Genomic DNA, 288,358 nt, shown 5'->3' on the forward strand with positions numbered 1-288,358 from the left:
CACTGGAATTGGCTATTCACACGATATGAAATTGTTATTCCTTTGTGAGAGAGATGGGTTTAGAAAAAAGACCGTTCATAATATGTTTTCATCCGCCATAGGACGATAGGTAAATGGACGTTTCCATTCCGTGTATAACTTACCCCTACATACAGCTCTAAGACTCTATAAAGTGGTAAATTCACCTCTGAAGGTCGGAACCAATTTAGAAAAATTAACAATTTATTACCCACCACCAGAGGACGGTGGCTAGGGTAGAGCCTTTCAAAATGAAGACATTGAGTTGACATTTTGCCCACATCCCCTTCTATCCATAAGCAGATTAAGTTGTAGAACGGGCGCAATAAACCGGCTAAAAGCCAAATTCATTTCCCGACTTCGCTAATTTTCAGATTAGTAATTTCCGCTTGTCGACATACAAACCAAAAATGGTCAATATCGGACCACTTTTAGATACAGCTACCATATGGTCGATCTCCCCATTTTGGGTCTTGAGCCAACAAGACGCGCATAACAAATCCGAAATCGTTGGAATTCGGAAATGTGGTTTGCATTAGGCGCCTGGTGGAATATAGTTCATATCAAACCATATTCTGATAAAGTTGCCTGAAATTTGGAACACTTGGTGGTATTAGACCTGTTCATAGCCCCTTATTTAGCTTTATATTAAAATGCATATGCATAATTCTTTTTATTTAGCTGACGTTTGATATGAGTTTCCAACACGATTCAACTTGCTCCTTAAGTGGATGTTGGTATGGAAATTCGGATCGACAGAATTTAATATGTTTCTGCTTGTTCTACTACTACTAATCCTGATATACAGAAGTAAAAATATTCAAATGTTTTTTTTTTTATTTCTATGTGAAAATAGACCTATAAAAAATTCATTTGGTTAACATTATTGATTTGACAAAATATTGCCAAGTTTTTTTTCTCGTAGGCAGCACTCTTCTGTAGGAGATTTGAAAACTTGCCCCTTTTCTAGGAAATCCATTCCGTTTATCTTGGAATCAATCATCGAACATATTCAGCTTTTTGTCACTGTCACTCAAAAGTGTGCTGTTGTGGAATTTCGTTTTGTTATTAACCAAAATGGCTCATAGAGTCAACCGTGTTAAGATGTAATCGTCAAGATACACGACTCAACCCTGTACAACCTTCATCGAGCATTTGTAATGTTGGTATACAAAGACTACACTGTTGGGCAAATATTTTTGTTTCAGTACGACGACGAAGGGGAAACACAATTTTTATATCCTCCACCATAGGATGGGAATATACTAACATCGCCATTCCGTTTGTAAGACATCGAAATATTGGCCTAAAACCCCATAAAGTGTATATATTCTTGATCTCCATTAGATTTAAAGTCGATCTAGCCATGTCAATCCGTCTGATCGTTTATGCGTCTGTCTGTCTAATTTTCGAAGGGGTAAAGCTAGGGTCCTGAAATTGTGCACAAATACTTTCCAATAGTGTTGGTCAGTTGGGATTGTAAATGGGCCAAATCGGTTCATGTTTTGATATATCTGCCATATAAAACGATCTGGGATCTTAACTCCTTGAGCTTCTGGAGATCGCAATTTGGCTAAAATTATGTATGAGATGTTTTGCTATGATTTTCAACAACTGTGCTAAAGGCTCTGTTACACGTCATGTAGTTGTCTTATGATATGTCAAATTTAGCACAAGTTGAGTTGTACATATCGTGTGATACAAACGAAATTATCATATGAAAATCACTTTTATGTGAATACAAAAAGTGACATGTCATAAGACATCTACATGCCTTAAGTATGATCAAAATCGGTTCATAACTTGATATACACTCAAGCAAATTTGTTATTCAATACGGCAAAAATTTTTGCTAAACCAGCAGTTTTTGTCTGCTGAAAATGGCAAAGCACTGCTGTTTCAGCAAACATACTGCTGCTTTACTAGCAAACATTTCGGTCAGCTAAATGAGCAAACAAAATCTGTTGTTTTAAGTGCAAAAATCTGCTTGTTTTGATTACTGTAGGCATTTTTTATTGGAATTTTTTCAGAAATTTTGTTGGAAGAGAAGATTTTAATTTGTAAAGAAGCTACCTGATCCATCCATTGGTATACATTTCGAAATATGGCTGAGCTCGGTCACATTTTTTGTCATTGATCTACTAATGTGCACATGACTGTCATGACCTTTTGTATCTAAATTTAAAGAAAAAAGATTATGGAAAGTATACATTCGGTGGTGATTGTAAACATCCACTGAGACATACATTTACATTTGTAATTTATTTTTTCTTCTTACTTCCCCCTCATAATTAAGCAGCAGTCATTTTCAGCAAACAACAAACTTTTCAGCAGTAAGTCTGGTGCTCTGAAATTGCAGAACTACTGCTATAATAGCAGCAAAATTAATTACTAATATTCAGCAGACAGTGTTTGCTATTTTTAGCAAACTTTTTCTATGAGTGTAGCTGCCATATAAACCGCATAAGATTGTGACATCTTGAGCCTCTAGACGGAGCAATTCTTATCCGATTTGGCTAAAATTTTGTATGAGGTGTTTTGTTATGACTTTCAACAACTGTGCCAAGTATAGTCCGAATTGGTTCATAACCTGATATAGCTCTCATATAAACTTATAATATGAAACTATCTTTTTGTTGTTAAAACACAAAGAAACATAATATTAGCCTTATGCAACTATCCATTGAAAATTGAAAATGTTTTCTCATACGAGCGTGTGCAAGTCTGCAGTTTCTTCTCACCTCTTCAGTATTTAAAGAACAGGAATATTTGCTTATTTATCTATTTATTTAATACATACTCATATACATACCGTATATGAAATATAGAAATGGCTTCTGTGGCCATCAGCTATTAATAAAGTATTATTTTCACATTTGCTATACCAATACTTTTATCTGCAAGTGTATTGCCATTGATAGTTTTCTTCAATGATTTCTAAAGCAAATACTCGTGCAACATGTTGGTATTTGTTGTTACTTTGAAAGAGGCCAATCAATCAGTGACAATCTGGTCGACTTCAACACGATTTCCAAGTTAATATTATTTTGAAAACAACAAATTGTTGCCCTTTTTACATGTGTTCAAGCTAATCTATTACCAATGCTGATCGAGAAATATTTCCATTGTTGAGGCGTAAAAGGCTTTAGGTCAATTGTTTTTGAACACCCGCTTTTTGCTTTCTTTTTCAATTGCTTTTCTCCTTTGACCATTGTTTAACTTGCTAATGGTGTGAAAACAATGACTGGATTTAAGGAATTCCTACCGTTTATTACTGAATCCCAAAAACAGGATTAAAAAATCGCCAAAATGCCCAAAATATTAAAAATGCGAAGTTTCAGTTAGTTCAGATGGGTTTTAGGTATATCGAGTTTGGGGACGAGTCGACAATACTTCATGTACACATTGGAAGTTATGACAAAACGGAAATGCAATGGTTCAGAGATTTACAGTTTCTAAGGAAACCAATATCAGGTTACTTCACACTTAGGTCACCGCGGCGTTAGCATGACGCCAATGCCTGGGTTCAAATCCCGTAATGAACATCAGAAAAACTTTTTCGGCGGTGGTTATCCCCTTACAAATGGTGGCGACATTTTTTATGATCCATCCACTTCTCTAACAAGTGGTATCGGTAAGCGTCACACCGTTCTGACTCGCCATAAAAAGGAGGTCCCATATCAAAGAGCTATAACTTGAATAGGACTGCACTCTTTGATGTGAGAGAAGTAGCCCCATGCTCCCGAATGGAATGTTCATCTGAAACTATGTATGTCTTGACCGATTCGGAACGTACCTGCCATGGGCATTCGATATTATAACAGAACACTATTTGCAGCTCGTAAGCGTCTAATCGTATTGTGCTTCCCTTCAGACTGACTGACGAATAGTGGAAGTTTATGTTGAAGAGTATGTAAAAAGTTTGTAAACTTTAGTAAATTAGTATTTTTAAGATATATATATGATAAACAAAAAAAATAGTTAGCACAATAAAAACATTTAATAGTAGCATGTATTGTAATTCAAATAAATTCCTTTGACATCCTTGTGGAAGTTTAAAACATGATATTTCATTCCCAAATGCTAGCTAAAAATAGTTTCCAATCTGGCAGCCATGCCCTTTCCTTTCAATACTGATCACTGATTATTCAGACATTCAGACGTTGGTGTTGGCGTTGATGATGACGATGATGAAGCTGAAGTTGAAGCTACGAGTCGAGTAAGTCGTTTGGTGTTTATTGTCCAAGAGAGGGGAAACATAGATTGATATTTTTTGTTTCTTGCTGTTGTTCTTTTTCAGAAATTATGGATGGTACATAAAAAACGTGATTAAACATTGTGTTTAATGGCATTTTTTTTATAACCATGGCTGAATGGCTGATCGTAAAGTAAATTTTGAGTTTACTCTTTTGAAAAGGGAAATAAAGAAAAGCCTAAACAATTGAGGTGGGTTTCCTCCAAGCTGCTCGCATGCGCCCAGGCATGTGTGCGTGTGTGTGTGTGAGTGATCTTAAGTTGTCATGTCAACGCTTCGCCATAACTGTGATGATGATTCTGGAAGAGAGAAAGGCGCATCATAATGACTGACCACGGGTATTTACAAGCAAAACAATGTTTGTAGCCAACTCGAGCATGGTTTTATGAAGCAAGCAACGCTATCAACGCCAACTCCACCACCACCGTTACCCTAACCATATCTCACATACATCCATCTACAATCACCTAAGCCGAAAGATGGCAATGTTGTAATCTCATGCAGATTGATGGTTCGCTTCACAGTTGGACATCGGTCATTCGAACATGTGACTTTTGGAACAAGATGATGATGAATTCTTTTTATCTGCCAACCACCGAAGCAACCGATCAAGCCAATGTTGTCCGGATGACTGCTCAGAGCACGATGATAAATTTATAACATTTTAAAATCGGATTTATTTGTCAAAATGTAAAAAAAAAAAAACGTCCAACGAATCTCAATAAAAACACGCTGATCTTCTGGCCTTTTTCCATGTGCTCGTTATCAAGTGAATTTATGGAAATTATTATTGTTTTACAAGGCCTTTAAGAGGAAAAACATTTTATTTAACGAAAAACGATGTTAAAAGAAAATGATTTACGGCCTCCCATCTTGGAGTTACACTTGTTGGGCTCTGCTTTGGCCCCGACTCCTCACGAGCATCATATCAGAGACTTGTTTTACATCAAATGTTACGACGTTAATCACCTTATGCTATAAAACTAATGATATATAGTAACATTCTTTAGCCTATAAAACAAAATCAACGACCCGTGTCATATGTGGACTATACCAGCAATAGAAAGTAGCAACATAGTTGGAAAGTTAACAGGGCGTTTAAGTCCTGTATTCAGCCAATCGCACACATCCTCCCATTCATGACTTACAAGCGGTAATTTTTAACTTAATTTCAATACTTCAATAGTAAACGTTAATTTGTATACAAGTCATAACTTATAAGATGGAAATATATAAATAAGTTAAAATTCTTGAGCAATGTCAACTCACATTTACTCTTCCAATGTTCGGCCGAGCCTAATTTTATATAAACTCTCCACCATGAAACCTATTTGTCAAGTTTTTGAATTGATTTTTTTCAAGGGCAGAAGCTAAAAGGGTATAAAAAGAGATAAGAATAGCTAATGGAAAGTCTCTTGCCAAATTTCACCACATCGGAAAAGAAATTTGCTATTTATATGTTCAGGAAGGCATATCAGTAAATTGTTTTATATGAGAACAACTAGGTGAACCGGGACCGCTCCGCTGGGCCTCCTTTTACAATATACATAAATAACAAATTTTTTTCTTTGAATATTTACTGGATTGACAATATCCCAAATAAAGGGTTTTCTAATAGAAACTTGGCAGCTTTGTGAACGCACTCTTACACCTATCACCGAGCTGCCACTCTCAAATTATTCAGTTAACTCAAAATTTTCATCATGATAAAGAACAAGAATGACCAACGTCTGCAATCATAAAAAATTACTACCGAAATTCGTAGTTGATGACCGCTACTTTAAGAGCGTTTACTCCATTTTTTGTTTTTGCTTAATGGGTTCGTAAAAATGCCAAATATGCGCTATTGTTTAGGTGAAACTCCAACATATGCTTCACGAATCAACACTTTAACCACAAAAAATAACTGTTTGGTGCGGTTTGCATGCGGGTGGCGTTATTGGGCCATACTGCTTCTTCGATTATTATTTTTGGCCTGAATTAGAAGATATGGACCTGGACGACAAGTCGTTTCAATAGGTCGGTGCCACACAGCACACGTTACAACCGATTTATGGAAGAGTAGGTTGCTCATCATCTCAATTAATGGCCCAGTCAATTGGCAGCCTCTTTCGTGCGATAGGACACCTCTAGACTATTTTCTTTGGGGCTACATCAAGTCATTGGTCTGTGCCAACAAGCTGACGACTTTGGAAGAGCTCAGAGCCAATATTGAACGATGGCTGCGTCATCGAAAATTGGGTCTAACGTATTGATAGATGCAAACGTGCCCGCGGTGGTCATATGAACGAATTCGAGCTCCATTCATAATTTCTTTAATTGTGCTTCAAACAGATAATAGAGTTTTTAAAATATCTTAAATGGTTTGCGTTTTGAATTGCACAGATACTTACTATTGTGCAGGTCGTTGGGTATTGCAAATGAGGCATACCGGTTCAGATTTGGATATAGCTCCCATTTAAACCGATCTTCCGATTTTACTTCTAGAGCCTCTGGAAGCCGCATTTTTTGTCCGATTTGGTTGAAATTGTACAGATAGTGCTCTGTTACGACTTCCAACAACTGTGCCAAGTACGGTCCAAATCGGTCTATCAGACTATAGACCGATTTGGACCGATATAGACCGATCTATCAGACTATAGCTCAAGAAACCGAAATTTTTTTGCATGTAGTGTTCTTTTCTAACTTTCAACCACTGTACTTAGTGAAGTACAAATAGGTCTATAACCTGGTATAGCCCCCATATACATGAACCGAACTGTCATTTCGACTTTTGAGTCCTTACAAGCCTCAATTTTTGTCCGATTTGGCTGAAATTTTTCATGCAGTGTTCTGTTACGACTTCCAACAACTGTGCCCAGTACGGTTCAAATCTGTTTATAACCTGGTATTGCTCCCTTATAAACCGATCTCCCGATTTGTCTTCGCGAGACCCTGGAAGCCACATTTTTTGATCGATTTAGCTAAAATTTTGCACTTAGTGTTCTGTTATGACTTTCAACAACTGTGCCAAGTACGGTTCAAATCAGTTCATAAGCTTATATAAATCCCATATGAACCGATATCCTTATTTGAATTTTTGCCCGATTTGGCTGAAATTTTGCATATAGTGTTCTGTTATGACTTTCAACAACTGTACTAAGTAAAGTACCAATGGGTCTAAAACCTGGTATAGCTTCCATATAAACCGATGCAATTTTAAATAATGCAATTTTAATTCAAATGCAAATTTGCCAAAGAACATTCCATTAAATAACAGGGGCAAACTTCTCACATGTCAATGAGTGCAGTCCGATTCAAGCTTTAAGGTTTTAAAAGGAGGCCCTTTTTATAGCCGAGCCTGATCGGCATGCCGCAGTGCGATACTTCTTTGGGGAGAAGTTTTTGCATGACAGCCATGCCATTTTTTTTTTTTAGGTATACGAATTTCGTCATTCTGTTTGTAACTCCCCGAAATATTCGTCTAAGATCCCATAAAGTATAAATATTCTTGATCATGACATTTTATGTCGATCTAGCCATGCCCGTCCGTCTGTCTGTCGAAAAACACGCTAACTTTCGAAGGAGTAAAGCTAGCCGCTTTTTTGCACAAATACTTCTTATTAGTGTAGATCGGTTGGGATTGTAAATGGGCCATATCGGTTCACGTTTTAATATAGCTGACATATAAACCGATCTTGGATCTTGACTACTTGAGCCACTAGAGGGCACAATTCTTATCCGATTTGGCTGAAATTTTGCACGACGTAATTTGCTATGACTTCCAACAACTGTGTTAAGAATAGTTCAAATCGGTTCTGGGGTCTTGAGTTTTTGAGCCACAAGAGGGCGCAATTATTATCCGATGTGGCTGAAATTTTGCATAAGTTGTTTTGTTATGACTTTCAACAGATGTGCTAATTATGGTTCAAGTCGGTTCATATACTGGTATAGCTGCCATATAAACCGAGCTGGGGTCTTGTCTCTTGAGCCACTAGAGGGCGCAATTATTATACGATTTGGATGAAATTTTGCATGACATGATTTGTTATGACTTCCAACAACTGTGCTATGAGTAGTTCAAATCGGTCCATAACCTTATATAGCTGCCTAATAAACCGGTATCGGATCTTGACTTTTTCAGCCTCTAAAGAGCGTAAGTATTATCCGATTTGGCTTAAATTTTGTACAACGGCTTCTCCCATGACCTTTAACATACGTGTCGAATGTGGTATGAATCGGTTTATAGCCTAATACAGCCTCCCTTATAAACCGATCTCCCTATTTTAGTTCTTCAGCCCCTAAATTGCCCAAATCTTACTAGATTTGGCTGAAATTGTACGCAATGACTTCTACTATGGTCTCCAATTTTCAATTCAATTATGGTCCGAAATGAGCCATAACTTGATATTGTTCAAATAACATAGCAATTATTTTCTTTTATCCTTTGTTTGCCTAAAAAGAGATGCCGTGGCAAGAGCTCGACAAACGCGAACCATGGTGGAGGGTATATGAACTTCGACCTGGTCGAACTTAGCACGCTTTTACTTGTTTCAAATGACACTGTTCCTCACAAATGCATTAGAAATTTTTTTCTGATGTTCTCGCCAGGATTCGAACCCAGGCGTTCAGCGTCATAGGCGGACGTGCTAACCTATGCGCTACGGTGGCCTGCTTCGTAATCAAATATTGGAATGTTTACTCCACATATTCCAAACTTTATACATAGATTCAATTAACAGTTCTTTATTCTATGCTCAATGTAATGTTTCCTTGCCACCATTGTTCCAGCACATTCGGAAAAGATGCATCACAATGAGTCTCCTGTAATTTGATCACCAGATTTGTTAATAAATGGGAGTATACTCCAACTCTAAAGAAAATTTAAGAAATTTTAGTAAAATTAATTACCAGATAAAAAGCATGAATGAGGATAAGCAACATGAACATGTGTTTGAATGTGTGTGTGTGGGTTTATGCGTACGTTCACATCCTGCCCACATTCATGATATTCAAACGGAACGAAAGCATCACACATATGAGGCGATGTTTGGGATTAGTTCTACTTGCAAGTGTTAAAATTAAGAAGAAATGTGTGAAAATTTAATGCGAACAGCAGAACTGCTTTATCCTTGTTTCAGTGTGGTATACATAGATTGTCTTGCTATTTATACGTGTGTTTGTGCGTGCAAGTGGATCTCTCCTTCGAACGTTGAAAAATTTATTCACAGCCATCTTTGACTTAGTGGTGCACCTATGCGGCTATGGGGGCGTTACCTTCTCATTTCAAAGCACTTGAATTGGTTAACTCGATTCAGTGGAAGACAGCCACGAACTGGTTTATGAGTGAGTGACTTTGTCTACAAGAGATGCGGAAGATCCGAGGTTGGCCAACTTAGCGATGCTATATGACGTTGCTAAAAAGCTTTTCGTTGGCCTTTCTGATTGCTCAACACAACTCAACCAGACCCAACCCACAACAACTTAACGATAACAAATTGTAAAATAAATTCGTTATAAGCCGTCGGATATTGGTTTAATACACGTTTATATTTTCATCTAATAATGGACTGTGGTGACTCCTGTACAACTCAGCGAAAATTTACTGCCAAAACATTTCTTAACATCACCAATACATGCAATTGTAGATTCTGTTTTTAAGTAGGCTATGAATTTTTCTTATTTTTTGATGTGTTCCAGCTAAAGAAATTTGTAATCGTGTTAGTTAATTTTATTTTAGGGTTTTAAAAAAAATTATCAATTAAGAAAAATATCAATAATACTATATAATATCGCTATTTGGACTAATATTTGGTGGAAATTAAGAAACTCGCCTTTTTATAGAGATAAAAGTACCTACTTGTTTATTCAGTTGGTCAAAGGCAACGTCTATGAGTTCAAGACCGGAAAAAGTTATTTGCTTGTTTTTTGTATTAATAAATTTGTTGATGGCGGCATCGAATTAGATAAGGTCGATGACTATTTCAAAATTATACCTATCGAAATGTAGTGTTTTTTGTGGTTCTACCTCGACTTTTCATTCTGTCGTCTTGACTTTTCCTTAAGCGTGCTTTGTTTTAGCAACTGCTCTCCTCGAGCAACATATGATGCAGCTATCATCGGCAAAGAACACTGAAGTCAAATCGTAGGATCGGGTTTTTGTGTTTTGCTAAATCTGTACCGATTTGGACCATTTGAAATCTCAAACGCTATTCTAGTGAATATTTTTCTTAGTACGACCACTATATTGATAGGGACAGACGGATGGACAGACCTAATAATGGCGACTAAGTATGTCAAAACGAAGTGTCGATCGACTTGCATATCAATATTTCGAGTTGTTAAAGACGAAACGACATGTAAACTAAGGCGGTGAGTTTGGAAATTTCTTGTCGGAAACCTCATTTGGAACGGCTTGAAAAGGTTCTGTCCTATATTAATTAATTGCGTGTCGTTTAACCTTTCATCGATTAAACTCCAGTTACCTTGTCTGATTTTAGTGACTTTATAATTTTTTTTTTTGTTCGCAAGTAAATTTTCTCCAAAAAATGACGGCACCTGACGGAAACGAATTATTCAACTTTTTCCATTATCCATTGTATGCTTTAGAAAATAAAAACTCATCTAATTCAAACCAGAATTCCAAGACAACTCTATATTGGTATTCATGAATCGATTCGTTATTAGTAGTTAAAGGCTATTTTACAGTCTTATTAAGTTTTTCAGGGATACCCAAGTCATACCAAATGGTGCCTTTGAATGTATTCGACTGTCAAATGATACCTTATTGCAGAATAAATAGATGGAATATGTTGATAGTGAGTCCATTCCTGGATGTGACCTCTTGTGAGTATGCGTCTTATAAACGAGTCGTCACCAGTCTTAAATAGTTCTGCGGCAATGCATCGGCTTCTGCTGCCTTAATATTTAAAATTCTGCTTATAATTCTGCCTGAGCGGTATACACTCAACCCAATCGTCATTATTTCGCAGAATTGCTCCTTCTTCTAAATCAGTCGAGGTGCAACCCCCAGTTAGGAGAGGGGAAAATTTAAACAGACCATAAACCATACACGGGGCACCCGTGAGTAGACAATCTACACATCGCAACATAGGCGGCTCAATGAGTGCCGGTGCAGTTGAACATGACGATTTATCCCCAATGTACGGATGTGAAGAGACTGAAGACACGGTGACGTCAATAACTACGTTACACAAATGATAACAGGCTTTGGTAACTTCCGGAAATCCCTACATAGAATAGGCTAATGGGCCCTTTTCTACAATTCGATTGTTTTGTGTTTTTCTGCAAAACGATACCGCAAAAAAATGAGGTTTCAATCCGACTGCATATACCCTGTCGTATTGATTTCTATTTCGCTTTTCTTTCGCTTCAAAAGAACTTTTCTCTTAGTAAAGTTTTATAAAATAAAATTTTAAAAATATTTTTTTTTAAATTTTCGGTTGAAGTTGCTTCAGAACACCTTGGAGAACAAAAATCACAAATAATAATAAAATTTGGCAGCCCTAATTTCAAACAGAGTTGAAATTCAAGTATTTCCTTCGTTATGTATTCTTTTAAGGAATTTGAATCTCAAAAACGTTTTTATAAGGATGCTAATGTAGAGGTGAGTACTTTAATAATGTGCTAAGCATATTTAATATTTTTTGTTGTAATTGTTGTGTTTGTGGTTTAAACAGTGATGTTTGTTTGTGAAAATTTCAACACCTTTCGCATTTATTTGAAGAAGAACTAGAGTTGTTGTTGTGTGAGTGTCTAGTTTTATTTGGCTTAATGGCATATTGGAAGAAGGATATACATGGGAGCTATATCTAAATCCGAACCGATTTTGATTAAATTTTGCGCACGTATTGAGAGATGACGGGGCCACCGTTGCGCAGAGGTTAGCATGTCCGCCTATGACGCTGAACGCCTGGGTTCGAATCCTGGCGAGACCATAAGGAAAAATTTTCGGCGGCGGTTTTCCCCTCCTAATGCTGGCAACACTTGTGAGGTACAATGCCATGTAAAACTTCTCTCCAAAGAGGTGTCGCACTGCGGCACGGCCTTCGGACACGGCTATAAAAAGGAGGCCCTTATCATTGAGCTTAAACTTGAATCGGACTGCACTCATTGATATGTGAGAAGTGTGCTCCAGTTCCTTAGTGGAATGTTCATGGGCAAAAATTTTCAAATCGACACATATCAAATGATCAGACCAAATTTTGCCTACTGCAGCTAAAAACCGCATTTCAGATGGAAGCTATATCTAAATCTGATCCTATTTGGATGAATTCTTGAACACATAAATGTGGTGTGTATATGATTTTGGCAGAAAATAAAGGGTGCCCACATTTTAAAGTTTGTAACCAGCTGTGCTAAATGATGAAACAAAACAAAAATGATTTCATTGCGGTCAAGAAACATGCAAGTATTTAATTTTAAAATTCTTGGCAAAAACACAAATTTCTTTATTATTTTTTTCAGGAGTAAAATAATAAAGAATTTTTTTCGAAATCATCAATATATATTGCAAAAGGGTTTTTAGAAGGCGACAAAGTTGTGATGGAAGAGCTGGGAAAGGAATTAAGCGGGCAACTTAATGCGGCAGATCCTCCACCTAAAGATGTGTCTAATTGGAAACGGGTTTGTCAATGGAATTCTAATGTCGCAGTGATTTTATTTATTTCTTTTATTTTACACACTTGGATTGGCTTAATATCAGGAAGAAATTGTCCCAAAACAAAATACCCAGCAAATACTTGGTAAATTTAAGTCATTATTTTTGGCATATCAAATAATGGATAGCTCATTATCCTTAGATTTACTCGCAGCTAAAATATAATCAGTTATCAACAGGAATACCATCTGTGTTACCGGTAGTACAAATGTCATTACAAACGACATTCGATGCAGTTCAAGAATAAGCACTTAGTTGTAATAACAGAAAAAAATCATTACTATAACCTTGGTATTGATAAAAATGCCATTAAGAAACTGCGGGCAAAATGATGTCATATCCATGAGTGCTGTCCGTTACAAAGTTAAGCTCAATGATAAGGGACCTCCATTTTATTGACGAGTCCGAATGGCTTGCCGCAAACGACACCACTTAGTAGTACTAGGAGGGAAAGACTGAGGCGTTATAAATATATAATATATATTTTTGACTTGACATTTTAAGTCGATCTAACCATGTCCGTCCGTCCGTCTGTCTGTCGAAAGCACGCTAACTTTTGGAGGAGTGAAGCTAGGCGCTTGAAAATTTGTACAAATACCTTTTATTAGTGAAGGTCTGTTGGGATTGTAAAAGGGCCGAATCGGCCCATGTTTTGATATAGCTGCCATATAAACCGATCTTGCGTCTTTACTTCTTGAGCCTCTAGAGGGCGCAATTCTTGTCCGATTTTGCACGTAGTGCTTTGATATCACTTCCAATATTTGTTTAAAGTATGGTTCAAATCGGCGCATAACCTGATATGGCTGCCATATAAACCGATCATGTGTCTTGACTTCTTGAGCTTTTAGAGGGCGATATTATTATCCGATTTGACTGTAATTTTGAACGTGGTATATTAGCATCACTTCCAACAACTGTGCTAAGGATGGCGCAAATAGGTACATAACCTGATATAGCTGTCATATAAACCGACCTGGGATCTGAATTTATTGATCCTCTAAAGAGCGCAATTCTCATCCGATTTGGCATAAATTTTGTACAACGGCTTCTCCCATTTCCTAAAACATATGTGTCCAATATGGTCTGAATGGATCAAAAGCTTAATACAGCTCCAATATAATCTGATCTCCCGATGTTTCTTCTTGGCGCAATTCATATCCGAATGGACTGAAATATTACACAATTTCGGTCTATATTACACGAATCGGTCTATAACTTGATTTAGCTCCAATAGTATAACAGTTCCTATTCATTATTCTTTGTTTGGCTAAAACGAGATACAGCGCAAAGAACTCGACAAATGCGATCCATGGTGGAGGGTATATAAGATTCGGCCCGGCCGAACTTAGCACGCTCTTACTTGTTTTTTTTTTTTTAATTTAGCATAGGTGACTTTTATCGGCCAGATAATTGAAATTGCAACAAGTCAGACATAAAGTCTATTGAAAATTGAAGGTATCAGTTTAGGGTTAGATATAGCTCCCATATGTATTTTTGTATTTGCTCGATTAAGACTAATATTGCAATGTTCTGGATATTTATTAACCGATGTTCATTTGGGGGTTGGGTAATTTCAAATGGGGATAAAAGTACTAAGTAAATATAGCAAAACCCCAGTAAGGTTTGATTCTCAGGGCAAACTTTTGTTATAGTCCCTTTAAAATGGTCTAAAAAGAATACTTAGCGTCCCCAAATAGGTAGATCAACTGATGCAAATTTTTGTTTTTACCATAATTATAAGTCAAAGCCACAAATCACATAATTAAATATGGGGTCAAGTACCTAGGGAGCGCACCCATCCACAAAAACCCCCAGATCGGACATATAGACTAATCAGTACAATATGGGACTTAAATGAATGGCATTTGCGAGAAGAATACGAATCTGGTGTTCAAAATTGGGGACCAAGTGTATGAAGGGCCCTTACTATATTCAAAACCATGCGAAACGGGCTTATATAACAATCATAACAATCACAGGGGGCTGAGATCGAAAAACCTAGTAAAAGATTTAGGTTTGAGAACGGATAGAATTAACATAATTTTAATGTTATGGTCCCGACCAGAGAATGGTTTGAATGCCATTTTCTTTGCCATTTGAATCCATTTGTAAAAATAATGCATGTCGTCACCCCACATCATTTCAAAACAACAGCGTTCAACTCTATTCATAGAAAGAGAATATGACGAAACCCGCGCATTGCATTGCTGTCTTTAGTTTATCTTAGTTAACACTCTCAAAGGCAACGAATATGCAGCGAATGCTGTGTTGTCATTTTATTCAATTTTTATTTTATTTGATTCAATAAAGCCCTATTGCTTTCAAAGGGAGTATTTTTAAATACATCGTTAATTTCTGTTGTACCCACCACCATAGAATGGGGAAAAAACTGGGGAAGAGAATGCCAAAAGAAATTTGGACCCAAGTGTCTGGGGCGCCGCCCTTCATACATAAGAACTCCAAACGAACATATAGGCCAACGTGAAATTTTAATAAGAGGGAATCGGGAGAGGGTTCGTAAATTTGTTTGTTCAGTATAGACTCAACAAGTAAAAGCGTGCTAAGATCGGCCAGACCGAATCTTGAGAACCCACCACCATGGTTCTGCTAAAAATTTATGCAAACTAAATTTATTTAAATGGCATAATTTTATTCTACATACCAAACTTCTGTCAAAATAACAAAAATTAAAGCTTCTAAAAACCGAAAAAGGATAATCGAGAGACCGGTTTATATGGGAACTATATCAGGTTATAGACTGATGGACCGTACTTGACACAGTTGTTGGAAGTCATTGCAGAACACTATCGGCAAAATTTTAGCCAAATCGGACAAAATTTGTAGCTTCCAGTAGCTTAAGAAGTCAAATAGGGAGATCGGTTTATATGGGAGCTTTATCAGGTTATAGATCGAGTTGGATCATACTTGGTACAATTGTTGGAAGTTATAAGTGAACACTATGTGCAAATTTTAAGCCAATTCGGACAAAAATTGTGGCTTCCAGGGGCTCAAGAAATCAAATCGGGAGATCAGCTTATATGGGAGCTATATCCAAATCGGAACCGATATATCCCATTTGCAATCCCCAACGACCTACATCAATGTTAAGTATGTGTGCAAAATTTCAAGCGGCTAGCTTAACGCGTTCGACCGCTAACGTGATTTCGACAGGCGGACGGACATGACTAAATCGATTCACAATGTCGAGACGATTATAGGGCAGCAGATCAATATTTTGAGGTGTTACAAACGGAATGACTAGATTAGTATACCCCCATCCTATGGTGGTGGGTATAAAAACTACTTAACCGATGTTCTTGAAATTTTCACAGATTGTGCAGGTTGATGTGAAATGAGTAAGAGGTTATACTTTTTTTTTTTGATATCGGAAAAAGGTCGGAACTTCCCTGTTACCACAAAAGCAACATGGGCCGATCGAGACAATATGGAATTTTAATGAGTCCAAGTACCTATGTAGTCGCCCCATCCACAAAACCCCCTCAAAAAGGCATATTCTACGATAATGACAATATGTGTCTCAAGTGAAAGGTATTCAAGAGTAGATTGCAAATACGGTCTGGAAGAAGCAATAGGCTATATAATCAGATTTGGTATCCAATTGCAAGAGTTTGGGAGCCCATCCCAACCCCATATTGCTATGTTCGGTAAGTATGTCCTGTTTTGGCCCCAGAAGCGGGGGTGTATTTTGGGGTGGGCCGGCTTTTAGGGTAGGGTTTGTCCCCATGCGATATCAACAAATTGTATGGCCTATTGCTCCTTCCAGACCAACTTAAACAATTTGTCAACATTCAGATAGTGTAGGTTTTTGTATGTTAGGTTCGCATTCTACTTAAAATATACATCACTTGATCCCGACGTGAATGCCATGGTTGGTCAATTACCCAATTTGGGACGGTTTTTAGGGGTAAGAGCGCCACTCCGATACTTGGACATAACTTTTAGTTTCATATTAGAAGTCTTCTTTTAAATACCTTTTATTTGAACCCCATATGGTCATCATCAGCTAATATAACGATTTGGGGACTGGTTTAGGGGGTTGGAGCTGCCTCCATTTCTCGGACCTCATTTTTAATGCCATATTCGAAGTCTACTCCCATATACCTGTCATTTGAGTTCCATATTGGAATGATCGTGCAAAAAGCCTTTTTGGGGCGGTTTTAGGTTTGGGGCACTTTTGGTCTTGGGCCTGCCCCTTAGACACAATTTTTATATAAGTTTAATTGAGTTCCATATTGTCCCGATCTTTTGAGGTAAGGGAGTTTTAATTTTTTCTAAACTTTTAAACTCTTTGTTTCGCACCCCACCAAAATGTCAACGGATTCCGAGCGAATGGTGCGAATCATCTCTTATTTTTAGTGTGTCAGCCTTTATTTTGTTGCTTGTTGTGTAACGACAATTTAAAAAATTTTATAAAAAAGCAATCATCAAAAATTGAATCCGTTTGAAAGCGACAGCATTACTTGATATTTTTGATTGAAGGCAAGTCAAAAGCAACAAAAATATCAATGCGTTTTAAAAGCGAATGGTCGCAATCTGGTCTCTAGTCCCGTCAGGAGTCATTTCTTAATCCCAGACACTTGTAGAATATATCTTTGATATAGTACGTAGTTCCTCATCCTCCGAAAATCTCTAGGGGCTTTCTGGGTGTTTCTGCCTTCAGCTGATGAGGAAAACCAATTTGTCAAGCGCAAAAAAATACTCATTAAGAGGTTGTCAACATCGTAATCTACGACAAATACTTGAAAATTTTGCCCAAGAAACTTTTGTTATTGGGCCAATATAAAAGAAAAATTCCGAATTTGTCGTTAAAAGCTCTTTTTTGATGTATGACTAAAGGTTTTTTGAGCAACATTTCTTAAAATTGTCGTAGATTAAGATTGTGCCAATCGCCAAAACTTACCCATCCCACTGTATATGTCTAGAAAAAATACATACATACCTACCATATGTATTAATCGCCAATTTGCACAAAACTTCAACATTGGTATTCATAAAACATTCTGAAGATTTGATACAAGAAAGATTTTCTTTACAGAACTGTCAAATTACCCTATTTTGAGGCTTCATTAAGTTTTGTAAACACGGCATTAATTGTTTCTTAGTCTAATTTAATCCCTTTAGAAATTTTACCAACTGTTAAAGGTATTACAGCGTAATTGTCATTAAGATAGAGTTTTCCCACAATTATGTTTGTAACCCCCGATGTGTGAATGGCTATATCGACATTATTATGCTCCGATATTCCAAATTTTGCACTTGCTCTTTAAAATAAACCCCATTCCCACCCTGATGATGATTGCACATCGTTCTACTCACATGAACACATATGCATAGGGCCACACACTCACGTAAACAAATTTCGTTGGCTTTTGTATGCACGCATACCTACGTATGCACGTAGTCAGTGACGGCATCCTTTGATATTTTACATTTTAAGCAAATTACCGCACATTTAATTTAAAGTTTTATGTTGCATGCCTCAAACAAACACTTTGCAGACAATGTGTTGAGCGCTTGCGCCAACGCTTTTGCTGCTGCTGCTCCCCATGCCCGAAATGTTATTGCACATCGTATAAACACTCTGTACTCGCAGTAATGATGCCTTGGAATCATAATCTCCAATTAAGTTTTGAAACGAGGACGTACCATACGAATATGTCCATCATCGTGTTGAGGATACTACGAAACTCAGCAACACATTTGGCAACCAAAGTGTAGCATTGATTGATAGTGCTGAAAATGAGTTCTGCAAGTATTGAAGTGCATCATCTTTTTGCCTTCACGTATATTCAGGTACTACTACTAGGGAAGTATGATAAATCATGTGCGCTGCAAAGGCGCAAGTTTCTCGCAAGAATTTGAACTCTGTCACGCTAATTAAGGACTTGCATAGCTGTTCCCAAATGGTTAGTCTTCTTTTGACCACACTTACTACACCGTCCTTCGGTTAATTTTGGGTATTAATCTAAAAGGAAAATCATGGGCCTCTATTAACTCGCTCGGAAAAAAGGTATCGGATCAATTTACATGCAAATTTGCGCATAATTAGCATAAAGCTTGAAATCTTTTAAAATTGATTGTAACGGATTTAATGAAAAACGGCGGCCAAAGAAGTGATTAAAACATGCATTTATACATCAACATGTGACATAATTCATAATTTAAAGTTCAAAAACCAAAACTAGTGGTTGCCAAGTAAATGGAACGTTTCGATACTTCCAAGTCTCATTTTCTGAGATTCTAGAAAACATATTTTACAATTTTTCTCTAATTGGAACTAAGCCTGGCAATCGACTGATAGAAAAAAAATGTATGCCACCTTCGGGATGGCATTTGTGAAGCCATAATCGGAAGTTCGATTCGACCGATTTGGACCGTAGTCCGCATGACGCGTATTGAAAACTTAAAACTAAGTTCTTACTTTACCTTAATTGGCTATTACAGAAAATTTATTCATCTAGTCGAACGTTGAATACATATCCAAGCGCCCCGATCTTCTGCGCTTTTTCTCCAATCTCAGACACTCTGTTTCGTCACTCCATCGGAGTTTTGATCTTCCCCTTTTGCGTTTTCTTTTATGGTCGCCTTCAAAGAACTTCTTTGCTGCCGCTACTTCATCCATTCTGACAACATGATCCAGCTTACGCGTTATGCTATCGTCGTCATACAAAGCGTGATTCATACGACGCCTACATTCTCTATTAACCCAGAATGGTCCATATATTTTACGCAGGATTTTTCTCTCAAACACTCCAAATACCGCCTCATCTGTTTTCGCAAGTACCCATGCTACGGAGCAATAAAACAGCACGGGTAGTATCGGTGTCTTGTACAGTGTAATTTTCGTCTGTCGAGATGTGGCTTTGCTCCTCATCTGCTTGCTTAATCCAAAGTAGCATCTGTTAGCTAATATTATCCTTCGATTTATTCCATAACTGATGTCAATTGTTTTGGTAACAGGGTGCTGAGCTAGATAAAGTTGCTGGCTATCACTAAGTTGTAGTTCCCAACTTTCTCAAATTTCTTTACTGCTCGGGTTTACAGGGTTTTGTAGGAGTTGATATCATCCACTTTGTCTTATCTCCATTTACTGCCAATCCCTCTTTGGTTGACATGGTTTGAAATACCTTTGACGCTATAGGGCTGCCGAAGGTGGCCTTGTATTTAACGAAAAGATGGTAATTGTTGATTTGTTCTTCTCGGGATTTTTCCAGGATTTGCGCAGTGTAAATATCTACTAGATCTTTCGTGAGTAACGTATATTAAATTTTCGCATTTCTCTTCTGTTGGTAATATCAGTAATTTTGGATTTTCAATTTGTTTTTGACAGATAAAAAGGTAAGGCATGTTTTGGCGAGATCCTCGATTTTTTACTATTCGAAAAAATAGACCAAAGAAACAGAATATTTGTGTAATCAAAAATCGCGTTTCAAAAGCATTTCGAGGATTGGAAAAAATGGAAAAATGATATGAGGAGGGTTACTTCGAAGAGGAAAAGATATTTATTGATGAACAAATAAATAATTTTTGAAAAACGGATTATTCCTTTGCAGTTGGCACTGTCTTGCGCCTTTCTTGTGTATGGGACATACTATCCTGAGGTCCCAATCATCGGGTATGCGTTCTTCTAGCCAGATTGCGCAAACGAACTAATGCATATCAGTGAATCGCCTCCGGCTTTATATAGTTCAGCCGGCAACCCATCGGCTCCTGCTGCCTTATTGTTTTTCAGCCGAGTTACTGCTACGTGGACCTCGTTCTGACTAGTTGTCCTGGGAATGTTGGAAACCAAGCAACGGTTCTGATTGGTTTTAACTTGGCAAAATCCAGGCTTATCTTAGTCTTCCTTCATCTTAAATATGGGCGCGAACACCCCCACGGGTAGCTACCTTTAACTTCCGTTAAATGTAGTAAGTTAAAATGTGCCACGAGTTCATCTGGAGAACGATAAAAAGATGGATTGGGGCGTTGGTTTAGTAGTCCATCACCCGGAAAACTTGAAGAGATTACTTTGAAAAAACGAAGAAGATTGAAATTCATACGCTGTTGAATTTTTTATAACCATCTTCAAATAAAGAACTTTTTCAATGGACTGCATATCAAGTTCACTTTTAATGCACTTTCTTGTTGTGTAAGTGTGAGTGTTTTCTTTTTTTTTTGTGCGAAATTATAGCGCGTATTTAAAAACTTCAACACAGCAGGATAAACAATAAATTTATGATGTATGCGTGATTCTTAAGCACATTTATTTACATGCATATCTTGAGAAAATGCATACAGCGCTGCATATAAAGTGCTTGGATGCCTCACAGGGGCCTTCAACATTAATCGAACGTTTTAGCATGTCCAATCCAATCGTTGTAAAATTTGTATGCTTGACGATGATGGTTTATCTGTCCCTCCGTCCGCCAGTTTTAAGCACCTTTAAGGTTGAAATGTTGAGCTGAAATCTTTCAGCGGGCAAATGGGACCATAACGCTGCGCTGTTGGCGTACAACTTATCTTTCATGTGGTCCCAAAGAAAAAAGGCGAAAAGTGTCAATTAAAGATGACACGGCCCGTAAACTTTCCCGGAGTCGGAGTTGGAATCTTGGAGTCGGAGTTGAGCAATTCTCCCCGGAGTCGGAGTCAAGAAAATTAAATAAACTCCGACTACGAAAAAATTGAATAAATGTTTAAAAAAAAACATAATCCTAAAAAAGAAATTCATTAAAATTTTGCCTTTAAAAAATTTCTTTGAAATTTTGTGTTTTAGAAAGATTTTATTGAAATTTTGGTTTTAGAAAGATTTCATTGAAATTTGGTTTTTAGAAAAAAATCCATTAAAATGTTGTCATTGAAATTTTATCTCTAGAAAAATTTAATTGAAATATAATCATTAAATGGTATCATCTTATAGTAGTCGATTTTTTGGTTTGACTTCTATAGAACGGAATTTTGATTCGAATTGAGTTCTACTTGGCTTATGACAGACTCACAAATGAGACGTCTTTGGTTTTCGCCTTCCATGACAGCATTCCATACGCAACCCAATACGTCCCTGCTCCGAGTCCGTTGTGTTAAGTGGCTTTATTGGAAATTTCATTGCTGCGCATTTAGGCCTTGCTTGCCGTTTAAGCCTTTAGAGAGAATGTGCAAAAATTGGCACTTCGTTTGCCAACACCCCGCTGTGGAATATTTTAGTCATATTTATGAGCTTTTTATAAGGATTCAATGGAAAAGTGTCAAAGCAATTAATTTGACACCAATTCTCCAGGCGAGTGGTGCAGGCAAGCTTTGCATCCAACTCTTCGAAACAAACGCCCACCCGCAGTCGTTGCATGACGTTGCTTCAAATCCCCGGGTGGTAGTGTTGGTGGACCGAATGTCAAAGTGGGACATTGTCACAGATCCATGTTAAATGTGTTGTCATAATTTGAACATTGCTGTTGTTATTGTTTGGCTTTCAAATGTTAATAATTGCCGTTCATAAAGTTAAACAACAATAAGAAACATTCACACACCCACCCACACACACACACAGGCACGTACACACTCTCACTAAAAATAAATAAATTAAATATTTATAAAATACTAAAATAATTACAATGACAATCGCTTGTCATTAAATATTCAAAAATTATTCATTCGAATGGTTGTTTGGTCAAAATGTCGCTGCTCCCTGTTTGCTGCTGGCTGCTATTGGTGGCGCAACCCTGACAACAACAACAGCAGTAATGGCAACAAAATAAAATAATTGCCCAGTTCGTAGCAGAAATAATCTCGCGTCCAATTGAGCATTTTTGCAAAATTTGTCAATTTGTTGACAAAACATTACGCAGAGGCTAAAATAATCAGCAGCAAATCGCAGCGTCCTATCGCACTGCTCACATCTCACAATTCATTAACAAAGGCACAAATATTTCTACTTCTACATATTGTTGTTGTTGTCAGTTTTCTAGTTGTTGTTGTTGTTGTTGCTGTTGTATATGCCATAATAACAATTTAAAAACTAATTTCAGCTTGAAATTAATTCTAACAACATCGAATGCGCTTATCGCCCATTTGTATCGCAAATACAAACGGCAACAAGTTTTTCTTTTGCCCACTGAACACTGCACTTGGGCTAGGAGGTGTAGATGGAGATGGAATTTGAAATGGTGGTTCGTCGTTTGGTGATGCCATGACTAATGGTCTTTTCGAAATGCTCTACTCCGCTACTGATCATAGATAGCTTGGAAGGTGGTCAGTGGGATATTGAAATATTTACCAATTCGTTATTGCGCTTCTTTAGTTTGGACACAAAAATTATTTAATTTTGTTGTTGGATAATCCAGCTTAGACCAATGTGTTTTTATACCCATCACCATTGATCGGTGAATATATATTCTGGATCGTCTCGACATTCTGAGTCGATCTAGCCATGTCGGTCGAACGCGTAAAGCTAGTCGCTTGAAATTTTGCGCAGATACTTACTATTGATGTAGGTCGTTGGGGATAGCAAATGGGCCATATCGGTTCAGATTTAAATATAGCCCCCATATAAACCGATCCCCCGATTTAACTTCTTGAGCCCCTATAAACCTCAATTTTCACCCGATTTAACTAAAATTTGGAACAAAGACTTTAGTTATGATTTCCAATATCGATGCCAGCAGAAAGTACCAAATAGTACCAACAATAACAATACATCAGAAAAATCATTTAGTCGTCGAATATATATTGTTAAGATCTAAATGAATCCCAATTTTAAGCTCTTTAGCTCAATTCGTAAAGAAAGTACCATTTTGTAATTTGGTACTTAAAAAAAATGATTTTGAAAACAATTTCTGGTCGCCCAAAATTTATAGCCAAGGTGTAGTTGTATCCCAATTACCATTTTGTATGTTTTACTACCTATATGCACGAATTACAAACAAATTTTCTTACCACCCAATATTTACTGTCAATGTGTACTTCCATCCAAGTACCATCCAAGTACGACACATTCTTTCAGGTACCAATTACACCACAATTAGTACGTTTTCTTAAACATGTCGTATTTTTGTCCAGACTGCGTAAATGTTTGTCAAATTGGTTGATTTTATCAGTCATAGTTTGCTGTAGGCGAAAATAAGCTACTTCGTACTATTTTGCTCTTCTTGGTACCAAAATGTACGAATTTCGATTCAGACCTCTAGCTCCATCTGTAAAGATAGTACTAAATGGTATCATAATGTACGTTTAGTGAATAGAATATTTAGTCGCCCATCATATTTTTCCCAGTTGTACCCGAATGCTAAATTTCAGACCTCAAGCTCCATCTGAACAGAAAATATAAAATAGTACCGAAGTTGATACCAAAATGTACGAATTGTAAAAAAGGTTATAATCAACCATCATATTTTTCGTAGTTGTACCTGCATACTAAATTTCAGACCTCTAACTCCATATGTAAAGAAAGTACCAAAAGGTCCTAATTTTGGTGCCAACAAGTACGAATTTCAAATAGATCATTTAGTCACCCATTGTATATATCTTATTTGTACTTATGTGCCACATTTCAGACCTCCAGCTCCATCTGTAAAGAATATACCAAATGGTACCAATTCCGTTACTAAACGTACGTTTTCTCCCGTTACCAGTACTATTTTTTATTTTTTTCTTTTCATCGTCATTTTTTTTTTTTTTTTTTGCATCAGATGTCTTTTAAGTAAAATTTCAAAATTCTACCTTTTTCAATCCGCCCTATACAAAGTTCATTCATTTGGTACCTTTTGGTACGTAAAAATGTTGAAAAACTTTTATAGTCACCCAATTACGTTTGCCATAGTGTACCTAAGTTCCAAAATTCGGAGCTCTAGTTCAACTTACAAAGAAAGTACCAAATAGTACCAATTGCGGTAATAAACGTAGTTTTTCTTCCACTTCCGGTACGATTTTCCAATTTTTTTTACCGAATCTTATTTTTTCGAGACGCTCTTTAATTTGAGTCCAAGAACATAATTCAAGCCCTTTCCGTTGGTGTTGGGAAAATATATACCAAATCCAGCCTTATTCCGTGACTATGACCCAAGACCAACATGCATGCAAAATTTCATGATTCTAGCTTTAGCCGTTTGGGCTGGGCGATGATCAGTCAGTCACGCAACTCTTTTATATATATAGATAGATAGATGTCATCTCAAAATTGAACCAATAATACCGAATGGCTTTATACATTTAATTTTATGAAAATAACGCAAAGAAAATGGATGTTTACGTGTAATAAATCTTGATTTCATATTAAAGAAGGATACTTTAATTTTTGCCATTTGCCATTGGCGTTAATTGCAATATTATATTACTTAATGGCCTTGTTTGGTATAATATTTTGTTGGCTTCAATTATATATAAAGTAGCAAAAAAAACCGATAGCTTCCTTAAAACATCGAAATAATGCTATAAGCAATTAAAATATATATTCCATGCCCGAATATATATTTAAATAATCACTTTAGTACTTTAGCATTTAATTACAGTTAATAGATACAGAGAACAACTTAATTATCTATGGTATTATGACCCATTTCGATTGTACATTTTCAAATTGTTTGAAATGGTTCAAGTGTCATGAGATGTGATGACACCAAATAACAGATAGATTTGTTTCCAATTTCGTGTCACAGTTTTTTGGAGATAGGAGCAATATATCGGAAATAATGAGTCTGCTAAATTTCTGAAAAGTATTCCCTACTCCTAATGTATTTTTTTATTTAGTATCTATCTAAGGAGAAATGTAGATTATTCAATTTAAATTAGTTAAAATATGTGTTGGTAATAGACATTGTGTTACCAACCATGTAAAGATGGACTACTATTGGTTTTCTTAAGACTAAACATTGCTTGGAGAAGGGAATTTATGAGCTTCTAGTTGGCGAAGTTCAATTCTAGATAACCGTAGGCCTTTTGGAAGTCTTTTTTCATTAGACTTGATCTTAGTCCAGCAGTACTCTTTAGTGTAAAAGAAGAAGGCCCATGGTTCAGATAAAATTTGGCTGCTGCCGTTAGGTGTTTTTATAACCACCGCCGTAGGGGGTATATTCATTCAGGGATCCCATTGGCAACATATCGAAATATCTATTTCCGATCATACATATTATATATATATTTCAGAACGTCGTAAAGTTCCGAGACGGTTTACAATGTCCGTGTGTCCTTCCGTCAGTTGTAATAAAGCTACAGTCATTAAAAATTTAGTTTAGATTTATTAAGCTCGTCGATATCAAAACCAAACATACATGGATATAGTTGTCACATAGACCGATCTACCGATTTCGGGCCTTAGGCCTATAACAGGCGCATTTATTGCCCGATTTCACAGAAATTCGGAACAAGAGGTTGTATTAAGACTCTCAATATTTGTTCCGAATATGGTCGGACTATATTTAGGTATAGCTGCCATATAGAACGATCTTCAGCTATAAGGTGTAAATACAACCAAAACCAAAGGGGCAAACTTCTCACATATCGATGATTGCAGTCCGATTCAAGTTTAAGCTCAATGATAAGGGCCTCTTTTTTAATAGACGAACGGCGTGCCGCAGTGCGACACCTCTTTGGAGAGAAGTTTTTACATGGCATAAAATCTCACAAATGTTGCCAGCATTAGGAATGCTGAAATTTTTTTTTTGACGCGTTCAGCGTCAAAGGCGGACATGCCAACCTCTGCGCCACGGTGGTCTCCATATGGATATAGAAGAGTTAAAATAAAATAGAATAATAAGTACATCCACTGTGGTGGGTATCAAAAGTTCGGCACAGCCTAACTAAAGGGGTTTCTACTTGTTTTAATGCCGCTGAGAGTTTCATGGATTTAGCCCTTTAACTGTTCAAAATTATCTAGATTTTTCGGTAAATGATTACTTTGGGATCCAAACAAGTAAAGTGGTGGTAAGTTCAGCCAGGTCGAGTCCTATACCCCCTATAGTATGGATCGCATTTGACAAATTGTTTAAATGACTTTCTATGTGGAGCGTCCTCGGCGTGTAAGTTAAACGTCATAACAAAACACTACGTGCACATAAATCGGATAATAATTGCGACCTATAGTGGCTCAAAAAGTCAAATCTGGAAATTGATAAACTTGGCAGCCAAACCTAAATATGATTCAATTTGATCCATGTACAACCACCCAATGATTCACATTCATAAATGGTATCAGTGGAAAATTACAAGCTAATTACCAAATATGTTCCGAATCGGTCCTTTATCTTGTCAGGCTCCGATGTAAGTGAGGGCTCAATTCTTATCCGACTTGGCTGAAATTTTGCACAATGGCTTTTCCTCAGTTATCCCAAGTATGGTTGGAATCAATCCGTAACCCTTTATAGTTCCCATATAATTCTATATCTCGATTTGACTTCCTAAGCATCTACAGTTTGAAATTCTTATCCAAATATATAAAAAGTCCATGGGATCTATTGCTTGACCACCCATTATCCCTTTTTTGTTTCTACCTTCTATGGTTAAGGGTATATAAGATTTGGCCCGTCCTGCACCATAGGATGGGGTTACACAACATTCGTCATTCCACTTGTAACAAATCAAAATATTTATCTGAGACCCAACAAAGTAAAGGGTGATTTTTTATCAGTTATCTTTTTGGCAACACTGATTTAAACAGCTCACGCACGTTTCACGCACGTCACTGTCAAACATCTTCAGTTTGTTCTATAATTAAACAATGAATCTTCTTAAAACGAACAACGTTTGCAAATTATTGAATTTTATCATGAAAATGCGTTAAAAAAGTTCATCGCGCACTTCTTCTTTTGGCTCAACGGGTACGTAAATAAGCAGAATTGTCGATTTTAGAGTGGAGATCAACCAGAAGCATTGCAAGAGCTACAAATGCATACAAAAAAGTCGCAGTTTGGTGCGGTTTATGGGCTGGTTACATCATTGGACCGTACTTCTTCAAAGATGATGCTAATCGTCACATAAATATGAATGGTGATGGAGATGATATCCAATGGCGATAGAGATGATATCCAATTTTTTTTTGCCCAAAATGCAAGCACTTGGCTTGCATGACAAGGGGTTTCAACAAGACGGTACCAAATGCCACACAGCACGCGTAGCAATGAATCTATTGAGAGGCGAGTTCGATGAAAAGTCCCAAATCGGTCAATCCGGTCAGACCACTTTTTGTGGGGCTATGTTGAAGCTCATGTTTATCCAGACAAGCCTGCTTCAATTGACGCATTGAAAGGCAACATTGAAGCATTATTCGTAAGATACCTGCCGAAATGTTGGAAAGAGTATACAAACATTGGACTAAGCGGATGGACCATTTGAGGCTCAGTCACGATCAACATTTGCATGATATAATCTTCAAACATTAAATTATATGGACCGTACTATTGATTCATATAAAGATTTCATTAATTTTTCCGAATTTTATTTGTGTTTTTTTTTTTTGAAAAACTTTCCTATAGCTCTTAAAAAATCACCCTTTATATACTCTAGCTCATCCTGGTATTCTATTTCGATTTTCGAAAGCACGCTCATCTTCGAAGGAGTAGAGCTAAGCGCTTAAAATTTTGCACAAATACTTCCTATAGATGTAGGTCGGTTGGGATTCTAAATGGGTCATATAGGTTCATATTTTGATACACATAGCCATGACACATAAATTGATGTACGATCTTGATTTCTTTCCCGATTTGGCTGAAATTTTGCACAAGGTGTCTCAAGGCTGCGGAGTCAACCGGAGTCGTGCTTTTGAGGCCGTAGTCCAAGTCGGAGTTAGACTATTGAGCCAAAGTTGACTTCAGGGTCGGAGTCGAGAGTTAGACTCCACAGACCCCAGGGCTGTTTGTCTGTCTTGTTTGACTTCAAATAATTGTGTCAAGAATGGTTCAAATCTGTCTTTTCCTAACTAGGTTCCATATAAACCGAACTTCGGCTGAAGGATTAAACGTAAAGTTTTGCTATGACTTCCAACGACTGTGTCAAGTATGGTCCAAAACGGTTCACAACCTGATATAGCTCCGGTTCACAACCTGACATAGCTCCGATATATACCAATCGCTCGATTTGACTTCTTGACCCTCTAGAAGGCGCCACTATTATCTGATTTAGCTAAAATTTTAAACACTTCTAATAGACATGACGAGTACGGTCTATAACTTTATGCATCTCTTTGAACATTTGAAAAAGGCATTTAAAGAATGTGTCAAATGCGATCCATGGTGGAGGGTATTTAAGATTTGACACATGCGAACTTAACGCGCTTTTACTTGTTGCCCTACACAATGATCAATCGCTCCACAGTGGACCATACCGATCAAAATTGAAAATTGTCAATATTATTTTAATACTGTGGATGTCACAACATTTCAGTTTTGTAATGAATAAAATGGCAATTAAATGGCAAATTTGAATACCTTAAGCAATGTCATTTATAAATTTGACAACTTAACGTCTTTCAAACACCGCCGTGAACACCTCAGGCGAGTTTCGGGCAGCATTTAACTTGGAAAGTGATTTCCCTCATTGCGATATGCTGATAATGACTCATAATGGCGACATTTTCCCTTCCGCCCAGAGTAGTGCCCCAAACCAAGTCAATCATGTGGCACATTCAACTTCCCACCTGGCGCATACAGGCTAACGACAGCGATAACAGAGTGGCAGAATTTAGCGATTGCCGAAACGCTTTATGGAAAACTCGCACACGATCACGACAGATTGGCTGTATTTCTTTGCTTTGATCTCGAAGCGCCGATCAAATCGATCAAAACTAATTTCTGCAAATCAACTTGGCTAAGTCGCCGCACAGCAGAAACGAAGAGCCCAACAACCACTGCACCGTATATTTGTGGCAGTTGTTGCCACAGCATTGGGTGCTGATCGAACGATTGAGTTTAGAGCAGCGTGGGGTGGGGGCTATGGGCTTAGTGGTCCCAAGGGGGAATTGTGCTCTGCTGTCTGCCATTCTGTGCCCTCCATTCGGGAGACTATCGTCGGTTCGCACGTGACGGCAGCAAGTACTTTTCATTCCTCCTTAGATGGACTGTGTGAGGCAGGCAATATGTCTGCGAGTGATACAGATACCTCACAACCATTCATCCAACCGCAAACACATTGATGCTGTTGCCATTGCTGTAGATGCTGTTGCTGCAGTTTGGCGGTTTTGCTTAATTAAGGACTTTGATGTAATTTGTGCACCTATTTAGGATCGCGATGATTACAGGCCGGCATTTTGTTGTGCTTGACACCTAAAGGCTCTCCCTCTTCGGCTGCATCGTCCTCACAGTGTCAGAGCTGCACTGCCTTGGCAGTCGACAGAAAGGAAATTTGACTCGGTGGACTAAGAGGAGGAGGAGCACAAACTAACATTGCGGCAGAGGCAAATGATTGTTGCTCTGATATTGAAGCCATTTGGAGGTTGGTGGTTGATGGTGGTCAGACGGCACTTGGTCTGGCCTGGCCCGGTGTGTTCTGTTTCTCAGCTGAGAACTTGTGATGTTTTCCTTTGCCTACCTTCCTCTTGCCTATCGGCCTGTTGATGCTGTGCTGTTGTCGAATAGAAGGGGTTGAGTGAAGCACGATTTGGCAATAAGATGCGCAGATCAGAAGTTCAGATTGGAGGTTACTACGAGTGTTTAATGTGGATGAATAGCGGATGGAGAAATTCAACAATGGACAGACAGATTATGAATGCTGTTCGGCTCAATTGTCTCAGTTGGTCTGACGTGAGTATTTAGCGATGACGGCAAAGAACAAAAGCATTCTCATTTTCACACAAACACTTAGGCCTTTATTGCCTGATGTTGTTTTTATTCCCACTTTTGGTCAACCGCATGCCCCTCCAACGCCTCTTTCTTCTACTGCTGCATGAGATCCCCGGGCAATAGACGCTCTTACTTAACCATCAATAATTAGAATCTGATCTGATTGGATGAACTTGTGACGAGGCTGCATTTATTGAAATTTTTTGTTTATGCCACGCAACGAACAACCAAGGATTGGCTATAATTGATTTCAATGTACATACATTTAGGATATTGTAGAAAAGGCCAGAATAGTTGGATTACCATAGTTATACGCACATCTATGGATTTGGAGAAAGTCCTGCGTTCTCCATAACAACAAATGAGATTTGTATACCACCACCATGGGGGAGAAGTATTAGACCCCATCAAGTATATTCTTGATGGACATGACTTTCAACCATTCGAACGTCCATCGAAAACTATCAATTTTGCGAATGTACAAAGCTATTTGACTTCCTGAACCCCTAGAGGCAATTCTTATTCGATTAGACATGCTTACTGTCGAACGATTAAAGCTTGTCGCCCAAAAATTAGCATACATTTTCCTAAACCAAATCGGTTTATAGCTTGATGTAGATTCCATAACAATTTAAGCTCCCAATTTGGTCTATTGAACATGAGCGAGAAAAGCTAGCCACTTCAAATTTTGCGCCGACACTTTGTTGAAGTTCAATTAAAACATTCGGTTTTAATTTCGTATATATTCGTTTGATCCTATTGGTCGTTAGGCACCGCAAAGGCGTCAAATCGATTCCGACTTGGTTAAAGCTGCTATATCCATGTGATTTCTTGAGATACTATAGGTCGAAATTTTTACTCGATTTGGCTGAAATTTTGCACAATGACTTCTTCTATAACCTCCAACATCTGAATCGGTCCATTCAGGAACAGGGGCAAACATCTCACATAACAATGATTGCTGTCCGCTTCAAGTTTAAACTGAATGATAAGGCATAACCTGATATAACTCCCATAAACGAGGAATGAGCAAAAAATAACCGTTATTTTAATTTTTTCCAATGCTCGAAACAAACTCGAAAACAATTTCTACGATCCATCTTTTCGGTAAGTAAGAGCGTGCTAAGTTCGGCCGGGCCAAATCTTATGTGCCCTCCACCATGGATCGCAATTGTCGAGTTCAATGCGCAGTTTTTTTGTTAAGGCAAACAAAGAATATTGAATAAGAATATGCTATTGTGTAATATTTCAGTTCATTCGGATAAGAATTGAGCCTTGTAGTGGCTCAAGAATCAAAATCGGGAGATTGGTTTATATGGGAGCTGTATCAAGCTATTGATTGGCTCAGACCATATTAGACACGTATGTTGAAGGTCATGAGAAAAGCTGTTGTACAAAACTTCTTCCAAATCGTATGAGAATTGCGCCCTCTAGAGGCTCAAGAAGTCAAGATCCCAAATCGGTTTATATGGCAGCTATATCAGGTTATGAACCGATTGGTGCCATATTTAGCACAGTTATTGGTAGTCATAACAAAACACCTCATGCAAAATTGCAGACAAATCGGATGAGAATTTCGAGCTCTATTGGCTCGAGAAGTCTAGATCCAAGATCGGTTTATATGACAGCTATACCAGATTATGAACCGATTTGAATCGTACTTAACACAGTTATTGAAAAAGATTCCAAAACACAAGGTGCAAAACTTCAGTCAAATCAAACAAAAATTGCGCCCTCTAGAGGCTCAAGAAGTCAAGACCCAAGATCGGTTCATATGGTAGCTATATAAAAACATCGACCGATTTGAACCATACTTAGCGCAGTTGTTGGAAGTGATACTAAAACACCACGTGCAAAATTTCAGTGAAATCGGATGAGAATTGCGCACTCTAAAAGCTCAAGAAGTCAAGATCTAAGATCGGTTTATATGGCAGCTATATCAAAACATGGACCGATTTAACCCATTTGCAATCCCAACCGACCTACACTAATAAAAAGTATTTGGGCAAAATTTCAAGCGGCTAGCTAAACTCCTTCGAAAGTTATCGTGTTTTCGACAGACAGACGGACGGACGGACATGGCTAGATCGACCTAGAATGATATGACGATCAGTAATATATATACTTTATGGGGTCTCAGACGCATATTTCGAGGTGTTGAAAACAGAATGACGAAATCAGTATACCCCCATCCTGTTCCAGCATAAGAGAAAAAAGTAACTCACGAAATTTGAAAATAACTGTTATTTTTTGATCAGACCTTGTAAACCGGAATACCGATTTTACTTCTTTATCCTCTAGGAGGCGCAATTCTTATCCAATGATTTATGGTATGACCAAAATCAATATCTAGACCAAACTTGTGCAAAATTGTCTGACTCTGAACCGATTTCAGTGTAACCCTCCAGCTATCATATGAGAAACTTTTGTGCCAAATTTTATGGGGATCGGTTAACAAATGATCAAATCATTGCAGTATAAGTCAAAATCGGACGAAAATATATATGGCAGCTATATCTAATTCTGAACCGGTAAACCAAAATCAGTACACATGGTTAAAGTCATAAAACAAGACATTGTGCAAAGTTATGAGAAAAACGATTGCGAAATATGCTGACAAAGGCCCTAAAAATTAAAATCAAATGAATAATACAATATAAAGGGTGATTTTTTTGAGGTTAGGATTTTCATGCATTAGTATTTGACAGATCACGTGGGATTTCAGACATGGTGTCAAAGAGAAAGATGCTCAGTATGCTTTGACATTTCATCATGAATAGACTTACTAACGAGCAACGCTTGCAAATCATTGAATTTTATTACCAAAATCAGTGTTCGGTTCGAAATGTGTTCATTCACCGTAACGTTGCGTCCAACAGCATCTTTGAAAAAATACGGTCCAATGATTCCACCAGCGTACAAACCACACCAAACAGTGCATTTTTCGGGATGCATGGGCAGTTCTTGAACGGCTTCTGGTTGCTCTTCACTCCAAATGCGGCAATTTTGCTTATTTACGTAGCCATTTAACCAGAAATGAGCCTCATCGCTGAACAAAATTTGTCAGCATTTCGAACCGAACACTGATTTTGGTAATAAAATTCAATGATTTGCAAGCGTTGCTCGTTAGTAAGTCTATTCATGATGAAATGTCAAAGCATACTGAGCATCTTTCTCTTTGACACCATGTCTGAAATCCCAGGTGATCTGTCAAATACTAATGCATGAAAATCCTAACCTCAAAAAAATCACCCTTTATATTGTATTATTCATATGATTTTAATTTTTAGGGCCTTTGTCAGCATATTTCGCAATCGTTTTTCTCATAACTTTGCACAATGTCTTGTTTTATGACTTTAACCATGTGTACTGATTTTGGTTTACCGGTTCAGAATTAGATATAGCTGCCATATATATTTTCGTCCGATTTTGACTTATACTGCAATGATTTGATCATTTGTTAACCGATCCCCATAAAATTTGGCACAAAAGTTTCTCATATGATAGCTGGAGGGTTACACTGAAATCGGTTCAGAGTCAGACAATTTTGCACAAGTTTGGTCTATGGTATATGGGAGATATGTCTAAATCTGAACCGACATCTATGAAATTCAACTGCAATGTCGAGAGTCATAAGAGAATCCTTCGTAAGAATCGGTTTACAAATTACGATATTATTGGAATATGTGTGAGTTCAAATCGGACGAACTATATATTCCAATCAGAACTGATTTTTCCAGTTTCCATAGTCTTTGTCTTAAGGCCAAAAAAGAGGCCTGTGCCAAATTTAAAGGTGAAAATTGCGATATGTGCTTTGCACACAAATTAACATGGAAATACGGACTGACGGTCCGACGGACATAACTGAATCGTATCAGGAAGTGATTCTGAGTCGATCCTTATACTTATCAATGGGTCTATCTCTGTTCCTTCTGGATGTTACAAACAAAAGCACCATACTATAGCGTAGCGGTGTAGAGTATAACAAATATAGGCCGATTTCAACAAAGCATTTGCACAAAATGTGAAAAATTTACTTTGATTGTTTTAGGTGTGATACCCATAAATCCTCATATATGTAGTACCCCAAGCTTTCTTAAATATCTAATGTCTCTGGCAATTTCCTTGGTTAACATTTCAATTCTTAAATTTATTTTGCTACCTTAAATTCTGTTTGATGTATTCACTGAAAGCACGTCCCATGCAGTGTCAAATTTACCATTCCCATCTCCCATTTTTTGCAGGAGTGAAAGTTTCCAAAGCTCTCCCATGCTAATCACCGAGGTATGGCCATGGCTTATGCGAAAATTGCTTGAGAAATATGCCACTGTTGCTACCAAATCTCAAATGCTTCAACTCGCAAAAGATTTGATACAACCACTGGAGAAGCTGTGAAGTAATGCATGCTCCATCAGAAGCTAGCAAATGCCGCACTGAGTGACCAATTGGCATTTGCACTTCAATGTAGGCGCAATGCCTTCCCTGCCGGCTCATTAGCCATGCCAAACTTTGTGTACGCTCTCAGGTGCCAACAATTTGACAATTTGTTGTGGTGAAGAACAAAAACACCCGCCGCCTTCATTTCCATCATTCTCGAAGACCTCAGTGCAAGCATCTCACCATGGCAGCAGCAACCATTGGTTGTCGTTGATGCCTTAATGAGGCATTCAGATTGCAGCTTCTCAAAGCCTTTTTGATTGTGGCAAATGAGAAAATTGCAAATTTCCATCTTTTGCCTGTGTGTGGAACAGCTGCGGCTAATGGTGGGAAAAAGCATCTAGAAAAATAATTTAGTCCAAGCGACGAGTTTATTTTATCAATTTCTAAAGTGTCTGACGAATGTCACTTATCTTATGTGGTGGTGTGGTTAATTGTATTGCCCCTCCTGCATTGTTGGAGGTAAATGTATCTCCAAATTTGCACACTGGTATATGACAGATGCTCTGAGAGTAATGCATTGGAAAAAAACCTCATATTAAGGTAAGACGAAGATGAATAGCGATCATCACTGATGCATCAAAATATTATTGAATAAAACAAGGAACAAGTTATAAAAGTCCGTTCTTACTTACTTAACTTGGCTGGAACAGCGTTTCAAGCTCCTCGATCTTCCGCGCTCCTTCTAAAATCTCTAACACCAAGTTTCGAGGTGTCTCCCACCAATTGATCTTTCCATCGGGCTGTTAGTCGTCCCGGTTTGCGTGTACCACAGTGATCGCATTCGAAAGACTTCTCCGCTAAGACTTCTTCATCCATTTTGACAACATGATCTAGCCAACGCAACCGTTGTATTTTGATAGTGGTTCATACGACGCGTATATTCTCCATAACTAAGGCAAACTGGTCCATATATTTTATGAAGGATCCAGGAACAGTCCAAGTACTACCTGGGAGTCGCTAAGTCCGGCCGTTCCGAATACCCACCACCATGGATCGCGTATGTCAAGTTTTTTTTTGCACGATTCATCTTAAAAGTTAGATAGGCAATATACAGATGAGAATTGCTTTCCGAGGTTGCTCAAGAAGTCAATCGAGAAATAGGTTATATAGGAGCTATGTCAGGTTATGGACCGATTCTGACTAAACTTGGCACGAATGTTGGAAGTCATAGTTGAAGTCAATGAGTAATGATTCAAGCAAATCGGATTACAATTGCTCATTCTAGGGGCTTAGGAAATATCTTCGGGGAATCGGTTTATATGGGAGCTATATCTGATTATGGCCCGATTCAGACCATACTTAGCACAAATGTGGTAAAAGTCACTGTGCAAATTTTGAGCCAAATCGGAAAAGAATTGCGCATTCTAAAGGCCCAAGAAGCACATTCGGGAGATCGGTTTACATAGGAGCTATATCAGGTTATAGACCGATTCAGACTATACCTGACACGAATGTTGAAGCTCATAATAGAAATCAATGTGTGAAATTTCGGCGAGTTACGTCCCGACCCCTTCTAAAGTTCCAAATAGTATCTGACCCTTTTTTAAACCCTCCACCATAGGATGGGGGTATACTCGTCATTCTATTTGTAACTACTCGAAATATTCGTCTGAAACCCCATAAGGTGTATATATTCTTGACCGTCGTGACATTTTATGTCCATCTAGCCATGTCGGTCCGTCCGTCCGTCCGCCTGTCTGTCGAAAGCACGCTAACTTCCGAAGGAGTAAAACTAGCCGCTTGAAATTTTGCACAAATACTTCTTATTAGTGTAGGTCGGTTGGGATTGTAAATGGGCCATATCGGTCCATGTTGTGATATAGCTGCCATACTTCTTGAACTTCTTGAACCTCTAGAGTTCCCTCGCGATTCGTAATTTTCTTGTAAGTCGAGTGTTCTTCGGGAGTTGTGCTTCAGTAAAGTGTTTGCCTCGTGTGATCATGAATGGGAGTCGTCATAAAAGAGTTGTGCGTGAACGTGCGTTAACAAATTTTTTCTTGTAAACGTGCGTGAGCGCTTCTGAAAAAAATCTATCACGTGTACATCTCTATTCTAGTAACTGGTATGAAGAGTACCTTAATCTAGTTGACTTGAAGTTTTTTAGGTGCACAAAATGCGGAAATGATGCGGATAATATATCCCCACGATATTTTAAAGGTGTTGTGACCTTTCCTTCACTACTTTTGATTTCTCTAAGGCCTTTTGGAGTAGGTTCTCTTTCAGAACAATATACCACTGTAGCCAATGCCAACACTGAAAATATGGCCTTTATCGTTGGTGCATACAAAAAAAAAAGTTGCCAAGACTTCGTGCGAAATTATCGCAATTCAAGTAATGATACCACGCAATCCGGCAATGTTCATAATTTTTAGCACTCACATTACAAATAGCCAAACTTCACGCACATCTCCAAACTGTGACTGCAACTCCGTATGAAGAGCAAAATGCCGTTGGGCTCCCAAGTAAATGGTAAACTCCTCTGCCATCAAGTGATGTTGCTCTGGACTCAATGATGGTGTATTGCCTGAGTGTGTGTGTGTGTGTGTGCATCGATGAGTGCACTTGGAGCCCGTGGTTGCATTGGAGGCCATGTAAATGTGAAATGTGCCATCATTTAAATTTAATGTGGATGCCAAAATGCTCATAAATGTTGGCCATAATGCGTTCAACATGGACAATTACAACGGGCATTGGGTTGTAAGCGCCTCAGTCATGGCCTGCCTAATGCTTAGCGTCACAAAGTAATAGAAAATCTGCAGCCCATGCTCCTTGTGCTGCTGATGCGAATTTCGACCACCGGCCTGGCAGCCATTCGCCGCCATTCCCATTCAATGACATTTGCAAAATTTTGCATTCCTACGGAATCAAGTTTATCATTAGACATTATCTGTTGTCCGTTGTCCGAGCCCGTGTCGATGACGATGTGAAAGCCAATGACGACATGGATGACAGTGGAGTTGTCGTTACTGTGGTGTATATTGTAATTGAGGGACTGATTTAAATTAATGAACCCGGTTGTTCTCGCACAGAGATGATCTTATGTACGGATAATTTTAAACATTCAATTAATAATGTTTTGCATTTTCAATTTTCGTAGAGACCGTAGGCCTGTTGCAATACATTCCTAGGGAGCAATGATCAAAGCAATTAACCATCGAACCTTCCTCTGCCACTTATCAGTCACTCATCAACAGGATGCAAACACGTTGGCCATAAATGCCTCCCTTCCCTGGAAGACACAGAGATGACAGCAGCGATAATACCTCATGACTGTCTGATGAAGCCGTTCTGTTTGGATTGCATGTGAATCCTTTGCAGCACAGCAGGTGTCACTTGTATTCTCTGATATCGAAAGCAATTCCACTCCCATGAATGAGGTTGAAGGTAAATAACTCATTTCTCAATTTCATCATATCACCCAAATTTTCTGCTACTGGGAATTTTGGAAATCTAATTTATAAGCCTCCAGGAGCCAAAAAAGTTGGCCATGTTTAAGAAATTGATTTTCGACGTCAATAATGGGTGACGTCGTCCAATATATTGTGTACGTTATGAAAACAAGCGTTAACAGTTGGTAAGTATTATTTATTGCAGGACTAGAATGACATGTTCTCAGAATAAGGGACAAAACGTTGATGGGCTTTTTATACCTACCACCGTTTGCAACACATCGAAATATCCATTTGCGACCCTTTTGAAGTATATATATTCTTGATCAGCGAAAAAATCTAAGACGATCTAGCGATGTCCGTCTGTCTGTTGAAATCACTCTACAGTCTTTAAAAATAGAGATATTGGCCTGAAACTTTACACCGATTCTTTTTTTTTTCATAAGCAGGTAAAGTTTGAAGATGGGCTATATCGGACTATACCTTGATATAGCTCCCGTATAGATCGATCCGCCGATTTAGGGTCTTAGGCCCATAAAAGCCACATTTATTACCCGCTTTTGCTGAAATTTGGAACCGTGAGTTGTGTTAAGACCTTCGACATACTTCTGCATTATGGCACAGATCGGTCCAGATTTGGGTAGAGCTGCCATATAGACCGATCTCTTGATTTAAGGTTTTGGGCCCATAAAAGGCGCATTTATTGTCCAATGTCGCCAAACTTTGGGACAGTGAGTTAAGTCAAGCCCCTCGACATATTTCTGCAATTTGGCCTAAATTGATCAGGATTTGCATATAGCAGCCATATAGACCGATCTCTCGATTTAAGGTTTTGGGCCCATAAAAGGCGCATTTATTGTCCGATTTCGACGAAATTTGAGACAATGAGTTGTGTAAGGCTCTTCGACATTTTTCTGCAACTTGGCCCAAATCAGTTTATGGATATAGTTACCATATAGACCGATATCTCGATTTAAGGTCTTGGCCCCATACAATGCGCATTTATAATCCGATTTCACTGAAATTTGACACAGTGACTTATGTTAGGCTTTTTGTTATCCGTGTCGCAAATGGTTCAGATCGGTTTTAAAAAGACCAATAGTTTGTTTTACACAATTGAACAATGCCTTGTACTCATTTGTATTTGGTCCAAATCGGAACATATTTCGATATAGCTGCTATGGGACACAAGGTATGAATTTTTCACCGGATTTTGACGAAAAGTGGTTTACATATGTACCCGAGGTGGTGGGTATCCAAAGTTCGGCCCGGCCGAACTTAACGCCTTCTTACTTGTTAGGGCTGCAGTAGTGCTAATAAGGAGGTTTAATGGGAGTACTTAAAACTAGTGCAACCGGAGCTACGAGCCTCCGGGACCAAAGCCTGTGTTTGACGGTTAAAGAACATCTATCAATTATGATATTTTATCAAACATTTTTGGAATTCGATTTCTTTATCGAGACCATTGCCACAGTAGACCCGATAAAAATAATTTTGAGAGGCATTTTTCAAGGCAGAGAAGTTTGTTGGTGTGAACCGCTGTTACAACTTTTTTGCAAACACGGCGAACGAGTTTAGCTGTTTTCTGAAACTGACTAACCTTGAAATTTTCAACATTTTGATAATGCTCCTTTATGGCAGCAATATCAAAATCTGGACCGATCTAAGCCAAATTGAAAAACGATGTCGAAGGACCTAACACAACTCACTGCCCCCAATTTGAGTGAAATCGAACAGTAAATGCGCCTTTTATGGGCTCAAGACCTTAAGTCGAGAGCTCGTTCTTTATAGCAGCTATATCCAAATCTGGACCGATCGGGACCAAATTGGCCGAACACAACTCACTGTCCCAAATTTCAGCACAATCGTATAATAAATGTGGCTTTTATGGGCCTAAGACCCTAAATCGACAGATCGGTCTATATGGGGGGCTATATCAAGACATAGTCCGATATAGCCCATCTTCGAACTTAACCTGCTTATGGACAAAAAAAATGAATCTGTGCAAAGTTTCAGCGCAATATCTCTATTTGTAAAGTCTGTAGCGTGATTTCAACTGACAGGCAGAAGGACATGGCTAGATCGTGTTGCAAACGGAATGTCAAAATGAATATATTCCCATCCTTCGCTGGCGGATATAACAATAACTGAAGTACTTTCGTTTTTATTGGCCTTTCAAATAAGTAAGTTTCTCTGGCACACCCTGTACGTGGTTATATTTATCCGATGTTTGGCCCTGCCAGACTTTGGAAAGTGCCCTGCACCATGCTCGAAACAGTAGGCCTTCCCTTCAGTTTCATCCTTCAAGTCTATTCAGTGTCACTAACAATTAGCGGTTTTTGTTTGCTTGTATGTCAAAATCAGCTGATTCAACTACGGGAAAACATATGTTTGAATGAGTTAAATCACTATTTAGAGTGACACGCTATTAATGGGATTGAGGAAGGCGTTCACGCATTCCCTAACCACCCTCGTATCGTGCCATTGATTGGTTCTGAGTGAACTGTAGGTATTTGTTCTAAAGCCATGTTAACCATGTGAATATTTGTACACTGGACTTGTCGCTGTATCACTTGCTGTTGTGATTTGAGTAGGCAGTCAGTTGCAGGTGATTAATGATGGGCGACACAAACACTTAATTTGACGCTAGCGCAGGCGCCTATCGCCCAACGTGCTTTCTCTCGCTTTTTCTTCTTTTTCCGGGATCTCCTTTTTTACACACTCGTCACATCGTTGGGATACTTTTGCGCAAACTGCTGATGATCCCTGAGCGTTCCCTAATGCTCTTCACCGCATTGAAGGTGGCAGCGAGGGCGACCATTTCTTCGTTCTGTTCTCAAGATTAATTGACGCAATCATATCAACATGACGTTTGTCCAAACACTATCGCCTGATGCGAAGGTGTCTTTTTTCCATGAAGCTGAAGGCTTAAGCTTCATATGCTGCATTCATTAGCTGCCGTTGATAACTCTTGATGATGGTAGCTTCGCATCATTTGTAATTTTATATCGAAATTTTTGTTAAAAATTATTTCTTTTCATTTTCTAGCTAATCATTAAAAATCTCACGAAAGTTGAAATTAATGAATGTTTGAAATGGATTGCTGGGCTCCAAAGAAAACGCAATTCTTGATTACTAAGCACAAGTACATAACATATCGTCGCTTTATTGGCAAAAATATATAAGTGCCTTAGTCGAAACTTTAGACGAAAAGGTTTTTATTTAATAAATCATGGCATACCTTCGATTTGAATTCGATTTGAGCATATGTACCATTTCTTCGGCTAATGCATTTAGTGGTGTAAAAAGATGTAGGCATTTCAATAAAGACAGCGGTATTTTGGTCACCTACACCTTTCTCGCCGTCACACGAATGGCCTAGTTCTAAGTAATTTGGAGGTAGATGCAATTAATACCATTGTCTGAAAGTAAGCTACAAGTCTCAATTTAAGTCAATTCGAATGCAATTTAAACAGAGAGTCATATTACACTCCTAACATTTGTACCAAATTTCGTCCATATCCGACCATATTTGAATTTAGCTTCCATATAGGCCGATCACCCGATATTGGGTCTGAAGCTCATAAAAGCCGCATTTATAACCCGATTCCACTAAATTTTGGAACAGTGCGTTGTTTTCAGCCCCCTGATATGCGAACCGAATATGGTCCCTATCGGGCCTTATTTGCATATAACTGTCATATAGACCTGTCTCCCAGCATAGTATCTTGGGCCCATAAGTGGCGCATTTGTTATCCGATTTCGCTGAGATTTAGAACAGAGATTTGTTTAGGGCTCTCAACACACTTATTGAATATAGTCCCGATCAGAGTTTTTTACATAGCTGCTGTATAGACCGATCTTCGACAAAAAGTAGAAAGAATGGCTCCAAATTGCGCTTAATACCCGATATCAACGAAACTGTGAGTTGTTTTTGATACCTCAAAACTCTTGCCCGTCGTGAACTAGATCGGAACATAGTATGATAGAGGTATCTATATATCTATAGCGATTTTTTGAATAAATTTCTTGCGTTCATAAATAATTCGGTTTTATATTGGATCTCGGCCCGGTCGAAGTTAACGTGATTTTAATTGTTTTATTTGCACTAAGAAGAGGAATCGAATCGAATCCGTTCCGCTTCGAATTGTAAAAATTCCGATTCTGCTGCTGCTCCGGTCCCCATTCCATTTCGCTTCGAATTCCTGGTTCTAATACTTGAATATCAAGTACTAGTTGACCCAAAGGCTTTTTGTAAGCTGGACCTTGCGGTCGTCGCGTATCCACATTTTTTAATTTTTTTCAGCTTAGTTAGCTATCTATTTACATTCAAATACATTTCCTCCTTCCCCCTAAATATATCAAATCAGTGCTCTTCTCTAAAGGCGTTTAATCTAAATCCATATATAAATTGACCCATAATTCCGTTTTGAGGAGTTTTTTTTTTTTTGATGTCCCTAATTTTGGATGTGCCCTTCGTACTTTACTTCCAAACAACTTTAATATGCGTCCCATAATGTTCCCATCGACCAATATGGGGCTATTGTGACTCCAAATTTGAATATTAAATTCGCATTGTTCTTCCAAGAACTTTTCATTTGAGTCAAATACTGTCCCGGCCGACCAATATATCCCTTTGTTTGCTTGTGGGTGGCCGGTCAGATACTTAGCCCTAGTCATTCCGTTTGCAACACATCGAAATATTCATTTCCGACCCTAAAAGTATATATATTCTTGATCAGCGTAAAATCTAAGACGATCTAGCCATGTCCGTCCGTCTGTCTTTTGAAACCACGCTACAGTCTTTAAAAATAGACATATTGAGCTGAAACTTTGCACAGATTCTTTTTTTTGGCCATAAGTACAATAGTTTAAGTTCGAAGTTGGGCAATATCGGACTATATCTTGATATGGCACCCATATAGATCGATCCGCCGATTTTGGATCTTAAGCCCATAAAAGCCACATTTACTATCCGATTTGGCTGAAATTTGGGACAGTGAGTTGCGTTAGCCCTTCGACATCCTCCTTCAGTTTGGCCCAGATCGGTTCAAATTTGGATATAGCTGCCATAAAGACCGATTCGCCGATTTAGGCTCTTAGGCCCATAACATCCACATTATCCGATTTTGCTGAAATTTGGGACAGTGAGTTGACAGTTGACAGTCGACATCTTTCGGCAATATGGCACAGATCGGTCCAGATTTGGATATAGCTGCCATATAGACCGATCTCTCGATATAAGGCCTTGCGCCCATTAAAGGCGCATTTATTGTCCGAGTTCGCCAAATTTGTAACAGTGAGCTGCGTTAGGCCCTTTGACATCTTTCTGCAACTTGGCCGAGATCAGGCCAGATTTCGATATAGCTACTATATAGACCGATCTCTCGATTTAAGGTTTTGGGCCAATAAATAGCGCATTTATTGTCCGATTTCGCCGAAATTTGTAACAGTGAGGTAACTTAAGCCCCTCAAAATACTTCTGCAATTTGGTCTGGATCGATCAAGATTTTCATATAGCTGCCATATACACCGTTCTCTCGATTTAAGATTTTGGGCCCATAAAAGGCCCAAAGGCCGCCGAAATTTGGGACAGTAAGTTGTGTTAGGCCCTTCGACATTATTCTTCACGGTGTATATGGCAGCTGTATCCAAATCTGGCTCAGATCAGTCCAGATTTGGATATAGCTGCCATATACACCGTTCTCTCGATTTAAGGTTTTGGGCCAATAAATAGCGCATTTATTGTCCGATGTCGCCGAAATTTGTAACAGTGAGTTGCGTTAGGCCCCTTGACATCTTTCTGCAATTTGGCCGAGATCGGTCCAGATTTCGATATAGCTGCATTTATGCATTTTTCACCGGATTTTTGCGAAAGCTGGTTTACATATTTAAACGAGGTGGTGGGTATCCAAAGGACGGCCCGGCCGAACTTAACGCCTTTTTACTTATTGTTTAATTTGGTTGAGGTACTTGTGTCTAGCGAAAATAATGTAAGTGCCCTTCGCTGTCATAGAATTTATCAACAAAAATTAAAATGACACTTACATTAAAATTGTTTTTGTTTTAAAATCATAACGGTTTGCATGGTCGACACAAACTTTTAGCAGAAGGTGGAAACAGTCATAAGTTCTCGATTTCAATTCAAAACTGAAAATCTCAAAGTTAAGCACATCTTTTTGCCGGGTAGAGGATAAAAATCAAATGTGGGAAATAAGGGATTTAAGTTTGTACTTATGTACTGAATTATGATTTGTAGATGATATTTTGATGGAAATTCGCTCAATGTGGCTTCCATGAAGTGAAGAGCCAAATGCACACGCACTGGGTAGTGTGAAAGGTCTACTCTACGGTATTTAGAGCCGAACTGGAAGGTTTTCTGTATACAGAAAGTGTTGCATACTCTCTTCGTCCTCGTAGTTTCCTCAGAACACGATACAAGCAACCTTTAACATTTCAGCATGTTTTCCAAAGACGTCACAGTGGACACGACGGTTTCCACTGGTTAAACTCAACCTGGACCACTGGATCATTGTTGGTAACAGCTCCAAATTTGTTAAAATCTATCAATTGCCGCTAATCGAGGCCAGAGGCTTTTGCACATTTGCACAAGTCCTCCCATTTCTTAGTTCTTAGTTACTCTTGTTTGGTGTATTGAATTTATTTAAGAATAATTCTAGTTTCTACATCATTAGCTTCCACGATGAAAATTACAAAACTCTTTGCATTGGCAGACATCAGCAGGTATTTACCACGCTGCAGTCCGCCCATATGTAAATCTTCGTGGTGGTGGCATTCTCTTGGCAGACGTCAAATGGGGGCCTTTGAGATTAATTGCATTTGTATGAGCATCATGTTGCGCAGACAGAAACAATCAACGGAAACACCTATTTCCAGCCCTAAGGTCAACCTGAGCTGTGTTAAAAACGTATCCCCACTGACGACTCTGGCGGCTGTTGCTAAATGATCGCCACTCACAAAGCGCGTCTAAATGCGAAAATGACAAAGTGATTATTTTTGAAACCCTGACGTTTCCATATGAAAAATGGCACCACATATTAGGCAAAATGCAGCATGCAAAATGAAATGCCACAATTGAAGGAAGAAATATAAAAGAGAAACGAATGACCTCAAGGTGCTGTGTGCGGTGATCTCTGGTGATCCTGTTGACGTGCAAAATACAAATTGATAGACTGTGAAGTCGAGGCATCCCAAACAACTGACTGACTACTACAAACTGTTGAACTTTGCACAGTATTTCCAGTGTAGTTGAAATCTGAAAATGATATCCATGCAAAACAACACAAATAACATTTTTCGTCTGCTGAAATATTCATAAATCCGCTAAAATATTGGAGATCATTACTGCTGTACTAACTAACTGCTGTATTAACTAAGTAAGAAGGCATTAAGTTTGGCCGGGCCGAACGTTGGATACCCACCACCTCGGGTATATATGAAAACTCTCTTTCGTCACAATCCGTTGAAAATTGGATAACTTATCCATCCAAATTTGGAACGGACATTGAGTGGTCTAATAAATATAAGTCACTGTTGAATTTTGTATTTCAAATTTCAACAAAATCGGGTAATAAATAAAGCTTTTATGAGCGACGGACTCTTTATCGGCACATCGGTCTATATGACAGCTATATCTAAATACAGTCCGATCTTTACCATATTTGAGTCAGATGGCAGGTGGCCTAAAACTACTTACTGTTTCCAATTTCAGCAAAATCGGATAAAAAGTAAAGCTGTTATGGGCTTCATACTCTTTATCGGGAGATCGGTCTATATTTTAGGGTATATCTAAATATAATCCGACCTCAACCATATTAGGCTCGGATATGGGGAGGCTTAAAACAACTCACTGTTTTAAATTTCAGCGAAATCGGGTAATAAATAAAGCTTTTATAGGCTTCAGCCCCGTTATCGCCAAATCGGTATATATGGCAACTATATAAATATAGTCCGATCTGTACCATATTTTGTTCATATGTTGGTAGGCTTAAAACTACTCACTGTTCCAAACTTCAGCGAAATCGGTTAAAAAAAAGCTTGTAAGGCTTCAGACCCATTATTTGGAGATCGGCCTATATGGAAGCTATATCTAAATATAGTCCGATTTAATGCACACTTAGGTCAGACGTCAGGAGGCTTAAAATGACCCACTATTTAAAATTTCAGCGAAATCGGTTAAAAAATAAAGTTTTTATGGGCTTCAGACCCTCAATCGGGAGATCGGTCTATATGGCAGCTATATCTAAATATAGTCCGATCTGAACCATATTTAGTTCAGACGTCGAGAGTCGAATCGGATAAAAAATAAAGCATTTATGAGCATTAGACCCTTTATCGGGAGATCGGTCTATACAACACCTATATCCATGTCCGATTTGGCCCGTTCAAGAACTTAACCAACGTGCATCAGAAAGACGTATCGGTGCTAAATTTCAGCTCAATATCCAATTTTTTGAAGGCTGTAGAGTGATTACAACAGACGACTGGAGAGACGGGCAGACACACGAACATCGATCAACCGTCTCAGAATTTTACGAAGATCCGAAATATCTATACTTCCCATACACCATAGGATGGGGGTATACTAATTTCGACATTCTGTTAGAAACACCTCGAAATATGCGTCTGAGACCCCACAAAGTATATATATTCTTGATCGTCATGTCATTTTAAGTCGATCTAACCATGTCCGTCCGTCTGTCTGTCGAAAGCACGCAAACTTTCGAAGGAGTATAGCTAAGCGCTTGACATTTTGCACAAATACTTTCCATTAGTGTAGGTTGGTTGGGATTGTAAATGGTCTAAATCGGTCCATGATTTGATATAGCTGCCATATAAACTGATCTTGAGTCTTGACTTCTTGAGCCTCTAGAGGGCGCAATTATCTTCCGATTCGACAGAAATTTTGCACATGATGTTTTGGTATCACTTTCAACAACTGTGTTAAGTATCATTCAAATCGGTTCATAATCTGGTATAGCTGTCATATAAATCGATCTTGGATCTTGACTTCTTGACTTATTGAGCCAATAGAGCGCGCAATTCTCATCCGATTTGGCTGAAATTTTACATGAGGTGTTTTGTTATGACTTCCAATAACTGTGCTAAGTATGGCGCAAATCAGTACATTACCTAATATAGCTGCTATATAAACCGATCTGGGATCTTGACTTCTTGAGCGTCTAAAGGGCGCAATTTTCATCCGATTTGGCAGACATTTTGTACAACGGCTTATCTCATGACTTTCAACATACGTGTCTAATATGGTCTGAATCGATCAATAGCTTGATACAGCTACCTTATCCGAATGAACTGAAATATTACACAATGACTTCTACAATGTTCAGCATTCATTTATGGTCCGAAGCGGACTATAACTTGATATAGCTCCAATAGCATAACAGTTCTTTTTCAATATTCTTAGTTTGCCTAAAAAGAGATAGCGCGCATAGAACTCGACAAATGCGATCCATGGTGGAGGGTATATAAGATTCGGCCCGGCCAAACTTAGCACGCTCTCATTTGTTTTATTTTATCGTATGCTGTAACTTATGTTTGCCTAGTACGGTCGATCATATATTTTATTTACTTTAGTCGTTTTTTTTTTAAAGGAAGCCGAGCTAATTTTCATGCGAAATTATGTTGGAAGAGAAGATTTTAATTTGTGAAAAAAATTCCTGATCTGCGGGTTACTTGATCTCATGACTGACTTCCTTTTCGAAAGGAGGCTGAACTAGATTGTCAATTTTATTGGAGTGTTACATTTTCATTTACACACATTTCCATTTCCCTACCGGTCAACATTCAACCTTAAATCTGCCTGTGCCAACATCAATTCCTTTTTTGGGCTACCAAGTTTGTATGAGCAATGCATTGACTGCCACAGCATCATTTGTCCCTTTTTTATTGTCCATTGCCATAGTAGGTATAATACCCTGTACCACTACTGTGGTACAGGGTATTATAACTTAGTGAATTAGTTTGTAACACCCAAAAGGATGAGAGATAGACCCATTGATAAGTATACCGATCGATCCAGAATCACTTTCTGATTCGATTTAGCTATCTCCGTCTGTCTGTCCGTCCGTCTGTCTGTCCATGTTAATTTGTGTACAAACTACAGGTCGCAATTTTCATCAAATTTGGTACAGGCATGTTTTTCACCCTAGAGACGAAGCCTATTGAAATTGGAAAAAATCGGATCAGATTTGGATATAGCACCCATATAAATGTTCGTCCAACTTGCAGTAGTAATGCAATAAAAAGGTCATTTGTTAACCGATTCTCTCGAAATTTTGTAGGACGGATTTTCTTATGACTCTCGGCATTACTGGTGAATTTCATTGAAATCGGTTCAGATTTAGATATAGCTCTCATATATATATAGCCCGATTTTCACTCTTAGAGCCATTGCAAGCTCATTTATTGACCAAACTTCCCAAAATTTTGTGCAACACCTTCCTCGGCGAATGAGAAGTTTGCTTGAAATCGGTATAGATTTGGATATAGCTCTCATACATATGTTCGTCCGATTTGCAGAAATAATGCAATAAAATGTTCATTTGTTAACCGATTCTCTCGAAATTTGGCAGGAAGGACTTTTTTATGACTCTCGGCATTACTGGCGAATTTCATAGAAATCGGTTCAGATTTAGATATAGCTCTCATATGTATATATCGCCCGATTTTTACTCCTAGAACCATTGCAATCGCATTTATTAACCAATTTTCCCAAAACATTGTACAACGCCTTGCTCGTCCACTTCCACATTATCTGAGAAGTTTGCTCGAAATCGGTTCAGAATTAGATATAGCTCCTCTAATATGTTTGTCAGATTTTGGGCAATTTCCAATAATGTTGTCATTTGTCACCCGTAGTTATTACGGGTTGAGCATATTTGCTCGCTGAGGTCGATTAAAATTGGTTCAGAATTGGATATAGTTCCCACATTGTACTGCCTTACTGGTTTTCTTTCAAAAAACTAAACTACTGCTGTGCAGCAGCAAAATGAACTACAAACAGAAAGCAGATAGTTTTTGCTTTTTTCAGCACACTTTTTTTCTATGGGTGTAGAGGGACCTTATTTAGTAATTGACCATGCACTTATGGTGTGGATATTCGATGTTCTTTACGCAAATCGGAGAATCAGTTTTCACGAATAGATATAGCTCCACTATATCTATTTATGAACTCCTCTAGACCATTTGTTATACGATGTGGTTCTTGGAAATAAGTTAACTGGCAACAACAAATTTTGCCCAAAACTAAATTTCAGCTAAAAAGGAGCGTTAAAATTTTTCGGATATTTAAAAATCCGTTTTTTTTCTGTTACTGGTCTTTGTCGCTACTTTTTTCAAATTTCATAGAAATTTTGCAAAAAAAAATTCATGAAAGCATCTTGAAATCCCCGCTTAAGTGAACCTTGACTGAAAGTACCAATAATAATTTGGAGTTATTCAATGCAATTGAATTCGTTTAAGTGAAATAAGTGACTTTCACTTAAACGAATATACCGCTAAACTGAAGAAGAAAAAGTTATTTCTATGGTAAACTATTTGAAATTTAAAAATTCGCGTCTTCATTCAAATTCGCGTGGCTGTGTCTGGAGGCCACCGTAGCGCAGAGGTTAGCGTGTCTGCCTATGACGCTCAACGCGTGGGTTTAAATCCTAGCAAGGACATGATATAAAAATTTCATGGTTATCCCCTCCTAATGCCGTACCATACCGCATGGTTATCCCTTGTGACGTACTGTACCATTTGCTTAGGCAGCCATGTAAAAACTTCTCCACAAAGAAGTGTGGCACTATGGCATGCTATTCGAATTCGGCTATAAAAAGGAGGCCCCTTATCATGGAACTTAAACTTGAATCGGAGAGCACTCGGTAATATATGAGAAGTTTGTCCAAGATTTTGTTTACGATAGGAGTACATGTTTTTTTGCGATAAATTGTTGCAAGAATTTGTGACAAATATAAAGCTTATTTTACTCTGACAAAACCTTTCATTCTTTATATATAAAATGTTATTCCTGGTTTCAACTGGTTTTTCTTTACTCGTAATTTATTTAACATCATGCTTATGTATAGGAATATTCTTTTTATACCCTCCACCATAGGATAGGGGTATACTAATTTCGTCTTTCCGTTTGTAACACCTCGATATTTTTCATCGTCATGACATTTTAAGTCGATACGGCCATGCCCGTCCGTCCGTCAGTGCAGGTCGGTTGGGATTGAAAATGGGCCATACCGATCTTGCATCTTGACTTCTTGAGCCTCTAGAAAATTTTTCGCAAAGTGTAGTGTTTTGTCTCGCAACAACTATGCCAAGTATGGTATAGGTCCTATATAAACATATATCTCCCAATTATACATCCGAAATGGCTGAAAATTTAAACAATGACTTTTACTAATGTCTCCAATATTCAATTAAATTATGGTCCGAATTGGACCATAACTTGATATAGCTCCAATAGCATAGCAATTCTGATCCATCATTCTTTGTTTTCCTTAAACGGGATACCGGGCAAAGAACTCGATAAATGCGAACGATGGTGGAGGGTATATTAATTTTAATATAAAGGGTAATTTTTTTATTTCCCCATCAGCCTCATAACAGTGGGGCCCAAACAAAAACGCCCCTAATTGTAAAAGAAAATAGACCACAAATTTGGGGTGCTTTTGGTTTATGAAAAGTGACCCAAAACAAATGCACCTGATAAAAATGCACCCCAAAAATAAATCTAATTTGTGCCCCAAATATGAAATTTATAGTAAAATTTCATTTGAGTCCCAAAATGCTGAAATTAGTAAAATAAAAATAAAAATGTGCCCCAATATTATGTACCCCCAATTTAATTGGAAAAAATCAGGTTTTCTTAAGGAAAACCCAATTTGGCCCCAATAGTTGCATGAAATAAGGCCCCAAGAGTTTTGTTGTTGTTCTCCATATACCTTTTTGGGGCATATTTTTATTTTGAATGTAGAGTGTAGTTTCCTGGCCCCAGGACTTTATGCCACCACATTTTGTTTGTTGGTTTTGTAGCAAAATGATGAAATCTTCTCTGACCCAAGATAGTGATAAAAGGCCCAACCGTAAAACGAATATACACCCCAATATTATTTACCCTCCAATTTAAGTTAAAAAATTTCGATGTAGTGGAGGAAAAACTTAATTGGCCAAAATGGCTGCTTGAAAAAAGCTCCCAGAAAGACGAAAATATGTCCCAAAAGTTTTGTTGTTGTTCTTTAGATAACTGTTTGGGACATATATTAGTTTTGGGGTGCAATTTCGTGCGGCCAAACTTTATACCGCCGTCGCACAGTAGTATAGAAGTAAAAAAAAACCCCTAAATCTTTGAAATTTGAAGTGGGCCCTGACCCTGTGGCGTTGAAATGGTTAAGGCTGAGGTTTTATTTATAATGCGCAAGGCTCTAGGTGGCCCAAACAATTTTTTGAAATGCCGACGTGACCTACTTTAAGGCCCTGCCAAGAGTCGCCGGACCACCTAGGGCCTTAAAATGATGCACATGATTTCGATAATATCTCAGCCTTAACCATCTCGAATTTCAAAGACTTATCATTATCCGTTCTCAAAAGGCATATTTTTTATTAATTTTTCCGTTTCTATCCCAGTGTGCGTCGCCATCTATCGGACAGTGACCTTGAAATCGAAGACAGCAAGATGGACAGACTTGGAACTTATGTATTGTGGGTGTTCCCATTTGAATCCTCCAAAATGTAAAGAGCTTCGATAATATGGTCTAAGAATTTTGCAATGAACAATAGAAGCTACTTCTTACTGCACAGGGTCGGTAATGGATGATGGCTTTAATGGCTTGCAAACGGAATGATATGCCTCCCTACTATGGTGAAGGATAATGCATTTAACACTAATCGCCACATGACGGATGACTATTTTCAAAAACTTTTTTTTTTGTTTTCTTATGACCAAACAGAGAAGGTTACGTGCAAATGCACTTTGCAGCTGCATTTCGTTTGCAGAATGCGGCCAAGCGAGAGATAAGCCTTTTTAAGTCCAGAATTATCCTTTATTATTGTTATAAAATATTCAACACCTTAAGTTTGTAATGACACGACAGTGACAAACACGTAGCTCTCGAACGAAGTCTTCCGTCACGTTCAAGTGCCAACATTGCTCCAACATATTTCTTGTTGATATCACTATCAAGTTCTCATAATTTGTTTGTTGTGAACATCGAATAGTTGGGGGGAGGCAGACAACAAGCAGGCCATGCCACAGAGAAGCTGACCAAAAATGCAACTAAATGTGGGGCAAATAATAGGAAGGCAAAAAAAAGATGGGTGCGCGTTAGCATTTGCTGAGCTCGTTGATGGCCAAGGAGAAACTATGGTTATTTTTGAGATTCCAATCAATTTTGAGGTGGTTACTGCACGCAAGAACGATGCCCTATATTCACACTGAACAGTTTACTATTGGCCATATTTTATTGTCATACATATAATATACGTTAGTCCCTAACTTTGTTTATGCAATTGTCCAGATGCAATAAACAAAATGGCAATACAAAGGCTTTGAAATTGATTACAAAACATTCAGTTTAAAGTCCAAAGAAGCCAACAATAAGTTGTCTCATTCAAAAATAATGTTTGTCAAATACCTGTGTTAGAGATGACTGATAACTTTTATCTACAATATTATATAAAACTCAGTTCCGAAAAAAACAGATATTTTTGACGTACTTAATTTTTTTTTTTTGTAATACGTTAAGCAAAAAATACTCTTTACACCAAGCCCCTATATGTGAAATGACGAATTAAAATGAATAAAGTCCACAAGTCTGATTTTCAAAGCAAAAAAATCGAAATACTACCCACACTTGGATTTCATCTAGCAAGTACAGTGGTGTAACATATTACATATCCACCATTTTGTTGTATTGCAAACCAACTATTCGAGAGAAAAATGGTTTGTGTCTAAAATGGAAAAGATGAGTCACTTAGTCCATTTCTTCGTCACTAGGTAGCAGCTTAGTATGCTAAGCTGAATCATTTGTTGTGTTGTTCAAACAGACCGAAATTGTTTCGGCCAAGCTTTCCTTTTCCATTTAATACTTAATAATTTAATTTTATGTATGTAATTATGCTATGTTCAGACCAAAGCTGTTTTGAGCAAACGACTCGTTTTCCCTTTACAGTTCATAAGGGCAATATAACTCGTTTCCCACAAAAACAAGTCATTCAAATCATGTGCACCTAAATAAATGCCTAAATTGTGCTAAATAAACACAGCCCTGAATAATGTCAAATAATAAAAATCAAATTTCTACCTCAAAAATATATAAAATAAACTAAACTTTTGCAAACATAGCAAAAGAAACTAAATCTTTTTAATAAGCTACCAAAATATTTAAATTGGAGGGTGAAAAATTTAAATTTGCAAAACATCTCAACTGGTGTGAACGGTTGAAATGCTCAACAAAACCAGTGAAGCAAAACAAGTCAGTATAGACATAGCATAAAATGCACTAAAAACTACTGGATTTGTCTTTACAAATTAAAAGACCGAATCACTCGTTTTTTGGGCAATCAAGGTATGTGAACACAAACAAAAGTCAAAATTGTGCTTAATAAACACAGCTCCAAATAGGGTCAACCAAACAAAATGATATAACCAATGCTATGTCAACATTGACTCGTTTTGCCTAAACCCCGTTTCCACTGCTCTTTAAATCCGGATTTAATGACTCCATCATTTGTTTTCCCTTCATAAAATCAGCTGACCAAAGCCTTAAATCCGCATTTAATGAGCAGTGTAAACATGGTTTTATGTCGTTTTGAAAAACATCTTAACCGTTCACATCAGCTGGGGTGATTTAGCAATTGCATTTTTTCACACCCCAACATAAATGTTATGATGTACTATTGTTAAGATTTTTTTTCTTGGTTTATCTGCATCGTACAATTAAGATGTAGGGTCATAAATACAACAACAAAAATCTACCCCCAACAAAACTACCTTGAATGGCAAATGCCGTAAATTGAAATGTCAAATGAGTTTTAGAAATAAACTTTGTTTTACAACTTATCTTCTTCAAATGTGTTTTATATTTCTATTTTCATCATTGTAACACTGCTTTCTTGCTTATGTGTGGAATATCAGATCAAATAGAACATTTTTTAAGATTTTAGAAAAAAAAGTCAAAAAGACATTTAGATTTACTTTAAAATCAAAACAAAAATAAAAAAAAATTTACTCAGCTGTTCGCATGACCTCATCTGCATCCTGGTTTATCTGTACAATTTTGTTAATCTTTTTGAAAAAATTCAATTTTTTTTTTTGATTTATTGGGCTCACATGCATTGAATGACTCGTTTTTGTGGCAAACGAGTTGTTTGCCCTTATAAAATATAAAGGAAAAATTAGTCGTTTTCAGAGCATTATAAAGAGAAAACGAGTCGTTTGCTCGAAACAGCTTTGGTCTGAACATAGCATAATAGCAGGATGTACTAATAAGGTGAGGTCATGCGAACATCTGAGTACAATTGTGTTTTATCTTTGTTTTGATGTTGCAGTAAATCTAAATGTCAAAGGTTTGAAATCACAGCTGTGATATTTTTCTAAACTCTTAAAAAGATGTTCTATTTGATCCGATATTCCACACATAAGCAACAAAAAAGTGTGATGATAAAAATACAAATATAAAACACATTTTTAAAAGACAAGTTGTTAAACAAAGTTTATTTCTAAAACCACTTTGACATTTCAATTAACGGCATTTTTGTTGTTGCGCTAATGACGCTACCTCTTAGTTGTACCATGGTACAAAATTATAAGGACATGGAAAAAGAAAATAAATCTCAACAACATTTTCCATTAATTTTCCATTTTTCCAATAAATAAACTTAGGAGAAAGTTCATTTTAATTTGTTTAAATTGGTCACTGAGTGGCTTTAAGTGGCATTGTATGAATAAAATTAAAATTGGCATATAGCAATCTTGGACATGTAAATTTATAAAACACTTCAACTGTTATAAACGGTTCAGAAGTTTTTCTAAACCAGTTAAAATATTTTTCTCATTTCACTTTCCAAAACCTCAATAAAATGTTTTATACATGATTGCTGAGATTTATTCTCTTACCAATTCCACTAAACTTTTTAAATGTTTGCGCAAAATATTTTAATTTCTATTGTTTGATATAATTAATTTGAGCTTTGTTTTTGAGTGTCTCGTTGCAAAAATGCAGCTCTGCACACTAATCCAACAGAAGCAACGCGGAAAAGTTAAGAATTTCAAACTTTGATGCTTGCAATCGACCATAATTCTGTGCTGCCACACGTGAAGTAGTGTTTTTAGTCGTCATGTTAAAAATTGTATAACTTTTGCGAGTTTACTTTTTTCACATTTGTTGGTATAATTGTATTTTTCAATCCGCGCTCATTCTTGTTAAGCATGAAGCGCAATAAAAAATTCACCGATGTCACCCTGTTTTGCAAAGAAAATTTCATTTGAGCTGCGTACCTGCAAGCGAAATTTTCGGTAATGGTCATGACCAAGGCGGATTTAATAAGGTAGACTCACCCGAGCAAATGTTAACAGCCGGCCAGGTTTGACAGTATTAAGATGTCAGATTTTTGTTTGCATTCTCCTTCTTGTTATCTTCTTTTTCGCATATTCTCTGCTCATATTCGCACACGTATTCATACACCCACACAAATTTATTTGCGTGTGATGATTGATTTGATATGATTTGTGGTTGTTGTACAAATGCGACCACCATTAATTGTTTCGCCATGGGTCATAACATAATTATCAGGTAGTGTACCGTAAATAGCTGAGTAAATTTTTTCTCGCGTGCACTTCGCGACCGTTTTGGTTGTGTGTGTATTATAGTTAAGAGCCATGACAAACTACAAAAAAGGAGCGAACTGGTAACATACACAAAATCAGAGTTGCACTTATCACTGATTTTGACAGATAGTGTTGTTTGTTGTTGGGCATCTACCACTACCTATAAATGAATATACCTCGGTAACGAACATTTCGCCAGAGGTGCATACTGCGCTTTTGGCCTTTGTGGCAACGAAAATTTCGTTTAAGCAAACGAGAAAGTGCAAATTACTTATGTTTTTAAGCCGCACGAGATGATGAGAACGGCGACGACGTGCTTGAAACAAAATTAGTTCGCGGCGGCGCGCCGCCTGCTTACATCGGTTCGGCTTCGTTCTCTGTTCTTTCATTCCTTCTTTTGTGAAAACGGTCATCCTCTTTCATTTCACTTTCGTAAATAAAATCATCGTTTCATTTCTCTTTAATTTGACTTTCGTACTTTCATAACACACACACACACACGAACAGGGTATACATGACTAAATTCTGCCAACCAACTGGCATTCGTAGAGAAAACAGCAAACAGCCAACAAGCAAGCAAAATTATTTAATTTTTTTTATTCTTGTGAGACGGTGTGTGTGCGTCAGAGGTATGATAGGCAGACATACAAAATAAAATACAAAGCTTAAATATACACAAAATATAAATTATACATAATAAGTGAAATAGTCGGAGGCACAATTGGGCAAACTTATTTTTATCGAAAATAAATCACGCAGCCCAAAATACTTCTCGAGATTGATTCGATTCCGAAGAGTGCTTAGTGTAGTTTGCTTGTGGGCTGGTGGGCATCGGGCAGCATGTCTCCGCGTATGGAAAAAAAGTGAAACACTATCTGTGAATGAAGAAATATGTATGTACATCTGTACAAATTATTCTTAATGAATGAATTAAACTTTATTCATTGAGTATGAGTTAAAAACTGAACTTACAATAATGCTGTTACTTAAAACTAAGCCACCACATTATGTTGCGCCGCTGTCGCTCTGTCAACGTTGCCATTGCATTTCTTGCTGACACAGTGGCCCGTGTAGAATATTGGGCTATTAACCTGTAGTGGGGTGTTGAATAGGCGGCTCGTGTTACTTGTGGGAATACGGGAGCATGAAGGTTTCCCATGAATGGTTGTAAGTAGTTGGTTTGGGTGCAACCAAATGAATAAGGTGTCTAGAATAAGGTGTCCAATGCGCTGACTTAGCAGCTCGTGTGGGGTTTTTGGTTGCCTTGGTGCAGCTAAACTGTGGGAATACGGGAACACGAGGGTTCCTCATGATAACTCCTCCCCTTCTAAGTGGGGGCCGTCCTCGGTCCTTGTAATAGCGTTTTTGATTGCATCTTCAACTGACCTGGTTATGATGATCTTCTTTTTTGTGATGGTTCTTCGTCGTAATAGGTAACCTGCCAGTCCCACAATCGCAAAACCACCAATGATTGATAAACCTGCGATTTGGCCCTGATCGACCACACGTTGTAAATGGCGGATGTGTTGGAGGTTCCGTTGGTTCACGTGATGCAGATAGGGGGCACTTAGTATCTCAGTGTGTTGTGTCAGGTTGATCTCAGAAGCCCATGGAGTTTCAGGTTGCAGAGGAGTCGTCGAATTCTCGTTGTAATATACCGAATCGTTGATTTTTACATGATCTTTGAAAATGACCAGGTAAGTGCCATTAATTGTAACAGGAGCTTCATTACTTTCTTCTACTATTGCCAGTTGGTCATTTATGACTACCAATCCATCGCCTATTGGTGTAATCGGCGTGAGATTGTTGAATGTGGTGCTGCAGCTTGCAGTGTTACTTGTCAGTAGTTGTAGAGCGCATGATGTGGCTGATGACGGTAGGCAAAAAGTTGGTATCGTGTCGCTGCAGTTCCTCACCGCTAAGGTACGATTATGGCATACCGCTAAGGTGGATTCTTGTAGGTGGAGCATTTGGTGGCCGTGAGCTACTGGTAAAATAGTAATTTTCTTACATCTAAGCTTAGGAATAGGATATCTTATTAGGAAGTAAATTACATTATCGTATTGCAAAATCTTAATATTAGCTACAGCCATAACATCGGCCACGGAGAGGTTCGTGAAGTGCTCATTTTTTATTATGAAGTTTATTTCGTTACTGTCTAAAAGGATGGGGTTCAAGACTCCAATTTTTGCGAATGTGATAGAAGTGATAAGATTGTCTAAGTCTGTTATTATTGCTCTGTTTCTAGCTAATAGAATATCGTAAAGGTGGCTAGTGTCTATTTCTCTGTGTTTTTCTGTCTTCAAGATTTTATTTACTGTAATGGTGAGACTATTAATTTCTTTTTGTACCTCCGTGTTGATAGTAAACTGTCTGTCCTGGGAGTCGATTAGTTGTTCTGCCTTGTTTGTTAGTCTGTCAAAGTCGTCATGGTCTGGGGTCCCTGCAATATATTTCAGTACCGTCCCTATAAAGTTCAAGCTTCTCGCTTGTCTGTGATGAGTATTTACTGTCTGTATTAGTCTACTTATCTGATTTATGTCTGCGTCTAGCAACTTCCTCATGTGTGTTTGAGGAAAATGGTCCGCAGCGTTAGCTGTCTCGTCCTTTAGTCGTTCGTACAGAGTCAGGTTCGTAACGTGTTTGATGTGTCCATAACTTTCCCAGATAACAAGGTCACCACCGGCCACCGGAATGTATCCTGCATTTGAGTAGTCTATTAGTCGTCCAGATGTTGCTGATACCAATATGGCTATAACCAATTTTAAAGCGATTCTGAAAACGTAAGTTATAAAAATTTTTTTTTTTAATCGTCTCTCGCATATAACGTTGTGTTAATTCTAGAAAGGAAGAAAATTCAGCGGAGATTGTCCTTATGGACCCTCCTCCCCCTTATGAGAACGGTGGTACCCAGGTCTTTTTCAACTTCCTCTTCGGTGTAAAGAGGTGTAAGTTTATTACCTAGCCTTCTGTTATTTTTTACGAGCACCTTCTCCCCAACGGCAAAATCCCTATCTTGCCTATTCCTATTGTGCGCTTCTAAGTTTTTGATCTGAGTGTTTTTTATACGCGATACTATTTGTGCGTCGGCTTCCGAGGAATGAAAGGCTGTAATAGGTTTCGTCTCAGTTACCGAATGTATTGACCTGTCATATTCGATGGTAGCCAAAAGAACTATCTCTTCGATATCATCTAAATTTTTGTCAAGTTTAAGACATCTAGATATTTCCATCAGTGTGTTGTGAAATCGCTCTACCTGTCCATTTGAGGTACTGTGCAAGGGTGGAGCGTTCGCAATATCGATGTCGAAATGGTTCTTTAACGTGGCCTTGATGCTATGTGAATTGAGCGACTTCTCGTTGTCACAGTAAATAGTTTTCGTATTTGAAAACACATTGAGCAACTGCAGAAGCTGAGGCTTAACGTCTACTATCGTCCTAGACTTTAAAGACTGTACTATTGCAAATTTTGAAAATTTGTCAATGCAAGTCAAAAAATATTTCGACCCTGTTGAAAATATATCAATGTGGAGAATTTCTCCACAATATGTGGGTATGGGCGTCCGAGCAATGAGTTGCCTTCTTGGATGGCGGTCATACTTCGCTTGAGAGCATACGCGACAATTTGCTACAAATTGTTTAGTCTTCTTTTCCATTTTTGGAAAAAAATAGTCTTCAATTATTTGCTTCACGTTTTCCTGGGCTGCTCGGTGTGCTCGATTGTGTTCGGCTGCGATAATTTCCTGTTGTTCGTTAGGATCTGATATATCAATAACTAACTTTTCTGTGTGCCTGAATTTCACGGTTGGAAAGAGTTCGATCAATTTATGCTGGAATCGTGCCAATGTGTGTAGATCACACTGCAGAGCATTTACTACATCTACGTTCACGGCTTCCTGGAGATTTTTAATTAAATCGTCATCGGTTCGGAATGAAATCAAGTGTCTCGTCTTTTTCCCAAAAATAATGAAAGTTTTTCTCTGGGGTTCTGTGCCTTCCTCAACAAGTATCTGATTACGGAAGCAATCTACCGGCTTATCGGTTCTCTCAATCGTGTTGGTAGATGATTCTTCGCTGTGGATTGTTTCAACACTCGCATTGTCTAAAGCATTAATGTGCTGTCTGGACAGCGCATCTGCAACTACGTTTTCCTTGCCCGGTTTATAGATTAGCTTTGCGTTGCATTCATCAATGAAAGCTTTCCACCTTTTAATTTTAGAATTCGGATTTCTGTCCGAAACGGCAAAGGTTAATGGTTGGTGGTCCGTGAATACGTTTAATTTTGATACACCATAAAGGTAGTTTCCAAGCGTTTCAAGTGCCCAGACAATGGCTAATAATTCCCGTTCATTAGTAGCGTAATGTTCCTCGCTAATTGTCAAAGTGCGGGAAATCATGGTTATAGGTTTTCCCTCCTGTGAAAGGACAGCACCTATAGCATGGGAGGATGCGTCTGTGGTTAAATCGAACGCTTTTCGGAAATCTGGGTATGTTAAGGTTACGTCTTCGGAGGCAAGTATATCTTTTATTTCAATAAAGGCTTTTTTCTGCTCACTAGTCAAATCAATCTTGATTTTTTTCGACTGTGTTGCAGTAACTCGGCCGTACTCTCCTCTCAGTATGTTTGATAGTGGTTTCGCAATCTTGGCGAAGTCGCGTATGAAGCAGCGGTAGTATCCCGCTAAGCCTAAGAATGACCTTAGACCTCTTAAGGTGCTGGGCTCAGGAAAATTCCGAATTGTTTCAATTTTTTCAGCACAAGTTTTAATTCCTCCTTGTGAAACTAAGAACCCTAAGTATTCGACCTCGGTTTGGAAAAATTTTGATTTTTCTGCCGATACCCTCATATTGGCTTCGAATAGACTTCGCATCACTACTTCCGTATCTGTTAAATGGTCTTGCTCGTTTTTCGAGAATATAATGACATCGTCGACGTAGACGAAACATCTCTTACCGATGTGTTCTCTTAACACATCGTCTATCGCCCTTTGGAAAATGCTGGGCGCGTTCTTCAGACCGAAGGCCAGTCTGCAGAATTCATATTTTCCGTTTTTTACAGAAAATGCGGTTTTTTCTCTATCGGGTTCAGACAACTGAATTTGGTGGAAACCTGATTTTAGGTCTAGTGTAGTGAAGAATTTACTCCCACCAAGGTTGGATAGAGTTTCCGTTATTTCTGGAATCGGGTACCTATCACTGACAGTTTTATCATTAAGTTTTCGAAAATCTATAACTAATCGCTTTTTTTCCTGTCCATTTTCATCAAAGCCCTTTTTTTTAACGACCCATATTGGGTTGTTATAGGGGGACCTAGACTTTCGAATGATACCGTTTGCCAGTAAATCCTGAATTTCCTTATTAACAAAATCCGCAACGCCCAGTGGGTACGGGTACAGTCTTGAGTAAACTGGGTCTTCGTTCTCCGTGCGGATGGTCGCAACCACATTCGTATTGTATGGGAGTGCTTCATTGGGGTCTGCAAATACTCCGTTTACGTTGGCAATTACTCTAAAGAATGCGTCTTTGAACTCCCTTGGTACCGACTTAGCCTGAAGTTGTAAATGATTTATATCCTGGCTGGTAATAAATAAAATAACTTCTTTTCCATGGTCATGTGTAATTGTGTTAGTTTTTAAATCAATGGATGCGTGTACCTTATTCAATAAATCAAGGCCAATAACGCCATCAAATGATTTCAACTCGGGTAAAATAAAAAAATCTTCTGTAACGCCGAAAATTCTAATTTTGCATTTAAGTTTGATGGGAGTAACTCCATGAATTGATTTTACTGCAAATGAATTTTGGACCTCCTTTACTCCCTTTAGTTCTGGTAAGGGTTTGATGTAACTCCTTGAAGCCCCCGTGTCGACAAGGAGTTTGATTTCTTTCCCTCCTATTGACCTTGAAATCCAAGGCAGGAGGGACCTTCCCCTAAAAAATTAAGCTCGTCGCTCTCAATTTCGTCTACGGCCTGTTCCGCATCTTCATCATACGTTGGCTCGTCCATTGATTCGTGTTCTTCGCTAAGATGATTCACACGTTGTAGTTTTGGTCCTGTGTATCGCCCTGAATTTGACGCTCGTTTCTGTGTATTTCCCTGTGACCTGTCATTATAGTCATGACTTTGGTAGTTTTTTTTTTGTCTAAATTGGGATAGGGAAGGGTCTACTTCCATAGGTTCGACACGTCTATGATCGGCGAAGTTACCACTGGTGTGTGGCTTTTGGTTATTTAAGTTGTTCTGCGGTTGACCAGCCTGTTTCTGTTTGGTAACCGAATAATGTGGGTTCTTCTGTCCCACATTGTGATCCGTATTAGGGGAATTTTGGGCAGAACTTGCCTTTCTGTTGTAAGAACTATCAGATCTATTTGCGAAATTTTTCGCGAAAGCGTAGCGCTCGTTATTAGCGTCTACTTCTTGTGCTAAGGCCAATGCAGAAGGGAGGTCTGTTGGTCTTGAGGCAAACAGGATATCACAAAGGGGTTTCCTTAAACCTGATATGAAAACCCTAAGTGCATCGGCTCTGTATTTTTCGTTTATAGTGTCTGCTACACTATTTTCATATGACATGATTGTCCTATTGGCTAACAAGGTTAATTTCTTTTCTACCTCATCGTAGAAATCTAGTAACTGCATCGAACCCTGCCTCAGCGTGGACAGTTCTTGTTCGATCAGATATATCGGACGTTTGTCCGCGTAAGTAAAATCGAGACGGGCAATGATTGCTTTAAAACTTAATACCGTGCTAAAGGATGAAAGTACTGCATCGGCGGCACCTCGCACTTTATTTCTAAGAATAATCACCGCTTGATAGTGGCGTTCGCTGCCATCGTATTTCTCAAATAACTCGTATGCATTGTGCGCTGCCTCGCGCCATGACACATAGGTGCCTGGCTGTCCCGAAAATTCCGGAAGAGACTTTATGGCATCTAAGGTGATATCACAAGGTACCAGCGGATTTATCCGAACTTTCGTAAACTTTTCAATTTTAGGTTTGTCAGTAGCAAGTCTACTGTTAATCGCAGTTATTTTCCTGTCGAATTCTAATTTTTGAGCGGCCAATGCCCTGCTCACTTCTGCTCTAACTAGCTCACTTACTTGTTCGGCGTTCATGGTTTCTTTTGTTTCTAAACTTAACTTGCCTAATAAGTCTTCTAATTCCTGACTCATAAATTATTCGCAAAAAATGGAGTATTCCCAAAAAAAAATATATTTGAATGAATTTGGTTAAATTTTCTCCTTTTTTATTTCAATTTTCACTTGGCACTTCACTTACCTTATCATCCTTAAATGTTAGGTAAATTAATTAAAATTAATTTCTGTTGTTGATTTTCGGTAGCTTCTTCCACTTCTTGGCTCGGGATGTGTGTTTCTTGATGAGCCCTCTGATTGTTTTTCACTTTCTTTCGCCGCCCAAGGATATTCGTTCCTTGGTGATTCTGTAGATCGTCTTCGATGTTGCCTTTCGCTGCCCAAGGATATTCGTTCCTTGGTGACTTAAGCTTATTTTCGAATTGAGTCCTTTCAATTGAGTCCTTTTTTCTTAAGGGTATTTTGGTACAGTTTTGACTGAGCTTTCTTTCCTATTTATATTTTTTTTCTCACAGGATTTTTATTTTATGTTTTGTAGTTTCACTTTTCACAGTTCTAACTTTTTTTAGAGTTCTTTTCGCGAAGTGAACCACGTACGTTTTTACTTTTCCTTTTTTAGGATTTGTATTTTTATTTTATATTTTGTAGTTTCACTTTTCGCAGTTCTAACTTTTTTTAGAGTTCTTTTCGCGAAGTGAACCACGTTGGGCGCCAATTATTCTTAATGAATGAATTAAACTTTATTCATTGAGTATGAGTTAAAAACTGAACTTACAATAATGCTGTTACTTAAAACTAAGCCACCACATTATGTTGCGCCGCTGTCGCTCTGTCAACGTTGCCATTGCATTTCTTGCTGACACAGTGGCCCGTGTAGAATATTGGGCTATTAACCTGTAGTGGGGTGTTGAATAGGCGGCTCGTGTTACTTGTGGGAATACGGGAGCATGAAGGTTTCCCATGAATGGTTGTAAGTAGTTGGTTTGGGTGCAACCAAATGAATAAGGTGTCTAGAATAAGGTGTCCAATGCGCTGACTTAGCAGCTCGTGTGGGGTTTTTGGTTGCCTTGGTGCAGCTAAACTGTGGGAATACGGGAACACGAGGGTTCCTCATGATAACTTACATAAGTATGTCTCGCGGTTTGCTCACACAGATGCAAAATCCAAAATCTTGAATGATAATTTATAACAAAAAGGAAAACAGCTCTCCCCGAACACTTATTGAATTGTTAGAATGAAATGAAAACAAAAGTGAGTGAGTGATGTGAGTGCGGAAAATATCAAAAACCAAAAGAAAAAAAAATACACAGCAAACAGCGAAATATAAAAAGTTCTCTGCCCCAGAGTGTTGTGTATGCTTGTACAAAAGTGTGCTAGTGTATGTAAAACGTACTGCAAGAAGGCAAACACGAGATAATCTGCTCTCGGTTGCCGCCGTCAGTGAACTCCAACTAAGTGCGTGTGGTTATTGTTGTTTTTGCACAAAACACACGAAAGATACATCCAACATCAGTTGCTCTACACCTCTTTACCAACACAGTGAGTAGAATAGAATATAGAGAAAAAAGTGGGTGAAACAACATAACAACAACACTAACCGCAACACTCTCAATGACAACAACAAAGTAACATTTTCTAAAACTGTTTAGAACTTGAACAAGAAGAAGATTATAAATTATTCAATTAGGTGCTCAGGTTCAATCGACAATCCAATCCAATCCAATCGTAACCGTGTGTATACTTACTTACGCTCAATTGAATGGGGGAAGAAGGTAAACTTATCCCGCAATAACAAATAATAAACAACAACCACAGCAACAACAACAACAATAACACGAGCAGTAAAATACTGTGAAAGCAAGAAACACACAAAACATACGTCTGTCGTAGCCGCAGCACGAAGTGACACATTCGTCGCTCAGACAGACTGATCGACCACGACGACGATGGCTGTGCTGTGCAAATGAACGCAGACGAGTCTGAGCCAGAGTGTGGATCAGCTGATCTCCGAGTTTCGAATAGAATGATAAACAATTAGAAAAGCGCTCTGAATTATGTCATACACTTTGCATTCTAGACAAGATACACATCAAATGTTCGTGTATATGTGCGCTACCTAGTCTTAAGATGGCTATGTACACATTTACCTGTAAGCAACACTGTGCTGAATATGAGTGAAGGAGGTGGGGATATTTGCGAATTCAAGAAAGGGTCACTAGTGTTAAGTGTGCATCAAAAGGTGTGTTTGACTAATCGATGTTATTGTTACTGTCACCCGCTGGAGGATGCTCATTGTTTTGTTTTGCTAGCGAGTGGTTTGTTTTATCTTTGTTTTTGTTGCAGTGTGTTGTCCACTGAGGCAATCCATGTTCGAATGCACATCTCGATGTAGAATTTGTGTATGAAGATTAAGATACAAGGGGGGGAAGAAATAAAATTTTGACGACGAAAGCTTTTAGACAACCATAGTATTATTTCAACTTCATGGTTTAGATGGATTTTAAAGGACCTTTACAACGGCGTGCCGCATAGCGACACACTTGGAAGAGACGTTTTAACACGGCAGGATACCTCACAAATTTAGCCAGCCTTAGTAAGTATGTTTACGCCGGGGTTTGAACCCAGGCCTTCGGCGTCATAGGCAGACATGCTTACTTCTGTGCCACGGCGGCGTCCATATAAGAGACGTATCCCTTGTTCCTTAATGGAATATTCATGGTCAATTTAGTAGTAATATTGGAACAAAGCCACTTCTCGACAGGCGAAAATTACACCACATTAGACACTGATACTATCCGTGCTGCATTGCTCCGAAGCATGGGTACTTGCGAAAACACATGAGGCTGTACGTGGAGTGTTTGAGAAAAAAATCCTTCGTTAGATTAATGGAAAAGTCTGCGTTAATGAATAACGTGGGCGTCGTATGAACCACGAGCTGAATGACGACGATAGTATAGATAAACGCATCAAAAAACAACGGTTGCGTTGAAAGCTTCACTAAGGAAGTATTTTAAAGACGGCCATAAGGCGAAGACCAAATCAATCCCATGGCATCCGGTTGTACGTACGGGATGGAGTTTTTCATCGGCAAGGTCTGCCGCCTTTGTGTAGAATAACACATTGCTACAACAACAACCAAATCTCCGCAATCCCATGGCAGCCCTTTGTTCGCAGGTTCCGGATTGACCCGATGGATTCCTTCATCATCAAGGGCTGCCGCCTCAATATACAACACACTATTACAACAACAACCAAATCTCCGACGGAGTGACCAAGTAGAGAGCGACATCTCGAAACTGGTTTTCAGAGATTGGAGAAGAAGCGCAGAAGATTGGACTTCTTTTCTACGTTCGGCTAGATGAATACATTTTCTGTAATAGCAAATTAGAGTAAAGTTTCCTTTCATGGGGTATGTTCAGTTTTTTTATTTATTTGATTGCCACTACGGCTCAGATTTATTTGACAGTTATACCAATGTGGACTTGATAACACTTCGTGTCAGCTACCCTGCACTTAAGGCCTGGTTATGCTCTCGTAAATGTAGAACAAATGTATCGTAAATGTAAAGAAGCAGTTATGCTAATTACCAAGCGTAGGATTTGACATTTCAAACAATTTTTTTTACCGAAAAAAAAAATACTCGAATGGGACAGAGATCTGACGCCGTAGAACTACAGGCATAACTCAAGGGCAGGTTGGAGAAAACGGCCGTCCAGGCAGCGATGTTTGAAGTTAAGACGTCTATCCAAATGATGGAATACGCAATGACGGCCATCTCGATTATTGAAAGGGTATTTATCAACGAGGAGATGGGTCGACAGTCACCGCCCTGAGCCGCACGGGGAGACAGAATACGCTTAAGTTTCCCATCTGGACACTATGGATCCGGTGGGTAGATTGAGGAGTGTTTCAGGAGACAGGGACTGTATTGGGACTATACTGCGAAACACACAACATTTCAGGGAGAGCAATGTGCCAAAACGTTAGACGCAAAAAAAAAATTCAGGGAAGGGATGTTGTAACCACATTTGTATGTGTATATAGAAATTCTCTTCAATCTCGTTTCGGTCACCGATCACCGCGGGAACGTTATGGCCATTGGATCCAATGGATCGCCTTGAAGCATCGAGTATCACAGGCATTCAGAATTTAAGCAAGAGCCGTTGCCGCCTGGCCTATTATGGAGACTCTCCCTTCGATACCGCTGATTGTCCGCGACATCAATTGCAGCTACTCCGTATACAAAGCCTTTCACTAATCGCAACCTGTGGACTCGCCCGGTTGCTCTCAGCTGAGCAACCGTGACGTTCAACACCAAACAAATTGGAACTCAGAGTTTCAACTGAAATGGTGTTTATAAACATCGCGTGCCGGATCAAAATCAGTATGTTTATAAGGCGGCCCTCAAGGCCGTGGGCTCTAGTAAAGTGAGTTCAAAGTGCGTGGAGGCGTGTGTGGAATCTCTGAATAGACCTCAGTTTCACGACATAGTGATAACATGGATTAAAGGAAACGACAGCGCCGTGTTGGCGCTTACCCCTACTCTCTTCTTGTAATCTCTTCTTATCACATATGCCTCACTTTTTTTCACAACATTTACTTTTCACAACAGGTCAGACTCACCCCCTTTTCATGATGGGCTAACCAATTATCCTTTATTATTGAATTCAACTTTACGTTTACGGTCGGCAGACGTTCGGTAATCGCTTGCATGCGTTTTCATGAAGCAAAACAGGTGGGGCGTCTAAGACACACTTCGAGACAAAAATTTATATTAAACTAGCGGAACACGATCCGATATGCTAGACATTTTACACCGCTCGAAAATTATGTTTGTTATCCGATAAATAATCAACATCTGCATTCAATAAAGAAATTTGTGTTTTATATATATATATATATATAAAAAATATTACAGGGTATATTTTTTATATATATGTCTTCAAGCTAACCATAAATCATTTCCCAGTATGTCCATTTTTTTATATGTGGAGGTAGCGATCTTGCTCGACCTCGGCCAGCAAGACTGTTTCCCTTCCAAAGGACCGAGCGCCGCGAGCATATTATGATCATTATTTCTTTTTAAGACGCCAAAGACTCGCCTTGCCGGTATCTTTATTTTAAATTATTGTTGTTGCTTACCTTTTTCCTCATTTTTTTGCTTCATGGAATTACGTGGTATGATCTTTGTGATCTAAGAAAATAAATATACATATGTAGATCACATGACTAAACAACTTCTTGATTATTTTATACTTCATAGTTGTTTAGAAATAACATTGTTCTGAATTTCAATTGAAATATTCTGAATTTCAAATGGAATTTTTGAATTTTAAATGGAATCTTTTAAATGGTGTTTCGGAATTTCAAATGAAATTTCTGAATTACAAATGGAATTAATGAATTTCAAGTGGAATTTTCTGAATTACATCTTTTTGGGGAGAGAACCCACAGATGTCGTCAACATTAGAAGGGGATAATCACCTCTGGAAAAATTCGAAATTCGAACTCAGGCGTTCAGCATCATATGCGTACATGCTAACACCTGCCCTACGGTGGCCTTCTGGGTCAAACCCCACAGATAATGAAAAATAGTTGCAGCTATTTTTTTACAAAGGAAATGCCCTTACTGAGAGAGTGCATGTGTTTTTAGATCGTTAGCAGTCATCCATCAAAACGTTGCATTAAAGGCGCGATTAAAGTCTTGCTGATTCTTTTCACATTTGCCAGCATTTGAATCATGTGGATTTTCCGAGGGAAAAAGGGTGCCGTTCTTATCATTAAAACAAAATATGAAATCCCGAACATTAAATATTTCTGGGAAATTCTAGAGGCTTTTACGAGTATGATATTGTAATTTTCATTATCCATGTGTTATACATTGGTGTCAAATCGATTTCAGTAATTACATCTTCATTTGGTCGGTATTGAAACATTTTTACATACCCAGCTGCTCCTTTGTGTGATACCCATAAATTGGACAAGTTCTCATCCGTCTTCGATATTGGCGTCGGCGTCCCTTAACTCCATAGTCTGTTTTCAAAGTTTATTTATTTTTTTTTTAATTTTTTTCGTATTAATTTGGCACATATGCCAATACTGCAAAAAAGTAAATTGGCCAGTCTGACAGTACGTAGGATTTCACACACATGCGAACACAGCCAGCCATACATGTGCACATTCCTTCATGCCTATAATTCACAGAAATCATTCCGAACTCAACAGCTATTTTCTCGAAGAAAGAAAAACAGCACACACGCAACCGCATGCATAACATGTACAATAACTTTTCACATTCCTTTTCGATGGATTCGCAAAGAAGACCATTTAGGCCACATGCAGACATGGAATCCATTCGCATCCGTGGACGTATTATGTCCGTAAATTTTTTGTGGGATTTGGCAAAATGGATTATCTGCAACAATGGGCGGAGAGAGCACATTTATGTATTTAGTTTTCCATTAATTGTTCAATTTTCAATTTTGGTTATTGCTTTGCGTTGCGTTCCCCAGTAATGAGTGAGCAAAAGGCATTCCCGTGGCGCTTCTAGAGTGAATGTGTTGCCTGGCATTTGAGCCTCAGCTTTGGTAAGCATGCCAAGAAGCATTAACCATATCAATTATCGTTTTACTAATGGTATCCCGTATGCACCATTCGTTACCAAAAACATGATTCGATATGATCGGGTTTTTCAAATAATGGAATAATCACAGTTGAGGCACACGACATGAATCAGTTGGTAGATAATTAAATTTTTCCTTTTTTCAATAGATTCACACAAGGTATGATTGAATGAAAATTGTCAGTATTAAGAGAGCTATTGTAGCTTCTATGAGGCCAATGCAGGCACTCACTCCGGATGAATTTTCCAACAGCGCCTCCGCAGCTCTGTTTGATTCAAATCCCAGCTAAATCACCGATATTTCTTACGGTGGTAGTTAATTTCTTTTCTATAAATACTATCAGTCAAATCAAAAAATTGGCCGCCACCTAGAAACTTGGACATATGGAACAAACACAAATTCATTTTTATATATATAAAAAGAGATAAAATTGTCGAAAAGTATATCTCTGCTAGTTCTATAGCTCTATTATGCCATTATTTGAGCCCTATAGTGCCATGGCTGGAAAATATTTCATGTTTTGGGAGATGTGGCCATTTTTTCCCGAATACCTTTCGTTTCAGCTCCATACTGTCCTGATCGGTAAATATTTGGAAGGTGTTTTGGAGGTGGAACGGCCCTCAAAACACATTTATTTTGGTCTTTTGTGTAGTTGCCTCCTCAATTATCCGTGATTACCTCTGTAATCCGGGAGTATAAACACACTCTAGGGACACGTTTGAAAAATCAGTCAAAGATGGGCATAAAAGTGTCAAAGGTAAGGCTTACTGTATTATTGTTTGCTAATGATGATGTAACTAATAGGTTTACTACTGAAGATATAGAAAGATGGCTCAAGTGGCATAATAATTCTACTAAATTTGCTGTTTTGTCCCATGGTGAAGTTAGAGGTATGACAAATGCCACAGATAAGACTCAAGAGGGAAATAGTTCGGATGCATCTGAAGATGATATTGCAAACTTGCCCATGAAAATGCCTTTAAAGAACTGGGTCAAACTTCTCACATAGCAATGTGTCCCTTATCACAATGCTAAGGGACTTCCTTTTTATAGCCGAGTCCGAACGGCGTGCCACAGAGCGGCACCTCTTTGGGGAGAAGTTTTTACATGGCAAAGTTTCTCACAAATGTCGCCAGCATTAGGAGGGGATAATCATCGCTGAAAAATTTTCTGATGTTACTGCCAGGATTTGAACCCATGCATTCAGCGTCATAGGCGGACAATGATTGGCTGAAGATGACATTATTAGCCCAAAAATATCTTTTGGTTTGGACACTTCTTGGAGAGGTCTAATTTTATGTATTCTCTATCCATTAAAAATTAAAATAAAATATTAAGAAAATACATAGGTTAGTTACATATTATTGCATAAAACTGCACCACAATATGGAATTTTTATTAAAAATATTTGTAAAAAATGTAGTTTGACTATACGGGAAAATTTATTATCCGTAATGCCTCTGTTCCTGAGCATCGCGGTTAATCAAGGTCCGACTGTAGTTTATTTTTCAATATAAGTATATTGCTTATGCCTTATAATTCTTTGGGAAGAGTATTCCAAATACGTTTTCCACCGACGAAGAATTGCCATTCCGACCCTAGGCTTTGCCGCCTCAAATGTACAATTATTCTTCCCCTACTTGATCTAGTTAGATTTAACCGAGCAAAGATCAGAAAGTATGCATATTTGCATCATAGGTTATTACCGCAGTAAGGAAAAATGAAAGATGTCATGAATCCCTATACCTTATCTAGAAACAAGGTATGTTTATAAGGGACCTTTCAGTGGCAAGAATTTGGCCCATCTTTTGTTTTACACCCCATTGTCAATGTATTCCATTTATTAAAATAAATAATGTTAATAGAATACTTTTCGTTTGTCTTTCATTAATCTGCCAAAGGTGAGATTTAAATTTAACCATGTGCATTACAGTTTGACCACCCTTAACTTGTATTGCATTTTACCTTGTTAAACTCTAACAATAATATGATGATTAGTCTTTCGTTGTTCCGGAACGAACTAGTTCCAATGAACGACTGCCTAAATGTAAGGACCGGTCCTAATTCCATCCCTTTTACCCTTTTAGTTCCACAGTTTCTTTTCTCTTTTAATTTTATTTTCAGTTTTGTTCCAACGCGTCCAGCTGTATTGGCATTTAAGAAATCGACAGCTGTTTTTGAAATTTAATTTATTCAAAATCTTGGTTAAACACCTTAGTTTTTTTTTTCTTTTTATTTCGTAAAGAGGACATATTCTAGATGCGTTTTATATGAAAATTGATTGAGTATTTAATTATACAGCTGGCAAGCTATCGATTGCACTATAGATGGTATCGATAGTTTAACTTTTGCATCAATATCATTGGCTTTTGACCCTATCGATCATATTGACAAAATTAAATTTTTTATTGATGTACCCCTTTTTAATAAAATTTAACCCACCCAAGTACGCCAAGCACAGTACAAAAATTACCCTAAATTTGTGATCTTACCTTCTAGGACTCACGGGCGCATTTTGTATTCAAAGGATCGTGTACAGTTTTGCAAAAAAGTTACAAAGTTTATTAGGAAAATCAATGATAACAAACCAGTAAAAGCGTCTTAGTCTATGGACCGATTTGAACCATATTTGGCACAGTAGTTGGATATCATAACGAAACACGTCGTGCACAATTAAATTCCAATCGGATAAGAATTGCGCACTCTAGAGGCTCAAGAAGTCAAGACCCAAGATCGGTTTATATGGCAGCTATATCAAAACATGGACCGATTTAAACCATGCTTAGCGCATTTGTTGGAAGTGATATCAAAACACCACGTGCAAAATTTCAGTCAAATCGAACCAGAATTGCGCCCTCTAGAGACCCAAGATCGCTTTATATCAAAACATGGACCGATATGACCCATTTACAATCCCAACCGACCTACACTAATAAGAAGTATTTGTGCAAAAATTCAAGCGGCTAGCTTTACTCCTTCGAAAGTTAGCGTTTTTTTGACAGACGGACGGACATGGCTAGATCGACATAAAATGTCACGACGATCAAGAATATATATACTTTATGGCGTCTCAGACGAATATTTTGAGTAGTTACCAACAGAATGGCGAAGATAGTATATCCCCATCCTATGGTTATGTGTTTTTGGGTCTATATGGACCAAAGAAATACTGCATCCTCTCCCTTACTTTTTAAACTGTCAACCAATTATTTCGTTTATTGAGTACATAAAATAGTCGTATAGTTAGTGACTTTGACTGAGCAGAATCTTGCATGGCTGGCAAACTTTATAATTTTCTATTCTATGTTTAAATATAATACACATCCACTCACTACACTTTGCATACTGTAGCTATGAGATATACAAAGAACAGTAGATATACAAAGAACAACAAAAAAGCAAATGCCTCACACGTAAAAGCCGAACCTTAAGTAATTGCCAATTGGAATCACGCACATCACACCTCCACAACATCCTCACCTTAATAGTGACACTGCTCCTCTTACTCTCACGTAACTCATGCTCTTCCAATTTCTATTCCATTGCATTCACACAAATACGGGTGCTTGAGTAAAAAAAAAACAACATCAAATTGTTGTTTCTTAATCTTTTATTGAAGATTAATTCCTCATGTTCACGGTTTCTCTTTTCGGAAAATGAAAAATGGAAATCCATTCAGCCATTTGGCCAGTAATATGTACCACAAACTCGCCTTTAAAAATCCCTTGACAGTTCAATAATATAATATATGTGACACCCACCCACCAATCGGCCTGTACTGTAATTATAATATTTGTTGTCTTGCACGCTAAAGCCGAGACTTAATGAATTGGCTGACCTACATACCAAGTAGGGCCACATATATCAAACCCTCACAACACCCTCACCCAAATAGTGATACTCTTCTTCTCGCTTCAGTTTTTTTCTCTTACTCTCACCACTAATACTCCCACCTATGCCTTGCATTCCCACGCATAAAGAATGCTTAAAAAAAGAACAATTTGCTGTATGTATGCGCCTTTTTCTTTTATTAAAAATGAATACCTCATTTTCGTGGCTATTCGTTAAGGAAAATATATTTTCATATATATTCGTCGTTTCTCTGAAAAAAAAATATCTTTCGATTGATGCCGATTTCGTTAAAATCCATTCAGCCGTTTGGCCGTAATATGTACCACCATTTGTAAAATTGCCTTTATAAATCCATTGTCCTTTTAATAATATAGTATTATCCGATTAAACAATAATTTCATAATTCATAAGCCTAAAGTTTGTTAGTTTTAATTAAAAGCATTTAAAATTAAAAAAAAACAAAAACAAAACTTTTGCTCTTTTTGAGGACACTTTTTAAATGCAAAAAATTATTTTTTAAAAATTTTCAATTTGAGTTTTCGTTTTCAAAAAAATTTAATTAACCTCTTATTTCCGTTTTAATTCCATTCATTCATTTTACACACTCATTCCTTTAGGTTAGGTTAGGTTGAAGAGAGGGTGCAGATATTTATCCGAATCATGCCACTATGGACATACACCTATGCCAGTAATTGGCTTAGGAATTCCGTGCTACTTACAAAATCCTTAATTGTTTTCAATACCACTCCCCTAAGTTGGTTCATGTCTGGTATTGTATCCCCTCAGTACCGGTATATGTTAGATACGAAAGCCGGGCAATGACAAAGGAAATGCTCCAACGTTTCATCGTCTTCCCCGCATGCCCTACACATGCTATCACTTGCCGTACCGATTTTACATAAGTGAGCTCGTAGTCCTATGTGTCCCGTCATGATACCAATAGCTATACTGACCTCCTTCTTGCTTCCTTTTAGTAATAGCCTCGTATTGGATTTTCGCCGTCCTACCGACCGTTTCGCTGTTCCACAATGTTGCATGCGCATTCGTCGCCTACACCCTTAACTCGGACTGTGTCGATCTGAAAGGCTTCTGGTTAACCAAGTTTATTGACGGCAGTTCTCTGGCCTTCACCGCCAAATCGTCTGCCCTTTATTCCCCCTTACTCGCTTATTGCCCGGCACCCAAACAGTGCGGAGTTTGCCATCCTCAGAGATGGCGTTAATCTCCATCTTACACTCGAAGACTGTTCGTGACCTTGTTATTGCCCTTATGGCAATTTTACTGTCGGCAAAGATGTTCACACTCGACGTCCTCGCGTTAGCATCACACCACTTCACGCATTCCGTGATCGCCCGGATCTCCGCCTGCAGAACATTTCCAAATTTTAACTCAATAAGCTAATTTTTTTGCAAAGCTGAAGAACTTTCTTGTTGTCAGTTAATGGTGTTTGTGTTCTCTTGTTTGTTTTGTTTGCATCTCAAAATAGTTGCTTTGGCATATGAACTAAATGGAACGATGAATTAGAAATAGTTTCTTTATCGGAACGGACCGAAAAGGGTCGATGCCTTTGTTGAACGATTTTGCCCAAGACTAATGATGCGGTAATTTAACATCCAATTATAGAGAATTCCAAATTTTTCATTACAGTATATAAAACCTGTAAGAAAGGGCAAAAGTCGGGGGATGCCAACTTTATAATACTCTACACCTACACTTTAAGTACAAAGTGGGAGCTATATCTAATTCTGAATCAATCTTGATGAACCTCGGCGGATGTTTTCAGATAGGTTATTAAACAATCCGTATCAAATTTCAAGCAAATATGTTCAAACTGTAATAAATACGGTTGACAAATGACAACATTATTGCAAATTATCCAAAATCTGATGAAAATATATATGGGGGCTACATCTAAATCTGAACCGATTTTGACCAAACTTCTTAGATATTGTGGTAGGCATTGAGGAAAGAATGGTGCACAATTTTGGCAATATTGGTCAATAATGCGCTTGCGGTGACCCTAGAAGTGAAAACTAGGAGAAGTACGTATATGGCAGCTATATATAAATCTCAACCGATTTCTATGAAACTCACCAGTAATATTAAAAGTCATAAGAAAATTCTTCCTGCCAATTTTTGAGAGAATCGGTTAACAAATGAGCACTTTATTGCAATATTAGTCCAAATCTGACGAACATTTATATGGGAGCTACATCTAAATCTGAACCGATCGAGCAAACTTCTTAGATATTGTATTAATCGTCAGGGAAAGCGTTGTACAAAATTTTGGGTTGGTGAATAAATGCGCTTGCATTCACCATATGAGTGAAAATCGAACGATATATATATGGCAGCTATATCTAAATCTGAACCGATTTCTATGAAATGGACCAGTGATGTCGAATGTCATAAGAAAATCCTTCCTGCCAAATTTTGAGAGAATCGGATAACATATGAGCATTTTATTGCAGTTTAAGTCCAAATCTGACGATCATTTATATGGCAGCTATATCTAAATATGAACCGAATTCGAGCAAACTTCTTAGATATTGTGGTAGTCGTCGGGGAAAGCGTTCAACAAAGTTTTAGGAAGTTTGGTCAATAAATGAGTTTGCAGTGACTCTAGGAGTGAAAATCGGGCGATATATATTGAGAGCTATATCTAAATCTGAACCTATTTCTTTGAAATTCGCCAGTAATGTTGAGAGTAAGAAAATACCTCCTGCCAAATTGCGAGAGAAACGTTTAACAAATTACCATTTTATTGCATTATTACTGCAAATCGCATGACCATATATATGGAAGCTACATCCCAATCTAAACCAATTTTTTTCAATTTCAATAGGCTTCGTCTCTAGGCCGAAAAACATAACTGTACCAAATTTGAAGACGATGGGATGAAAATTGTGACCTGTGTTTGTACACAAATTAACATGGACAGACGGACAGACAAACAAACAGACAGACAAATGGACAGACGGACATAGCTAAATCGAATCAGAAAGTGATTCTGAGTCGATCGGTATACTTATGAATGCGTCTTTGGGTGTTACAAATAAAGGCACTAAGTTATAATACCCTTTACCACAGTAGTGGTTTAGGGTATAAAAAGTCATTGTGATCTAATTTTCCTTGCATTTACCCGATTATACCAACTATTTGTCCGTACGAATTAATTTCTCCATCACTGCCAGTCTCCCAAACTATGTTTGTTTGTTTGGCCGAAATTAAAAAAAAAGTAAAAATAAATTAATAAATAAATATCACTAACCATATGTATATTTATATACTACAATATATTCATACGTACTATGTACATTCGTACGTCGGAGCGAACGAACATTTGATGTTGTTGATGTTTATCGTTTGAATATGAATTTTTATGAATTTGTTTGATATTTTTATGTGCGTTATTTCAACCTTGTCAATCAACAGCAGCACGTACGACTATCGCATCACATACCGACTGACAGTATGAACGGTTCACATTTGAATTTCTCATAGCTGCCTCGTTGACTCTACGAACATACTACCATACAAAATACCATCCATTATAATTAACGCTAATAGCTGATTACAGATTACTTGAATTTCCATTTAATTGTTCAATTCCTTAAGGAATATACAGAAGTTGTGGCAGAGTGCCAACCACTGACGGCGGGCCAATATTGATGTGTAGAATAATTACCAATGATTCTGAACACGGTTAATTGGATCACTTTTCCGATTGTTTGTTATCTATAAAGTTGTACATTATACGTAACAGAATTATCAACATACTCGTATGTATGTAGGCACATCGGTAGTAGCGTATGTCATGTGCTCTGTGATGTGACCCATTTTAAAGATTTTGCGATATTTCATGGCAAATGCTACAAAATCCCCATTTAAAATCGATTTGTTATTCGATACAGTGTTTTTCTTGACTCTTGTTATTGTTTTTCGATAAGTATCTGTATACAATTGGATTTGGAAGTTTCTACAACGCTGTGAGAGAGCGAGCGAGAGAGAGAGAGAGAAAGTGAGAGTGCTTGTACACCTGGGAAATATTAAGAATGCCTTCTCTCTTCCGTTGTGTTTTAGTTAAAGCATTGATTACACTAGGCACCAACTTACTTGTGGATGTATATTTTCTAATATCAGCAAACACTGTAGGCTGATTGTCAATTAAATTGTTTTAACTTTCAAAGTAAACCGTACCAAAATTTTAAAGTTCTAAACGATAATTAGGGCATTATTAAAGTTATTGAAGTTTTTATGACATATATAGGCAACTTTAAATTTTTTTCCATTTTTCCATCTGAAAACAGCAAACAATATTTGCTGTTTTTGCAAAAAAAAATCTGCTGTGTCCAGTTTCAGCATATTTTCTGTTTTCACCGCAAACATTTTTCATCATCTAATTATTATTGCTTTACTTACTAAACACACCAAAAAATATAACACATTGACAAATGGAAAAATGCTTAAAGCTAACATTAATGTTAGGTATGTAGAAGATATAGTGAATCTTTGTAAGACTCCAAAGTTTCTTTTTACTCTTCACCCACTAGGTAAAAGTCTAAAAAAGCTTTTGCCAAGCAGCATCAAACCGGTAAAGTTTTTATATTGTTGAAACTAATATATGATTTAACCTTTCTTTATTGTTGTTAAGTGAAGGACAAAACGCTTTTTTTATTTAAATTGCATCAGCTTTAAAATATTAAAGAAAAGCAAAAATAAACAAAATACGAGAAAAAATTGTTTTTTTTTCACCACTATATGCACACCCAGAAAAATTAGTTTGCTGATATCGCCTATTATTTATGTATGCATGTTAAAGCCGCTCATGTGTTTTGATTATTTTAGGTATTTTTTCTGTCTGCGATCAGGCAATTTCTTCTCATTTTCTTTCCAAAAATTAAAGTTCTCCTTCTATCATTTCCCATCATAAATTGAGCAGCAGACATTTTGAACAAACAACAGGCTGTTTAGCAGTCAGTCTGATGTTGTCAAATTGCAAACATTTGTTATGGCTAACAGCAGAATTAACTTCTAACAGTCAACAGAACAGTGTTTGCTATTACCAACTGACTTTTCTATCGTATCGTATGTATCGAGTTTTTTTAGTAGTCATTGCCGCAACACGAACTATCCAAGTTGTACATATTTTAATGCGTTCAACTATACGTTCAAAGTCAACGCATAGCTGTACAGCTCGTTGTCACCGATACTCTCTGTTAACGATAATTTGTTTAAATATTTTATCTCTAGCACTGCCTACTGGCTGCTTTTCCAAAGTACCCATGTGTCTGCTTCATAAAAGAGCGCAGGTATTGTAGTATCTTTGTCTGGTAGGCTTTACTTTTGTCTGTCGAAAGGTGGTACTGCCTTTTAACTTTTTTTTTATTCCAAAGCTATTGGCCAACATTAATCCCCTTTTTGGTATCAAAACGAAGTACCTCACATAATACTTCACAAAATCCAAAGTGGGGGGTATTTAAAGACAGAACATAAGTTTTTACTTGCGATACAATTGGCACTTGTTTCTAATCCTGTCAACTTTTTTCTTATTAAACTTTTTAATTTCTATGTATATTGCTGTTCCTTTACCTTCTGGTAATCCCGAAGCAAAAGGAACAATTTAACTTTCAAATTTTCCAACTTTGTATAAGAACTTTCATTAGATCCTATTGTACTGCTACCAGAGTCTCACAATTGTGTACGAGTACATACCATCCATGTATTGTCCTGCAAACGAGGCAGTCCTTCTAATGGAGAGCATTTTCAAATCACATCACGCAACATCTGCCGTAATGTTTCAATTTTCAGCTCCCTTCTGCTCTTAACAATTCATATCCCAAAACACTACTACTACTTTTCATCATTTTATGGAAGCATTCACAAAAGCTTTTATCTGACATGAGCGTTTAAGGTAAATTTGCCCTTAAAAAATTCTTCTTTGCCAACACAATCACGTAATAAGAAGACACACAGACACATGCACACCGTTTCATTCTCAACCTTGAGCGTCTGTCTGCTTGAAGAAGCGGCCCCTTTAAAAGTAGCACTTTCAAAAAGGGAGTGTTCTTTGTGCCATTGTCAATGCATGCAAAATGACAGCACACTATCCACCAATCACCTTGGCAATAATCACACATTTATGGCTGGGAAATCTCTTCCCAAAAATAACATAAATAATTTGACTCCTGGCCAAAGTTCGCGTGACGCCAAACAATGTAACAATACCGATTTCAAAAATAATATCTCAACTCAACTGTTGGATGTGTTCGTGGTTATGTGAACGATTTGGCTGCTCCACCAACATTTCGGAGGAGGTGAGATGCCCCCATCAAATTGTGAACAAATTGAACCCATTTGAATAGATGAGAAAATGAGAAAGTAATTTCCAAAAACTATTTCAACTTATAGAAATTTGGAGGGAAACGCGTCAGTCGCCTATGGTGTTTTTGCTTTTGTTTTAGAGCGAAACCTTCCATTGATGGTGGTTGGTGGTTATAGTTTAACAGCCACTGACGATTCGTGTCGGCTAAATTAGAAATGACTAATGTGGCGCGGTGAGATTGCCATTTAATTGGTATGGGTACAACTTGTATCACCCATGATCCATTTCTACTGTTTGGCGTTTTAATGCTTGTCGACAACCCTAAAATTGTCTGTCTCCATAGAAGTGTGCAATTTTCGAACCTTGAGATCTGAAAGTTGTGGAAGTCCCCCTTTAGGGGGGAAATGCACTACTTCAAAGCTACACAGACAAAATAACTCTAAGATAGAACCAACTAACAAATTTGTATGTGAAACAGATAATTCTCAACGACCTTTAGCAGAAGTAGGTTTTTAGAGATTTGACAGACAAAATAATTGATAATATACGCTTAATTCCATATAGCACACCAGACTCCCTCCCATGCCATTCATGATTTGCAAAGCTAGGTTCGAATCCCCCGGCCGGTCAAAACATTTTTTTTCTTTTTTTTTTTTAATTTATTTTAAACGAAATCGGCATAAAAAAAGTTTATTTCGTATTCAACAAATTTTTTTGAAAGTGGGTTTACATTTTTATAACTGAGGTAATTTGAGACACTTAATATGCTTATTACATTAGCTAATCAATAAAAAAGTGGTATCGATAGACCAGGGGATGCATGCAATACTGCCAAACAGGAGATCTTGAGTTAAAACCTCCGCGTCGGCAAAATTGATACAATTGTTTTAAGTGTAATAGTAGAGAGTGAGTGATAGAGAAAAACCAGAGAACTGAAGCAGTAAACAAACGAGAACAAGCAAACCAGCGCGGGCCGAACAAAGAAAATAAAACAAACCACCAACAAAGCCCACAAGTGCTGTGGTGTTTAATGGCACTGTTTTGCTGCTTATGAATAATATTGTTGTTGTTTGATATTGGTTTGCCGAGAGATCCTTTCAACTTTCAAATTTTTACTTTGCCTGGTTGAGTTTCAAAATAAATTTTTGCAGTAAAAATAATTTTTGCCGTAGTTTTTTCGTCTAAAGTTATTGGTTCTCAAAATTATTTAAAATTAAATAGCAGTGGTGCGCAAATATAGCCACACAATTGCACATTATTGTGTAAGAACACAAGAGCATAATCCCACTGACTTGAAAAGAGTGTGCGCCCACAACTGGCATATCGTAACAACGTTAATATAACCGCCATCTCATGAAATAAAAAATTTCTTCAAGATAACATTTTTTCAGGGACAAAATGCCTGTAAAATTCATTGGATATTTCTCTAAAAAATTTAAAGAAATTTTTTCTCTAAATACAAAAGTTTTTAAAATACCATCATTGGTATGGTCTTGAAATCGCGATCCGAATAGCAAGTCAAATGTTTTGAAATCAACATATACAATTGCAAAACTTGGAAAGAAATAAGAAACATTGGAATTGGCTCGAAGTCCAATACCATCACTGATTGTTGTGATTGGTGAGGTAAACGAGAACTTTCCAAGAATAAATACTAAGGAACCTGCCACAAACACTTATTCTTGTATTTCTACAGCACAGATTGAAGCCACGTTTAGATGTGTTAGTCGCGAAGACGTTCTACAAAGTTTTGCAACCATAAAGTCTGACACAGTGGGATTTGATGGCATAAATCCTTGATTTGCCAAAATTTGGTGATATAACATCTACAGCAGTTGATGTATCAATAAGAGTTCTACGATCTACCTGATATTCTAATGCATTGTTATGTGCAAATGTACGTTGACGCAGCTTTTCTCCAGCTTACTCCAAAATTGTGTGCAATCATGTGTGAATAATATTAATAACGAGCTAAATGAAATCCAGAAGTGGGTGAGTCTCTGTCGCAATACGGCAAAGACCAAGCTAATGAAAATCTCAAAACGACCACCTACCCAAATTCCTCCAGTTAGAGCTACTCTGGTCAGCTTAGCAACAGAAACTGTTAATTCATTCCGCAACCTTGATGTAATATTCAACTCAAAACTGACTTGCACCAATCATATTAACAAAGCTGTTGGTAAAGTTCAAGGATTGCTGCGAAGTTTATGGTCTATGCGTACTTCAACACCATTTCAAGTTCGCATGCTTTTCGCAAATTTTGATTCGAGAGACTTAACAAACTGAAAGTAAGCTACAACATTGCTTGCTATTTCTCAATTCGCCTACAAAATAATCGATATTAGTTTCGAAAACCTCCTAAAAGCGAAATGGCCTATTCCACTGCAAAAAATTATTTATCTTAAGCGGTCAAAATCTCTTTATGATCATCTTCATTTTGCTAGATCTGCCAGAGGACAAAAAATTATTCTACAATACCTCGCTTTCGAACCTCAAACTCTGAGAAACAATTTTCAATAAACGGTATTCGTCTTTGGAACAATTTACCATCCAACATCCAAACCATAAGTAATGCTACATTCTTCGAAAAAACAATTTTCAAACACTATGTTTAAACTATTGTAAAATTCCTAAAAATGTTCCTGTAAACAATTACTTTTATAATTCAAGTTTATAATAATATTATTTTTATTATTTATTTTTCTAAAAACACATATTCAATGTTATTCATTCTTTAAAACGGCATCGTCTTATATAAGATTTTAATCTTGTGATGTCTGGTATCAATAAACAAACAAACAAATGATACGTAATAGGTAGTTGCTATGATTTTCTGTGCAAAAATTGTTGTTCAAAGTTATTTTCTCGTAGGACCCATAGCCGCGGAAACGTGAAGGCGCCAATACCCTGCCTTATTATATCGAACATCCTAAGCACTCAGTATTTAAACAAGAGCCGGTGCCGCTCGCCCTCTCAACTACTGTATACGGAGCATTTCACTATCTGCAAACTGTGGATCCGCCTGGTTGCTGTCAGCTAAGCTTCTCCTAATAACTATGAACACCACATAGATCGGTGCTCAAAGTTCCAGCCTGTGTCACATAGTTGTAGTAGGCCACGGCTGGTAAATATGTCTATTTCAGGATGGGACGCACAGTGTTGCCTTTTCCCAAAAAAGTTGAACAAAAATAGTGAGAGTTAACCTAGGGCTATAAAACTTTGCACCAATTTATGTTTAAGTTAAATATAGAAAAGTGAAATATGGTCTATAACCTGTTGTTTTTATTAAATATAACGATCGTTAAGCCATTTTCTATTTTACAATTTTTGGCCATTTTAGGAGTTAATAATACCATAGGATGGGGATATGCTAATCGAGTCATTCCGTTTGTAACACTTTGAAATATTCGTCCAACACTCCCTAAGGGTGTAGCCATGTCCGTCCGTCCGTCTTTCAAAATCACGATGCCGGTCGAACGCGTTAAGCTATCCACTTGAAATTTTGTACATATACTTACTATTGATGTAGGTCGTTGGGGATTGCAAATTGACCATATCGGTTCAGATATAGATATAGCTCCCATATAAACCGATGTCCCGATTTGACTTCTTGACTCCTGGAAGTCGAAATTTTTATCAGATTTAGCTGAAGTTTTGCATTTAGTGTTCTATGTCAAATACGGTGCGAATCGGTCTATAAACTGATATAGCTCCCATATAAACCGATCTCCAGATTTGACTTTTATTTGGCTGAAATTTTGCATGTGGTGTTCGGTTATGGCTTCCAACTGTGCCGAGTACAGTAAAAATCGTCCTATAACCTCATTTAGACCGGTCTCTCAATTATCCTTGTTCAGTTCCTAAAAGCTTTAATAATTGCTGGTTCGACAGAAGTTTGGTGTGTAGAATAAGATTATGCCCTACAACTTAATTTATTTGGTATAAATTTTTAGCAGAATCCCTGGTGGTGGGTTCCCAAGATTCGACCCGGGCGAACTTCGCACGCTTTCACTTGTTTTTTGTTTAAACTCATATATATTGTATTTTGTTTGGTGTTATTTTAAATCATTTAAAAAGATTAAGAAATTGTTGAAAGTTTTGTAAAATTGTATTCTGAAACTCTTTAGCACTAAATGATAAGATGTAGTTAACAAGTTTTAAAAGCATTTTTTTTAATTTTGAGGCTAAATTCAATATTTTGCTGTATGAAAACAGCAGAAATGTTTGTTGTTTTAGCAAAAACTACTGCTGTCCACTTTTCAGCATGTTTTTGGTTGTTACAGCAAATTGTTTTGCTGTTGTTACTAACAAATTTCTCTGAGCGTAGCTCTCATGTAAACCAGATCAATAGTAGAATTTTCTGGCGAACATTTTTGTAGAATGTATAGATGTGCTAAAATTTCAGTTTTAAAGTAGTTTTTAAACTGGCGGGGGTTGCTTCCCAAACACTTTGGTCCAGAATTTTGTATCAGATTCGAACTCTACGCCCAAATAGCTTTTACCCCTAGTGTCCCAATAGACAACAAGTCCACTTGGGTGGGCTTTCCAGGTTTTTGGCCCCAAATTCTCTTAACTTTCGCAGGTTCTAAGACTTTTATGTCCGCTGTAGTCCAAAACTCACCTGCACTCAATCAAATTTGGTTTTCAAAATAGCCAAATGGGAAAGCAGACATTACTGCTGTTTCAGCAAACATGGGACTGCTATATTAGCAAACATTTCGTTCCGCTAAATCAGCAAACTCCTGTTTTAATTACAAATATCTGCTGAAAAATAAAACTTGTTTGCTATTGTTAATACTTGTTTTGATTACTTTCGGCATTTTTTTAGAAATTCTGTTGGAAGAAATGATTTTATTTTGGGGAATATTACTGTAGAGAAGCTACCTGATCAACAGATTCCTTGTACATATGATATCGCATCCATTGGTATACATTTCGAAAAATGGCTGAGCTCGCTCTCTATTGCTCTATTATATGTGCATGACTGGCATTGCCTTTTGTCTCTAAATTTAAAGAAAAAAAATTATGGAAAGTATACATTCAGTAGAGATTGTAAACATCCACTGAGACACACATTTACATTTGTATTTTATTTTTTCTTCAAACATCCCCTTCATAATTAAGTAGCAGTAATTTTCAGCAAACAAGAGATTTTTCAGCAGTCAGCCCGCTTCTCCGAAAAAGCAGAACTACTGCTGCAATAGCAGAACTACTGCTATAATAGCAGCAAAATAAACTACTAATATTCAGAAGACAGTGTTTGCTATTTTCAGCAAACTTTGTTTGAATGAGTTCACTGCATAATTTGGGGAAAACCGCCACATATATCCAAAAGTTCCATACTTATGGAAAGAAAAACTGAAGTAGAGCAAAATACAACATTGAGCTTAAAATTTGAATCGGACAGCACTCATTCATACACTCATAGAACTTTGTTAGTAAAAATAGCAAAAATGTTTCCTGTAACAGCCGAAAGTGTGCTGCAAATGGGACAGCAGTAATTTTTTGCTAAAACAGCAAATTCAATTCAATACAAGCATATAACGTAAATTTTTGTCCAACTTTGTACAATTTGCTGATTTATGAAAGAGTTTAAACAAAAAATTGGCAATTCCTTAATGGATTTATTTGCATAGGATTTATTTATTTTTTTTGGATCATAATGCATATTATGTTCACTTTTTTCAATAATAGAATGGTGGCGCACAAAAACTTTGTAGAAAATGTGTAACCCGCCTGGGTGGGTTTTCAACTACAACTTATAAAAAACGTAAAATATTAAAACAAACAGTTAAGGTAATCCAAGATTAGTGTTTGGTTATTATTTTCTTGTAAAGAAAATAGCGAAATTAAAAATTCGCTAATTTATCAATGTTTGTGGATTAGAGATCCCACTCAGGTGCGTTTTGGGCGTGCAAAGGTTAAACAGTCTTTACCTTTGATCGGTGGCTAGACTCTTATAATCTGGCGTTATGTTAAGTGGCGACGGGCACTGGTCCATCCTAAGCAGTCTGCCAATGCCGGGATTGCTCTTCTCACTCGACTTGTCATGTCCAAAATTCTATCTCACCTTTCAGCTAAAGACGGAATAGTTGAAGCCAGCTATAGACCATAATGAATTTACCCTATATCACCCAATTTTTGTTAGAAAATAATTTCCAATAATTGAGCACTGAACTTTTTAATTTTGCCCTGATATATGGCAATGCTCAATGCTATTAGAAAAAGTTCAAGAGCTACGATAACAGATTTATGAAACAAACAAAGGCTAGTCCCTTTTGAATCAATTGACCCAGCTGGTGACAATCCATTACTCTGTAGAGGTGCACTGTTTCTCTTGGCAGGACTTCAGTCGTGTAAATCCACATAAAATATCCGACAGTGGTGACTGGCCGACACATGAAAATGTTAACGGAGCTATTCTGCCATGGATTATTGTTTGTGGCTTTTGTTGCTGCTGTTGTTGCTTTGGAACAAACCATGTTGTTTTAGGTGAACTTGTGTTTGTGTATAGGAGCTTTGTTTATTTCCCAAACTGACAATGGATTTATGTGAATTCACTCATATACATTTTTGTCACAGTGGGCGATTTTGTAGAACAACTTAACCTGTGTATTTTTTTTTGAAATTGCCATAAAATTACACAAAATTTCAATAAAATTTTCTCTAAAAACAAATTTTAATCCAATTTTTAATTGTGTTTTACAAAATCTATTCAAATTATCACGTGCGAAGTGTAGTCATGCGTCTCAACCTTCAAGAGGTCTAAGATATCAACGATTGGTCAACTTGTGATTATTAGATTGCAGTAAATAAGTAATTGAAATCAATCAAAATAAGAGATGTTGATTGGTTCAAAATTTATTACTGACATTTTTTTTAACTTTTGTAGAGCATGTTGTTGTAGCTAAGACCTTAATAGCCAAAATCTTTTCCAAGCACAAACTTAATTTATCCAATTAATTTTTTTAATTGAAACTTCTTCAATCACTTATAGGGTAGTATCATTCACTTTTTTGAATAAGAAAGCGCCGAGGTTAGCAGCCTATGACGCTGAATGCCTGTTCGAATCCTGGCGAAGACATCCGAAAACGTTTTCAACGGTGGTTATCCTTCATTTGTATGAATGGTATGGCAGCCATATAAAAACTTCCCCCAAGACGTTTCGCAATGCAACACGCCGTTCGGACTCGGCTATAAAAAGGAGGCCCCTTTCATTGGGCTCAAACTTGAATGGGACATCATTCATTGATATGTGAGAAGTTTGCCCCTGTTCCTTAATGTAATGTTCATAAGCAAATTTGCATCGTCGGTGGAAATTGTTCTCAATTTAAAAAAAAAAAAAATAGAAAAATGATTAAAATTTTTAAAAATAATTTTTCTATTTTTGAGTATTGTTTCGTAATTTTAATACATTTCTTATTATAACTTATTTTAAGAAATTGCAATTTTTTAAATAACTACACTGTGAATTGAAAATATTTTGATTGTTTCGTCAATTGGCTGTTTGACAACTAGAACTATTTACTGTGGAGGGATGTCTGTTTCAATTGTCTACTGATAATGCAATTTCTTAAATTCCGTTTCAGTTAGCTCATCTCCTTTTGAAGGAAACTGAACGTGTGATTATTAAATTTCAAGAGTATTTGTAAGACCTTAAATGTTTTCAATTGAATTCTTCAACGACTCGCCAAAATTCTACTCTTACAGGTCAAATTATCAAATTATGCAAATTATCCGCTAATCGGGTTTCAGTTGTTGCAGCAAAAACTTCCGTAAGATCGATGTCTGCAAACTTTCCTTTTTTGGGCATGAATTGTAGCGAAGAATATCGTTTTAAGAAAATAAGACTTTTTAAATTCATCGCAGGCTTTTGTTTTTCGTTGAATACGTTATGTTCTCCATTTCAATGGCCAATCGTTCGGAGTGTTACAACCCAATCGAGATGGGTAAATGCTGTTGTTGGCGGTTGCCAAATGATTTTCTTTTACTTTTTCCTTATGAATGGTTGGTTGGGTTGGTTATATCCTATCTGGATTTTCTCTTTTCCCTCTTTTGTATTGGTTTTCATTATACGGTGACCATGTGCTGGCAAAAGTCTGGCATTGGACAACATGAAATACGGCATGGATTTGCTGTTATTACGATTGAGGGTGTGTTTCGGTGTGGTCTTCGTTGTTGCTGTAATAAAGCTCAAATGTTCGCTTATCTGGGTCAACTATCACTTGAAATGAAGACAAAACACGACAAAATTAGCCTTTATGAAGTGAAATTATTTAGCAGTCAAAATCTAGGCTATTTCCGAACTAAGGAGCGGCTCAAACGGATAAAATATAATCATTGGTAAATTTCCACAAATAATCGTTTGGTTTACTAAGTAGCTCTGAAGGCTGTGCTGAGTTTGCAAGTGGGGAAGGAATCGGGTGTCAGTTGCAGTAGCATGGAATAAATTCAAGTAAAAAATATTTTTAGAGAATTCTTTTTCTTCCAACGAAATTCTTAAAATATAACAAAAAGGATGGGAGCGGCAGTTATGGCGCTTTTTCAAACTCTCATTGATGAAGTTTTGCAGCAAAATTCTGCGGGATATTATTTAAAGGAAAAATAGTTGGTCTCGATAGCGTTTACGTTTATAATATTTGACATTTCGCAAACTTATAACAAGTAAAAAGGCATTAAATTCGGCCGGGATGAACTTTGAATTTACTGTTTTATATGGCAGAAATTTCTAAATATAGTCCGATATCCTCCATACTCGGGATGGATATGTAAGGGTCTAACGCAGCTCATTGTATCAATTGTATCAAATTTCAGCGAAATCGGTCAATAAATGTCTTTTATGTGCCCAAGAACTTAAATCGGTAGATCGGTATATATTGCAGTTATATTCAAATATAGACCGATCTAGGCCATATTGAACACGGATGTTGAACAGCTTTCTGTGCCAAATTTCAGCGATATCGTGCTGTCGAGAGATCAAAGGATCGCAGATCACTGATTGTTCTTTTAAATAGAATTACTATTTTAGCGTTTGGGAAAAAAGCAAAAACGAAAAATTTTGTTTCTTGAATGCATATCTGAAATTTGCCAGCTTAAAAAATATTTTGAAGCATTTACACGCGTGCTACAATCAGAGCCTATGTATTTGAACTTTTTTAGGTAAGGTTAACATAGGGTGATAACAATACACTAATTGTCTTCAAATCCCTTGATGCTATCTGTTGACCCAATGTAATTTACTAAACTCTCAGAAGAAACCGGGTAGTTCCTTCGATAGTCCTCTGTTCTTAGACTAACACCTGACATAAGTAGCTGAACTTTAATAGGAACAGGTGAAATTTTAACTGTTCAACCATCTCGTTGAGAGATCTACGAGAGTCGAGGACGGTTTTTAATTCAGAGATAAGTCCTCCAGGTATTTAATACGATACTTAATACTTTTCAATACGACCAGATCTAGATCTTTAGCAAAATTGCAAATTTTGCCCATGAACATTCCACTAAGGAACAGGGGCAAACTTCTCAGATATCAATGAGTGCAGTCCGATTCAAGTCTAAGTTCAATGATAGGGGACCTCCTTTTTATAGCCGAGTCCGAACGATATGATATGTTATCGTGATATGAAGAGGAGTTTTACTTGGCATAGTACCTCACAAATGTTGCCGCTGAATTTTTTCTGATGGTCTCGCCAAGATTCGAACCCAGGCGTTCAGCGTCATAGGTGAACATACTAACCTCTGCGCTAGTATGAACAAAACTAGATTAATCCTACTACTACTTGGACCTCTAGGCTATATCGATATGAAGTCCGATATGACCCCTACTAAGCCATTCATCATAATTTGTTAAAAATGCCAGTTGTCTAGACCAAAAGGTTTGCTTCTTTTTTGCCAAAAAAAGGTATGATCAAATAAGTACTCGTTTACCATCATTTAGTGTGTATTACTCACATTGAGGCATCTTCTTGTGAAAGCGCGATAACACACGATAACCACAACTAGCTGTCTTGTGTTTTTAATAAACACTTGAACTTCATTTTGCTGTTTGCATTAGGTTGGGTCGAATTGTAAGGTTGTCGAAATAGCAAAAGGCGCTCACAGAAATTTGTAAGTAAAAATATCATTAAAAAAATTAGTTAAAAAACTACAAATCAATTGTTTTTGCTAAAAAAGCACATAGTCTGCTGTTTCAAAAAGGTAAAAAACTAACGGTTTCTTAAAAAAGCTCGTATTGGATTTTGTGCCAATTGTTTCTTGCCAAAAATTTCCCATAAAATACAAGTTTGATAACCGAAAAACCCGACCCACCTTAGTATACATTTCATTAGACATTCACATTGGACCTGAGAGTTGAGATGGGGCAAAAATATGTTGGAATATGGGCCATAAAAGTGAGCGGGTGTAATTTATGTTCCATTCATTCATATCAGCAAACCTCTATGAGTTCTTTGTTATCAACATATGTCACGATGACAATGGCCAACCATTCCCGGTAGCTAGATAACCCTAATCGAGTGATGTACTTAAAATTAAGTCACTTAACCACACACAGCAACAATGCTGCCAACTGTCGGTAATGTCACACATGCGACACTGGTATGAATGCGTAGTTCCATTCAAATGTGTTCCACCAGCATGGTGGGTCTACGGCGAATATGCATTGCGGACTTATCAATGACTGGCCCAACAATTGAATTAACCACAATAGATACCTCGTAGCTGGCGGCAGAGTAAGTTCTGAATGAACCACGTTTGGCGGCGCTCGAAGCTTATCGCCCACTGCATAGATAATGGAGTCAACAAACTTGGTAGTGTTGTCAATTTTAAAAGAAAAATAGAAAACGAAAACAAAAGTCATGGGGTAAAGTGATGAAACTGATGAATTATGGGAAGGAAGGGAAACAAGCTTAAGTTGAGTTAGTTACAATTGCAGAGCGACCTGTGGTCTAGTTAATGATACACAATTTAGCTCTCCACATTTTATAAATTAGTGTTAAAGAAAATGCTATAAAACTTTATTTTTTATTACATTTCTCTAAAAAGTTTGTTTTTTAACTTTCAAAATTGATGTGTGAGTTATCGGGTTATATTTTGTCTTTTTATTTGTCTACCTTCCAGCATGGAAATAGAATACGATACATTTGTCATTGCGTTTGTAAAGTATGAAAATATTGTTTATAGACCTAAAGCATACATATCTGTGGACATTTGACAAAGCTACATATCTCGAAAACACGAATTTTACAGGAGAGCGAAAAACACATTAAATATCATACAAAAGCTTTTGTGTATCAATTCAAGCAAATGTGGACAGAAAAAGTAGTAGTTGAAGCTTTTTTACACCAAGGTTCAAAATTTCAGAACTTAATCTAGTCATTCTGTTCGTAACTCCTCGAAATATTCGTCTAAGTCCCATAAATTGAATATATTCTTGATAATCTCGACATTCTGAGACGATCTAACCATGGTCGTCCGTCAGTCGAAATCACGATAGCGGTCGAATGCTTAAAGCTAGGTGTTTGAAATTTTGCACAGATACTTACTATTGATGTAGGCCGATTTCCCGATTTGAATTCTTGAACCTTTAGAAGCCGCAATTTTTGTCCCATATGGCTAAAATTTTACATGAGGTGTTCTATTACGACTTCCAACAACTGTGCCAAGTACGGTCCAAATCAGTTTGTAATCTGATATAGTTCCCATATAAACCGGTCTCTCGATTATCCTTTGACTTTTGCTGGCTTAACAGAAGTTTAAATTTCCCAAGATTCGGCCCGGCCGAACTTTGCACGCTTTTACTTGTTATTATTTATTATTTCTGTTTGCCTTTAAGGGCGGAGATCATTTTTCTTTCAACATGAGCTTATTGATCGAAAATTTTATACAATGAGAAATATGGTAGCCACAGGAGATACGCCACACCAACAATGATTTGACGCGTTTCGACCCCTTGATTTCCTTTGTCATATACAACTTCAAAAAATGCCGAGAAATGTTGATTTGGCGGAAACTGAATTGGTAGAAAGATCCTGGTAAGACAAAAAAAAAAACGCCTTTACACGATACATTTATAACAGTAATCCTAGAAAATTGTCTTATTTTGAGATAAGTTGTTTTATCAAATGTCCACATATATGTTCTTGATCACCTAGAGCTTGTCCCTTAGTCCATCTGTCAAGGTTGAGTAATTTAAGATGGAAGAGGATAACATATGAATGATGAACGTTGTGTTGGTGTCCTGGTAATAAGGTTAATTTTTTTTGTTTTGCTATTTTTTTTAAGATGGGGGTATAATAATCCAGCCAATCCGTTTGCAACTCCACTAAATATTTATTTGCGACCCTAAAAAATGTATTTATTCTTGATCGTCTTGATATTTCAAGTCGATCTATTAAATAATCTTGGAAACAATTCTAGAATTTTTGAATGGGTAGAGATATGTTCACGAAACTTTACATGGTCAAAGTTGAGATGTTTTCCAATAACTATACAAAGTTTGGGGAGCCTAGTTGATCCAAAGACTGATCCATGGGACTTGAAAGTTGGTCACTTCTGGTATGTTAAATTTTGTGTTGCTTACCAAATAGTCATTTATGGATCGATCGGCTTGATTATTTTTTTTTTAAAGATAGAGCTCGTAAAACTACAAAAAACATGTTACCATGTGCAGTATATCTCTAATAAGTTATTGGAATTACAAGGATTTTTTTTGAAAATTTTTGTTAAGGTAACTTTGGTATTGATTATTTTTTTTTTTAAGATAGAGCTCGTAAAACTACAAAAAACATGTTACCATGTGCAGTATATCTCTAATAAGTTATTGGAATTACAAAGATTTTTTTTGAAAATTTTTGTTAAGGTAACTTTGGAATTTCTTAAATTTTGAGACTGTTTGTAAACCGATTGAAAATTCTGTGACATAACTAGAAAGGTTACAAAATGCTACGGGCATTTAAAACTGGGTAAATTGTCCCTTCCTATTAAAAGTTATTCGCTTCAGAAAATAAAAATTTCCAAAAAAAATATCAAAATTTGCATTTATTTCCAAAAAAGTTACATCATAGCCTTTTTCTTCTTCTTCCAGTAGTTATTGCTTTTAAATGTTATTTGCTTTTAAACGTTTTAAAGAGGACTAAATGTAGATGCGATTAATGCTGCGGAAGTCCCGATTTGACCGACTTATATATATGTTCTGTTTCTTTGTGAAATGAAAAATTTCTGAAATGATTTTTTTTGGCATATTGTACGAATGACGAAATTGTACGAAATACCACAGGCACCTTTTTGAATAGATTATTATTCTGAATATTATACATACATACATGTAAATGTTGGCAAGTCACTGATGCGAAAACGCAACACCTGTCTAAAATGGGTCAAAATATATAGATCCATTATAACCCATTTTCCCTATTTTTTCTGGAGCGCAAAATTACTATTAAATTTTACTGAAATTTTACATGTCCTCCAATATTCTATTCAAGAATGGTTCAAATCGCTTTTGAACCCTTATATAGCTCTCATATATATATAGATTTTCTATTTTGAGGCCAAAGAACCTCTCGAGGACACAATTTTTATCCCATTTGACTAAAGCTTTGCACAAAGACTTCTGTTATGATCTGTTCTGGAAACATTTTCATAGCTTTTTATCCAAATCGGTCTAAAGTATTATGTACTGATCCTCGTATTTGACATCTTACACATCTAATCCGATTGCGTTAAGATTTGGACTGTTGATTTATGCTGAAACTTCCAACTTGTTACAGTCCGTATAGGTCCATAACCTAACAAACGCTCCATATAAAACGTTACTGGGATTTGCAAAAGCAATGCTTATACAAATATAATTGCCAAATGCAATCCATGGTGCAGGAATATTTAAATAATTCGGCCTAGCCGAACTTAACGCTATTTAACCATTTTTGCTTATTTCCCCCATGGTACCGCAATGCGTATGGTTATATACCTCAAACATTCCTCATACGCAGTGTAGTACAGTGTAATCGGCTTACCGCTTTTAGCATCAACGACAACATTTATGTAGCCTAAAAATATGCAACAGTGTTGAAAAGATGTTTTAATTCAAACTAGATAAGGTTATTTAAAAACCTAAAAGTCATTCAACAAACACGCACACACACACACACACATACTCTGTAGCTTAGCACAGTCTCCAAATAATGTATGGGACTCCCTAAAATAATCTCAGACCCATTCCACCTCAGACTCTGGTTTAAAATTAGTAACCAGCTGAAATTGCCCTTGCTACATTCAAGCGTTCAAGAACAAAAGGCTTGACAAGCACAGCCTCAAAGAGATCATCGTTGTGATAACATTGAGGACCCTATTTTTGTCACTTTCACCCTAGTTCAGCATTTCGCATCTTCTGGCCTTGTGACGGCTACGAAAATGTGAACAGAGGCAAGCAACACTTGAGCAGTAACCAAAACGACCTACCAATACGTTGACATTCTGCCATATGTGAATTTACACGTCATTGATTTATTGATTATTATTTATGATAATCATAATATACATGTCTCTCGTATGCGCAAACACACACTCACACACACACATTGTGGAGCAATCCCCTTAGTTCAAACAAGCATGTCCCAATGTCTGTGTTTGTGTACGGAATGGGTTATTTATAAATTTAGCACAAATTTATTATTTTTTTTTTATTTCCCGTACTTTTGTTGTCGCTGAAGTTTTGTTGTATTTTGTTTTTGTGCCTAAGAACTTTGGGGGTAGGAGAGCAGGGTTAAGTGATGGGCAGACCATTCATATGAAGATATAAACGACGTTTAGACATACGAATATTTATGCAAAATACTTCGAGATTTGTTATTATTCGCTTCTAGTTGACCACAGTTGTCTAAAAATATCCGGCATTGTTGTCTGACAGCGTTTCTCTTTTTTGCTTTTTTTTTTTTTTTGGTGACACATTTACTTACCTCTGCTTAGTAATGGGACAAATCATAACAAAGGAGCAGTGTGTTATTGTAGGTGTATGTATTTGCTGTCTTGTTGCTTGTTGCAATCATAACCTCAGTTTTTTGTTTACATTCACAGCTGGCCACTGTGCAATATTAGCCGTCAAGCCTTTTTTAAGAAAATGTCCACAAAATGTTTAATGTTTACATACAACCACCAATGTGTAAAGAAAAATTGGTGGCCAGATGTTGCGGACAATGTCCATAAAATATACGCTTATGACTTGTTTGTGGACGTTCACCGCAAAACTTCAAAGAGGTCACACAGTGATGATGCTTTTAAAAGCTAGCTGTGGAAGGGGTTATATATACTAACATGGGTGATAACTGGCAGGGAAAACGGGTCAAAAATAAAGAAAGATATTTGATATATTTGCCCTTTTTTCAAATCGGCTGACATCTACTCTCTATAGGATTCAAGAAGTCAAATTGGAAGATCGGTTTTTATGAGTACGGACATCGTTTGAAAAACGGTACGGAGAGGATCGTGATTAGACATGGACAGGGTTGAGCCAAATACAGTAGAATTTCCGAGTCGAATCCTACACGTTCGAAAGCGGCACAGCCACTGTGTAGTCGAGTAGTATACATCCCATAAATACCATATAGATGTGTATGTACTTTGCGAACGAATTTCTTTTCAACTGTGCCCAACTGGATTCCTTAGAAAGTACTGTATCTAATTTTTGATGTAGTGTCAACACGAGCTATCGTTATCCGATCGCCACAATATTTTGTCAGAAGGAAAACAATTGAGGGCATGCGTTTCCCTTTTGCAAAAATTGTTCTCCTTTGTAGCGTGGGACAGTCTATTATACATATATACTCTACTCAATTTGAGATCAGCATTTTCAGTGCGCTTGCAACGAGCTCATTGTGAATAAAGTTCGAACCTGTAGGTTAGTCACATATGCCCTTAAGATAAATGACACTTGAAAAATGTCAAACAAATTCAGTCATGACGATTTTAATGGGTTTTCCCAAACTCTTGTGTTAATATAAACAAGACCAATTTCGACTTTGGCCATAATGTTTTCGTTTATTATGCTTTTGTTTAATGTATTTTAATTTCGTTCTCTCATTTTGTGTGACAAATTAAAAATTTAAAACGTGCAGTGAGATTTAAAATCACTGAGCATTCATTGTCCTGGGAAAATGTTATCATAAACCTTCATAGACATTGAAACACTTTCTATCCTTAACAACATGCCAAGTTGTTTTATTACATTCACATGCTGTCTTCCATGACCATGTCTTTTAAGCATATTAAGAACTTAAATGTGGCAGAAACTTCCAGCGAATGGAATTATCCTCCTGCTCCCCACCCCTTCGTTGGGCCATGTAAGCACTTCCATGGCAATGTGCACGATAGGACAGGTTGCGCAGATTATTCACAATTTATGCTATTTTCGAACTGTAAATCGGATGCCTTGGTAGGTAGGTTACATTCTATTCTTATTGTCGAGCCGTGTGTAAATGTTTCATCTCGACACACCCTAATCTACCTATGTCTGTTGTCTGTTTTAACAGCATTACAATTTAAATGTTCTTGTAGTACAGCGCACTCCTTGTAAGTAATGATGAGTATGGCTTAGTGGCATGGAATGTGTTGTTGGGACACTTCAAGGTGTAAATGCATGCAAGCACACCTGTATGAGGGCCCTTAATGAGTCCTCCTCTGCAATGTGTTGCGCTTAAGCAGCAACACAGCTAACGAACAGACACATACTTGTTGTTCAGGAAGAGTTCTTCCCTCTCTTATTAGCGAACTCACTCACACATGCCCAGGATGGTAATTATGTGCTCTGTCATGTAGGTGAGAGTAATGCGAGAATAAAAACAAAAACAACAGGGAAAATTGTAATACAAAAAATGTTAAACAAGTCGAGACATAGAAAAGCCATTTTTGAATAGGATAACATGTGGTATTGCGCTTAAACAAGCATTCTCTTCATTTCGTAGAAAGAATGGGAGTTTTCTTTAAAACAAAACTTGTTGCTACCTTTTTATGGTAGTGTGCGGCATGATGCATGTAGTCATAGAGTTTTTGTGGTAAAAGATAGGAGGCCCATGAAGTTTTACTTGTAACGCTCATTGATATGAGAGAAGTATTCCCTGTAACGTAATGGAATGTTCTTGGGCATAATTGGCAATTGGTACGGAATGCGTTATAGTCAGGCTTCTTTTTTTAAATTATGTCTAGATTATACAAATTCAAGTCCCATTTATATACATGATGACCACTGTTGCCGTTTTTGGTAGGATCTGACCTCAGTCTTTGGTAGGTTTTTCCAACATATATAAATACTAACTAAAATACTGATATTGCCTAAGATAACTCAAAATTATTTCACTTCCTTTTGTTTCTGTATGTATTCTTTAGGAGTGCAGAATAAAACCATGAATGTCGAGGGGCCTAATACTGTTGCAAGCGGCCCACTGTTTTAAATTGCAGAGAAAACCTAAGTAAGCCTGATATAGACTGCAACTAGCACGAGGGACAGGGGATCTGTTCCAAATTTGTTAAAATCTGGATAATAAATGCGATTATGGTTAGATGTGGTACGTACTTGGATGGTAAAGCGCCCAACAACTGTTAGGGCTTAAATGGGTAATAAATACCCATTTAAGGGCTCAGAAGCATTAATCGGGTGGTCGCTTTATCCCAACTCATTGCTCATTTAAATCGGACAAATATACGACTTTTTTCAACTCAAGAATTCTTATTAGAAGATCAGGGTAAAGGTTGCTATTACATAATAAAATGAAAGTGCTGCTCTCAACCAAATTTGTTATTCAAACAGCAAAAATGTTTGCTACAACAGCAGTTTTTGTCTGCCGAAAATGGGAAAGCAGACATTGCTGCTGTTTCAGCTAACATAGGACTACTATATTTTCAAACATTTCTTACTGCAATTTCAGTTAACAAAATCTGCTATTTTGAGCACACAAATGTGCTGAACAAAATTTGCATGCTACTTTTTATGGTTGCCTGTTACTTGTTTTGACTACTTTAGGCATTTTTTAGAAATTTGGTTGGGGGAGATGATTTAATTTGTGGAATATTTCTGTAAGGAAGCTACCGGATCCATCCATTGGTACACATATCGGAATGTGTCTGAGCTAGCTCGACATTTTTGTTATTGCTCTACTAATGTGCACATGACTGGCATGGCCTTTTGTATCTAAATTTAAAGAAAAAGGTTATGGAAAGGAAACATTCAGTGACGATTATAAACATCCACTGAGACACCCATTTACATTTCTATTTTAGTTTTTCATCTAACATACCCTTCATAATTGAGCAGCCGCCATTTTCAACAAACAACGGACTTTTTAGCAGTAAGCCTGCAGTACTACTGTTGTAATAACAGAACTAGTGTTACAATAGCAGAAAAATTAACAGCTAATATTCGGCAGACAGTGTTTGCTATTTTCAGCAATTTTTTTTTTCTATGAGTGTGCGCTTTATTTATTTGATTGTTTGTTTTCTTATTCCGAATAGACTCAAAAACGGTGGCTTGATTTTCATGAAGTTTTTTCAGATGGTCGAGTTTTGTCCCCCGATAAAAATAAGGAACTTAATTTTGTCTGTTTGTTCTTTTTTTTATTTGGTCTTAGAATCATATGGAGATTCCATAGCAGGATATTGTCCGGCTTTAGACCATCTGTTTAATGATTTCTATTCAAAGAATAGAATAGCAAAAAACATTTAAAAGTCAGTAAAAAGTGTGTTGTTGCTAGAAGCATTTGACTGGATTGCTGTATCGCGATTTCATGTCGTCCAAAAAAAATCATCAGCAGGAGATGTCAAAGATGACATAGCTAAATCGAATCAGAAAGTGATTCTGAGTTAATCGATATACTTATCAATGTGTCTATCTCTCTTCCTTTTGGGTGTTACAGACGGAAGAGCAAGGATTGATGGTTTATGTATTTTACGACATTCTAGAGAATATGTTATTAGATATGTTGCAAATGGAATGATAATATGTCCAACTCTTTGGCGATTGGAACAGAAACCGAAATGCAGTATAATTTTCGGATTGTAGAACATTAGATAGGTGTGGTAAGATTTTTCTTAAACTTAAGTAGGAAATAATTTTTTTGACGGACAACACTGATCATGACATACGTATTTAGTTATAAAAATTATTAACTACATACGTACTACAACAACTACTATACAGTACTTTTAGTGGTCCATTATATTGACAGCGTGATATGGTGATGTAAAAATAAACTTACTTTCTTGATTATTTTGAAAAAAGTTCAAAATTGTTTCAAACATGATTGTTGGTGTTATTGCTCACCTGAAATTGAAAATTAAACTTAAATACTTCTATGCATTTCGAAAGTAATATTTGAATATTTAAAGATTCGTTCCGGCATACGAACGTGTTATTTGAGACCAATTTTAAATTTTTATATACTCCATATATATCACTATTGTGCCATGATATGCCGATATTGCCACGATCTCAATGCTGAATTTCATGGATTCATTCATGACCTTTGAAACGTGATACACTTCGGTTCACTGTAAACCGAATTTCTTACTGTACGCCGTACACTCAACGCAAAACAAACAGAAAATATATAAATACAATACATTTTTTCCCACCACCCTGCCAACACGTGCTTTTCAAATTTCTCTCAGCGTCCTTATCGCTGAAAACACTGTGGCGTAGTTATAAACATGAATGAATAAACGGCGGCTGCTTCCATGAACAGGTTGTAAATAAAAATGCAAATATGTACGTCTGTTAGTTGTACAACTACATTAAACCGATATTAAATACCCAAATGAAAATAATTTCACTTTTATTGAATTTGTAATAAAGCAAACGCTACATTAGCCCATATGGATGGTACACATGTGGGGTGCACCACCTGGTTTTGCACTTTTTTTGACCTGTTTTTTTTTTTGTTTGTAAGAGGATGTGTTGTGAAAACTGGGGAATAATTAAAATTTGTGAATACCATTCCAGACCATTTAAAAGGAAAAGAGGACAGATACAATGTTAAGTCTGTCTGTTTGCTGTTTGTACTTTTGTGTACAAAGTATAGTTGGAATTTTTTTGGTGCCATTACCTAGAAATTTTGCAAAGGTGACTTATTTTATATTATTACTAACCGAGCCCGTCCCGCTCCGCTGCGCCTTCATTTATACAAAGCGAAAAAAATGTTCCTTTGAAATGGGGTAATTGACAGATTTCCTCTATAGAATTGTCACATAAACCTAAATTAAAGGCCTGGATATGCTCTCGTAAACTTACGGTAAATTTAGGAAAACGTGTCAGCTGTTTTGTTTTGCTTTATCAAAACGCATGAAAACTATGACCTAGCGTCTGTCGACCGTAACCGGAAAGTAGAATTAAGTAAAGACAAGATTTTACGTTCCGTTTCCATGTCAGCTGATAAAATTTGAAGTTTGAAGAAATTTAAAAACCCAAAATTTATGTTTAGAAAACTGTTATTCTCCTATTCTATGATTTCTCTGTGGAATTTATTACCCGCCTTGAAAAGGTGGCCATTCTGACCTGTTGTGAAAAGTAAATGTTTATGTAAAGTAAAGGCGATCTATTGGCGTCTTTAAATAACTAATGGCCATATTGTTCCTGCGGCGGTCGGTCCTATGGACCGGAATGCGCTTGACGAGAATCGCAACTTCCGCATACAACATCAATATTCGAGAAGGCCGCCATTGTGTAATCCTTCAATTGGAAATACGTATCAACTTCTCGCATAACTGCGTGGAGCGCCGTCTTCTCTGACCTGCCCTTGAGTTAGGCCTGAAGTTCTCTGACGTCAGACCCCCTCTCACCTTCAAGTCTTTATTGTAAAAAAATTGTTTTGTTTGAAATGTCGAATGCAACGTTTTGTAACAAGCGTAATTGGCTCTTTACATTTGTTCGACATTTACACTACATTTACGAGAGTATAACCAGGCCTTAAGGCTTCATTAAGTTTTGTGAATAAGGTCGTTAGCCTATAGAAAATGTTGACATTTTAATTCTACATATATTTTCTTAAAAATTCATTATTCTATAGACATTTTTTTAATATATTTTGTATACTCTCCATCATAGGATGGGGTATACTAATTTCGTCATTCTGTTTGTAACACATCGAAATATACGTCTAAGACCGTCTGTCTGTCAATCGTCGTTATGACATTATTCCACCACTACCTTAATTGCAAGGATCTCCGCTTTATACACTGCAGTGGTCGGGTAACCTTTTCGATATCACCAGTTCTAGATCTTTAGAGTACACCCCAAAGCCCACCTGATCATCTAGTTTGGAACCATCCGTAAAGAAGTCTATGTACCAGGGATATCATAGTTCCTATCGGTTCTATCATGAATGGTGGTACAGTACTTTTTGTCAAAAACCGGCTCAGGTAGGGTGTAATCCACACTGCCTGGAACATTGGATATTGTATCAAGGATAACACAGTGTCCGTAGCCGCCACATGACCAATGAGAAAGCTTCCTTAACCTCACGGCAGATCAGATTGTGTCGTCCTCAGTGCGGCTGTGATGAAGAAACAAGCCATGCTTTGGATCCGGTTGAGTATTGAACGGTAGGTAGACTTTTGAAGCGTCGTCCACACCATATAGCATTATAGGTCTGACAACTGCAGTATATACCCAGTGCATGACGCACGATCTAAACCCCCAACTTTTGCCAATGGCCCTCTTGCAGGTGTATAAGGCAATAGTTGCCTTTCTTGACCTTTCCCAAATGTTGGATTTGAAGTTCAATTTCCTGTCCAGCAAAATAATCTGGTATTCTATTCTGTTCTGTAAATAGAACATTCTCTCCTGCCAAGGAGACAGGTGCCATTGTAGCTAAATTTTATCTCTTGCGAAAAAGAACTAGTTCTGTCTTGCACGGATTAACGCCCAGACCACTTTCGGTTCCCTGGCTGTTACACGTAGAGCTTCCTGAAGTATATCTCTTAGAGTTCTGGCAAACTTTCCCCTAACCGCAATTTCCACGTAATCAGCGTACGCGATCACTTTTGCACCTTTTTCTTCCACATACAATAATATATTATTAATGGCTATATTCCAAAGTAGCGGAGACAGTACACCTCCATGAGGTGATCGTCTGTTGATCCATCTTTGTAAATCCACAGATCCCAAGGCTGCTGTGATGCATCTTTTAGTGAGTAATTAATAAACTTTCTAACGGTAGAGTTGATGGCTATAAACTCCAACTCCTTCATGAATGACGCCGGTTTTACATAATTGTATATTCCTTGACAACGTGAAGGGCTGTTTCTGTGAATATCCATGCTGCTGCCGAGACACGCGACCTTCAGGGGTCTTTGCCCTAAGGTATGTTTCTATCAAACTGTCTTCGGGTATGTTAACCCGAAGCCTTTTGGATTGACGCAGTTCGAGTTAAGGGCTTGGCGACGAACGTGAAACAGTCGGTAGGACGTCGAAAATGCTATGGGGTGATTCGGATCGTGACAGGACGAGGTTATTTCTGAAAGGAGGTAAGAAAGAGGTCAGTATAGCTGTTGGTATCAAAACGGGATGCTATGGACTACGATCTCACTTATGCAAAATCGGTGCGGCAAGTGATAGCATGTGTAGGGCATGTGGGGAAGATGACTTTAATTTTTTTTTTCATTTCCTCTTTTTTTTACTTTATTTTGTTTCAACCATATTAAATTTCATTTGGTATCATTTTATTATTCTAAATGTTTATTTTTTAAATATTCATTTTTATTTATTTATTTTTTATATATTATTTTTCTTTTCCTTTATTGTTTCATCATGTTATAGCCCCTGCATAAACCGATATTTCCAAAAATTTGCCGAGAACACTGAAATCTCTTTATTCGTCAGTTTTTGATGGCATATGAAACTTAGATTTTTCTGATATTGGTCTGAAGGCTCATTAAGGTTTTTTACAACATGTTGCAAATTATAAGCGAATTTCTAAAGTTTCTTAGGAAAAAAATTGTTTTCCTCTTTCGATGTCAAATTCCTATGTCCCAATTCCTATGATGCTTCTTACTTGCCTTCTTACAAAAAATATTCTATTTTAAATTATTTATTCGGTTTTAGGTCTGTTTTTTTTAAGACAAAAAGTATTCGCCCCACCATGCAAATCTTGTACGACAATCACTGAATTGCTTTAAAGGAGTTTTAAACCCTTAACTATAACGAAAATGGATAGATTTTAATTTAATTTGGAGGGAAAAGACAGAAAATGTGAAAGTACATGCCGCAGGGATTTTATACACAAAATATGAATCACTTGTCTCCGTATGTGGGTGGGAGGGTGGGTGTGGCAGTGGGCTCCGGAATTTGGCTCTGCCCTATCACCACATCACTCTCATTTGTTTCCGTTTTAAGTTGAGCGGAAATTGTTGTGGGAAGGTAGAAGGAAGTCTAAGCGCAGCTAGCAATGACATTGCTGCTGGGACACTGCTGTGTGCTCTGCTCTGGGTATATGACAGCAGCGAGGTGAGATGGAGCAAGGCGGCGAGAAGAAGGAAAATGCGAAACTATTGCGAAATTAAGGATAAAACATAATAAAATCACGGAAAAGCAATTTAAAAAAGTACGTTAGAGTCCTTGCCATTAATGTGGGGATTTTGTCGTTGTTATTATTGTTGTTGTTGTTGTTGCCGTTGTGGCTGTCGCATGATTATTATACCTATGGATGTGTAAACGTTTGTAGGTTTGTACGAAACGTACATCAATGTTAAAATGTTTACTTAACGTTGTTCGGCATTCATTCACTTTTTTGCTGTAGCTGTTGTTGTTGTTTTCATTGTTGTTATTATTTAAGTGATGTTAATGCTATTGCTGGTTGAGGGACAGCGGGCGCAGAAAGGGGCAGATGACAAGAAAATCAATGGAGTCATTTTTCATTGTGTTCTTTAAATATATGGGGCGTTTTAGCGAAATGTTATTATTAAATTTTTGTGTTTCCCACCCCTCCCCAACTCCGCTGATGGCATTTGTTCTGCCTGATGTTGGGCGGTGGTAGAGCTGCTGCTGCTGCTGCTGCTGGTGGTGGTACTTTGCAGAAGCGCTTTACTCGCACAGGTGCTAGCGTGTTGGCACTCACACCCTCCCGCATCATTAACGACCATGAAAAATGATTTTATTTATGGTAGTCCTGCCACACACACATACACACACACACTCACGCATTCCAAACACAATTTGGTACACCTCGTCCTCGCCCCGTTTGAGGTGATGTGTGTGTGTGTGTGTGGGGAATTTGTTACTGACAACAAAGCCTGATGCTGTTCAGCTTTTGTGTTGTAGTCATTACTCTCGAAATGCAAAATAGGTTTTAACAGAGGAAATTTAATTATTTTTATTAAATGTTCCGTTGGCCAAAGCGGTGGTGGTGCCATTAAGTGCTCTTCTGGAACATTTTAAATTGTCAACTAACAACACATAACCTCAGTCACTCTTCCACCCGCAACGGATATTGCTTTCACATACATACACATGCACGCACACACAAATACAGATACTCGATCATAAATGGAATGAATGATGGCAGTAGCTTGAAAAAGCAACGATTTTTGGTTTTGTGATCTCTTTTTGGACCGCTTTTCAGGAAATGCTAATTAACACATATTTTTCTTCTCTTTTTCATTTTCAGATCACATATGGAAATTTCTCCAAACCGACAACAACTCATTCAGACTATGTAAATAGCCATCGCCCCACCAGATACGGATACAGATACGCAACTGTACCGCACCATACGGGGGAGATCAAGTGATCGCCAAAGTCACTTCCAGCCACGGTTCCAGCAGAAAAAGGCCGACATTTGCAATTGTTTCGCAACCAAAGTGTGTGTGCCGATACCTGCTTTGCATTGACGAATGTTTCGTAATGGTGCTCTTGGACAACTGAACACCCTTAGTGAACTGAATCCAATCGAATCGAAAGGTGCCAAGAGTCCAAGGAAAGCCAACTGTACACTTGATATTTCTTTTTGTGTGCAGTGCTGCATTTCAGATCACTTGGCTATTAACGGAATTTTTTGCATTTTGCAGCAGAAATGTTGAATTCCGGCACCTACGTATCTACAGGGCCTGTGGAGGTGTCGCAGGCCCTGCAAGATGGAGAAAAATTCATAAAATGGGATGATGTAAGTAAATCCACAAACATGTAACTTAACTATTACCAATGAGTATTCTGTACGAAGAGGAACTTGTTTTTCAGTTACTGTATTAAATTTATTTGAATAGAATTTGAAAACTTTGCCATTTAAACGTTGGCATTGTTTGGCGGGCGGTACTAATTTAGGGTTTAGCACTCATTTTTTCGGCAATCCAATCCTTGTAGGAAGAGACATCAGTGTAGACCGATGGGTACATGGTGGCAGCACAGGGAACATAGCCCCAGGAGACCAAGCCTACCAATTCGTAACCATCCTTGGTGTCCATGACCAAAGGACCACCGGAGTCACCGTTGCAGGAGCCATCGGCAGTACCGGCAGTGTAGGAGCAAATGTTCACTTTCTCCAAGGGGGCATCGAAGGGTAGGGCAGCTTTGCATTCGGTGTAGCCAATTACGTCGACGTCCAATGTCTGCAGGGTGTTGGGCAACCAACCGGAATTGTCACGTCCCCAGCCGAAGAGCTTGCCGCGACCTACTTGTTCATATTTGCCGGAAGGCAAGTTGATGCTGGCAACGGGGGCAGATCCATCACGGGACAAGGCATTCAAATCGAAAGCCTTTTCGATGTAGATGAGACCAATGTCGTTGGGACCAACATCGCCACCATAGGATTCATGGACATATTGGAATTTTTTGCCATTAACCTGGCGGATTTGAACGTCAGACTCATCATTGCGTTCGTGTAAACCGGCAACCACCTCGAAATCGGAGTAGATCAAGCAGTGACCAGCAGTCAGAACCCAGTGTTCATCGATGATGGAGCCACCACAGAAATGGGATCCCGACTTCAAGGAGACAATGAAGGGAGCCTCGCCTTTGGTAGCGGGATGACCATTGATGATGCGTCCTTCGGGGAAGGCGGGACGAAGCACTCCATCCAAACTGGCTGCGCTAACGCAAGCAATGACCAAAGCAGCAAAGGCGACGAACAACTTCATTTTGATTGAATAGTTGGTTACACTATGTTTAGACTGGGTCATTGGCTGTCCTTATATACCATTTCACATTGCAAAATGCAGCAACACTTTTCAAGTGCCCGATAAGTGGTCATGATCGATCGCTATCTATCGGCATTAGCCAGAAACTATTGCAATAATATAATTACTGCATGCTCGCCTTTTTGTTTCAGTGCGATCATAGAAAATCTTGAGTTCCCATGGTACCCTTTTGTCCGGAACTTCTTATCGTAGCCCAAACAAACCCGTTACAATAAATCACTTGTTAATCTTGCCCTCTCCATATATCACAAAGAGGAAAAAAACTCATAGAAAAGGGCCATATTACAGCTTAACCCACTTATATGACCATTCTTGAGGGGTATTATTGCAAGTACACCTAATCAGTTGAAAACTACTCAAGGAATTATTTGAAGATTAGAAACGACGTGGGAATCATTTGAAGATAAAGAACGACAAGGGAATTACTAAAATTCCTTGGGTGCATGGCTTTCGCTGATTTTCTTATCACTTGTCGGTCAAGTATTTTCGCTTTGACTTTGTGGGAAATTTCCAAATTATGTGTCAGGGCATAACTAGCAACTGCAAAAGGCCGAAGTAAGCAAGAAGGGAGTAACAGGAGAAAAGATATAAAATTGCACCTCCTCTTAAGCATCAACTCCTGTTCTGAATTATTTTCCAATATTTGTCTAAGATCCAAACAAGTAAAAAAGGGGTTATGTTGCCGGACTATATGTGGGTAGGATTCGATCTGAGTTTTGGAGGTCACAAGTGTACTTTGCAAACAAAATTTCACCCATATCGGATATGAAAATTTATTCTTCTTGGAGCTCAAGAAGTAAAATCGGGGAATGGTTTGTATGAGCGCTATATCAATTTATGCGTTCGTACTTATTCGTGCGGATATGTTCATTGCTTCGAACGCTATCGTAATTTCGGCAGATGGATGAACGCGCATGGCTAGATCGTCTCAGATTGATCAAGAATATATATACTTTATAGGGTCTCACATCAATATATCGAAGTGTCGCCAGCTAGGTTAATAAACCCTCCATCCTATGGTGGTAGGTATAACGATATTCATGGCCATCATTTCAAGTCGATCTGGGTGCCACGGAAGAACTTCATTTTTGATTAGTAATATCTTCCTGTGGATATACTACAAAGCAAAAAAACATAATCTGATCTAGGTATTTGACTATTTGACCCACTTATGACTTTAACACAAAATGCTCTTTTTATGAGTACATAGAGGGTGATTAACGGCTATATAATAAACTAAAAAATCATGAACGGCGTGAGACTTTTTAGTTTATGGGGGTTTAATCCAATATTTCGAGATTAATTTGATTTTCGTTCAGCCAGTTTATTTTGAATCAATCCTACTTATCATGCCATATGTGCAAAGTATGGTCCGAAACGTTTCACCGTCTGAATCTATTTTGAATACAAAGTAAAATTGTATGTGAGCTCATGCTAAGACCTCCAATTATTTCATTTTGGTTTCTGTCTGGAGAAAGATTTCGCCCAGGAAGATTTGGCCCAGTTATACTTTATTAGGGCGCAGGGTATAAGCGTCATTCAGTTTGTAACATTTGATACGTGAAGTACATTTATCGATCCAACATCTGCATCAAATACCATCCAGAGCCCCTAGAAGCCCACATTGTGACCTGATTGAGCTTAAAATTAAACGAACGCTGGTGCACATTCACGCTCACCCCAAATAAAGACCTTCCTGGGCCCTTAGAAGATTCAATCATAACGTGATTGCGCTATTTATATTTTAAGTTGTTGTTGTTGTAGCCACATTTTCATGTGAAGGTGGCGATCCTCGCGGCGATCCGGTCCAAAGAACCGATCGCCGCGGGAACAAGGTGATCATTGGTTATTTAAAGGCGCCAATAACTCGCTTTGTCATATCGAGCATCATAGGCACTCAGTATTTGTGCAAGAGCCGGTGCCGCCCGGCCTCTCCGCTGATTTTCCGCGACTGCCGTTGCAGCTATCTATCCGGAACCTGTGGACGCGCCCGGAAGTTCTATGAGCGTGGAATACTAAATTTGCCAGGAAGATGGCAAAAGGTTATCGAACAAAATGGCAATTATATATTTGATTTAAGTTCATTCTAAGTTTTATTAAAAATGCATTTACTTTCTTTTAAAAAATCCGCAATTACTTTTTGGGCAATTTGAAGCGTTTGTCATATATATGACAAACGCTTCAAATTTCGCAAAAAAAAAACAATCAATCAATCACAGCTTAGGGATTTGCTATGTGGTCCAAGGGCTTTCCAGAATTTTATAAGCAACCTCCAACGTATTGAAGGAAAAAAGATATTGGCAATTTTCGAATGTATTGGCGATATCAGAGAATCTTCACTTGAGTCAATAACTGCTTGGGGGTTTAGTATATGTACCAGGGGCCAATACATATTTTTTCCTTTAATACTTTGAGGATCGGTTATCGAATTTCTTAAAAGCCTTGCATCCATTCAATAAATCTCCAAGCTGTTATTGAAGCACTAGTTTTTCAGTCCGCCACAGTGGGCTCATTTTTCTCTCAGGTGAAAATTCTCTGATATCGCCAATACATTCGAAAATGGCTAATATCTTTTCTAATACTTTGGGGATTGGTTTTAGCATTCCTGGAAAGCCCCTCGTCCATATAATAAATTCCCAAGATGTGAGTGACGCACTATTTTTCAGTTCGCCACAGTGGACACATCTTTATCTAGAATATCACTAATATAAATAATAAAATATGAAAATGGTAAATAATGACTTCATTTTAATATTTTTTTGGGAAATTTGAAGCGATTCTTTTTTTTGGGTTTTTTTTATTTACTTGCGGATTTTGGAGCTGGGATCGTTTTTTTTTTTTATTATTGAAAATTTGCTGTTAATTTAATAACAGAGCTCTGTTAACGTGTTAACATTAAGCTGAAAATTTTATTGGTTTGTGTCCCTACTAGCTGAATTCATCTTTACCTTGCGGGACATGTATTATTGTTTCTATTAATTTCAACTCTTTGGTATAATTGCTATCTCTTAAAAGAGTATTTTTTATTTTTATTTGTTTAAACATTCATTGGACTACATTATAGAAAATGTATTGTTTTCATTTTGTCGCCGATCCATTGCTTGTACCATGAGACGTCAGTGTAGATCGATGGATACTGGGTGGTAGAACAGGGTTTGTACCCCCAAGATACAATTCCTGCCAATTCGTAACCTTCCTTGGTGTTTATGACCAAAGGTCCGCCAGAGTCACCGTTACATGCACCGTCCGTTGTGCCAGCAGTATAGGTGCAAATATTGCCTTCTTCCAAGGGAGAGGTGATGGGTACGGCGGCCTTACACTCGCTATAACCAATAATATCCACGTCCAATGTTTGCAGGACCTCGGATAGAAATCCAGAGTTGTCTCGTCCCCAACCAAAGAGCTTGCCGCGACCCTCGATATCATATTTGCCAGAAGGCAATTCAATGCTGGGGATAAAGCATTCAAGTCAAAGGCTTTTTCGATATAGATGAGTCCAATATCGTAGGGACCAACATCGCCGCCATACAGCTCATGGGCAAATGTTTCATTGTACCTAACTTCCCGGATTTGGACATCCGATTCATCAGAGCGTTCGTACAAACCAGCAACAACCTCGAACTGAGCAAAAATTAAGCAATGGGCGGCAGTCAGCACCCAATGTTTGTCGATGATCGAACCGCCACAAAAGTGGAAGCTTGTCTTCAGGGATACAATGAATGGAGCCTCACCCTTGGTGGCAGGATGACCATTGATAATACGTCCTTCAGGCAATGCTGGTCGAACCACGGCATCTAAACTGGCTGCGCTAACGCAAGCAATGGTCACTGCGGCGAGAACTATAACTGTCCTCATTGCTATGGAAGAGTTGATAACGTTGTGATCAGTTTAGACCTTCCTATTGCTATATATACAAGAGACACACACCTGTGTGTTAAACAAAATCTATATTTATAATCTATCAAATTTGCTATTTAAAGCTATTTGGTCAGACAATGGTGCAATAAATAATTTCAAATTCTCTTGTTGTTTGACCATAAAAAACACTCTAAATGCAAACCCCTCTTTTTAAAAGACCCTTCGTAATGTATGTTGTTGTAGACCAGCCGTTGATCAACCCCCAAAAGCTGAAGAACTGCTCTACGGCTTATTCCAGCAAATGCAGTCGTAAATGTGTTACCATCCAATTATGGGGGACCGCCTCAAATACCAATATAAAATTACTGCAACAGTTTCAATCTAAAGTACTAAGAATAATTACAAATGCCCCAACATACGTTACCAACGAACGCCTACATAAGGATCTAAACATAAAAACAGTAAAGGAAGAGATTTCATCGCAATTAATGTCATATAAATTAAGAATTGACGACCATCCAAACCCCCTAGCGGCCAACTTAATGTCAAATCGGGAAACTTTTACAAGGCTAAAACGAAAAGCACCACAAGATCTAATCGCGTAAATAAAATCTTTGTATAAATATTGTTTCTTAAAATGAAATTTATGTATGTATATGTTAAATGGATTGACCACTGGGTTAATACCATCTAAAAGAAATTTAAAACACCAGAATAATGTTAAATATCAATGTTAGATAGATCGCATTAATAAAAATTACAAAAAAAAAAAAAAAAAAAAAAATTTAGAAAAAAAGGAAAATTAGAGATCGTTTTTACGATTCCGCAAAAAGATAAAGAAAATGGAATGACGTGAGTATAAGCCTATTGAGATGTACAGGAATAAGAATGGACTCCGGAAATTTTACCAAAGAATCCAACATCAAACTGATGGCTGGTAACTTATACAGATAGTGTGCTTGGGATATGGAAACAACATTTTACCCAGCCGCTAGTGCCCGACGGTGGCGGCGAAGAGGAGGATACCGCAGAACCAATCCCTGATGATGGTATAAAATGTTTACATCCTGGTCAAAATGAAGTCTAAGTAGAAGTGACCCGACTGAAGAACAACCAGGCAGCTGGAGTCGATTGGCTGCCCCCTATTTAAGACCGGAGGCGACACACTGAAAAGGCGAAGCATTAGCGATAGAAAAACGCTTACCCGAACCGTTGGAACCGCATCGCATACAGGATACTCTCCAGCGTAAAAATTGAAAATTTTGCACATGAACTTTCCACTAACATATCAAGTTGTACATGGCATAGTACCTCACAAATGTTGCCAGCATTAGGAGGGGAAAACCATCGCTGAAATTTTTTTTCTGATGGTCTCGTCAGGATTCGAATCCAGGCGTTCAGCGTCATAGGCGGACATGCTAACCTATGCGCTACGGTGGCCTCCAGCGTACTGTGAAAAAAATGAAAACCTAAAGTCAATGAAGTAATTGGGACATATTAATGCGGCTTTAGACCTGGACCAGATATTTACACTGCGCCTAATCCAGAAAAAGGTGAGAGAAGGATAGGTCAACTCTTGACAAAATGGAAAACAGATGACAAAATGACATCTCCAAACTTGTTGTCGTGGGGGTTGGAACGCTATTGGATAATAAAACAAGTTTGGATAATAAAACAAATGTTATGTCATCTTCAAGATCTTAAGAAGCATTCTGAAAGGTCTGAATCTTATTTTACTTTGTGTTGTTCAGGTTGTCAGTCCACAGTATAGGTTTGATAGGTGCCGCGTACATCTGGTCCTCTTGATGTAAATCCTCCCCAAGTTTGATCTGATTGTGACATCGGTAATGGCTTGAAAAACAGTAGTCGAGCTATGGAAATACGTACTGATGGTCAGCCCAGGTTATGGAGGAGTAGTGCCTCAAATGCTTAGCTACTGGCTATAGAAGACAGATCCTTCATTCCTTGGCTTCAGTAGTAGTATCATATTACCCATCTTCCAGACATGAAAAGCAATGAGAGTGTCCTTAGACAGGTAAAGGACGTCGAGTGAACCTACCTACTTTTTCAAATATAATCGAAATTGATGATGAGCAAAAGAAAAAACCCTCCTTTCTCATTGGGTTTTACATTTATTTAGATTGTCATTTTAGTTTTTGTATGCAGCGATAGTATCAGCTATCCATTGTTTGTAAGATGCAACGCTGGTGTAGATCGAAGGCATCTGTGTGCTAGCACAAGGGGTATAACCCCACGACACTAGACCCACCAATTCATAGCCATCCTTGGTGTTTTTGACCAATGGACCGCCAGAGTCACCATTGCAAGCACCATCAGTTGTACCAGCGGTATAGGAACAGATGTTTACAATAGCCAAGGAGGAACCGGCGGGAAGGGCAGCTTTGCACTCAGTGTAGCCAATGATGTCAACTTCCAATGTCTGCAGTATGTTGGGTATGGATGCGGAGTTGTCACGTCCCCAGCCAAAGAGTTCACCACGGCCAGTGCTTTCATATTTACCAGAAGGCAAGTTAATGCTGGCAACGGGAGCAGATCCATCACGAGACAGGGCATTCAAATCGAAGGCCTCCTCGACGTAGATGAGACCAATGTCATGGGGCCCAACACCACCGCCATACAATTCATGGGTGAATATGAATTTTTTGCCATTAACATTGCGTATTTGAACATCGGACTCGTCAGAACGTTCATACAAACCGGCAACGAGTTGAAATTCGTCCCTGGTCAAACAGTGGGCAGCAGTCAGGACCCAATGTGCATCGATGATTGAACCACCGCAAAAGTGAGAGTCCGACTTCAATGAGACAATGAAGGGAGCTTGACCTTTGATGGCAGGATGACCGTTGATAATACGTCCCTCAGGAAAACCTGGTCGTGGGATGCCATCCAAGCTGGCTGCACTAGTGCAGGCAATGACCAAAGCTGCAATGGTGACAAATAATATCATTTTCCTGGAATAGTTGATCTAACTATGAACTGGGCTAGACTGAGCGTAGCACTTTTATACCTGCGGAACTAAACTAGAGGAACCAAATTACTTCATCATCTTATGCTAGTTGCTATTCATAATATTATTGACAAGGTACCATTGCAATAAAACACTTAAATGGTAGTGTTGCTTGAAACACAGTCACTTTACAATAAAATAATTAATACCAATTTATACCACCCATAAATCTGTTGATTTGGCACAACTTAGTTCTTGAATTGTTTTTGATAATCTTACAAGTTTTTTTAGTACCTGTTGCGTGTAATGAAAATATTGCGAGCTAAACAAGCAATTGAAAAAATATCACGCCTAAGACACTTCTGAGAGTTCTTATCAAACAAAAAATTGAAAAATAAATATTGGTGGGGTCACCAATATTTATTTTTCAATTTTTTTTTTTGAAGAAAATATCCGAATCCGTGGCGGGCCAGGAGTTGTCGCAAAAATATTTACTATATTTATTTTTATCGAACACAACTGTTAGAGAATTGTTCAAGATTACCTTCTGAGTCGATAATGTTCGTCATTTTGTGCAGATCGTATTTTCCTTGGAATGATTTCGAAATTTAGCACAGATTTTATGTAGGTCTGAAATGAAAGTTGTTTAGAATCGGTTCAAGTTTAGATATGGCTTTCCTCTTTGTCATATAGACAAACATTTCGTATGTTTTTAATACCTCTGATGTATTTCATAGATTATTATAGAACTTCCATAGTTATGGTCAACAGATTTTATACTCTACACCACTTCTGTGTGGAGTATTTTAACTATGTTGGCGATGTCAAGTACGAGAAACTAGAAATTCCTTGAAAAGTAAAACGATCGACTTAGAATCACTTCTTATGTAATTCAGCCATGTCGTTCTGTCTGTTCATGTACTTTTGTGATCGCACTTGTTGTTCAATTATCACTAAATATTGCGCATGCCATGTCTGACGAATGTTTTTGAGTTTGAACAAAAATCGGTTCAGATTTAGATGTAGGCCCCATAATTATCACTATGGCGCTAATAAATGCATTAATTATTGTCCCAATATATAAGTAAAATTTCAGAAAAATCGAATCATATTTCAAATAGCTTCCTCAATATATATCGTCCCTTTAATATGCTGGAACGTTACTAAATGCAGTGTTAGGTACATTAAGTGGAGAACGAAACTGCACGAATCCTTTATTTTCTTACTGCTACTCATAAAGCCAAGCAAAGCAATGGCCTTTATCGACAGTTATTGTCGAAATTTGACCCAATGTCTTCTTCTATGAGCTGCATCTTGTGCATTGAGTTTTGTGTTTATCCGCGAATTGCCGGCTGCCATACTCTGCTTTTTTGTACATTAGCGTGGGTCATATTGTAAGGCCCAAAAAGCAACCATCAAATGGTTAACAAGATCGAGGTCCAAAGTCAAAATCAAAATTTTGACAGACTTATGTTTTTGGTCCCATATTAATCCGATATTGTCTTTAAAAATTTAAATCTCGATTTTAATCCACGTTTTCTTTGGCAAACTTTCTTCAAATACCTCATAGGTTACGATTTCGACAATCACCAAAAATGTACCGACCCTATTTCATAAGAAATTCTAGACCTCTATAGACTAGAAAATTATTTGAGCCATCTTGCCTCATGCGAAAAACAAATAAACGTTTTTTTCTCATTGGGGTTTGAATTTATTTAGACTGACATTTTAGTTTTTGTAAGCAGCGATAGTATCAGCTATCCATTGTTTGTAAGATGCAACGCTGGTGTAGATCGAAGGCATCTGTGTGCTAGCACACGGGACATAACCCCACGACACAAGACCCACCAATTCATAGCCACCCTTGGTGTTCTTGACCAATGGACCGCCAGAGTCACCATTGCAAGCGCCATCAGTTGTACCGGCAGTGTAGGAACAGATGTTTACATCAGCCAAGGGGGCGTCGAGGGGAACGGCAGCTTTGCATTCAGTATAGCCAATGATGTCAACTTCCAATGTCTGGAGGGTATTGGGTAGCGATCCGGAGTTGTCGCGTCCCCAACCGAAGAGTTCACCACGGCCAGTGCTTTCATATTTGCCAGAAGGCAAGTTAATGCTGGCAACGGGAGCAGATCCATCACGAGACAGGGCATTCAAATCGAAGGCCTCCTCGACGTAGATGAGACCAATGTCATGGGGACCAACGTTGCCACCGTATAATTCATGGGTGAATATGAATTGTTTGCCGTTAACATTGCGGATTTGGACATCGGACTCGTCAGAACGTTCATACAAACCGGCGACGAGTTGGAATTGGCTCTTGGTCAAACAGTGGGCAGCAGTCAGGACCCAATGTTCATCGATGATTGAACCACCGCAGAAGTGAGAGCCCGACTTCAATGATACAATGAAGGGAGCTTGACCCTTGGTGGCAGGAAGACCATTGATAATGCGTCCCTCAGGGAAACCTGGACGAGCGATACCATCCAGGCTGGCTGCACTAGCGCAAGCAATGACCAAAGCTGCAATGGCGACAAATAATTTCATTTCCGCTGAATAGTTGATTTCACTATGACTGGACTAGACTGTGCGCAGCCCTTTTATACTCGTGTGAACAACTAGAGGAACCAAACTACTTGGCCGACTAATACATGCTGTTATCAATTGCATTATTGGCAAGATACCTTAGTACTAAAACACTTAAGTGGTGTAGTTTGTTGTAACCAAAATCCCTATCGATTTTATACCATAAATCTGGTAATTTTCTACAACTTAGTTCATGCATTTCTTTTGATAACATTACACACTTTTTGTGGCTTGTGAACGAAAGAATGGGCAGGCCGCTACTACAAGCACTTGAAAAATATCGAATTGGCCATTACATCGCAGGCACTTCTAGGAGCTCTTATCAAAAAAGAAGCCAAGCTTCCAACCAAAACCAGCTTTTTTAATAATGTGGATAAAATGGTGCGAAGGTACGAATTAAGTCGAAGTGTACGAAACATAGGAGTTATCTCCTATTAATTACGGACGGACGAACTGTGTTGTTAAAAAATCTCGAAACTCGAAAGCTCTATTTTGATTTTGGGCTCATGATTTTTTGGATAATTTTTCTCAGAATTCGTTGTAGATTTTGATTTTGATAATCACCTGGTGGGTTTCCTCCACAAAAATTGATCCACCATTATGTTTATTACATTTTGCTAAATTCGATTCAGATTTGAATAGTAGAAACTAAATTTCCATTGAAAATTTCATTAAAGAACAGGAGATACTTCTCTCATATCAATAAGAAGCTTTTTTTATGCCGAGTCCGAGCGGCGTGCCGCATAGCGACACAACTTGGTAGATACGTTTTAACATGAGAGGATGCCTCACAAATGTAGCCTGCATTTGCAATAAGATAGGTTAGGTTAGGTAAGAGTGGCAGTCCTTTACAGACTCACTTAGACAACTTTAAGTCCATTGCGATACCACAGTAGCGACAGACCAAGACTTCTGGCGGGAATCGAACCCAAGACTCCTGCACTGGTAATGCAAGCATGCTACCAACTCGGCTACAGGGGCGCCCAAGTAAGGGGATAACCACTGCTGAAAATTTTTCCGATGTCACGGGATTTGGACCCAAGCGATCAGCGCTATAGGCGGACATGGTAGTCCTGCGGCACGGTGGCGCACATAACAAATAATTGTGGTAACTATTATGTGCTATGCGAGCCACCGTGTCGTAAAGTTTATCAAATTGTTGTGCCATATGCCAATGTTGTGACAACATGAAGAAGAAGATAATCCAAACACATGGAGAGGAAAACCAATCACACCAATATCACTTTCTGATGCTAATTAGCCATGTCCGTCCGTCTGTGTATTCACGTATTCTTGTTATCAGAATTGGGTAGCACTAGATTTTGCAAAACATCGTTTAAGATGTAGATATAGCTCCTTTCTATATCTTTCATCTGAAATGCGCTTTTATGGCTATAATAGCCGCAATCCGAAGCAGCATCATTTGCGGCATTTTGCTGCGCAAAAGCAATTTAATTCCTTATCGTTTCACTGCGTACTATTGAAGGAATTTTGAATTCGCACCCAAATTGCTGCAAACAATTCTTCACTCAGCAAAATGTTTGCTTAAACAACTGTCTTTTGTCTGCTGAACATGGAGAAGAAGGCATTAGCGCCGTTTCAATAACCAATGGTCTGCAGTTTAAGCATACATTTCTGTATGCTCACTTGATTTTATTTTATTGTACCCTCCACCATTAGATGGGGGCATTCTAATTTCGTCACTCTGTTTGTAACTCCTCGAGATGTACGTCTCAGACCTCATAAAGTATATATATTCTTGATCGTCACGGCATTTTATGTCAATCCAGCCATGTCCGTCCGCCTCTCCGTCTGTCTGTCGAAAGCACGCTAACTTTTGAAGGAGTAAAGCCGCTTGAAATTTTGCAAAATACTTCTTGTATGGAAATGAGCCATATCGGTCCATGTTTTGACTTCTTGAGCCACTACAGGGCGCAATTTTCATCCGATTTGACTGAAATTTTGAATGAGGTGTTTTATAATGATTTCCAACAACTGTGCAAAGTATGGCTGAAGTGGTGTTTTGTTATGATTTCCAAGTATGGGTGCGATTGGTGCATAAACTGATTTAGCTGCCATATAAACCGATCTGGGGTCTTGACTTCTCGAATCTTTAGAAGGCGCAAATCCTATCCGATTTCGCTGAAATTTTACATGACGTGTTTCGTTATGACTTTCAACAACTGTGCAAAGTATGGTTCCAATCTGTCCATAACCTGATCTAGCTGCCATATAAACCGATCTGGGATCTTGACTTCTTGAGCCTCTATAGGGCGCAATTATTATCTGACTTGGGTGAAATTCAACATACGCGTCAAATTTGATCTGAATAGGTCTATAACCTAATAAAGCTCCCCTATAAAACGATCTCCCTATTTTACTTTTTGAGCTCGTTAAGGACGCAATTCTTATTCGATTTGGATGAAATATTACACTATGACTTCTACTTAGGTCTCCAACATTCATTCCATTATGGTCCGAATCTGATATATAAGATTCGGCTCGGCCAAACTTAGCACGCTTTTATTTTATTTTATTTTATTTTATTTTATTTTATTTTATTTTATTTTATTTTATTTTATTTTATTTTATTTTATTTTATTTTATTTTATTTTATTTTATTTTATTTTACTTTACTTTACTTTATTTTATTTTATTTTATTTTATTTTATTGTATTTTATTTTATTGTATTTTATTTCAATTTATTTTATTTTACTCTATGGAGCAGCAGACATTTGCAGCAAACAATAGGGTCTTAAGCAGGCAGCCTGCTAGTCTGAAATTGCAAACAATTTGCTATGACAGCAAATAGTAGCAAAATTAAACACTTACAATCAGCAGACAATGTCTGCTATTATCAACAGACTTTTTCTTGAATATTGTCTCATAATTTAACAAATTTAGTATGCTATGAAACAAACGATTCATTCATGCTGTCACCACATTTATTTATCAACGGCAATAGGGGAAATCCCCTTTACAATCATTGTAACAGCGTTGTTCTTGCATTGTAAAGAAAAAATTATTTTTTTTTCGTAATTGCATTTAAATTTTATTTAGAAAATTGCATATTTAGATTTGGTAAGCGGTCATTTTTTCGTAGATCCATGATTGGTATGAGGAGACTGAGGTGAAGACTGATGGGTATCTGGTGGAAGCACATGGGGTATAGCCCCATGAAACAATACCGACCAATTCAGCGCCGGCGGGGGTGTTGATGATCAATGGACCACCAGAATCGCCATTGCAAGCTCCGTCAGTTGTACCGGCAGTGTAGGTACAGATGTTCACATTCTCAATGGGGGCAGAGCTGGGAAGGGCAGCCTTGCACTCAGTGTAGCCAATGATGTTAGCATCCAATTTTTGCAAAGTATTGGGTAGGGCACCGGAATTGTCACGTCCCCAGCCGAAGAGTAAGCCGCTTCCTTCTTGTTCGTATTGTCCGGTGGGCAACTTAATGCTGGCAACAGGAGCAGAGCCATCACGAGACAAGGCATTCAAGTCGAAGGCCTCTTCGATGTAGATGAGACCAATGTCATGGGGACCAACATTACCGCCATACAGCTCATGCACGAATTGGAATTGCTTGCCGTTAACTTTGCGGATTTGGACATCAGATTGATCGGAGCGCAAGTACAAGCCGGCAACGACCTCGAAGTTGGCGTAGATCAAGCAGTGGCCAGCCGTCAAGACCCAGTGTTCGTCAATGATCGAACCACCACAGAAGTGAGATCCCGATTTCAACGAGACAATGTAGGGAGCCTCTCCCTTGGTGGCAGGTTGGCCATTGATGATGCGTCCTTCGGGGAATCCTGGACGGAAGATCGAGTCCAAACTGGCTCCACTAACGCTGGCAATGACCAGAGCTGCAATGGCTACGAATAACTTCATTTCGATTAAATAGCTGATTTCACTATGTTAAGACTAGGCCATTCGGAGTCTTTATATACTTGCGCGCATAACAAATGTTCGCTGCCGTTTACCAAGTACTTGGCCACTTAACATTGGTCGCTATCTACGCGGCTATGCTGGCCAGAAATCATTACAGCCAGACATGTCATGCATTTTGTTTACTCCGCCACCGTATCGGTCAAATTTGTCCCGAATTCTCTTAATCAGGACCCAACGAAATGTATTCAAATCAATAAATTGTAAATCATGGCCCACCCATAAATTAGAGAGCGAACAACTGATTAGCAAAAGTTGGTGTTTTGAAGCAATTCTTGTTTTTCGGTTTATTCGTAGGTACATTTGTCAAAATAAACAATACGTCACATAATGCAATTTGTGGAAAAAGTAAATCTTATCAAATTTTCTGCTGCATTGCGAAAACTTGCCACTTCGTGGGAAGTAACCATGTAAACTCTTAAATGTTGAGAGGTAAACTTTTGAACTGGAATAGTGGCGTATAATCAATAAAAACTCGTCTAGTAGACCTCAACCACTCTGTGGACACCTGCTGTATTAGCGTAAATTTAGACTTGGATTTTATGGGCATCTAAATTGAGTCAATTGGATTCAAAATTGTGTAGCAAAAAGTAAAAAAAAATAAATCCTTCGTTAGGTTGGCACACGAACGAATTTCGCAACCGTGAGATAATAATTTTTATCGAACTGCAATACATACTAAAATTAACAATAAATTCATTTCAAAAAAAAAAAAAAATGGACACAATCTTTTATTTGTTGAACTTCACAGGAGAAAACGATTGCCTACCTTAGGGATTGCAAAAATTATTGGCACCATTTTGCCTAAATGGCGATAACCCACACCAGCACAAATTTTGTACTCACAACTGATTTTGTAGACAGCGAAAGTCGATAGGTTTGAAAAGCGCACTCGATTTTCATAAGATAATCTCAATAAAAATGCAAACAATAAAATGGCAACATAGATAGTTGCCGTCGAAGCCAGTAATTGCAGCATGATAAGTGGCTTTTCTACTGCAGTCGGTCATGGTTAGATGTTATTATTAGTGGAACATGGGCTAGATTTAACTGATAAAACTTTGTATTTATATCATCATCATGATTGTCCAGATAATGACCAATTTCATTGTTTGTTTGCGATCAATAAATTTATTGTGTTTGTTTATTTGCTTATCGAATTAAAAGATTTATATTCTCGAGCATTTGAATAAAAAGACTCGAAAATTTGAAAAGTAGCTATTACTTATGTCAAAGGCCAAAGGACGAAAGAAGTAGAAGGTTTCATTTCACAGCATTATGGTAAACATTGGTCCCTTATTTTATCAAGTGTGTCACGAATATCACAACAAGGAACAAAGAGGAGACTTCTCTTATATCAAACATAAACGGTACAGTTGCAACTCGATGGTACAATACCTCCATTTTATAGCCCAGAAAAATTTGAGTAACGCTGAACAACCCCTCCTTATATACGATATTCAGAAGCATTAATGAGCGGATAACTATCGCCGAATAATTTTTCCTGAAATGCCAGTTCTTTTCGAAGCTGTACCTTTTTTATCGCATTTGTTGTTCAAAGGCATGTCTTGCAAATATTATAACAGAAACAAAAGAAAGTCACACGGGTACTTCAATCTTATACCAAATTTTGCTGTATGATTCGTACCCTTTTTTCAAATAGGAAACCCTTAGGCCTTTGCTACCGACAGTGCTTTCAGGTCTTTTTCGTGAAGATTAGTACAAATTGAGAAAAAAAACTCGAATATCTTTCTGAAAAAACTAATAAAATTGCCACCCATACAATTTGACTTATTCATTGAGTTTTATGAATTATTTTCAATAAAACCCAGAATATTAATGAAATTTTTTCAAAGGTCAAAAGTTGAAAGAAAAATATTTGAAGAAACACGTGAAAGCGTGCTAATTTCGGCCGGCCGAATCTTATATACCCTCCACCATGGATCGCATTCGTCATGTTCTTTGAATAACTTTTTCAAATAGAAAAACACCAGTCATAGAAAAACTTCAACTCCAAAACTGCAGGCAAATCGAGTAATAATGGCACTCTCCAGAAGCTCAAAAAGTCAAACTGGGAGATCGGTTTATATGGTAGCTATATCAGGTTATATACCGATTTAGACCATACTTGGTACAGTTGTTGGAAGTCATACCAAAACGACATATGCAACTATATTGGATAAGAATTGCGCCCTATAGAAGCCCAATAAGTCTAATCGGCAGATCGGTTTATATGGCGTCTATATCAAGATATTGACTGATTTAGACCACACTTAACACAGTTGTTGGAAATAAAAATAGAACGCAACATGCAAAATGTCGGCCAAAACTAGAAGTCAAGACCCAAGGTCGTTTAATATGGACCGATTTGGCCCACTTACAATCCTAACCGTGCCGTCCGCACTCGCATTGATATTTGATTGAAATTTTAGTCCGTACGGTTATTTGAAATCCATGGTTTATGTCGATCGACAACGAACCATAGAACACCTCAACAACAACATTCGCAACGCCATTGCCAACATACCGAATGATATGCTGCAAAAAATGGACATGAATTTCAAAAATCGATGTATTCAGTGCATGCGCAATTGGGGTCGCCACTTACCCGATGTCATTTTCAAACAAGGAACCCAGCAAGGATGATTGAGAGTCCGCTTTACATGGGAGCTATATCAGGTTATTGACCGATTCGAAACGTACTTGGAACAGTTGTTGGAAGTCATAGCAAAACACTACATGCTAAATTTCAGCCAAATCGGACAAAAATTGCGGCTTGTACGGACTCAAGGAGTCAAATCGGGAGATCGGTTTATATGGCAGCTATATCAGGTTATAGGGAGGCCACCGTAGCGCAGAGGTTATCATATCCGCCTTTGGCGCTGAATACCAGGCGGGACTATCAGAACAAATAGTCAGCGGTGGTTTTCCCCTCCTTATGTTGCCATGTAAAACTTCTCTCCAAAGTGGTGTCGCACTGCGCTACGCCGTTCGGACTCATCTATAAAAGAAGGCTCCTTATCATTGAGCTTAAACTTGAATCGGACTGCACTCATTGATATGTGAGAAGTGTGCCTCTGTTCCTTAGTGGAATGTTCATGGGCAAAATGTGCAATTTGCAATATCAGGTTATAGACCGATTTGAACCGTACATAGCACAGTTGTTGAAAGTCGTACCAGAACACCACATGCAAAATTTCAGCCAAATCGGATGAAAATTGCAACTTCCAGGGGCTCAAGAAATCAAATCGGGAGATCGGTTTATATGGGAGCTATATCTAAATCTGAACCGATATGACCCATCTGCAATCCCCAACGACCTACATCAATATTAAGTATTTGTGCAAAATTTCAAGCGGCTAGCTGTACGCGTTCGACCGCTATCGTGATTTCGACAGAAGGAAGGAGAGACGGGAAGGAGACGATAGGTTCGGGAATAAATATTTCGGTGTATTGCAAACGGAATGACAAAATGAGCATACTCCCATCTTACGATGGTGGGTATAAAAACTAACGCGACGGCAGCCCAATGATTTTGATATCATATTCGTCTTCTATTCTCAAGTATCTTTCATATGAGTCCCATATCGTTCCGATCGGTTTAATATTGCCTTTAAGAGGTTTTTTTTAATGGATAGACCCTCCGGCGACATGGCGGCAAATTTTGATATCAGATCGCAAATACCTTTCATTTGAGTTCCATATTGGCCCGAACGGTCCACTTTTTCAGTTTGGTTGGTATTTTTGAGGTAATAGAATGGATCTGTCTTCTTTCCGATATCCAAAAAATTATATAAGTAGCTTGCTATTTCCAGACCATCCTACACAATCTTTTAAAATTTCAAGAAAATACTTGCAGCCATTTTGGAAAAACTTTTCAAAAAAAGTCTTTAAAATAGTCATATTTTTCAAAAAAGGAAAAAGGTAAAATTTGTTTTGGCTTGTTTTATTTACTCAAAAAGCGGGAGAAAAATGCCAGCATTAGTGGGGGAAACTACCGCTGAACATTTTTGTGACGTTCACGCCGGGATTTGAACCTAGGTGTTTGGCGTTATTAGTTTTGTTGACATCTGAATGTTTACGGATGAATGTTAGTGTTGCAAAGCAATTGACGTCAACAGCGTTTTAGCGCCAGCTCTCTAAATAAAACAAACCAAATATATGAGAGTTTATCAATCCTTTGGGCAAAACGTATCCGTGCCAAGTTTACTATATCAGATGGACAGGCACTAGCATAATCCATCGAATACTCTTGCATAAGACCGGAAAATTTTTTTTCACAAAGTAAAGACAAAATTAATTTATGTACGTATGTTACCATAGGTATACCCTCCTAAAAAACATATGACTAAGCTATCAAACGATTCCTTGTCATCAAATATTTGATTATTTTCGTGTCCTTAGCACCTCGGTAAAAAGCTTAAAATTTTATGATTTTCAGGATTACCGAATGCCTAACCAAATGGAAAGTAAGAAAATAGTTCAAAGCTTTATTTCCATTTTGCGGATATATTTTCAACGCAAGTAAAGCTGAGTCGGTTTCAATTCCAAATTAGCTGTTTGGACTTAAATTTCTGTATTGAAGAAAAAAAGAAACTCGCCAAGATTTAGTTGCATATCTTTTTTGTCCATTTTATTTATTTTTATACATCGGAATTTGGTACTGCCCTAGTTCAGAGTGTAGTAGGCGTGTTGGATCTTTACAACCCAATCGATGTAGGCAGAGACACGAGTGTAAATTGAGGGCATGTTGGCCAAGCCGCAAGGAATATAACCCCAGGAGACAATACCAATCAACTCGGAGGAAGCGTTGTCGTGCTCAATGACCAATGGGCCGCCAGAGTCACCATTGCAAGCGGAAATGCTTTGTTGCAAAGAATCGGAGCATACGTTGGTCTCATGCAATGGGGCGTTGTCGGGCAAAACTTCCTTGCACTTGTTCCATTCAACGATTTCGGTTTCCACAGTTTGCAGGGTCTTGGCAGCAGTCAGGACATACGATTTGGGTTGTCCCCAACCATACAAGTGGGTCTCACCGGAATCGATTTGTTCGGCAGCGGGCAAGGCAGCAGGTTGTACCCATTCGTTGAATTCGAATGCCTCGGAAACGTGCAAAAGGGCAATATCGTAGGGGCCAACACCACCGTCGTAGTTCTCATGGACCTTGCCAAAATCAATTTCACGGGCCTGGGTCTTCTCGTTCATGTCGGTGCGCACGTGCAAACCAGCAACAGCTCCCATACCTTCGGGCTTGCTGATGCAGTGAGCAGCTGTCAAGATCCATTGTTTGCCAATGATGGTGCCACCACAGATGTGCGAGTGTTTGGCATAGCTCCTGCTCAATGACACAATGTAGGGGGCGGCGTGTGGGGGGGCATCTTCACCCTTGATGATGTAGCCAGTGGCAAAACTGGGCATCAGCTTTTGGGCAATGTCCCCAAGACTGCTAGCCTGGGTGCAGGCAACGAAAAGAGCAACTACAAGTAAGACCTTCATGTTGTTCGAGAATACTGATATTCCCTACCATCCATAGGAGCTATTTATATTTGGAGCACACCTTATTAGTGAGCGAACGGATTAAATGCGAATATTGATTTACAATCAATCGCCAGTACTCGGTCCGCAGATTGGCTTATCGTTTTAGTCAAAGTTTAAAAATTCCCATTCCCATTGGTGAATTGTGATAAACTTATGAATTATTGCCTTTATCGCTCTATGCTTTCACTATCCAATGGATTATTTCTTCCAAAACAACAAAAGCTAACAATACGTAATAAATCTGCAATTGCCAAAAATAAATAAAAAAAGTCAGAAAAAAGTTTCTTTATGCTTCATTATTCCGATAAGAACGTATAGAAGACGTCATTTTCATACTTTCAGATTTCCCGAATTAGCTTTGAGTCCGAACAAGAAGAAGAGATTCTATTAACATTAGCGATATCACTGTTGTTCGTCCGTTTATCCGAACCTTGAAACTCCATATCTAATTGCGATAATCCTCAAGGCGTGGGCTTGCACAACAGATTTCAGTTAGCCAGGCCATGAAACTCGCCAAACTCACCAATGTTGAAACATTTAAATATTTTCCTTGGCATCACCTCGGTGCACATCAGATATGACACTTAGCATTGATATTCTACGCCGTCCGGACTACACCTTAATAAGGAGTGCACATATGTATCTTTGAAATAAATATGAACTCGATAAGTCGTGCCTAAATTGCGTGAAATCTTCATTTCTTTTAGCCAAAAAAATATACAGCAAAGTAATGGTGAAAATCATTGATTAGTCTAGTTTTTTTTTGCCTGTTAAGGCGACGATCATTTTCTTCACAATTCCCAATCTATTCTTCCTTCGAGACGAGCTAAATGATCAAAGAATTTTGCTTTACTTTTCCATGATCATTTAGCTCGTCTCAAAGGAAGAATATAATGGGAATTGTGAAGATGATCTTCGTCATAACAGGAAAAAAAACTTTAAGAATAAAATTCGTCGGGATGCTGGGATTCGAGCCTGGACACTCGAAGCAACAGCGAGAGCCGCTGTCGTTGTCTAACATTTGAAGCTATTGTTGTGTCAATGAATTCGATTCGATTCACACCTAAAAGTATCCGATGAGATTTACACCAAGAATCAAATCGCGTCATACTATGGTGGGTGTTGTGGTATTTTCTAGCTTTACTTATCCGTTGTAAAATTCTTTGATCATTTGATCTCGAAGGAGGAATTGAATGGGAACATTGATTTTCACTGCGAAACAAAAACTTCATACTGAAGTTTAGAAACAATTTCAAAAAAAGTATATATTTTTTATTATTGTTGGTAAACTTTCCGTTCTTTTTTTTTTGGAGATATTTCCAAAATATTTCGTCTTAGGAGCAAATTTCATGAGCATTTCTCCTTTATATTTAGTAATTTGCATTTGTATTTCAATCAAATTTTATTTAAAGAGAATTTCATTAATTTTTGATTTTTTTTTTTTGAAATTTTCTCTTTAGAAAATAGTAATTTTGTTTGAAACACAAATTGTTTTTTGCAAAGGGGATCGTAGGGGATATCGAATACTAAAACAACATTTTTAACAAATTGGTTTTCCACTGGATATTGTACAGTTTTGGAACAGTCGTTGGTTTCTGCTCCAAAAGTGAACAATAACCCATAACCCTCACATAACTGTTTAAGATCAAATATAAGAGCAAAACAATATTCATACCTATAACTCAGCTGTTATTGGTTTGAATAGACGAAAAACACATTTCACATCTCCCAAATTTTATTGTTGAACTATACTTTCGCATTTATTTTGGAAGAAATTTTTTTTTTTGAAGAGCTTATAAAACACTGTAGATTTTTAATATATATTACTTTGCGCTTTATTGGCAATATCGCTAAACGATTGTGCAGTCCTTTTCACCTCCCTTGTAACGCTGTGCTATTTTGTTTATCTCGGAAACTATATTCACACATTTCAGTGACAAGTCAATACAAAAGTTCATCATTGTTGCAGAAGCAACGGCAACTAGCCATGGACAAGCAACCGCGATGAATAACTCTTTATGCCAAGGACAACAGAAGGTCACCGCACAAGCCTGTATATGTACTGATATGTGAGTGTATGTATGAATGTGTGTGACCATTACCTAGTATTGATTGAAACCAAAAGGGGGGGAGAGAAAGAACCATTGTTTCAAGTAAAGCTTCTCGTACGCATTTTGCGCTCTACTGAATAGCAGTTTGTTGGTTGGAACCGATAATACGCAACCACTGAAGTGGACAAAAGCAATTTATTGGATGGCAATACCTGGGGTGAATCCTTTCTTCATCATCTTCCAGGTGAAACGAAGCTTGCCAACATTGTGCTATTTAAACAATCCCCAATGCAGATGTTTGTTGCATGGGGGTCACATTGGCTCTTAAAGGCGTGCAAATCTGTTTAAAGTTTAATTGAACATTTTGTAGTAGGTTTCGGTAAGACTCGTATTGCCACAGCATCATTATTTAATTATTTGATTATCACTTGCTCATAACATACATAGAAGTTCATTGGACTCTAAAAAAGGCGTCTGAACAACTGTTAGGTATGTCTACTCCAAATATTTGGCTAATTGATTGATAAATATTTTCTCTTTTGTATATATTTGAATACAAAGTCGGCAGGAATGTCATTAAAGTTTCCATAATAATAAAACTTTTATAAATTCTTGCACATGGCTTTGAGAATTTAGCGTTGATCAAGCAAGTGGAAGCCGTGCAGCATTACCGTTGTACCACTTTAGTATCAGATTTGACTTTCCTCTGTGGCACTTTTCAAAAATCATTCTTTTATTGTGTGTTCTCATTTAAGTGTCGTGGCACATATGCTCGAATCCTAGCGTAAGCATTTGACATATAATCCAGATGTGATACTCTCCTCACTTCTGCTGGGGACACCTCTTTAAATAGTTTACGCTCGACTATAAAATAAAGTATATTTTTGTGAGGCTTAATCTTGAATGTTTGCAGGAATATTTTACAATAGTGTTATTCTCATGCCTAAAGTTAATCTAAGTAGTGATCCTGTATATATTTTTTTGTGATTCTGTATATTTATTGTGGATCGTAAGGCCGTTCGGATGCTTTTTAAGTACCCAGACAAGAACGTAAAACTTTTGTACAAATGCTAAACAAAGAGCCGTTTTAAGTTGAATCGGACAGCAATAATTGATATGCGTAAAGTTTGCATTCCGTTCCTTGATGGAATGTTAGCGAGCAAATTTGAAATTTACATTCTTATCAATTATGTTCGAAAATAATTTATTTGGAAATTTCGTTCCTGTCTGTTAAAAGCTATTTAAAAAAAATTATGCAACTTTTCCACGATGCACAGTGGACCACGACGAAAAAATTGGAAATAATTCCACAACTTTATACATGTTGATCTGAGCGGTAAAAAATGTTCTAGACATTTGTAGAGGAGGACATAGGTTCGGTTAGGTTGAAAAAAGGGTGCAGATATTAATCTGTCCCATGCCAATATATACATACACGTAAGCCAGTAATCGGCTTGTTGTGCGCTAAAAACTATAAAGTAACCTCGAAAAAGAAAATCCATGTTAGGAATTCCGTTCTACTTACAAAATCTTTAATTGTTTCCATGCCACGCCCTTAAGTTGTTTTATGTCTGGTATTGCGTCTCCACCTAAGTTCCGGTATATGTTAGACGCGAAAGCCTCGCCTTCTCACGATCTGGATCCCCCCATTGGATTTTCGCCGTCCTACCGACCGTTTCGCTTTTCCACAGGGTTTGCATGCGCATTCATCGGCCACGCTCTTAACTCGGACTGCGTCCACTCGAAAAGCTTCGGGTTAACCAAGTTTATTGACAGCAGTTCTCTGGCCTTCACCGCCAAATCGTCTGCCCTTTCATTCCACCTTACTCCGTTATGGCCCGGCACCCAAACGATGTGGATTTTGCCATAAATTTTAAAACAAGTGAAATTGTATTAAGTTCCATTATTGTTGGCATTTGTCAAGTTCTTTGCACGACTTTTTATAATAAGAAACTCCCATGGTTTGTTTATATACTTGAATAAAACTTGCGTACTGTAGGTGCTTAAAAAGTATAATCAAGGGATCGAGTTTTATGGGAGCGTTATCAGGCTATGAACCGATTCGGACCGTATTTGTCACATAAGTTGGATCTAATCTTGCAAAATCAGATTGGAAGTTAGTCCTCTAGAGTTTCAAGAGGTATAATCGGGAGATTGATTTAAATGGGACCTAATTTAAACACATATTTATACAACACTGAGATTCGCCTAAAATTTGCACAATTCTGCTGTTTTTGCATTGTGGAACAAAAAAAATGTTGACTAGAAATAACGTTATAATTGGTTTCGAGTCTAGTAGAAGGCATTGAAGTAGTATCTTTGTGTATTATTATCAATTCAAAGTTAAACCTGAAGCGAGGAAGAAGTGAAATCACTGCCGGTAGACGCAGAAACAGCAAATTGTTGTATATTCCCAGTGAAGGGCAAATTTTGCCATTTACGCTTCTTTATGTACCCTTTAATTCGTCTATACTTTGTATAATTTTAGTACTTAAATGAAATAAGCAACTGCTTATACCCATAGAAAGGAGCAAATGAAAAAGTTGCATTAACTGAAAAGCGACGACCATCAAGTTAAACTTTTTCAATTATTTTGAAAGTCATGTCCGCTGGGTCATGACTAAAGTTGCAGGCCCATTCAGTAGCTATTAATGCAGAAAATATTCAGTCAAATAATTGATGATACAATGCAAGTTTTTATTACACCACCACCACAGATGGGGGGTATACTAACTAACCATTCCGTTTGTAACACCTCGAAATATTGATCTGCGACCCCATAAAGTATATATATTCTTGATCATCTCGACATTCTGAGTCGATCTAGGCATGTCTATGTCCGACTGTTGAAATCACGACGGCGGTCGGAGGCGTAAAGCTACCCGCTTGAAATTTTGAAATTTTTGTAATTCGACATCTCGAGCTCCTAAAATCTGCAATTTGAAATTTTGCACAAAGTGTTCTGTTACGACTGTGCCAAGTATGGTACAAATCGGTCCATAACCTGATATAGCTCTCATATAAACCTATCTCCTGACTTGACTTCTTGAGTGTTGTGTTGTTACGAAGTTCAACAGCTGTGTCTTGATCGTTTCAAATCCGTCTTTAACCTGATATAGCTACCATACCAACCAATCTCGATCCTTGTTCGGTTCCTAGAGGCTTTAATTTTTTTCTGGTTTGGAAGAAATTTGGTGCGTAGAGTAAAACGATGCTCTTCAACTAAATTTATTTTGTGTGAATTTTTAGCAGTATCCATGGTGGTGGATTCCCAAGATTCGGCCCAGTCGAACTAAGCACGTTTTTATGTTTTTTTTCTGATTAAAATTAGAAAATTTAATTCTTTTTATGCAGTTGTTGCATATATAATAAAGAAGTTGGAGTGAATTGGATTAAAATTTAGGGTGTTGTTTGATTTTTTTGGTATTATTTCATATTTTTTTTGTTTGGGGCCTCTTTCACATTGAGATAACACTCAAATCATTGGGCTTTATTTCATTTTTTATATGGACGTTATTTCCAAAAATTTGGGGTTTATTTCATTATTTTGACTTGGGATCTATTTTATTTATGTTGAGATTTCATTAGGGGTTATTTTATTTTCGATTTGGGGCTTATTTCATATCGCCGCAATTGACATCTTCAAGTTTCCTGCAAAATCGTTTTTTTTGGTTATGGCAAGTACTTGAGCAACATTTTCAAAGCGCTGTCCCAATGGTTGATAATGGCCGATTTTTCAGCGCCATGACAAGGGCCCCAAATTTAAAAAGGAAATAGACCACAAATTTGATGTGCTTTTGGATTATGAAACATTAGCTTAAAACAAATGTACCCCAATGCAAGCAAATGCACCTCGAAAATAAATGCAATTTACGCTCCAATGTTAAATCGCGATCAAATTTCATTTTAGAATTTGGGATGTATTTTAGTAGTACAACCTCACTCCAAACATCAACCTGCAAATAAACCCCAAAGTTTGCATAATTATCCCAAGTATTTTGTTATTGTGTACCCACCAAGTTGAAATAATTGGCAATCGCGCGATTTTTGAAAATATTTTTCTATCTTTGTGGAAGAAAGCACCGCAGGTAGAAAATAGAAAATATTTATTTGGTTCAGAAACATTTAATTGTCCATATTGCTATGGAATAGTTAATGGCAATCTATACAAATGTACACAAATAAAGATATTTAATATATAAAATCTAAATTATATAAATATAAACAGTCGGACCTCGATTATCCGAGAACCTTTATTATCTGGGATAAAGAAAATATTTTTTTCATTACCTGGATTATCTGTGATTACCTCTATTATACGGGAGTATAAGCTCATTTTACGATTACGTTTTTAAAATTTGTGCATTTTTCACAATCCTAAACTGCCTGTCCCACTAATTCTTTTTCACACACACAGAAATTAACAGGTTTCGACATATGTACAATCAAACGAAAATCGCTTAGTGACTCTTAAGTTTGTGGGACAAACAGTAAATTTTGTTTTCCAGAAAAGCAAATCATTGAGTTTAAAATTGCATTTTTTTCTTTCCATTAAAAATTTTAATAAAATATTAAAGAAAAGTAAGGAAAGGTTAGAATCCCGCTCAGCCGACTATATAAAACCCTCCTCCATCGAGTCTATCTAGCTTCTACAGCCTTAAAAGGACATATCGGATGAAGCTATATCTAAATCTGAACCGACTTCTTGCAAAAGCAATAGTGTTCGTACTTGGGGTAAAATGATACGACAATCAGACAATAAATGCGACCTGTGCCTTGATTACCAGAATACATGGACAGACAGATATTGACAAATCGAATAAGTAAGTGTTTCTACGCCGATCGGCATACTTATCAATAGCTATAACTTTTCTCCTTCATAGCGTTGGAAACAAATATATAACACCCTGTATCACAGTGCTGGTGTAGGGTATAAAATGTGCTAAGTTCGGCCAGGCTGAATCCTGGATTCTACTAAAAATTACCACAAATAAACTTAGGTCAAGGGCAAATGTTTTCTTTACGTTCCAAATTTCTGCTAAATCCATCGGGTTATGTGGGAGATATATGAGGTTATAGCCCGCTTTAGAAAATACTAACCATAGATTGGAAGTTTTAATAAACCACTAAGTGCAAAGTTTGAAGCAATTTGGATAACAATTGCAGCTTCCAGACACTCAAGATGGTAAATCGGGAAATCGGTTCAAATGGGAGCTATATCAAGTTATATGCCTATTTGAACCGTACTCGGCAGGGTTGTTGGAATCCTTAACAGAACACTCCAAGCACTATTTCAGCCTTATCAGATAACGATTGAGACTTCTTGTCATATCGAAGGATCACTTTATATGGGAGCTACATCCAAATATAAACTGATATGGCCCATTTGCAATCCCCAACGACCTATATCAATAAGAAGTGTCTGCAAAATTTCAAGCGACTAGCTTTACACGTTCGATCGGTATTGCGACTTTGACAGACAGAGGGGTGGACTGACATGGCTAGATCGACTTGGAATGTCAAGACGATTAAGAATATATATATTGGGTTGCCCAAAAAGTAATTGCGGATTTTTTAAAAGAAAGTAAATTCATTTTTAATAAAACTTAGAATGAACTTTAATCAAATATACTTTTTTACACTTTTTTTCTAAAGCAAGCTAAAGGTAACAGCTGATAAAGAATGCAATTACAGAGTCACAAGCTGTGAAAAAATTTGTCAACGCCGACTATATGAAAAATCCGCAATTACTTTTTGGGCAACCCAAAATATGCTTTATAGTGTCGCAGATCAATACTTCGAGAGGTAACAAACTGTATGACCATCATCCTATGGTGGTGTGTATAGAAACAACACTGTCAAATATTAATGCATAAAAGTGTACAACAAAATACCGTTTTTACATAAATATATATTGGCTCCGGTCTAGAGCATACCGAATAATGGAGGTCCGACTGTACTTCTAATATGAATTTTGTTTCTTTTTATAAAAACGTAAATGTTTAAATTGATTGCAAATTAATCAAAGTTTTTTTTTCTTCTATATTAAGATAGGCTGACTTCCAAAATGTATCAATGCAAAGTTTGAATACCGTTCTACTAGGGTGTTTAAATTTCTTTCACATGCAAAGAAACTAAGCAACTGTGGAATTTTTTTACATATACGATGTGAAATATACAATATACATAGTTTATTTGTGTAAAATATGTTAAAAACCAGTAAGGAAAGTCAAAAGTCGGGCGGAGCCGTCTATATAATACCCTACACCACCGGGTATACGTAATACTTTTAATAGATAGCACTTATATCCAAATTTAGTCAGACTTTAATTTTGCATACCTATTATAATATCGAATAGAATTTTCGATTTTCTTACGACGGTACGAAAATTGTGAAAAAAGATCGGACCAAAATTGTGCCTTCTGCAGCCTTAAAAGACCATATCGGATGAAAGATATATATGGGAGCTATATATAAATCTGATCCGATTCTGATAAAATTTTGCACACATACTAGGACGTCAAGAAAGAACTTCGTGTAAAATTTGGTAGAGATTTGACCAAAATTGTGCCTTCTACAGCCTTAAAAGACCATATCGGATGAAAGATATATATGGGATCAATATCTAAATCTCAACCGATTTACATGCAATTTTGCATTTTGTACGCATTAAGACGTCACTCGAAACATATTATGCTAAATTTGGTAAAGATAGGCCAAAAATTTGTGGCTCCTACAGCTTTAAAAGGGTATATCGGATGAAAGATGTATATGGGAGCTATATCTAAATCTGAACCGATTTTTATGAAATATTGCACACAGATTGGGAAGTCGAAATAAACATATTGTGACAAATTTTGTAAGGATCGGACCAAAATGGTGGCTTCGACAGCTTTAAAAGGGCACATCGGATGAAAGATATGTATGGAAGCTATATTTAAATCTGGACCGATCAAAATCAATAGCGTTTGTCCTTGAACCAAAAAAGAGACTTATGCAAAATTTCGTGAAAATCGGACAACAAATGCGACAGACAGACAGACGGACAGAGGGACATAGCTAAATCGAATCAGGAAGTGATTCTAAGCCGATCGGTATACTTATCCATTGGTCTACCTCGTCTCTTTTTTAGAGTTGATGCTTGGTTGCTTTTTTGTTCCTTTTAAAAATACTTTACCGATAGATTTTGAAATAGTATACGATGTAAAAATTTAGTATCTTGGCATTTTGAAACACTGTACATTGGTCGAATACAAAGCAGCCGGTCGTACGCACCGGAATGACTCGATGGATTCCTTCATCGGCAAGGACAGCCGCCTCAGTGCTACAACAACTAACATTTTGGATGTCAGCCATATTATGCTAATAAAACCTCAAAAAATAACAATATTTTCTTATTACTGTGTACCTCTTACTTAAATTTCAGAAAATGTCCCCCATGTCATATTCGTATATGAATTTGTTTGATCCCCGAAATCGTGAAATAAGCCCCCAAAATGGAATGAAAATAGGTCCCAATATTATTTACACCCAATTAAATTTGTAAAGTTTGAATTCACTTGAAGAAAAACTAAATTGGCCCTAATAGCTGCATGTAAAAAGGGCCCAAAAAGAAGAAAATAGGACCCAAAGGTATGTGTTTTTTGTTTTTTGTTCTCCATATACCCCTTTTGGGTTTGGGGTGTAATTTCGTGGGATCAAACTTACTGGCGACTTGACCCGTTGTCCATGGGAAAAATAGTCGTAGGTGCAGTGTTAAATTTTCGGTTTCCAAGAGCCGCATAAAAGTTCTTTCCAAACTAATAAAGAGATAAGACTATTCAAATTATGCTCATCTAAATAAGAGTGCTTTATCAATTTCTGCATAATCGTGTTAGTGATGTAAAAGTATAGACTGTACAAATCCCCCCCACTTTACCATATGTCGTATTTAGTAGCTACGCCCATGACGGTATCTTTTAGATAAGCCCTTGATGTGTTTTATGGTTATAACCATAAATTCATTATTTTCTATATGCGATAATTTTCCATTCTAATCATTTGGTTTGGTTGGCTTTTTTCTTGCTGCCATTGGCCGAAACAAGAGAGGCAACAAAAATCAATTCCTGGAAGAGCTTTTTTCGTCGTCGTATTTCTTCTCTTTGGTTAACTAGCAGAAATAGAAGTTTCAGACTGGCGGAAGCTATAAAACGTCCACTGATGATAAAATTACGTTCACAGTTTCTTTTCTGACTGTAAAGTGTGCGAGTAAATATGAAAGTCTTCGCCTTAGTCGTTTTATTCGCAGCAGTGGCCTGTGCCACCCCATCGATGAGCAATTTGGCCAAAATATTGCAGGATCGTTTGACTGGCCCAGCTGTTGATGTGGATCCCTTCATCATTGGCGGCGAGGGCGCTGCTCACAATGCCGCACCCTACGTGGTCTCGTTGAGTGTCTCTTATGTGGCCTATGCCCACACCTGCGCTGGTGCTCTCATCAACAAAGAGTGGGTTTTGACTGCCGCCCACTGCGTCAGTGAATTGGAGAAGATGGCCGGTAAGATCGTTGGTTTGCCCATTTTCGCTGGCCTAACTGACCGCCAAAACCTCGAAGAAGCCCAAATTCGTTTCATTGACTTTGCCTTCAACCACAAACAATTCACCGGTGTCGAGGGATCCGATGATATTGCCTTGTTGCATGTCAGCTCCGCTTTCGAATACAACGCCTCCGTTCAGCCAGTTGCTCTGCCTGGCAGGACCGAAATGTATGATGGACAAACTTCCGCCACTTACGGCTGGGGCTTGGACAATGCTGAAGCCACTTTTTATGCTAAGGACTTGCAGATGGCCAAAGCTGAAGTTATGAGCAGCGAGGAATGCAAAGCAGCCCTTCCCTCCGATGCCCCCATCAACTCCAAACAGATCTGCGCCAAAATAGCTGCCTGCTATGGTGATGGTGGCTCTCCCCTGGTTATCGAACACGAAGGCAGCGTTGCCGAATTGGCTGGCATCACCTCCTTTGGCTACTTACCTTGTGGTTACAACGGACGCCCCACAGTTTACACCGCTGTCTCGCAATACGTGGATTGGATCGCGGAAGTCCAATGGGCCTTTTACGTACTCCATTAATTTCCATCTATGCAAATAAATTAGCCATTGTGGTAAATCCGCAAAACGAAACAAATTAAATCTTATCTGGCTTATTGTTTTCTTTCGCCTACCAGCTAGCTCCAGATTTACGGGGCTCACTAATTAATTTACAGCCCAACTGGCTGGCGGTGTTTGGAGCGGGGGGGTTCTCTTTTAGGCACAGTAGAAACTATCTGAATTTATTGCACCTTGATAAGGAATTGCCATTATTTATGAAATCTGGTGTTTATTGGCGTTGTGGCCAACCTTCCTGGCTTCTTTGGTATTTGCTTTGGATGGTAATAGCTAAAGCGGAGAGGGTTTATAAATGAAAAATTTTGAGCGAAAAAGTCAAGGGCCAAAATCAAGGTCGAAATTATTATTTGGTTGATATTGTAGTTAAAATAGAAGTGAATAATCTTAATCTGTCACATGCGTGGACTTGGAGAAAGCCAACAAAAAACGAATCTAATTGGAAAGGAAAACATTTGTTGGAATTAATTAAACAAATGTGAAACAAAGGTTGTTTATACTCATATCTTGTGATGGATAAGTTTGGTACAAATCGATTGAACACACTTCCTGATGCCTTTTACTTTCACTTGTTGCCTACTTGTGGGGCCTTTTTTGGTACATCTGTATTTCATTTTTTTAAAGTACACAAAAAAAAATATCGCCGAAATTTTTTCAATTAAAAATTTAATTGAAATAAAAATTTTTTCAATTAAAAAATTTATTTAATCAATATTTTTTTTAATTGAATCCTGATTTTTTTTCAATTATGGTCGTGATTAATATTTTCAATTGAAAAATTAATAGATTCAATCACTTTTTTGAATCATTTTATTCATAAAAGTGATTAAAAATTTTATATTTTTTTAATTAAACAACCAGGGCCTGAACCACTTACTTTTTTCCTCTTTGTCACTCGATTCGTTCGCCAATTCATTGAAAACTGATTTTATAGAGGGGAGACAGGCCACAGTTAATGGTCAAGGCAGTAAGGTCTGTTCGCGTACTGTCGGTGGAAAGCACGCTAACTTTCGAAGTTGTAAATCTAGGCGCTTGAAATTTTGCACACATTCTTCCTATCAGTGTCGGTTGGGATTGTGATTGTAAATAGGTTGGGATTGTAAATGGCCCATTTCGGTCCATGTCTTTATATAGCTACCATATAAGCCGGTCTCCCAATTAGACTTCTTGAGCCTCTAGATGGCGCAATTATTATCCGATTTGACTGAAATTTTGTATAAAGTGTGTTGTTGTGACTTCCAACAACTGTGGTAAGTATAGACTAAATCCGTTCATAGCTTAATATAGGTGCCATACATACATAAATCCGTTCATAGCTTGATATAGGTGCCAGTATGGGTCAAATCGGTTCATAAACTGATATAGCTCCCATACAGAATGATCTCCCTATTATACTTCTTGAGCCTATAGAGGGCGTAATTCTTATCCGATTTGGATAAGAATGCAAAGACTTTTCCTATGACCTTAAACATGCATTCCAAATATGGCCTGAATCGGTCTATAATCTGATATAGCTCCCAAATATACCGATTTGGCTGAAATTTAGCACAATGACTTTTACAATGGTCTCCAATATGGAAACCAAGAATGGATCGGTCCATAACCTGAAATGACGTGGCAGTAGCATGCAATTTTTGTCTACAATCCTTTGTTTGCCTATAAAGAGATACTGGGCAAAGAACTTGACAAATTCATCCATAGTGGAGGGTAAAGAAGATACGACTCGGCCGAACTTAGCACGCTTTTACTTGTTTTTTTTTTTTTTTTTTTTTTTTTTTGAGAATCCCGACCAGTCCCGGTCCCCAATATTGAGTTTCCTGCTTTGAGAACCTGGCAAGCCTACTTGGCAAAGATATATTTTTTTAACTTTTTTTCCCGCCCAGGATTCGAACATGGGACCACGGAGTGAAGACGAGAGCCATTGCCGTTGTCTTAGCGTTCGAAGCCATCAACACAACTTCCAACAGATGCACAGAATCATGTGTGGTACGGAAGAAAGTGTAAATTACCACAGACAAAATGTCTGTCATTACACAAAAATAAATGTATTGGAAAAAGGTACAGCTAATAAGCAGGGTTGTCGAGCTTGGTTAATGTGGTAATTGTATCATAGATGCGTTTTCGCAATTAAATACGATTTAAATACAACATACCAATGCACGGCCCTTGAAGCCATCACACCTAATATGGTTGAAAAGTCTTCTAACCAAAGGCGAAACGCGTCCCATAGTGGTTGGTGTGTATTGCTACCTTTGGCTTTCCTTTTCCATTTGCATCTTCGATCATTCAGCTCGTCTCGAGAGAGAACAAACCAAAATATTTTTTTTACTTAAGATTTTTTTTTAAATTTTAGATTTTTAGTTTAGTTTGTATTCGAAGGTAGCCTATATCGGATTATATTATAGGCCGATTTCCAGATTTAGGGTCTCGGTTCCATAAAACGCGTATTTATCACCCGATATCGTTGAAATTCGGAGTGAGTTATAATATATCCCATGCCCAGTATGGTCAAAATCTGATCATATTTGAATACACGTAGTGCCATATATCTATACCAGTGTTGAGCAACTACACACACGCTATAGCACAAGAACATAAGTCTATGGGCTGGGAAATAGTATGCCCATGTGTTTGTGTGCCCACCATTGATCTTTACCAATCATCGAATAATGTTTTGGGCCAATAAAAGGCGTTTTTGCAGCCGATTTTGCTGAAACTTTATACAGTGAGTTGTATTAGACTTTTCGTCATCCTTCTCAAACATACTCCTGTTCGTACCATAATTGGATACATGTAATATATAGACCGGTCTCGTGAATTTTTTAAACGATTTCGCTGAAATGTGGAACTGTAACCCTTGGCATCGATACCCGAGTATGGTCTTGATCAGACCAAATTTGGAGAAAGTTGTCATACGTACACACGCAACTATTTCCAAATTTAGGTTGTTGAAAATTGGCCTGTAGAGAAAATTTGAAAAATATTTCATTTGCTCTAACATTCATCATAATTTTCCTTTCAGAAAAAATTTCATTGAAACGTTTTTTCTAAAAGAACAGCAAAGTGATAAAGCTTGTTCTATTCAAAGTTCTTGCGAAGTAATCTAAACTATCATTAAATATGCTAAGTTAAAACTCTTTCGTGGAATATTTTTATAGGAGTTTCGAATGAATGAAATTGTTTCAGATTCAAAGCGGCATATTCTTGGTTGAGTGCTGTATGTTCCATAAGTAATTTTTGACCATTTAAGTAAGGTGCTTTAAAAACGGCTTTCGCCATACACATGCAGAATTTTCGGTCAACTTTTCTATTATAATTTCAATGGTAATTTTTTTCTATGCCGACTTTATGTGGCGTTTACTACTCGTTCCCAAGATCTTATTTAAATCCAATTTTGTAAACCAATTAAAAAAAACAATGAAAATATCAAATCAACACACCGTTTAAGAAAGGAAATAAAATTCGCTGAAATGGGTTTAGAAAAAAATATTGCATTTTTTTGCGGCAACCCTATATTAAAATCACAACATTTGTTGCAGTTTTTAGAGTAAATCCAGATCCCCATAAACAAAATGTTTCCATATCTTTGAGGCAAAAATTTTGCTGAGTATCAATGATGGCAGTCCGATTAAAGTTTTAGCTCTGTAATAAGGGACCAGCCTTTTCTGGCCGAGTTCGAACGGAGTGGGAAGTTTTAACACGGCTTCTATGCATGGCATAAATGTCTCAGAAAATGTATCTGATATTTATGCTGGGATTCGAACCCAGGCGTTTGGCGTTATGGCGGGATATGCTAACTTGCCATGTTGTTCATCTTTAAGCAAATAGTCATTCCTATTTGGATTCTAGAGAAAATTTTATTAAAGCTTTGAACTAAATATCACTGAAGCGTCGTTGTAAGAGAAAATATCAAAAAATGTTACACGTGATGTAAGAAAGATTTCTCTTTAGTAGCTCAATAAGATGTTTGTAAGAAGAAACAAATACAAATTGGAAATTTTTCCCATGTACCTTCCACTAAGGAACAGGGGCAAACTTTTTACATATCAATGAGTGCAGTCCGATTTAAGTTTTTAAGCTCAATGATAAAGCGTCTCCTTTTTATTGCCGAGTCCGAACGGCGTACCTCACAAATGTTACTAGCATTGGGAGGGGAAAACCATCGCTGAAATTTTTTTTCTGATGGTCTCGCCAGGATTGTAACCTAGGCGTTCAGCGTCATAGGCGGACATGCTAACATGTGCCACCTACGGTGGCTTCCAATTTCGTTGACATTTCGAATAATAAGACCTCTCAAGATCCTTACCCAAATCGATCTACCTCCGAGCTAGATACAAGTCAGCCCTTATGAGGATGTGGATATTGTGGTAGATATTCCTGCCTGCCAAACTGGAAGCGTTTTAGATTTTTCTCAATTATGTTATTTTCTAAAATGATTTAGGTGGCCATGAGAACAAAAAGTCATATCAATAAGTTATCAACGACTATGACTCACCTCCTCTCCTAATTTTTATTATTACCTCGTTAAGAGAATTCTGAGAATAGAGGCCAAACCCGTTTCTTTGGATGTTAATTTAGTCTTTTTTTTTTTGAGCATTATGACATTGCGATTTGTGTTAAAATTTGTCTGAACGGAATTCATTTTTGTTCTCTTTTGCATTTTTGCTATCGATGCCTCCAGCTAAAAGGAAATGACACTTCCGCCCCCCCATCGTTAGGAAACAAAATATTCCTTTTTATATTTGTTTTTTTAAGAAATATTCTGTTAAAGCCGTGCGAAAAAGAACTCCCAATATATTTTCGAATTCATAAATTTCACAATTCACAAATTAATTTATATTGTGGGAAAAAAGTGGGACTGGTGTGTGGCGGAGGAGGAGGATTCACAACGGGTCCAAGTTAATCATAATGCCCAGTTTAAATATGTAAACTTGTTTCACATTTCCATTTCAAAATGAAACCCCTAGTTACTTAGCCCTTATGGCGTAGATCAGACTGAGTAAAACAACGATGACAGCCAGCCAACCAACCAAAACAAAAACAACAAAAATAAATTTCCGCAAATTGTGTAAATTGGCAAAATTTTCTTGTGTTTATTGTTAAATCTTCCTTAAGCCTCATTGCCTCCGTCATTGCCATATGTTTGTGATGTACTCCATGATGTGGAAAAGTAGAGGGGTAGATGGCGGGAGCAATGGGCAGGAAGGGTAATATACCATAGCCTCATCCCTTGATGGAGGCAGCCATCAATGTTTATCACAAAATTTTGCATAAATAATGAACGATTTCCAAAAAATTTGCATATTTTCCTGTGTGAACATTGTCGTACACATTTGCTGTGGCTAAGGGTAGCAGGGGCGATGAAGAGGCAGTGAGGGGGCGTCGGGGGACGAGGGTTATGGTGATGGCTTCACTTAGCTTTTATGTATTCCCAATTTGAGGCCTCTAACCTATCGCCGCCTCCTTTGCATATACGTTTGCACTCTGGAGCAACTTAAATGCGAATCGATACACAGCGGAGAAAAGGTTATCCACCCATGAAAATTGAAGGACAACCCGTGCCAAGTGGACGGATGCCGTACCGATTGAATTGCAAAATAACACTCTCTCGGTTATTGCGGTCTCAAAAGCAGAGGATTAACTGTCACAACAGTGAAAAATACACAATAAAATGACATTAAGAAATCATGGAATCGTCGATATTACCATGTATAATGCCAATATAAAGTTGACTCGGCACTTTTTTTTTTTTTTTTTTCAAGGGAATATAAAATTTGGTTTTTGAAATCGCAATGGATGGGATTCCAAGACAACAGGCAGTGTTCTGTTGGACAATGTTAACAATGAAACATGGCTTTGAGCTTTTTTTTTATAAGTAAAACCCTGCAATAATTTACATTTTTGGTTACAGGCGAGGAGTATTTTTGAAAGACTTACGGCCGTGTTCACAAATCTGATCTTAAATGGTTTTATTTGACAGGTTTCCTTTATAGAACTGTCAAATTAAACTGTTTTAACTCTTTTCTAAGTTTTGTGAATACGGCCGTAAGAGTGTAACTTCAATGCATTTGCAACATCACATTTTGCCTAACTTTTTAGGAAATATTTTTCTTTCGCTTTTCTGTTTGTAATAAAAAAAAAAACTTTTGTAACCTGCTGGAATCATAAAACGATGTTGAGAAAAAAAAATCGAGGAAAAAATGTTGTTATAAAAAAAATTATTTTTTCTTATAAAAAAAATTTAAAAAGCCACGTTAATATAAATGCTCTAAATAATACATATATGAGATTTTAAAAAAAATCGCAATGGAATTGATGGTCAGTGGTTAATGGTAATGCTTTATTATAATATCTAAATAAATACTACAGTACATTATTTTGCACAATCCTAATTGTATTGTATATCGTTCTTATTTCTATTTTCAACTCTATCATTTTATTTATTCTAATTTCCCAATTTATTCATTATTTTCAGGATTCATATGTTGGAACGCCGGTAACCATGCGTGTCGATCCGAATGGTTTCTTTTTATATTGGGTCGATCAAAATAATGAAATGGATATGTTGGACATTGCTAGTATACGAGATGTGCGCACAGGGCAATATGCCAAGAAACCAAAGGTAAGAAAAATCGTAGCTATAGATGTTTTAATTTTCAAAAGTGGCAATTTGCATAATGCCTTTGGGGAAAACTAGCGTTGAACTTTTCCTTCTTCATATGTTCTGTAGTAGCTGAGAAGAGGTTATCCACTAGGAGGTAACATTACTGGTTCATAAATCACTATTTTAGATGGAAAATGTCAGTGACACAATAGGCTAGGTTGACATTATTTTCTGAGCCCGCACACACATAGGAAAAATATTTTGCACAATCATGCGCCAACGTTGTCGTTATCATACACAGGCGTTGTTGGAAATATTGTCAACAAGCGTGAATGAATTTGTAAACACGCGTTGTTGATTCATGTACTGACCGTTGTGGGCATCAACTCTTCGAAATGTGTATGTATACCAACCTCACAGATAGGAAAAATATGTTGCAAAATCATGCGCCAACGTTGTCATTATCATACACGGGCGTTGTTGGAAATATTGTAAACAAGCGTGAATGATTTTGTGAACACGCGTTGTTGATTCATGCACTGACCATTGTGGACGTCATCCCTTCGAAATGTGAATGTAAACTTACCTTAAGTTTAAATGACTCTTTAAACCTTGTATATGTATAGCCGGCCGTGGTGCAATGTGGTAAGGCGTTTACAAACACAAAATGAGACTGATGGAACAGGTTCGATACTCATCGGCACACAAAATCTTTTTGTAATCTTTAAATAAACTGTGCACCGGAGAATGTCATAATGTGAACAGCTGTGGACGTTTTGTTCAACATAACTGTTGTTGGTTTATAAATATTTGTTGTTGATCTAATAACAGCTGTATATTCATTCACTTTTATCAACGAATGTGGCCACTTTTTCAACGCCGTGCCTAAGTTTTTCTATGGGCGCAGGCTTATATCCTTGTGTAAGGGGTTTTCCAATAAGAGGTGTTATTAGCTTAGTGCAGAGGTTAGCATGACTATGACTATGTAGCAGAACGTCTGGGTTCGAATCCTGGCGAGACCATCAGAGGAAAATTTTCGGCGGTGGTTTTCCCCTCCTAATGCTGACAACATTTGCGAGGTACTATGCCGTGTAAAAACTTCTCTTCAAAGAGGTGTCGCATTGGGGCACGCCGTTCGGACTTGGCTACAAAAAGAAGGAGGCCCCTTATCGTTGAGCTTAAAAACTTAAGTCGGACTGCACTCATTGATATGTGAGAACTTTGCCCTGTTCCTCAGCGGAATATTCATGGGCGAAATTGGCAAAATTGTGGTGTTCTTTTGGTATTCCAGGTTAGGTTAGGTTTATGTGACAGCCTGCCATCAGACTCATTTAGATGTTTACGTCCATTGTGATACCACACAAACAGGAGAAGAAAGATGCCTTCTAGTTCCTATCCGTTGAACCATCCAAATCGCTTTGTTGTTCAAACAAAAATGTAAATTTTCGGTTGTTTATTTCATCACAAAGAGGAAGGTATGACGTTAATAGCCAAAAGAACATCAGCCAATTGGGCACCACAACTGCGCTTACAGAACCATATGCTTTTCATGAAATTTTCTAGATAGCTCTTACGAATTCTTTTTTTGAGGTCTTGAATCGAGGTTGGGCTGTTGGTGCACACCTTATCATTCACGTGGCATCGAAGGAAGAAATCGCAAGGTGTTAAATCACAAGATATCAGTGGACAATTGTGATCACCTCACCTAGGTTTAGGTTTGGGTGCATATATTAATCCGCTCTATCCCACTATGGACATGCATATAAGCCAGTAATCGGCTTGTTGTGCGCTCTAAATACTAAAAAGTTATCTCGAAAAGGAAAATCTAAGTTAGGTATTCCGTCCTACATACAAAATCCTTAATTGTTTTCCATCCTACGCCCTTAGCTTATTCATGTCTAGTATTGTGTCCCCATCTAAGTACCGGTGTCTGTTAGCCGTAAAAGCCACTTAATGACATAGTAAGTGTTCCAGATACATCATGGCCCGAAAGCTTTTACCGTAAAAGAGCTATGGTTTCGTTGCTTTTGTGGCACTACCGCCGTCATGTTGTCCAGCTCAATACCATCCAACTCCGACCATAGAAAATCATTAATCATCACTTGATAGCGCAATCCATTCGCCGTAACTGTTAATCCAAACTCATACGAAAAAGTAAGGTCCAATGACCCCATAAACCACACCAAACCTTTATACATTGAGGATTGAGAGGCTTCGCAACAACAACTCTTCGGTATACCGAGCCCCTGATGCGACAATTTTGTTGTATTGCGGTCCGACAAGTTGCTTCACGACCAGGGCTTTCGACCCTGACTCCTGACAAAGACATACAAATTGTTTCAACAAATAAAAAATAAATTCTAAAACCATTTTTGAATAAAAAATAAAATGTTGATATTTTTGTACTAGACTGACGTATTCGATTTTGCTGTTTATAATTCATGTTTTTTATTTAAATTATTTATTCATATTTCGTATTTGGAAATCGTGTTTTATTTATCATTTACCTAAATATCATGTCTTGAAAATGCATTCCATTGAAAAGCAAAATATTGATAGATAAATTAAATAAAACACATAAAGACCCCAATCGGAAGACAGCAAAAGGAAAATAAAACAGTCAAATTTTCGGGGTATTTTTTAGAAACACTTTTATAAACATATTTATTTTGGAGAAAATGTTGGTGTATTATTTAAACTTTTAATATATTTTTTTTAATGTCATTAAAATTAAAAAATAGTAAAAATATTATTATAATGTCCTATGGGAAAATTTTATTAAAATTTTGTCTTAAGAAAAAAATTCATAAATTTTGTTTTTAGAAAAACTATCATGAAAATTTTATTTTAGAAAAATTAAAGAAAAAAAAAATGTCTTCAAAAATGTGTTTGAAATACTGTCTCAAAAAAATTGGAAAAAATTACATTAAAAGTTTCTGTTTGGAAAAAATTTCATTTAAACTTTAAGCTTTAGAAAAAAATTTTCGAAATACTTTTGGTTAGAACCAAATTTAATTGAAATTTTGTATTTTGAAAATTTTTTTTAAATCTTTTCTCTCAGGAAAGAATCGTTTCCTTTTTTAAGTGTAAATTTCACTTTTCAGTTTTTTCATATTCAACAAGAAAGGGTGGGCAAAAATAGGTCATATCCGACCTTATGATTTCTTATACCACATTGGGTATGCTGGCTAATTCGTCGAATTTTGACCAAAATCCGTATATATTCTAGGAGTCATAGAGGAAATTGTTGTACAAAATATTAATAAGCCTGGTTGATAAATACGTGTGCAAATGCCCCAAAAGTGAAAGTGGGGAGTACATATGAGTTAATGTCACACCACACAGCCACCTAATTGTATCATTGCTCTCACGCTTTGAATAGTAGAGCATGGGCAGACCAAATATAGAGGGAAGCAATGTATAATTTATGGCTGTGCCATTGACTTATATTTGAGAGCTATATCTTAATCTGAACAGATTACAATAGGAGTGCCGGGAGTCGAAAGAGAATCCTTTGTGCCAAATTTAATGAGAATCAGTTAGCAAATGACCACATTATTGTAATATTTGTCCGAATCGGACGCACATATATGTATTCCTTTATTCAAATCTGATCCGATTTCGGCAAAAATCCGAGTGTTTTGTGTTTGTAGTGGTAGTTGTAGAAAAAGCTTATTGGAAAATTTTGAGAAGACAGGTTGATAAATGCGCTTGCAAACGCCCTAGAAGTGGAAATCGAACGATATATGGGAGCTATTTTTAAATCTGAACCGAATTCAAATTCGCCAGTAACGTCAAGAGTCGTAGGTGAAACCTTCGCGCAAAATTTCGCAAGAATCGGTAATTGCAGTATTAGTCCAAACCGAACAAACATATGTATGGGAGCTACATCCAAATTTGAACCGATTCCTTCCAATTTCAATAGGCTTTATCTCTAGTTCAAAAAAATGCCTGTACTAAATTCGAAGAAGATGGGATGAAAATTGCGACCTGTAATCTGTACACCAATTATCATGAACAGACGGACAGACGGACGGACTTAGATAATCCAATCGGAAAGAGATTCTGATTCGTTGGTATGTTTTCTAATGGGTTTATCTCTCTTGCTTGTACCACAGTAGTGGTGTAGGGTATAAAAATATTAAATAATTGCACTCGTTTTTTGAATAAGCTCTGTTTTCAAAGAGTTTGAAAGTCTGTTCTCAGAAACAAAGTACGAATATTTTTAAAATTGTTTATTGTTATAAACTTAAAGCATTTGCAACAGCCAACGACCTACATTAATAAGAAGTATCTATGAAAAATTTCATGAGCATAGCCTGCTTCGTTCGAGCGCTATCATGATTTCGGCTATCTGTTTAACAGACGGACGAATATGGCTAGACTACGTAGATTATAAGCATTTTGTAAGGTCACAGATAAAAATTTCGAGGCGTTATAAACGAAATGGCGTGATTTGCATACCCCCATTCTATGGTATAGGTTTAATAACACATCACTTTTAAATGCTCGGAGTCGAGAAATTTTCCCGGAATCGGAGCCTAATCAATCGGAGCAGCCACAGGCTTTCTTTACCACATTTGAATTCTCTGTATAGTTTGGGGTCTAAAGTAACGTCCAGGTGTTTGACCTGGCCTAAGCTTGTTGGGATTTGCTGCTTCTAGAATAACCCATCTTGGCTGTATGGTGCCGCTTGCTACGTAGTGAAAAATTTCTAATGTCGTCTTGACGTTCCCTTTTTCCGTTTAATGTACTGATTTGAAGTGATTACTATGGCGGAGAAAATTGTATTAATTAAGATGGCACCCTTTGTGTCCAAGATGGCCATTTCAGCTCCAAATGCATATCGATATTTCTAACGGTCCCCAAAAGGAGTATGATGATTAAGCGGGCTTTTTATAAGTTCTCCATGATAGTGGTGTTAACAGAAACGATGTACCAACCATAGATTTAGGATTTGTTACAAGGATGTTTATATGCTTATTTTCTTAAATTTGGAAACTCATTGGCCTATCAAGGCCCAAGTATGCCAACTGTAGTCTAAATAAATGTTTCACGTTTATGGCTTTTTGCCAACCACTCCATATATCATTGTAAATGAAAGTTGAAAAGTTGAATAAAGTTGAAGTTAAATCATTGAAAAGCTTTTCCCATTGCTAGACATTATCTTAAAAATATAATTTTGTCAAGATATATTAAAATTAAATCATGTGTTCAAATTCTTCCCCAGTGAAGTGAGAAGATTTATTCTCTCCATTGAAAAATGAGAAAATGTTTCCATCTTGTCCGTTGGTTTACAACTTATAAATTTTAAAATTCATCTTCCTTTGAACCCCTGTAGCGAGAGCTGATCCTTGACCAGTATAAAATTATCATTTTTGGATATCCACCCCCCAAGATGAAAATGCATCGACAACACATTGGGTTCGGGCACCCTTCATGGGCCATCGTTTAAATGGTCTCACCAATAACGAAACGAATAAAGCGAATTCAAGCCAAAAAAAAAAAAATAAATAAAAATGTTAATCGTTCAGTGGGGAACACAAAATGCCCCACAAATCACTTTAGCCCCCATCAAGCATTTATGAAAATGAGTCTAAATTAGCCAGGCGGTGCTCGGATGGATGTTCAAGGGCATTATCGTAAAAGTATTAAACGATATGAGCGGCGGAAGGAAGGTGTTATCAACTCAAACATCTCAATTAAAAATTAAAACTCTGCAAAATTAAAATATGTTGCCATACACACACACACACACAACACCATCGGTGTTAAAGTACCGACAACAATAAGGGCGTTGATGTGTGTGTGTGTGGGTACGGAATGTGTTTTTGCGGTAACCACAACCAGATAACACCAACGCCAGTGGAGATGAGCGCAGTAGTCACTAACCAACCACCCGCTATACGCCACCCATATAACCACAACAACAAGGCCCCACTTGTTTGTTATCATTGTCATCATAATTTTATCATTACAACAAAGTTGGTCTATAAAAACAAATGAGTCTTAATGCGCCAACCAAAGGATGGGATTAAATGAACAATTAAATATTTCCTGAGTGGTGGGTATAAAGGTACGTCAGTCAGTATCAGCGTACAAGTCGGAAAGGCTTAAAATAGTGAAATTGTACATGGCTATACAACATGGTGGCGCTAATGCAAACAACCACAGAAGCTGGAAATTGACGCATAATTTTGTTGTGAAGATTCGAGGATGGGCTTTCAGCAATGGACTTTTCTGGCCTCAAAGATGTTATGCGCAGCAGTTTTTATTATTTTGCAAAGGCATAGTAATGGCTGCCATTAGAAAACGAAAACTAGAAAGTAAAGTAGCACTTGCCTAGTTTTGGCTATGACTAAAAATCGCAAATTAAATACCATAGGATGGTATATTAATTTTATCGTTCTAGGTATAACACGTCGAAATACCAAATTGCTACCCTTCAGGCGATTAAGTGTTATGCCAGCGGTAATCACAACATACTTTAAAAATTAATGTAGCAGAAATTTTTTGTCCATTCACAAAAAATTAATTAAATATAATATTTTTTTCCATAATCGAAAGATTTTAGTAATAATTTCGGGCAAAATCTTATTATACTCTTCACCATAGAATGGGTGTATACTAATGTTGTCATTCCGTTTGTAACTCATCGAAATATTGACCTGCGACCCAATAATGTATTCTCTTGACATTCTAAGACGATTTAGCCGGGTCCATCCGTCTGTCCGTTCGTCTGTTTGCACAAATGCATCTTACGAGGGCTGCTATATAAATTACTGACCTAATGATTAAAATGGAAAATTTGTATCATCATCATTATTATTATTGTATTATTGTATAAGTATCCTCCAGAATGCTTTATACACATATGCATGCGTTCAAACCAATTGTCGAAACACTTTTTTCACACCGATTGAGACACCTCCAAAACGGGGTTATTGAACGTTTCAACAGCATTAATGTGCGCCGAAAATCATTGATCACGCATTTTTATCTTAATGTGCGGGAATAAAAAGATAACCCATGAATTCGACGTAATTGGCCGCATTGCCGCGGTGAACAATGATTTGTCTTCTCTCGTTCGTTTTACCAATTCCTCCCAAGACTTCACGCAACCAAATTGTGGGGCGCGACTCAGAATTGAACATCTTAAATTTATCAAGCGGAACCGTTGCCACATGTCTAGTTTTGTCGAGTAAACAGGCGACTATTTGATTCGATGTGCTTCTTCCACCAAAACGTTCGTTTGATTTAGTTCGACTTCGAAGACCCACATGGGTGATTGTTATTTTGTTTCGAGGTCATACGCATCATTTTCACCAATCGAAAAGGCTCGTGCCTTTTTTAAGCGATTGTCAAGTTGTGCGGAATCTAACAAGAACAAATCTTTTCTACAGCAAGGTGTTCATGCAGTATCGAATGTATGCTGGCGGAAGACATGGTCAAGGATGCCTCTATCTCACGGTATGTAACATGATGGTCTTGTATTATAAGTTTACGCACCAAAATGTTCACGAGTTAATTCCATTTTATTGCCAAATTAATTTTTTTAAATCACTGCAATCAACACAACTGATGGTCGTACGTTGAAACGTTCAGTGTACGAGTATGCTAGGAAATGTCAAACTTTCCAATGGAAAAGTCAGATTGCATCTGACAACAACTTTGTGTTGCCTAGACCAGAAACTTATATAGCAGCCCTCGTATTAGTATAGGTCGGTTGGGATTGTAAATGGGCCAAATCGTCGATGCTTTGCTATAGATGCCATATAAACCTAGAGAGCGCAATTCTTACCTGATTTGGCTGAAATTTCGCACGATGACTTTTCCGATGACCTCCATCTGTTATACCAAGCATGGTCCGAATCGGTGCAAGACCTAATATAGTTCTCATGTAACCTGATCTTCCGAATATACTTCTTGAGGCGTAATTCTTATCCGATTTGGTTGAAATGTTGCAGTAAAACTTCTCTTTTGACCACCTATAGTTATCCTAAGCATAGTCTGAATCGGTCTATAGCCTGATATATCTTCCTTATAAATCGATCTTCCGATTTTACTTCTTGAGACTCTAGAGGGCGTAATTCTTATCCGATTGGCTGAAATTTCGCAAGATGACGCCCTGTATGACCTCCAACATACATACATACATAATAGGTATGGCCCAAATCGGTCCATACCCTGATGTAAGTCCTTTATAAAACAATCTTGCGATTTGCCATCATAAGCATAAGAAATACACGGGGATTTCGTGTTATGACTTCCCATTTAGTTTCGAAATTTGTTATTCAAAATTGCGAAAATGTTTGCTAAAACAACAGTTGTTGTCTGCTTAAAATGGGAAAGCAGACATGACTGCTGTTCAGGAATCACAATGGATGCTTTTTTAAGGCGAGTGTATATTTGTGTGCATACATATATATTTCCATATAAACTCAAAAAAAAAGAACCTCAATACTAGTTAAAATGAACTAAATTTGAGAAATGTTGAACTTTTTATGGCGCTAAAGAATGCAATTTCTACTACGAAATTGTTTATACATAGTATGAGTCCACTTTCAACTTGCCACAGGTAAACTATGAACTAAAGAGCATTGAAAATGAAAGATAAAATTACTGAAAAAAATCACTTTTCCGAACACACCGGAGCATCCAATTGGACACATCTTAATTACTCAACCCATTTATTTCGGCCTGTTTCCCATCCCCACGCTATCAATTGTTCAGCACACACACAATGTCTCACCATTAGAGGTGTGTTTATAAAATTTTTAATTTCGAGCATGTATTAGTGTACTCAAGAAATGGGAATGGGAATGAGTTTTTAGTTTTATTGAACTAAAAATCTTTATTTCTTAGTGCATTCAGTATTAAGTTTCAGAAAAGGTATTGTCGACGATGATATGCTTCTGGCAATGTTTGGTAAAATTCTCGCTTATTTCAAAAATAATCATTTAAGGAAAATTACCAACTCCACCTGAATTGAAAGCTATTTTATCTATATTCACGAGTAGTTAGTTTTATTAGTACAACTTTTATTTTCTCACTCTTTAGGAATTTTTAACTGGACTAACGAATATTATGTAATTAATTACGATAAGCATTTTTCTGAGTGTAGAATTTTACTCTTCTATTTTATTTTATTTAGTTTTTTTCTTTTGCCTGAGCTCAATGATGGGAGATTTTCTTAGCAAATGGAAAAGGACAGCCAGAGATAGCACTACACCAACCACTATGGGACGCGTCTTTCGTTAGAAGACTTTTCAACCACATTAGGTGTAATGGCTTCAAGGGCCACGCGTTGGTATGTTGTATTTGAATCGTATATATTGCGAAAACGCCTCTATGATACAAATGCCACATTAACCAAGCTCGACAACCCTGTCTATTAGCTGTACTTTTCCCAATGCATGTGTTTTCGAGTAATGACAGATTTTTTTTCTGCGACAATTACACTACTTCCATGGTATACATGATTCTGTGCAACTGTTGGAAGTTTAATTGATGGCTTCGAACATAAGACAACAGCTCTCGCTGTTGCTCTTTTGTTTTATTTTATTTTTTTTTAATTTAACTTATTTCACTTGTTTTTTAATTTAAGTTGATATACAATAGATTAACGTGCACAACCTTCAATTCGACTAAAACTCAATTTGCTTCACAAGTTACTCCCAAGTTTTCCTTTTTCGTATAACCTTACATGAAAAATATTTTTCAGTGTATGCATTTAAGCTCTTGAATATAGGGCCAAATCTGACCATATTTTGTGATAGCCACCAAATATGGCCCAAATGTGATTGACGTTTTCCTCTAAAAATGGAACCCATTTAGCCGAAATTTAGAACAGTTGATTTTATTAGACCTATATACACCCTAGTTGAGTGTGGTCTATATTAGAAGAAAAATTTAGTATAGCGATCATATTGATCGATCTTATTATAAAACTTTTTGAACTCCTTTTAGGTTTATTAATGACAATATTTGTACTGAAATTTGGAACTGCAAGTTGTACGGAAGGAAAATTTCACTTAAATCTCTTAGCTCTAGATTTATTAAAAAAAAATTTTGAGAATAGTTGGAGCAGCACGCCGCAGAACTACCTTATTAAACATTGAGTTGTTCTTAACATGTGACTTCGACCATTTGCCATAACCGAAACTAACGACATTGACCGCTAAAACTTAACCGCATACTTCTCATAGAGCCACATCATAACTGATCCATTGATTTTATTTCAGGAGCCTAGATTTTATTTCGTAGAACAATGGAAAGCTAATTGTGCCAAAAAAATATCGAAAATATACACCATCATATATTTACATCGTTTAACTTTCAGATCAATCAATCAATCATTGAAAATATGTCGACCTGACTTTAGTTTTGTAATAGAAACTATCAAATGCAACAATATACTTAACCGCTTTCCAGAAATCTCACGCCCACAATTTTTCAGGAATCTTTTTGTTGGGATTTTTGACCTATACAAATTTGCAGACTTTTGTGAAGCCAATATTTCACTAGAACACGAACTTATATGATACGATATTATATCAGAAAAATATTATAAAACCACTTTTTGCCAATCAAAACCGCATTGGGATACTTATTTTCTAACCCAAGCTAGAATTTTACTGAGTTAGCTCTATTTTTTTTTTTTGGTGTTTTTCCACCCATTCTTCGTTAACGGATTAATACTTCCTTCCTTTTTCCATTACGCCAAATCGATATGGGTGTATGTAAACCTCCCACACTTCTATGGCCATTATGAAAACCACTCTGAAAATATCTTAAGGCGAAAGTTAGCAAATCGACCTTTGACGTGTAGTTGGTTTCATTTAATATGCGTCACAAATTAGACGAGGTTAAATGTGAGTGTAAATGTAATTTGTGCACATATTTCAATTAATTGAAAAAACACTGCACTATTATTGGTTTGTATGACCTCTTAGAGTAAACAGCAGTTTTGACGTAATTATGAATTTGTTTTTCAAGGATATGACGTAATTATTAATTTGTATGTAACACTTGTTTCAATTTATTTGTTAAGTCTTTAGGGCTTTTGTAAAATGTAAATGTAGTGAAATAATGAGAACATAGTCAATTCCAAGCAATTAGTCACTTTCATATGAAGTGTTGCGAATTCTTCGAAAATGCACTGTTAGAGCGCTGCGTTAACTGAGTCTGAAACGTCTTCATATTACCAGTTGCGGGAGTTGTAGGTTCGTTATCCACAAGAGGCTTGCGAAAAAAAAACCATGCTAGAGAAAGTTATGAGAACTACTAGAACTGTTCAAAGAATAGCATAGCAAAGAACTTTTAAAAGTTGAACAAGTGTGTGTTGTTATTCATAACACTTTGACTGGCTAGTGTATCATGATTTTTGTTACGCCATATAACTTCATCAGCACTTTTGTCAAATTGATTAAGGTGCCCTACATACCCAAAGACTATTGAGTACGGTGTAGAGTTATGAGAATTATTTCAATTGAACGGGTCATTGACATGAATGAGCACAACTACTTCACATCAGTTGATCCTTTTGCTTCATTTGCTTAGTAAGCTCAGACAAGTTCGTTTTTTTTACAGTTCTTTGCTGTACCACTCAACAATACACATGAAGGGATAACAACAATGTTGCCACTCGTATGTTTTACAGTCTATCTGGGGAATATGGGTCAAGAAAATAGACAAAACAGCTTACTGAACAAAACAAATTTATGAACGAATTATTTAAGTAAGCTAAAATTAGCTCACTTATCACGTTAATGGGCATCAATGTCTAATTACCACCAGAATCTTAGGAGGCCGTATGAAATGTATAAAATATTGACTTTCGAATGCCATTTAGTTTTATTTATGAATGTCTACACAAAAAAAAATAAAAAATTGATTCAATTAATTTTTTAATTGAAACTGCTTTTATCACGAAAGTGATAAAATCAATCACAGTTTTTGAAAAAAATAATTGACAAAATTTCAATGGAAAAAATTACATATTCAATTAATTTTTTAATAGGTCCAATTAAAAAAAATGATTGAAAATTTCTATTAATTTTTTAATTGATCCAATTAAAAGCTACTACAGCCTTAAAAGGCCATATGAAAGTTATATCTAAATCTGAACCAATATCTAAATCTGAACCGATAAAATTTTGCACACTTATTGAAACGTCAAATAAAACATCTCGGTCCAAATTTTGTAATTATCAAACCAAAATTATGGCTACTTCAGCCTTTAAAGTCCATATCGGATGAAAGATATATATGGGAGCTATATGTAAACCTGATCCAATTTTTTCAAAATCAATAGCGTTCGTCCTTGGACCAAAAAAGAGACTTGTGCAAAATTTCATGGCATTCGGACAGCAAATGCGACCTGTACCTTGATAACAAAAATACATGGACCGACAGACGGACATAGAAAAATCGAATCAGGAAGTGGTTATAGGCCGATCGGTATAATACCTTGTAATAAATAATACCTTTATTAAAAATGTAATAGAAAATATTGAAAACATGCAAATGATATATTAAAATTTTTGCGGAAAGCGCGCTTTTTAAGGCGCACCCTCGATTTCGAAGCAACGTGTTTCACATAGGTAAAACTCCTCGAACATGAATTTGAAGTTTATGGTTCATAAATAAGATTAGAATTGCGTTTAGAAATTTTAAAAGGTGGTCGAAAGACTGTTTGTGGATGAATTTAATCTTCTATATATAGAAAGTATTCATAAAATTTTTGACCGGCTAGATTTTTTCAAAAACGGACTGTCATAACGTTGCTGATCGGTCTAAAAAGTTTCCGACTCAATGATGGAAAAACTAACTGCCTATGCCACTATAATTTTTTTTATTTTGTCACTCGATTCATTCGCCAATTCAATGAAAACAGCTATTTTCCCTTTATAAAATTAGGTGTTTTCAATGAATTGGCGAATAAATCGAATGAAAGTTAGTGGTCGTTATTGTTTAATTGAAAAAGATCACATAGCATTTTATATTAAAATTAATTTTTTAATAGAAAATTTCAAAAACTTCTATCACGCTGGTAATTGAAAAAAAGTTCAGATTCAATTGAAACGATGACTGTTTCAATTAATTTCTTAATTGAAAATTGCCTAAATATCAATCCCGATCGTTTTTGAAAAAAATCCGGATTCAATTAAAAAAAATGATTGATTTGATAAATTTTTCAATTGAAAACGTTTTTATTTTCTATTAAATTTTTAATGGAAAAAACCATTTTATCTAGACTAATTATACTTTTATTCTATTTTTCAGGATCCCAAACTTAGCCAAATTGTTACGCTGGGCTCACAAGATACCTTAGAAGAAAAAACCGTTACTGTATGTCATGGTTCAGATTTTGTCAACATTTCATTTATAAACTTCTGCTGTACGAAAAAAGAAATTGCACAGGTGAGTTTATGAATAAAAAACAAGCAAAAACATGCTAAGTTCGGTCGAGCCAAATCTTGAGTAACCACCACCATGAATTTCGCTTAAAATTCGTCCTTATTAATTCAGTTCGTATTTGAATTATTTAACAACAACCAAATCTGGAATTGGTTGCTTATGTCAGTATATAGACCGATGTTGGAAGTCATTGCAGAAATCTTTATGCCATAGTTCAGCTTATTTAGATGAAAACTAAGGCTTGTAGGGGCTCAAGAAGTCAAATCCGGGGATCACCGATCCCTGACTTTATTTATTGTATGTGGGCCACATCAGTTTATAGGTCGATTCGGATCGTACTCGGCACTGATGTTTGAATTCAGAAAAGAAGTCTTTGTACCAAATTTCAGTCAAATCGGATAAAAATTGAGGTTTATGGGGGCTCAAGAAGTCCAATCCGGGAATGGGTTTGTAGGGGGGCTATATCAGTTAATAGACCGAATCGAATCATACTCGGCACTGATATTGGAAATCAAAACCCAAGCCTTGTGCCAAATTTCATCCAAAGTGGATGAAAATTGAAGTCTCTAGGGGCTCAAGAAGTCAGAACTGGGGATCGGATTATATGGGGCTATACCCAAATCTGAAGCGATATGACCAATTTACAATCCCCAACGACCTACATCGATAAGAAGGATCTGTGCAAAATTTCAAGCGGATATCTTTATTCATACGAACGCTATCGTGATTAAGACGGACGGACGGACATGGATAGATCGACTCGAAATATGTATACTTTATTGGGTTTCAAGTCCATATTTCGAGGTGTTACAAACGGAATGACTAGATTAGTATACCCCTATCCTATGGTGTTGGGTATAAAAACTAACGAGTTGTTGCAAAAAGAAGAACATTATTTAAAATCTTGTACATGAAGGTAAATAACAAAATAATCTAAGATCAATGTTGTTTGTTGTTCACTAAAACATTACTTTGCTTTAAGAAAGAACTTATCTGCAAAATATCGGGGTTTTCAATAAGGACTTGACAATTTTATTTTTCAATAAAACTTAAACCATTTAAATGATTCTTGGGCTTTGTTCTTGTAAGGGAGTACACAAAGATCCTTAAGCAAAATTCGCTATAAAGTTGCCTGGGCCATGCCCAATTCTTGAGAACGCCGTGGAATTGGCCGATATTGATCATTTACTACGGACCCCGAGCGGCAGCGATATTCTCGACAATCCGACCAACCCGTTGTCTAACTACCAAAAAATGGAGTTAAGCCTCTTAAAGTGCCTACTACGAATTTCGTTATTAAATTTTTATGATTCGCAGACGTTGTTTGTTCGCGTATGTCCCATGATGAAAATGTTGAGTTTACTGAACAAATTGGCACTGACAGTTCCAAAGTCCCTATTGAAAATGAATTAAATAAACGAATAGTTATTTAGTATGGAAGAGAACCACAGGCTTTGCAAACTTCAATATTGTAAGCAAAAAATTGACCAGTTGTTTCTCCAAACATTATTCCATTATTTATGGTTCTTGGTAACCATACTGCTTCGGCTGTGTATCGATACACCATTCAAAATACTGCAATGAAAATGTCTTGTCAACTTGACGATGTGCTGATGAAAAAGATACATTGACCATTTAGCTCATTTGGTCAATGATGTCATTGCACAAATGACCCTATTGGTATTTTCAAAAATTCCTTCATCGAAACAATGTGGAGATGACGAGACAATCTGCTCTGTATTGTCATCTTGGCCATCTCGTGGGGATGAATCGTCTTGAAGTGCCCAACTTCTGGGAGCTATGTGTTAGCCCACATGGTTGGGGCGAGAAAGGTGTGGGGCCTGAGATTTTGGATATTGAAAGTAAGTGGTACTCAGAATTTTGTTTCCTTGTCGATTCCACTTACTCGTACGTATATGCATGCATGCATACATATACATATGTATGAATGTATGTACTTGTCTCGTACAATTTTAATGAATGAAAAACATCTGCAAATGTTTGTGCTCTTGTTCCATCGGAATTCCTTTCATTTTTAGTTGGAAAAAAACTACATCCATAGCCACATCACAACAAAAAAAAAACACACACACGTATGTACTACATTGTCTGTCCGTCAATGCACAAAATACACATTGCTGATCGATATTTGGTGGTTTGCACGTTTGTCCAAGAGTGAAGTGCTGGACACAAACACACGCACACACCCAAATAACAATCTAATTGAGCTATTCCCAAAGTAGAATTTATCAGGTGAGAAATGGTGCATGCATCTCTTAAGTTATACCCATATGCCTGTCCATACGTACACACGAGTACTTGGAAGTGGAATGCTCATTCTTCTTACATCAAAAGCCAATAAATTGGGACTTGTCCAGTTCAGTTAAAATAGCATCAGATATTTATTCAATATGTCTTTGAAAAATGGCTTGTTTGGTCACAAAAGAAAAATAAATGATTAATTTTCTATGGAACAATGTTGAGCTACCAATACTTGTAAATGGAATAACAAGAAATGGAATAACATTAAAACAGGGAAAACGTAATGTGTGGCAAAAAAAAGTTGGAATTTCATTACAATTAAAGAGCCGAAAAGGAAAGTTTGAGGGAATAGTCGACTCAACAATTCCAAATGATACATAATTAATCGAGCCAAATTTGTCTCTGGGCCTGTGTGAATTGTGACCTGTGGCCCTATTAAAGGAGATTAAGCATGAAGAATAGCGTATTGCGAGTTACATTAATTCTAAGTAAGGAAAAAATGGGCAACGGCAAACATGAGGAGACCACGAACAAAAGAAAAAAAGCTCATATACCTTCCAATGTAGCCGCTTACTGTTGGAGGATGCTAAAAGGTTCAAGTTGATATTTACCTCTAGAGTTTATTCAATAAATTTGGAAGTACAACTGAATTTCTTTCAATTTTTATTGTTTTATTTTTTTATGTTAATATTTTAATTTTTTGTTAACGTTGTTTATCCTTGCTTGATTGCATTACCAAAAAAAATGATAAAGCTCAGATTGCGACTGTCGATTTACACTCAACCAAATTGGTTATTCGAAACAGCAAAAATGTTTGCTAAAACAGCAGTTTTTGTCTGCGGAAAATGGGAAAGCAGACATTACTGCTGTTTCAGCAAACATAGGGCTGCTGTATTAGCAAACATTTCTTACTGCTATTTCAACTAACAAAATCTGCTGTTTTGAGTACATAAGTCTGCTGAAAAATAATGTATGCTACTTTTTATGGTTGCCTTTTTACTTGTTTTGATTACTTTAGGCATTTTTTAGAGTTGTTTTTATTTTTGTTGGAGGAGATTAATTTAATTTGTGGAATATTACTGTAAAGAAGCTACCTGATCCATTTACTGTCAATTGGTATTCATTTCAAAATACGGCGGAGCTAGCTCGCATTTTTTGCTATTGCCCTACTAATGTGCACATGACTGGCATGGTCTTTTGCATCAAAATTTAAGAAAAAAGATTATGGAATGGATATATTCAGTGGTGATTATAAACAACATTTAGATTTTTATTTTATTTATTCTTCTTACATCAGCAGCAGTCATTTTCAGCAAACAACAGACTTTTCAGCAGTAAGTCTGCTACTCTGAAAATGCAGAACTACTGCTGTAATAGCAGAACTACTACAGAACAGAGTTACTATTCAGCAGACAGTGTTTGCTATTTTCAGCAAGCTTCCGATTCCGATTTCTGACCCTAAAAAATATATATTTTTGATCTTTGTAAAACTCTAACACCGGTATTCACAAAACTTAATGTAGATTTGAAATAGATTTATTTGACAGATTTCCTGTATAGAACTGTAAATTAAACCTATTTCAAATCTACATTAAGTTTCAAGAATAAGGCCGTAAGACGATTAAGCAAAGTTAATAGAAGTTACATAGACTTCTATAAACATGAAGTCTAAACTAAATTACCTGGTGGGCTTTGGGTGTACTCTTAAGAAGTAGGACTGGTCATATCGAGAAGATTACCCAACAACTGTAGTGTGTATCAAGCAGAGATCCTTGCAATTGAAAAAGTGATGGAATAACTGAGATATAATATCATAACAGCCAGGAGCTTGCGAAACGGAAACTGGAATGTACGGGTATACCTCTAGCGACTAGTTATCAATGTCTTCAGGATCCGGCCCGAAGGTCAATGAATGATAGATGCTCGCAAAGGCGGAGTTGTGAACATTCCAAAAATTATGTGGTCTATTTTAGACTCGAAAATGTTTACCGCTTGGTGTCGCTGGCTAGAACAGACGTCCCAGTCTCTGTGTTCATTATGACAAGTCACTGATTGATCTGAAAACTTGCTTATAGACGACTATTGCAGAAGCTGTGAGGACGTCGACGAAGAAGAGACTATAGAACATCTGCTGTGTGTGTGTCCCGCAGTGACAGTCAGAATGAGTTCTAATTAAGGTCTCGTATCTTTAAGAACTTGTCTGATTTAGTGGATGTGAACATCGTAAGTTGTTGGGCTTTTTAAAGCGATATCGATGGTTCAACTGAAGGAACTAAATAGAAGCCATCTTCCTTCTCCTGTTCCTGTGGTATCACAATGGACGAAAACGTCTAAGTCAATTTGATGGCAGACTGCCACTTGCATCTAACCATGGGCTCAAAAACTTAAATCTGGAAATTGGTATTTATGACACCCATAACCAAATATAGTAGGATTTAGATCGTAATAGGCATGTATGTCGAGGGTTTTAAACCAACTCACTTTGCAAACTTTCAGAATAGTTCAACAATAAATGCGACTTTAATGTGCCTTAGACTTTAAATCTCGTTCGTTCTATATAGCAGCTATATCAAGATGTAGTCTGATATAGCCCATCTTCGAACCTAATCGGCTTATGTTAAAAATTATTTGGACGAAATCAGCGCAGTATCTTATTTATTTAAGACTGTAGTGTGATTACCACAGACAGAAGGACAGACGAAAAGACATGGCAAGATTAGCTTACAATTTTTATTTTTAAAGACTGTAGCGACTGATTTTTAAAGACTGTGTAGACTGGTTAGAATTTAAAGTTTATCAAGAATATAAGGCATGATTTTTTAAAAGCTATAGGGAAGTTTTTCCATAAAAACACAAAAAAGTCAGAAAAATGAATGAAATCTTCTATTTGAATTGATATCTCATCTCACAAATAAATGTTTCAATTTTGTCTTCCAATGCGACAATTGAAACGGGCTTGTCTGTATAGACATGAGCTTTAACATAGCCCCACAAAAAATAGTCTAAAAGCGTTAAATCGCACATCTAGGCGGCCAGATGACCGGTCCCGAACATGAAATAAAATGTTCACCGAACTCTCAATAAATCCATTGTTACGCGTGCTGTGTGTCATGTGGCACCGTCTTGTTGTAACCATATGTCATGCAAGTTGCATTTTGGGCATAAACAAGTTGGATATCATCTCATGCTAGCGCTCACCATTCACAGTTATGTTACGATTCGCATTATCTTTGAAGAAGTACGATCCAATGATGCCACCAGCCCACAAACCGCACTAAACTGTTACTTTCTAGATGCATTGGTTGCTCTTGTAATGCTTCTAGCTGATCTTCACTCCAAAATCGACAATTCTGTTTGTTTACGTACCCACTGAGCCAAAAATGAGAAAAAAGTGAGCAAAAGTAGGCGCGTGATGAACTTTCTTAACAGAGCACACACACAATTCAATAATTTGCAAGCGTTGTTTGTTTGTAAGACGATTCGTGGCTTAATTATGGACCAAACTGAAGATATTTGACAATGAAACAAGATACGACACGTGTGTTAGCTGTTTAAACCAGTGTTGCCAAAAGATAAAAGCTAAAAAATCAACCTTTATATATTTTATAGGGTCGGATAATTTGATATGTTACATACAGTATCACAAAATCGATATACTCCTATGCTTAGGTGATGGTTATACAAATTGGGTTAGCTTTTCGATGTATGTTCTGCGTTTCATTTTCCCTCTCATCCCATGAAAAAACTTATTATTACCACATGTCAACATTTCATTAAATTTCTTAAATTTTTAAATAAAACCAAAATAGTTTTTCACCAAAACAATGTTTTGATGGTGCAAATGGAAGTGAATCGAAGCTTCCCCCAATTCACCTTTTTGAGTCTTTTTAAGATTTAATGTTTATCAAAATTGTCTGGGGTCTAAAACCACATTCGACCGTCCCATGCTATAAAAGAGAAAGTTTTTTTTAGCAAATAAAGAAACGCATGCCCTCCATTTTATTTCCGTTTGATCCCAATAAGCAAAATACGAAATATTATGGCGATCGGTTGACGAAAACACCGAGCCAACATAACGTCCAAAGTTAAATGTAGTGCTTTCTAAAGCTGCTATTACACGGCGTGTAGTTGTCTAATGACATGCCACGTTTTGTATTCACATGTAATTTAAAATGTTTGTCAAAATTGTCAATTTACGTACGTTTATATTACACATGTGTGTTATTTTCGTATGGCATAACCTAAAAATGTGAGCAAATCTGATTTTTTACACGTAGAAATTGTTAAAGTTGTGAGAAGGTGGTTAAATCATAAGTTTGTGAAAATAATTTAATTTGGGTTTGCTTTCATTCGAATGACAATTTATACGGGAGCTAAATTCAAATCTGAACCGTTTGGTAGTGATAGCGACAGTTGTTGATGATGTACCACCTTTTCATAGCATGTGCAGACCAAAATATAGAGTGTGAGCAATGATATCGGTTGGGTAGAATGTCAATAATTTGTACAAGTGAATTTATTACAAAACCATCGATGTTGAATAAAAAATAAAACTATTCTTCTCAATTATATTTCTTAAAGCACTGGTGTGATGGTTTGATGCGGCTGGCATACAGTTTGATGCATTTAAATGGATCGATCAATATGTTCCTTAAAAAGGCGCACACAAAGCTGTGTCTGCAAGTTGATAAAAGTGGGTCCATTCCCGTTAAAAAGTAAGTGAAAAATTGAGGTTTTTGTGATTGATGGCGGTATCAGTGACTAACTAACTTTGCAGTATCGTTAAAATGTTTGCCCAAAACAAAGATGATCGCAAGCGTGTCGAGAAAGCCTTGGAGAATACGGGTTTGCCATCAGGTAAAACGGAAGCGGTACCAGTGTCGAAATTTACTTTCGAGGAATTCTATAATTTATACAAGAATCTCACACAACGTAATGAGGTGGAGAAGGTCTTTGACAATCTGTAAGTTTCCCCCCTGCGTCACAAAGAGCTCTAGAACAATGAATTCTAATTATTGTCCTTTCCTGTTAGAGTTGGAAACACCAAGAGGAAACACATGACCACAAATCAGTTTATGGACTTTTTGAATAACACTCAGCGAGATCCACGTTTGAATGAAATCCTCTACCCGTATGCAGATACGGAAAGAGCCAAAGAGGTCATTACCCAGTATGAGCCAAATAAATTCAATGCACAAAAGGGCCTATTAAGTTTGGACGGTTTTCTCAGGTAAGTAAGCATATGTGTTGCTGTGTAAACAAAACTCTCATATACGAATATGATAGGTGCTTTGAATGGTCATCATTTTAAATTGATACCTTCTTCCAGGTTACAAACGTAGAATAGATATTTCATTTATTTATTCTCTCTGGCATATTAATCATGTGTTCTGTGTGATATTTAAAGCCAAACTTTTGTTTATTCTGAAACTCTTTTTCATTTTGTAAAAAGTTTTCCTAGGATTCGACTTCCATTTGTTTTAACACTGGAGCGTATATATAACATAACATGACGTTGAATTGTTGGCAAGCATACGCCACATTGGCCTATTGATTATGTTCAAAAATATTAATAGCTGCAATTTAACATTTCAAAACGGGTATGGATTTTTGAACCCCAAAAAAATCAAAAATTGGGGATGTTAAATTTAAAATTTAATAATAAGAACAAAAGAGAAAAATATTAGTTACCTAGAGACTTTTGCGATTGTCGAAGGCGTAGTGCAATTTCAAATTCTGTGCACAAAAGGCATTTAAAAATTTCAGCGGATTTGGGTAAAAAATAGACATTTTATGAGCTTATAAAGGTAATTCGGAAGATCGGTCTTTGTGGCAACTATATCCAACTATGATCCGATGTGGATCGTATTAAGCATGGTTGTCGAAGGTTCCAATCCAAGTCATGATTCTAAATCTCAACAATATCGGATGAAAATGTTTATTTTATGACTGCACATAGCGATATCGCTCTATATGAGACTATACCAATCCCTTTTTCTAATGTATAGAGCCCAACTTAGAACTCAAACTGCCAATGGATAAAAAATAATACAAACCAACTATCTGATCGATGGAGGCCACCGTAGCGCAGAGGTTAGCATGTCCGCCAATGGCGCTGAACGCCTGGGTTCGAATCCTGACGAGACCATCAGAAAAAATTTTCAGCGGTGGTTCTCCCCTCCTAATGCTGGCAACAATTTGTGAGGCCATGTAAAACTTCTCTTCAAAGAGGTGTCGGCTTAAAAAGGAGGTCCATTATCATTGAGCTTAAACTTGAATCGGACTGCACTCATTGATATGTGAGAAGTTTGCCCCTGTTCCTTAGTGGAATGTTCAGGGGCAAAATTTGCATTTGCAACTACATGATCGATAGCTGTATATTTAAAGATGGTAGAGTGATTACAACTGACAGGCATACTGACATCGCTAAAACGGCTTCAATATTTAAAACGACCAAGAATATTTTTTCTATATAGGGCCAACGGTGTAGTTAGATTTTGGCTAGTTACTAATTTAAGTCGTTTCCAGTTCTTGGTAATTGCCTTCATAAAGAATTCATAAGTCACCATATTTGGCACTGCCAAAGTAAACATTTTATATTTTTGTAAGTTTTTCTTTTAACTTTGTTTTCTTTTCGCGTACACTATTTGCTAGCAGGAAAGAGCGTAAGTGTTCGAAATTTCTACTGGAGCAGTAATTTGCATCCTCGAACTTATTTTAATTAAAAACACAAGTTTATTTTGTTTAAACAAAAGAAACAACAAACGAGAGCAAAGCTTCTTACTCGCCTGGACATTTTTAATGAAAAACATGACGAACACAACATATGTTTTTTTTTTTGATTGATTGGACATTTCTTTACATTTTTGGTTATTATGCTTCTACTACTAAAGCGTCGAAGGCAATAACTTTACAGAATCCCATGGCAGCCGGTTGTATGTACCGGATTGACCCGGTGAATTCCTTCATCGGCAAGGGCTGCCGCCTCAGTGTACCACACACTGTTACTACAACAACAAGAATACCACGAAATGTGAAATACGTCTTCGACTGTGACAGCTGTAGATTTTGGCAACCGGAATAAGGGTGATTGTTTAGCAAAATATAAGAAATTAAACAAACATTTGTTTAAAATTTTAAGTTTAAACAAAAAGTTATTTGCTTTCACCCGAAACAAGAGAACTATCACATCAAACACCATATTACGCTTTCCGGTTCCTTCAGCCTTAATGAAAACCCTTAAAACAAAAGTTTCTATCAATCATTTCCGCCAGCGGCAATGTTAGACGAATACTCTACAGCAACGTAGTGATGTTCAGTTCATACAAACATACATACATACGTGTGTGCCCTGCTTGTTACATTGTTGTGAATCTGTAACAGCTTTTTAAGCGGAAGTATGCAAAAAGGCCACCATTCGGAAATGTCTATCTTTAGAGGCATCAAGGACGCAATAATAAAATCTTGACTTTAGATGCCTGCTCTCATCTGCATTCATTAAAAATGCAGGAGCCAAGTGAACATGAGTATTTTCTATTGATGTCAGGATCTCAACGAATCACCTATTAGGGTATAACGAAAGAAATAAAAAATGTCAAGTTACTACGACAATGGTTGTGTCACTCGAACTATTGGTGTAGCTTCGCTTGGTATGAGTTTGTTCGAGGGACACATAGTTCAGTTGTTTATGTACATTGGATACAATCCACATCAATGTTGCAAAAGCAAACAATTTTTACTCTATGTCTCACATTATTTCACACAAAATATTGCATATTGTACCTGTCCACGGAAACTGTCGTCGTACAATGGTAAGTATGAACGTCTACTACAGTTCCGAATGCAATTTGTCAACAATGGTTACAAGCGCTGAGGATATTTAAGAGTATTTCACAATTGCAGAACTTCTCTATAAGAGGTGTCATTCGAAGACACTACCAAAAGACCAAAACGTCGTTTCTAGCAGTATTTTTAAGCCGTTTGTAGAGAAAGCCTATAGCATTCTACTGATTTTTGAGTCTCAGCTATAGTAAGAGTGGGATATTCTAGAAAATCGCCAAAGTGGAAAACTTTTCTAATTTTTTGGCAATAACTAAGTAACCAGACGGCTCAGCATCAGTTTCTGAGTCGGTCTGGCCATGTCCGTCCATGTCCCTGTTACATTGTTATAAAAGTACCAACATGCAATTTGTTTGGCCTTAAGACCAAGCCTTTTTAAATTAGCAGAAATCGGTTCAGATATATCCTATATACATATATGTTCTCCGATTTTCACTTATTGAGTCATTATCGGCTAGCATATATATAATGTCGCCCGATGTTCATTTAATTTTCGCAGCTCCAAAGATCTTCGAAACAGATTTCATTCAAATTTGTAAAATTAAAGAAAACTTGAAATGGCTCTTTGAAAAACCACAGTTTTAGCAATAAACTGCCCTGTACTAATACACTCGCCAATGCCAAAAACGGCTAACAAAATATGATCCAAAGTTGAAGCCATTATTCAATTTAATTCTCCATTTTGTATCACAACTTATAGAAGTGGTTTATTGTTATCCATTAATGATCTAAAATCTATTCTCAGGTACCTAATGTCCGATGACAATCCTATCATGGCTTCGAACAAATGGGATCTAAGCGACGATATGAACCAACCACTGTCTCATTACTTTATCAACTCATCGCACAATACATATTTGACGGGCCATCAGTTGACGGGAAAGTCTTCAGTGGAAATTTATCGTCAGTGCTTGTTGGCAGGCTGCAGGTAATGTGACATAATTGTGCTTTCCCCACGCACATTCTAACGTGTGGTATTTTTCTTAGATGTGTGGAGCTGGATTTTTGGAACGGACGCACAGATGAGCCGGTCATTGTTCATGGCTACACCTTTGTACCGGAAATCTTCGCTAAAGATGTGCTGGAGGCCATAGCGGAGAGTGCTTTTAAAACGTCAGAGCTTCCGGTGGTGTTAAGTTTTGAGAACCATTGTAATCCAAGGCAGCAGGTATGTGTAATTGTAACTTAGCTATGTAGATAAGCTTAGTCATGTGGCAGTACAAGCTATACTTTAAATTTTACCCGATATGTATGAACATTAACTAAAAATCCCTCTATTGAATACATTTTGACGCTCTGAACCATCTTCAATTAACCAATTTAAGTCTCTACATGTTTTTGTCCTTAGTATACTTCTAATATAGAACAATGGGCGGAAAGTAAAAGATTCGAAAGTAAAATACACTTCAAAAAAGGGAATACAACATTCCCTTGTGTAGTATTTGGCCACTTTGTGTTTAAATCTCTCTTAAAGTAAAAAAACCCTTTTAAATGTTTATGTATTGTATTTGGACATTCACCTTTGATTTTCCTAAGTATCGTAGACCCTTAACAGCTTCCTTCTATCACTGTTATTTTTTTTTATTATAAATGTAGGCTAAAATTGCAAATTATTGTCGAGAAATATTTGGGGAAATGTTGCTAGATAAACCCTTAGATTCACATCCGCTTGAACCAAATGTCGAGTTGCCGCCACCGTCATCGCTAAAGCGTAAAATTATCATAAAGAATAAGAAGAAACACCATCATCATCACCACCACCATCATCACCATAAGAAGAGTGGTGCAGCGGCGCTTAATAATAAACAATTGATATCGGCAAACTCAGGTAAGTGTCAAATGCTAGTCATTGATAATTTAAAAAATCACCGCTTCCAGTATCCCTAATGTATGTCCAAGTTTGATTAAAATTTCTTAGAAAGGTAAATGTAAACATTTCTTTTCATTTGAACGACTGAACCTTCACTAAAGACACTTTTAAGATGGAAGAGTTTAAGTTAGGCTCAAATAGGATCACCTTATTGCAAATTGCAAATTTTGACCATAAACATTCCACTAAGGAATCTCACATATCAAAGAATGCAGTCCGATTCAAGTTTAAGCTCAATGATAAGGGGGCCTCCTTTTTTAGCCGAGTCCGAACGGCGTGCCGTAGTGCGACACCTCTTTGGAGAGTAATTTTATATGTCATAATACCTGGTACAAATGTTACCAGCATTGGGATGGGAAAACCACCGCTGAAAATTTTTTCTGATGGTATCGCCAGGATTCGAACCCAGGCGTTCAGCATCATATGCGGATATGCTAACCTCTGCGCTACGGTGGCCTCCAGGACCACCTTATAGCCGCTTTAAATTTCCAGTATGCCTTTTCTTTTGCAGAGGCGTTGAAGCTAATTTATGACCGAATAAAGGCAGTTTGATATAAATTTGATTAGATCCAGGTTGACGCTAGCTAGTCTAACGGCGCACAGTGGAATGGAAAAAAAATAAGTTGAAATAAGTCTGCCATTTTGGAACGGATAGAGATATCTTACAGTCCGATCAAAATTTTGTGGGGCCGAGGTGACCAACTTTGAAGGCCCACCAATGGGCCCCAGGGACTTCTAGGAAGTTTTGCATATAAACTGGATAACACCTCAGCTATAACCATGAAAAATTTCATGAAGATATCTCTATCCGCTCCAAAATGGCAGACTTATTTCCACTTATTTTTTCCCATCCCATTGTGTGACATTAGATTCATTTGACTTTACAGAAATGTTATATAATAGAAGGAGAGAACAGTAATCCTTTGCGAGTGTTCTTTTGAATTTGAATTCTCTGGCCCTTGCATTAGGCCAGAGTGAAAAGAGACTGACTGTAACAGAGGATAATCTGTTTAACTATTAACCTTTGCCTTCATTCCGATACAAAATGTTATCCTTCCATATGCATGCATAACAGTCATGTAAATAATTTTCACCAAAAGGGGTGTCGCCCGGCGGCACGCCGTTCGCACTCGGCTAAAAACTGAGGTACTTATCATTGAGCTTGAACTTAAATCGGACAGCACTGAGTACTGTTCCCTAATAGAATGGACGTGGGAAACTTGTTTTTCCATTGTCTGTGTAAGTGATATTCACGAAAAAGTGAACGATAGAGCCTTAGCAATCCTGCAATCCATAAGTCCGAAGGTATTCCATATTATTCTCTACGAGCTTCGACCAGAGACTTAAACGTTGCCCGCATGTTAAAATGGATTGTTGACGTTCGACAGTCACCATTTCTTCGAGATCGTATCTATTGGTTGCCCAAAACGTAATTGCGGATTTTTCATATAGTCGGCGTTGACAAATTTTTTCACAGCTTGTGACTCTGTAGTTGCATCCTTTCTTCTGTCAGTTATCAGCTGTTACTTTTAGCTTGCTTTAGAAAAAAAGTGTAAAAAAAAATATATTTGATTAAAGTTCATTCTAAGTTTTATTAAAAATGCATTTACTTTCTTTTAAAAAATCCGCAATTACTTTTTGGGCAACCCAATATAACTCGCAAAATGCTTAAAATATCCCCCTAGAAACGCTTCATCCATCAATGGGCCTTCAAAACTCCCAAATTTCTAAGAGTTTAATCACAATTAAGATCCCTAGCCCAATATTCCTATTGTCTTTGATCCATACATATATACCTAGGGCTCAGAAAAGTGCGAGGTCCTCCACATCAAACCCCCATTGTGGGGAAACAAAGTTCAAGTTATCATTAAAGTAAGTCCGTTGTACCAACCATTACTATAGCTGAACCGTACCTGCAAAATTGAGAAGTGTATAAACTCTTATGAACCACCAGCCAATGATTAAGCGCAATTCTGGTTGCTGTGTGCTTAACGTAGACGTGTAATGACTTCAGACCGAGTATGGTATTGAATGCTTTCGATGGGGTGCAATTAATCGCTTCAGAGACATTCCCCATTAGCTTGTTATATTTGCTCTATACAGAACTCTAAACCAACCTTTAGGAAAGAATCGTCAAAACCACATCTCTAAACATGCAGTATATTGTGAAGACAAGACTGAATCAATCAGTCTCTTGCAGGCTAGAGAAAACTCTTCATGGGCCATGAATCTAGTTCCTGGTTAGTAGTACAAGCCGCTTTTTTTGGGCGTGATTCGGAGCTATATAAACGAGTTATGTAATGGTAGAAAGATATATACCTCCCACCATAGTGACAGCCTCATCTGCATACTGTTACTAAGACCCACTGCAAATGCAAATTTGCCCATGAACACGTCAATGAATGCTGTCCGATTCAAGTTTAAGCTCAATGATAAAGGGCCTCCTTTATAGAGCATTCGCTAGGATTCTATTGCTAACCTCTGCGCTAAGGTGGTCTCCGGTCCGGGTTGTGTGTATGTGTGGTCTAACACCCTTTGAGAAGCAAAAAATTAGCTAATTTTATCGAATTCAACGAGGTTTTTAATATTCTGTGGCGGGCTAAATCTATTGTCCGGTCTACTTAGCCCACCCCCCAGAGACGTTTCTACACTTATGGGTGCAGTATGTATTATACAGGGACGTCGTGGCTGCTGCGTTAGTCGTAAAAATATACCCTGTGGCATATCATTCCATTTGAGTAGTCCGGGTATGTAAGTGTTGATCTTATCAGTAAAGGAGATTGTCGTAAACTTTGGATTAAAGCTACAGACTCCTAGGTTTTTCACACAATGACTTCGTGAGGTTATCGTGTATTCACACTAAACAAAGACAAAATGTTTTATCGTTCTTTGTTGTTAATTGCAGCGAAATTTCGAGAGTTAATTATTTAGTGATAATAACCTGTAATTTTAATATTTCAACTTTTATTTTTTAATGTGCAGTCGATGCTTCCAATAAGACTATGCCCTCATCAGGAAGTTTACAGCAGTCTTCGGGCCAAGAAGATGGCGGCACACCAGCTATAACAACAAATGGTGATATTGGCAATGGCAGCAATCATGCACCTCCCCTACAGGTGGGTTTCAACTCATAAGCCGCTCATTTCAAACTAAATTTCAAAAAACAATTAACGCCATACATTTATAGCAATTGCGACAAAGCTCCAAGGATAGCACTGGTTCATCAGACACCGACAGTTCCAGCGATGATGAATCTCTTCCAAATACCACTCCCATTTTACCCAGTGGCAATGAGCCGCCACCAGAAAAGGCACAAAAAGAAACTGAAGCCGGTGCTGAGATCTCGGCACTGGTGAACTATGTGCAGCCCATACATTTTAGCTCATTTGAAAACTCAGAAAGTTTGTATTTCGATTTCTGGAATTGCAGTGCAATCCCTTATTGACATTGTCTCTTTGTCTGCTTTAGAGAAAAATCGCTGCTATGAAATGTCTTCGTTCGATGAGAAACAGGCAACAACGTTGCTAAAGGAAAGGCCCATAGAGTTTGTTAACTACAACAAACATCAGCTATCTAGGGTGTATCCCGCTGGCACTCGATTTGACAGCTCTAATTTTATGCCTCAACTCTTCTGGAATGCCGGTTGTCAGTTGGTGGCGTTGAATTTTCAAACTTTGGACTTAGCCATGCAACTTAATCTGGGCATATTCGAGTACAATGGCAGATCGGGTTATCTGTTAAAGCCGGAATTCATGAGACGTACAGATCGGCGTTTGGATCCATTTGCAGAGAGTACCGTAAGTGGAGCACATCTTTCTTACATTAACACTTTCAGCATCGACGCATCATTTTGTTTCAGGTCGATGGTATCATTGCTGGTTCTGTATCCATCACTGTGTTATCGGGCCAATTTCTTTCCGATAAAAGAATTGGCTCGTATGTGGAGGTTGACATGTTTGGCTTGCCAGCAGATACGGTACGCAAAAGGTTTCGCACCAAGATTGTTCGAGATAATGGACTAAATCCTGTATACGACGAAGAACCCTTTATTTTTAAGAAGGTATGTTTATTTCTGAAGAAGAAAGGAAGGTTTAAAAACAAATGTCCAACGTTTTAGGTTGTTCTGCCAGCTTTGGCTAGTATACGCATTGCAGCTTACGAAGAGGGTGGCAAGTTCATTGGCCATCGGGTTTTACCTGTTATAGGTTTGCGACCCGGTTATAGACATCTAAGTTTACGCAATGAATTAGGACAACCTCTGCCTTTGACCTCCCTGTTTCTGTGCATCATTGTCAAGGACTATGTTCCCGATGATATCGCCATATTTGCAGAGGCATTGGCCAATCCCATCAAGTATCAGAATGAGTTGGAGAAACGTGACAAGCAGCTAGCAGTTTTGCAGGAGGACACGGAACCTATTCTCAACGAAGAAGACGTAACAAACTCATGTGAGTTCACGAAATTACTTTTCCTCAGCATTATCTCAATTTTGCAATAACACTTCGTTGCGCAACTAAACTGTAAACCTGTAATCGCAATTCATAACCGCATGTTCTACATAATTTCTCAATTTCATTTGAACAGTGATTGATTATTGTGCCGGATTTGTATCCGGTGTATAATCAGGGTCCAGGGTGACCTAGTACTTAGCCAACGATTAATGAATATAAACACTATGTTAAAACAACACAAAATATGCAATATATATGTTTTGTGGTAAAATTAGTAAAAAACGCCGCCGATAAAAATATTTTTAATTTTTATTGCACGTAGCCGGAATAAATTGAAAAAAAATGCTCAATTTTTTTTGGATGTGTCAGGACGTACATATCCGAATTTTCAACAATCGTCCGATTTTGTAAGAAAAATTAATTGAACCGCGCGATTGTTTGAAAATATTTCGTTTCTTAATTTATAGGCCACGCAGGCTAAAAGTTTCAAATTTTCAAATTACAATTTTTTTTTGAGACGAGTCACAAGGGTCCGCATAAAAAGTGCCCCAATTTGCAGTTTTTGTAGAAAAATTAATACATTTGAATCCCAAACTAGTGAAATAAGGGCCCATAGTAAATTGAAAATATACCCCAATATTTGATTTGAGGAAAAATTTAATTGGTTCCAATTGCTGCTTGAAAAAAGGCCCCGGAAAAGAAAAACTATGCCCCAAGAGTTTATTTTTTGTTCCCCTTAAACCTGTTTGGGGCATATTTTCGTTTTGGGGTGCAATTTCATGGGGCTAAACTTCTTACCGCTGCAGTTTGTAAGGAGCATTCTGAAATGTTTTGATCCAATCGCTCAACGACATAGACGTATTTCAAGGAAAACGGTCATTCCACCATTATCCAATTTTAAAAATCACCATCCTCTAGACACACTTTCTTGGCTCGGTTGGTTTGTACCTATCTTCTGAAAATTGAGCTACTTCTTAGAATCCACCCGGCAATACTCCTTTTCAGATAAGGGTCATGCTTCAAACAGTGATAGCGCAACAGTTTATCAAACCATATTAAAATTCATACACATACAGCTTTGACATATGGCTTAGAAACTGTCCATGCCCATAGAGAAATGTTTTTCTTTTTTAATTTTAACAGGTATTTAAATGTGTATTTTTTTGTTTATTAATTTTCAAAAAAAAAAAAAAAACTTACTACAAACACTCTACCTACACACATAACATGTTGAAACTTCCAACAACACTGGGAATTCTAACAACCCCCACAACCAAACCAAACCAAACCAAACCCAACCAACCAACCAACCAACAAATCCACCCACCACTCTTGATGTACCAATCTTAAAAAACCCAAGTCGTTTTCGTTCAAGTAGGTGGCCAGAAAAAGGAACTGCGGCCCGTTGAGTCCAGTACGATTAGTCCTAAGCACAGATCCAGCATCTCGGCCTCGGCCGCCTTAAATACGGAGGTGTCGACATCTCGTGACACTGGAGATTGTGTGGTGAACAACACTATGCAAAGCATACAACATCAGCACTCCTTGGACTCTACTGCCCAGACCTCTACATCCATAAAACAAATCGAATCCTCGCAATTCGATGTGGAGTCCTTGACGGCTGAGCCATTGGACAAGATCTTGGAGCACAAAACGGTGCGGGAGAAACGCCTGGAAATGGAAAAGAAATTGGACACCTTGCGTAAGAAACACGATAAGGAAAAGGTAAAGATAACTGGTGCCAAGTCTAGTCCCCTGGAGAGCAGTAAGAAAACCAAGTTCGCCAGTAAATTGGTAAAACGTATTAGCAATAAAAATCTGTAAGTACGAATCTCTTCGTGTGTCAATCATTCTAATGTGTGTCATTTTACTTTACGTACTCAGATCTTGTTTGTCTTCTTCAAACAGTGAGTCCTCAGTAGAAGTGCCCCCCTGTGTAAGGGATGTGGGTGAGAACAATGGAGAAAACAGTGCTGAAGCCGTGTCAGCAACGGACGGTAGTGTCGATGAAAGGATGCTCTTGGCCTGTCGACAATATATTCAGCAATATCAGGACATACAAAAGAAATATCATGAAATAGTCTATACCGCTGCCGAGAAGGTGCTGCAAAATTCTCAAGAATCTCAAAATAAACAATTGAAAAGCTCTCTGGATAGAGTCAACAATGAAATTATGCATCAGCTGAAAGAGGCCCGAAAGATTGAAGTGAAAAATCTGGCTTTAGTACACAAAGACAAGGATGAACTTGTGCGGTAAGTGTGTTGCAATAAAAATTTCATATACCTATAAAAGCGATGTGATAATGCTATTTTATTGTTGTTGTTTTTGTTATTGTGGTCGTGTGTTGCACACTGAGGCGGTAACGCTTGCCGATTAAGCACTCCAACGGGTCAATCTGGTAGCTGTCATGCAATCCCATGGCACCCGGTTGTACGTACCGGATTAACCAGATGAAGTTCTTCATTGGCAAGGGCTGCCGCCTCAGTGTAAAACACCGGCTGTCATGGGATTGTCTATTATATGGTTCACTAATCGAGTCTTGTCGACATCAAACCTGCACCCATTTAGAAGTGTAGTTGTCACTTCTTAGGTACTTTGGAAGATAATTGGTATTCATTTTATGATTCAGAACACCAATTTATAGTTTATGTTTCGCGAATTAGATTCTCGTACTCTAGTGTTACACCCAAAAATGGAATGTTTTGTTGTTGCTCGAGACGGTATCTTAAAAACAAAAACAACGCACCAGGCCTTCTCAAACCGAGGAAGGCATGTAACATTCAGAGAGGGCTTACACATTGCAATCGTAAGGTTTGTGCTCCCATCCTTTTATCCCTTAAACAATGAATTGTTTCAAATTCTAGGAGAGAGGGGAGCTTGGGGTGTTAAGCCCGCCCACCAGAGGCATTTCTTCGCTTGTGACTCATAACACAAACACATATAGTGTGATAGCACCTTTAGAAGTTTTCTTACAAAATATTTGTGGAGGCCACCGTAGCGCAAAGGTTAGCATGTCCGCCTAGATTCGAATCCTGGCGAGACCATCAGAAAAAATGTTAAACGGTGGTTTTCCCCTCCTAATGCTGGCAACATTTGTGAGGTACTATGCCATGTAAAACTTCTCTCCAAAGAGGTGTCGCACTGCGGCACGCCGTTCGGACTCGGCTATAAAAAGGAAGCCCCTTATCATTGAGCTTAAACTACACTCATTGATATGTGAGAAGTTTGCCCCTGTTCCTTAGTGGAATGTTCATGGACAGTAATAGTTGTAATAACGCTACAGTCATTAAAAATTAAGACATTAAGTTGAAATTTGACACAGACCCGTATTTCCTCCATACGCAGGTTAAGTTATTGATGAGCAATATCGGACTATATTTCGATATCGCTGTCATACAGACCGACCTCCCGATATAAGGTCTTTAGCCCATAAAATGTGCATTTATTGTTAAATTTTGTTGAAATTTTAACAGGAGTATGAAGGGCTTAGAAAAAACCCTTCGTCAAGCTCCTGTAGGTGAGCAAGCTCGTGGCCATTGGTTATATAAAGGCGCCAATAACTCGCCTTGTCATATCTAGCATTAAAAGCACTCAGTATTTGTGCAAGTGCCGGTGCCGCTCGGCCTCTCACTGAGACTCTCCGCTTGATACCGGTGATTGTCCGCGACTGCCGTTGCAGTTCTCCGTATGGAGCATTCCACTATCCGCAACCTGTGGACGCGCACGGTAGCTCGCAGCTAACATTCTCGTGACAGCAATGAACACCACACCGAACGGACCTCAATGTTCCAGCTTGTGTGGTGCTCACAGCTATCCCGTGCCTTTCTTGGAGCCATGACTGGCCCATAAACCACCCAACTTGGGTGTAAAACCTTTTCAGTTTAGCGGTATTTTCAGCTTAGCGATTTTCACTTAAGCGAATTCAATGGCATTGAATGACATCACAAATGAATAGTTATTTCCATCATGTTTCACATAAGTGGGATTTTTCATAAAAACGTATTATTTTTATGCAGGCATATAGACCGATCAGGTACTTATCCAAATTTGGCCCACCTCATCTAGAAAGTACACTATCCCAAACCACTCAAACGAACAATGAGGAACTCAACATAACAGTATTTGATAGTTGTTCTTGCAGCCACAAGTCCATATTGACTCTGGTCAATATGGACTAGGTGAGCAAGCTTGTTTTAGTCCATAGAACCGATCGCAGCAGAAACGTTATGACCATTAGTTTTGTAAGGCGCCAATAACTCGCCTTATCACATCGAGCATCACAGGCGGTCAGTATTTTAGTGTTACAACAGCCGCCAGCTTCTCACTGAGACTCTACACTCGATACCGCTGATTGTCTGCTACTTCAGTTGCAGCAACTCCGTAAACGGATCATTCCACCCTCCCCAAGCTTTGGATGCGCTCGGTAGCTCTCAGTTAAGCTTATCGTGGTGATGGTAGAAATCGGTTAAATCGGAGCTCGGGATTCCAACCTGTGCAATTCAGAGGATGACGAACATAGAGAACCACAATAACAATGTCGAACTCAACTTAAGGGCATTTGGGAGAGTATCACCATGATATAGAATTTAGGGGCCAGGAGTCTAAGAGCAACACTAATTTAAAAAATTCGAACTTATTGTATGATACAATAAATTGAAGATACTTGACTCAAATTTCGTCTAAAGAAGAGATATATTAAAATATGAACTCGATTTCGTCTTAAAGGTCATGTAAGGAAAGAGGTAAGCTCGTTCTAAGTCCAATTTTGTGGAGTCACATTTGTAACAGTGGATCTGAGCATGCGTCCGTTACTGCGGCCGTTTTGGATGCTCTCATTCCCACCGATATGCTTGTCGCGTATGCGGGCTCTGGCACTCATTTGGAAAGCGGAAGACATTTCTGGAAGTGTCTTTAAGCCTTCGTGTCGAAACCATTGCCAAACATCGGAACTGCTCGCGATGCTTGGCCAAATACCATCAGGCTATAGATAGTCGTAGTCGGAAGGTCTGCCACAAATATGGAGGCCAACATCACTACCTGTTGCACGATGATCAGAGAACAACCGGTCTATTTAAAAAAGCCTCATTCTGCCCTGTCATGGTGCAAGAGCCCGTCCGTAGGACATTTCTGAGTCTCGTCCGAAAATTGGGTTCGAAATTAGTTCGTTCGCTGCTACTACTTCCAGTTGCCATCCAACTGGTAATTCAATATTTTTCTTGTCCTTTGAATCGGTGGCGATATTATCATCATCATTATCTGGTGGTACGTTTACAGAGTGTCGATGCATCTTACCCGATTCGTGTCTTACTTGAACATTGGTCAACACAGAGCCAAATATGCGAGACAATGGTAGACCACATTAGGCTTACCACGTCCAACCTTGACGGAGTCCGATTCTGTTGCATCTCGGTGTATGATCCTACGCAGTCGTTAATTACTATTACTCGTTAATATCATTTTTATAGCCGAGTCCGAACGGCGTGCCGAAGTGCGACACCTCTTTGGGGAGAAGTTTTTACATGGCAAATTACCTCACAAATGTCGCCAGCATTAGGAGGGGATAGGCCCCGCTGAAAAATCTTTTTTAGATTTTACACCGATAGATGGAGGGCAAGTGTTAGTGTGACCATCACGGATTTAGAATATATTGGGTTGCCCAAAAAGTAATTGCGGACTTTTTAAAAGAAAGTAAATGCATTTTTAATAAAACTTAGAATTAACTTTAATCAAATATACTTTTTCACACTTTTTTTCTAAAGCAAGCTAAAAGTAACAGCTGATAACTGACAGAAGAAAGAATGCAATTACAGAGTCACAAGCTGTGAAAAAATTTGTCAACGCCGACTATATGAAAAATCCGCAATTACTTTTTGGGCAACCCAATACTTATATATATATATATATATATATACAATATACAATCCTACAATGGCGTTGACTGAAATATTGCACGTAATGTTCGGTTATGACATTCAACATCCGTGGTAAATATGGTGCAAATCGGTTTATAACCTAAGAACACATGTGCCCTTCAACAAAGTGCATTTGTTTAAATTTTTATCACAATCATACCGGTGGGCTACCAATATTGTTATAATTTACACAAAATGGGGGTAAAACATGGATTACAATACCATGACAGCCGGTTGTACGTACCGGATTGACCCTATGGATTCCTTCATCGGCAAGGCCGCCTCAGTGTACCACACTGCTACAACAACAACAACAAATTGCTGAAAACGCTGGGTGGTGGCCAATTGTCTCTTTTAGTCGCACAACTGTTACGCCATCTAGAGGTTACAAAACTGAGTACAATAATATCATTCAACGTCAATGATAACTAATGCCTTAAGAGCTCCAATAACTGAGGTTTCCTGAAGATCTACCGAGCGCAGTTTCTTTCCAAATTGGATACCATTGTGTATATAGACCACTGTTATAAACTCACTACCCATATAAAGTTTTATCTAAAAAGGTCCCTTGGTTTTCGCCTATGGCAAGAAATAGTCTGGCCAATTCTGACGCATATTTTTTTTTTACTGCGGTCCTAAAGACCGAAAACATAAAAAAACTAATATGTTTTTTTTTCTTTCTTGACCAGCATGAAGCGAGAAGTCCGAAGCTCTGTGGTGGAACGTGGAGTTGCAGAACGCTCCCGTCTAATGAATGTATACGAACAACGCACCGAAGAATTGCGCAAGCAGCATGAATCCGTGCGCAATAGTTTTGCAGAACACAAGACAATGGTAAGCGTGGAGCAATCCCTTAAATCAGAGCCTTTCTCAATCAAACGCATCTCTTTCTTGCAGGCATTGCAAATAATGGAGAAGGAATTTGAATCTCGAACTTGTGTAGCAACAAATGGTTTCCTTACCCTCTTCCAAACTGCCAACACGTCATCGTCCACATCCAATGAGTACAGTCTGCAGGTTGGCTCCCGTTTGTCGGGAATTTCCCCAGCCCGTTCAAACACAAGTATTTCCAATAATGCGACTACAGCCCCCGGCGTTACCACATAAGCAAAACGAACCCAGTAAAGGACCATCATTTCGAAACTCTTGAAACATTGAATATGTGGATGATCAATCAATTGTTGCTAAAGAATCTCCCTACTATGAGAGTTGAAACTTGGTATAGCAAGCGGATGCGTTTTCGTCCCTGTTCTATGTTCACTCTTACACTGACAATGACATTTGATTGAAACCCTGCAAGAAATCATACAGAAAAAATTAGTTTGGAATGTAGTGCCAGATCTGTGCTATTCAATAACTTTCGTTTCACGAAAGCATATAAAACCCCTTTAGTTTGAAAACAAAGCAAAACAAAAACCCAGGTTTTACGTTTAGAACGAATTTTAAGTTTGAGATTTCCAAAAAAAAAAACATAACCAAAAAAGTTTTACCTCTCCAAGCCTGGACCATTGATCGTTTTCAGTTTTTCCCTGTGCTCGACTTTGTACTTATGATGGGATGGAATGGATGGATCGATGCAAATATTATAAAGGCAAAGTTTAAAGTTCATTTAAGTTAAACACCGTTAAAACCATAATTTTTATATTTAAATTTAAAAGCAAAAAGGTTGACTAGTTGTTATAGGTATGTGTATGTATTATGTTTGTGGTAACTCGTAGAAGTAGTCGTGATTACATAGGAATATTCAGAATCTGAAGTGTGGAGTTGGTGGTATTGAAATTTCATAGAATCTAAAATGTTTATTTAGTTCATCTGTCGTCGTTATGCGACGAAGATGGTCATGGGGGCACACCAATTTTGTTGATGGTGGAAGGAAACATGCATTGCGAATGCAATAGTGGAAATTGTATGTAAATGTGTTACCCCCCATGGTAAGTAGTTTTAAAAATTTAAGAAAAAATAGCATAAATTAGGTACTACATACATACATATGTGCGTATGTATTTGAACAATTGATAGAGCTAGGAATAGATCATTTAATAGACTTAAGTGAAAGAAGAGAGTGCTAAGGCTCGCCCATGCCTCATGGGTTGGTCGGCAACACTGAAGTGCTATAGCACTGTAAGGTAACTACGGAATGCAAAAAGAAACACATGTGGTTGTAATTTCTAACTCGTAACGAAATATAATTTAAGCTCATCAACTTTTTTCTAGACTAAGAAGATACACTACCGAAAAATACAAAAATAAAAAACAACTCACCTAGTCTTATATCCAAAACAAACAAACAAACAAACAAAACAAAAGGAATTAAAAGAATCTCAGATGATGCCTCCTTCTTCCTGCGTTCGATAGATTAGCAAATGTTCAAAGACATCAAATAGTTTCATTATTCTTAAGTACCGCCAGATATTTATCTCTCTGCTCTCAAGAGCCCCTTTGTGATTGTTATTGACGCCCGTGCATGCGTTCGGTTCTCTGTTGAGAATGTATGACAAAAAAAAAAGCTTTAATTTAGAAACTCAAAAGCCCAAGTTTGTGTGATTTGTTCTTTGTTTTTCTCAAATCACCAGCGAAGAAAGGGAGCTGCCGTTGAGCTATGCCTCCTCGGTGCCATAATTCAATCCTGTCGGAAAGTAACTCAACACATATATACGTACATTTATTTACCTGAGCATAGAGCGAAACGAGACAGTTCCTTCATCTCACATGGCTCCCTCCTGGCATGGGACTGGGCATATATCCGAGAGACCTCACTCACCAACACCCATATTATTTACTTAAAAGGCAGCATTATCTCATCTCTCAACTCCTTCTCTACTGCTACTACTACTACTACTACATACACAAGTATGTAATTTACAATACATAGTGAGCAAGAAAATACAATCCATTATTATATACCATAAATATTTACATAAAGATATGTGTGTATGTGTATGTATAGTCAGTTAATAGTTGTAATTTAAAATGTTTTTCCACACCATACAACATACACCGTGCATGCCCCATGTGTTAGCTTTAAAGAAAGAAAGAAAAACAAAAACAAAAAAAAAGAGATTCAAAACAAAACCTATCATAAAACAGTGTGTATATGAATGAGAAAACCATAAAATATTTGTGATTATGTTCTATGTGTGTGTTATTACTTGTTAAGATTTAACTTATTAATTTGTCTGTTTTTTGCTTTTTTGTAACAATTCAAATGAAAATATAATAATAAATGTTTTTAACACAACACCTTATCTATTTGTTCTCTATTCCTTCTTTTCTGTCTATCTTATTTCCAACTACGTTTCTAAACCTTCTAAGAACAGGCACCCTTATATGTTTTTTTTTTTTTCAATTTTTTTCTTCAATTGTTTCCAAACTGGTGCCTAAAAAATCAAGATACTCAGAGCCATGGGTCCTGCGGGTATTTGCATCTTAGCACTCTTACGTTTAGTCGACCTTTTTGTTAATAATCGCTTTATTTACTGAACACAAGGCGCAAGGTCTAACAGTGTTTCGCCTTCCATCGATTGCCACCATCAGGTTAAAAAAACTAAAGAGGGCGTAACAATCAAACGCATACTGAGTTACAATATAAAAATAACAATATAAACAAAACAGACACAGAAAATTGCGCCTCTAGCTATAGACACATCATAAGGTTAGGTTAGGTTGAAAAAAGGGTGCAGATATTAATCCGCCCCATGCCACTATGGACGTACACCTAAGCCAGTAGTCGGCTTGTTGTGCGCTCTAAAAACTATAAAGTAACCTCTAAAAAGAAAATTTTAAGTTAGGAATTCCGTGCTACTTACAAAATCATTAAGTTGGTTCATGTCTGGTATTGTGTTGCCACCTAAGTGCCGATATCTGTTAGACGCGAAAGCCGGGCAATGACAAAGGAAATGCTCCAACGTCTCATCATCTTCCCCGCATGCCCTACACATGCTATCACTTGCCGCACCGATTTTACATAAGTGAGCTCGTAGTCCTATGTGTCCCATTATGATAGCAATAGGTATACTGACCTCCTTGCTTCCTTTCAGTAATAGCCTCGTCTTCTCACGATCTCGATCCCCCATTGGATTTTCGCCGTCCTACCGACCGGTTCGCTGTTCCACAATGTTGCATGCGCATTCGTCGCCCACTCCCTTAACTCGGACGGCGTCGTCCCGAAAGGCTTCGGGTTAACCAAGTTTATTGGCGGCAGTCATCTGGCCTTTAACGACAAATCGTCTTACTCCGTTATGGCCCGGCATCCAAACGATGCGGATTTTGCCATCCTCAGAGCAGGCGTTAATCTCCTTCTTACACTGCAAGACTGTTCGTGACCTTACCGTCCTGGTTGTTATTGCCCTTATGGCAATTTTACTTTCGGTAAAGATGTTCACACTCGACGTCCTCGCGTTAGCACCACACCACTTTACGCATTCCGTGATCGCCCGGATCTCCGCCTTCAGGACCGTATTATGGTCAGGCAGTCTAAAACAAATCTCAAAGTTCCTGTGTTCTCAATCCCAGGCCCACTCTGTCCTCTAGCTTTGATCCATCCTTGTAACATGATCTTCCAGATGTCAATACTAGGATTCCGTCAATCCTAGACCGTGCCGATGACAGCAGTGCCTCGCAGTCGACTTCAAGGTTCATCTCAGGTATCCGATCGGAAACCTCTTCCCTTCCTTCCAGGTTTCCTATCGTCGCCTCGATTATACCGCGATAGTATGAGCTGCTCCCATCCTCAATCCATTCTCCCATCGCCTTTAGTCTCATAGCCGCGGTGGCTGCCTCACACTTAATCTGTATGTCAATGGGTCGGATATCTAAAATAGTTTCCAGTGCCCTAGTGGGCGTGGTCCTCATTGCTTCGCCTATCCAAGACAACATATTCTCTGAACCTGTTGTATGGTCTTTATGTTGCACTTTTCCTTCATAGCAATCGACCAAACTACTGAGGAGTAAGTAAGTATTGGTCTTATCACGCTCCTGTAGAGCCAGTGGACTATCCTCGGATTCAGGACCCATTTCGAACCTACGGCCCGTCTACATAGTGCCCAACATCTGTGAGCCTTCCCAGTACGCTCCTGAATGTGATACTTCCAATTCAGTTTCCCGTTCAAGATCACACCTAAGTATTTGACCTTTACAGATATCGAAATCGTCTTATTGAGGAAACGTCGTGCGTTAAATTGGCCCACCTTCGTCTTCCTCATGAACTGGCATATATCAGCATATTCATTGAGACCTCTGGGTCTAGCCCAGTCATATGGTAGAACCTTTCTGCCCTTCTGCATAGCTCGTTCGGATCCTTACCCCTTAGAAGTATTATAACAGCGTCGGCGGAGCAGACGGGTTCAAATCCCTCATCAGCCAGCAGCCGTAATAGGTCATTTATCGTGGTCACCCATAGGAGTGGTGATAAAATGCCCCCCTGTGACGTGCCCTGTGTCACTTTCTCCCTTATATTTATGCCATGGGACACACAATTTATCCATCTGTTCCTTATCATATGGTTCATCCAGTCTCTAAGGACCGGGTCCACCCGGTACTGGTCTAAGGATTGGATCAGTGTGTCGGTCCGCACATTGTTAAAAGCCCCCTCGATGTCAATGCATACCGCCAGTGTGTACGTTTTGGCATCGAAGGATTTTTCTATTTTATGCACAATCTCGTGCAGGGCAGTCTCCACCGACCGTCCCTTGACGTAGGCATGCTGTTTGTATTTGAGCAGTTCGCTGGTTGTCCTACTCTTTATCAAGGTGTCCACAATACGTTCCATGGTTTTGAGTAGAAAGGACGTAAGGCTTATGGGTCTGTAGGCCTTTGGTGTCGCATAACTTGCCTTGCCTCCTGCCAGGCTTTCGGAGTATACGTAAGTCCTAGGCACGCTATGAAAATTTTAGCCAGACTAGGCAATATCCCATCAGGTCCGGGTGACTAAAATGGTTTGAAGCTCCTCAAGGATTCCTTCGCCATAAATTCCGTTTTTATTAACCTTCGATCAACGTCATTATTCCAAGATTCCGGTGTCTCCGTGAGTCCCTTCGTATCCTGTGGAAATGGGTTTTCATCAAAAGCATCAACATATCCTACATTGTCTCTGCTCTCACTCCCATGTCGTCTACTAAAGTTTCAGTTTGGACATGGGTTTTTGAGAGAAACATTTTTATCTTGGCAGCGTCATTAACGCCATCGACCTGTTCGCAGAAAAGCTTGCAGGAGGCACGTTTTGCCGCTCTGGTAATATTATTGTATTCCTTGAGCCGTGTGTAATACACATCCCAATAAACTTCTGCTTTTTTACGACGTAGACACATCATAAACAGAGTTACCGTTTTTGGTAGCTTCCTACCAAAATTTGTAGGTTTTTATTTTCTTGGTAGGTTTTTCCATCCATTCCATTAAACACCAAGTTAATTACTGAAAAAATCGTCGATGATAACTCAAAATTCGTTTCTGTGTTATGGTTAAGAGTGCAGAACAAAACTGTGGATCGGGGCCGAATACTGTTACAAGGTGTGCCATTGCTCCAAATTTCAGGGATTTCTTCCAAATTAAGGGATTTCTATTGAAATAGTTTTTCAATCATAGTTTGTTATGAATTTTAGCAATAGAAAATCATTACTTTTGTATTCTTGTCAAATATTTTTCCATTCAGTCCAAGGCCGCATCAGCACAGCTGATGGAACTTGATATGTCAATTAATTTTTGATTTCGGCTTAAAAAAATATAGACTTCAAAATAAGTATTCTTTAAATTGTTTTTTGTGCTTGCTGCTGTTATGGTTCTTAAAATTAGGTTATATAATGGTGCCCGTCTAACAACCTTAATTGCTATCAGCTTCACTCAGGGAACTGGGTGCATTATGTCGCCCCCGAAAAAGATTCAAAAAGCGCCGAAGAACACAGACAAAATTTACGGCAGTACAATTTGTCCATGAACATTCCACTAAGGAACAGGGACATACTTCTCAATGACAAGGGGCCTCCTTTTTATAGGCGAGTCCGAACGGCGTGCCGCAGTGCGACACCTCTTTGGAGAGAAGTTTTACATGGCATGTTACCTCACAAATGTTGCCAGCATTAGGAGGGGAAGCCACCGCTGAAAATTTTTTCTGATGGTCTCGCCAGGATTCGAATCCAGGCGTTCAGCGTCATAGGCGGACATGCTAACCTCTGCGCTACGGTGGCTTCCTGCTTCTACCCCCGCAATTTCAGGGCAGTACCACAATAGGTGATCAACCGTCTATAACTCCTCCTCATCCCCACAAATCATGCATAAGTACGTCATGTGTCCAGCGTGACGTCAAAGTCCTGACATTGCAAGAGCCTCATAAAGGGGTACAAAAACCGTCCTTGTGGTGATTGAGGCCTTTGCTAGTGATACGCTTATTATCCTGCCCATCAAAATAATATGAACTCAATTCAGAAGGAATTCTTATGTCCACCATAGAGTCATGCATTTGACACATGTGATGTGTGGTCTCTAGTTACAATCGAAACACACGCTTATGAAGTTGTAAACAATCCTAGCCCAATTGAACTATTTAAACCTGCCACCTTGATGGTTTTGTGGGTAAAGCCTCTGGAGCAAATGGGCATTTTGAACAGTGTTAAATTTGTTTCTTCTGGCCTGCCACTCAAATATTAATAAACTCCTTTCTTCTTGCTTTGATTGGTTGAAGCACATTTTACGTCAATCTTAAATGTAACGACCAATCGAATTTTTTCGTCCTGTATACAAATTTTGACATATCAAGTTTCCAAAAAAAAAAAATGCTTTGTTGTAGCAATTCGACGATGCGGCCACCTTATAAATACGCCTGTTTGGAATATCATTACAAATGTTCTTTCTTTAAATAAATTCTCTTATTATTCAAACTCAATTTCATCTTTATTCCACAATTCTAAAAATTTCTTCCAAACTTTGTAAATTCTGGGCAGGAAATGCAGCTTTTGTGCGTTAAATGCCTTCAATCGGAAAGCAGGGCTATGTGGCAGCTACATACAAATGTGGTCAAATCAAGTCCATACTCACATGTTGAGGTGTCCATGCAACTCACTGAAACGGCGAATGTGTGAAGTAAAGCGAATTTTTGGGCTCAAACAATTAAATCGGGAGATCGCCTAATCCAAACTAGGCTCGGATGTTCATTGAAATTGAGACAAAACTACGACTTTCTAAACTCAAGATTTCTTATCGGGAGATCGGTATAGAGGGCGCTTTATCAAAATATAGGCTGCTCTTGAACGTAAGGCTATAGAGTGATTTCGACAAAAAGACGGACGGACATGCCTAGATCCTATGTGAATAACGCTAATCTTGTACTTTGTAGCATTGAAAATGTATAATTTGATGTGTTCCAAACTAACTCTTCGGTGGTGGGTATAAAAACATATGCCACATTTTTGGCTTGTGTAACATTTGGTAGGTTTTGGTCGAGTTTGGAAGGAATTTTCTTAATTTTTGGTAGGAAATAATTTTCTTGAGTGGCAACACTAATCATAAACAAGAGAAAAATGTTGTGTTAGTAAGACTGTTGAATACTGCTACTCAGCAAGTGTTCGATTGTTGCCTCATTTTTAGCTTAGTTTTTTTTTACCCGATGGTGCCAACCCATGAAAGGCGAAATATTGTTATGAATAAAATTAAATTAATAAATTTCCAAGAACAGAGCTCGAGCTTGTTTTCAATAGACAACACTATTGTTACTGCTACTTTTAAAATCTGGTCATAAAGGTTTCATATCGGATACAACTTTATAATAGACTCACATTATCTGAAGACTGCTTTATCTGAACATTTACCCAAACTTGACTACAAACTATGTACTTTACTCCCAAAGACCTTTTATTTGAGACATGAGGGGGTTTTGGAGGCGGGTGTCCCCCACACTCTTGGCCCTAAATTATAATTACATATTTTTGCTACAGCTGTCATAGCTTTCGACTGAGTACCATATTGTCACAATCGGCCAATATTTTTTTGAGATTTAGGGGATAGAGCCTAACTTCACAATTGAGGCCACATTTTTATATCACACTAGGACCACGCTTTGATTTGAGACCAACATTACCCCAATCATCCTAGTGTACTTTTTGGAATTTTTTTTCCTGGGTTGGGGCCAAATTTTATATCAGATTCGTAATATACAGCCGAAATCGGCCAATATTTTTTTGAGATTTAGGGGATAGGGCCTAACTTCACAATTGAGGCCACATTTTTGTATCAAACGAGGACCTTTCTTTCATTTGAGACCCATATTATCCCAATTATCCTAATGTACTTTTTTGGGATATTTTTTGTGTGTTGGGTAGTGTTGGCCGACCTGACGAAACCGCGCATAACTGTTGTTGTAGCAAAGTCTTCAGGTGGAGGTGGCGGTCCTCGTCAAGCACCTGCAGGTGAGCCAAAGGACCGATCACCGCGGGAACAAGGTGGCCATTGGTTATTTAAAGGCGCCAATAACTTGCCTTGTCATATCGAGCGTCATAGGCACTCAGTATTTGTGCAAGGTGGTGCAAGCCGGTGCCGCCCGGCATTTCACTGAAACTCTCCACTCGATACCGCTGAATGTCCGTGACTGCCGTTGCAGCTGCTCAGTATGGGGCCGGTAGCTAGCAGCTTAGTTTCTCGTGACAGCAATGGAACTCAGACCCGTGCCGGGTCCGCATAACTGTAATACGCTTAAGTAAAAAATCCCGCTTAAGTGGAAATTCGTCTTAAGTGAAAAATCCCGCTTAAGTGAAACTTGATGAAAATAACCATTCATTTTTGGTGTTATTCTATGCATTCGCTTAACTGAAAATATCGCTAAATTGAAAATGTTTTTAAGTCCCAAATTCCGTTTTTATATGAAACTGAAACGCACAAGTGAAAAAGTTATTTCTATGGGAGTCAATGTGAAATTGGAAAAAATCGCCTCATCAATACAATTCGCAACAACATATTTCAACACTTCAACACTTGTCTTTGGCTTTTAAAGGGCAACGGAATTTCACTTATCTGAACTACGCTTAACGGAAAATAGCGAATAAGTGAGGATAATTTTAAGCATTTTACTTATCCGGTTTCGACCGTCTCCCAAATACCTTTCACTTGACACTAAAATCGACCTGATAGAGGTAATGATACGAAATATATAGTTTTCAAAAATTGCGGTAAAAAGGAGGATGTTATATAAAAAACATTTTTCCAAATTTACAGAGCTATACTATACAAAATTACCCAGCTATACTGATGTGGAAAATATTTTAAAATGTCACATGGGGTTAGCACAATAGATTTCTTCAAATTTTATCGAGATTGGGGAAAAATAAGATCTTCAATATTTAGAGATTTATTTTGAAAAAATAGAGACTCAAGAAGCCATACAGAGGTTTCGTTTTATTTTGAGACTATATCCATTCATTGACTTAATCTGTGTGGGATTTTGGGTGAGTGTTGGGCATATGTGTATCTATCCAAATGATCCTGTTGGCGGTGTGACTATGGAAGGTTTAAGTGTACTTCACTTACCAAACTTCAGTAAATCGGCCCAAAATTAAGACGTCTATCTCGTATAGCTCAAAATTGGCTCGAGCAAATACTGAGATCGGTTCCTCTGGTGAGACTGTTGGAGGACATATGTGTGATTCCCGTTCCTACGGCCAAATTTGCCTTAGAAATTTCCATTTCCTTATTAAATTGCTTATGTTTTTACAATTTACTTAAGGCTCAATTAGACGGTATGTACAGCGGTCAAAAAAAGTATTCATCATTAGCAAAATTGATAATAAATTCACTTATTTTGGGTAATTGAAGAAAATTTAAAGTAAACAAATAATGCAGTTTTATGCAATAGTTTATTTTTCGTAATATGTTTTAAAATAAATTCAAAAAATAAATTTAATTAGCGCAAAAAATGCAATTTTATATAATAACACCAAAAACAGAACAAAAAAAGTATTCATCATTGATGTGCTATCATCAAAGTCAAATTCAAATATTATTTGGGAATCCCCCTTTTCTGTTTTATTTAGTAAAGGAGGCTTTGCCCTTGACAGCAAATATTTAATTTCATTGAAAATATAGTTTTTGTCAAAATGGGTCGTAAGCAAAACGAGGTTTCTGATGAGGTAAAAGTTTTGATAATAAAACACCGCAGGAATGGTTTAACTCAAAAAACTATCAGTGAAATATTAAATAGACCACGATCTACTATACAATCCATCATCAGAAAGTGGACAGAAACGAAAACTGTTGACAATAAACCAAGATCTGGTCGACCAAAAGCACTTTCAGTTGGAGATGTGCGTTGGCTAGTGCGGCAAGTTCAGAAAACTCCGAAGACAAATGCGACCATTCTTCGTAAAAACACTATGGAATATTTAGGGAAGGAAGTTACTACACAAACAATTCGAAATACACTCAAAAGGCATAGTTACAGAGGAAGAACTGCACGTAAGAAGCCCTTTATAAATAAAATAAACCGAGTGAAAAGGCTAAACTTCGCAAAAATGTATGTAAAACAGCCCGAATCATTTTGGAAAGCAGTCATTTTTGCAGACGAGAGCAAGTTTAATCTTTTTGGGTGCGATGGAAAGGTCATAGTGTACAGAAAACCAAATACAGAGCTTGAAGAACGAAACACAGTTGCTACTGTAAAACATGGTGGAGGTGGTTTAATGGTTTGGGGGTGTATGGCGGCTTCAGGAGCGGGAAATCTTGAAATTATTAATGGAGTAATGGATCATAAGTATTACATTGACATTTTAAAGAGGAATTTAAAAGATAGTGCTGTAAAACTTGGGCTTGGTAATAACTTTCAATATTATCAAGATAATGACCCCAAACATTCTGCTTTAAATACCAAGATGTGGATGCTGTATAACTGCCCCAAAGTCATTAAAACTCCTCCTCAAAGTCCCGACTTGAACCCAATTGAACATCTTTGGGAACATCTCGAACGCAAATTGAGAACGCGCAATTTTTCGAGCAAGAGTCAAATGCAACAGGTGATAATGGGGGAATGGACTAATATAGACCAAAATATAACCGCTAAATTAGTCGAATCGATGTCAAACCGTTTAAAAGAAGTTATAAGACGCGGTGGTCGAATAACAAAGTATTAATTTTTTTAAATTATGTTATTTATTTTTTTGTTTTTTTGCAATGATGAATACTTTTTTTGTTTAATTTTTTGTGCTCAGCTGTAAAATGGCCCTTTTTGTTCCAATAAATACTATTTTTTTCTTTAAAAACAATGAAATTGTGTACATATATATCACACAAGCACTACTGCATCATTAGTTTAATATGTTTTTATTCCAATTGTCTTTTGTAGACTTATTAAAAAAAAAAACATTGAATGATGAATACTTTTTTTGACCGCTGTAGATGTGTTATGACATGTCCAATTTGGCACATGTAGAGTTGTACATGTTGTGCAATACGAATGAAACTAACATACATATGAAAAAAATAAACATTTTACAAAATAGCATGTTTAAATTTTTGGTTTAGAGCTATGGCGAAACAATTAAAGGTGGTCTCATTTGTACAACAACCACAAATCATATTGTGCAATCCGCCATGTTGGCATCAAGCTGATCGACGTTTTGCCAACGCACACAAGGAAATTTGTGTGCGTGTGTGTATACATGTGCGTACATGCAAACAAAAATCTGTCATCTTAATACTGTCAAACCTGGCCGTCTGTTAACAGCTGTTCGCGTGAGACAACCTTTTTAAATCCGCCTTGGTTTAGAGCGTGCTCCATTCCTTCTGACATAAATATAAAGAACTCAGCTGTTTTTGTTGTCAGTCGAATGAAAGCAACCCCAAATTAAATTATTTTCACAAATTTAAGATTTAACCACCTCTCTCATAATTTTAACAATTTTTACGCATAAAAAAATCAAATTTGCTCACGTTTGTGACAAACATTTTAAACTACATGTGAATACTGAAAGGGGCATGTCATAAGACAACTAAATACATGCCGTGTAATAGCGGCTTTAGTAGCTGAAACTGAAAAAAATTTCCAAATTTTTACCAACTTTTATTTTACGGTTTTATCTCCTAGTACTCCTGCGAAACTACCGCTGAATAATTTCTTCAGGCGTTTAGCGTCATAGGCGAACATGTGGCCTTTTACTTTGTTGTACTCACTTCACAAACGAGCTTTCGACAAAACTTCGTTATATGTGCGGCCTTTGAAGCCTCCACTTAGGAGGCATTAGGTGATTAATCAAGTCCCCACCTAGGACAAAACGCGTCTCACTATGGTTGGAGTGTGGTAAGCTATGGCTTTCCTTTTCCATTGCAAAAAATCTTCAACCATTAAGCACGTCTCGGAGGAGACAAACAAATATTGGATAAAATGATGTTCTCCCTAAGATGCAGAAAAAATTGAAGTCTTCATGATTTCATAAGCTCGCTCACTCGTTCGATTGCGCCTAGCCATTTAGAACAATAGAACGCATAATTTTAGCATTAAAATCCTAATTTCTTGAGTTTTACAACTGTCCTCCCCCTCCAACGCTTTGCTAATGTAAATGCTACAATTTTTCTAAATTGAAAAGTTGTTATTGTTTTGAATTTTATATATTCTAAATCGTATATATGTATGTATGTATGGCTATGTAGTTTAGTGTATTTGTTATGTTTTCAAGTATGTAATATTGATTAAATTATAAAAATCACATTTACATAAACTATGAGTAAAAATGTTGTTTGTTTTAGTATTAGAATGTGCCTTCATTTAGTAAAGTTTATGTATCCGAAGTACATGTGAACTCCACTTACTGCATACTCGTATTTGAAACCGCATCTACCTTTAGTTCGAGCACTATAAGACTCTTAATTAAATCATTAAAAATTTCAATCGGGAATACCTCACCTTGAAATCTGTTAATATGATATTCAAATAATAAATCTGAACTATGTTATAGAAACATTCTCGAAAATTTTATAAGAGGAAGTAAATAAAGTCTAGTTATGTGTGTTAAAAATTAAAATATTGTTTTATTTTGCAATCTAAAAAACGGTAGTGTGAACCATTGACGGAAAAGGTTTGTAAGTTAAAGAAAAGAGCCTACATACTTAACAAAGTACAAAATGAATTAAAACAACGAATACATATGCCTGTATGTACCTAAATTGCTACTGATGTATGTACTATGTATATAAAACCAAAAGTTATCATCTTTAGTGAACCCTAGTGAAGGTAAGAGTGACAGTGCTTTACAGACTCACTTAGACTATTTTAAGTCCATTGTGATACCACAGTAGCGACAGACCAAGGCTTATGACGGGAATCGAACCCACGACCCCTGCATTGGTAATCCAAGCACGCTGACAACTCGGCTACCGGGGCGCCCATCCATAGTGAAGTTCTATGTAGAATATTTCTTCCACTGAAATTGTCCCTATGATATACAAAGTGAAGGGCAGCGATGCCCAGCTCTTTACGGTAGCGTTAATGGTAAGTCACACGAATCCTTAGAGTCTAAACGCAATCAAAGAGTTAGAAGTCAACGTCAAGTTGTTTTACATACATTTTATATGGGAAAACAAAAAATCGCCGAATCAAAATTTAGCGTCATGACACTGAAAAAGAATGATTTCTATTTTTGCAGCGTCATTTCTTGCACATTTCTTGCACATTTCTCTTTGAAAATGTTGCCACATTGTCATTAAAATTAGTTGCGTTGCGTTTTCAGTGAATTTTTCTAAAAATCTGGAAACCTTAATTAAATAATTTATATATTTTCAGAATTGCAGATGTTTTTATGCTAAAATTTACAAAACATATCCTTTAAGGGATAAAATTGAAAAACAGTTTATTTGCATTTCCGTATACTTTAAAGCATAACTAAAACAAAGAGAATAAAAGCTAGTATTTTTCCGTCCTTGGCCCCAAAAACGAATAGATTTTCCCCAAAAAATCCCCAATTATAAATAAATATCCCCAATAACACATCCCAAACAATGTAGAAAAACTTTTTTTTTTAAATATAAAATTAATTTTTGAACAAATATATTTTCTATAAGGAGGTATAGAAAATGAACAGCGATAAAGGGTCTGTTTTTTAAGCATTAACCTTCAGGTATATTGGAAAAAATGTTTCATGTTTGGTACCAGCATTCACTGAATAAGGTGAAAGCCAAGCGATCAGCCGACATACAATTTTTTTATGTTTTGGCATTGAGGATGTCAATTTGTTCTCTTTTTACATTCATTCTTTGTTTACGTTTTCTCTTATTTGATGACATTTTCAATCGGCAGGTTTGACGTCGTTAATGATATTCATGAGGCCTATCCACTTTATGATTTTATGACATAAGCGACCTAACCTTCTATTAGTGAATCCTGGTTTTGTACTAAATATGTACACATATATCTTAAGATGATAAGATTCTCAAAAGTATACAAGGAATTAGTTCATTCTAACGGTATTATTGAAGAATAGCACCAAAAGGAAGAAGATGTAACATGATTGAGCCATTAAATCCGGATCTAAAGAGCAGTGTAAACGGGGTTTTAAGTTCAAAATTGAAGTGAAAAAATTAATAAAAAGAATTATTCAAATTTATATTGACAAAATCTGTAAGGAATTTTGAAAAGAAAGCTAATATCTAAAGTTTTATGTAGGTTAACTTGTTGTATAGGTTATTTAAAATTAGTGATCTATTTGTATGTCGTGTTATGTTATCACGCCAGTATAATTGGGGTTCACGTACGGTTTTAGTTATGTTCCCTCTTGAAATTTTACTCTTATATCAATGGAGATCTTAAGATGGTACGTGTAACATTTCAGCTGCAACTTTTTGCAACCTTCGAAGTTATGACCAAAAGATTAAAGGTACCTCTATTCCTTTTCGTAAGCTTTCGATTGTGTCCGTAGTATGTGTTATGTGTGTGTTCAGCTAGTATAACATAAATAAATGAACTGTGTTTACGCATATTACTCCCTCACGCACCACCCACGAGATAATCACGACTCACGTGACAATCACGACCAGAGTTGCCGTTTTGGCCTTTTTCTACCAAATTTGGTAGGATTTACTTTAAATTTTAAGAGTTTGGACGGATGGCCCATTCGATTTTGGTAGATTTTATCGAAATTGTATTTTCTTACTCACTACCATAGGTTAGGGGGCATATTTATTCAGTCCTACTGTTTCCAACACATTGAAATATCCATTTGCAACTCTGCAAAATATATGCCTATATTTTTGATCGTAGTAAAATACTAAGACGATTTAACGTTGTCAGTGTATCGTCCGTCCGTCCAGAATACGCCAAGAGTTGAGATATTGGGCTGAAATTTAAAACAAAACCATATGTTTTCCATAATCAGGTTAAGTTGGAGATTGGGTCTCATCGAACGATATTTGGATATAGCAGCCATTATATATTGCTATATAACTGGGTGAAATGTGATTGCGTGTATTTTGGCCGGCTGGGAACACATTTGGTAGATTTTTTGGACTCACAAGAAAAACCCTCAGTCACTACTCACGAGATTCACTGAAGTCACGAGACACTCACAACTCACGGTTGAAAGTATATTTTTTCATGAAACGAATAATATTTTTTTCCAAGCGTCTAAAATCTTGCGGTATTTTAATGTACCTATATTAATGTATAAAATGTTTCACCCCTACACAATCACTTATTTGCTCTTTTCATTTTTATGCACTGTACACAGAAAATGGTTCTTCTTTTTCCATACTTATCCAATAGTGATAGCGTGCCTGAATTCGTACGTTAAAATACCGTTTGATTTGAAACGCATGCAAAAAATTGTGTTTTTTCTTTATTTTTGAACTGTTAGTTGCGATTTTCTCGTGAGTTTAGTGTCTCGTGAGTGGTAAGTGGTATGTGTCTCGTGAGTCATGATTTTCTCGTGAATCGTGAGTAGGATTTCGCTCATTTACGCTCACTCACGAAGAATTTGAATTCAATCACGCTCACGTACGATCACGTGATTGAGAACTCACTCAAGAATACCGACTCATGCGCGATTCACGCGTAACACAACAACTCACGTGCACACCTGCTTTATCGAAATCATGCGGTTACCGCTTATTATTAGGGGTTAATAGCGATTCAAACTCCGATTTACCGATTTATGTTATCTAAATTTTTATCAAAACTGACTATAAAGTAAAGCCCAAAATTTTGAACAGAAAATTCCTCCCCATAAAATCCTCAAGCCCCAAGTCATAAATGGGGGGACTACATTTTCGAAAATATACCCCCAATACTGATAACACTTTTTTCAGACGTTGTTGAGACTGCAACGAATTGTCATGCGAATGGGTTTACAATGTTATGTTTTTATATTAAAAGCAATGATTTTTATTGTCCGAAAATTGATTTTTTACATAATGCGAGAATCAAATAATACTCAAAGAGAGCATTTCACACATACAGCCACAGTTTAATATTGGGCATCGCTGGTTTAGGGGCTTTACTCAATGAATTTTGTCGACTACAGCGCTTCATTGATGTGCAGCCGGCAAGTGACTTGATAAATTACTGTTAAGGTTGTCGAATGTAATAATGTGATGACAAGTGAGTTTAGATGTGTAGTTGGGGGTGGTTCTTATAATGATTCTTACCATCAACGACTAAAATCTGCTTCTGCTGATGTTTACCACCTACCACAACGACCCAGTTTATCAAAAATCAATCGCCGTACGCAAATATTTCTAATTTTATGATCTACTTTTGGCAACAATTTCGAGTTTCTTAACACCTGTGATTCACAACATTCCATTCCATTTCTTAGTGAAGGAATAGTACAAACCGTTAATGTTCTAGCGAAATGGATGAAAAAGTGCACCATTTGTGTTCTTTAAAAAAACATGGGATATCCGTTCATATTAGCATGATATACCTCTTTTTCGAATATAATTTCTCTTAAGCTAAACCTGAGCATGATTACCGTGGATTGACAGACGATCATGACTGAAAGTCTTAGAATAGAACTAATATCTTCAACTTGATATGGTGATCGTATATTAAACACAAATTTGGTTTTTTTTTTTTTAATAAATCGAGTATGAAACCATTTTAATCTCTTGTTTTTCATTATAATAATAAAATAGTATGCAATAATAAATATTGAAATAAGAAAACGTACAAAAAATTACTGTTGCTATAAATTTATCTGCACTTGGTCGATTGTTATGTCAATTCAAAATTATTTCTTCTAACCAATTGTCTATAATTTATAAAAATTCATTGTATAAGAGGCAGGAATGGTAAACCTAACGATTTGAAGGTGAAGAAATACTATTATGAACTGGAAGACTTCATATATTTCCTAGTGAAACAAATCGTTAAGCCTATGCCTTAACAAAGTATGGAAAAACATAACAGAAAATAGTGGCACAAAATACATATCTCAGTGATGCTATACATTTCAACGAATTGGGACGAGTTCATACCCATTGTCTTTGTCATACTTTTGTCTTTGTTCGAACCGAGTAAAAAAATATTACTATATAGTCATACTTAAGGCTAATTTGTGAGGAGTCACCTCACCGAGGATTGCGATTTTTCTAACAACAAAAATACATTATTAAGTCTCCACATGAGATAAAAAGGCACGCTGGATATGAATATATGTAGCCATTGACTATATCATTTGTACAAACAGCATAGTTATCATAGAACCTATGGCCAGACCACAACTTAGAGATGCTGCCATTATGGAGGATGCCATTTCTTTTTCATGCTGCATAACACACCTGAAGTAAAACCAAAATAGATGAATAATTCGTTGTTTACGACAGAAAATCAAATACCTGGGAACCATATTTAGAAGTATATTTGTAATGTAACCATTGGATATGGCAAATGTAAGCATCATAAAAATAAAAGCCACATCAGAGGACACGATAACTGGCAAGAAAATGTGTTGAGTTGAGTTTGAACATAAAAACAATGGTAAATAAATCATGCGTAGAAGGACCATAAGTAAAACCGTATGAACGTTTTTTCGAGGCTGGAACGAAGCAGAGAGTAGTTTATTTAAATCAGTCAACCAAAGCATTTAAATATTCAAATACTCACTCTTCCCCAAATACCCGATATAATGCGACCAAGATAGTCACCGGAGTTGAAGAACAGATAGTTAACCACTGGCATGTAATAAATATCTACAAATTATGCAAGCAAACAAATTTCTAAATTGGGAAAATGTGTTTTTAATTATTTTAGCTACCATTCCAGGCTTTGCCTTTGCCATAGTCCTGCGACTGCATCAGTATAGTCACCGAAGGATACACAGAAAGCGTGGTAGTGTAGAGCAGTAATATCGTCACAGCGTGCACATACATTTTACTTAACACATCTCGTATATTTGGCTCAAGCGCCACACCTCTATCGACCATTCGACTGTGCGTAGGATCGTCATAGACTATTTTGAATTTATCCCCACCCTCCACATAGTATTTGAAGAAATTCTTTCTCTCCACAATCGCATAGCAGATGATATTAAGAAAAATCAAAGCAATGCCAATGGAGAAAAATATAAAAGCAGTTGTATTTGGAGCAGCGCCGAAAGCCAGGACCATAAGAAATGTTAATGCAGTAAAAATTCCTCCTAGCGCCTGCCCGCTTACAACAGCCGTCATATATTCTGAAGGAAACAGGCCAGCAATACCAAATAGCGCTCCACTCATTGTTGCGGAGCAAACTGAAACAAAAGAAATGTTTGAAATCAAGCAAGGGATATAATATGACACTACTTACTGTTAATAATGACCACGGTGAGCAAAGTTATTAGAAAGAATTGTTCCTGCCATTTATCTGTGTTTGTCTCCACAAATCCAGCCGTTAACATAAATATCACCAGTATCAAGACAAGCGTTCCCTGCATTCTCAGACGCAATGAAATTTTTTGGCCATAGATTGCATGGAGTATTAAAAAGGTAGTGCCCGATATTGAAGCTGTTAGGGTTAAGTCGCAGGAAAAACTTTTTTGCATCGGCGTCAATTCCTCTTCGGCATGTGTAGACTCATTCAGTGTAGTATTGCGAAATTTATACATCCAGTACTAAAAGATGAAGACAAACACATATGTAAATAAATAAATATCAACAACTTAAGTTTTAAAATATAATGGGAAAATAAAATATCAAATAAGCAAAAATAACGCGTACACTTAGGTCGTTGTCGTGGGATTAGGTCAAGTCTGGAACTGCTATAGAACACAGAACCGGTTGCCATGGAATTACATTTTGGGGGTTGGTTATTTAAAGGCACCAACAACTCACCTTGTCATATCGAGTATCATAGGCACTCAGTATTTGAACAAGAGCCGGTGCCGCCCGAACTTTGTTGTGTTCTATCTTTCGTCTGCTTGGTTCTGTTAAGTGTCAAGACCTAGGAACTCTGCGACTAAGATGGGGTGAGTCCACAGAGATCGGGGTCTGAGTCGAGTGGGTCAGGCTAGGCAGATTAACAGGTGACGTGTATCGTGCGGCCCCTGGTTACAATCGGGGCATACATCTTGCACGTCGGCATCAATCCTTGCTCTGTAAGAGTTGAGGCGGCTGCATCTGCCTTAACGTAATTGAGCCAGAACTACTCTGGTTTGCCGGGGGACGTCAATTTCTTCAGGTGCAATGGGAGGCGGTCGTTCTCCAAGGACTACATTCACCCGGTAGCCATTTACCGCATCTGCTACCGTGTCTGCATGAATGTTGTCTACACGCCTCAGTGTACGTGTTCACTATCTGTTGTTGTTGTAGCCACATTTTCATGTGGAGGTGGCGATCGTCGTCAAGCTCATGTTTGTGAGGAAACTCATTTCGGTCCGAAGGACCCATCTACCTGTAACCTATGGACACGCCGGTAGCTCTTAGCTAAGCTTCGCGTAATGACGATGAATACCACAGAATCGGATTATAAGCCTGAAATCAGTTGCCTGTTGTCCGATTAAAATCGTCTGTTACCTAGAGATTTTAATGCGCATCACTTATTATGGCATTCTCTCTTAAGTAACGGACATGACTTTGGCAGAGCAGATTGATACACAAGCCCATTGTGACACACAAGTTCATTGTGTCACCTGTAAATGCAAATTAACCCATGAACATTCCATTAGTAATAAGGGCAACTTCTGATTAGGAGGGTTGTTGTTGGTGGTGTTGTAGCCACATTTTCCCGTGGAAGTGGCAATCCTCTTCAAGCTCTTAAAGCGAGCAAGCTCGTTCCGGAATATACGACCGATCGCCGCGGGAACATGATGGCCATTGGTCATTTAAAAGTGCCAATAACTCGCCTTGTATCGAGCATCATAGGCACTCAGCGACTGCAGTTGCAGCTACTCCGTATGGAGCATTCTACTATCCGCAACCTGTGGATGCGCTGGTTGCTCTCAGCTAAACTTTTCGTGATAACGAATAACACCACACAGATTGGAGCTCAAAGTTCCAGCCTGTGTGATGCTGAAAATTTGTTTCGTTTGTTCTCGCCATGATTCGATCCCAGGCGTTCAGCGTCATAAGCGGACATGCTAACCTCTGCGCTGCGGTGGCCTCCCTCACCTGCTGGTTAGCAGCAATTCGACAGACAAGTCCATTATGTCACCCGATTTGTTATATGACGTATCCAGACAACCCGTCATTTCATTGACTCCCAATTTTTTCCTGCATTAACCGATTGTCCGACTTCATAATCCCTGAATCCAAAAGAAGAACGAAAGAAAGCCAAATGGAATCGCCACCCAGAACAGCTTTCAAGATAAACACTTATTATATGATGCGAAACTGTGTATTTGAGAAACTGAAGCTTAAAGCAGTAGCATAGCTAAAAATAAAATGCTAATATGCATGATAAGATCAACCATCATAGTTGTTGGGCGATTTAAGTGTGTGGATATTCTGATACGAGTATATTGTAGTACTCCCATAACAAAGGTTCTCATAAATGACGAATTGCTTATATAAATAGAAAGATAAAAGTATGAAATTCGATTTCAATTCATACCTATATCAATTACAAATAGAAATCTATATTTGATGAACACAATAAGCAGCATGCAACTTTGCGCCATTATGTTGTTGTTTTTGCAGACGCACATTGGCCTTATTAGCAGCAATAACAATAGCTTCATAGAACATTTTAAAATAAACAATTACATACATACATACACACGCTTATGTACGTGTTGGTAAGTAAATGGCAAACTGATAATGTATATGTAAGTGACCCCATTATTCGAAGGCAGAAAGCCTAGAGTCTTTAAAACAAAGAGATTAGAGAAGTCGTTTTCTTTGCTAAACTTCAGTGGAATAGTACTGGACGATAATGATAACCAATGAATGCCCCTTAATAACTAAACGTTTTTATACTTACATCCTCTGCCGTTATGAAGAAATTCCACGGTGTCATTGTCGCTGTCCCTAGAAAGTAGAACACCAAATAGGTATAGTTCCATTTGTCGGGTGGAGCATCTGAAATTTGAATGTGGCTATGAAGTTCTACATTGTGAAAGTCGTTTTCTCCTGCGGGTAATATCTCCACATCATGTGGGCCGCCACCCCCGCCGGCCACAAAACCACCCGCATAATCATCATCATCGTCGTCATTGACTGCAGTGGGTTGCTCATTATGGACCAAGCCACGCTGGTCATCGTCCATCGTATCATACCTTAACATTCTCCAAATTGGAAAATATTAAAATATTTGACACAAAGTAGCCTCCAATGGCGTTAACAGTTGGTTGTTTATGGTCTCGATGTACAACTGCGTATATGCATATGAATGCTGTTGATTCTTAACAATTCTTGGTATTGTGATATTGTTAGCACACCTTGGAGGGAATTTTCTTATCACTTGGGTCACATTCAATTTGTCTTTTATTACTACTTATTCCCGCTCAATAAATCTTTCTTCTTTAATTTGGCGTAAAATTCTGGCACTTATCACTTGCTGCATTTACAAAAACAACAATTGTGCTCCCTCCATTGTGCAAAACAAAAACATAAACAGCTGATAAGAAATTCGTCTGGGCTGCCAGAGTCGCGCTTTTAGTACCCATAATTTAATTTGGTATAATAGGTGTGTTTAGGTAATTTTCCAGTGAAAATTTTGCTGTAAAATGCTTGTTTATGTTAATATTTGTTGTTTTAGCCACATCTTCATATGGAGGTGGCGATCCTCGTCATGTATGAGCAAGCTCGTTCCAGTCCAAAGGACCGATCGCCGCGGGAACAAGGTGGCCATTTGTTATTTAAGGCGCCATCACACTGCATGTCTTATGGCATATAAAATTTTGCTCTTGTTAAAGTTGCACACGTAGTGTGATACGAATATACACATGAAAATCGGTTTAAAAAATAGCACTGTTATTTTTCGATTAAAGCGGTGCTCTATCCCTTTTGGGATCTACTGTTTTCGTTGCAAGTTTATGAAAGCAATCCCAAATTATATTGTTTTCACATCTTCAACTATTTGTAGCCATAAAAAAATCATTATTTGCCCACATTTTTAGGTTATGTCATACACAAAAATAACATACTAGCGTGATAGCAAAAATGATGAATCGTATGTAAATTGGCAATTTTGACACACATAATGAAATACATACATAAAAAGTGGCATGTAATAAGACAAGAACATGTAGTGTGATAGAGCCTTAAAAGGCGCCAATAACTTGTCATGTGCCTTGTCACATGATATAATTACCAGGTAGTGTTACGTAAACATCTGAGTACAATTTTTTTCTCGCGAAGTGCGCTATATGTCAACGAGTTTTGGTTAAATGTGTGTGTGTTATAATTAGGAACCATAACTCACACAAACAACGAAAAAGGCGCCAACTAGTTACATACACAAAATCAGAGTTGCACTAATCACTAATTTTGACAGATAGTGCACTCAATATTTTGATTTTGGGCAACTGCTACTACCTACAAATGAATATATCTTGCCATGTCTGCGCTCGATACCGCTGATTGTCCGCCAAATTTCCGCTCAGTAAAGAACATAAAGGACTAAACGGAATGAGCGCGTTGAGGAGCGTCGCGTTAAAAATGCAACTCTGCAAACAAATGTTAAACGGGCAACTCGCAAAAGTTAAACACTACTTCAAGTGTGGCAACACCGAATGGAGCTCGATTTCAAGCGTCAAAGTTAAAATTTTTTTAAATTTTCCGCCTAGCTTTTGTGTGCAGAGTGAAAACAGTTGTTTTCAATAATTCGGCATAAAATCGACAGGTGCTTATAGTGAGGAAAATGATAAAAAAATCAAAGTGGCAACACTTGAAAGCATTGCGGGCATTGTTTTTGTATGTTTTCTTGGTTTGAATGGTTCGCTTTTCTTCATTTAATTGCGATAAAATAAATTAAATGGAGAAAACAATGAGTTCAGATAAAAAAGTGTTTTTGTGTGGAAACAAAAACATTTGATTGGGGACAAAGTCCGCTCGCGAAACAACTAAAAATTTCAGCTACTTTTCCGATAGCCGAATACCAACCCTTAAGCTGAGTATACTGTTCGGCTTTTTAGACGGTATGCTGTAAAACTCCATATAAAAAAAAACTTTGGTGAAACGTTGGATAAAAATAGGCGGAAAAATAGTACTCTTTTTATAGTGCGGAAAATGGCAAAAAAGTCAGAGTGGCAACACTTGAAACCATTGCCGGTATCATTTTTTATTTGCAAAAAAAAAAAAACAATAAGTGCAGATAAAAAACGTGTTTTGGTATGGAAACAAAAACATTTAATTGCTGTCAAATGTTCGCTCGCGGAACAATTAAAAATGTTCGCAACAATTTCGAAAGCAGAATAGAATATCAATCCTTAAGTTGAAAAATACGACTCTGCAAACAAATCCCGCAAAAGCAACCATGGCGAAATAATTAAAGGTGGTCTCATTTGTTCAACAACAACAAATCATATGGAGAAATCCGCCATCTTGTCATCAAGCTGATCGACGTTTTGCCAACACACACGAAGAAAATTGTGTTCGTTTGTGTTTACGTTGTTGTTTACGCGAGACCACCTTATTAAAATCCGCCTTCACAAGCAACACGCAAAAGTTCACGAATTTTCAACCTTGACGTGTGAAATCGAGCGTTATTTTTTTTTAAGCGTCAAAGTTAAAAACTGTTTAACTTTTGAGCGTGTTGTTTTGTGGCATTTGTTTGCAGAGTTTTATTTTTCAACGTAACGTTCAAAAACAAAGGTCAAAACCCCAATTCTGTTTTAGCCCTTATAGAGGCATATAAGCCACAAATTTTTTAGTCCTTTCGTTCACACAAAACAATTTATTGTGTAAATACAGTAACATATCGTTAAAAACAATGGTAATAATTTGGTTAAACAACCACCATTTTCTTTGTTTACATTTGAGATGGTAAAAATGCTCGGCAGATCAATTTTTGTTCTCCGAAATCGATAAATTTTTGTCAAATAACGTTCGTACGCCATAAACCAATTAGTTTTTGTGGAACGTCGAACAAAATCTTGCTCGATAACGTATGCGAGAATTAGGCTCCAGCTTGATGACAAGATGGCGATTACACCATAGGGTTTTTATGTTGTTGTACAAATGAGACAACCTTCCGTGAAGATTCCCAGAGTGTACTTTTTACAAGCAAATGTCAAAAGTTCTTCCATAACTACTGGGAATTGAAAAGTTAGGATTTTTAGGTCGAATTTTGTGTGTAGGATTTCTGTTGCTTTAGGGTTGGTATTCTATTCTGCTTTCGGAATAGCCGTTGAAATTGTTAATTGTTCCGCGAGCGGAATTTGACAGAAAGCTAATGTTGTTATTTCCATACCAAAACACATTTCTTTATCTGCACTTATCGTTTTCACTATCTTATATATTTTTTTTCTCAAACAAATAAAGAAACGAACCAATAAAATAAGCAAAAATGATGTAAGCAATAGTTTCAAGTGTTGCCACTATAATTGTCATTTTCCTCACTATAAACAGTAATTTTCACTATAAACTACTTTTCCGCCTATTTTCAGCCAACGTTTCGCCGACGTTTTTTTTTATATGGAGTTTGACAGCATTCCGCTTGAAAAGCTGAACAGAATACTCAATTTTATATTGAAAAATTTTTCAAAATTAGTTTGGCCTAACAATTGGCTGTTATTTCGTTCCAGCCTAGTATTTTGCATCAAATGAGCGCTAGATGGCGCAAGTCAAAACAAATTTATTGGTAATCTATAGCCAGATGGTGTCAATGAATTTAAAATCGGCCAGCAGAGTGTGCCATTTAGGAGTTTGTCTTCGCTACTTCTGTAGACTGGAAGGTTAGCACATACATAGACCAATATTCGATAAGATAAATCGTCTTCACCTATTCTTAAATATATGTATGCGCTATAATAAAGCAGTAATCAATGTTGGTTCATATTTCGTGCAAGAAAGAAAATTTAAGAACTATGTAGTTAGTTGCTATAATACAAGCGTATGACTGTCAAACTGTAGAGCGTAGCGTTGACAATCGTAATAACAGGTTACAAACCTAAAAACGTAAATTTTAAACTGTTATTTTATTTGGCGTTTTAGATGATAAACTATAGAGGTCAGTGTGTGTTTGAAATTAATAGAGATGTATATAAAAAAGGGTTTGTTGTTATAGGAAAATGAAATAAACTAAATTTGTTTTCATTATTACATACTTATAGTGGGTATGGGCAGGTTTCAGACAAGGAGACTGCTTATAGTGTGATCTCTTTAATATCCTGTTGGAAAGATTATACGAGAAGCAGGTGTGAAAAGGCATGGCACACTACTCACGAGAGAACACATACTACACTCCTATGCCGACGACATCGGTATTATGAGGGCTGACGAAAAAATTGTCTTGCCTATATTTTGTAAGTCTTCTTCTTTTATGGTTTAATATCACTTGAGGTCCCTTTACTGTATAGAAATTTGATTACAGCGTGCATTACAACACAGATATGGCATGGTTTGCAAGATATTTTGCGTTTTCTAAAACCGCAACAGGCCTGTATGGGTCGGTCAGCGGAATAAGCAAATGCTGCCTTTGATAGTATCGAGGGAAGAGAATCAATGAAAGTGAGTTTGACAGCAAATTGAGATAAGACAAAGTGAATGATATCAACTCCCACAAAGGCCTGCAACTTTATCTACCTCGGCACCGCCGCAACCGAAACAAATGACACCAGTTTTGAAATAAAACGAAGCGAACGAACTAACAGATGCTACTTTGGATTAAGCAATCAGATGAGGAGCAAAGTCATCTCTTGGGAGACAAAAATAACTCTACACAAAACACTCACTGGTACTTCCCGTGCTGCCATATGGCTCCGAAGCATGGGTACTTGCGAAAGCAGACGAGGTTGGACTGGGAGTGTTTGAGAGAAAAATACTTCGCAAAATATATGGACCAGTTTGCGTTAATAGAGAATATAGGCGTCGTATGAACCACGACAGCTTAGTTAAACGCACCAAAATACAACGGTTGCGTTGGCTAGGTTATGTTGTCAGAATGGATGAAGAAGCTCCAGCAATGAAGTCTTTCGAAGGCGACCCTAATAGAATACGTAAAAGGAGAAGACCAAAACCCCGATGGAGTGACCAAGGGAGAGCGACATCTCGAATCTGGGTGTCAGAGATTGGGGAAGAAATGCAGAAGATCGAGGCGCTTGGACATTTAATCTACGTTCGGCTAGAGGAATACATTTTCTGTAATGGCCAATTACAGTTAGAAATATTGGACAAGGAAAATGTATCATAAGTTTTGAAGTTACCCGATATAGTAACTTCTAAAGAACTATGGCGAATGGAACACCAATAATGCAATCGAACGAGAATCATGTATAAGCAGTAATCGCTATGTTTTATGCGTTAGGATCATGACGACTCAAAAAGTATATTTGGATCAGACATATCCCCAAACTTTGAGTGCTAAAATGACTTCTTGACTACAATGTTAGCCGATTTGGTCGAAATTTGGTGTGCGAAGCTATGTTGTGACTTTTAACGCCTAAGCCAGGTATACCTGGGTTCGAACCCTACCGAGAATATCAGGAAAAACTGCCGGCGGGGGCGATGTAAAAACTTCTCCCCAAAGAGATGTCGCACGGCGGCACGCCGTTCGGAGCTTTTGATTGTGAATAAGGGGGTTTATTAAATTTTGGAGCAGTCGAATTGAACTCCTTTGCTGTGCATATGAAATTGTCATCAATTGCGTAGTTTTTTTTTTTATTGGCATCGAAGTGCTAAGACGGTGTGACTTAAACCGATTACAATTTTGCCGAACATGCGGTCAGCAATAATGCCAACTGCCAATTGTCCACTTTTTTATCGCTGCCAGACGAGCTCAGTATCATTTTTCATTTTGTGCATATGGCCCCCTCCGGGTGCTACAAGGACATGTGGGTTGCTATCGTTGATTTCAACTGACACGACCAACTGGCAGTGGAAGGGACGTTAAATGTAATAATTTTAAGTGGAGATAAGACACACAAAATGCGAAAGTAATGGCAAAAGCACTGATGATGCAAGTGCTAGGGGAGGTGTGGTGGAGAGCGGATGTGGCATGCTTTGACTACACACATGCTGTCCATGAAGGTATTGTTGTATGAAGTAGTTTGTCGCTGTCGCTGCTCGTCAAGATTGTTGCACAACTTAATTTCGAAATTGCAATCGATTAAGTTGATTGTTGACTTTGACAGGTATGACGGCACATTTGGCACTGAAGAGTAAATCTATACCAAATTTAACATTAAATTGTGAGAAGATCTAGAAATTCAAATTCACATTTTGAAAGCTTCTTAAAAGAGATTTTACATTTCTTAAAAAAAGTTTGCATGTGGTAAATTGTAATACGTTTTGGTTAAAAAAAACAGAAGGACAAATGTACACTAATTTTCAGGAACGGCCGATCATGGAGATGGGTGGTGCGATTTAAGATGAGGTACCTGGGGGGATGCCCCACTCCCAAAACCTAACAAATACATATAGACCAATTACGATGTGGGACTCAAATGAAGGGTATTTGAGATTAGAAAACATATCTGGTAACCAATTTTCGGATCAAGTGTTTGGGGGACCAACCCAATCCCCATATTTACATATTTGCCAACCATGGCAATATGGGACTCAAATGAAAGGTATTTGCGAGTAGAGTACGAATCTGACTTCCAAATGTGGGACCAGGTTTCTGGGGTTCTCCCCTTCCCCAAAACACCCCCAAAAAGGACTAATTTACTGACCATGACAATATGGTGCTCAAATAAAATGTATTTGAGTGTAGAATACGAATGCGATAACCAAATGTGGGACCAAGTGCTTGGGGGCCGCCCGTCTCCAAACCACCCTCCAAAGAGGACAAATTTACGACCTTAACAATATGGGGCTAAAATGAAAGGTCTTTGGGAGTAAAGCACGATTCTGATATTAATATTGGAGAAAAGTGTCTATGGGGCCATCCCACCCTCATAATGCCACCCAAAAAGGGCGTTTTTGGTGACCATTGCAGTATGGGGCTTAGATAAGATGTATTTTAGAGTAGGTCACTGATTGGCCGACCCACCCCCCAAACCGGACATGTTTCCTGACTATGGGAATATGGGGCTCAAATGAAAGGTATTTGGTAGTAGACCACGAATCTGATATCAACATTCCGGAGAAACTGTCTAAGGGACAACCTACCGCCATAACAACCCCCAAATTGGAAGTATTTGCTCACCATGACAATTTCGGCCTTATAGAGAGAGTTCGTTATTGATAGTTTTAAGGGCCCAAACCCCAAACCGGACATATTTGTTGACTTTTGCAATAAGGGAATTTAATGAAAGGTATTTAAGATTAGAACATAAATTTGATACCCAATTTTGTGGCCAATGGCAATACAGGTTTCAAATAAATGATATTTCAGAGTAGAGCGCGATGCTGATATATTTTCAGGGTTAAGTGTTTGGGGGACCACCCCACTCCCCAAAACATCCCTAAATCGTACATATTTACCAATCATGTCAAATAAATAGAGCACGAAATTGGTATCGACTTTTGGGACCAGTTTGCTGGGGGTCTACCCCTTCCCCAAAACAGCCCACAAACGGCAATGATTTACAGATCATCGAAATATGGGGCTCAAATAAAAGTATTAAGGAGTAGAATACGAATCTCATATCCAAATAAGGGACCATGTATTTGGGGCACCGCCCCTTCCTCAAAACCTACCATGGCAATATGTGGCTCAAATGAACGGTATTTAAGATTAGAAAACGAATTTGATAATCAACTTTGAGGCCAAGTGTTTGGGAGAAGCATTATTCCATAAACTCCCCTTAACCAATGCCATGATGGCGTTTAAATCTTTTATATAAAATTCAAAATGAGGCGCCCCAGCCCCAAGACCCCTTAAATAGGTTTATTTGACGATCATGACGATATGGGACTCAAATGAAAGGTGTTCGGGATTAGATTACGAATATGGTCAGGAAGTAGGAATAGGCTTTATAATTTATTGATAACGGACTCTCCACCGTTACCCCAAAAACACCACCCAAAATCAAAAGTATACCGATAAGAACAATTTGGGTATCAAATGAAAAGTATGCGGGAGTAGATAGAATCTGGCGGGAGTAGATAGAATCTGGCATACAAATTCATGTCGAAGTAAAGAGGATCACCCCACTACCACAAAAACGCCCAATATGGGCACATTTGCCAGTCACTGATATATGGGTCTCTGTTTGTTTGTTTCGTATAGACTGAAAAACGCAGAACCGATTTTCTCAAAATTTTCGCATATTGTGTAGGTTGGTCTGGAAGGAAACATAGGCTATATAATTTTTCGGTATCGGATGGGGGATGGACCCTCCCCTTTATGTCAAAAACACAACCCAAAATCAAAAGTGGACCATATAAGTATTGGAGAGTAGAATATGAATTTGGTAAAATTTGAGTGTAATTATCCATCGGACCGCCCCAACCCTAAAACTCCGTTCATTTCAATATGGGGCTCAAATGAAAAATATTCCGGAGTAGATTTCGAATCTGGCATACAAAATTAGACCGAAGTAAAATTTTCATAGATTGTGTACGTTTGTCTGGAAGGAAACATATGCTATATAATTTTTAGATATCGGGTGGAGGCGGACCCTCCCACTTACCGAAAGTGGTCCGATGGGCACAATAAGGGTATCAAGTAAAAGGTATTGGAGACCAGAAAACGAATATGGTATTAAAATTTGGGTCCAAGTACCCAGCGGGGCCCCCAACCCCAAAAATCCTCTAAACAGCTGTATTCGAAGTTGATATGGGTTCAAAATGGGGCTCAAATGAAAAGTATTGAGCATTAGATTACAAATATGGCATAAAATATTAGGTCCAAGTAATGGGAGGTCGTCCACCCCCAAATACCCCGAAATGGGCATATTAGCCGACCATGGCTTCATGGGACTCAAATGAAAGGTATTAAGGAGTATATTACGAATATTACTTTAAAATTTGCGTACAAGTCTAGGTGCAGATTTTCCTCCTTAAGATACGTCAAATGGGTTATTTAACCCATTATGACAATACGAAACCCAAATGAAAGGTATTTGAGAGTAGAAACCGAATTTGATATTAAATTTTGGAGCAAAGTGTTTTGGGGTACGCCCTAAAGCACCCCAAAACGCCCTAAACTGAACTTCATTTCCTTTGGGAATAAAGAACGCATTTTATATCTATTTTCAATGCAAAGTGCCGGTGGCCGCCCAGCCTCAAAACACCCTCCAAACGGTTCATATTTACCGGCCATGAATTTTGATATCCATATTTGAGTCGAAATATCTGAAGTGCCATCCCTTCCCCAAAAAGCACTTCTCCTAACCCTAATTTTTAAAAACACCAGGAATCGAGCAGGGGCAAACTTCTCACACATCAATGAGTGCTTTCCGGTTCAAGTTTAAACTCAATGATAAGGGACCTTTTTTTATAGCCTCTCTCTCTCTCTCCTATCTTTAGGGAAAATTTTTTAAATGACCATGCATTGCATTGTATCTCGCAAATGTCGCCAACAACATTAAGAGGGGATAAACACCCCAATGTCCGATGTTCTCGCCAGGATTCGAACTCGTTCAGCGTCATAGGCTACAATGGCATGAATCGATATCCACATTTAGGGCGAAGTGTCCCTACCCTAAAAAGATATTAGAGAGTTAAAGAAGGCGCAACGTAGCGGGCCCGGTTCAGGTAGTATTTTATATTTGAAAGTAGAGCACGATGCTTATTTTTGTTTAGGGCTAAGTGTCTAGGGGGCCCCCTCATCGCCGAAAACACCCTAAATCTAACATTCATATTTACCGATCATGGCAATATGGCGCTCAAATGAGAGGTATTTGAAATTCATACCCACTTTCGGGAGTCCACCAACCACCACCCTGGGGGCCTTCCACTTCCAAAATCCCCATGGAAATATCGGGCTCAAAAAAAGTCTTTTAAGAATGGAGTACATCTAACATCCAAACTTAGATGACATTAAACCCTCCGAGCTAATTTGTAGTCCAATAAAGATCATATGGGATTCAGATAAAGGCGCTTATATTCTTATACTGTTAGTTAAGCGTTATGCATATACCATTTTCGTAGCATGGTATTTCATTAAAAGCTCTTTAATTGTTGAAAATAAATATTCGTAGGATAATCTTGTTCCATATACAGTAAAAGAAGGCACAGCGGAGCGGACCCGGTTCAGCTTGTTTATTATAAGAAGAATGAATTAGTTAAAAACAAAAGATGTTATGCAAAACAAGTAAAAGCGTGCTAAGTTCGGCCGGGCCGAATCTTATATACCCTCCACCATGGATCGCATTTGTCGAGTTCTTTTGCCGGCATCTCTTCTTAGGCAAAAAAAAAAGGATAAAAGAAAAGATTTGGTTTGCTATTAGAGCGATATCAAGATATGGTCCGGGTCGGACCACAATTAAATTATATGTTGGAGACCTGTGTAAAATTTCAGTCAATTCGAATAAGAATTGCGCCCTTTGGAGGCTCTAGAAGTAAAATAGAGAGAACGATTTATATGGGAGCTGTATCAGGCTATAGACCGAATCAGACCATAATAAACACGTACGTTGAGGGTCATGCGAGGATCCCTCGTACAAAATTTCAGGCAAATCTGATAATAATTGCGACCTCTAGAGGCTCAAGAAGTCAAGATCCCAGATCGGTTTATATGGCAGCTATATCAGGTCATTAACCAATTTGAACTCTACTTGGCACAGTTGTTGGAAGTCATAGCGTGTTTCGCCGTGCAAAATTTCATTCAAATCGCGTATGAATTGCGCGCTTTAGAGGCTCAAGAAGTCAAGACCAAAGATCGGTTTATATGGTAGCTATATCAAAACATGGGCCGATAAGGCCCATTTACAATCCCAACTGACCTACACTAATAAGAAGTATTTGTGCAAAATTTCAAGCGGCTAGCTTTACTCCTTCGAAAGTTAGCGTACTTTCGACAGACAGACGGACGGACATGGCTAGATCGACATAAAATGTCATGACGATCAAGAATATATATACTTTATGGGATCTCAGACGAATATTTCGAGTAGGTACAAACAGAATGACGAAATTAATATACCCCACCCTATGGTGGAGGGTATAAAAATTCCATCTTTTCAATGAATCCATACAAAATTTTTGGAACATCTTAAATATTAATAAAAAAAATTGCTAGTTTTAGACGATAACTTTTTGTTTAAAGCTTAAAAATAATACAAGTAGTTATTTTGTCTGCTGTTATTTTAATTTGTTCAAAAATCAACAAATTGTAAAAAATTATTTGAGCATCAAATTACTGCTGTCCCATTTATAGCACACTTTCTGCTGTTACAGCATACATTTTTGCTGTTTTTACTAACAAATTTTTCTGAGCGTGAGCAAAATTTCAAGTCAATTGCCTTATTCGTTTAGATGCTATCTTGATTCCCATAATCGGAGTGAATGAGAGTGACGGAAGGACATGGCAAGATCGACTGAAAACGTCATGAGAAACAAGAATACATGTAAATGATTCGTAAGGTCAGAGATTGATTTTTCGAAGTGTTATAAGCGGAATGTATTTACAAGCGGAGGGTAAATAATACTGCTTGTCGTCGCCACTACATATCCCTAAACTAACAGACTCAATATAAAATGCTAAATATTATAATATCGGATCGACTAGTGGTCCAACTAAATCGGTTGTATGGGAGTTATATCAAGACATAGACCGATATGTATTTAGAATAATAAAATATTTTTTTTTATGACCATTCAGCGGTCTAGTTTAAGCGCTTGTATGCTCCAACACAATTGTATTTTTATTGGCATCGGTGTAGTTCACCCAATTATTGTCCAGTGAGGACATTAGTGCTTTAGATCTAAGAATCATCCAATGTAAATAACCCAAGTTGCTTTCTTTTTAATGTTATTTTGAATAGGGGCTCTCATGTTACAGTTGAACTAATTATTCTTTTGTTTTTATTTAACATAATTACTTGGCATTTTTTTGCTACAGATTTTACTAAACTTCATATGGAATTGATATCGAGATGTCTTCTTGTTTTTCTGTCGGTTCTATCTCCTTAAGCGATGCTTCCATTGAGAAGATGCGAAAGTGGTCAATGCTTTGTAGTGGTCGACAATACGGGTTCCTGGTTATTTTTTTCCAAAGCTGATTTGAATGTTATCTCTGTCGTTGCCAACCATGTCCAGCAGTCACTTCCTTTTTTGTTTTGTTCATTTTTATATTGATGTTGTTGTTGTTGCCGTCATTCGATAGTAATGTAGCATAGATAACAACAAAAAGTAAGGAAAGAAAAAAGTCAGGAAAACAAAACAACTGGAAACGGAAACGAGTATGTGCATCGATACCACATATTCTATGTATGGACCAAGGATACACTCAGCCACACGGCCAAACAGAGCCAACCACCAGTAGTTGTGTGCCCCATATATTCAAGTGCTGTATTTCAATGAATGCGGTATCATTTGTGAACACACGAGCATATTTATATGAGGGAGGCAGTTTTAAAAGCATCGGTAATTTTCTAGAATCATATAATTATTGTGCATAGGTTGCTAAGAGAATGACCAAGTGGAAACGAGTTGAGGGCTGTCGTACCTTCACCATAAAAGTGGTGAGTTGTATTATTGGTGGAAGAACCCATTAAAGCTAGGAACTCGCTTCCCCACATGTTCTCAAAATGAGTATTTTTTTAATATCTCTTCTGCGCTCCTTCTCCAATCTTTCATACCCAGTTTCGAAATGTCTTTCTTGCTCCCTATAAAAATTGCTGCAAGCAATTTTTTCCAAAAGCATGACATTATATGACGGGAAATATTTTTTAGTGCCTTCATTCGTCCACTTTACGCAAATACGATTAATATTGGTATACCTCTTCCCAACTTGAGCTATAATTTTGCTAAAACACTGTTTTTCTACCCATTCGGCGTTAATAGGTTAAAGAATTGAAGACGATTTGGTCACGTCTATCCTTCTGCCTGCTGAAAGCTCGTTAACTTTTGAATGAGCAAGCAGGCTGGCCGCTAGAAAATGTACACACCTAATTCCTATTGGCGTGGGTCAATTGGGAATGCACATGTATCAAATAGGTCTATACATTAAGCATCAATATATAAAAACATATCTTCCGCTTTGACTTTCTAAGCTTCTGGGGAGCACAACTTTTCTAAAATTTTTAATATTCACCAACTTACTAAACCAAGATGTAGTCATGTTAGTGCCATTTGTCTGCTGTCGTTTTTTCTAGTTTTTCCAGAGAACATAAAAAATTTTTTGTTGAAAATTGTCCACTTTTCTCTCATTCGTGAAGTAGTACATTCATACTTGTATATGCTGTAGGATTGCATTTCTTTTGTGTTTGCGTAGCAGAAGCATAAATCACTTGAAAACCGAACATTTTCTGCACTTGCACATACAAACTTCAAATATATGAATATACATACATACTATTTATTTATATAGGGATTTTGCAGTAAGGTGCCTTCTAAAAAATTTACAGCGAAAAGAGATCAACAACCAGGAACAAGAACTTGTAAAATTGAAAATGCTTGGATAGGCCAACATGGAAAGCTAAATATTTGAATTAGCTGAAGTGTCTATTTCATAGCTCAGGTGTAGTCAACTAAATTTTTGGGTTTAATGTTTACTCATTGAGTCGGTCCGTCCATGTGGGCCCGAATGACACTCATTAATTTCGGTGAACGAGTTTACAAGTTGAATAATACAAAACGGTCGTTAATTTATATGGTTACACCAATTTCTAAGCTTTTTCAAAGCCTTGAAAAAATCTGACAAAGTGGATCAGGCGCTGAATGAATAAAAACCCCTTAAATTTGGACACGCCAAACCTTGAGTATCTATAGAGGATGTATGCTAACCTAAGTTCCTGCGTGCATCATTTTGGGTTATCATTTTTATACCCACCATCATAGGGTGTAGTAACCTCGGCATTTCCTTTGTAAGATTTAGAAATTTCGTTGATCTCACTTAAAAGATTCTTGATCGCCATTACATTTTAAGATGATTTGTCCTATTTCTCCGTCCGCCTCTTTATCTGTCGAAAGCATGCAAACTTTCAAATGCAACTCGCTTAAGGTTCTGGCTTCAGACCATGTAATATTAGGACTTACTGAGAGATTCATTGTTTTGGGAAAGACTATAAAACTTTGCTGGGTCCTGGATCTTCAGGGTTTGGTGGGAATTGAGGATGCTGGCGAGTAGCCAGGAATACGTCAAGCCTTTTGATGACTGCCTATAAAACGTATAAAATGAGTTCAACGTCATAAATCTCGAAAATGCTCAGCTATTTGTTTAGTTTTGACATCATTGTTAGAGATTAGTTGTCATTGCCATAGTGCCTTTATAAATATTTAAAATTTTTATGATCAAAAGTCAAAATTCTTTACACTCGATTCCATACTCAATTCACACGTTCACCAAAGCTCTGCAAATAACCATTAATTGGCGACTGTTTTTGCTGAACACTGAATCCACATGATGTTGTATTCCAAGTCTACTGAAGAGCGAGACACTGAAGTAAAACGAACAAGTTGCTTTTGAGCAGGTAATCTTAAAAAACTGACACCATTCAGTATTTGGGAGTATTTTTATCTCGATACCTGTAGTCCTTTTGAGTTTAGATGTGTTAGCCATGAGGAAGTTTATGAGAGTTCTGTCCGTGTTAAATCAAATGCAATTGGATTGGACGGAGTTGATCCGAGATTTGTACGAACGTTTCTTCCATATCTCCTACCGTACTTTACGTACCTGTTTAATACAATTTTGAGCTCCAGTGTGAATCCTACTATTTGGAAGCAGGCAAAGATTATCCCCATTTCACGTTGATTATCGGCCGATATCAATTCTATGCTATCTCTCTAAGGTTTTCGAGAAAATCCTTCATGGACAGATGTCGGTATATCTTCAACTTGAGTCCCTGTTGTCAGGAGTACAGTGCGGCTTCCGTCCTGATCATAGTTGCATTACTGCATTGGTTGAAGTGGCTGAATCGATCCCAAGGGGGTTCCCCAAGGCTTGATTATAGGGCCACTCTTTTTTCATTATACGCGAACGACTTGCTTCGTCAACTAGCACACGGTCAGATTATGATGTATGCTGACGACTTGCAGATTTTTCAAAGCGGCTTTGTGGACAATGTAGGTGACTGCATAAGTAAACGCAGACCAGCTTCGCGTTTATGACTATGACTGGGGGACTGCAAATGGTTTGTTTTTAAATCTAAGTAAGTCCAAATGTTGGCTGTTCACAAAAACAAGAATTTCACCATGCGACAACCGGATATTTAATTTAATGCCTCTGACCATTAATTGATATTGTATCTAGTGCGAAGAATTTTGGCGCGGAATTTAACATTTCTTTGAGCTGATCCGATCATGCTCACGTTGCAGCCGGGCAGACTTATGCAAAGCTGCGTGCTTTATGGATCACGCACTCTTTTACACCCATAAGTATCCGAATTTTTCTGGCGAAAATATTCCTAGTTCCAGGTTTCATATATGGTTATGAACTTTTTTCGAATTGTGATTCTTCGAGCCTCCGCAAATTTAATGTAGCTTTTAACACCATAGTCCGTTTATGTGTATGGTTTAAATAGGAGTCATCATGCTTCACAATATGTAGATTCTCCATTTGGACTTAGTTCCAACAATCTTCAAAACACCCGATCATTAATATTTTTACATAAGGTTATTGTGGAAAAGAAACCCAGATATTTGTTTGAGAGACTGAGATTTGCCCAATCTGATAGAGGAAGAATGTTAATACCTTTTAGAAGACGGAGTCTTATGTCTGAACGACAATTTTATATTAGCAAAATACGTCTTTGGAATAATCTACCACAACATATTCAAGGCATCAGCAACACGATTGCATTTAAAAAACGGCTTATTCAATTTTTCTCTCAGTTAACGGATATTTAATTTTTTGTATACCCACCACCGAAGGAATGGGGGTATATTCATTTTGTCATTCCGTCTGCAACACATCGAAAAATCCATTTCCGACCCTATAAAGCATATATATTCTTGAAGCGTTAAAATCTAAGACGATCTAGACATGTCAGTCCGTCTGTCTGTTGAAATCACGCTACAGTCTTTAAAAATAGAGATATTGAGCTGAAACTTTGCCCAGATTCTCTTTTTGTCCATAAGCAGGTTAAGTTCGAAGATGGGCTATATCGGACTATATCTTGATATAGTCCCCATATAGACCGATTCGCCGATTTAGGGTCTTGGGCCCATAAAAGCCACATTTATTTTTCCATTTTGCTGAAATTTGGGACAGTGAATTGTGTTAGGCCAGTCGACATCCTACTTTAATTTGGCCCAGATCGGTCCAGATTTTGATATAGCTGCTATATAGACCGATCCTCCGATTAAGGGTCTTGGGCCCATAAAAGCCACATTTATTATCCGATGTCGCTGAAATTTTTGACAGTGAGTTGTGTTAGGCCCTTCAACATCTTTTGTCAATTTGGCTCAGATCGGTCCAGATTTGGATATAGCTACCATATAGACTGATATTCCGATTAAGGGTCTTAGGCCCATAAAAGCTACATTTATTATCCGATTTCGCTGAAATTTGGGACAGTGAGTTGTGTTAGACCCTTCGACATATTTTTGCAATTTGTCCTTAATCGGTCCAGATTTGGATATAGCTACCATATAGACCTATCTCTCGTTTTAAGGTCTTGGGCCCATAAAAGGCGCATTTATTGTCCGATTTCGCCGAAATTGGGGACAATAAGTTGTGTTAGGCCCTTCAACATTCTTCTTCAATTTGGATCAGATTAGTCCAGATTTGGATATAGCTACCAAAATGACCAATATTTTGTTCTACAAAATTGAACAATGACTTGTGAATATCCGTGTCAAATGTGAACCAAATCGGACCATATTTCGATAAAGCGGCTATGGGGGCATAAACTAAGCATTTTTCACCGGCTTATGACGAAAGGTGGTTTACATATATACCCGAGATGGTGGGTATCCAAAGTTCGGACGGGCCGAACTAAACGCTATTAAATATTTACTTTCTACGAAAGAACAATAGAATACTTGCATTGTACAACGTGAACTCACTGAAATCCAAATCAATCTTTCTTTTTGCTGAAAGGCTCATTTTATGCATTCACTCATCGCGTTACTTGGTGTCTTGTTTATCAGTTTTACCCAGTTCTCAATTGTCTAAAACAATGTTGTATTTTCAAACGAAGAGTTTAGATCTTGAAATACTCTGTGATTGTTAGTGTGTCTTGAAAGTAGACAGCAACGAATGAACATGCGCTTGGGTTTATGAATAATTTTTGCAAAAACACTCACTCACCTGTTGCTATTAAATATTTATTTCAGATTAGAATAAACTATTTGAAAAAATTTTAAGAATGTATTACTAAAGTAGAAAATAATGAAGTAAAGGAAAAAACCAAATTAAAGAAGGAGGTAGCGAGAGCTATAAGTTTTGATATTGTTAAAAAAGGTAGACCATTTACAAATGGTCGGTATATTTAAAGCATAATTGTCAAAACAATGAAACAACTAAACTATAAGGTTGAATTAATAGAGTCACTACATAGAGATTTTGGTCTATTGGCCTTCACCAAGAGCTGCGGAGTCGGATTTTTGAATCCGGAGTCGAAATCTGGTGTGGATATAAGCAAAATTCCTCCAACCCTGAACCGGACTTCGACTCTGAACAGAGGTTCAAACTCACAGACCTTTGTAAGCCTTCATCAACTGTGAGTATATACATCGTCGACGTAATGCTATCTTGTTCCATACCCCATTTGGGTCGGCTTTTATGATGTTAAGACACGTCCTTTCAGAATCAGTTTTCGAGATTTTGAGGTGTAAATATTTTACATTTTGCAAACTTCAAGTGCGTTTATCTCAAATTCAATAAAGTGGCATATAGAACAAAAGATAGCATTACACCGACGATATATGAAAGGCTTTCATCCTGACTAAACTCAGCACCTCATCTCCCCTTAGCTTTCAGGTTGTCAGAACTGACCTGAGATCTATTTAGGAATTGCTTTTGTTATCCATTAAAGTAGCAATATTGACTGAGAGCCTAGAATTTTTCGTAGGAGCAAGAAAGCCCTTTATAGAATTTATGAGCATGATAAAAGGCCATATTAAAATCCTTTTGCTTAGCCTACCATCACTTCAATGCTGACAACCAGAATGTACGGGTGTAAACTCAAGCTGTTAGAAATGTCTGTGTAAGGTCCTTGGAATAATGAAAAGTAGAAGAGTTGAAACGCTTCCGCACACACACACACAAACAAATACACATAAGTAAAATTATGGCATATTTGCTGTAACTAACGGCGCAAACGAAAGAAAAAATATTATTATGGAATTTATGTAAAAAGTACGTATCTAACGAGTGCAAATAATAACCCAAAGGTTTTAGGGGTTACAATTTATGCACCATTATGGCGCTGCTGATGCTGAAACGACGTTTCATTTTAACTCGAGTGGCTATAAATTTTAGCCAACAACAACAAACAACAGCATTGGTAGCGGCAACAGCAACAAATTCCAAAACGAGTTTCGAGTTAAACCATTTAAAAAAGCCTTTATGTCTTGTTCCTTTTTTTTGTGTTTTTTTCCACGCTATGCTGCTTAGATGGCAGCAGCGACATAAATTCCAAAAGGTTTGCCCCTCCACATAGACCTAAGGACATGGCGTCCTTTACAGCTGCTACACATTTGGTACGAATACAATGCGTTTTGCAGTGAAATACTGCTATCCCGAATGGGAGGTGGTTCGTGAACATGTCGACCCCTTACTGCCCAGTTGCTGTGGAATTGAGAAAGTCTCACACCACTAGTAACTAACGACGCAACGCAAAGATTCGTCTACAATTAGGCGGCCGCCTATTAAGTTGGGGTTAATGGCAATGCGTCCGAGCAAATTTTACGCACCCCAAAGGGAATTAAAATTGCTGCGTTGTAAATCAAAATAATTTGCTATAAAAACAAATTACGACAAGAAACGAATCGCACACCAATATTAGAATCAATAACAATGTCTTTCGCCCTTCTTGGGTGGCCATTCGCAAGGAGCGGCCTTGTCATAAAAGACACCCGGAAGGGTTGATGGCTGCGGCGGCCACCTACGCAAATCACACTGCGTACATTTACACTCTATAAAATGGCCATGATTGGAAGGTAACGAACAAACAAACACAATGACTTTCATCGGATATTTCAACGCATAAATAAAAATTCGGAATTCATTCATGATTTTATGCCGCTTGCCTTGTGCCTTGCCGTTATCGCAAATATGCACGAGTGTTTGTGCTTGCTAGCAAAGCAGTTGATGGCTTCCTTTCATCTAACACCTCATTACGCTGCGTGTATGTGTGTGGGGGGGTGTACGAATTTGAATGCGTGTATGTTGATGTGCTTGTTAAGACTTGGTGGTTTCGTAAAGTTGGAGGTGAAGCAAGTGGCGGGGGGCGGGGGGTTTCAACTGGTGGTGGAAGGGTTCGATGGGTGCCATTTTTGCTGTGCGGTTTTATTTGAATTTCTTGAGTTATTTGCATTTTGATGGTGACTTTGACTTTTGTGGCTTTCTTTTGCCTTGCTCAGCGATAGAATCCGGTGCGCCATTCGCAATTCACAATTCACGTAATTTATAAGTAATTCATGAAATTCAAATGAATGTCTTCGGGTTTATTTCATGAGTCGTTGACAACTATGACTTGTCGTTTGGGACTGGAGGTGTGGTTCGATTGTGTCTTGAGGAACTTGGGAAGATTAAAATATGTATGACCTTAAATCTGGTTTGGCATTAGCCTCTAGCTCGGCAACTTGAAGCGAGCATGACCCCAATGAATGAAAATAAATTTAATCCCTTTTTGTTCTCGAATAAATTTAATCCCTTTTTGAATGTAATGCGGACACAAACAAAAGATTTTAAAATCTAGGAAATAAATTCATTGTTAACGAATTAATTGGATTAGGTTTGTGTTTGTCTCAGTCCCATCTCGAAAACATTTTTTAAAATGCCCCACTCAATTTTTATTAGTTCCGTGTACAGCAGAAGAAAAACAGGGGTGAATGGTATGGGTTTTAACTAGACAATGAAAATTCAATTAAATTATACCAATAAATTTTATTATCATACCTTTAAAACGTAAATAAGATTTAAAATGATTGAAATGTTCTAAATGAAGTCGTGTAATTACTCTCTAAACCGATTGAACAAGTCTATTTAATTAGAATTTCTGCGAAGCAATCACGACCTTAATTTTAAATAAAACCTTCAGGATATAACCTAAATGCTGAGTGGCGCTACTGAATAACCAATGGGCCACGTCAGCGTTTGTTCCCAGGTTGGGGGCAGTTAGAAACGGTCGTCGGAAACAATTAGATCGAGACATCCAGGGATATATATGTGATCATACAAAACCCACATAAACCCAAAAAAGGTACTCTGAGATACAAGGGAATAGTAAAAACCGACTCCCCTAACGTTGACGAGCCATGCAAAATTAAAAAGTACCATGATCTGCTGATCTGAACCTAGAATGTCGGGACTCTTATAGAAATACAAGGCATATATTACCGTCGTACAGCAAGTGCGATGGATCGGGAGAGGCGTCGGAACAATACCAAAGCGTGACGAAATTTTCTATAGCTGCCTAAGCTGCCTTGCCTACAGGTTTGCTCCGGATGATGAGAAGCTAGCCGCAATCCGCAAAAAGGCCAAATTCTTTAACATCGGGCTTATTTGCGCCCATGTCCCGAAGGAAAACAAGGACGAGCAGGCCAAAGACATTTTCTACGACCGCCCTACCCGATTCGGGGAGCGAACATAGATTCTGGTCATAACGCGTGCCGAGAAAAGTGCGATTAGACACTGCACAAAAGCTGGACATTGAAAAGATGCAAACACCACAGATAATAACGGCATACTCCTCTCACTGACCCAACTGCTTGATGAAAGCACTCCTTGTTCCAATGAAATAACCGGGTAGTGGCAAACCATTATCCACTCCATGGAAAATGCCGCGAAATCCGCACTTGGGCCTCCCCAAGAAACGCATGGTACTACCAGGGCTGTCGAAACTCGACACTAGTTAAAATTAACTAATTTTGAGAAATATTGAACTTCCTATGGCGCTAAAGAATTATATGCTCGCTACGAGTTCAATAATTTCATAACAGCTACGAAATTGTTTCTTACAGAGTAATAGTTCACTTTGAACTTCCCACAGGTAAAATAAGTACTAACGAGCATGGAAATTGAGAGGTAAAATTGTTTGAAAAACTCGCTATTTCCGAACTCTTCGAATCATCCAATTGGAGATTCGAGGACACATCTTACTTATGTTACCCATTAAGTCCGCCTTTCTCCCTCCCCCACGCTATCAAGTTCTCAGCTTTTTCGAACAAGACAAATTTAGTATGAAACATTGGAATTTTAAATGAAATAAAATTTTGCCTTTGTCGCAGCCGAGAGTTGAACCAAGAACCTTCCGTTTACAAAACAGTCGCTATACGCATTGGTCCTCATAACTATTAGTTGAGTCTTCCACTATTTTCCTCTTTCAATATTTGCTCACAACACAAAAGCGAAACATTTTCCATCAAAGATGGCCATGCTTTTTTGTTTAGGTTTGACATATTTTATTTATTGACACAACGTTATCAGCATTTGAAGCAAGCATAACTTAAAATAACATTTAGGAAAAACATGTGTAGAAGCTTTTGTCGCACAGAGCATGTCCTTCTGCTTCTCAATAGAAAGATCCCGAGTTCGAGTCTCGAACCAGCAAAATTATTTTTAATTATTTCATACTTTAAAACAAGTAAGGACGGGCTAAAGTCCGGCGAAGCTGACATTTTGATACCCTACACCACATTGGATATGCAGGCTAAGTTGTCGAATTTCAAATTTGCTTAATTGATATGTGATTGATACGTGATACATTAATTGATGCAATTGATACATGGGTTAGCAAAGGCCTTAAAAGTGAAAATCGAGAGATTCATCTTCGTGCCAAATTTTGTGAAGATCGGTTAGCAAATTACTAAGTTATTGAGTATTATTCAAAAACGGACGATTATATATATGGGAGCCAGATCTTAATATGAGCCGATTTCTATGAAATTCACAAGTAATGTAGAGACTTATTAGAGAATCTCTAAAGCAAAATTTCGTGAGAATCTGTTTACAAATGACGATTTAATTGCAATTTTATTCCAAATCGGACGAACATATGTATGAGAGCTATATATTGTAATATGAGCCGATTTCTATAAAATTCACAAATAGTGTCGAGACTTATAAGAGAACCCCTCGTGCAAGATTTCGTGAGAATCGATTAACAAATGACGATTTAATTGCAATTTTAGTCCAAATCGGTCGACATATATTGTATATAGAATCTTTATCCAAATCTGAATTGATTTTTTCCAATTTCTACAGGCTTTATCTTTAGGCCTAAGAAAATGCTTGTGCCAAATTTGAAACATTAACTAACATTATTTTCTTAATCTTAATTTAAAAACGAATCTTATTTCAAAATCGTATTTAGCTAAGTTCATTCTTTGCTCATGAGCTCATGAGATAATCAACTCATAGCACGCTGTATTTTGATTGGTCTGGGAATATGACGAAGCCCGCTTGGTTTATGACACCAGTGGCTAAAATGCCAAATATTTTGAAGTGAAGACAAACTCATTTCAAAAGTTTGTGTCATTCAATATATTTTGCGAAAGAGAACTTTTCGCTGTGGACGTGTTTGCAAAAATAGAAAAGTTTATCCTGGCAAAGATGTGGAGGACGTTCTCGCCTTGGAAGAGAATAATCGTTGTGCTTTCGTTGATGACAAAAAACAGCAACAAAAAATGGTAACAATATTACAGTCTTAGTAGATAAGAATTACTCGCATTCCTCATACAGGGTTGCCATCACTAGAAAAATGGTGGGAATTACAGAAACATTGTGATAACTTCCCTAGTATTACTCAGCATATGTAAGTGGGCAATACTAAAGTCACTCTTCAAATCCTCTCCTTGCATGGAAAGTGTTCTGTTGCCATCATTGTAATCTGCATTGGCAATACTAGCCCCAAAAGTTCACCACACGTTTTAGAGTTTGTGTTGTCCACTTTGTTTCTGTGATCAAACCAAACGAAAAAAAAGGTTGGAGGTCATATTACTGTTGATTGAATTTGACAGAGTTTCTAACATATTTTCACATACTTTTCATACATTTTTGTCAGCCGCAGCCATGGCCAAATTCACAGCAGTAGCGGGGCAGCAGTGGCGAGGAATATAAAACAAACTTAAAAAGTTTGTTTGTTTCTACTTCTTCGAAATTGTTTGTCAGTAAAACCAAAAATATGACACTCTGTGGATTTGCACTCCTGGGTATGGAAGTGGCAACAAGCGTAAACTTGTTTCACTTCCACCATTATTTTCGGAAGAGTTCGTTTATTTGTTGATTGGCTGAAAACTTTATAATTTGATTCGAACAGATGTACACACACACACACATACGTATACATACCGAAACATGTACACTTACATACACACAGAGAACATTGCCAAAGTCCCTATTGCAACTGGGGTGTTGGCATCCCTGTACTAGGCAACAATTTTACAGTTGATACCAATTTGTATGGAACCATTGGCAGTCAGTGTCTATGATTCATTCAGAATTTACAGGTGTTTTGTGGGCAAAAATTGTCACTAAAAAGCGCCCCCCTGCGGCGAATATGTATCACATAACAAATGCAAATGAAACTGGACATACCGGAGGCGGTTATCATTTGGTGGTCCATTCAAATGACAAATTGCGGTTAGAATGCATGGGCTATTGTGGCCAGTTTTAGATTTGTATGTTAAATGGAAATTTAAGACTGACTCATGGATGGTGTTTACAAATCATATGACTTTTAAACAGGCATTATGGAACACCAAATTCTATGAATTCGGAGGCAATAAAAATTTTGTGTCCTGTCTAAAATAACTTCGGAGATAATTTTTCTGTCTTTGCAAATGGAAAAGGAAAGCCAGAGATAGCAACACACACCAACCACTATGGGACGCGTTTCGTCTTTGGTTAGAAGAGTTTTCAACCATATTAGGTGTGATGGCTTCAAGGGTCGAGCGTTGGTATGTTGTATAATAATTATGAAAACGCCTCTATGATACAATTACCACACTAACCACGCTCGACAATCCTGTCTATTAGCTGTACTTTTTCCCGATGCTTGTTGTTTTGTGTAGTGAACGACTTTCTTTCTGTGACAATTACACTACTTCCGTGGTACACATGATTCTGTGCATCTATTCATTAAATAAATATATAAATAAAATTAAATAAATAAATATGTATTAACATGCCAATATCGTCAACGGGTTAAAAATGTAATCGATTTAAATTAAAATTTTTTTTTTTGTCAAAAATTTTATAAAATTTTCTCCAAAAGATACATTTGTCTCTTTCAAGTTTTCGTAAGCTATGGCCATCAAAGCATTATCATTTCTTTCCATTTCCATAAAGCGGAGGTGTTACATTATTTTATTTTCTCTTACTTTCAGTTAAAGTTTGAAATGTTCCCAACTATTTAAGGTGTGTCGCTTGTTAAATACCAAGTACTACGTCACATTTTATTGCAAATAATTGTAAGGAACACAGAAAGAGTCATGAAAATATCTCTATTCTCTCCGATGTTCGGCAACTGGCAACAAATATTTATACCTTTCCAACGATGTATAAAACATTTCCAATAGTGGATTCTATCTTCTCTTAATTCTAATTAGACTTCACTAAATTGGGTTAAAAAATTTATTTTTTGAAATGCACCCTTATATGGGAGCTTCATCAAAATATTGAGCGATTCTTCATGGGTTGGAATATACTTTTGCCATGCCGAAAAAATGTCGCTTGTTCTAGAGTAAGTCTTCCAAAAACGGGGGTACATATGTATAGGACCTAAAGTTGTACGAATCTGGACTATATTCGGCACAGTTACAGATAGGTCTAATAAAACTCCCGTTAAATTTTAGTTAAATCGAATAAAAAATACGCATTTTGTAAGCTTAAGATGTTTAATCTAGAGATTGGTATAGCTGCCATATAGAGCAATCTCCAGAAACACTGAAAAAAACCAAGGCAAAATGTTGATATATTAAAATTAAACTATTCATACCTCCTTAACCGTATGTGATGGCACGGTATATTATACTTGTTTTTTTAGGATCTGATTAAGCTCTTTTCCAGAGTTCTAAATCATGGAAATCGGTTCAGTAGATCAAAAGTTATAGCCCCTTGAAGGTTGGCGAAGTGGAAAGTGGTCAACTTTGACACCATTTTTCGAAAGCCTATGTCCTCCTTTACAAATGTCTAGAACAGTTTTAATCGCTCAGATCAACAGGTAAAAAGTTGTGGATATATTTTAATTTTTTTCGCCCTTTGTTCCATTTTAAAGATCTTATTGCATCCCTAGTCGAAACAAATCCATCTTATCCACGTATATGAAGAGACTCCTCAGAGATACCGGGGGCGGAGAAGAATCACCTCCCTAGGATGGAAAGCCTATGCCCCAGTAGACCCGAGCATGAGTAGATTAGGTGTTCGATCGTCTCCTTTTAATCCCCATCAAGACATCGCCCACAGTATTCGATGTGCGGGACTCCCATGTGGCCTATACAATGTCACTATGGAGAACGAAGGAGTTGCCCTCGTCCTCTTCCGGTCAACAGCGGACATCCTGAGAGTCCTGGCAATCCAACAACCATCCCCAACTCCGCCCTCACCACCTCACCACCGCCTCCGCATTGGACGTCTCCTCTACTACTTTCGCAAAAAGGCACGTGTGCAAGACCAGTCATAGGTTTGCAGTCGTAGAGGATACCATCCATCCTAGCATAAAATAAGAAGCGCGTTCAAGGCCTTCAAAGACTCCGCCATGCATTTCGACCTCATCGTCCTTAAATTCAAGGCCTTGAGGACCACCTTGCCGATGTTGCATGTCTCCTATTAAACTTGTCAAACCTGTCAGGGATGAGACTGGAGGTCAATGAGCCGTCAGTGAAGACCAAGGCCTTATCTAACACAAACACAGCATCGGCCTCTCACTTATACCTTCCGGGAAAGCGGATCTGAAACAACCACTCCCGAAATGGTCTTGCAGACCGGTAGTCTGAAACCCTCCTTAGCTTACCTCCTGCGTCCTTGGCTTCCAGAAAGGAGTAGTGGCCATGTCCGCCTATTTTCAGCATGCCAAATTTCCACAGCCTTGGCGCTACCTTAGCGGCACAGCCCTCAGCACCGACTCCAGACCAGGTTGTGGTGTGGATCTTAACGTCCCCGAAATCGCGGCGCAGGCCAGACTCTGTACTTTTCGAAGTTCCTTGGTTTGAGTGCTCTTCTCCACAGTCTTCCATCATACCAGCGCTCTATACTCGTATGTCAGCACCGGTCTCCCAATGGCAGTGTACATCCAGTATAACATATTCAGGATAACTCTCCACTTTTCACTGAACATCTTTCTGCATGAGTAGAAGGCCCACACCGTCTTTTGCAGACCGGTAGTCTGAGGCCCTCCTTAGCCTCCTCCTGCAACCATGGCTTCCAGAAAGGAGCAGTGGCCTTAAGCGCTACCTTAGCGGTACAGCTCTCAGCACCGCCTCCAGACCTACTTGCGGTGTGGATCTTAACGTCCCTGAGATCGCACGCCAGTCTCTGTACCTTTCGAATTTCTTCATATGTCAGCACCGGTCTCACAATAGCAGTGTACATCGAGTGTAACACCGGGATAACTCGGGATAACTCCCCACTTTTCACCTTTGCTCCATATTCCAGTTTCGAATCGAAGACTTTTCTGGAAAATAGAAATAAACGAAAAGTCATGAAATAAATAATCTTTGCCCTAACAGGCAAAACAACTCTGAATCTTTTCAATATTCCCAATCGCTGAAATTTAAAATTGTTAAGGGTCACATAATATCTTCTGTTTCCCACTTAGGTTCTTATTAAACGAGTAAGGTATAGAACAAAAACCTTAAATTTTTAATGATTTTCTATAGAAGACATCAAACCATTTTTTGACGATATTTTAACATTTTTGGGGTCACGAATCGACGATCTCTTGTAGTTCTAATTACAAATGTACCGTATTTTGATTGATTTGTAGTTCACTTTTATTTGGTGGTCAACATATGAATTAAAATGCATTGCAGAAGACAGAGGACAAATTCCTAAAGATTTGTAAAATTTCTTTTTTTTTTTTAAATGTTGGCCGTTTTTAAAATAAATTTTTTTTCGTAAAAAATATGGTTTATACTTTTCGATAGCATTTTAAAAATTCTTAGAGCGATAATCCGTGATCGCCCGTTTTTGGAAGTGTTTTGAACATTTTAAAGTTTGGAACAATGTTTATATATATATATATATTTATGTTGGATTTCCAAGAAATACTAAGATGTTGATCACCTTTCGTTGGAACTCAACATTTTTCCTTGGAGTCTCAATTTTCTATTCGTTTTTTATTAGACGCATTTTAAAGGCGTTACAAGCATTTTAATTTTGGAATAAAAATTTCAATTTACATAAAGTTGACCTAATATGTCCCGTTTAGGGCTCTCCGAGATTAGGTATTTTTAAAAATGAAGATAAGGGGGAGAGTGCATCTCTTTAGTACTCCATATTACCCACACGACCATCTGCGAAAATTTCACACAATCAGTTCAGCAGTTTTTCAGTGTGTACGGAACACACAAACAAATGAATACAGACACAGATGTATTTTTATATGTGAGATTCTTGGGTCACGAATCCCCTCTTTTGATTCCACGCCTCCAGTAAAATAACAATGACATAAAATTTGAAGTTTGTAACATTCGTTCCAATTAAATGGGAGTTTTTAAACAAAACTAAATGTTTTTAACAATTTTCAAATAAATAAAAAATAAACTCATACAAATATTTGTAAAAAAATACTTTAAAACTGTTTCTGGCTAATTTTTAAACAATCAAGAATTTTGTATGGAATTTTCTGTATTTAAATTTGTTGCATTTTTTTTTTTGCATTAAGTCACTTTAAAATGTCTGTTATCTGTCTTTGATGTGCTACCATCGAAACAATGCATATGAGATGCGTTGTATGAGTGATTGAACATACATGCATTGGGGTATTTACACTTGATGCCATTTTGTGTTTAATTAGGCTAATGAGAGTTTACATAAATATCAAAAATGCATACAACAGCCCCTACCATGCCCCTACACAAGCAAACAAACAAGTTCATAAACGAGCATGGCCTTTGAAAGCAGAAACCCACTCGTTGCCACTCACACCCACACTCCCCTAGCCGAGGTGTATGGTGCAGTAGGTAGAGGGTAGGTTTAAGTGTGACAGCTTTTACTTACTTGGCTACTCTTGATTGCCGTTTGTATTGTTAATTAACATCCATTCACGATGCCGCACGAGTGAGTGAGTTAGCACACTTGCGAACAACAGTGTCAGGAAATCCCATGAGAGTACGCCAAAACACACACACACTCACACTCAACAAGTAGTTAAAACTGGCGCACACAACAGAAGCATGAAGCATGAAACATGATCATAATGATAGTATAGATATAGACCTGTGTTGCTGGAGCTTAATGCCGTCGGGACAACAACCAAAAGTCATGTTAGGGGGGCACAGAATTATAATAATTTTCATTTCCCGTTTCACCGAACAAAATTTCCGGCAACACCCGGAATGTGTGCACACTATGGAAAAAAGTCCATAACACCTACATGGGGAGCAGCAACATTGTAACATTAAAGCGAATAAAGTCAAAAGGTTCGCATGTATTTCATATTAGGAATTTTGACGAAACAAATTCATTAAGATCAGAAAATAATTTACAGCAGCAATTATAACCCATGACATAGAAAGTATGACCGTTGGAGTTATAAAAGTAAGGGGTAACGAAACATTGATTCCCGACCCCATATAATGTCCTTTTATTTGGTCCGTGGTGAAAAGATTTCACAAATAGGAATCAAAATTTGGCATTAACAGTTCGCAAGGACTCACATGCCAAAAACCACAGAGTAGTGATCTAGAGCGATCTAAATAATATAAAACTAATATAGAAGTATTCTATGGTATATTTTCAATCTAAACCCCCATTACATGTTTTCGCTTCAGAACAATATGAACATTAAACAAATAACAAGTAAAAGCGTGCTAAGTTCGGCCGGGCCGAATCTTATATACCCTCCACCATGGATCGCATTTGTCGAGTTCTTTTCCCGGCATCTCTTCTTAGGCAAAAAAGGATATAAGAAAAGATTTGCTTTGCTATTAGAGCGATATCAAGAAATGGTCCGGTGTAAAATGTCAGCCAATTCGAATAAGAATTGCGCCGTTCGCAATTTATATGGGAGCTGTATCGGGCTATAGACCGATTCAGACCATAATAAACATGTATATTGATGGTCATGAGAGAATCCGTCGTACAAAATTTCAGGCAAGTCGGATAATAATTGCGACCTCTAGAGGCTCAAGAAGTCAAAAAACCAGATCGGTTTATATGGCAGCTATATCAGGTTATTAACCGATTTGAACCATACTTAACACAGTTGTTGGGTATAATAACAAAATACTACGTGCAAAAATTCATTCAAATCGGATAAGAATTGCGCCCTTCAGAGGCTCAAGAAGTCAAGACCCAAGATCGGTTTATATGGCAGCTACATCATGTTATGGACCGATTTGAACCATACTTGGCAAAGTTGTTGGATATTATAACGAAACACGTCGTGCAAAATTTCATTCCAATTGGATGAGAATTGCGCACTCTAGAGGCTCAAGAAGTCAAGGCCCAAGATCGGTTTATATGGCAGCTATATCAGGTTATAGACCGATTTGAACCATACTTGGCAAAGTTGTTGGATATTATAACGAAACACGTCGTGCAAAATTTCATTCCAATCGGATGAGAATTGCGCACTCTAGAGGCTCGAGAAGTCAATACCCAATATCGGTTTATATGACAGCTATATCAAAACATGGACCGATATGGCCCATTTACAATACCAACCGACCTACACTAATAAGAAGTATTTGTGCAAAATTTCAAGCGGCTAGCTTAACTCCTTCGGAAGTAAGCGTGCTTTCGACAGATAGACGGACGGACGGACGGACGGACATGGCTAGATCGACATAAAATGTCGCGACGATCAGGATATATATACTTTATGGGGTCTCAGGCGAATATTTCGAGTAGTTAAAAAAACAGAATGACGAAATTAGTATACCCCCATCTTATGGTGGAGGGTATAAAAATGCGCTAAGCCGGACCGAATCTAGGGAGCCTACTACTACCTAAAATGTACACAACTGAACTTAGTTGAAGGGCAAATGTGTGCAACATGTTGGCCAAATCAGCTCAAAATGGAAGCTTCTTGGGGCCGTAAAAGACCCATTGGGGGAATGTTTTATAAAGCAGGTATATCAGGTTTTAGGCCGATTTTCCACGGATGTTGGAAGTCATAAGAGAACACTACGTGTAAAATTTCAGCCTGATCAGATTACATGTGCGTCTTCCAGGGTGTAAAGATGACAAATTGGGATATCGGTTTATATGGGAGCAATATTGGGTTATAGACTGATTTGAACCATACTTACCATGGATTTTTAAAGTCAAGAAAAACACTATGTACAAAATTTTAGCGGTCTATTTTTTTAAATGCTCGTAGGGTATTGTAACCTTTCCAATGTTATTAAAAAATGTTCAATCGGTTCACAAATGGTCCCACAATTTCAAAAATACCAGCAATATATTCATTAGTTTTTTCAAAAAAAGAAAATTGTTTTTGTAAATCCATTTACTCATAAACGGTTAGAGAAATTCCAGACTTTTCAGACATTTTTAGTGGCAAAGCAGTTCGAAGAGACCCGGGTAAGGCTCAAATAGCTATCACTGTTGCCTTTTCAATGCATTTTGCGGCACCACATTTTTCTTAATGCTTTCTTATGTTGTTTTTCTATCCTAAATGGAAACAAAAACCCATTGGTCTAAGCTGGGCACAATTCTAGCAACAAAATTCGGTTTTATGAGAGCTATATTAGGTGATGTACCATTGTGATCTCCTACATTTGCTCGTTCGAAAGTTAGCTTTCCTTCGAAAGATAGACCGTCGGGCGTGGCTAGTGGCATGGAAATGGAGAGTCTAAAACCAACATTTCCAAGTGTTACAAGCGGAATGACGAAGTTAGTGTTTCTCTCATTTTGTGGTAAAGGGCATACAATTTTAGGGACATTGGGCCCCTAGTAATCTGTAGCCAAACCGATCTCTCTTTTGAAAATGCAATGGATAGCTCTTAGGGTCTAAATATTTTCCATTGGGAATTGTTTGCATATTTTTGAGACTTCCCAATTATCATTTCTCTAAAAGCTCCTTAAATTTGACACTTGATTTGTGTCTGTTGTCAGTTTTGGGAAGGAAGGGACCCAATACTAGGTTTCTTTGAAAACAGTAAAATGTCCGTTTCAAATGTTGGCATTGCCTTTTATGAAACTGTAGTCTGCGGTTAGTGAACTTCATGCGAAATACTTGCGTGGGATAGTCTAAGAGTTTAAGAGTAATGAATCGATAAATAATACAATTTGAGTTTTCGTTCAGAGGGAACCATCTGTTTGTTTGGTTTTTGACTATGACCCCAGATGCATTTTGCTATATCTATTCAAAACCAAAGATATTCATTTGAACTGAAATTTTGACTAGGGCCCACGCCATTGATGTTTGATGGCTAAAATGGTTTTGTGTTTGCCGATAAGTGGAAAACTTGAAATGTGTAAGCGATGTGATTTCATTATCATACCTTGGAGCATTCCGAATGTTTGCCATTGCCATTGCAGTGAATTCTAACACTGTTGAACATACCCATACTTGCTGGGAATTCAATCGACGGACATGAAAGCAGGTGTGTATGGATGAGACCACAGCATTTGTATAAATCTTCCATTTGCTTGTCACTTATCTTGGACATTAGCATCAATATGTTTCGAATCAGTAATAACATTTACTTGCTGGGCACATCTGCGTGCTTGTGTGTGTGTGTGTGTGTGTGAGTGAGTTTGTGTGTTTGTATTTGGCTTGTGTGAATGTTTTTCCTATGGTGTCCGGTCAGTCGATCCGGAGTTTTGTTCTGACAACAACGATATCTCAATGATGTCCCATTGTTTTGTCTCCATGTAATTTATAACTTTAGTTTCTGTTATTGATGAGTTTTGAGTTTCTATTCTACACAAACAGCGAGGAGGCAAACACTAGACACAAAAAGTATGAAACAAGTTTATGTTATATTATAACCTCCACCATAGGATGGGGGTATACTAACTTCGTCATACCGTTTGTAAAACCTCGAAATATTGGTCTAAGGTAAGGTTAGGTTGAAAAGAAGGTGCGGATATTTATCCACTCTATGCCACTATGGACATATACCTAAGCCAGTAATCGGTTTGTTGTGCGCTCTAAACACTAAAAAGTAAACTCGGAAAAGAAATCTAATTGAGGATTTTTGTGCTTGTTACAAAATCCCCAATCGCCCCTAAATTGGTTCATGTCTTGTATTGTGTCCCCACCTTAGTGCCTGTCAGACCCAATTAAGTCGTACATTCTTGAACGTCGTGAAATTTTAAGTTGATCTAGCCGCTCGAATTTTTCATAAATATTTATCATTAATTTAGGTCGGTTGAGATTGTAAATTGGTCAAATAAATTGTAAATGATCAAATTGGTCCATGTTTGGATATAGATTCTCTTTTTTTATTAACTATTAAATCTACTATAACCTCCAAAATCTTTGCCAAGTATGATCCGACTTGGTCCAAAACCTGATGTAGCTCCCATATAAACCGATCTCCCGGTTTGACTTCTCGAGTTTCTAGAAGGCAGAATTCTGATCCAAATGAAAGATTTGGCCTAGCCGAATTTCGCATGCGTTCATTTGTTTTTTAATTAGTCTTTATATTGATTTGAGTTTTTGGAACATTTCTAACTGCATTGATTACCTGAGATATTTAATTCATGCCATCACGCACTATTTTTATACCCACCACTGAAGGATGGGGGTATATTCATTTTGTCATTCCGTTTGCAACACATTGAAATATTCATTTCCGACCCTATAAAGTATATATATTCTTGATCAGCGTAAAAATCAAAGACGATCTAGCTATGTCCGTCTGTCTGTTGAAATCACGCTACAGTCTTTAAAAATAGAGATATTGAGTTGAAACTTTGCACAGATTCTTTTTTGGTCCATAAGCAGGTTAAGTTCGAAGATGGGTTATATTGGACTATATCTTGATATAGTCCCCATATAGACCGATTGGCCGATTTAGGGTCTTAGGCCCGCAAAAGCCACATTTATTATCCGATTTGCTGAAATTTGGGACAGTGAGTTCTGTTAGGCCCTTCGACATCCTTCTTCAATTTGTCCCAGATCGGTCCAGATTTGGTTATTATCCGATTTGCTGAAATTTGGGACAGTGAGTTCTGTTAGGCCCTTCGACATCCTTCTTCAATTTGGCCCAGATCGGTCTAGATTTGGTTATAGCTGCCATATAGATCGATCCTCCGATTTAGGGTTTTAGGCCCATAAAAGCCACAATTATTATCCGATTTTGTTAAAATTTGGGACAGTGAGTTTTGTTAGGCACTTCGACATCCTTCTTCAATTTGGCTCAGATCGGTCCAGATTTAGATATAGCTGCCATATAGACCAATTTCTCGATTTATGATTTTAGGCCCATAAAAGGCTCACTTGTTGTCCGATATCGCCGAAATTTGGGACAGTAAGTTAAGTTAAGCCCCTTGACATGCTACTGTAATATGGCACAGATCGATTCAGATTTGGGTATAGCTGCCATATAGACCGGTCTCTTAGGTTTTTGGGGCCATGAAAGGCGCATTTTTTGTCCAATGTCGCTGAAATTTGAGACGGTGAGTTTAGTTAGGCTCTTCAAAGTCCTTCTTCAATTTGGCCCAATCGGTCCAGATTTGAATATAGCTGCCATACAGACCGATCTCTAGATTTAAGGTTTTGGGCCCATAAAAGGCGCATTTATTGTCCGATGTTGCCGAAATTTGGGACAGTGAGTTGTGTTAGGCTCTTCGACATTTTTCTACAACTTGGCTCAAATCGGTTCAGATTTGGATATAGCTGCCATGTAGACCGATATCTCGATTGAAAGTCTTGGCCCCATAAAAGGCGCATTTATAATCCGATTTCACTGAAATTTTACACAGTGTCTTATGTTAGGCTTTTTGACATCCGCCTCGTATAGATGTAGCGACTGTACTTATTAGTATTTGGTCCAAATCGGAGCATATTTCGATATTACTGATATGGGACATAAGGTGTGCAATTTTCACCGGATTTTGATGAAAGGTGGTTTACATATATACCCGAGGATGCTCTGCGTGCCACAGTTAAGTGAGATACCGAATGTGGCCTAGGCGTAAATCCGTGTAAAATAGAAGTAGTTCTTTTCAGCAGGAGATACAAGTCGCCTACAGTGGCATCTGTTTCCTTGGGAGGAGGCACCTGTTTCATTTACTGAAAGCGCAAAATACCTGAGTGGTTTGCTGGACAGGGAACTTCAAATCCAACATTTTGGAAAAGGCAAGAAAGGCAACCCTTGCTCTATACATGTACAACAGAGCGATTGGCAAATGCTATTTAGTGTTGTGTTCTAGTGGACGGCGCTTCAAAAGTGCATCTGCTATTCAATACTTAGCCGGGTGTAAAGGATAGCTTGTTTTTGCATACTTGACGCACTGAGGACGACACCATCTAACGCTCTGAATTTAATGCTATACCTTATACTTTTTAGATATCGTGGCTAGACAAATTACTGCGATCACTACGGTGAGGTTAAGGGAACTTTCCATTTTGTCATGCGGCTGCTACGGAAACTGTGTTATCCATGGTAGAATACCTGATATCCTAGGCAGTGTGGATTACACACAGCCTAGATATCTCCTCAGATAGCCATTAAATCCCTGGAGAACGTATTTCTGAACACAAAAACCGCCCTCTACTGTCGCAGATCTCTCAACGAGTTGGCTAAACGGTTCAATATTCACCTGTTCTGGGAGCCGGGCCACAGAGATATCCCAGGGAATTGTAAAGCGGAAGAGCTTGCAAGACTTGGAACTACCTTACACACTCTAGGGGTACTAGAATCTGTGGGTATGCCTCTTGCGACATGTAAGCTAAGTTTTCAGGATCAGGCCCGAAGGACAACGAGTTATAGATGATCACAAAGAGGGGCTATGAGCATTCCAAAAATATTTTAGTCTAATCTAGTCTTGTAGAGGTCTACCGCTTTATTGTCACTGGCTAGAACAGACGTCTCAGTCATTGTCTCCGTCATGACAGGTTATTGTCTGATTGGAAAACATGCTGACAGACTGAGGGTTGCCAGTAACGACTTTTGCCGAAGCTGTGGGGACGTCGAGGAAGAAGAGACTATAGAACATCTTCTGTTTGTATATCCCGCACTGGCAGTCCGAAGGAGTTCCACTTTAGGGTCTCATTTCTTTGAGAACTTGTCTGATTTAGCGGGTGTGAACATTCGTAAGTTGTTGGGCTCTTTAAAGCAATCTGGATGGTTCAACGGTGGGAACTAGAAGGCATCTTCCTTCATCTGTTCCTGTGCCATCACAATGGACAAAATCGTCTAAGTGAGTCTGATGGCAGACTGCCACTTAAACCTAATCTAACCTTTATCGCCACAAACTGATAAATTTTCAATGACATAGAGGATATATGATAAATATGATTTTCCGACTAACTGATGAATTTTGGGAAAAATCTCCCATTTCATTGAATGTAAATTGAAATATTATAGGAGTACCCCATTGATAACATCTTTTCTACAGTAGACAGTTATTGTTAAAGGACTTCGTTTCTATATCCTAGTCCCAATGGCATGCTCACATTATAGACCTCACAAATATTTCCAGCATTAGTGAAGGGGTAATTACCCACTGGAAAATTCGAGCTTAGCCTTTCAGCGTAATAAACAGACATACCAACATATGCATCTCGGTGGCTTTCTCTCCTCATATCACTGAGATTCGTTAAACCCTACAGATTCACGCCAATATTCCTGTCTGTCGGATTTTGAACTATTTCTGTTCGTTCTATATGACTACAAATTCCATTCGGATCGTACCCGAATGCTAGACGCGTTTATTGCTAATGAATAATCGATTTCTCAACACAATTAAAGATAAAGTTTCATACTTTGTCTCCAGACTGTTCATAATCATATTGTCACAAAATGATGTATGTATATCCGATATACATGTATGTAGTACATGTACCATTTTACAAAGTTTACACATATCATCTATGCAATAATGTTGGACGATGGAGGATAGGTCTACATTTTTAGGGCACTATGCATCAGTGATGGGCGCAGTGCGATGGGAAATGGAAATTTTTAATGAGCTTTAATTCATTTGAATGACATATTTGAACAGTGGCATATGTAGTAAGTATGTTTTGTACCAACATACCTACATATATGCAACTCTACATAGCGTGTAGAGCTCTGTTCGAATGCCAGCATAGTGTTTATTATGATGTGACATTGTAACGGCATCCCTGGGCCACTGGCCTCCTTATGCGAGTTTTGTGTTCGTCAGGGTGTGAATCTTTGATATATTCATTTGTGCTGTAATTCTGGAAGAGGCACTAATGCATGCAATTCCACATATTCAATGTTTATTCGCACAGCAGCTGTGAGTGAGAAAGCAAATCAATTATGTATGACATTAAATAATGCAAATTAATATATTTCATTTGCATATTGTGCACTTCAAACTCACCGATATGGCAATCATATATTCCACAACATAACATATAAGCCCATATGGCCGAATGCTCCAGCAAGTATGAGTACGTATGAAGGCCAAGTGTTTGTCAGGCACAATGCTATGCAATGTTGGCGTTACAAGCTTAGATCATTTGAATTGAATAAGACATAGCTTGTGGAAGGTGAAATTTTCTTTTAAACGAAAGGCGAAGGCTATATCGTTGTATTGTGTGGTCATTTCATAGTGTAGTGAACTTCTTAAAGTTTTATTCAGGTTCAAGAAATATCTTCAAATGTTGTCTTGTAGTTTTAACATACCACAGATGTGTTTGCATAGTTGACTGACTTTATTGTAGCTTACAATAATTTAGAAGTTATTGAAATAAGGAACAATTATTTTGTGTAATGTCTGGTTTGAATTTTTATGCTACTGACATATAGCTTGGCAGTGGTGTACGAACACTGGGATGTTTGAGAAGTTACTAATGGAAAATTTTACATATTCTGTAAAGTTTTTACAAATCATAGTCCGCATTTTTGCGAGTTAAAGCCATCATTCAGAGAAAGATGTCTAGTTAATCAACGAGGCTGCCTTGTGGGATATTGTGATTCTTCAATCGCTTTTTTTTTGTTTTGGGTAGTTAGACCCATATCGCTTCTGGTTACGACACTCTGCAACAATGTACAATTTCATACTACTTTGATGATAGAATGAAGGATATATATATGTTTGAATTTAGTCCTCTAAACTCCTTGATTGACCGAAAGGAAAAATACCCCGGGTTTATTTACCCTATTCTAATTAAAGTCCTCGTTAGAATCTTTTTGCTCCCTTTGAGTGCAACTTTGTATTGGAAATTACATATTGTTGAAATAATTATAGTTAAAGATAATCTTGGTTACCCCATTTCGAACTTTAATTGAAAGTTAATAAAGCTTACAGCTTCCCGTATTGTCAATTAAATTAACCCAACTGTCAGAGGTCACCGTAACGCAGAGGTTAGCATGTCCGCCTATGACGCTAAACGCCAGGGTTCGAACACTGACGAGAACATCAGACAAAAATTTCAGCGGTGGTTATCCTTTTCTAATGCTGGCGACATTTGTGGGGTATTTGCCATGTAAAAACTTCTTCCCCAAGAGGTGTCGTACTGCGGTACGCCGTTTGTACTCGGCTATAAAAGGGAGGCCCCATATCATTGAGCATAAACTTGAATTGGACAAATAAATATCTGAGAAGTTTGTGTGTGTTCCTTAATGGAATGCTTTAATTTCTCTTGTTTTGTTTCCGTTACGGGACAATGAATAAATGTGGAACATTGACAAAGAAAGTTATAACCATATTTCGTGGCGATGATTCCATTACACCAGCTACAGATGCCGTCATTTTTAATATCTGTGCGAACCATGCACAGATAAAAATAATTTTAAAAAACAACAACTTTGGTTGAAGAAATAACTATGGAAGTTTTTCTGCAATTGAGAATTTCAACGACCCGAAGTACAAGTTTGTTGTTGAAAGACACTCTTTGCAAGCCAGCATATAACAATATATCCAGAAGCAAGACAAAAAACTATCTAACCAGCCGCCGAATGTGCTTTGCTTCGGGTGGTGATGTTTTATTTCCTTTGTACGCTTCGCGCTGTTTTGTCTCGTTCGTTTTATTGCTGCTCTCGTGCTTTTCTCTGTCTCTCTCTCTCTCTCTCTCTACTAAATATTACCCTTAAAAACAAATTTTAATAATTTTGGTGCAGCAGAGGATTGAACTCATGATCTCATGTATGATAGTCCTCCACGCATCCTCTAACCTACCGACATCATCTTCTTTATAATGAAATAATTCAATAAGTACTGCTGCACAGTAATAAGTGTCTTCATTAATTATATTTAAAAAAAAGGAAAACCCACTGTACAAATTTTTTTCTGAATACCAAATTCATATTATTTTCCATGCCGAATTTTCTAAAACAAGTTTAATTAAACAAAAATATTTTTTTCTTTTGACCGACCGGGGGACTCGAACCTGGGTTTGCAAGTCATGAACGGCATGGGAGTTTTGTGCGCTACATGGTAGTACGCCTATTTTAACAACTACTTCAACTAAAGAGTTTGTTGCAAGTTAACAAAATTTCAATAATTTTGTGTGTCAAATCTCTTGAAGGGACTTACTTGCGTACTTCAACAAAAAATGTCTTCCATTCAATGCTAAAATTTGTTGAGATTTTGAAGTTTCACATACAAATTTGGTAGTTGGTTTTTTCTAAGAGTTATTTTTTTTTTTCTGCGTGTAAACACTTAGCTTATTGTGTCCTATACTAATTCCTGTTTCTAGTTGTATCTTCTCCATTAGAAGAACAAGCAGGGCATCCATGCTTTTATTCATGCTATTGTCCTATAGTAGTTTCGTATGCCCATAACATTTTTTCGAGGCCCATCTGTTAAACCACGTATCCGTAATAGATACGTTATTGGAACCTGAGGCAGATTTTCACACTCTCTCGTATCCTGTCACTTTCTTATGACCAGGGATCCAACATTGGGTCAATTTATGTGGCCTGTGCAGTCGCCCCAATCCCGAAAGCGGCCATTGCTTTTATCTTTATGCTCGAACCGATAACAGTCTTCACCTATAACTAAATATGCTGATGACCGACCGTTCGATATTCCTCGACAGTACGATTCCAGCAGTCCTGTCAATCGCAAAGACGTATGCTAGGAAGATTTTTCAATTGTCCTTCATATAAAAAGAGTCATAGATATTAGTTTTGCGCAGTGTATATTACATCCGATTCTACAATCCATCTTCAACCCATCCGTAAAAATATTAAAATCCCCAAAGTTTAACCGCCCCTTCTGCCACTCCCCCAAGGTAGGAACAAGCACATGCAACTTAGAATGTTTACCCTTGTAGCAGGTCCCTATAGTATAGGTTAGGTTGGCGGAGGTTAATGCCAAGTCCTACGTCGTCTAGACATCTGCGTTGTATGATAGGTAACTTCTAAAACTGATAAAGTTGCAACAAACTCATTAGCGTCCTCTAGTGCGATTCCCTGATTTATAGGTCGATAGGCTCGACTTTAAACAACACCTTCAAGGTCTCGGTCGTAGTAGTGCTCATAGCACCATATATAATTTTCGCATATGATCGTCATAGGGCAGCGAATTAGCATTTATAGCTCAGAAGAAGTACAGCCAGTGAATCAGCCTGGGTCGCAAATTTAATCAAAATACTAACAACTAGTATTGGCACGAATAGGGATCTCCCAATGCCTTTCTTACTTACGACTCGCTTTTCAAGTCCCTGAGGGACTGTCCAGAGTCACCACAATGAGTGTGAACTGTGGCACATTCCCTCTACTCGAAAACAAAACTATCTCAGTCTTCTTGGCGTTCTATCCTAAGCCGCAACCAGTAGCCAAATACACAGCAACGCCGAGAGCGGCATTTGGAATTAAACACGGAGACTGAAGTCAAATTTTCTTCATCCTACAGAGATAATTTTCCCACCGATTCTTCTAAAATTCGGAGTTGTGAGCTGTACCAGAAAATTTAAGGTGATGTCAGCATATGATGAGGATAACCGCTGCTGAAAAATGTTTTGATGTAATTATCAGCTCAGCTATTTATGACTATCGATTTGGCATCTCGGACTAATTGAACTCCAATAAACGCTGGTTTTGGAATTTAAAACGGATGGTTCTATGGAAACCAGTAATACTAAAATCGGTTAATATGTAAGTATAGCTTCTATAGAATCGATCTCTCGATTTGAATTCTTGAACCCCTAGAGGGCGCTATTCTTCTCACATTTGGCACAAAGACTTATGCTATGACTTCCGAAATCCATGCCAAGTATGATCTGAATCAGTCCAAAATTGATACAGCACCCATATGAACCCTTCTTCCGATTGACTTCTTGAGCACCTAGAGATCTAAACCAAGTTTCGTCAGCATCGGTCTTTGATCCAATATAGCTCCCATATAAATCAATTTGCCTTCCTTTATCCTTTTCTAGTTCCAGTCTATAAATAGAAACCGTGCAAAAACTTAACATATTCGATTAATGGTGGAAAATGTTTTAGATTTATCCAGGCCGTTCATAGCACCGTTTTACTAGTTATACCCTCCGCCATGGGACGGGAGGATTACAAATTTCGTCATTTCGTTTGTAACTCATCGAAATATTGATCTAAGACCCAGCAAATTATATATATATATATTGTTGATCGTCTTGACATTCCAAGTCGAACTAGCCATATTCGACCGTCTGTCTGTCGAAGGCACGGTAACTGCTGAAGGAGTAAAGTTAGGCACTTGAACTTTTCCACAAATACTTTCTATTAGTGCAGGTCGGTTGGGATTGTTAAAGGGTCATATTGGTTGCATTTGATATAGTTGCCATATAAACCGATCTCGGATCTTGACTTCTGGAGGATCTAGAGGATGCAATTCTTATCTGATTTGGCAGAAAATTTGCACGTAGCATAATGTTCTAATGACTTTCAACAACCGTGCTAAGTATGGCCTAAATCGGTCTATTAGCTAATATCAGGAGAGATCGATCAGGAGATTAGAGTTCTTGAGGCGTAATTCTTATACGATTGGGCTGAAGTTTTACACAAGGTGTTCTGATTTGGCTTCCAAAAACTGAGTATGTATGTATGGTCCAGGTTTGAGCGTGATATAGCTCCCATATAAACCGATCACCAGATTGTACTTCTGTAGTAGAGAGAGCACAATGACTACTACAATATACATGCCAAGTATGGTCTGTACCGGTGCAAAACCTGAACCGGTACAAAACCTGATATAACTCCCATATAAACCGATCCCCCGATTTTACTTCTGGAACCCCTAGAGGGCGCAGTTGTTTTATAAATTGGCTGAAATATCGCACAACGACTTCTCTTATGACCTTCAATTTGTATCCATTATTCTTTTCTTGTCTATAAAGAGATACCGGACAAAGAACTTGATAAATGCGATCCATAATAGAGGGTATATGAGATTCGGCCAGAACTTAGCAAGCTTTTACTTGTTTTTATTTTTTATGGTAGTTTTTCCAAATTATTTTAATAGTGAAGTGATGTCAATAGTAGATGTTTGCCAACTTAAGCCCACTTTCGCTCGAAGATTGATTTTAACTGACAAAGTGGATGCAAATGTACTGTCCATGTAAGTATGCAATGCAATTCAATTGCTGTTCAAGCTTTTTTGCAGCTTCAACAGTCATCCATTAATTTTATCCATTGTTAAGAATTTTTGTTTGCCAAAAAGATTCGCATTTTATTTTCGGTAGCAAAAGAAAACTCTTAAAGTCATAAAATCGCAGATCATATTGCCTGTGTGAAGCTGAAGCCGAAGCAGAGCTGAGCTGACAGGCGAGAGTGGCCTCATCAAAATTCGATGAATGACACTTGAAACTCAATGCAAATGTGAATGAATTTTGTTGAAACACTGCCACTGAATGTTCAATGGAAACTGTCAGTTTGGCTTATGTACACTTCGATCTAAAGTTCCCCACACGGCCATACACCCGCTCGCCAACAAAACTAACCTTAAGGAGGAATAACCATGTCGATGATGATGATGAGCTTTTGATTCTATCCCCTTTTAAGTGCAGTTCATATCAAATTTCACAGAGATACAAGGGGACCATCCCAACCCCCCCCCGGCATGCAGGCAGGAGGCAAACTATACTCTCTCGTACTTTCATGAATATTTAAAAGTTTTGCTGCACACATTTTGGAATTCATCATTAAAAGTTTGCTTTTCTGTTCGTTCGCTAGCTGGCGAAGTGAGTAAATATGATAAAAGTATTCGGGGGAGTGGGCACTTCAAAGTGCAAAGTATGGGTGGCTTGTCCTTTTTGGGCTTTTGATGGATGCGATGTGATGGTGATGCTGCAGAGTGGGTTTGCTTGTGCTGCAACCATTGGCTTAAAGCTGAAGGCATTCTCAACACCTTTCGAGGCATTTTGGTTGAATTTTTGCTTTTCATATCTTCTTCTTTTTTTGTGGAATTGCATTATGAGTTTTGTTGTTGAAAATTTTAACTTGAACAATTAAAAGAGTTTAGGGAATTGAAGTGCAGTAACTTCTCTCAAGGATTGTTAAGCTGTTATATCTTTTGTTTGATTTGAATAGGATTTGCATATTTTTACAAAAGAGCTGAAAGACAACAAAACAAAAAATTTCGTACGAAAAAGTTGGCAAAATTGATGGTCAAGTGGATTAAATTTCTTTTTTTACTTTTACAAATATATCGAAGAGGATATAATAGCAAGAGTTGGAAGTAAGTTTCATTGCATTCTGCTGTGAGCTTTTGCATAATACAAGTTTATTTAAAGGGTTCAATTGAAGAAACTTGAACAAGGACCATGCTGGTTGGGAAATGTTGGGCTTACCATTTAAAAGGCAAATCTTTAGTTTGGATTTGTTTTTTAAATAATAATTTGAATTACCGGGTCAGAGCTGGCAAGCTATCAATATTCGTTCAATTCGATAGTTTGGTATTTTTCTTCTTAACTCCCGATATTATCGTATTTGTTAAATATATTGAAAACATGCGACCGGGCCGAGCTTTGAATATCCATTATTTTGCTATTTATTATTCATTTTGAAGACTTTTTATTAAAAAAATCTTACAAATATTTTTGACAAATTTGTCGATACTATTAATAGTTAGGTAGAAAACTATTGAAAGGAGCGAGTATCGATAGTTTTCCAGCTCTGCCTCCTAGTGCCTGCCAAATTTGTGGGCGATGCAATTTAAGTGAATTTTTGTTTGAAGTAGGCAAACACATCAATCATGGCAGTATGGAATTCAAACTAAAGGTATTTTGGCATGAATATGATGTCCAAATCGAATTTACATAGTATCTGGTCAGTCACCTAACTCCTCAAAAATCATCCAAGCGGGTAATGTGGAACTCATAGAAAGGTTGTTAGGAATGAAGTGCAAAATTAAACGGTCGCAACAAACTATAAAAAATCCCCTTGAGGGTTGTACCATTTTAATAAAGTCATTTGGAGGAAAAATACATACATTTGACAGATTAAAAGGCAGATTAAAAATTTTCAAAAGGAATATCTTGTCCATTATACATTAAAAGAAGGAGCAACGTGATTTTTTAACTTAAATGAGACATACAATGAGACAATTCTTGCTAAATTTTGTAAACAGCAGACCACAATTGTGACGACTGCAGCCGGAGTATATAATCGGTCTACCCAAAAGCCGTATTGATGTAACTGATTGGATGTTGCTTTTGGATCATATCGGTTTCCATTTAGATATAGTCCTCTACTATTTCTTGGGATTCCAAGGTTTCCTTAGTTTGTATTATTTTTGACTGACGTTTGTTGTGTAAGGTACACATGGGAATAATTCCACCATTAATAACTGAAAAAACGATTTGGGTGCAGTGAAATCGCCATACTCAATGCTTGCCTATGGTATATTCACTCATAGAAAATAGTTTGCTGAAAATAGCAAACACTGTCTGCTGACTGTTAGTAGTTAATGTTGCTGCTATTACAGCTGTCGTTCTGCTATTATAGCAGTAGTTCTGCAATTTCCGTAGAGCAGGCTTACAGTCTCTTAAAAGTCTCTTGTTTGCTGAAAATGACTGCTGGTTAATTATGAAAGGGATGTTAGTAGAAACAAGTAGTGCTAAGTTCAACCGTGCCGAATCTTGGGAACCTACCACCATGGATTCTGCTAAAATAAGGGAGCTATATCTGGTTATAAACCGATTTGGACTGTACTTAGCACAGTTGTTGAAAGTCATAACAGAACACTATATGCAAAATTTCACTCAAATCGGCTAACAATCGCGGCTTGTAAGGGCTCAAGAAGTCAAATCGGGAGATCGGTTTATATGGCAGCTATATCAGGTTCTTGACCGGTTTGGACAGCACTTGGCACAGTTATTGGAAGTTACAACAGAAAACTATGTGCAAAATTTCAGTCAAATTAGATGATAATTGAGGTTTCCAGGGGCTCAAGAATTCAAACCGGGCGATTGGTTTATGTAGGAGCTACATCAGGTTATAGAACGATTTAGACCGTTCTTGGCACAGTTGTTGGAAGTCATACCGGAACTCTATGTGCAAAATTTCAGCCAAGTTGTATAAAAATTGCGGATTGTAAGGGATCAAAAAGTCAAATCGGGAGATCGGTTTATATGGGAGCTATATCCAAATCTGAACCGATACGGCTCATTTGCAATCCCCAACGACCTACATTAATATTAAGTATCTGTGCAAAATTCCAAGCGTTCGACCGCTATCGTGAATTCGACACACTGATGGACGGACATGGTTAGTTCGACTCAGAATGTCGAGACGACTAACGAGACGATCAATAATTTAAGGGGTCTTAGATCAATATTTCGAGGTGTTACAAACGGAATAACTAAATTAGTATACCGCCATCCTATGGTGGTGGGTATAAAAATAGAAGAAATATGTGGCTCTGTGAATTTTTGTAATCAGCACTGAATGTATAGTTTCGTTTACCTTTATACTTTAAATTTAGTTACAAAAGGCCATGCCAGTCATGTACACATAAGTAGAGCAATAACAAAAAATGGAGCGAACTCAGCCATATTTGGAAATTTATACCAATGGATGCGATGCCATGTCTGCAAGGAATCTGTTGATCAGGTAGCTTATTTACAGTAATATTCCACAAATTAAAATCACCTCTTCCACCAAAATTTCTAAAAAAATGCCTAAAGTAATCAAACCAAGTAACAGACAACCATAAAAAGTAGCATACAAATTTTTTTTAGCACACTTGTGTTTTAAAAGCAGCTGATTTTGTTTGCTGACTGAAATGTTTGCCCCATGTTTGCTGAAACAGAAATAATGTCTACTTTCCCATTTTCAGCAGACAAAAACTGCTGTTTTAGCAAACATTTTTGCTGATTTAAATGACAAATTTGGTTGAGTGTCTCATAGCTATCCTAGCTTTGTAGCTTCATAAACCAACAACACTTAGCCTTTTTTCCTATTTTGTGCTACAAATATAAACTTAGACATTATTTTACCATCCATTTGTAGGAACACAAAAACATCGCACGTTTTGCTCTTTGCAGTTGTCCGAATGTGTTGGAAATGTTATAATGCCTTGGCCTTTGATTCGATAATGGATTTTTGCCATAATGCAACGGTCATCTGTTTAGATGACATCCCAAGTGCCGGCTCTCTCTTAGGGTTTCTTGGCATTTTACGTGGAATCATCCCATGTTGGATGTTTATGTCAATCATGTCCTCATTCAATCGTATCCCTGGATATGATGATGACATTAATAAGGATTATAGTCATGTGTTTTACTTCTAAGACGTTTATCATTTGTCCGCTCCATTGCCTCGGCTTCCCGGTTGCCGCATGTAATGGATGAAATTCCAAGTCGGAATGAAAAATACCGAATTAGGCAAGACTTCCACTTGCCATGGAGTGGTGGTGGTGGTGGTGGTTGTAGCTGGTCCTTACATGATATTTGGCAACAGAAGTTACACATATTGTGGTAATGCTCGCTCGTCTTTGCTGCTCTGCCATGACCCACATACACATCACCTTGCATAAGGATAACATATAACCACACACACACAGACACACTCATGTACCGACATTTATTCCTATGGCAGCAAGAAGATTTCTTGGAGATCCTAATTTTGGTTCTTTTTTCCTGGTTTTTGGGCTTTTATAAATGAAACATTAAGTGGTTTTTTAGGTTTTCTACTTTTGCCATGTAAATTTTGTGTGGGCCAAAAGATGTTTCGTCCGTCTTGCACTCTCCACTTCCTCATGTCCCCATCGCCCCATTCTTCTTCTTCTTTGGATATTTGTTCTTTTAAAAGCTTTTTTTGCCTTTGCTTGCTGGCATTCTTCAGATGTGGTATTAACAAATGTCATGTGAACATTCTGGCCAGGAGTTGGGGGGGAGGGCTGGTTGATGCTGATGGCTAGAGTGAGTTTCGGGTGGTCGGTCGGGAGTGTTGTGGGGAAGTCAGCACTTAATTTCTATGACATGGCAAACATTATTTTGAGGTTATGTTTTCTGCCGGAAAATGAACATTTGTTACGCAAAGATTTTCTCATCTTTTCAGATGCAAAAAGGCCTCTTGTACCTTTTGAGGTTTTGCCATCCGAGAAACATCCATACACATACACACAGCATGTAATGTGTGTAATGCATTAAGTAATTATGGGCGAACAAAAAGTTGCCTCTTCTCATTACGGTTTTTAGAGCAGTTTTATAGGATTGTAATGGGACCCAAAGAAAACTAGATTTCACAAGAAAATTGTTTAACTCGACCTCTTATGGTATGAGCGACTTCAAACACAGGAAGCATTTCAGTCCCTTTCGATGAGTTGTGGTTGTCGCAAGCCGAAATTGTAAAATTCTTTGCTTAATCTTTTAAGGAGTAGAGAAAGTTGAATGAAGTTTATGATTTTTTTCTAGTGGTAAATGATTTCATTTAAAGTTCCTTGAAACAGGGGTTAATGGCCAAGTTGTGTGGGTACCCGATGAGAAAATGAAAATTCCACAGTCTATGGTGTGCAGATTTTTCAGTGGAGGCCACCGAAGTGCAGAGGTTAACATATCCGACTAAGACGCTGAACGCCTGGGTTTGAATCCTGGCGAGAGCATCAGAAAAAAATATTCAGCTGTGGTTTGCCTCTCCTAATGCTGGCGATATTTGTGAGGCACTATGCCATAGAAGCCATGTTAAAACTTCCCCCGAAAGAGGTGTGGCATTGCAGCACGCCGTTCGGACCCAGTTTAAAAAGGAGATTAAACTTGAATAGTACAGCACTCATTGGTATGCGAAAAGTTTAACCTGTTCGTTAATGGGCAAATTTGCATTTGCACATTTTTATACCCTCCACCATAGGAGGGGGATATACTAATTTCGTCATTCTGTTTGTAACTCCTCGAAATATTTGTCTAAGACCCCATATAATATATATATTTTCTTGACCGTCATGATCCGTCGATTCGTCTGACCGTCCGTCCGTCTGTCTGTCGAAAGCACTCTAACTTTCGAGAGAGTTAAGCCGCTTGATATTTTGCACAAATACTTCTTATTAGTGTAGGTCGGTTGGGATTGTAAATGGGCCATATCGGTCCATGCTTTGATATAGCTGCCATAAACCGATCTTGGATCTTGCCTTCTTGAGCCTCTAGAGGGCGCACTTATTATCCGATTTAGCTAAAATTTAGTATAACGTGATTTGTAATGACTTCCAATAACTGTGTTAAGTATGGTTGAAATCGGTCCATAACCTGATATAGCTCCATATAAACCGATCTGGTATCTTGACTTCTTGAGCCTCTAGAGGCCGCAATTGTTACTTGATTTGGCTGAAACTTTGTACAACGGGGTCTCCCATGACCTTCAACGTACGTATTAAATATGGTCTGAATTGATCTATAGCCTGATACAGCTCCCATATATACCGATCGCCCTATTTTACTTCTTGAGACCCTAAGGGGCGCAATTCTTATTCGAATTTTAAAATTGACATTTAACACAATGTCTTCTACTATGATCTTAAACATTTAGTCCAGTTGATATAACTCCAAAAGCATAGCAATTCTTTTCTTTTATCCTTTGTTTGTTTAAAAAGAGATACCGGGAAAAGAACTCGACAAATGCGATCCATGGTGGAGGATATATAAGATTCGGCACGTCCGATTTAGCACGCTTTTACTTGTTTTAACTGATGAGGCATGATCGTTTATGATACATTAATATCCCGTTTTTTCAATCCAGAGTCCCAAGTGGACAAAATTAACATATATGGCGATCACTTCCAATCATATTGTTATGTTCTTTGATGCATATAGGTCTTCTGTAGAAACGTTATATCCTCTTTGGCTATCTAAAGACTTTCGTTTTCTTAATATTTTCACTGAAATTTGAATTTTGGGAACTCGAACCATATTCGGTGACAGTTGTAAAGACACTACTTGCCAATTGTCCCATATCCCATTAGGAGATAATGGGGGAGAGTTCTCCTTTATCAGTGAGTAGTGCCAAATTAAAGTTTAATATTTTCACTGAAATTTGAATTTTGGGAACTCGAACCATATTCGGTGACAGTTGTAAAGACACTACTTGCCAATTGTCCCATATCCCATTAGGAGATAATGGGGGAGAGTTCTCCTTTATCAGTGAGTAGTGCCAAATTAAAGTTTAAGTTTAACTATAAGGAACCTTCTCGTTATAGGTTTCCAATGACACCATTGTAATTTAGGGGATGACCCACAACTGTATAGAGGGATAGAGGTGTACTAGTGAGGGATAGAGGTGTACTACGTTAGTTTATAACTCATCGAATAATAATGATTTGGAACCATACAAATTATGGATATTTTGAATCTGTTATTCATAAGCACGTTGTATATCAAGGGAGTAAATTTTGCACAAATACGTTTTATTGGAGTACCTTAGATGAGTTAGTAATTTGTCTTGATTTTCATATTAAGCTCCATAACTTCCTTTTTGAGCATATGCCATTCCGATTGCAACAAGTCGAAATATCCATTTCAGACCCTATGAAGTATATACTTGATTGCGATATATCTAAGATCATGTAGCCATGTCCGTCCATCTGCCTGATTCTCTGTAGTTCCATTTGTTAAAATCGCGCTGCAGTTTTTACAAATGAATTACAAGGCTAAAATTTTTTGTTGATTGGTTGCTTTAGATTGGAGATTGGCCGTTAGACCGTCCCATGCTTCATTTTTTTTTACCCACCACCGGAGGATGGTGGGTATGCTTCCTGAAGATGGCCCAGATTGGTCCTTATTTGGAAATAGCTGCCATACCGACGGATCTCTCTATTCAAAGTCTTGGTCCTATAAAAGGCGCATTTATTATCCGATTTCACTGAAGTTTAACACAGTGACTTATGTTAGGCTTTTCGACATCTGTGTCCTATGTGGTTCAGATCGGTCTATATTTGGATATAGCTGCCATACAGACCAATATTGAACCAAAACAGAGACTTGTATTTTTTGGATCAACAAAATCCAAATCAGACCAATTTGGTCCAAATCGGACCATATTTGGATATAGCTGCATAAATAGGCCACTCGAAATATAGTGCATAAATAATGCATTTTTCACCCGACTATGACAAAAGGTGGTTTTTGAAAAGTACCAAATATGATGGCGATCGGTCAAAGAAAACTAATCCATGGCGCCACGACGTCCAAAGTTAGATATAGTCCTTTCTAAGAAACTAGTTGAGTAGTTTGGGCCCTAGCATGAAATTTTTTATTGTGGCTGTGATAAAATGTGTAGACTCAGGAATTCCTGCTGGTTTGGCCTAGCCATTTCCATCTGTCCGCATATCCTTTCGGTGCTGATAGTTCGTCTGTAACTAAGGTGGAGATCGCATTTGAAATCCAATCGTCACGAATATGTGCATATATCACTTTTTTAGCCCAAAGACAATAGCTATTAACTTTAGCAAAAATCAGTTCAGATTTAAATTTAGCTCCCACTAAAATTTTCAAAGGATATGCATAAAATTTGGATTTGAATGTTTTATTGCTCCTCTAAAAGCCTCGTGGCGGCACGGGTTGTTGATAAACGATAGCCATAATATTTCGTGTTTTGATTATTGGAATCAGAAGGAAAAAAAATGTATAGTATGCGTTAAAAAAAATGTTAACGTTGTTTGAGACACGCTATTGGCTATATCGGACTATATCTTGATATAGCCCCCATTTTGAGCGTTCTGGCGATTAAAGGTTTGAGGCACACTAAAGCAACATTTATAACACGAATTCTCTGAAATTCCGCAAAGTGAGCTGTACTATGCCCTTCGATATGCGTTCGTTCCATTATGGTTCAGATGAGACTATAAATGGATATAGCTGTTGTATATACCGATCTCCCGATTAAAGACGCGATTATATCCGATTTCGCTTACATTTGGGTTCAGATACATCTCTATTTGGATGTAGCTGCCCTTTATACTGATGTCCCGATTTAAGTTCTTGAATCCATAAAAGATTTCGTTTAGATTTAGAGTGGTAAGTGGTTTTAAGTCCTTCAACATCCATGCCCAATGAAGTTCTGAATGTTCTATATTTGGATATAGTTGCCATATGTAACGATCTTCCAATTTAGGCCCCTACAATTGGTTTCTTTCAAGACGAAATAACAACTGTAGAGTATTTCAAGAACTGAACTATTCGTTAAAAATACAACATTTTATGAGACAATTGAGAACAGAGTTAAACAGATGGAAAAAGAGAGAGCGAGTGCCCGTTGTACAATGCGTGTATTCGAGTACATTTTGCTTCAGGCACGAATTTGCTTTCGTAGTACGAAATTCGTACGAAGACACCGGACACACGCACACACACACACTCACGAGCGTTGTTTTTTTTTTTGATCTAGCCATGCCCGTCTGTCGAAAGCATGATAACTTCAAAGGATTAAAGCTAGCCGCTTGAAATTTTGCACAAGTATTTTTTTTGGTGTAGGTCGATTGGGATTGTAAATGCGTCATATCGGTCCATGTTTTGATATAGCAGCTGTATAAACCGATCTGGGATCTTAATTTCTTGAGCCACCAGAGACAATTCTTATCCGATTTGGCTGAAATTTTGCATGAGGTGTTTTGTTATGATTTCCAACAACTATGATGAGTATGATTCAAATCGGTCTATAACCTAATATAGCTGTCATATAAACCAATCTGGGGTCTTGATTTCTTGAGCCTCAAGAAGGCCTTACTATTATCCAATTTGGCTGAAATTTTGTGCAACGGCTTCTTTCATGACCTCCAACAAACGTGACAAAAATGGCCTGAATCGGTTTTTAGCCTGATACAGCTCCCCTATAAACCCATCTCCCTATTTTACTTATTCAGCCCCTAAGAGGCCCAATTCTTATTCGATTTGACGCATATACCTCTATTGTGGTATCTAACATTCAATTCAATTAGCAAAGCAATTCCTTTCTTTTATCCTTTGTTTATCTAAAAAGAGATACCGGGAAAGAACTCGACAAATGGGATCCATGGTGGAGGCTATATAAGATTCGGTTCGGCCGATCTTAGCACGCTTTTATTTGTTCAAAATTATCTACTCAGCAGCTTGTGCGTTTCATCCTGTCTTAAGTATGTCGTTCTGCAGTGACTTGAAATACAGCAACATGTGGGTTCAGCGAGTTCAGAAAAAACAGACACCAATGAATGATCTTGTGCAGCCCTTTGGTGGTGTCTTGTGTATTGATTTGCGTTAGACCCCTCGGAGTCAGTACCTAGTTTGGTCATCCTCAGACCGTTTTTGGATAAAGCTGCTATGGGTTCATAAAGAAGTTCGACCCCCCTTCCAACATCTGCTTCAGGCAAATATTGCATGTGGTGTTCTGTTGACATTTTCAGCAATTGTACTAAGTTTTGTCTGAATTGGTTCATAATCTGATATACATAGCTTATATTCATGTGGGTGGGTATCAACGGTTTAGTTAGGGTTTAATTTGTTGAACTATTGGAAGAAAATGGGGTATTCATATTACTCTGACTTTCCAAGCCTGTGATTTCAATTATTATTTGTAGAAAATCCTACTCCTATGAAAAGTCTGCAGCATAGGCATTTTTTTCTGCAAGGAAATATGGTAGTTTTTATTTTTTCAAAATGATTACAAGTATGATGATTCCATAAGTAATCAGAGAAAGAATGCGATTGAATGAACATCAAAGTAGATGCAAGTTTGATGTATGTTCGATGACAAAGTACCCTTTAGAATACATATCCCTATAAAAACTATTAAACATCGCATTAAAGAAGTTGTCTAGTATTACCATAAAATCAAGCAGATAACACATTTACATGGGCATAAATGACAACGGCACTGTTAAGGCATTCACTCACACATACACATGCGTGTTTATAGCAACGCTAATGGCATTTTAACCAACAAATTATGTTTATAATTAAATTAAAATACTTTTAATTGCAAAACTTTGTTTCTGCATTTTTCACAGCGTTCCGAAGTCACAATAAAAATATTTTCTGAAAACATTTTGGGATGCACACATATTTGCCGGATGGTTTCCTGTTAATGTTTTCATTTGAATAGTTGTGACTGAACGGAACTCTTAACAGTGCAACGGAAATATGTTGTTATTCCATTTAAACGTTTTAACCAACTTGATTTAGATTTTTGGCTTCCTTTGCAAGTAGTGGTTGTTCCTCGTCAAAGATATTTGATGAGAAAAATAAAATGGATTTCCTTAAACATAAAGTTGAAAATAAAACTTTTTAATGGTTTTGGGTTGAACAATTTTTGGTTGGTTGTTTGAGCATCGAGCATATATTTGATTTATTTGATTTTGATTTATTATTTTGTTTTTATCAATATGAGAATATGAGAAAGAAACAGGTAAACAAGTTGTAAGTGCTACCGAGCCGAATCTTCGAAACCCACCACCATGGATTCTGCTTAAAATTAACACAAACTTGAGGGTTCTCGAAGCAGTAGAAGAATAGTCGGGAGGATAATCGGGCTTGTAGTATGCCAGCTATATCAGATTATAGACTGTTTTGGTAAATACAAAACTATGTGCAAAATGTCAGCCAAATTGCGCAACAATTTCGGCTTCTATGGAATTAAGACGTCAAATCTGGAAGTCGGTTTATATGGCAGCTATATGAGGTTATATACGAATTCGGACCATACCTTTCACTTTATTTGGAAGTCATAATAATATACCATATTGAAAATTTCAGCCAAATCGGTGGTGCGATTCTCTAAATGTTTTCTTTATCGAACCCACATCGTTAATTAACGACAACATCGGTTGAATTAACGTTTAGGTTATTCTGTATTTTAAGGTAACCGATTTTAAATGTCGATAAAAGTTAACGACAAATATATCAATAAAAAGAAGAAACGTACCATCAATTCTCGGCACCGTCACATAAATCACGACCAAAGATATGCTAGTAAGATACGGTGAATAAGCCATTGTACGGGAATGGGATAAAAAACAAAGGCACATTATATTCGAGCATGTTGCAACTCGTTTTTTGACCGACTCAGTGCAATAGTGAAGCCAAAAGGTGGTCATATGGAACAGAAGTGAATGGGTTCATAAAAAAATTATTCTAGATAAAAAAAATATTATAATGTACTCCCATCCTTCGGTGGTGGGTATAAAAAGGCATTTCAGTCCATTCCGACAAGAATTGCTCCTTGTAGGGGTTTAAAAAGCAATATCGGGAGATCGGTTTATATGGGAGCTGTATCAAGCTATAGATCGATTCAGACCATATTAGACACGAATGCTGAAGGTAATGAGAGAAGTCGTTGTACAAAATTTCTGCAAAATCGGATGAGAATTGCGCCCTCTAGAGGCTCAAGAAGTCAAGATCCCAGATCGGTTTATATGGCTGCTATATCACGTTATTTACCGATTTGCGTCATAATTAGCACAGTTATTGGAAGTCATAACAAAACACCTCGTGCAAAATTTCAGTCAAATCGCACTAGAATTGCGACCCCTAGAGGCTCAAGAAGTCAAGACCCAAGATCGGTTTATATGGCAACTATATCAAAACATGGACCAACTTGGACCATACTTACCACAGTTATTGGCAATGATGCCTAAACACCACGTGTAATATTTGAGCCAAATCGGACGAGAATTGCGCCCTATACACGCTCAAGAAGTCAAGACCCAAGATCGGTTTTTATGGCAGCTATATCAAAACATGGACCCATTTGGTCCATTAACAATCCCAACCGACCTACACTAATAAAAAGCATTTGTGCAAAATTTCAAGCGCTTAGCTATACTCCTTCGAAAGTTAGCGTGCTTTCGACAGACAGACAGACGGACGGACATGGCTAGATCGACTTAAAATGACATGACGATCAAGAATATATTGTATATACTTTATGGGGTCTCAGACGCATATTTCGAGGTGTTACAAGCAGAATGATGAAATAAGTATACCCCCATCCCATGGTAGAGGGTATAATAATAATGTACTCCCATCCTTCGGTGGTGGGCTTAAAAAGGCATAGAGAAGCGTGCTTTGGTAGGGTAGTTTTTATAATTTTAATTTTCAAATATTGCAGTAAAGGCTTAGTTACCGACAATTCATACAGACAAATTTGATAACATTTGAAAACAGAATAGCATATCGTTAGAATATCGTTATTTCTGTCGGCAAGAAGTTAAAGAAGCGTAAAACGGATAATAATTTCGGTATCTAGGGGCTCAAGATGTTAAATCTCGAAATCGGTTTATGTGGGAGCTACATCAGGTTATAAAACGGTTTGGGGCATACTTGGCACGAACATTAGAAGTCGTTACAGAACACTAAGTACAAAATTTCAGCCTAATAATTGCAGCTTCTAGGGGCTTAGGAAGTCAAGTCGAAGGACCAATATAAATGGGAGCTATATCCAAGTCTGAACCCATAGAGCCCCCTAACTACGTACATCAAATAGAAGTATGTGTGCAAAATTTCAAGCGGATATCTTATACGTTTGACCGCAACCGTGATATTTATACTCTACACCCCACTGTGGTATAGGCTATTATAAGTTTATGCATTTGTTTGCAACGGAGGAGGAGAAGAGCTAGACCGATTGATAAGTATACCGATCGAATTTCTGATTCGGTTTAGCAATGTCCGTCTGTGAGTCCATGTAAACTATTGTACAGTTTTAACAAGTGCAGGCTAATGTTGGGTGGAAGGATATGGCTAGATCGACTTAGAATGTCAATGCGATCAAGAGTTTATAAACCTTATGGGCTCCCAGGTCAATACTACGGAATAGTACAACCCCCATTCTATATTGGTATGTAAAAAACCATAAGCAGTGTAATTTTATAGATAGCACTAACGTTTGGTTGTGTATCCTGATACGTTGTACTTGAAATGTCCACAAATACCTGATAATATGTATGTAAAAGATTGTAAAGGAGTGTTATAAATGTCTTTGGGATTTTGAAAGCATCCTCAAATATTTCAACATTACCATTGGTATTTGATTTTACTCTCTACAAGTTAGATATGTGCTCGGAACTAATGCCTCAACTCGCTATAGATAGGAAAAATTTTTTGTGAATACATGGTACGATTTAATATAAAACGCCATTGACATATGCAAATGACTGTAGACGAAATGTGGCCGAGGTTTTCCTGCCCCAATATACACCCTTAGACTTTACTCAAATGCCTTCGTCACAGTTCGTATCAATCAAAGAGGATGGGATGCAATTCAATTGCTGAACATACAGACTGTCGCAAATATTTCAAGTAACCAGTAGTCGATTTATTGGTTACGCATTGAATCAAAATCAAACCACAGACCGTAACCGAAAGATTGAATTGCATTCTATCGTAGCTGCATGCACACCAACACACACACACACACATAGCAACACACATTTGCAAAGAAGGACATGATGGACATAGCCATCCTTACACTGGACTTGTGTAAGGATGCAGCATCTATTTGCATGTGAAAGTGTAATTAACAACTTTCGATAACAATTTCGGAGAAATGTTTCCTTTTCCTTTTTGCACCATCATTATTAAAAACAAAAAGCTTTTTAATTGGATTTGTGTGTAAGGATGTGCATTACAATGCAAATGTCTATCCGTAGAGAAAAAAAAAAATAATGACTTACCGCATACATGTCCTTAGTGATATGGAAAATGGAATATTAAAATTGAAGTGTGAGGTCCATTTAAAATCCTGCTGCAGAAACACACAGCAACGAAGTACTAAAAAGTAATCAGACCACTTTACCAATTATTAAGGCCATATGAGTTCTCTAATATTTGCAAGAGAAACTTCATTTGCAATCTAAACTTTAAATCTAAAATTACTAGAAAGTGTTAGAGATTTTTGTAAATTTGCAACACAAGGTTTTCAGCTGAACAAAACGTATACATTTTTCTAGAGGTGTTGTATCTTAGTGCTGTATTTGTTGTGCTACCTTATTTGGTTTTTAATTTCAAAAAGAAAGTTGAATTATCCAAGCAGCCAAAGTTAAAACGTTTATCTAAGCCAATCGAAGGTGCCAAGCCTCATACAACTCAAAAATTTGTCAACATCTTCAGCCATCCCAGTCCGGTGTTTGAGTGAATGTAGTCCTGGGCAAAGTTAGGTTAATTTGAGAAGATGAAGGAGTTTTGGTTGTGCTTTTGATGTGTGTCTTGCAAACACCCTATATTTTAAAAGGTACTATTCTGGTTATAAATAAGTTTGCTGATCGCAAATTTTAGATACTTTAGATCAAACATGAACAAATTATTATGCCGTTTTTATACCCTCCACCATAGGATGGGGGTATACTAATCTAGTCACTCTGTTTGTAGCACCTCGAAATATTGATCTAGGACCCCATAAAGTACATATATTCTTGATCGTCTCGATATTCTGAGTTGAACTAGCCATGTCCGTCCGTCCGTCTGTCGAAATCACGAAAGCGGTCGAACACGCAATGCTAGCCGCGATTTGACTTCCTGAGCCCATGAATGCCGCAATTTTTGTCCGATATAGCTGAAATTGTACACGTAGTGATGCAACAACTGTGCCAAGTGCGGCCTGAATCGGTCAAGAACTTGATAGAGCTCCCATATGAACCGATCTCCCGATTTGATTTCTTGAGCCACTGGAAGCCTCAATTTTCATCCGATTTAGCTGAAATTTTGCGCATAGTCTTCTGTTTTGACTTCCAACAACTGTGCCAAGTACGGTCTAAATCAGTGCATAACCTGATGTGGCTCCCATATAAGCCGATCTCCCGATTTGACTTTTTGAGCATCTGGAAGCCTCCATTTTCATCAAATTTGGCTGAAATTTTGCTCATAGTGTTATGTTACGACTCTCAATAACTGTGCCGAGTACGGTCCAAATCGGTCTATTACTAAAACTAACTAACAACTGTGAACAACAAAAGTTATATCGTACGATTTTATGCCATTGTGAGGCGTTAAACTTCTCTTTAAGACGATGAGTAGGGGTTGCGTATGATTTATATGCAAAACATCCATCGTTGCTCATTCGCACCACCGTAGGGTTAACCTTAACATTTATTGTACGAAAATAATGTGGAGAAATGCATTTATCGGAAAGGTGAAGAACAGCAGAAAAAACAACAGAATAACGGAAACCAACGCAAAAGACAAAAGTTAGGGGTAAAAGGTATCTAGCCAAATGGACCTGGGAAAAACTCCCATCGGCAAGAGTATGGTTCGGCCTCCCAATTCAGGCCGTTAAATAACTCCAGGATGACAAGAAAACTAAGTGTCTGGGGGAAATCCACAGAAAAAACTGTTCATAAATTATTCTGTGCCTTTTTCTCGTAATTGAAGGGCAGTGGAAGGACATACGGTGCTCGACCGTCTCCAACTTCTCGTGGCCATGGCACATAGTGCACAAGTCGGCCTCTTCCAGTGTCCATCGCGACGTCAAGGACCTGACGTTGCCATGACCAATCAGAATTCCTATCAGCAATCCAAAGTCGTTATTCCTCAGCCCCAGGATACACGATGTGCGGTTTCATGAAATATTCGGCCACAGGGCCTTCACCAAGCTGCAACTTACAGATCCAGCCCACGCTGGACTCTCAAGTGTAATTCGCATATGTTGCTCGATATGTTAATTTTAATTTTTTGTCATAACAAACTCGAACTCAAACAACTCCTTGCTTATGGTGTAAGTGATTCGACCATACCTTCCATTTATTGTCCTCTTTGCGTAATTTACATAAACTCATGTGAAAGTAAAGATGCTTTAGTTTGTCTTCGTCTTATTTACTTTGTCATTGTGGTAGTTGTTGCTGTCGCAACCACTTCAATAGTTACCCGAGATGAGAGAAACTTTCACAAAGAACTTGTGTATAAATATTCGAACAGCAATGACAAGAGCATAAATCTCAGAACGAGTGAGTTCTTCTTTCCAAAACCAAAAGTAAATATGAACTAAGAGAAACATTCGTTTTGCTCCGATTTTGAATGCAAAATAGATGGAAGACATACTCATACTCCTCATATATACACACACATGTCCATAAACTAGCAAAAGTTTGAAATGCTTTTCGTTTATTTTATTTTTCCACAAAATCGATGAGACTTACTTCCAGTGTAAAACGGCCATTTATACGAGTATGTGGAGAAGGGAACATATCTTAGACTGGCTAGAATTTTGTGATATTGATGAGCAGAATAGTTTCGTAACATTTTAACTTAGCATTCATTGATACGTGAGAAGTGTTCTTCTCGTTTCTTAATAGAGAAAATTAGCATTTGCATGAAAATATTTGCAATTTGTTGTTTTTGGCAAATGTGGACACAAACGATCCGTGATGTTAACTGGGTAGCTATCTGTAATATCCATTAAAGATAGTGAGCAGCCATGTGTTCACCAGTAGAGCGATAAATAGATAGGCTGGGGCATCGAGTTAGTAGCCCATCATCCGGCAAACTTAAATAGATTAAACGAGAAGATTATAATCGAATTCCCCCTATATTGAAAATCTCCTCTAAAGTTATAAGGACCATAACTGGCGTATCTGGACTTGGAATGTCTGAACTCGTCATAGAGAAAGCGCAGGTTTGGGGTTTGGCTTTGGGGGGTGTATTGGAAAAGTACAAGGCAGACATTACCGGCGCCACAAGAACACCGAGAGGTGTTGCCCCATATGATAGCTGCCATGAAATGAGGCATGCCACGATTTGGCTGTGAATTTGTGGTTAGTCGGAGAATTAAATTCTACAACATTATTTACTTTTTTACTCCCAATATCCCACGGAAGACAAGGACGAACAGACGAAGGATGCTTTCTACAAACGCCTAGAAGGAGAATATGACTGCTATCCCGCCCATGTTATTTACATAGTTCTGGGAGATTTTAAATCAAAAATAGTGAAGTCCTAACATTCGAACAATTTAGCCTACACGAAGAAACGTCTTATAATGCAAAGGACATTTTAGTTAGCTGCACCAGATTCTAACATCGAAAGATTCACACGGCCACATGGCTTTCACCCAATCAAACCACGAGAAACAAAATAGGTCATGTTGTAATAGATGGAAGGGATTCAACCCCTGTGTTAGACGTACGATGAATTCGAGGGGGAAAACCGATTCGGATCATTACCTTGTTGGAGCAAAGGTTCGCACCCGTCTTGATGTGGCGAGAAACGTACGATCTGAAGCTGGGCGTTGGAAAGATTCAAACACAACAGCTTCAAACGCACTCATACTGACTTAATATAGCAGCGCAATGGCAAACAATTGCCACTTCATGGCAAGAACCGCTGAATCCGTACTTGGGTACTAAAAGCCTACACCAAGAAACCCAGCCACCACCAGGAGTGTCAAAAAGCTTCTGAAGCCAAGAATGCGTCACACAGGGCAACATTACAGTCATCGGAAAAGCTTCAGGCGAAGGAATGACATCGAGAGAAAAGAGAAACATCTGTTCCACAAAAAAAAAATGGAAAGATGGGTGTGACCGAATCGAGATGTTCAAGAGCCAGACTCAAACCAATGGATTTGGAGCAGGCACATCCTCCTTCAGCAAAAGGAACAGATACAGATGATGGTATAGAATGTGTAACTTAGTCTGTAACCCGGCTGAAAAACAATAAGGTAGCGGGAGCCGATAATTTGTCGGAGTTTAATACCGGAGTTGACAAGGAGATAAAGAGTATTCATCAGCTAGTCTCCGCAATCCGGTTAGAAAAAAACATATTTTCTGTAAAAGGTCAGAGAAGGACAAATCAATACCTACCATTTTTTTGCTTACTACAAATACAAGTTCACTAGTTTTCCAAGCCATGTCTGAGTTTCAAGTCCATGCGAAATTAAAACGACTTTGTTGGATGATGGTTGCTGATATACGCTCGTCAGTTAAAATAGGAAACATTCACTCTAAAACTTCAATGCCAAATGAGATTTCAAACAGGGCGGAAGCCTATCGTGCGTAATACGAGATGCAGGTTTGAATAGGAATGTCATGCTACTCAAAAGATAAAATATGGTACTCGCCTGTGCCGATGACATCGATATTATAGGTCGATCACGGGCAGTAGCAATTTCATGCTTTGAAAGTGTCGAAAGGTAGGTAGTACTTTGTGTGTTTGGGTTAAAGATCCTACGTAAAAATAGGGACCAGTCTGAAAAAACGAAGCCATTTTTAAACCGCTAATTCATTTTAAGTCGATCTAGCCATGTCTGTCCGTCTGTCTGTCGAAAGCACGCTAACTTTAGAAGGAGTAAAGCTAGCCGCTTGAAATTTTGCACAAATAATTATTTGTTAGCTGCCATATAAACCGATCTTGCGTTTTGACTTTGTGAGCCTCTAAAGGGAGCAATTCTCGTCCGATTTGACTTAAATTTTACACGTGGTGTTTTGGTATCACTTCCAACAACTGCGCTAAGTATGGTCCAAATCGGTCCATGTTTTGATAACTGTCATATAAACCGATCTTGGGTCTTGACTTCTTAAGCCTCTAAAGGGCGCAATTCTCATCCGATTTGACTGAAATTTTGCACGTAGTGTTTTGTTATCAGTTCCAACGGCTGTGCTAAGTATGATTCAAATCGGTTCATAGTCTGGTATGGCTGTCATATAAACCGATCTTGGAACTCAAGTTCTTGAACCAATAGAGTGCACAATTTTCATCCGATTAAGCTGAAATTTTGCATGAAGTGTTTTGTTATGACTTCCAGTAACTGTGCTAAGTATAGCGCAAATGAGTACCATACTGCCATATAAACCGATCTGGGATCTTGACTTCTTGAGCATCTTGAGGGCGCAATTCTCATCCGATTTGGCAGAAATTTTGTACAACTTTCAACATACGTGTCTAATATGGTCTGAATCGATCAATAGCTTGATACAGCTTCCATATAAACCTCTCTCCCGATTTTGCTTCTTGAGCCCCTTCAAGGCGCAATTCTTATCCGAATGAACTGAAATATTACACAATGACTCATACAATGTTCAGCATTCATTTATGGTCCGAATCGGACTATAACGTGATAAAGCTCTAATAGCATAAAATTTCTTATTCAATATTATTTGTTTGCCTAAAAAAGAGATACCGCTCAAAGAACACGTGTAATGTACAAGACCACGGAGGGGTCTGGATGCGAGTTCTAAAAACTTTGTAAGCATCCTTTAGTCTATGCCGAGTTAGGACTACGGGAGCCTTTTCTAGCTAACTTCAGTCGGGTGGGGGGTTCGCGTCCTGCTCTTCATAGACTAAGTTCCCACTACAAAATTATTATTATAGACTCCCTATTTTTTTAACTAAGATACAGAAACTACATGGGCCAGTATGATAAAAAAAAATACACCCGCTTTAATCCTACGAAAAAAAAATGAATTTTATATGAAATGAGTATTTTCCCGAAAGCCATTATATTGGGTCTCTCAGTTGTTGTTGAGAGACTTGCCTCATAACCCTCACCTTCCTTTGTTCTAGTGGCATAATGATTTAGTCTGGAACCCCAACTTTGATGCTTATTATTCCATCCCTATCGACTTACATTCCAGTAAGAAAACATTCCAAATTCGGTTAGTAATCCATTACTATTTTTTTATAAATATTTAAAATATATTAATCATGAAATTTCAATAATTATGCAGCTTAGAATTAGGTTAGAAATTATAATGATTATTTGCATAAAAAAAGACAAAAAAAAAATCCAAAGAGATATGTGATTTTAAACAAAGATATAGGATATTTTTAAGGGTTATAAAGCTAAAATATTTTAAAGAAATTAGTCTCAAAACCTAAGTAAATTACACAAATCGTATGAAATACATTTTTTAACTTCAATGATTTGTGTACCTAATTCTTTTATGTGTAGGCAAAATTCTTTTTTGAAATTCGCATAATGAGCAGTGGGGGAAACAATGGAAATAAAAGAAACGTTTGGTACTTTTAAGAAGTTGCATTAACTTTCGGCAAACCCTTTAAGAAACAATCTTATATCTGTTGTTTCTGTTTCACTTGTTCATACATTTTGTAAAATTGATAATTGAGATCAAATCATAAAGACGTTTGCAATGACAGTGCGCCCACGCATGATAATGATGATGAGTATAACACTTAGAATCAACTGGTTTTACTAATGAACATTTGTTGGACATCAGTGACGTCATTACCGTGGGAGCTCTACTCCAGTTATAAAAGAAGAAAACACAAATTCATCAATGAATTTGTTTTTGTTATTATTGCAAGGCAATAGTCACAGAATCATTGCAAACATTTTTATACACTCACGAAAAAATATCAGTGCAAGACAATATAAATTTATATGAAAACAAAGCATTTACTTAAGACTCACCAGCAAATCGTCCCATAGTGAAGGCCTTCGTATGTTGCGATGCTGCAGATGCTATTTAAAAGAGATTTATAATATCTTGCATAAATATGTAAAATTAAGTCAATTGCATGATACTTAAAACCTTTAAACCACAGCAAAAATTATGCGATTTCCAAATGGAGAAATGTTCTTTTAAATTTAGCACATTGTGTATGAAAGCGATATTTTGCTGCTTATGATCTCCACTTCTTCTACGAGCTCCACAATGAACATACTGAAATTTAACGATTGTTAAAAAAAAGTTGGCCTGTTTCAGATACGCGAACTGGTACTAGTCAAATTAGACATCTCGGTGTATGGGCTGCATCATGGACAAAACGAAATGAACATTGTTGGGATGCTTAAGTTAGGGCGAAAATTGATGGTAACAAAGCCGACATTAGCAACTGTGCTGTATAATATTAGGATGATATTATATTAAGATGACAATGGTCTGACTAGAAATTCCAGGGTATGCTCGGCATCAGGTGAAGTTTTATCAATCTGGCTTTTACTGTTGCGGCACTAACCGTCGTGGGCTCCAGCAGCAATCAGAATTTCAATGAGACTTGCTGTGTTCAGTGTTGGCTCGATCAGTGTTCTTTCTGTTGATTTCTCCCTGGCAGACAATTGTGGACAAAACACTCGGGAGAGCAGCCTCCTCGCAAAACCAAAAAGGTCTGATATGGACAAAACCGTACCAGTGTCGGTCTGGGTACGTCTGCCTGTGATGGATGCTGCCTTCCAGTATATAATAGGTTTAAATATGCTTATTCTGGACAGGCGGCATAGGACATTGGACATAAGTCCAGTGCACGTGATAAGGTTAACCTAATTTTAGCAACCAAAGTCAAACTAGGGGAGAGCTGTACGAAAAATAACTTCTTAGGAAATTTGCACATTTTACAGCCTATCAACGGAAAACATACCTTTTCCAAAAAAATACGATTCGTGTATAAAAATTAATGATTGTAAAAACCAAAAGTTGCTGCACTTTGTCACTATAAAAAGTAGATTAACTCAAAAGGTTTTAATTTATCTTTCGCGTAATATCGAACCGAATACTTCGAAGAATCCAACAGAAAGGAAGTCTCTCGAAATTTTGCAATCATTTTGGGGCTTGGTTTTACATATTGGATATGACCAAAGCAAAACGTCAAATTGTGGATTGTACCCTTTGCAACATCAATGTACCATTTTCAGGTCTAAAGTCGTCATTCGGTAATTAGGCTTTACCAAGAAAAATGCTGCAACTACAGGGTGGTCTGAGTGAAATTCAGGCAGTCAGCTGAGAATCGGGCAGAGGCTGATTAAAACAAGAGAGTGTTTTTACAACTCTCTATAGAAGATATAAAAAAACAAAACAAATTCAATGGGAACGGTACAACCTTATCGCCAACCAAATTTATTCAATCAGGGTAGGAAAAATTACTCAAAATAAAGGAAAAAATTTAAGATTCCATGACACATTCTTCTTTTGGTGAAAAATATTGTAAATTTGAAAAAAATATAGAAAACTTTACGATCAAAATGTATGCGTAAATAAATTATACCCTTGTGTAAAAAAAATCTCTTCTCCAATTATGATATCAACAAGAAAAGGCAAAAAAAAAGATTGAAATTAGCCTGAGCCGTCCACTACACACGACAAATGCGATCCATGGCCCGGCTGAACTTATCACGCTCTTACTTGTCATGCACTTACATCAATAGAACATAAGTTATAGTCATTTGGAGAAGTGGAAAGTGATCGACTTTGACACCCGGCCTTAAAGATATATACCGACATGCGCCTATGATGCTGAACGCGAAACCTAGCGAGAACATAAAAAATTTTCATCAATAGTTATCCTCTCCTAAAGGCGGCGACATCAGTAAGGTATTATGCCATATTAAAACCTCTGCTTAAAGAGGTGTCACACTGTAGCATGTCATTTCTACTCGGCTATAAAAAGAAGGCCCCTTATCATTGAGCTTAAATTTTTAATTGGACACCACTCAGTGATATGTGAAAGTTTGCCGCAGTTTCATAGTAATGCCCATGATCAAATTCAATTTATACCAACAAAACCATTTTCTTGAAAGTCTATGTCCTCTTCTACCAATGTCTAGGAAATTTTTTACCCCTCAAATCAACAGATGGCATACATCAAAATACAGCTGTTGCGTTGGATAGATCTAGGTTGTCAAAATGAATGAAGAAGCACCTGCAATGAAGTATTTTGAAGACCAAAACTCCGAAAGAGAGGCGTAGGCATCATGAGGTGAATTTTAAAATACCCTAAATGTTCAAGTTTTAAGGGCCAGTCTAATATATGCGCATGTACACAATGTGACCGAAGAACACAATTATTCTTCACCAGATTCAACACAAGAAAACCAAAAAGTATGCTTTCATATCCCATCCCAAATCAATGACAATTGGAGGCTTCTGGTATCTTCCCTTCAGCGCAGGTTGTACTACGATTTATAGGATAGTTAGTTACACATTTAAAGGAAATGTGTTTTCATCATATAGATTTTGAGGATATCAGAATATTTTGAGAACCACAATACTACAAATAAGAAAATCCTTCCTTAATTGATTTAAAATAGTTATGCGTCGAATCACAGAAGCTTGCTAAATATTTCGCATGTGAATCCACATTTGTATATTTCCTATTGCATTGTAAGTTGGCGATTGAGCGATAAACCAAATGCAAAGTTGAGACACTATAAGTTGCCGGTAACGATAGGGGTCTCAATGAACTAATGAACATGGTTGGGCAAGAATAAGTAAAGAATGGAAACTTGTTAGAGCTGGGCGATGGATGAATACCCTAAAGGTATTTACCCAGTAAATTGGATAAATACACGGGCATTTATATACTCAAAAGCTGAGTATTTATAACTTAGCAGATATCGTGGCAATGAAAAACATTTTAAAAGCAATTTGCAATTTTGTGTATAATCCTGACTTCCTGATCTCATAAAATCTGATTTTAGTACTCACTGCGTGTACCTAACTAACTAATAAATTTCCCATGAACTTTTCATTAAAGAACAGAGGATACTTCTCTCATATCAATGAGTGCAGTTCGATTATAGTTTAAGCTCAATGATAAGGAGTCTACTTCTTATGACCAGTCCGTACGGACTACAGACACCACTTGGTAGAGAAGTTTCATCATGGCAGATCAAAAATATAGCCAGGATTATTAAGGCGATAATCACTGCTAAAAATTTCTCGATGTTCACGCCGGGATTTGAACCCAGTCGTTCGGCGTTTTAGGCGGACATGCTAATTTCTGCGCCACAGTGGCCTCCAGTGCGCCACGGTGGCTTCCAATATATAGCTGCCATAGGATATTAAATCCATGAAAGGTGCATTTACTACCCGATTTCAAGGAATTTTGAGACATGCGATTTTAATGATTAAACGGTTAATTTTTGAAGATTATTTGATGCAAATGTTCACTGTGACTGCGCCTCATTTGGTCCATCCGCATAGTCCAATTTTGGCATACTCTTTCCAACATTTCGACCGATATCTCACGAATAAATGCTTCAATGTAGTCTTCCAATGCGTCAATTGAATCGGGCTTGTCTGTATTGACATGAACTTTAACATAGCCTCAAAAAAATAGTATAAAGGCGTTAAATCGCACGATCTAGGTGGCCAATTGATCGGTCCCAAACGTGAAATATAATATTCACCGAACTCGCCTCTCAATGAGTCCTTTGTTACGCGTGCTGTGTGGCATGCGGCACCGTCTTGTATTCACCGAACTCGCCTCTCAATGAGTCCTTTGTTAGGCGGGCTGTGTGGCATGTGGCACCGTCTTGTTGAAACCACATGTCATGTAAGCCTAGCTCTTGCATTTTGGACAAAAAAAGTTGGATATCATCTCACAGTAGCGCTCACCATTCACAGTTGTCTTACAATTCGCATCATCTTTAGAGAAGTACAGTCCAATGATGTCACCAGCTCTTAAACCGCACCAAAATGTGACCTTTTCTGGATGCGTTGGTAGCTATTGCAATGCTTCTGGCCGATCTTCACTCCAAAATCGACAATTATGCTTATTTACGTACCCATTGATCCAAAAATGAGCTTCGTCGCTGAACACAATGAAGCGCGCAATGAACTTTCTTAAGAGAGCATGCATTTTGATAATAAAATTCAATCATTTGCAAGCGTAGTTTGTTTGTAAGACGATTCATGGTTTAATTATGGACCAAACTAAAGATGTTGGAAAATGAAACAAAACACGAAACGTGCGTGAGCTGTTTAAACCAGTGTTGCCAAAAAGATAATAGTTAAAAAATTACCCTTTGGCTGCCGTATACCGATTTTACGGTTTGGGGTTTTGAACCCATAAAGGGAGTATTTTTCACCCGATTTCGATGAAATTTGAAACTATGTGGTATGGTAGACCTTTACATTCTTTTGTCGAATGTGGCCCAGAACGGACAGGTAGCGAATGCGGCCCACATCGGAATAAAAGTAGCAATTTTTATACAATTGCGAAGGAATTTGCACTAGTACGATTTGGTTGACCCCTACATATTCCTGTCATATAGACCGGTCTCCCGATCAAGGTTATTATGCCCATTCATAGGAACGGGTAGGGGACTACTAGAACTCACTGTACCAAATGTGATCGAAATCAGAAGAGAAATGCACAACTTATTGCCTTAAGACTTTAAGTCGGGAGATCGTATTATATAGTCGGATTTTATGAGATCAGAAAGTCAGGGTTATATTTAATGAAAAAAATATTGTCAAAAGATGGGCCCACGCATTGGGAATGTACCCAGTAAAATCCCATATTTTATGTTGCTTGGACATTATTGACATTTTATGAAGGGACGGTACGGTTTAGGTATTGGGATAGTTTTCTAAAATAAGATATTCCTTTTAATTTATAAACCCTACTGGTTATTCACTCATATTTCAAATGAAATACTATTATTATTAACTATCAAACAAATCAACAATATAACCGTAAACAAATTTTGAAAAGTTCATTGCTTGAGGTAAAATTTGCGCGGGCCATATTCCGATAAAGATACTGCATACAATTCTTGAGGTCATAAATGAAGTATTTGTACAGAAAATCGGTCCATATAATGTGAAATAAATATAGGAGTTGGTCTGCGGGGCAATAAAAAGCAGGACGGTAAGGACACGAAAAGTCTTGGAGTGTAAGAAGCATATTAACGCCTCCCCTGAGGATGGCACGATCCGCATCGTTGAGATGCCGGGCCATAGCGGAGTAAAGGGGAATGTACGAGCAGACGATTTGGAAGAGAAGGCCAAAGGACTGCCGTTTATAAATTTGGTTTACCCGAAGCCTTTTGGTTCGACGCAGTCTGACGAATGTAACACTGTGGAACAGCGAAACGGTCGGTAGGACGACGAATATTCTAATGGAAATTCGGATCGTGAAAGGAAGTAAGAAGAAGGTCAGTATAGCTTTCGGTATCATAGCAGGGAACATCATTGCCCCGCTTTCGCGGCTAACAGAAACCAGTATTAAGGTGTGGGCACATTACCAGATATTAACCAACTTAAGGCCGTGGTTTGGAAAACAGTTAAGGATTTTGTAAGTGGCATGAAATTCCTGACACAGATTTTCTTTTCGAGGTTACTTTTTAGTAATTAGATCGCACATCAAGCCGATTACTGGCTTAGGTGTATGTCCATAGCGGCATGGGGCGGATTAATATCCGCACCTTCTTTTCAACCTAACCTAACTTAGTTTACAGTTAAATCAGATTAGAAATATATCCATAGTGGTGGGTATTCAAAGTAAAATATGATGTTGTACGTAGCGTTGTTGAACTGTCATGAATTGTAAGATGAACATATTAAGAAAACTTGAATTTACAAAAACTTTGCTTGGTTATTTCTATATGCCCGAAAGAAATCATCTTCTTCAAATTCTTACAATGATTCAATTAGGATGATCAGCAAACTTTAAACCGTTTTCAAACTATTCAGAAATTAGCTTTTCCAAAGAACCGGTTTAAGTGTTTGAGATGTTTAAAAAACCTGTTTAAGCGGTTATTTTTACTTAAATACTTTTAAAATTTTGAAGTCAAAAGTCGGCCAGCATAAACCTTTTTGCAATTTCGGACACAACATTGATTAAGGGCGTAGACAACATTCAACGAAAAACATTTTGTTAAATTTCTACAGAAAAAAAAATGTATGAAATTTTCTGTGAACACGAAATTTTTGAATGAAATGTACTTCAAAGACAAAATTTCAATGACATTTTTTATGAAGGCAAAATTTTAACGAAATTTTCTCTTGAAGTCTAGTACTATGATCGATTTTCGCGACGAAAATCTGGAGTCGTCAGTCGGACTTCCGTACAATGAGAGGCACCCTATAATTATGCCCTACGATTGTCAATATTCTAAGCTGCTTGTGAAGTTTATTCACCAACTAACTATTCATGGTGGTAATCAGCTTGTGCTTCGTATGGTCAGATCACAGTCCTGGATCCATAAGGTTTAGAATTTGAAAAAACGACAATCAATAAGTGCAAGCCTTGTATTCTCTACAAAAAGCATTGTCAGTAGCAACTCATGGCGGCTTTGCCGCCTGAACGTACCGAGTTCAAACCCAATCACTCGAAGCTTTGTATTCTCCACAAAAAGCGTTGTCAGCAGCAACCCATTTATTTGAACGGGTTTAGATTTTGCGGGTCCTTTCGACAAAAAGAGTTGCAGTGGACTAGACTGTCGCATTACGAAAGGCTACGTCTGCGTGTTCGTGTGTTTTTCCACAATGGCGATATATTTAGAGGCGACCTCTAATAAGTTCACTCACACGTACTTGGCTGCTTTTCATCGTTTTGTTTCTCGACGGGGTTGTCCCTTACTTCTTTATTCAGATAATGGAACAACTTTCGTCGGAGCATCCAGGATCTTAGAGAGAGAATTTATTCAGGCTGCTCGTGCTGCCATTGAGTCGAACTATACGCAGCAGACTCTGGGTTGGCATTTCATCCCACCTGGAGCTCCTCATATGGGAGGACTCTGGGAAGCGGGAGTAAAGAGTTTTAAGTCCCACTTTCGAAAATTTGCTGGATCCTTTAAATTTACTTTCGAAGAGTTCTCAACAATCCTGTCGAGAATTGAGGCATGCCTCAATTCGTGTTCGTCATCTTCAATATCCAGTGATCCTAGCGATTTCGCAGCCTTAACTCCAGGTTACTTCATGATCGGCACTCCTATTCTTGCTCCGGTCAATCCACGCATTGAATATCGATTTTGAATCGATGGCAGAGAATTAAGGCTATTCATCAGAGTTTTTGGGTTCGATGGAAGAACGAATACTTGAAAGAACTACAGAAACGTGATAAATGGCAATGTTCAGAAAAGAATGAAGAAGAGAACACACTAGTGGTTAGTCAAGATGACACCCTTCCACCAAATGTTTGGCGTCTAGGCAGAGTTTGCAAGATGCATTTTGGCACTGATCGCAGAGTTAGGGTTGCTGACGTGGTGACTGAAAAGGGAACCATTACGCGACCCATTACGAAGCTGGTCGTAATTTTGCCTTAGAATTACATATAGATTTCCTATTCTTTCCATCACTGTATTATGTTTCCAATGAATTTCTTCCTTACTGAATTAAAGAGTTTATGAAATGCATTGTTGTTTTTTACTTTACTGACAAGGCACAAGCTCTATATTTTATACAAGTTTATTAAGCGGTTTCGTTCATAGAAGGATATCTACTACTGACAGGCTTACTTTTTCCGTGTATCAGCTGGATCCTGATGATGGAGTTATCGTATAGTTATTCTACCGAGCTATACAACTATCTCGTCCATGCTTTCTTTCATTAATGCTAGAGTAGATGATTAAATTCATTTACGTAGCCTTGTACACTCTGCCGGCCTTTTATCTTTGCTTTTTCCTTAAACAAATTTACTTGTTATCTGAGCTTCAACCACTACTGTTGTGCCTAGTAAGAGCTTTGTTCAATCTCCATTACAGAGCTTTCTTTTCCATCCAATAAAGAGTTACTTCTAAATTCCTGAATTCTTATCTAACCGTGTTTTCCTTTTTTTCTAGTCAAAGACCCATTTTCCACGATCTCAACAACTCACCATCCGTTTTCCCTCCAGGGCTAAATCCCCACGACATTTTCAAATATGCTCCCTATTAATTTTTTAGATAACAAATAATTTTACAACGTGTATTTTGTAATCATTGAAATTTTTGTGGTATTTCAAAAAGTAATCGCTAAGATGTATAGATTTTCGATGCAAAAACGAACATAGCACCAGTCTCAAGTCAAAATTTCAATAAACAATTTTTTTTAGACGAAAAATGGATCAATATACGAAAATTGTTCAAAAGACAATATTTTTTTGAAATCTTCTTAATCGAAAAAAATTGATAAAATTTTTTAAGACAAGAATTTAACTTTGACTTTTTTTTAATTTGCTATAGAGACAAAAAAACGATAAAAACGTTTTTATAGAGGAAAAGTAGATGGAATCTTCAATAAAAATATAATTTCATTAAACTTTTTTAAGGGTCAAACCCCAAAAAAATATTGTCAAACAACAAAATTTAAATGAAATGAAAGTGAGAATTATCACAAAATATGATAAGTAATGAATTATTAGTAAGAAAACGGTCAATTGTGACAGGAAATCGTATATCGAGCCTGGCTTTCAAAAACCGAACTGATCCATCTAGTTTCAATCGACTATAACCAAGTCTTTCATAGTCGACCACAAAACACTGTGAACTCTATTTAATAGTGAATATTTTCATTTTTCTCATCATAAAATAGTTTACGAGTCTGTATGGTGTTTGTATGTTGTGTGTCCTTCGGATTGGGTTGGGTCGGTTGATTTTTGAATTTTTAAGAGACAAGAAAAGTTTTGAATTTCAAATTGTTAATTTGAATAAGCATATGTCCCCCTTCCCTAAGCGTTGCCTATCTCTCCCTCCCCTTCTGATACAGCACTTCCATCTCCCCTACAGACATCCGTTGTGTTATGCTTCGACAAGAACAAAACAATGACAACAAAGGAAGCACGAGGGCTGAACTTTTAATGTCAATTGGATAATTTGTAAAATATTTACATAAGTGAATACATTTGTGGCTAAGTGTTAGTGTGAATGTTTCAAAGTGTTTGGGTAGCAAATAAAATTCATAATTGTTATTATGCAAAACACTTTTTAGGAGCACTTTGCATTCGTACCGTTTGATTGTCTCACAAATTGGAATGCTTCTGAGTAATTGCTTGTTTCGGTGCATAACCTTAATTGGGAGGGTGGTTATTTTTTAAATTGACAATAAAAACATATTTCGCACAACATTGGAGAGTAAATAAAAAAAACTTAAAATTCATTTTAATAAAGTCGACTAAGCTGAATAGTAGTCAAAGGAGGCAATTTTGTTAGCATGGCTAATCCTTGTATCTAGCATTTTTTGTTTACACTTTGACTATAGTGAAGGGAGGACTTGCCGTTTGAGTTCAAAGTTAATTCTGAACTACGAAAAATATGAAATATTATAGGAAGAAGGTAAAAATTTGCCTTTTATTTGTTAGAGAGTTGGGGTATATTTTGGTACAAATATTAATTAATTTGTCCATAATCATTTCGTGAAGAAACGGTAGGCAAACTTCTCACATATCAATGAGTGCAGTTCGACTCAAGTTTAAGCTCAACGATTAGGGTCCTCCTTTTTATAGCCGAGTCCGAACGACGAGCCGTAGTGCGACACCTCTTTGGGGATAAGTTTTTACATGGCATAGTAACTAACAAATGTCACCAGTATTAGGCTAGGGGAAAGATTCAAAGCACTCTTAGAGATAGACTTCAGGAAGCTCTACGAGCAACAGCGAAGTGGGCTACCGAAAATGGTCTAGGCGTAAATCCGTGCAACACAGAAGTAGTTATTTTCAGTGTAAGACAGAAGTAGTTATTTTCAGCACGAGATGCAAGTTACCTACAGTGGCACCTGTCCCCTTAGGAGAAGAGAAGCGCAAATTTTTTTAATACGCTTAATTTTTTTTTTGGATTTTGGTTTTTGTCTTTGATAACTTTATAATAATCTTCTTCATTTTCGCGGTTGTGCTCCGAATTATTTTTTGCTAAAACACACTTTCCATCAGGAAGCTAATTCACCATGCCTTGCAAGGTTGTAATCTGTACTCATATTTAACCACATCTGTATAAGTAGACTTACGTTGTTTGACCATTTATATACCCTCCACCATAGGATAAGGGTATACTAATTTCGTCATTCTGTTTGTAACTCCTCGAAATATTCGTATCAGACCCCATAAAGTATATATTCTTGATCTTCATGACATTTTAAGTCGAACTAGCTATGTCCGTCCGTCCGTCTATCGGTCGAAAGCACGCTAATTTTCGGAGGAATAAAGCTAGCCGCTTGAAATTTTACACAAATACTTCTTATAGGTGTAGGTCAGCTGGGATTGTAAATGGGCCATATCGGTCCATGTTTTGATATATTGGGTTGCCCAAAAAGTAATTATAAATAAGTAATAATAAATAATAATAATCGGTAATATAGTAGTAATATAGTCGGCGTTGACAAATTTTTTCAACGGCTTGTGACTCTGTAATTGCATACTTTCTTCTGTCAGTTATTAGCTAAAAGTAACTTTTAGCTTGTTTTAGAAAAAAGTGCGCGAAATTTTGTTTAAATTTGTTTGTTTGGCGTCAATTTTAATATGGGTACCACATGTATTGAAAAAAAATCATTTAACAACCCGAATCAGCGCTTGTGATATGCACCTTAAACGCAATGAATTCGATCCGTTTTTAAAACGAATCATAACTGGAGATGAAACAACTTCAAACCACTTCAGCTCAAACCACTTCAAAGGCTGATATGCACCAAAAGAAGGTTATGCTGTCTGTTTGGTGGGATTGGAAGGGTGTGGTATGTTTTAAGCTGCTTCCAAGGAACCAAACGATTAATTCGGATGTTTACTGTCAACAATTGGACAAATTGAATACAGCCATCAAGGAGAAGCGATCAGAATTGGTCATTCGTAAAGGTGTCATATTCCACCAGGACAACGCTAGACCGCACACATCTTTGGTCACTCGCCAAAAACTGAGTGAGCTTGGCTGGGAACTTTTGATGGATCCACCATATAGCCCTGACCTTGCACCATCAGACTACCATTTATTTCGATCTTTGCAGAACTCCTTAAATGGTAAAACTTTCGGCAATGATGAGGCTATAAAATCGCACTTGGTTCAGTTTTTTGCAGATAAAGGCCAAAAGTTCTATGAGCGTGGAATACTAAATTTGCCAGGAAGATGGCAAAAGGTTATCGAACAAAATGGCAATTATATATTTGAGTAAAGTTTATTCTTAGTTTTATTAAAAATGCATCCGCAATTACTTTTTAGACAACCTAATAGCTGCCACATAAACCGATCTTGCAATTGTGGCAGCGCAATTCTCGACCGATTTGACTGATTTTGCACGTGGTGTTTTGGTATTACTTCCAACAACTGCGCTTAGTATGGTTCAAATCGGATCATAATCTGGTATAGGTGTCATATAAACCCATCTTGGATCTTGACTTCTTGAGCCTCTAGAGGGCGCAATTCTTAACAGATTTGGAAGAAATCATGACCTTCAACATATGCGTCTAATATGGTCTGAATCGATCAATAGCTTGATACTGCTCCCATATAAACCGATCTCCCGATTTTGCTTCTCGAGCCCCTACAAGGTGCAATTCTTATCCGAATGGTCTGAAACATTAAACAATGACTTCTACAATGTTCAGCATTCAATTCATGTTTGGTCCGAATCGGACTTGATATAGCTCCAATAGCATAACAGTTCTTATTCAATATTCTTTGTTTGTCTAAAAATAGATACCGCGTATACAACTCGACAAATGAGATCCATGGTGGCGGGTATATAAGATTCGGCCCGGCCGAACTTAGCACGCTCTTACTTGTTTTTTTCTAGAACAAACTTTTCGACAGTAAGCTAATTCACCCTGCCTTGCAAGATTGCAATCTGTACTCTTATTTAACCACACATTCAAAAGAAGACTTACGTTGATTGACCATTTTTCGATCTATCACGTTGATAGATTAATTGATCTCTCACGTTGATAGATCATTACATCATCACGTATAACAGCTCACTGTTACGCTTTTGGCGACTAATAACTTCACAATTTTTTTCAGTATGTCCTCGCTTTTGACGTTTTGCTTGTTTAAAAAAAAAATTAAAAAACTCCCCCAAAACTAAGTTTAGGGATTAGTTTAATTTTTGAGATTGGGGAGTTATTTCATAATGAAATAAATCCCCAAAAATCAATAGTAAATAAATCCCCAAAAAACGAAATAACTCCCTAAAAGTAGTGGTTTTTGTTATTCATAGAGCATTTTGGGGACTTATTTTATTTTCGATTTTGGGGGGTTATCTCATGGGGACTTATTTCATAGAGCCATCTGATATAGAGGATGAGCGTTCGTAAATTGCTGGGTTTTTAAAGGACGAAAACGTCTAAGTGAGTCTCATGGCAGACTTCCATTCAAACCTAACCTAACCTAGGAGGGGCAACCACCGCTGGTAATTTTTTTCTAATGTTCTATAATGCGTACTCATGCGTTCAGTGTCCTAGGCGGAGGCTGCGCTACGTTGGCCTCTTGTTTCCTTTCCTACAGTTAATTCACTTTGGATTTTCATTGAATATCTGAGGTAGCTAGGGCATTCTGGGCGTCGTCACCCCTTTCCCTCAGCTTGTCTCCTCATTCGTTAAAGAGAGCTAAAGAATTGACCAAACATGAAATGAAAATTAATTAAATTAAATATTCTTTTATATCTTTTTGCACAATAAACACCAATGGGAATTGCAACTTTTTGTGTTAAATACTGAATGTTTTCCCATGTTTTTATTTAGCAACTCACGCCAAATAGCCACTAAACCGCCTTTCAATTTGTTTTCCGCAGAGAAGAAAGCGTATCGTGAAATCTCTAAAGCCAATTCACAAACGAAGGAAGCGGGTGAATGCATGCGCTGTCAGTGTCTTGTGGCTCGATTTGGTGGAGTTGATTAAATGAAAAGCTAAGTTTGGGCGAACCAGGGATGCAGAGCAGAGCAGCAGCAGTAGCAGCAAGGACGAAACAAAGTCTAAACAATCAACACCTTCTATTTCGGTTTTGTATTGGTTAAGTGAAGATAAGTTAACAATTTTCGTTCTTCCTGCTGCTTTGGTGTAATTTATGTGCTCTAAGCATTCAATTGCAATGGTAGAAATGTGTCTGGATGTGAACTCCATACAAATCTAGTCTTCGACATAAACTCACTCACACCTGCACACCTAGCCACCTTGATGTTGATGTACAGACAAACAGACATAGAGCCACAAAGCCGCCTAGGATACAACTCCAATAAAGTAATTCAGTATTTGTTCTCTAAGGAACTTCAACAACGTTGAATACTAGGATTCAGCCTCACTTGTGATTCGGCTCCCGTTGTGTTGCGGTTGCTGCCAATGTTTCTTTTTGTGTTGTTGTTGCTGCTGTTTTGGACTGGCCTGGTTGTATTGCAAATTGTAAACGGAAATACAAAAACTGAGCTGTAGTTAAAATCGTTATCGATGAAGTAGAATGAAATATATGCACATGTGCATTAGTGTGTGGTTCTACATGTGTGGGTGTATGTATGGGAGTACGATAAAATGTGCATGTAGTGTAGATTTATAGCATTTTTCCGTAGCCGGAAACATTTTTAATTAACTCCCCGTTGAATTGAAAGCGATTTAGTTGAATACACCAGAAATGGGGAATTGAGACTGGGCTTAGTTACAATTTCAATTTAATTGCGCTTAAGTACGAACAATTCGCAAAGACGGCAAGACATATAGGAAAAGAAAATCGCACATACACATAAACATTTTGCACTATTTGGCTTAGCAGTTGTAACAGTTATTCGCGTTGAAATAGAAATAATGGGATGGTTAGTCACATGTCGGATGAGGTTGATTTTGAGAAAAGAGATTATTATTAACAAACCTACAACAACCCTAAAAGAAGTTACAATTTCAAATTTCATCGAAATCCGGAAATAAATGCGCCTTTTACGGACTTGGGAAGCAAATTGTACGTCAAAGAAACAATTTAAAAGGGCACATCGGATGAAATATATATACGGAAACTATATCTAAATCTGGAACGATTTTTTTCAAAATCAATAGCGTTCGTCGTCGTAGAGACTTATGCAAAATTTTGTGAAAATCGGACAACAAATGCGGCCTGTAGCTTGATTACAAGAATACATGGACAGACAGACAGAATCGAATCAGGAAGTGATTCTATGCCGATCGGCATACTTATGAATTGATCTAGCTCTTCTTCTTCTTAGCGTTGCAAACAAATGCACAAATCTATAATATTCTGTACCAAAGTGGTGGTGTAGGGTATAAAAATAATTGGAATTTTCCAAAATTTTCAAATAATTTTTTAATTGATCCAATTAAAAAAATTAATACATCTTTTTAAAATTTTTTTCAATTCCAGTTTGTAGAGCCGTCTGCTATGGAATTGCTATAAATTTACCGAAATCTGGGACATATGGGCCTATGAAATCTCCTTCCAGTTATATTCTAGTGGACGATATGTAATACGGTTAGAGATGGGTTTCTACCGTGTTAATACCTAACGCTTTAATATTTATTGGGTTAATACCCAATGAATACCTTTTTTGGGTAATTATTTGGATATTTATAATATTGCGAAATCTTGGGCGTAAAAACATTTTCCAAACAATTTTTGATGATTTCGTATTCTTTGTATATAAACCTGACCTTCTGATCTCATAAAATCGGATTTTAGTTATATATAGCCGCTATATAGACCGATCTCCAGACATAAAGTCTTGAGGCAATAAATTTGTCACTTTTCATCCGACCCCTACTCACTTCTGTGAAGTGTGGTTCAGATCGGTATTTATTGGTTATAGCTGCCCTTTAGGCCGACAGCCCGATTACCCGATATAGGGTATTGAGGCCATAAATTATCCATTTATTACCCAAATTCGATGTAATTTGGCACAGGGTGTTTTGGTGGACCTGGGTAAAAATGGGTAGTTTTGTCGAATGTGGTCCAGATTGGACCATATTTGGAGATAGCTGCCATACAGACCGATTTTCATGAAATTCACCGGTAATGTCGAGAGTCAAAAGAAAATCCTTTCCGCCAAATTTCGGGAGAATCGGTTAACAAAAGACCATTTTATTGCAATATTAATGGAAGTCGGACTAACATATATATGGGAGCTATGTCTAAATCTGAACCGATTTCGAGCAAACTTTATAGACACTGTGGAAGTCGTCGAGGAAATCGTTGTACGAAGTTTTGGGAAGTGAGGTCAATAAATACGCTTGCAGTGGCTGTAGGAGTAAAATATGAGAGCTATATCTAAATATGAACCGATTTCCGTAAAATTCACCAGTAAAATCCTTCCAGCCAAATTTCGAGAGAATCGGTTAACAAATTTCCATTTTATTGCATTTTTATTGAAAATCAGAAGAACATATATATGGGAGCTATTTTAAAATTTGAACCGATTTTTTTCCAATTTCAATAGGATTCGTGTCTAGAGCGAAAAACATGGCTGTACCAAATTTGGAGACGATCGGATGAAAACTGCGACCTGTACTTTATACACAAATTAACATGGACAGACGGACAGACAGACAGATGGACATAGCTAAATCGAATCAGAAAGTGATTCTGAGTCGATCGATATAAAGGGTGATTTTTTTGAGGTTAGGATTTTCATGCATTAGTATTTGACAGATCACGTGGGATTTCAGACATGGTGTCAAAGAGAAAGATGCTCAGTATGCTTTGACATTTCATCATGAATAGACTTACTAACAAGCAACGCTTGCAAATCATTGAATTTTATTACCAAAATCAGTGTTCGGTTCGAAATGTGTTCATTCACCGTAACGTTGCGTCCAACAGCATCTTTGAAAAAATACGGTCCAATGATTTCACCAGCGTACAAACCACACCAAACAGTGCATTTTTCGGGATGCATGGGCAGTTCTTGAACGGCTTCGGGTTGCTCTTCACTCCAAATGCGGCAATTTTGCTTATTTACGTAGCCATTCAACCAGAAATGAGCCTCATCGCTGAACGGTGAATGAACACATTTCGAACCGAACACTCATTTTGGTAATAAAATTCAATGATTTGCAAGCGTTGCTCGTTAGTAAGTCTATTCATGATGAAATGTCAAAGCATACTGAGCATCTTTCTCTTTGACACCATGTCTGAAATCCCACGTGATCTGTCAAATACTAATGCATGAAAATCCTAACCTCAAAAAAATCACACTTTACTTATCAATGGGTCTATCTTTCATCCTTTTGGGTGTTACAAACAAATTCACAAAGTTATAATACCCTGTACGACAGTAGTGGTGTAGGGTATAAAAATTGTACAGGCGGCTTTATCTTCATTTGTGGTCCGATTTACAAAATTCATTTTTGGTTGATAATGCTCAAAATTCCTAAAAAAAGTTAAGGAGAAGGTATACAATACCTCCACTGGTATCGGTGATATACGAGTTTTAATTGTTATTTGTAGAAATTATGGCCGAGTTTGGCATTGTAATTTGCAATTTACGAACGCATTTGCGATTCGATTTTAATTTTATGCATGATTTAGATTTGTGACAAGATTTACAACGACTGTGCTGCAACAAATGTCCACAACTGATAATTCATTAAAAGAAAAATACTTTTATCTTCAAAATTCATAAAATAATTATTAAGATATCTCCATTCGTTTTGTTCTTTTGTTCTTTCCAATTTGAATTTTTGTTTTCAGGAATGAAAACTATTTTTGGAATGAATGTCGGAGGCACGAATTATGTGGAAAACAACGAATACGGGAAAAACTGCAATTTTCTTATGTAGATTGAAAATATTTTAAGAAGAGAACGAAAACAGATATCTTAATATCCGAGGTCACCAACTTGAGGGGCCTGGCAAGAGGCGCTCGAACCACCTAAGGCCTTAAAACGGCTTTAACCATTTAAAATTTCAAAGAGTTATCCCACTGTGCGTCGTCTGTGAAAGTGAAAAGTGTTCAATATACTCACCCATTTCTTCATCGTGGAAATCTGACAAACGGGCAACGAGTGCAAATCGTTGAAATTTATTATAAAATACTATTCGATGGAAATCCACTGTTTTTTGACAAAATTTTGTGCGGATATTAATCTGCCTCATGCCACTTTGAACATACACCAAAGCCAGTAATCGGCTTGTTTTGCGCTCAAATTACTGAAAAGTAATACTTAAAGCTTTTATGACATTTTTAGGCCAATTTCAAGTTTTTACCATTTGAAAACAGTAGAAAATGTTTGAGGTTTCACCATTTTCATCTGACTTTGTGTTGTTATAGCAAACTTTTTTGCTGTTATTACTAGCTAGTTTTCAGAGCGTATGTTCAGAAATCACCCACGACTTTCTCAGATTTCTCAACGTGATGGATACTGACTAAGTTTTACATGTTTTTTCTTGAGCTTCACTTATCTTCTGAGCAAGATTTTTATGGTCTTTTAGAAAGTTTGAGCTGGCATCTCTAACGCAAATCCAGTATTTAAAACGTTCAACTGAAATAATGCGAGAACATCGTTGCCATGCCATTTTATGAGCTTTATTATTGAAATAAATATTTTGCATTGAAAATCCATGAACGAAAACACATTCAAGTTTTGTTATGTGAATATGTGTTTAGCATAAAAATGCAACATGTCCCACTCTTCATATATGTGTAGATGTATTCATACCTAGGGTTGAGGGCCATATGCAGCATTGTCTTGTTTTATACTAGAACCAAACATGTCACATTATTAATGAACAAGTCGCTTTCGATTTCGAATGAATTTGAATGCCATCAACGACCTACTCTACATCCCATTATTGGAAATCAGCTATCTGTCAAGGAAAACGTGACTTTGATGCCACACGAAGAAGCAACTTATGAAATTCGAGCCAACTGTTGCGTTTTGAATAACAAATGTTGACGATATCTAATTTTACCCGATGCCACAAGATCCATCCCACTGCGAATGTGTTGCAAGTACTCCAAGTATAAATGAAAGCGAATTAAAAACTCGCTGATGTGGCTTCAAACGTAATGGGGGTACCTTTGACATTTTGAAAAATTCATGGTACATAATTAATGTGGTTTGACAATGAAAGTAACCGCCATCAGGCAGCTCTGTCACCGGCACACACCATCTAACGAGAAGAGCAGCCACAGAGGCGGAGCACTTGATATGCGGCTGCCGCTGCTGCTACTGCTGCCAGCGGTATGACATCTTCCCTGTCATTACAGTTGGAGAAATGACGCGAGGGTTACCCAGCTCCAACTGGGTGGTGGCTGTTAGTTTGGGGAAATGCTAATGAATGCCACAAATGATGTACACTTCGCAAGCCAACCAAATAAATGACAACAAAATTTAATTTATTTCGTTCGGTAGGATTCGTGCTCCGGCCCAGCTACCAAGTGGTGGTCCATTCGGGCAGAGCCAGAGCACCCAACCCACCAAGTTGATCGCCCAAATGACAAGCAGTAAATTGTGTGTCATCACCATCTAAGTAAAAAGTTGGTAGAGTTTTTGTATACTCCTCTGTGATATTTGTGAAATATGTACAATTGAGATGGATTTTTTTTTTCTCAGTCAATTTTTCTCTGGTGGAAGAGTAGCACTTGAAACGATGACAGTTGACGCATTAGTCTGGAAATGTTGAATGGGAGGCCACTTTGCCTTCAACTCATTGGCGAGCTCTGGTCGTTGAGAGTCAAACAGAGAGATTTGACTAATTTCTCTAGATTCGCCATTTAGATGTCGCCTCATTCGGGCAGACAACTTCGATGGAGCTCCATTGCACAATGGCCTACCAACTACATGGTTGAAAATAAAATTATCTGTGCCAAGTTTCAGTTCAATTTCTTCACTTTATTACACACAGCAATAGGTGATTTCAGCAGACAGACGGACAGAGGGTAGGACGAACATGGCTAGTAATTGACGACAATCCGGAATGAAATGGACTATTCGTTGTAAACCTTCGGTGGTGGGTATAAAGCGCTTGATTTCCAGTCCACTGTGCAATGTTTGGAAGGGAAATTCTAAATCATGTATGTCGCCATTTAAGCGCTCAAGGACAACAGTGGTCATTTGTCGAGGCAAATATATTGAAGAGGACTGCGTAACAAATTAAATTGGTTTAGTCAAATACCCAGCTCATACTTTTATCTCTTGGAGCGATGAAAATCTCCTAATTTTCTCGTTTTCTGAAAATTATGTGCAACGCTCCGCTTCTGAATAACTCCATGCCACCAAATTGACGAAGATTGATACCTCCAGGGCTAAATGAAATTCTTAGGTAAATAATTCTTCAATTTATTCCCTTTGTAAGTTGGATTCATTTAAAATGTATCATCATTCCCGACTGTGTATCACTGGAATTAGACAATTTGTTTGCGCTGCGCTACGCTGCGATGAGATGTGATGTGTTTGCCATGGCATTGCCTTGGCGTCATTTCAAAGACATGACCAAATTTGTTTAGAAAACATCAAAAGCTCCCACCAACAAATTCACCAGTGGAGGCAGTGGAAGTCTTGGCAAATATTTCATTACCCCAACACGCGTGTCTGTCACTAAGAAAAATTAAAATGAAAAAGTCGTGCCTTGCAGCACTTTGTCCGGATATGAGGAATTATGTAAATCCCCTACAGCCACTGATGATGAACGAGTATAATGCGGCTTGACTTGGAAAACTTGACCATATGGAATAAGCAGTAAGAATTTAATTTGGAAAAAAATAGAATAAGTACAATATAACAAGTAAAAGTGTGCTAAGTTCGGCCGGGCCGAATCTTATATACCCTCCACCATGGATCGCATTTGTCGAGTTCTTTTCCCGGCATCTCTTCTTAGGCAAAAAAAGGATATAAGAAAAGATTTGCTCTACTATTAGAGCGATATTAAGATATGGTCCGGTTTGGACCACAATTAAATTATATTTATGTTGGAGACCTGTGTAAAATGTCAGCCAATTCGAATAAGAATTGCGCCCTTTGTGGGCTCAAGAAGTAAAATAGAGAGATCAATTTATATGGGAGCTGTATCGGGCTATAGACCGATTCAGACCATAATAAACACGTATGTTAATGGTCATGAGAGAATACGTCGTACAAAATTTCAGGCAAATCAGATAATTATTGCGATCTCTAGAGGCTCAAGAAGTCGAGATCCCAGATCGGTTTATATGGCAGCTAAATGTGAACCGACTTGTACTTTATTTGATATAGTTGTTGAAAGTAACAATAAAAAACGTCTTGCTAAATTTCAACCAAATCGGATAGGAATTGCGCACTCTAAAAGCTCAAGAAGTCATGTCCCCAGATCTGTTTATATGACAGCTATATCAGGCTATGAACCGATTTGAACCATACCTGGCACAGTTGTTGGATATCATAACAAAACACGTCGTGCAAAATTTCATTCCAATCGGATAAGAATTGCGCACTCTAGAGGCTCAAGAAGTCAAGACCCAAGATTGGTTTATATGGCAGCTATATCAAAACATGGACCGATATGGCCCATTTACAATACCAACCGACCTACAGTAATAAGAAGTATTTGTGCAAAATTTCAAGCGGCTAGCTTTACTCCTTCGGAAGTTTGCGTGCTTTCGACAGACAGGCGGACGGACGGACGGACAGACGGACGGACATGGCTAGATCGACATAAAATTTCACGACGATCAAGAATATATATACTTTATGGGGTCTCAGACGAATATTTCGAGTAGTTACAATCAGAATGATGAAATTAGTATACCCCCATCTTATGGTGGAGGGTGTAAAAATCATATAAAATATTTCTGATTTCATTGGTTGTCTCCATCTTTTTAGGTTAATAAGGAAGCACGACATCTTTGATCCAACATCTTTGGTCCTAGAGATAACGTCCAGTAATGGGTTGAGGCTGATAGCTTTTGCCGAGGCAAAAAAACATGGTAGTTAGCAGCACCAAATTTCAACATAAAAATATTCACAAAGCCACATGACTGTCACCGGATCAAAACACGAGGAACCAAATTGATCACGTTGTGATAGATGGAAGGCATTCATCCAGCGTGTTAGATGTACGATCGATCCGTGGATAGATCATTAACTTGTTGCAGCAAAGATATGCACCCGTTTGAACATGGCGTGGAATGTACGATCTGACACTGCACGGAAGCTTGACATTGAAAAGCAGCAAACACAACAGATGGCAACGGCATACTCCACTCGACTGATCCAATTGTTTGATGACAACACTCCTTGTTCCGATGATATAATGGCGCAGTTACAAACTATTGCTCACTCCATGGAAAATGCCGCGAAATCCGTACTTGGGTACCGGAAGCCTCCTCCGAGAAAACCATGGTACGCCCAACAGTGTCAAGATACTACTGAAGCTAATAATGCGGCATATAGAGCATCCCTATCACCTGCAACGCGCCAGATGAAGGAGAGGTATCGGGAGAAAAGGAGAGAGGAGAAACGTCTATTCCGCAGAAAGAAAGAGGAAATGGAAAGACGTGAGTGTGAGCGAATCGAGATGTACAGGAGTCAGAATGAAGTCCGGAAATTCTATCAAAGAATTAAACACCAAACCGATGGCTTTGGTGCAGGCACATCCTCCTGCAGAGGCAAAGAAGGAAATCTGGTAACTGACACAGACAACATGCTGAGGATATGGAGGGAACATTTTACCCAACAGATAGTGTTCGACGTTGGCGGGGAAAAGGATACCGCAGAACCTGATGATGATATAGTAAATTTACCTCCTAGTCACAATGAGGTCTAAGTAGCACTGACCCGACTGAAGAACAACAAGACAGTTGACGGGTTACTATTTAAGACCGGAGGCGACACGCTGATAAGGCGTATGCATCAGCTTGTCTGCGCAATCTGGCTAGAAGAACGCTTACCCGATGATAAGAACCTTAGCATACAAGAAAGGAGACAAGACGCAATGTGCCAACTACAGAGGAATAAGTCTCCTTCCCATCGCATACAAGATACTCTCGAGCGTACTGTGTAAAAGATGAAAACCTTAAGTCATTGAGATATTTGGGCCCTATTAATGCGGCTTTAGACCTGGTAAATCCACCCTAGACCAGATATTCACACTGCGCCAAATCCTGGAAAAGACCCGAGAAGTATAAATCAACACCCACCATCTCTTAGTTGACTACCTCTTCGCCGCTTTCGCTACCCCTTTACGTTCAAAGGTATTTCAAGTCATGTCTGAGTTTGGTATCCCTGCAAAATTAATAAGACTCTGCAGCATGACACTTGCTGATACGCGTTCCTCAGTATGAATAGGAAAGAATCTCCCCGACCTATTCAATACCAAACCAGGTGAGGTTTCAGACAAGGAGACAGCATATCGTGTGATATCTTTAATATCCTGCTGGAGAAGATAATACGAGATGCAGATGTGAATAGATATGTCACACTAATCACACGAGAATACATGCTACTCGCCTATGCCGACGACATCCATATCATAGGTCGGACAACGGAAGTAGTAACTGCAGCCTACTACTGCTACAGTTTAGAAACAAGGCCACCTCTCGACAGACGAAGATTTAACTATACAAGACATTGATTCTACCGGTATTGTTATATGGTTCTGAGGCATGAGTACTTGTGAGAGCAAATGAGGCAGTGCTTGCAGTATTTCAGAGAGAGAGATTCTTCGTAAAATATATGGACAAGTTTGCGTTAATGGAGAATATGTGCGTGGTATGAATCACAAGCTGATGAGCTGTATGACGACGACAGCATAGTAACACGTACCAAATACAACAACGGTGTTGGCTAGGTCATTTTGTCAGAATGGATGAAGAAACTTCAGCAAAGAAGACTTTTGAAGGCAAACACGGTGGCACACGCAAACCGGGAAGACCAAAAGCCCGATGGAGAGATCCGTTTTCAAAACCTCAAAATTTGCGTCTAAGACCCCATAAATTTTATATATTCTTGATTGTCTCTACTTCTTAGTCGATCTATCCATGTCCGTTTATCTGCCGAAATCACGATAGCTGTCGAACGCGTAAAGCTAGCTGCTCGAAACTTTACACATTTACTTAATATCGATGTAGGTCATTGGGGATTGCAAATGGGCCATATCGGTTCAGATTTGGATATAGCTCTCATATAAAACGATCTCCCGATTCTATTTCCTGAGCCCCTGGAAGCCGCAATTATGTTCTGTTATGACTTCCAACAACAGTGATAAGCGCGGTCTAAATCAGTCTATAACCTGACTTGCTAACTTCTGCGCCACGGTGGTCTCCGTGGACTTAAAGTATAACTAATCTATTTTATGTTAATTTTTAGTAGAACCCATTGTGGTGGGTTTTCAATATGCGGCCCGGCCGAACTTGACACACTTTTACTTGTTTATGTTGGCATTTTTGGATGTTTCTTCAGAGAGGCCAGATTGTGCTACTTTGACATTAAAAGCTCCTCGTAGGGTTTAGTGGCATGATTATACATAAGAGTGGAAATATTTGATTTCTTAGGGCTCTTATAAATTCATGTCACGCACAAACATCTAAACATATGAGCT

At 37.8% G+C, this 288,358-nt stretch overlaps 11 protein-coding genes and 2 long non-coding RNA genes across 19 annotated transcripts; 4 read left to right on the top strand and 9 right to left on the bottom strand.

Annotated features, from left to right (window-relative positions):
* Positions 1-56,953: 56,953 nt before the first annotated feature.
* Positions 56,954-182,135, top strand: LOC106083834 (1-phosphatidylinositol 4,5-bisphosphate phosphodiesterase classes I and II). 6 transcript variants are annotated; one of them, XM_013247089.2, is made up of 19 exons: positions 56,954-57,009; positions 104,920-105,414; positions 143,012-143,158; positions 156,428-156,565; positions 163,406-163,539; positions 163,602-163,787; positions 163,857-164,054; positions 167,409-167,591; positions 167,651-167,831; positions 168,260-168,491; positions 171,516-171,649; positions 171,721-171,934; positions 172,002-172,330; positions 172,393-172,593; positions 172,651-172,981; positions 174,345-174,804; positions 174,869-175,237; positions 179,587-179,731; positions 179,795-182,135. In XM_013247089.2, exons 2-19 carry the CDS (start codon positions 105,325-105,327, stop codon positions 180,002-180,004), a joined length of 3,882 nt encoding a protein of 1,293 aa, XP_013102543.1. In that variant the 5' UTR covers positions 56,954-57,009; positions 104,920-105,324; the 3' UTR covers positions 180,005-182,135. The 6 variants fall into 6 exon arrangements, with proteins under 6 accessions (XP_013102543.1, XP_013102541.1, XP_013102545.1 ...); XM_013247087.2 differs by lacking the exon at positions 56,954-57,009 and adding an exon at positions 64,600-65,011; XM_013247091.2 differs by lacking the exon at positions 56,954-57,009 and adding an exon at positions 64,600-65,011 and having other exon boundaries at positions 174,893-175,237.
* LOC131995729 (uncharacterized) lies at positions 57,373-86,754 on the bottom strand. The gene is made up of 10 exons (XM_059364680.1): positions 86,536-86,754; positions 77,728-77,934; positions 68,615-68,666; positions 65,071-65,123; positions 63,657-63,665; positions 62,281-63,541; positions 59,997-62,101; positions 59,291-59,831; positions 57,767-58,538; positions 57,373-57,658 (listed from the first exon to the last, which is right to left on the bottom strand). Exons 1-10 carry the CDS (start codon positions 86,752-86,754, stop codon positions 57,373-57,375), a joined length of 5,505 nt encoding a protein of 1,834 aa, XP_059220663.1.
* LOC131995920 (lectizyme-like) lies at positions 105,478-106,414 on the bottom strand. Its single transcript, XM_059365232.1, has one exon. It carries the CDS (start codon positions 106,382-106,384, stop codon positions 105,569-105,571), a length of 816 nt encoding a protein of 271 aa, XP_059221215.1. The 5' UTR covers positions 106,385-106,414; the 3' UTR covers positions 105,478-105,568.
* LOC106083837 (lectizyme) lies at positions 109,450-110,344 on the bottom strand. The gene is given in 2 exon segments (XM_013247095.2): positions 109,450-109,897; positions 109,900-110,344. Coding segments are annotated over 2 exon segments (795 nt in total). The 5' UTR covers positions 110,300-110,344; the 3' UTR covers positions 109,450-109,502.
* Positions 112,386-113,290, bottom strand: LOC106083838 (lectizyme-like). The gene has a single exon (XM_013247096.2). It carries the CDS (start codon positions 113,268-113,270, stop codon positions 112,452-112,454), a length of 819 nt encoding a protein of 272 aa, XP_013102550.2. The 5' UTR covers positions 113,271-113,290; the 3' UTR covers positions 112,386-112,451.
* LOC131995919 (lectizyme-like) lies at positions 114,958-115,853 on the bottom strand. Its single transcript, XM_059365231.1, has one exon. It carries the CDS (start codon positions 115,815-115,817, stop codon positions 114,999-115,001), a length of 819 nt encoding a protein of 272 aa, XP_059221214.1. The 5' UTR covers positions 115,818-115,853; the 3' UTR covers positions 114,958-114,998.
* LOC106083836 (lectizyme) lies at positions 118,785-119,794 on the bottom strand. The gene has a single exon (XM_013247094.2). It carries the CDS (start codon positions 119,746-119,748, stop codon positions 118,930-118,932), a length of 819 nt encoding a protein of 272 aa, XP_013102548.1. The 5' UTR covers positions 119,749-119,794; the 3' UTR covers positions 118,785-118,929.
* Positions 124,423-125,336, bottom strand: LOC106083831 (lectizyme). Its single transcript, XM_059365230.1, has one exon. It carries the CDS (start codon positions 125,299-125,301, stop codon positions 124,474-124,476), a length of 828 nt encoding a protein of 275 aa, XP_059221213.1. The 5' UTR covers positions 125,302-125,336; the 3' UTR covers positions 124,423-124,473.
* Positions 135,572-136,563, top strand: LOC106083835 (trypsin II-P29). The gene has a single exon (XM_013247093.2). It carries the CDS (start codon positions 135,649-135,651, stop codon positions 136,501-136,503), a length of 855 nt encoding a protein of 284 aa, XP_013102547.2. The 5' UTR covers positions 135,572-135,648; the 3' UTR covers positions 136,504-136,563.
* Positions 182,136-187,740: 5,605 nt separating the features above from the next.
* Positions 187,741-192,885, top strand: LOC106083832 (uncharacterized). Its single transcript, XR_001220718.2, has 2 exons — positions 187,741-189,321; positions 191,952-192,885. It is a non-coding gene; the product is annotated as an uncharacterized LOC106083832 (long non-coding RNA).
* Positions 192,886-196,979: 4,094 nt separating this feature from the next.
* On the bottom strand, positions 196,980-201,870 carry LOC106083846 (equilibrative nucleoside transporter 1). 2 transcript variants are annotated; one of them, XM_013247107.2, is made up of 6 exons: positions 201,249-201,870; positions 198,639-198,942; positions 198,109-198,582; positions 197,958-198,043; positions 197,690-197,889; positions 196,983-197,632 (listed from the first exon to the last, which is right to left on the bottom strand). In XM_013247107.2, the coding sequence occupies exons 1-6, from the start codon at positions 201,549-201,551 to the stop codon at positions 197,521-197,523; spliced, it is 1,479 nt and encodes a 492-aa protein (XP_013102561.1). In that variant the 5' UTR covers positions 201,552-201,870; the 3' UTR covers positions 196,983-197,520. The 2 variants fall into 2 exon arrangements, with proteins under 2 accessions (XP_013102560.1, XP_013102561.1); XM_013247106.2 differs by having other exon boundaries at positions 196,980-197,889.
* A 41,409-nt stretch (positions 201,871-243,279) lies between these two features.
* LOC106083833 (uncharacterized) lies at positions 243,280-244,887 on the bottom strand. Its single transcript, XR_001220719.2, has 2 exons — positions 244,678-244,887; positions 243,280-244,441 (listed from the first exon to the last, which is right to left on the bottom strand). It is a non-coding gene; the product is annotated as an uncharacterized LOC106083833 (long non-coding RNA).
* A 26,353-nt stretch (positions 244,888-271,240) lies between these two features.
* On the top strand, positions 271,241-271,931 carry LOC131995731 (uncharacterized). The gene is made up of 2 exons (XM_059364682.1): positions 271,241-271,295; positions 271,549-271,931. The coding sequence occupies exons 1-2, from the start codon at positions 271,241-271,243 to the stop codon at positions 271,929-271,931; spliced, it is 438 nt and encodes a 145-aa protein (XP_059220665.1).
* Positions 271,932-288,358: the final 16,427 nt, after the last annotated feature.

This window comes from Stomoxys calcitrans, chromosome 3 (genome assembly GCF_963082655.1).
Source record: "Stomoxys calcitrans chromosome 3, idStoCalc2.1, whole genome shotgun sequence".
In the NCBI taxonomy this organism is placed as follows: Eukaryota; Metazoa; Arthropoda; class Insecta; order Diptera; family Muscidae; genus Stomoxys; species Stomoxys calcitrans.

Bases quoted from the DNA above. Each gene is read 5' to 3' on its own strand.
- LOC106083846 (XM_013247106.2), bottom strand. From the start codon at position 201,551: ATGTTAAGGTATGATACGATGGACGATGACCAGCGTGGCTTGGTCCAT. The intron at 198,943-201,248 runs GTAAGTATAAAA...TTCATCTTTTAG, and splicing joins TCTTCATAACGGCAGAGGAT to TACTGGATGTATAAATTTCG. The intron at 197,890-197,957 runs GTGAGTATTTGA...GCTTCGTTCCAG, and splicing joins TATCGGGTATTTGGGGAAGA to CCTCGAAAAAACGTTCATAC.
- LOC131995729 (XM_059364680.1), bottom strand. From the start codon at position 86,754: ATGGTTTGTTCCAAAGCAACAACAGCAGCAACAAAAGCCACAAACAAT. The intron at 77,935-86,535 runs GTTTGTTTCATA...GCTCTCTCACAG, and splicing joins TTCAAAAGGGACTAGCCTTT to CGTTGTAGAAACTTCCAAAT. The intron at 59,832-59,996 runs GTATGCTCTCAA...GCAATAGTACAG, and splicing joins AATTTGTAGCAAATTGTCGC to TCTTTAAAGTCTAGGACGAT.
- LOC131995920 (XM_059365232.1), bottom strand. From the start codon at position 106,384: ATGAAGTTGTTCGTCGCCTTTGCTGCTTTGGTCATTGCTTGCGTTAGC.
- LOC106083836 (XM_013247094.2), bottom strand. From the start codon at position 119,748: ATGAAGTTATTCGTAGCCATTGCAGCTCTGGTCATTGCCAGCGTTAGT.
- LOC106083831 (XM_059365230.1), bottom strand. From the start codon at position 125,301: ATGAAGGTCTTACTTGTAGTTGCTCTTTTCGTTGCCTGCACCCAGGCT.
- LOC106083834 (XM_013247089.2), top strand. From the start codon at position 105,325: ATGTTGAATTCCGGCACCTACGTATCTACAGGGCCTGTGGAGGTGTCG. The intron at 105,415-143,011 runs GTAAGTAAATCC...CATTATTTTCAG, and splicing joins AATTCATAAAATGGGATGAT to GATTCATATGTTGGAACGCC. The intron at 172,982-174,344 runs GTGAGTTCACGA...AAAAAACCCAAG, and splicing joins AGAAGACGTAACAAACTCAT to TCGTTTTCGTTCAAGTAGGT.
- LOC131995731 (XM_059364682.1), top strand. From the start codon at position 271,241: ATGGCGGCTTTGCCGCCTGAACGTACCGAGTTCAAACCCAATCACTCG. The intron at 271,296-271,548 runs GTATTCTCCACA...TTCTTTATTCAG, and splicing joins ACCCAATCACTCGAAGCTTT to ATAATGGAACAACTTTCGTC.
- LOC106083838 (XM_013247096.2), bottom strand. From the start codon at position 113,270: ATGATATTATTTGTCACCATTGCAGCTTTGGTCATTGCCTGCACTAGT.
- LOC106083835 (XM_013247093.2), top strand. From the start codon at position 135,649: ATGAAAGTCTTCGCCTTAGTCGTTTTATTCGCAGCAGTGGCCTGTGCC.
- LOC131995919 (XM_059365231.1), bottom strand. From the start codon at position 115,817: ATGAAATTATTTGTCGCCATTGCAGCTTTGGTCATTGCTTGCGCTAGT.